The following is a 288083-nucleotide window of genomic DNA, read 5'->3' on the forward strand; positions in this document are numbered from 1 at the left end:
GACGACCAATTCTTATTGCTTTTAGCCGTACCCTTATCCTACTCCTCCTCTGTTCCTCTGGCGATGTAGAGGTGAATCCAGGCCCTGCAGTGCCTAGCTTCACTCCAATTCCCCAGGCGCTCTCTTTTGATGACTTCTGTAAGCGTAATAGCCTTGGTTTCATGCATGTTAACATTAGAAGCCTCCTCCCTAAGTTTGTTCTATTCACTGCTTTAGCACACTCTGCCAACCCGGATGTTCTAGCTGTGTCTGAATCCTGGCTTAGGAAGATCACCAAAAATTCTGAAATTTTTATCCCAAAACTACAACATTTTCAGACAAGATAGAACTGCCAAAGGGGGCGGTGTTGCAATCTACTGCAAAGATAGCCTGCAGAGTTCTGTCCTACTATCCAGGTCTGTACCCAAACAATTTGAACTTCTACTTTTAAAAATCCACCTCTCTAAAAACAAGTCTCTCATTGTTGCCGCCTGCTATAGACCACCCTCTGCCCCCAGCTGTGCTCTGGACACCATATGTGAACTGATTGCCCCCCATCTATCTTCAGAGCTCGTGCTGCTAGGCGACCTAAACTGGAACATGCTTAACACCCCAGCCATCCTACAATCTAAGCTTGATGCCCCCAATCTCACACAAATTGTCAATGAACCTAGCAGCTACCTCCCCAAAGCCTTAAACACGGGCACCCTCATAGATATCACCCTAACCAACTTGCCCTCTAAATACACCTCTGCTGTCTTCAACCAAGATCTCAGCGATCACTGCCTCATTGCCTGAATCCGTAATGGGTCAGCGGTCAAACGACCTCCACTCATCACTGTCAAACGCTCCCTGAAACACTTCAGCGAACAGGCCTTTTTAATCGACCTGGCCGGGGTATCCTGGAAGGATATTGATCTCATCCCGTCAGTAGAGGATGTCTGGTTATTTTTTTTAAATGCCTTCCTAACCATCTTAAATAAGCATGCCCCATTCAAGAAATTTAGAACCAGGAACAGATATATCCCTTGGTTCTCCCCAGACCTGACTGCCCTTAACCAACACAAAAACATCCTATGGCGTTCTGCATTAGCATCGAACAGCCCCCGTGATATGCAGCTGTTCAGGGAAGCTAGAAACCATTATACACAGGCAGTTAGAAAAGCCAAGGCTAGCTTTATCTAGCAGAAATTTGCTTCCTGCAACACTAACTCAAAAAAAGTTTGGGGACAACTGTAAAGTCCATGGAGAATAAGAACACCTCCTCCCAGCTGCCCACTGCACTGAAGATAGGAAACACTGTCACCACTGATAAATCCACCATAATTGAGAATTTCAATAAGCATTTTTCTACTTCTGGCCATGCTTTCCACCTGGCTACTCCTACCCCGGTCAACAGCACTGCACCCCCCACAGCAACTCGCCCAAGCCTTCCCCATTTCTCCTCCCAAATCCAGTCAGCTGATGTTCTGAAAAAGCTGCAAAATCTGGACCCCTACAAAATCAGCCGGGCTAGACAATCTTGACCCTTTCTTTCTAAAATTATCTGCCGAAATTGTTGCCACCCCTATAACTAGCCTGTTCAACCTCTCTTTGAGATTCCCAAAGATTGGAAAGCAGCTGCGGTCATCCCCCTCTTCAAAGGGGGGGGGGACACTCTTGACCCAAACTGCTACAGACCTATATCTATCCTACCCTGCCTTTCTAAGGTCTTCGAAAGCCAAGTCAACAAACAGATTACCAACCATTTCGAATCTCACCGTACCTTCTCTGCTATGCAATCTGGTTTCAGAGCTGGTCATGGGTGCACCTCAGCCACGCTCAAGGTCCTAAACGATATCTTAACCGCCATCGATAAGAAACATTACTGTGCAGCCGTATTCATTGATCTGGCCAAGGCATTCGACTCTGTCAATCACCACATCCTCATCGGCAGACTCGACAGCCTTGGTTTGTCAAATGATTGCCTCGCCTGGTTCACCAACTACTTCTCTGATAGAGTTCAGTGTGTCAAATCGGAGATTCTGCTGTCCAAACCTCTGGCAGTCTCTATGGGGGTGCCACAGGGTTCAATTATTGGACTGACTCTCTTCTCTGTATACATCAATGATGTCGCTCTTGCTGCTGGTGAGTCTCTGATCCACCTCTACGCAGACGACACCATTCTGTATACTTCTGGCCCTTCTTTGGACACTGTGTTAACAACCCTCCAGGCAAGCTTCAATGCCATACAACTCTCCTTCCGTGGCCTCCAATTGCTCTTAAATACAAGTAAAACTAAATGCATGCTCTTCAACCGATCGCTGCCTGCACCTGCCCGCCTGTCCAACATCACTACTCTGGACGGCTCTGACTTAGAATACGTGGACAACTACAAATACCTAGGTGTCTGGTTAGACTATAAACTCTCCTTCCAGACCCACATCAAACATCTCCAATCCAAAGTTAAATCTAGAATTGGCTTCCTATTTCGCAACAAAGCATCCTTCACTCATGCTGCCAAACATACCCTTGTAAAACTGACCATCCTACCAATCCTCGACTTCGGCGATGTCATTTACAAAATAGCATCCAATACCCTACTCAACAAATTGGATGCAGTCTATCACAGTGCAATCCGTTTTGTCATTAAAGCCCCATATACTACCCACCATTGCGACCTGTACGCTCTCGTTGGCTGGCCCTCGCTTCATACTCATCGCCAAACCCACTGGCTCCATGTCATCTACAAGACCCTGCTGGCTAAAGTCCCCCCTTATCTCAGCTCGCTGGTCACCATAGCATCACCCACCTGTAGCACGCGCTCCAGCAGGTATATCTCTCTGGTCACCCCCAAAACCAATTTTTTCTTTGGCCGCCTCTCCTTCCAGTTCTCTGCTGCCAATGACTGGAACGAACTACAAAAATCTCTGAAACTGGAAACACTTATCTCCCTCACTAGCTTGCTTAAAGCTAGTTAGGGAGATAAGTGCACCAACTGTCAGAGCAGCTCACAGATTACTACACCTGTACATAGCCCACCTATAATTTAGCCCAAACACCCATACTGTATTTATTTTATTTATTTATTTATTTTGCTCCTTTGCACCCCATTATTTGTATTTCTACTTTGCACATTCTTCCACTGCAAATCTACCATTCCAGTGTTTTACTTGCTATATTGGATTTACGTTGCCACCATGGCCTTTTTTTTGCCTTTTACCTCCCTTATCTCACCTCATTTGCTCACATCGTATATAGACTTGATTATACTGTATTATTAACTGTATGTTTGTTTTACTCCATGTGTCGTTGTATGTGTCGAACTGCTTTGCTTTATCTTGGCCAGGTCGCAATTGTAAATTAGAACTTGTTCTCAACTTGCCTACCTGGTTAAATAAAGGTGAAATAAATAAAATAAATAAAAATTGCCCAGCGTTTGCCACTGGTGATTTGCATAAATAAATTTGCAATTTCATTTGGCAATGAATGAAGGAACATATAACGCCCCACCCAGCAGACTGTCGACCAATCGCTTTCACATTGTCATGCCGCGTCACGCGGTTGCTAAGCTAATCGTCCCGCAATCCCTTCTCAAACTCAGGGTATTACTCGACAAACCTGCCTATTTTCCTCAAAAGTATGTCACAATTCCAAAGCAATACGATATTACAGAGAACAAGTTCATTATCTCACATCTGAAAATATTTCTAATGTTGTACTTCTTGTTCACAAAAGTCATGCTAATGTTGGGTTTTTGAGCCAGTACCCAATTGACGCCCATTCACTCCTTGGAGGAGATCTCCTTGTCCCAGAATCGCCCAGAATGCACCGGGCGGCCCATTGACGACACTTGGGCAACGTACACAATGGGCATAATTCGATCCCAATATAGTTTCCCATCTCCTCAGAAGTATCTCTTACCACACTGCACTGGGTCCATACTTTGATGCACTGTTTTTAGGCCTGGGCCGGGCTGAGGAATTTCTAAAGAAAAAATAAACAAAACACATTCTTTCAAATAAAATACAGTGGACATGTTGTGTTATTGTGATGTGGTGGGACTGTAAAGTAGACCGCAGCAGAAACCCATCACATATGAATTATTCCCTGTTTATCATCTCTCTGTCTCCCTCTCTCTGTCTAGACCCCATCACTCCATCCATGGGCACCTGACTTTGACTGAAAGTGGGGGTGCAAAAGCTGAGGTGACCTTCCTCTGGAAATGATTGAATTTTTAAAACAATTTTCCTGCAATTCTTCACTGTTTCTTAACTTGAGAGTCTCCATCTCCCCCAGCCTGTGTCTGTATCAATCCTGTCTATTATTTGGAGTGACTGGGGTGTGATGGAGGCCCATGTAGGGCCATCATGGCAGGGTTCTCCCTTATCACCAGAGAGATAAGAACCTCCTCTGCACCCAGAGGTAGGCATGTCATGTCCCGTTGCTGATGTGGCCGGTTAAAATAGAGGATGAGAGGGGCTGGTTGATAAGCCCAGGGATAAGGCTACCAGTACTGTTTGCTCTGCCAAGTTATCACCAAGGGGAAATGGGCAACACTGGACGAGTAGTATTTTTAACACTGACACTTGAAATACCACATAGGGACGCTGTTATTGTTAAGGTATGGTGTAATATAGGGTGCATAGCAGAGGAATAGTAGAGACGGGACCATGAGAGATATCAGTCTCTACTGTACAGAGACTGGGGAATGGAGCTCGGGTGATGTCTGACTGTGTGTTACGGAGACCAACATTTCCCCAACAGACCAGTTTCACCCATTCTTGGTTGCTGAGCCAAAACTTTGGTTCTGGACAGACCATTCTGGAAGTGTTTATTTTAGGATCAGTGCATTCCCAGGCTCCAGAGGGAAAGCAAGCAAGCTTCTGTGGAAAATAGCAACACCGTTTCCATTTACGTTGATGCTGTTTAAGTGTATTTATCTTATTATAAAAATAGAGCATGCATTAGTGGGATTTTAATGGAAGGCTATTTCTCTTGGAATCGAATCAAGAGTAAGAATGTACATCGTTGTGAATAATGAGTTGGACTAAAGTCCTCTTATGAGGTTTTTCTCATTGGTCATGTCTAATAGCCTTGGCTGAACTTTTGAATTTTTCGAAAATGTATTAATCTTTCCCCTCAACTCAATATTCTAGGGACTTGTAAGAGCATCACTTAACATTCCGTCTGAGTAGCAGAGAGGTAGAAGAGCGTATCCTAACAACCACACAAAGTGGAAACAAACATGTCTGTTGAAAGATAAAGTGCGAGAGGAGAACTCACACTTCAAATGACATACAAGTGATTACATTGTCTCTCATTGAACTAATTCACTGTAAGCCTGAGCCTGCTGTCACATTTCAAATTTGCTCGCAAATATAAATAAGCACAGATATACTACTGCTACTAGGTATTATTTAGTTAATTTAGTTCATTTAGTTCATTTAGTACATTTAGGTTAAATTAAATGCCTGTCCTAGTGGACTAGGTTCAAGTCTGCGGTGCAGTGGCCAAGGGAGCAATAAACAGTATTGGGACTGGGCCAGAATCAGCAGCATATACGTCATCGTAAAGGAGGGGCTATGTAAATTTCGTAGAGTAATGTAAGGGAGGATGCTGTCTGCTATTTCCACTTTTCCATCAATAAAAGCTAGCCGATTCAAATTACTGAATTAAAAAAGAAAAAAGGAAATAATATTCTCAAGGGGGCATTAGTCCAGAATACAATTAACATGGCATCGAAATGTCCTAAATGCGACAAGACAGTTTATTTTGGTAAGTGCATTTTTCATATGATCGTGCATATCCTTCCATGCTATCCTCCCATGTGTTTTATGTACGAACCCCACACCCCAAGTCAGCTATGTAATGACTATTGCAGTCACCGTTATTTTGTCTAAAATCTGAGCCAACTGTTGTAACGTTATAATTATGCCGTATGCATATTAACCTATAGATTGGGGGTAGGCCTAATAAACAGTTGTACTGCCTTTGATATATTGTATAAGAATGAACCAGTATTAGGCTATTTACTATAAGTATTGGTCAGCCTGGCGTTTCTATAGAGACTAAACCAATTATGCCTGGTTCCTGACTGTAAATGACTTCAGACGTTCTGTGTGGTATAGTCTACATGTGCTTATGCAGTCTTTGTGTTGATTGACAAACCAAAGCCATGTCCTCGCAGGTGTGATCATTTATTATTTCATGAGGTCATATGGGAAACCTGCTGTATGACTTCATGTAGCTCGTGGCTATACATCGGTCATATCAGTCCAATAAAACGCCAGCGGTGCGATAGGATTTCCGCGCGCACACCACTTACCTGCAGCTGACCAGTTGGGTTTTTGGAGGGATATAAAGTGAAAACATCTGTCCCCAGATTAGTGACATAAGCAGACTATCCCATTGATGGCTATTAGGTGGATCTAAAAGCAATCTCTTATCCTTAACCGATAGCCTGTTTGCAGTAGGCCTATTCAGGGAATGTGTTCGTAGTTTTAAAAGATTTGAGATAGCCTTTAGCCTAGCTCCGTGGCACAATAAAGAGATTGAGCTAATGCAATTAATAAGGTATAGGCTATTAATGTTGCTGCGCAGAAAGATTGTCACTATACCTTGCATATACATTATTAATTCATAGCATATGTGTGATGGATCGACCTTGCCCTGATCTATCTCTGGAGAACAATAGGATCCGCATTTCAGCACTAACTGGCATGGACAGCTCCCAGCCTCCCAAATAATGAAATGGAATGGATCCGCGCACGAGCCAGCCGGCCAAACCGCACCCTTAAAATGACAGAGCATGCGTGTAGTGTGAGACACTCTAAAATAAAAACGGATTCAACATGTTCATTCATATGGTCGATCCAGACCTGTTGGTCTCTGTTGAAACTGAAACATACTGTACATGGTTCAAACCATTATCATTCATTTTTTATCCCACTTCCCTGTCATAGGAAGCCCCTATACACCACAGTAAAAAACTAAATAAATAAATAGTTTTGATAGTTCTTCTTAGACTATATTAGAATATTTTTTTGTTAATTCATAAATTAAAAACAGTAAGCAGATGGTACTTGCTTCTGGGGTTCTTTATTTTTTGTGTTTGATAGTCAGTGGCAGTGTGTCAGAATGAAACCTCTGGGAACCTTGCAACACTTTTCACTCATCTTGAATCATCTGTTTCTTTTGCCTAATTAGTCCCCAAATGGGCAATGGTTTGGGTTTTCCATCTGGTAATGAACGACTGAATAAATACCTGGTAGCCTTTCACTTGAAATCTGCTCGCTGTCTGAGACATTGAAAACTAAGCATCTTAGTACTTTCACTTATGGTAGGGCCCTCTGAGCCATACTTTTGTAGCTTGTCAGTCTCTTTTTGTTTGTTCCCATTATTTACACACTGCCCCCCCTTAGGTTCCTAGTTCCTTTAGTCCCTGTCTGCTTAATGATATCCTTGAGTGCTGCTATATCTACAGTGTTTACTTCTCTCAGTCTACTCCCACTCTCATTACGAAATACCTCATATTCTGTCCGTGTCCCTCTGCCTCAGGAGTTTAGATGATGTATGTTATGTAATTCCCAGTCTTTGATTCATGCCCCATGACTTCTCCTCATTTTAACATTGTAATCTGGGTCATTACATAATAGTCATCACCCATATCTCTGAAAGTGTACTGACTTTGTGGGTAATTTAGTGTTGCCCGTTGCTGTCCTTGAATGCTACTGATAATAATAATCCTCACTCCTCCCTGACTGTCAGAGTTCTCGACTGTCCCAATTAACACCCTATTCCCAATGTAGTGCACAACTTTTGACCAGAGGCCTACCTGTGCCATGGTCAAAAGTAGTGCACTACATAGGGAATAGTGTGCCATTTGTGATTCAGCCATAGAGTCCTGCTCCTACACTGCCACTGGATGGATCTCATCAACAGATACAGGAAGAGACATAATCACATATTGTACCAAAGGGCAAACAAAATACCCCTTAATCAACATTGATTATTTAGAATGAACAAACCCCCACAGCCTCCTTTCTCACTTCCTCTCCCTGTGTGTGTGTGTGTGTGTGTGTGTGTGTGTGTGTGTATGTGTGTGTGTGTGTGTGTTCGTGCGAGCGTGTGTGTGTGTGCGTGTGTGCTGTGCTTGTGCAGCTAGACAAAGTAGAGGGAGAGAACAAGAGAGAGACTGGAAGGGCAGGAAGAGACACAGACGAGAGAGTGAGAGAAAGACAGACAGACGGACAGAGAGAGTGAGAGAGAGGGAGTGAGAGAAAAAAACCCTGCAGGGACAGCACAAAGTGCTCACAGCCTCCCACTTCACTGTGTCTTGCGTTAGTGACAGGTCGCCAATCTAAAGAGGATGGGATATCTGAGGTTAGAGATAACAGCCTTATCTTCGCCACATTTCTATATACTGTATTGACCAGCACTCTTAGAATGAAAGGTGTTATCTAGAACCTTATAGGATTCTCCGGCTGTCCCCATAGGAGAACCTTTAGAACCCTTTTAGGTTCCATGAAGAACCCTTCCGACTGAAGCAGCTCACTCTGTAGCATCTTATACTGAATTGACATGTCCCTCTAAATGGGTAAATTCAACTACAAATGTCAGTTTCCTGTACAGTAATGTAACCAGTGTCCCCCTCCATCCCCCACACAGCGGAGAAGGTGACATCTCTGGGGAAAGACTGGCATAAGTTCTGTCTGAAATGTGAGCGTTGTAACAAGACCCTGAACCCAGGGGGCCATGCTGAGGTAAGAGGATTCAGTACCTTACAATCATAGAAAAATAGGTGCTATCTAGAGTGGGCTCCCAGGTGGCACACTACATCTCAGTGCTAGAGGCGTTACTACAGACCCTGGTTCGATTCCAGGCTGTATCACAACCGGCCGTGATTAGGAGTCCCATAGGGCGGCTTACAATTGGCCCAGCGTCGTCCGGATTAGGGTTTGGCCGGGGTAGGCCGTCATTGTAAATAAGAATTTGTTCTTAACTGACTTCCTTAAATAAATAAAGGTTAAATTAAAAAATACAAAACCAAATGGAATTGAAAAGGGTTCTTTGGCTGACCCCAACGGAGAACCCTTTGAATAAGCCTTTTTGGTTCCAAGAAGGTTTGTACATTTTTTCACACAGAAACAGTCAGAAACTGCAGGAAGTGAAGATGAGTAACTAAGAGGACATTTTGGCTCTGTTCCGATAGATCTCTGGGAAGGTTATGGAGGGTTAAGGTCTCACGGGGAGAGTATCGGCATTCTGAGAGAGTATTCTGACGTAGCCTGTTCATCAATATAGGTACTGTACAGTACTATACAGGGACCTAGGCCAGTTACGAACAGAGAGGATTGGCTTCTGTAGTTCATTTAGGGTACAGTAGGCTACTAAAGTGTGGGGTGCTATCATGTGTAATGTGCAGTGCATCTAAAATCCATTGGTTTCCTCTCATTTCTGTTGCATGTTTCACAGATCCAAAGATCCCTCTAAAGCTACACCGGCTGTTTTAAACTCAAGTCAGTCATGTAGCATTCAATGCTAGAGTGGACGTCAATATGTTGTAGTGGCATTTTTACTTCAAGTTATACCAAGATCCACCCCAACAAAGTCCAATGTGTTTGTTCCCAGATACTTATTCTGCTCATTGTCTTTCCCTCTGTTCACAGCATGATGGAACTCCGTACTGCCACAAGCCATGCTATGCTGCCCTCTTTGGACCAAAAGGTGCAATACATTAACTTTATAGCCATCCATTATTTAGTTATGTGTGCTTTATGTGGTTATAAAAACATTTTAATTATTCACAGCAAGCCTATAAGATAGGCCTAATGTATGCGTTTGCAGAGAGACTTATAAAAGGAAACTATGATCAATGTGTTTGTATGTTGACTGAATTAAGCATTTCTCTCTGTAGGTGTGAATATTGGAGGTGCTGGCTCTTATATCTATGAGGTGCCTGTCAATGATACCCCTGCCAGCGTTTCCACGGAAACAGAGGCCAAACCTGAGGAGAAGAAAGCTCATGCCAGAGGCCCAGTGAAGGGTAAGCAACATGAAAGAAAAGAGTAACAGATCTGCTGTCGTGTTATTATATCCCGTATGAAGATAACCACTGGCTGTAACAAGCCTCATCTTCTCAATCTCTTTTTGACACAGCCGCAAGCTTCTCAACTTTCTCTGGAGAACCCAGTAAATGCCCAAGGTGCAGCAAGACAGTGTATTTCGGTACGTGTGTTATGTTACTGCCCATGCCATATTGGAGCGCTTACTGTGTATGCTAATGTGTGTGTGGACACAAACTCACATCCTCCCATTCACATCCTCCCACTCACATCCTCTGTGAGTGGGTGTCCAGGGGAATATGGTGAGGTGGAGGAATGTTGTTTCCATGGTGATATGTCTGACGGTGTGTGTGTGTGTGTGTGTGTGTGTGTGTGTGTGTGTGTGTGTGTGTGTGTGTGTGTGTGTGTGTGTGTGTGTGTGTGTGTGTGTGTGTGTAGCTGAGAAGGTGACGTCCCTGGGGAAGGACTGGCATCGACCCTGTCTGCGCTGTGAGAGGTGCAGCAAGACCCTGGCCCCAGGCAGTCACGCAGAGGTGACAGACAGAAGACTGGGAGGAGGGGGGGGGGGGGGGGGGAGAGGGGGGTGTGGGGGAGGGAGAGGGGGATGTGGGGGAGGGAGATGGGGGTGTGGGGGAGGGAGAGGGGGGTGTGGGGGAGGGAGAGGGGGATGTTGGGAGGGGAGTTATCAGAAAGATTCCAGGAATGCAGAACCATAGAAATACAGTTAGACAATGGCTGCTGGTCCACCCTTCACATACAGTAACATTGACTTGAATGGGAATCAGAGTCAGATTCACCTTTTTTTCACCAAGTACATTTTCACATACATAGAATTTGACATGGTGCTGTTAGCAATATACAAAATATACAAAGAGAATGTATAAAACGGGATCTACACATAATCTACATACAGTATATATAATATAAAAACAATAAACATAGAACAATTACACATGATAGAAGGGTAGATTCTAAATGATAGTTGAACATGTGCTGAGAATATACTGAGAATATACAGAGACTGCCATTTACAGTAGAATATACAGAGCCTGTAATATTTACAGTGGAATATACAGAGACTGTAACATTTACAGTGGAATATACTGAGACTGTAACATTTACAGTGGAATATACTGAGACTGTAACATTTACCATGGAATATACTGAGACTATACCATTTACATTAGAATATACAGAGACTGTAACATTTACAGTGGAATATGCTGAGACTATAAGATGTACATTAGAATATACTGAGACAATACCATTTACAGTGAAACATACTGAGACTGTACCATTTACAATGGAATATACTATAGTGCATATACCCTATGTGTATATATTGCAGTGCAAATGCAGTGTAGTGCGGTAGTTCTATTTCTATGGCCATAAATGGATACAGTATTTCTATAGCCATAGACATATATATATATATATATAGTATTTATATGGCCATATATATATATATATATATATATATATATATATATATATATAGAATATATATTTTTTTTTTTGCTGAGTTTTTATATAGTATTTATGTGGCCATAGATAGATACAGATGCCTTTAAAGCTGTGTCTGGAACTGTCTCAGTAGAGTACATTATATTCATTCTATTCTGTTACAGCATGATGGGCAGGCCTACTGCCACAAACCGTGCTACGCCACCCTGTTTGGGCCCAAAGGTAGGCTCACTCACTCAAAACTTTATTCCTCTTAACCACATAAAAGATAAAATGCCTTATTGCTATGGTTTACAAGTATTATGATATTTCATACACTGTATATCATCGTATTCTGACGTCTTTCTATTGGCCCATTCCAGGGGTGAACACTGGAGGTGTAGGAAGCTACATCTACCATGAACCCAGCACTGAGGCAGAGACTGAGGCCCAGCCTTGAGTTTACCCATACCCACCTCCACCCCCACCCAGACTTCTTCAACATTGCCTCCCTTACCCTGGCCTTGTTACTAACCCCAGTCGTAGATAGACTCACCCTATCTGTATTTCCAACCTCTGCCTACACCTTCGACTATGTTCACACCTGCCCTGATTAAATAGTATTGTCTCCTTTAGGCTATTCAGCATCTACAGAAAAAAAAACACATGTTAAATCATACATAGTGTAGGCCTATTTAGAATGTTCTGTTGTATTTCTACATCAATTTTGTGTACGAAATGTCATCTTCATAGCTTCTCCCATCTATCTTCTCCCTGTGAAATACACAGTAGGTTCATGGGTGTCCTCTACCTCGTTGTTCGTGTCAAACGAACAGTTGTGTGTAAGATGTGCAGTACATTGTTTATTAAATGATAAGTCGCCATATGGTTTGACTCTACACAATACAGCACACACCTATAGGGGAAGACTTGGGTGTGGTAGGCCTACTGTTTGTCATTCCCTGAAAACTATGTCCTTTGTTGTGCACCTGTAATGACATGGCTGACACAACTGCTTGATTTCCAAGCTATCCGCTATGGGCCTATTTTCACCCTGCAGTATAGAGACAGAGTAGATAGATAGAACATACGGCTACTAGGAATGTGCATTAGTATTAGCCTATTGTTGTTGGTGATTGAATATGTTTTGTACTTTGTGTCTTTGAGCGCCAAATGTGTGTTACTGAGAAGAACAGTGGTCATCAGAGGTTTTCTACAATAAAATTGTGAGAACATGAAAGGTTGTTTTGTGTCTTATTTGGGGAAATATGTAAGGGTGTTACTTTACAGGAAGCTGTAAATGTAAATGTATTACATATTGGTAGCTACAGTCTAATTACAGTGTACATCACCTACGTGACATCACCAGTGTCTACCAGCAGGGTGCGACTACTCGTTATGTAGCGAGGTGTCACGAGCACATGAGCATGTGAAGGTTTTGCAAAGCCTTGTGGATGTTGTTGTCCATTCCTTTCTCACTGTGTTACATAAATATTGTAAGTGAAACATAAAAGTATTCGCTTTAATGTCAGCTGCGATTATTGTGGCCGCTGTCGTCGGCGGTGGAATACTGCTAATTGTTCGCAGAATGTTCCCCCGGAAGAAAGCGGTCGAGTTGCTCCGGTACCCGGCCGATATGATGCGGGGAAAGACTGTCATTGTGACCGGGGCGAACAGCGGCATAGGGAAGGCCGCGGCCGGGGAGCTGCTCAAACTCCAGGCCCGGGTGATCATGGCCTGTCGGGATCAGCAGATGGCTGAGGAAGCAGCGCAGGACATCAAGAAGCAAGCGGGGCCAGAGCACGGAGAGGTGGTGATCAAACACCTGGACCTCGCCTCGCTTCAGTCTGTGCGGAGCTTTTGCGAGGAGATCCTGAAGGTAAATGTGCATTATGCTGAACTTTATTGAGGTCAGTCTAGGCTAAATAACTATTGTACATAAGGCAAAAATGTCAAAATGTTATTCTGGTCCGCGAAGATAAAAGACTGATGCAGTGGAATATTTTGTTTGAGCTGTCGGAGGGTCTCGTCTCGTTCATTCCATACCATCATACTGGGGCTGTTGTTTTTTTAAACGAAGGTTACCTTTCAAAGCGCCATAGTGAGCTGTCCAACGTTCTGAAACAATCACATGTACACATTCATTTTACGTTTTTTTTTTACAAAAGCTATCAACATCAATTCAATTGTAAAGGGATTACATTTAGAGATAAGGTCTTCCTTATTACAATTCCTTCACTTGAAATCACTTGCGTTGATTGTAGTTTCTTACTCATGAATGATTGAGATAAAGAGACCAACATGACACAGTTATCCAGCCACCACTAAGCAAAACCTCTCTACTAATGGTACAGTATGTCTGCCTCATACATGCCTGTCTTCTTCTGACTGCCCCTGTTAGGAAGAACAACAAGTCGACGTGCTCATCAACAACGCAGGCATTTACCAGTGTCCCTACACGAAGACAGAGGAGGGGTTTGAGATGCAGCTGGGGGTCAACCACCTGGGTCACTTCCTCCTCACCCACCTCCTCCTGGACCTCCTCAAGCGCTCCTCCCCCAGCCGCGTGGTGGTGGTCTCCTCCAAGCTCTACAAGTATGGCAGCATCAACTTCGACGACCTCAACAGGTGCGGTTGGTTCATGTTATGTTTTGCGTATTGTGTTTTTACCTGGATTCCATTCGTTAGTGCAGACTGTAGCAAAACGGTTTGCACAAAAAACACTATTGTTTATTATTGGACAATAGTTCAAGTTAGTCTTTCCCTGTTTCGGTCAGTTTTCTTTATTTTGGTGCCTAATGAACACAACCCTTGTGTAATGTCTGTTGTGTTTCTATGGATGATTCTCCCCTTGAGGGATAATGTTTTCTACTTCTATCACCACTACAGTGAGAGAAGCTACAACAAAGCCTTCTGCTACAGCCAGAGCAAGCTGGCTAATCTGCTCTTCACCCACCAGCTGGCCCGGCGCCTGGAGGAGGAGGGCGTCACGGGGGTAACGGTCAATGCCCTCACCCCAGGCATCGTGAGGACCAGGCTGGGCAGGCACATCCACATCCCCTTCCTGGCCAAACCTCTCTTTTACCTGGCCTCGTTGTTCTTCTTCAAGAGCCCACTGGAGGGAGCTCAGACGCCACTCTACCTGGCGTGTTCACCCGACGTGGAGGGCGTGGCGGGGAAGTGCTTCGCTAACTGCGAGGAGGAGGAGCTGATGCCCAAGGCGACGGACGATCAGGCGGCCAAGAGACTGTGGGACCTGAGTGAGACCATGGTGGGGATAAAAACTCAATAAGAGACCTGGGTTCCAGACTCTCTTATAGAGACCATATGAGAGACTTGCCCTGGGAATCAAGTGAATTGGGAGATGATTGATTGAGACTTCTTGGGGTTTCATTGGAACTGGGGTCAGTGGGTAAAGTTTCCACTGTTTTTAATTAACCTCGGTATGTGGGTGCGTGTGTGTGTGTGGGCGCGTGCATGCGTGGGTCCGTGTGTGCACCTATAATTGTGTGATGTGCAAATGAGGTGTGGATGGAGTGTGAGTGTGATTGGAGGTGTGCAATGTGCCTGTGAAACTGAGAACTGCAGTCTTCCATGAATGTGTAACTAAGTATATCCGTTCCCATAGGAACCAGCTATTCTATCTCCTGTACTGTCTTCACCAGTGTTCACTGAATCACAAGTTCACACAGTCAAAGTGGAGGGGAGCTAATTCCCAGTAGCGATTATCAAAGGGGAGCTGAACTGTCATATTTGCTTTTTCCGAGTGCGAACATGATTGGTTATAGTGCTATAGAAATATCTCTGGGGTGGTTTGAAAAGCCAACAGGTATGTAGTTCAGCAGCTGTAAGTAAATGCGAAGGCGGCTAAGCTCATGCATCCTGCAGCATGCACTTGGCAGTAGAAAAAGGAATAGGAGACTGGTTGTGTTGCGTTACCTAATCCAGTTTTCCTCTCATGAGGTGTTTGAAGTGTGAATTCGTCACCTTCTGCTGTGACAGGATGGACGGGAACAATAAAGTTGACAATGAGATTCAGATTCAGTCAGATGATGTTGATGCTGTGGTGACTCCTTCCTCTGGTTAGATGTTATCTCTCAAGTAATTCCCTTTTCGCTCCATAGTTGAGTGAGAGGGGGGAATGTGTTTTGAATGTCAATGCGGAGGTATGGCTAATTATGTAGTCGAACAAAATAGTCGACAATCCAAAGATAATTTCTCTACACGTGTGTATGTGCGCACACACACAGTTTGATTTGAATGCTTTTAAAACCATTACAGTGACATTGTATCTGTGCTCTTTTACACTAAATTACATTATATTTATTTCCCACACACACTAAAACAGTTGAGGCAGCCTTGGCGCATCAAAATGCGTAGTTTGTGCTTTATTAGGTTAAAGGAAACACAACAGAAATATAGAAACATGCATAATGATGTGATAGTAACAAGCATGCAGTTGCTTGATGGGGGGTGTGAGAATGAGAATCTGAGGTAGAGTGGGACAGGAAAACTTATCCAAAGGTTATAGAGAAAAAAATAGTATCAACGGGTAGGACAAATGTTTACATCTCAAAAGAAGTCCATTGTTTACAAAATAATACCTACATTGAACGGTCTTTTTAAGTGCTCTGGGTATTTTAAAATCATGTCAAAGCAAAAACTGAATGAGTGGACAGAGCTGCACTGAAATGGATTCAGCCTAGGGGCATCTATATATTTTTGTAAAAACACCTAGTACTGCAACTTTAACCCATTCTCCAGGCCCTTTACAGTATAGTGCTGAAACTTTAACCCATTCCCCAGGACCTTTACTGTATAGTGCTGCAACTTTAACCCATTCCCCAGGCCCTTTACAGTATAGTGCTGCAACTTTAACCCATTCTCCAGGACCTTTACTGTATAGTGCTGCAACTTTAACCCATTCCCCAGGACCTTTACTGTATAGTGCTGAAACTTTAACCCATTCTCCAGGACCTTTACTGTATAGTGCTGCAACTTTAACCCATTCCCCAGGAGCCTTACAGTATAGTGCTGCAACTTTAACCCATTCTCCAGGACCTTTACTGTATAGTGCTGCAACTTTAACCCATTCCCCAGGACCTTTACTGTATAGTTCTACAACTTTAACCCATTCTCCAGGACCTTTACTGTATAGTACTGCAACGTTTACCAGGATACCCCATTGGTCATACATATTTTACTCTGCATAAATGCAGCACAGTTTTCAGCCTGTGATTGACAATAAACAAATCTATAATTGTAGTTTAGACAGTCCTCTGAATCTTCAACATTCTAAGGACTCTATTCAATCCACATTGCGGAAGTTCAGCTTTAAAGCGTGATTGAAATTTAAAGGCAATGTTCTCTCTTTAAGGGAGGCTGCATTCACGCTAAACGCTGCATATGTCGGGTCAATCGGAATTCACTTTTACATTTCTATGGCGGAATCTTTAAAGATTGAATAGAGCCCCAAGTATCTCTCTTTGATTGGCAGATGCTCTTAACCAGACATATTTACAATGTGTTGCTGCCCACACCTGATTGAATTGTAGTCATTTCTATTACATTTTTGATGTTGTAATTAAAATATGAATATATTTCAACAGTTACTTTAAATGTTTCCTTTGTCTACAAGCTCACTGTGCTTTGTGTACAGCACATGGAACAATTGGTCTCTGGTACCTCCAAAGACAATTTTATGTACCAAATGTACCAAAGGTAGCAAAGTATTTTCCTATAGTCCCCACTCATTTGGGACAGTAATGAGTTGTCAATTCACCTGACCCAGACAAACTTACACATTCGTTGTAGTGATGCGAACCACTAGTTTGTCAGTTTTTCACAGCTGTGGCAACAATCTGATAAATTCATGCTTAATTACTGTATCTTCCAACTGTCCTTTCAAAATGGATGTCCTTAAACTGAACAACTGGCTAGCCTCACACTAATCAATATGTTTTGCTAGATTCACCAAGACTTCTTACCTCACATCCCACCAGGGAAAGAGATGGATAAAAAGAGAGAGACCAGTAAGTCAGAATACCTTCTTCTCTCAGTTCAGAAGTGTTCCATACAGCTGGGCTTTGGTGAGACTGTCCTTTCTCGAAAGTCCCAATGTGCCAAAATTGTGATACTGCGGTGGAGGGGGACAAGGTGGTGGCGGGGGCGGTGGTGGACTGCCCTGGGGGGGCGAAGGGGGCTGCATCTCGGACTGGTAGTGCTGCTGCAGTTCGGCAGCCATCTCCAGGGACCTCTGGTTTAGGGACTCATTGGAGCTGTTGGGGCTGATGTCCACGTACTCGTTGGTCTGTCCCGCTCCTACACATCCTCCCCCGGCCCCCGCCACATCAAAGCTGCCCTCCCTGTTTTCGGGGCTCCCTGAGTGGTAAAGGATGTGCTCCGACTCCTGGTTGTCCTCCTTGGCCCGGTAGAGATGGGTCTGGTGGGCCTGCTGGTTGTGGGACTGATGGGACTGACGGAGGCCCCCCACAGGGCTGCACTCGGGGCTGGGCGTGGAGAAGCACACCGGGGGGTCCATGATGGGTCCTACCCCTCCCTGGTAGTAGTCGGGCCCCTCCTGGAAGCTGCTGTAGAGGGGTCCAAGGCGGATCTTGGCAGGCCGAACTGAGAAGTGCTGCTCAGAGAAGCTGTAGGGCGAGGCCCGACCGGGCGAGCAGTACGAGTGGGAGTTTAGATCCTCCGCGCTCAGCTGTCTCCAGCGGCCAATCGGCTCCTCCTCCTCTGGTGCCAGTGTGCTGCCGCGGCGGCTGTCTCCGTAGGCAACGCTTGGTGAGGAGGAGGGAGGGAGGGGTTCGTAGGGCTCGCTGAAGCACGAGGACATGGTGCGGCTGTAGACGGGTGAGCTGCCGTTCTGGTGGTGTGCTCCACCATGATCGCCGGCCTGCTGGAAGACAGCGTGGACCTTGGCGAAGCCTCCACCGCTGGGACTGTCCTTCTCCCAGGAGGAGTCACTCTTCCTCTCATAGTCTCCCCCATCCCTCCAGTCCATGTAGAGGGAGTGGTGGTGGGGAGAGGAGGCTGTGCTGCTGGGAGGGCCATTGCCTTTGTTGTCATCTGAGCCCCCTCCGCTGAAGCTGGAGTAGGAGCTGCCTGAGGCGGGGCCCAGAGAGGTGGGGAACTTGGCGAAGCACTCCTGGGAGAAGCCAGACCTCAGCCCCAACAAGGTACCCTCCTCTGGGTTACTGTCCGTGGAGATCTGGGGGCCGTAGAGCAGCTTCCTCTGGCTGTGGACGTCCATGCTTGGCCTGCGTTCGCGGTTCTGATCGACCGGGCAATAGAGGGCTGTGTCACTGCTGTACAGGTCTGACTTGTATGCTGCCCGGAGGCCCAGGCGCTCGTCTCTGTCCAGGGTGTCCAGGAGGAAGCCTTGGTCCTGGGGCTGGGGGCTAAGCAAACTGGAAGCTTGGCTGCCGCTGCAGGCCTCGTCGGGCTTCTCCAATACCTTGGCGATGACGGAGGCGGGGACGGAGTCAGCGTAGACGGTGTGGCAAAGAGGTGAGCCATCCATGTGCATGGTCACTCGTTCCTGGAATTCAGCAGGCAACTGAGAAAGAGAGAGAGAGAGAGATAGAGAGATATAGAACATTGTGATAAAGCGACCAGTGGTGAGAGAGTGCAAAGTTCATGAAAGATGTAAAAAAGACATAGAAACTACAAACATTTTAACACATAATGGCACCATATGGAGAACAGACAGGAATTCAACTTTAAACCATAACCTGAAGTTAAAAGGTGGAACTGTTGTCGAACAAACATACAGTGAATTCAGAAAGTTTTCATATCCCTTGACTTAAATTGTTTTTTTGTTACATTACAGCATTATTCCAAAATTGAACTACACACAATGCCCCAAAATGAAAAAGAAAACTGGTTTTTATAAATATTTGCAAATGTATAAAAAAAAAACACCAGATATCACATTTACATAAGTATTTAGACCCTTTACTCAGTACTTTGTTGAAGGACCTTTGGCAGCGATTACAGCCTCGAGTCTCCTTGGGTATGACGCTACAAGCTTGGCACACCTGTGTTTGGGGAGTTTCTCCCATTCCTCTCTGCAGATTCTCTCAAACTCTATCAGGTTGGATGGGAGCGTCGCTGCACAGCTATTTTCAGATCTCTCCAGAGATGTTCGATCAGGTTCAAGTCCGGGCTTTGGCTGGGCCACTCAAGGTCATTCAGAGACTTGTCCCGAAGCCACTCCTACGTTGTCTTGGTTGTGTGCTTAGGGTTGTTGTCCTGTTGGAAGGTGACCCTTCACCCCAGTCTGAGGTCCTGAGCGCTCTGGAGCAGGTTTACATCAAGGCTCTATTCATCCTTGCCTCAATCCTTGCCTCAATTCTCAATCAGTCCCTTCCGCTGAAAAGCCTCCACACAGCATGATGCTGCCACCACAATGCTTCACTGGGATGGGATGCTTCCAGGGACCTTCCAGACATGACGCTTGGCATTCAGGCCAAATAGTTCAATCTTGGTTTCATCCGACCAGAGAATCTTGTTTCTCATGGTCTGAGAGTCTTTAGGTGCCCTTTGGCAAACTCCAAGCGGGCTGTCATGTGCCTTTTACTGAGGTGTGGCTTCTGTCTGGCCACTCTACCATAAAGGTCTGATTGGTGGAGTGCTGCAGAGGTGATTGTCCTTCTGAAAGGTTCTCCCATTTCCACAGAGGAACTCTAGTGCTCTGTCAGAGTGACCATTGGGTCTTTATTCATATTTTTTTACACCTTTTTCTCCTCAATTTTGTGACATCCAATTGGTAGTTACAGTCTTGTCCCATCGCTGCAACTCCGGTACGCACTCGGGAGAGGTGAATGTCGAGAGCCGTGAGTCCTCCAAAACACGACCCCACCAAGCCGCACTGCTTCTTGAGACAATGCTCGCTTAACCCAGAACCCAGCCGCACCAATGTGTTGTAGAAAACGCTGTACACCTGGCGACCGTGTCAGCGTGCATTACATCCGGCCTGCCACAGGAGTCGCTAGAGTGCAATGAGACAAGGACAACCCGGCCGGCCAAACCCTCCCCGAACTCGGACGACGCTGGGAAAATTGTACCCCGCCTCATGGGTCTCCCGGTCGCTGCCGACTGCAACACAGCCTGGGATCAAACCAGGATCTGTAGTGAAGCCTCAAGCACTGCAGTGCCTTAGACCGCTGCGCCACTGGGGAGGCCTCTATTTATAATTTTTTATAAATTCCCCCCAAAATCCTAAAAACCTGTTTTCGCATTGTCATTATGGTGTATTGAGTGTAGATTGCTGAGAAAAATATATATTTAATCAATTTTAGATTAAGGCTGTAACGTAAGGAAATATGGAAGAAGTCAAGGGGTCTGAATACTTTCCGAAGTCACTGTACATCATGAGATCATTAGTTTGATATTTTTACCGAGGTTCTATTCTTCTGGGCAGCTCTCGATGCAAACTGAAATGCACTAGAAACCTGTTGCTGCCACCTCTCCATTGCAACAAGAATTAAGCCAATTGCAGAACGTTATCAACATGAATCTAGTCAACTTTCGCTAGTAAGAAGGTAGTAAATTATAGCTGCATTGGCTAATAGGAAGTTGCATCACACTTTCACTTTTTATGTAAATACCCAATTACCATGAGACATTTCGTTGTCAACACGTACAGTGAGGTCTGTAATTATTGGATCCCTGATAAAGATGGCAAAAAAATGTGTATAAAATACATAATACAAATACTGAGTTATATTTTATGCAATTTATTTTTTGAATGTTAATTATTTTATACCAACATCAGAGGAAAAACAAGTATTAAAAAAAAATATCAAAAAGATAGTAGTCAGAGTTATTGGATCCTCTGTTTTCAATACTGCAACACCGTGTTGCACCACACGCCATCAGTGATTGTTTGATTACTTTCCAGCCCACAAATAAACAGGATAAAATACATAAGTAGGACTATAACCGTTGTATATATCCAAGGTGTCATCTGTTTATTGTTTTCACTCCACATAGGAACAACACACACACTCATATAGGCCAGTGGAGGCTGCTGAGGGGAGGACGGCTCATAATAATGGCTGGAATGGAGCAAATGGAATGGCATCAAACATGGAAACCATGGAAACCACATGTTTGATGTATTGGATCCCATTGTACTTATTCCGCTCCAGCCATTACCATGAGCCTGTCCTTCCCAATTAATGTACCACCAACCTCCTGTGATTGAGTACACACACACACACACACACACACACACACACACACACACACACACACACACACACATATGAACACACACACCCCGCAGGGGACCCATCACTAGTTTATTATGTAACTGATAAATCGTGGTTGCATTGATATTTCCATTCCGTCCTCATTGTGCCAAATGTGATAAGGCATTTTTTAATGGTATAGGCAACGTGCCAGCTTTGGAATCTGCTCTTGCCATGCTGGCGGGGCACGAGGCCCAGGGCTAATACAGTGGAAAGCCTTGCCAATCCGCCCTGGCACTAACGCACTGATTAATTCTCACTTGTTCCTTTGCTGCTGGGCAACAAAAGTAGCATGGGCACTGTTGGGCACACTCAAATAGAGCCGGTCCTGTATGTATGTATATCTATCTTCCATCAATTACTCACCCACCTGTCACATAGTGCAGCTACAGCTTTCCATTGTTAATCCCTGTCAAACATTTGTTTCATTAGCAATCCATCAGTGGAGTAATCATGATTCAGACTGTTGATGTATTGGAAGTTTAGAACTGCATGAGCTTGTGTCAAGAGCCCAGGTTTTAGCCCTTAACCCTTGCTCATGCATTGATCGATGTGAACGGATCAAGACTCATGCATATATTTGCAACCCTGCACATCGTGCCCATACCTGAAATGCTCAAGGTATTTGATACAAAGCTATTTCTAAATTTGAACCCAGTTGGTCTGATTGGTAGCGCTGTTGGTGGAGGACTCACTTCAGAAAGCTGGGTCCTATAATGGGACTTGTTGCACTGGAGCAGCTGGGCGGCCAGGTTACAGTCCTTCCTGTACAGGTCCTATAGGACAGAATGTGTTACACTGTGTTAGAAGAAAACATGCTTTAAAGAGTTAATCTAAAGAACACACAGCACTGACTTAGGAGAGGAGCCAGAACCGGGACTTGAACTCAGGTCTGTCTCAGTGCAACACCTTCGCTATTTCACAAAGTAGTCATAACCTCTTGGCAAAGACGCTATAGGTGATGTATACTAAGGTCGTTACAATACACTTTGAGGGTTGGGACTACACTTTTGATGACCTCTACATCTGACCTCATAGAGTGTTGATAGAGAGAGTCCATACTAGCCAGGCCCTTACATTGTCCTCTTGTAGTTTTTCAATGGTCAGCTTGGCCTCCATCAGGTGGTTGTTGAGCACGATGATCTCTCTGCTCAGGGCTCTCTTCTCGTTGTCATGGTGCTGAGACTGAGGAAAACAAAGACTCATGTCAGATTCAAATCAGAATCCTGTTGCAAATACATTATTGTTTTTTCTTTGATTTCATGTAATGTAGCTAATTCCCACTTGGTTTGGAGGGCTGTGGGGTCAGATGAGATTTGCTGTGCCTCAGAGAGTAAATTAGATTGAGGACGGGGGAGAACCCAAGCCAGATACCATATCATGAGTAAACTGCTTAATTGCTTACACATAACTTAAAATGTTCTAAAAATATTCAAGTGTAATTCTCTGTGCCCCAGATCACACAGGACACAGAAATCGCAGAGGCCTCAACTCGTCATGACAATCCAACCTTTAACTGGCTAAAACAGCTGAATTCACCTCTCTGTTCCGGACAACATCACAGCATAGTAGGTGTTCTCATTATTTAATTGAAAATTGCATCAGTTTCATATCTACCAACATCTGTAATGATGCATGTATACACAACTCAGAATGACTATATCATCTTGAGACTCCGAAGAAAAATGTGCCTCCAGGCCTTTCTAGCCATCATGCCTTCAGGCCTTTCTAGCCATCATGCCTTTAGCCTACAGGCCTTTCTAGCCATAATGCTTTCAGCCTCCAGGCCTTTCTAGCCACAATGCGTTTAGCCTCCAGGCCTTTCTAGCCATCATGCCTTCAGCCTTCAGGCCTTTCTAGCCATAATGCTTTCAGCCTTCAGGCCTTTCTAGCCATCATGCGTTTAGCCGATGTTTGCCACCAGGGCTATTATACCATCCTGTTTAGTCTCAGGTAATATTAGCCTCTGGTGCTATTAGTCTCTGGTGCTATTAGCAATTGTATTCTCACATGACTACCTCACATGACTACCACAAAGCTCTGTGGCTTTGAGTCTCCTTTCTCTCCAGCCAAGTCAACATATCAGAAATTACAGCTACAGGCTTCACCAAGTCAACGTATCAGAAATTACAGCAACAAGTTTCACCAAGTTAACTTATCAGAAATTACAGCTACAGGCTTCACCAAGACGGATTGTACCTCATAAAATGTTTTAGAAAACAATACTACTAAGTCCACCAAGACAGCCCTTGCCTTAACTTGGCATTGTGTGCAGCTGTTCCCCCAAAAATGAATGATCCACATACCAGTTGAAGATTGTCCAGTAGTTAGACATTAAATTGCATCATCTACAGAAGTTGCTTCTATTTTGAGCCAAATGAACTGTCTGGGGCTTCTGACTGAAGCAGAATTTTCTTGCCACTTGCTAGGAATCTCTGGCACTGCCTGGTATCAAGATGGTTGCATTTGGCGAGATCCTGATTAACGTTGGAGACGTTGGATTGTTCCAGAAGCTTATACTGCTTGGACTGCAAAACCTCATATTCCCAGTCCTATTCACTAGTTTTATTTTTGTCCAGACAGACTCTGGCCGCCACTGTAACACTGACTGGATCCTCAGAGCTGGTGCTAATCTGAGCAGAGAGGAACAGCTGAATCTGACCATGCCCCGGGAGCAGCATGGAGCCTTCAGTAGGTGTCTGATATTTAACCCAGTGGACTGGGACATTAACACCATCAGGGAGAATGGATTCAGACCCTTGAGTGCCAGAAGGGATGGTTCTACGACAAGACACTATGAAACCACCATAGTCACTAGTTTTGATCTGGTGTGTGAGAAAGATCATTTAGTTGGAGTTACACAAACTATGTTCATGGCTGGTATTGTTTTTGGTTCCCTCTTTTTTGGACCCACTGCTGAATCGTACGGTCATCGACAAACAACTCAGCTACCTGTGGTGCAGGCCTGTCTTACTGTGATGACAGGCCTGTCTGCAAACCTGTACGTATACCTGGTATCCCAGTTTATACTAGTGGCTGCCCTAAGAGGATATTGAATCAACAGCACTGTATTAGCCACTAAATGGGTTGGAATGACCAGGCAATCCTTTGCCTCCTGTCTAAACTAGATGTTTGCTGGTGTTGGACAATGTGTCCTGGCTGGTTTGGTGGGACTGAAGAATTACTAAATATGTGATGGTGGCACCACAGGCACTGTTTCTCATTTACATATGGTTTATTCTGGAGTCAGCAAGTTGGTAACTTGGTCGGGAGAAAACCAAAGAAGCTAATGAGTTGATTCTTAGAGTTGTAGCAAACAACAAACGCAGATACTCTACTGGAGGTGACTGAGGTAAGGAAAATACAGATACTCTACTGGAGGTGACTGAGGTGAGGAAAATACAGACACTCTACTGGAGGTGACTGAGGTAAGGAAAATACAGATACTCTACTGGAGGTGACTGAGGTGAAGAAAATACAGAAACTCTACAGGAGGTGACTGAGGTGAGGAAAATACAGATACTCTACTGGAGGTGACTGAGGTGAGGAAAATACAGATACTCTACTGGAGGTGACTGAGGTAAGGAAAATACAGAAACTCTACAGGAGGTGACTGAGGTGAGGAAAATACAGATACTCTACTGGAGGTGACTGAGGTAAGGAAAATACAGAAACTCTACAGGAGGTGACTGAGGTAAGGAAAATACAGAAACTCTACAGGAGGTGACTGAGGTGAGGAAAATACAGATACTCTACTGGAGGTGACTGAGGTGAGGAAAATACAGACACTCTACAGGAGGTGACTGAGGTGAGGAAAATACAGATACTCTACTGGAGGTGACTGAGGTGAGGAAAATACAGACACTCTACTGGAGGTGACTGAGGTGAGGAAAATACAGACACTCTACTGGAGGTGACTGAGGTGAAGAAAATACAGATACTCTACTGGAGGTGACTGAGGTGAGGAAAATACAGAAACTCTACAGGAGGTGACTGAGGTGAGGAAAATACAGACACTCTACTGGAGGTGACTGAGGTGAGGAAAATACAGAAACTCTACAGGAGGTGACTGAGGTGAGGAAAATACAGACACTACTGGAGGTGACTGAGGTGAGGAAAATACAGATACTCTACTGGAGGTGACTGAGGTAAGAAAAATACAGAAACTCTACTGGAGGTGACTGAGGTGAGGAAAATACAGAAACTCTACAGGAGGTGACTGAGGTGAGGAAAATACAGACACTCTACTGGAGGTGACTGAGGTGAGGAAAATACAGATACTCTACTGGAGGTGACTGAGGTAAGGAAAATACAGACACTCTACTGGAGGTGACTGAGGTGAGGAAAATACAGAAACTCTACTGGAGGTGACTGAGGTGAGGAAAATACAGACACTCTACAGGAGGTGACTGAGGTGAGGAAAATACAGATACTCTACTGGTGTTGACTGAGGTGAGGAAAATACAGAAACTCTACAGGAGGTGACTGAGGTAAGGAAAATACAGACACTCCACTGGAGGTGACTGAGGTAAGGAAAATACAGAAACTCTACTGGAGGTGACTGAGGTTAGGAAAATACAGACACTCTACTGGAGGTGACTGAGGTAAGGAAAATACAGAAACTCTACAGGAGGTGACTGAGGTGAGGAAAATACAGATACTCTACTGGAGGTGACTGAGGTGAGGAAAATACAGACACTCTACTGGAGGTGACTGAGGTGAGGAAAATACAGATACTCTACTGGAGGTGACTGAGGTGAGGAAAATACAGACACTCTACTGGAGGTGACTGAGGTGAGGAAAATACAGACACTCTACTGGAGGTGACTGAGGTGAGGAAAATACAGACACTCTACTGGAGGTGACTGAGGTGAGGAAAATACAGACACTCTACTGGAGGTGACTGAGGTGAGGAAAATACAGACACTCTACAGGAGGTGACTGAGGTAAGGAAAATACAGATACTCTACTGGAGGTGACTGAGGTGAGGAAAATACAGAAACTCTACTGGAGGTGACTGAGGTAAGGAAAATACAGATACTCTACTGGAGGTGACTGAGGTGAGGAAAATACAGAAACTCTACTGGAGGTGACTGAGGTGAAGAAAATACAGAAACTCTACAGGAGGTGACTGAGGTGAGGAAAATACAGATACTCTACTGGAGGTGACTGAGGTGAGGAAAATACAGATACTCTACTGGAGGTGACTGAGGTAAGGAAAATACAGATACTCTACTGGAGGTGACTGAGGTGAGGAAAATACAGAAACTCTACAGGAGGTGACTGAGGTGAGGAAAATACAGATACTCTACTGGAGGTGACTGAGGTGAGGAAAATACAGAAACTCTACTGGAGGTGACTGAGGTAAGGAAAATACAGAAACTCTACTGGAGGTGACTGAGGTGAGGAAAATACAGAAACTCTACTGGAGGTGACTGAGGTAAGGAAAATACAGATACTCTACTGGAGGTGACTGAGGTGAGGAAAATACAGAAACTCTACTGGAGGTGACTGAGGTGAGGAAAATACAGACACTCTACAGGAGGTGACTGAGGTGAGGAAAATACAGAAACTCTACTGGAGGTGACTGAGGTGAGGAAAATACATAAATGAGGCATAAAGGTTCTATTTGCTTCACCTGTGCTAAGAAAATATTTCCTTATTTTATAATTTGCATGGTTTGCATTAATCTTTGGCTACTTCTGCCTCTCTGTAAATGTTGGTAAATTTGGCTTGGACATCTTTCTGGTACAGCTGATGTTCAGTGCTCTATCTATTGGCCATGTACCACTGGTGCATTCCTACAGCAGTGTTCAGCAGCCTGTCATTGACTGATGGGGCTCTGGTCTTCCTGCTTCCTGAGACCTGAGAACTGAACCACCCGACTACTGATGAGGCCGAAGGGAAAAGGAATGTGAACATCATGAAGGCAGGAATCTGAATATGAAAGTGGATCATAGTAATGGTGGAAGATTAACCAAACTGTACTGTAGATTGTTTTTTCATTTTTTTCAGGTTTTTCCATGGAACATTCCAGTCTAATCATGTATAACAAACAATCACTTTTTTTAGTGGAACCGTCTCACATTGTAGACTAAATATTGTTCTGTTGAGCTATATACCTAAAAGGTTCCAGGAAGAACCATTTTGGATCCAGGTAGAACCCCTTTGGGTTTAATGTAGAACCATTCCACAGAGGGTTCTACCTGTAACCAAAAAGGGTGGTATGGGTACAGCCAAAGAAAGTTTTCGGAACCATTTTTTTTAACCCTCCTGCTGTGTTCCCGGTCGAATTGAACCTTTTTAGAAGTTTTCTCTCTGAAAAATGTAGTTCATTTAATCTGATTGTCATATAAGGTTCCATGACTTTGTCCACACAGGGCATCTGAACACACAAAATACATTTTGATGATTTTCATTACGTTTAGGGTGTTTTATTTAACATTTGTACACCTGTGGTGTTCCCTGTCAAAAATGACGGGTCAGTAGAAATGAATGGGTGAGACTACAATTAGTGTAGAAAACTGAGTTCAGGCACACACCCATTCATCAGATGGGATACACTTCCTCTCCCAGACCCCCACATGCATGCGTGTGTGAGCACACACACACACACACACACACAAACACACACACACCTCACTCCCCTTCTTCGCTTCCATGGCAACCCCAACGGGAACCTTTCCCCAATAGAATCTTTCCCCCACAGGAACCACACCTGTTGGCATTCTCACAAACAATCGCAACATTCTTTCAATAATATATTGAACTTTTCTCGCAGCTCTGGTATATAATGCTATTTTGAGGCCTTGTTCACAATTCATTCTGTGGCAGCACAATGACCAAACGTTATACTGTATGTGAGACTCTTGTTCATATATTTGATCATGACACTGGTGAGGAGGAGAGAGTCCTTGTTAAACTTTGACACAAAGTAGCCTGTGATAAATAGCACAATATATTTCATCTGAGTATTTGTTATAGTCAAAATAATCCATTCATTATGCTTTTTTTAACTAAAGGCCATAGAGGCCATAAATAGCAAATAGAAGTTCAAAACTTGTAATGTTCACAAGAACTTAAGTTGATAAAAAGATCTAACACAACATTAGGTGATAATATATGCATTATTATGGATTTATAATCAGCTATAATGGGGCTGTCATTTTGGACCAGGTACACATAATTAATCAACATGAAACGAACACAACAGGAGGATTAAGAGTGCAATAATTTCAAGCATGCTTTACTTTTGCCCAAAATAAAATAATGTTTTATACTTATCCCAGAAACATAGTTGACCTATTTTTTTACCGGAGGCCGCAAAGCGTTTTTTGAAGTAAGAGCATAAAAGGTATGTAAATGCTTTGTTGGGTCATTCCACAAAGTGAGTAGCTTTGTTGGGTCATTCCACAAAGTGAGTACCTTTGTTGGGTCATTCCGCAAAATGAGTACCTTTGTTGGGTCATTCCACAAAATGAGTACCTTTGTTGGGTCATTCCACAAAATGAGTACCTTTGTTGGGTCATTCCGCAAAATGAGTACCTTTGTTGGGTCATTCCGCAAAATGAGTACCTTTGTTGGGTCATTCCGCAAAATGAGTACCTTTGCTTCCCTTTGATATATTAAGTAGGAATTGTCCACAAATTATTGGATTTTACGCTGTTATGTAAACCCAAACTATTTTTTTACTATGGTGAAATAATACTTTTTAAATATGTTTTTCAAAAGAAACATTGAACATCTAGTAGTCAAGTCATAGTGTAAAGGGAGGTGAGCAGGTTTGACTCTTTTTGGCCACTTTCTGGTGTTTTGTGGTAGAAAACTGAGCGGGTCGAGCATAACACGTCAACTCTGTTACCCAGAGATAGACAGGCTCAAAATGTTGTACCAATAAAAAATAAAAATGTGAAGCTTGCATTCAATTGTCCCTCCCTGTTGCACACAACACACTTCCATTCCCCCTATCACAAGGGGATTTATGGCTGATTTAGGATGAAATTGTCAACCCTGTTACGGTCAACCCTGTTGCGGTTAACCCTGTTACAGTCAACCCTGTTACGGTTAATCCTGTTACGGTCAACCCTGTTATGGTCAACCCTGTTACGGTCAACCCTGTTACTTTATTTGGCACTTACAATAGTAAAAAAAAATATTTCACCTCGAGATTGTAAAACATTGCTTTGTTATTTTATTTTGGACATCAGAGCAATGATGAGGAAATCCTATTTGAGTTGGAAAAGGATACTAATATGATAGGAAAGATGTACAAATCCTCGCAGAGAGCCTATCCAACTGAAAATATAAACTATTGGAACCAATACTTAAATAGCAGAAAAAACTGACATTGGCACAAGATGGGGGGAGATTATATAGTCATGTATTGTCCAAGAGACAAAATTCACAAATCCTACAGCAGAATGGCAGTCATGTCTTAAGTGTAAAATGAACAATGACTGAATAATTCATTCCTTCTGGGAGTGCTATGAAGTCCAACAGTTATGGGCAGAGTTAGAAAGTTGGCTGTCCAAAGTTTTACAATTTAAGATGACTTTTAATCGGTCTATCTGCATATTTCAAAACATGACTTATGAGGGGGCAGTGAGATACCCAATGGGTAGGACTATACTCCATCGTTAAGACAGTAGATAAATCAAATGCATTATTATTTAAATATTGAAAAAGTGTTGGTTACAGAGAGAGATAGAATTGTGCACTTTGAGGGCATAATGGCATAGAGTGTTACATACACTGGAAACGCCCAAGGTATGAAGAATGAGAGTAAAACTTGGAGACAAATGGGATGGGTATGGATGCTGTTGAAACATATGGTTTTGAGCAGCTGTGATGTCATTGATGTTTGTTGGAATTTGTGTGCGTCTCTTTATTGTAGTTTATGTTTTGTTTGACATTTTTATTAAAGCTTTTTAAAAAAGAGAAAGAGTGAGACTGTTGAAGTTTTTTTTGCCTATCGAACTGCAATAAAGATCAGGAGTTTGTGAAGTGTAAAAAAAGTTAGTCAATTATCTACTGAGCACAGGATAACTACATCATCACCTTGGTAACCCATAAAAGGGAGCATCTGAGCTGAATAGACATACAACTGATAAGGATTCACAGCTTAACATCCAATAAAAAAAAGACATGCATTTTGATAAATTATTCAGTCCCTCTATGTTCCATGAAACCCTCTCTACTCCTCCTCGCTATCAGCCTGCAACATCTTAAAGTTCCAGCTCTTTGTGATCATGATTATCTTTTCCTTAACAGATTCAGAGAGGAAGATATTCAGCTGTCTATTCATAGCGAGGAAGAAGACACATGATGATCGTACAATGCTGGAATGGCAGGATGGTTAATTGTATCCATCCTTTTGCCATCTGACAAAAGATGTAAGTCGCAAGGCTAGCTCAGAACAATGGGGTTGCTATCCAACTGCCATAGGAAGGAGGACAGGCTATTGAAATAGGCTGCAATTAACGTCAGTGGTACCAACAGCTAGTGTATTCATATTCAAATCCATTGCTCAGTGCTTTTCATTGCCTTTTCTAAAGAGTAAAGACCACTGCTTGCTTAGAGGCGTGTGCATGCACACACAACTACAGGTGTACACAAACATGCATGCACGTATGGGTACATATGCGCGTGCACACACACACAACACACACACACAAATATGCACACATTTATGCCTGGACACACACCTACAGGTGTACACAAACATGCATGAACGTTTTCGCACACTCAAACACAAGCACATACATGCGCATGTGCGCACACACACACACACGCACACGCACACGCACACGCACACACACACACACACACGCACACATTTCACTTACATTTCTTTGGATCTTATCCTCCAGGTCCTGGTTGATCCTCTGCAGTGCTGAGTAGCTGCTTTGTATTCTACCAGGAGACACACAATGACACAGGCTTACCAACTCACACTATTAATAATTGAACACATTCTGCACCCTTTGGATTAATGATGTCTATGCTATGTGTCCATCATGATAATGCATTCCTGTGTTAGTTTTGGGGCTTTACCTTGATAGGTATCCTGTGTTCGTTTTAGGGCTTTACCTTGATAGGTATCCTGTGTTCGTTTTAGGGCTTTACCTTGATAGGTATCCTGTGTTCGTTTTAGGGCTTTACCTTGATAGGTATCCTGTGTTCGTTTTAGGGCTTTACCTTGATAGGTATCTAGTCTAGTATATTTATCCAGTCTGATATATTTCCAGACAGAAAAGCACAAAATCAATAGCATGTGATTAAAATAGGTGTGGTTATGTGGTTAGGAATACCTGCGTAGTTTGTCGGTGAACTTGTCGAGTTCCTCCTGAGCACGACGTAGCTCTGTCTCCAGGTATTGTCGGGTGGAGTCAAACTCGCTCTCTAGCAGCTCCAGCTTGTGGGTGGTGTAGGACAGACGCTTCCGGAGGTCCTCTTTCTGTTCCTGCAAAGAGCTGTGAGGGACACAAACACACACACCAGGCATCAGACATAGTGAAAGACATATTACTGGGGTAACTTCATGTTATATTATATGCATATATTTTATAAGTTACATTGAGTATAAATAAGATGGAATGGGAGTCTTGTGTGATGACCCATGAACAATATACATCATACAGTGGTGATGAAAACGTTTTGAATTCCCAAATCATATATTCTATATGCACTTAAAGAATATAAAGTTCAGGCTGCCTTTATCTTCCAGTAACATTCAGCTCTAGTACCTAATACTTTACAACCTTGACGCATAGCACAGAACACCACCACCATAATCAGCCAGAGTGGTTACAGTGACTTACAGGATCACTTTAAACTAAGTCTTTGTCACAAATGGCACCCTATTCCCTATATAGTGCACTAATTTTAGCCAGAAGTCTCCGGTCAAAAGCAGTGCCCTATAGAGAATAGGGTGCCTTTTGGGACGTAACCTACTATGAAATATGGCTCTATGATCTGTAATCAATCACAGGAAATGATTTAGACGGCTTGGATTCACTGAATAGTGATATCCCATGTGTAATTCACTGAATAGTGATCCCCCATGTGTAATTCACTGAATAGTGATCTCCCATGTGTAATTTACTGAATAGTGATTTCTGTGTGTAATTCACTGAATAGTGATCTCCCATGTGTAATTCACTGAATAGTGATCTCCCATGTGTAATTCACTGAATAGTGATTTCTGTGTGTAATTCACTGAATAGTGATCCCCCATGTGTAATTCACTGAATAGTGATCCCCCATGTGTAATTCACTGAATAGTGATCTCCCATGTGTAATTCACTGAATAGTGATTTCTGTGTGTAATTCACTGAATAGTGATCCCCCATGTGTAATTCACTGAATAGTGATTTATGTGTGTAATTCACTGAATAGTGATCCCCCATGTGTAATTCACTGAATAGTGATTTCTGTGTGTAATTCACTGAATAGTGATCTCCCATGTGTAATTCACTGAATAATGATCTCCCATGTGTAATTCACTGAATAGTGATCTCCCATGTGTAATTCACTGAATAGTGATTTCTGTGTGTAATTCACTGAATAGTGATCCCCCATGTGTAATTCGCTGAATAGTGATTTCTGTGTGTAATTCACTGAATAGTGATCCCCCATGTGTAATTCACTGAATAGTGATTTCTGTGTGTAATTCACTGAATAGTGATCTCCCATGTGTAATTCACTGAATAATAATCTCCCATGTGTAATTCACTGAATAGTGATCTCCCATGTGTATTTCACTGAATAGTGATCCTCCATGTGTAATTTACTGAATAGTGATTTCTGTGTGTAATTCACTGAATAATAATATCCCATGTGCAATTCACTGAGTAGTGATCTCCCATGTGTAATTGAACGAGACAGCACAATGTGGATTATTTATAAAGCCCCGGCACAACCTGAGACCCAATCTAATAAGAAGTAGGTGTGAGAAGTAAAATACATGTATCCCTCTCGCCTTTGATGGGTCTGAGTTTCCACGGCAGGCTAATGGGCCTGTATTGATGGACAGATGGAGGAAGTATGGTAATGACTCTATCTGCAGGGAGATCACCAATAACAGAGAGCGAGGGAGAGAGCAAGAGAGAGAGAGCGAGAGAGAGAGAAATGGAAGAGAAGGAGATAGAGGTGAGAGATGTGGCCACTGTGCTCTCATCCCTCTATCTCCTTAACAAGATCATAGAAGGAGGAAGAGGTTGCGAGTAGAGGCCAAATCTAATCAAATGTATTGTCACATACACATATTTAGCTGATGAAAATGAAGATGTTTCCTTTTAAAGGTGACGTCCCTTAATTAAAAGGGCAATCCAATTATAATTTCAACGTTTTGGGGGGTTTTAATCATGGAGATAATATCTTGAATTAAACTGAATACAATGACTGTGCAAATTACATGAATTCACCAGAACGACGCAAACACATGTACACAAACGCTCCAATCCATATTCCAAACACACACACTCCTACAGAACACAGACAAAACACAACCACCACAGCCCATGATACACATGCAACAAGGTTTCAGATTCCCATTAAGGCAAGCAGAACGTGCTCTTAACATATGACTGAAAACTAAGCTATTGCTGCTGAGATAAAAAATAAATGAAAGAAGGTACAGTAAGTGGAGTGATAATACTGTTATTCCCTCCTGGGTTTAGTATTTCTCATCTCCAGTTTACCTTCCTACTTGCTCTAAGTTTCACACCTAAACACGTTTATGACTAAATGGAATAACAATATCCTAATCTTTGAATATCATCCCATTCTGTTACCAATGGATAGTAAAATGTTTTTGGGGGGGCACTGTTTGAATGCTTTTCATGCTACTGTATAACAACCCCCTTGCCAGGTACTAACAACACGATGCATGGCTCACCACAGGTGTTTGTTACATGACAATAGAATGAGTTTATGAAGTCAATCTCCCAATGGGAATCACACATTAGTGACCTCTGGAAACGGCAGCTGAGTCACACGGTAATGAGTGTTTTCATTTAGATGGCGGTCGGCGGTGAGAAAACAATGAGGCAGGATAATGATTCTGTTAGGAGGACGGACGTTCAAGTTGTTCACGACCACTTGACAAAGATGGGGAGGATGAAATGAACTCAGTGGGCAGATGGAGAGATGGAGGGATGAATAGCTTCTGAATTGTTCTCTCTTACCTCTTTTTCTGATGTTTACTGCCATTTCGGGAGACTTTTAGGGCCGTTTTGCCGATATATATCTTTTTCATGTCTGCTGTGTTCGCTCCCTCTCATGTGTTTTTGTGTTTCAAATGGTTAGTGGGAGTGCATCTATTTTTCTGGGCAGAGGTCATAGGTCAGGTTGGTTAAGTTTGACCTGTTGAGTGAGTTGTCTGAGGGAGTTGTCTACCTGTGTTGGTCCTGTCAACAGAGCAAAGAGACAGTTCGGCAGCCATTAAAAAACATTCAAACCAGGGGCATAGGCACGTGTGGGTTTGGGTGGGCTCAGGCCCAACCACTGGGGAGCCAGGCCCAGATAATCAGATTGAGGAACAAAAGAATACACTAATATATATATATATATATATATATATATATACAGGATATATATATATATTTTATTCTCTCCTTGTCAGTGTTTCAAACAGGAGATTATTTGTATTTTTACCTTAACACACTACAGTACTTGACTTGGCCAGGAGCTCACCAGAACTGAATAACGGCACCTACAATTTTCTTCTGCTTGAGTTCCTGAACCTCCTATAGAATATTAGCTCAAAAGTATTGCGGAATTCCTGCACCTAAAATTAAACAGTCTCGGCACCGAAATGAGTATCGGCACCTACAGTTGAAGTCGGATATTTACATACACCTTAGCCAAATACATTTAAACTCAGTTTTTCACAATTCCTGACATTTAATCAGAGTAAAAATTCCCTGTCTTAGGTCTGTTAGGATCACCCCTTTATTTTAAGAATGTGAAATGTCAGAATAATAGAAAAGATAATTATTTATTTCAGCTTTTATTTCTTTCATCACATTCATCACATCAGAAGTTTACATACACTCAATTAGTATTTGGTAGCATTTCCTTTAAATTGTTTAACTTGGGTAAAACATTTCGGGTGAGCTTCCACAAGCTTCCCACAATAAGTTAGGTGAATTTTGGCCCACTCCTTTTGACAGAGCTGGTGTAACTGAGTCAGGTTTGTAGGCCTACTTGCTAGCACACGCTTTTTCACTTCCGCACACACATTTTCTATAGGATTGAGGTCAGGGCTTTGTGATGGCCACTCCAATACCTTGACTTTGTTGTCCTTAAGCCATTTTGCCACATCTTTGGAAGTATGCTTGGGGTCATTGTCCATTTGGAAGACCCATTTGCGACCAAGCTTTAACTTATGTCTTGAGATGTTGCTTCAATATATCCACATAATTTTCCTCCCTCATGATGCCATCAATTTTGTGCACCAGTCCCTCCTGCAGCAAAGCACCCCCACAACATGATGCTGCCACCCCCGTGCTTCACGGTTGGGATGGTGTTCTTTGGCTTGCAAGCCTCCCACTTTTTCCTCGACACATAACGATGATCATAATGGCCAAACAGTTGTTTCATCAGACCAGAGGACATTTCTCCAAAAAGTACGATCTTTATCCCCATGTGCAGTTGCAAACCGTAGTCTAGCTATTTTATGGCGGTTTTGGAGCGGTTGCTTCTTCTTTGCTGAGCGGCCTTTCAGGTTACGTCAATATAGGACTTGTTTTACTGTGGATAAAGATACTTTTGTACCTGTTTCCTCCAGCATCTTCACAAGGTCATTTGCTGTTGTTCTGTACTTTTTCCACCAAAGTACGTTCATCTCTAGGAGACAGAATGCGTCTCCTTCTTGAGCGGTATGACGGCTGCAGAGTCCCATGGTGTTTATACTGCATACTATTGTTTGTATTGATGAATGTGGTACCTTCAGGGGTTTGGAAAATGCTCCAAATGATGAACCAGACTTTTCTCTATGGTCTTGGCTGATTTCTTTTGATTTTTCCATGATGTCAAGCAAAGAGGTGTGAAGGTAGGCCTTGAAATACATCCACAAGTACACCTCCAATTCACTCAACTGATGTCAATTAGCCTATCAGAAGCTTCTAAAGCCATGACATCATTTTCTGGAATTTTCCAAGCTGTTTAAAAGCACAGTCAACTTAGTGTATGTAACTTCTGACCTAGTGGAATTGTGATACATTGAATTATAAGTGAAATAATCTGTCCGTAAACAATTGTTTGGAAAATGACTTGTGTCATGCACAAAGTAGATGTCCTAACCGACTTGCAAAAACTATAGTTTGTTAAAAATAAATTTGTGGAGTGGTTGAAAAACGAGTTTTAATGATTCCAGCCTAAGTATTTGTAAACATCTGACTTCAACTGTATTTCAATCCAAGTCAAGTCAAGCACTGGCCTAAACATGCATACACTGTCACAATTCAAAGCAACCAGTAGGGAGGGGTGGGTAAACAAAAAGGATATACACTCAGTGGCCAGTTTATTAGGTCCACCTATCTAGTACCAGGTCGGACCTCCCTTTGCCCCCAGAACAGACTGAATTTTTCAGGGCATGGAAACGTTTCTCAATGAGTATCAAGGGACCTAACATGTGCCAGGAAAACATTCCCCACACCATTACACCACCAACCTGTACCATTGACAGCAGGCATGATGGGACCATGCTGCTTATGCCAAATCCTTACGCAGCAGGAACCGGGATTTGTCCGACTCCTCAATTGTCCAGTGTTGGTGATCTCATGCCCACTGGAGCTGCTTCTTCTTGTTTTTAGCTGACAGGAGTGGAACCTGGTGTGGTTGTCTGCTGCAAAAGCCCATCCGTGACAAGAACCAATGTTGTACTGTTGTACTGCAGCGTTATTTGCCTGTTTGTGGCCTGCCTGTTAGCTTGCTCAATTCTTGCCATTCTCCTTAGACCTCTTATCAATGAGCTGTTTTCTCCCACAGGACTACCGCTGACTGGATGTTTTTTGTTCATCGCACCATTCTCGGTAAACACTAGACACTGTCGTATGTGAAAAGCCCAGGAAGCCGGCCGTTTCTGAAATACTGGAACTGGTGTGACTGGCGCTGATGATCATACCACGCTCAAAGTTGCTTAAGTCAATCGTTTTTCCAATTATAACGTTCAATCAAACAGAAGCTGAATGCCTACATGCCTGTCTGTTGGCTTTATATAGCAAGCCATGGCCACGTGATGTGACTTACTGTCTTTCGGAGCAAACCACTTTCGTAAACGATGTGGTGTACCTAATAAACTGACCACTGAGTGTATTTTGACAATAATAATTATATATTTTATTTGGCAGATGCCTTTGAAGACACTCAAGGACATCTTACATCAAATCTAGTGCTGTACATAAAATACATTTCATTTAGGCCGATGTAATGAATTTGACTTTGATGCTGGCTTCTCAATTTTAAAGTAATGGGCGGGTTAATGCAAGTCACTTTGCACTTATACCATGTGCAGTAAACAGTAGCTATTGCTGTGTAGACTAGGCTACACCGTGTAGGCTATTCACCGTTAGCTAGCTAGCTAAGACTCACTAGCCAACTTGGTTAGAAAAAACAAGTAAAATGTCTGAACAAAGAGACTGTGTATTGAAGAGGATGTTGGAGCATTTGCCAAGTTATTTGATATCAGTGATTTCGCCTTGAAGGGCCTCCAGTGACCCTTTATATCAATCACTGATTGCATTAATCCTCCAATGGAGGGCCTTAATAACTGCTTCAGGACATTCAGAGACTACAACACTGTTTTTATTCAACACTTTTACAAATCATGAAACATGCTTCTCCATTTCGACCCCCTCCACTTCGACCCCCTCCCTCCTCCATTTCGACCCCCTCCACTTCGACCCCCTCCCTCCTCCACTTCGACCCTCTCCACTTCGATCCCCTCCACTTCGACCCCCTCCCTCCTCCTTTTCGACCCCCTCCACTTCGACCCCCTCCCTCCTCCTTTTCGACCCCCTCCACTTCGACCCCCTCCCTCCTCCACTTCGACCCTCTCCACTTCGATCCCCTCCACTTCGACCCCCTCCCTCCTCCTTTTCGACCCCCTCCACTTCGACCCCCTCCCTCCTCCACTTCGACCCCCTCCACTTTGACCCCCTCCACTTCGACCCCCTCCACTTTGACACCCTCCACTTCGACCCTCTCCCTCCTCCACTTCGACCCCCTCCACTTTGACCCCCTCCACTTCGACCCCCTCCACTTCGACACCCTCCACTTCGAACCCTCCCTCCTCCACTTCGCCTCCATCCTTCAGCTGAGACATTAACATCAGTCCAGTGAAAAAAATATAGATATATTTATTTTTCAATTTATGCTCCAATGTGCCTTGCAAGTAATAGACTATAACAACTGACATATTACCAGCTTGATCATACAGCCTAGCTTGAGACTCGAGTTTTGAAATATAAGGGAACTCTATGTTATTTATAACAAAGGGTAGGCCTACATGGAGAAATTCACGCCTCTCTTATTATATATTAAAATAGGCAAATGCATGAAACAATATTTATTTCCAGTCAATGTAAATAGCCCATGCACTGTCCCTATAAGCTACTCAATTAATTGATATCACAGAATACATTGTAGGTGCACTTGATCTCCTGCATTGTGACTCATTAATTTGGATTTGTATTTATTGTGTATCCCGATTAGCTGCTGCCCCTTCCTGGGGTCCAGAAAAATTAAGGCAGTTTATACAATTCTAAAAACATTACAATACATTCACACTCAGGCCCCTACTCCACCACTACCACATACAATATATAGTGTACAAAATCTATGTGTACATGTGTGTATAGTGCATATGTTATCATGTGTGTGTATGCATGTGTCTGTGCCTATGTTTGTGTTGCTTCACAGTCCCCATCTGTTCCATAAGGTGTTTTATTATTTATTTATTTATTTTTTATCTGTTTTTAAATATAATTTTACTGCTTGCGTCAGTTACTTGATGTGGAATAGAGTTGCATGGACTCATGGCTCTATTTTGTACTGTGAGCCTTCCATAGTCTGTTCTGGACTTGGGCCTGTGAAGAGACTTCTTGTGGCATGTCTTGTGGGGTATGCATGGATGTCTGAGCTGTGCGCCAGTAGTTCAAACAGACAGCTCGGTGCATTCAACATGTCAATACCTCTCATAAATACAAGTGGTGAGGAAGTCAATCTCTCCTCCACTTTGAGCCAGGAGAGATTGACATGCATATTATTAATATTAGCTCGCTGTGTCCATCCAAGGGCCAGCCATGCAGCCAGGCTGCCCTGTTCTGAATTAACTGCTATTTTATTTTTTGTGGCACATGACCACATGACTGAATAGTAGTCCAGGTGCCTGTAGGACCTGCCTTGTTGATAGTGTTGTTAAGAAGGTAGAACACTGCCTTATCATGGACATACTGCTCTCCATCTTAGCTACTGTTGTATCAATATGTTTGACCATGACAGTTTACAATCCAGGGTTACTCCAAGCAGTTTTGTCACCTCAACTTGCTCAATTTCCACATTATTATTTACAAGTTTTAGTTGAGGTTTAGGCTTTAGTGAATGATTTGTCCCAAATACAATGCTTTTAGTTTTAGAAATATTTAGGACTAACTTATTCCATACCACCCACTCTGAAACTAACTGCAACTCTTTGTTAAGCGTTGCAGTCATTTCAGTCGCTGTACTGTAGTAGCTGAAATGTATAGTGTTGAGTCATCCATATACATAGACACTCTGGCTTTCCTCGAAGCCAGTGGCAATTCATTAGTAGAGATAGAAATAAAGTGGGCCTGGACAGCTGCCTTGGGTAATTCCTAATTCTACCTGGATTATGTTGGAGAGTCTTCCATTAAAGAACACCCTCTGTGTTCTGTTAGACAGGTAACTCTTTGTCCACAATATAGTAGGGGGTGTAAAGCCATAACACATACGTTTTTCCAGCAGCAGACTATGATCAATAATGTCAAAGGCCGCACTGAAGTCTAACAAAACAGCCCCCACAATATTTGTATCATCAATTTCTCTCAGCTAATCATCAGCCATTTGTGTAAGTGCTGTGCTTGTTGACTCTCCTTCCCTATAAGCATGGTGAAAGCTTGTTGTCAATTTGTTTACTGTAAAATAGCATTGTATCTGGTCAAACACCATTTTTCCAAACGTTTACTAAGGGTTGGTAACAGGCTGATTGGTTGGCTATTTGAGCCAGTAAAGGGGGCTTTAATATTCTTAGGTAGCGGAATGAATTTTAAGCCTGAGGGCACACACTTTCTAGTAGGTTTACATAGAAGATGTGGCAAGTAGGAGTGGCAATATCGTCCGCTATTATCCTCAGTAATTTTCAAGTTGTCAGACCCGGTGGCTTGTCATTGTTGATGGACAACCATTATTTTTTCACCTCTTCCACGCTAACTTTACGGAATTTAAAATTGCAATGCTTGATCAGTTATACTTGGATGTGTAGTGTCAGCATTTGTTGCTGGCATGTCATGCCTAAGTTTGCTAATCTTGCCAATGAAAAAATCATTAAAGTAGTTGGCAATATCAGTTGGTTTTATGATGAATGAGCCATCTGTTTCAATGAATGATGGAGCTGAGTTTGCCTTTTTTCACAGAATTTAATTTAAGGTGCTCCAAAGCTTTTTACTATCATTCTTTATTTAATTTATCTTGATTTCATAGTGTAGTTTCTTCTTCTTTTTGTTCAGTTTAGTCACATCATCTCTCAATTTGCAATAGGTTTTCCAATCGGCTGTGCAGCCAGACTTATTTGCCATTCCGTTTGCCTCATCCCTCTCAACCATACAATGTTTCAATTCCTCATCAATCAACAGGGATTTAACAGTTTTTACAGTCATTTTCTTAATGGGTACATGCTTATTAGCAACTGGAATAAGCAATTTCATAAATGTGTCAAGTACAGTGTCTGTTTGCTCCTCATTACACACCACGGACCAACACATATTCTTTACATTAGCAACATAGGAATCACTACAAAACTTCTTGTATGACTTTTTATACACTATATTAGGCCCAGCCTTTGGAACTTTGGTTTTCCTATATATGGCTACTATATTGTGATCACTACATCCAATGGATTTTGATACTGCTTTCAAGCACATTTCTGCAGCATTAGTAAAGATGTGATTGATACATGTTGATGATTTCATTCCTTTGCTGTTTGTAACTACCCTGGTAGGTTGACTGATAACCTGAACCAGGTTGCAGGCACTGGTTACAGTTTGAAGATATTTCTTGAGTGGGCAGCTTGATGAAAGCCAGTCAATATTTAAATCACTCAGAAAATATACCTCTGTTGGTATCACATACGTTATCAAGCATTTCACACATGTTATCCAGATACTGACTTGGTGGTCTGTAGCAGCTTCCTACCAGAATGGGCTTTAGGTGAGGCAGATGAACCTGTAGCCATATTACTTCAACAGTATTTGACATGAGATCCTCTCTAATCTTTACAGGAATGTGGTTCTGAATATATTCTATAAATGTTGTAACCTTGTATTGCTACCGCTGTATCATCAAAGGTAGTATCTAAGTGAGTTTCAGAGATAGTCAGAATGTCATCTGTTACTAGCAAATTATTGATTTCATGAACCTTGTTTCTTAAGCTACATATATTAACGTGGGCTATTTTGAGCACTTTTCTTCTGGAATGCTTACTTGCTTTCATTGCTTTACTGGGAAGCTTAGCAGCAGTAGATGTGCTCATGTTCTTTATGTTAGTGCAGGGTGAGCTGCCAACAGTGGACTTCCTCCTAGGGAACACCGGTTTAGTGCTAACAGTATAACTCTGGTTCATAGACACATGATTACTGCATACAATAGCTGTAGGATCAGCAGAGGCATTCAGTCCAGTTAAAGGGACATACATTAGGTTACTTACATTGTGTCTACTGATGCCCCTGGTGTAATGTACAATTGGTAAAGCATAATGATGACTCAGCGGCACAATGGTAGGAATTAATTGAGCTGAACTTGGGTCATTGATAAGTCATTGTCGCAACACAACCTTATAATGCTGTGAAAGGATCCAGAAACCCAAATGATTTGGGTGGATCCCATCCTCCTTATAAAACATGTTCTGTTTCCAAAAGGTATCGACATTGTCAACTAAAGTTACACCCAATGAACTGCAATAATCACGTGGCCAGTTGTGAAGAGAGAATCCTGCTAAAGAGCTTGCCTATTTTTCATGTTATTTTGGCATTAATATGTGTCACATATCAGTTTGCAAACATTGTAAAAAATATATATATATCGATGAGTTAATAAAGCCGCATACAAACATGGTCTCTTTTTGTTTTCTTGAGTAAGGCAGATCTAAAATGCAGGTGTTTCATCCAAGCTCAGGGCTTTCTGTGGTGGTGGGGCAAGCCAGCAGAAAATATGAAGCGTTGCGCCGTGATTGTCTCAGTGTTCTGTCATTCATACAGTAGCTTTGATTGGACTGATCATGTCAACATCATACTTTCAATATCTTAGCTAGCAGGCTTCATCATGAATCAAGTCCACAATCTACTGGCAAATCCTTATTAATCCTTGTCATATGAAGAGAAATAATTAAGAGAAATTATAGATAAAATGTATCAGTGCTCATCGGCCATTGGACATAAACATTACACAAGTTGAAAATCACAAATTCAACAATGAGTGGTTTGGAAGGAATTAGTGGCTTATTGTAAGCATTGTAATCATTAGCCTGCTATTCAGTGGAGTGGCTGTGCGGTACTAGTGCCGTGCTAAAAACCACTAACTTTGGTGAGTTCAAGACAACTGGGAACTTGGGAAAAATGAGCTACGACTGCAAAATACTTTCATCCAACTTGGAATTGTAAATCTGGAACTTGGGCCTCTTTCTAGAGCTATGACCTGAAGAACACTGACTTCATAATGATTCTACTTTTTTTCCCGAGTTCCCAGTTGTCTTGAAAGCACCATAAATCTAGAGAATGGCAAACTTTGATGACAAAGTTTAACGACAGAATTTGCCCACGAAGGACTGCCGCGCCACCTTCCTGTTCAAGTGAGCACAACACAACAAGGTGAGTCCAAAAATGTCTTGTATGCTGCTGCATAAATTATGTAATATTCCAGGGAGATATGTATACTGTAGCTAAGTAAAAGTAATAGTAAGTGTATGTTGTGTAGTAAGCTGTTAGTAGCCCATGCACCTCACCCTAATAATTTGGTCTATTTTCACCTCTTAATTTCACCTACTGTTCTGACTTGGTGGTGCACATGTAGCCTATAACCTGTTTAAGAGAAATGTAATCATTGAATATTTTAAGAGCTTTCATTGTCTGCTTATATGTCCCCTTTATCTATCCTACGGTTCTGACTTGGTGTACAGGGAGAACACTGTAAGAACGGCCCATGTTCTGAATTTCAAAAGTGCTGAACAAATAGTTATATTGACTACGTCCGTTGTAGTAGTGGTGGTAAGGTGTTGGAACTGCTTTGTGGACTCTGCTGTTGGGACAGTTTTATGTAGGCCCTAACCGTTTGTGGGCACCGTTTGTCACCGTTATAGTCCAATTCACGTATTGTTTAGCATGATGTTGTGTAGTGGCTTTGCTGGCATACAGCCCACCTTGATTTTTTTTGCCCCACCAAGATTTACATGCTAAAATTGCCACCGGTGCTTTCTCTGTCCTGATAACGTTGAGGGAGCATGGCAACCAGCTGAGTTTATACAATGTTGCACATCACTAGCAATAGCTAAATTCAAGACATATAAAAATGGAGACAGACAGGTGGAGTAAAGAGATTCATCCGATAGAAAGAACCTGGATTTTCATCAGGATATTTTCAACTGATTTAATTTGTCTGCTTTAGGCCTTTATGTATTTCACTTAGTTGAAGATGGAAGTTATAGGCCTACTGCTGCATTAGCCTGTAGGCTATCTCTGAGTGCAATGCCTAATTTATTTAGCCGCTGTCACGACTTCCACCGAAGGTAGCTCCTCTCCCTGTTCGGGCAGCGCTCGGTGGTCGTCGTCGTCGGTCTTCTAGCTGCCACCGATCCCTTTTCTTTTTCGTTTGGTTTTGTCTGTCTTGTTGTTCACCTGTGTCTAGTTTAGGTTATTAGTGGGGTATTTAATCTCACCCTACCCTCTTGGTTTTGTCTGTCTTGTTGTTCACCTGTGTCTAGTTTAGGTTATTAGTGGGGTATTTAATCTCACCCTACCCTCTTGGTTTTGTCTGTCTTGTTGTTCACCTGTGTCTAGTTTAGGTTATTAGTGGGGTATTTAATCTCACCCTACCCTCTTGGTTTTGTCTGTCTTGTTGTTCACCTGTGTCTAGTTTAGGTTATTAGTGGGGTATTTAATCTCACCCTACCCTCTTGGTTTTGTCTGTCTTGTTGTTCACCTGTGTCTAGTTTAGGTTATTAGTGGGGTATTTCATCTCACCCTACCCTCTTGGTTTTGTCTGTCTTGTTGTTCACATGTGTCTAGTTTAGGTTATTAGTGGGGTATTTAATCTCACCCTACCCTCTTGGTTTTGTCTGTCTTGTTGTTCACCTGTGTCTAGTTTAGGTTATTAGTGGGGTATTTAATCTCACCCTACCCTCTTGGTTTTGTCTGTCTTGTTGTTCACCTGTGTCTAGTTTAGGTTATTAGTGGGGTATTTCATCTCACCCTACCCTCTTGGTTTTGTCTGTTTTGTTGTTCACCTGTGTATAGTTTAGGTTATTAGTGGGGTATTTCATCTCACCCTACCCTCTTGGTTTTGTCTGTCTTGTTGTTCACCTGTGTATAGTTTAGGTTATTAGTGGGGTATTTCATCTCACCCTACCCTCTTGGGTTTGTCTGTCTTGTTGTTCACCTGTGTCTAGTTTAGGTTTTTAGTGGGGTATTTCATCTCACCCTACCCTCTTGGTTTTGTCTGTCTTGTTGTTCACCTGTGTCTAGTTTAGGTTATTAGTGGGGTATTTCATCTCACCCTACCCTCTTGGTTTTGTCTGTCTTGTTGTTCACCTGTGTCTAGTTTAGGTTATTAGTGGGGTATTTCATCTCACCCTACCCTCTTGGTTTTGTCTGTCTTGTTGTTCACCTGTGTCTAGTTTAGGTTATTAGTGGGGTATTTAATCTCACCCTACCCTCTTGGTTTTGTCTGTCTTGTTGTTCACCTGTGTCTAGTTTAGGTTATTAGTGGGGTATTTCATCTCACCCTACCCTCTTGGTTTTGTCTGTCTTGTTGTTCACCTGTGTCTAGTTTAGGTTATTAGTGGGGTATTTCATCTCACCCTACCCTCTTGGTTATGTCTGTCTTGTTGTTCACCTGTGTCTAGTTTAGGTTATTAGTGGGGTATTTCATCTCACCCTACCCTCTTGGTTTTGTCTGTCTTGTTGTTCACCTGTGTCTAGTTTAGGTTATTAGTGGGGTATTTCATCTCACCCTACCCTCTTGGTTTTGTCTGTCTTGTTGTTCACCTGTGTCTAGTTTAGGTTATTAGTGGGGTATTTAATCTCACCCTACCCTCTTGGTTTTGTCTGTCTTGTTGTTCACCTGTGTCTAGTTTAGGTTATTAGTGGGGTATTTCATCTCACCCTACCCTCTTGGTTTTGTCTGTCTTGTTGTTCACCTGTGTCTAGTTTAGGTTATTAGTGGGGTATTTCATCTCACCCTACCCTCTTGGTTTTGTCTGTCTTGTTGTTCACCTGTGTCTAGTTTAGGTTATTAGTGGGGTATTTAATCTCACCCTACCCTCTTGGTTTTGTCTGTCTTGTTGTTCACCTGTGTCTAGTTTAGGTTATTAGTGGGGTATTTCATCTCACCCTACCCTCTTGGTTTTGTCTGTCTTGTTGTTCACCTGTGTCTAGTTTAGGTTATTAGTGGGGAATTTCATCTCACCCTACCCTCTTGGTTATGTCTGTCTTGTTGTTCACCTGTGTCTAGTTTAGGTTATTAGTGGGGTATTTCATCTCACCCTACCCTCTTGGTTTTGTCTGTCTTGTTGTTCACTTGTGTCTAGTTTAGGTTATTAGTGGGGTATTTCATCTCACCCTACCCTCTTGGTTTTGTCTGTCTTGTTGTTCACCTGTGTCTAGTTTAGGTTATTAGTGGGGTATTTAATCTCACCCTACCCTCTTGGTTTTGTCTGTCTTGTTGTTCACCTGTGTCTAGTTTAGGTTATTAGTGGGGTATTTCATCTCACCCTACCCTCTTGGTTTTGTCTGTCTTGTTGTTCACCTGTGTCTAGTTTAGGTTATTAGTGGGGTATTTCATCTCACCCTACCCTCTTGGTTTTGTCTGTCTTGTTGTTCACCTGTATCTAGTTTAGGTTATTAGTGGGGTATTTCATCTCACCCTACCCTCTTGGTTTTGTCTGTCTTGTTGTTCACCTGTGTATAGTTTAGGTTATTAGTGGGGTATTTCATCTCACCCTACCCTCTTGGTTTTGTCTGTCTTGTTGTTCACCTGTGTCTAGTTTAGGTTATTAGTGGGGTATTTCATCTCACCCTACCCTCTTGGTTTTGTCTGTCTTGTTGTTCACCTGTGTCTAGTTTAGGTTATTAGTGGGGTATTTAATCTCACCCTACCCTCTTGGTTTTGTCTGTCTTGTTGTTCACCTGTGTCTAGTTTAGGTTATTAGTGGGGTATTTCATCTCACCCTACCCTCTTGGTTTTGTCTGTCTTGTTGTTCACCTGTGTCTAGTTTAGGTTATTAGTGGGGTATTTAATCTCACCCTACCCTCTTGGTTTTGTCTGTCTTGTTGTTCACCTGTGTCTAGTTTAGGTTATTAGTGGGGTATTTAATCTCACCCTACCCTCTTGGTTTTGTCTGTCTTGTTGTTCACCTGTGTCTAGTTTAGGTTATTAGTGGGGTATTTCATCTCACCCTACCCTCTTGGTTTTGTGCGAGATTGTTCGTTTAGCTATCATTTGTTTGGGTTGCGTTTTGGTTTGTTCTGTTGAACAGGTGTTTTCCTTTCGGGACTATGTTCCTGTTGTTTTGTGGCTACTGTTGTGGTCCTGTTCCTGTTCTTTGGACTTAAATAAAACGCCCTTTCTTGCAATTCGCTCTCTCCTGCGCCTGACTCCACACCCACCTCTCCTAGGGAGAAACTGACAGCTGCCAATTAATCACGGTGTAGGCTGTCTATGTGTCCATTTAGCAAAGGCTGGTGCTATTGCATTAGTTGAATTTTAACATTTAGATTTTTACTATTTAATTATTTTTTTTTAACGATTAACCGTTATTATTGAAATTAGATTGTTCCAAGGAAATGCGCATATAAAAATACTGGCGTGTAGATAGGTAGGAATTGTCTTTATTTTGACACCCATTATAAAACTCTTGTACAGGCACACAGGGGGAAAAACGGAGCCGAGGTATAGAAATGTCCGTTCAACTGATTCATTCTGGCACCGGCCCTGGATTATTACTGCTCTGTCAGGGCACCGTCCCTGGATAATTACTGCTCTGTCAGGGCATGAGCCCTGCATTATTACTGCTCTGTCAGGGCATTAGCCCTGGATTATTACTGCTCTGTCAGGGCACCGGCCCTGGATCATTACTGCTCTGTCAGGGCACCGGCCCTGGATTATTACTGCTCTGTCAGGGCATAAACCCTGGATTATTACTGCTCTGTCAGGGCATAAACCTGGATTATTACTGCTCTGTCAGGGCACCAGCCCTGGATTATTACTGCTCTGTCAGGGCACCGGCCCTGGATTATTACTGCTCTGTCAGGGCACTAGCCCTGGATTATTACTGCTCTGTCAGGGCACCAGCCCTGGATTATTACTGCTCTGTCAGGGCACCGGCCCTGGATTATTACTGCTCTGTCAGGGCACCGTCCCTGGATAATTAATGCTCTGTCAGGGCATCAGCCCTGCATTATTACTGCTCTGTCAGGGCATTAGCCCTGGATTATTACTGCTCTGTCAGGGCATTAGCCCTGGATTATTACTGCTCTGTCAGGGCACCGTCCCTGGATAATTACTGCTCTGTCAGGGCATCAGCCCTGCATTATTACTGCTCTGTCAGGGCATTAGCCCTGGATTATTACTGCTCTGTCAGGGCACCGGCCCTGGATTATTACTGCTCTGTCAGGGCACCAGCCCTGGATTATTACTGCTCTGTCAGGGGATAAACCCTGGATTATTACTGCTCTGTCAGGGCACCGGCCCTGGATTATTACTGCTCTGTCAGGGCACCGGCCCTGGATTATTACTGCTCTGTCAGGGCACCAGCCCTGGATTATTACTGCTCTGTCAGGGCATCAGCCCTGGATTATTACTGCTCTGTCAGGGCACCAGCCCTGGATTATTACTGCTCTGTCAGGGCACCAGCCCTGGATTATTACTGCTCTGTCAGGGCACTAGCCCTGGATTATTACTGCTCTGTCAGGGCACCAGCCCTGGATTATTACTGCTCTGTCAGGGCACCAACCCCAGCCCTGGATTATTACTGCTCTGTCAGGGCACCAGACCTGGATTATTACTGCTCTGTCAGGGCACCAGCCCTGGATTATTACTGCTCTGTCAGGGCACCAGCCCTGGATTATTACTGCTCTGTCAGGGCACCAGCCCTGGATCATTACTGCTCTGTCAGGGCACCAGCCCTGGATTATTACTGCTCTGTCAGGGCACCAGCCCTGGATTATTACTGCTCTGTCAGGGCACCAGCCCTGGATTAGTACTGCTCTGTCAGGGCACCAGCCCTGGATTATTACTGCTCTGTCAGGGCACCAGCCCTGGATTATTACTGCTCTGTCAGGGCACCAGCCCTGGATTATTACTGCTCTGTCAGGGCACCAGCCCTGGATTATTACTGCTCTGTCAGGGCACCAGCCCTGGATTATTACTGCTCTGTCAGGGCACCAGCCCTGGATTATTACTGCTCTGTCAGGGCACTAGCCCTGGATTATTACTGCTCTGTCAGGGCACCAGCCCTGGATTATTACTGCTCTGTCAGGGCACCAGCCCTGGATTATTACTGCTCTGTCAGGGCACGAGCCCTGGATTATTACTGCTCTGTCAGGGCACCAGCCCTGGATTATTACTGCTCTGTCAGGGAACCAGCCCTGGATTATTACTGCTCTGTCAGGGAACCAGCCCTGGATTATTACTGCTCTGTCAGGGAACCAGACCTGGATTATTACTGCTCTTATAGGGCACCAGCCCTGGATTATTACTGCTCTGTCAGGGCACCAGCCCTGGATTATTACTGCTCTGTCAGGGCACCAGCCCTGGATTATTACTGCTCTGTCAGGGCACTAGCCCTGGATTTTTACTGCTCTGTCAGGGCACTAGCCCTGGATTTTTACTGCTCTGTCAGGGCACCAGACCTGGATTATTACTGCTCTGTCAGGGCACCAGCCCTGGATTATTACTGCTCTGTCAGGGCACTAGCCCTGGATTTTTACTGCTCTGTCAGGGCACCAGACCTGGATTATTACTGCTCTTATAGGGCACCAGCCCTGGATTATTACTGCTCTGTCAGGGCACCAGCCCTGGATTATTACTGCTCTGTCAGGGAACTATGTTCTAGTCTTGTAGTCCATTCATTATAGGCCTCTGGTTTAATATGTGTAGGTCTATGTGAGTCTCATGTTAAATGTTTCTTAGGCCTAAAATACTATTTGGTCTGTAATGCAAAATCACATTAGATTACAGTAAAATATAGTGTCGGCTATGCTTTTATCATCATCTAATGACGATTTGAGAGCCCAAATTTTGGCCCACTGAATTTTTTGCTGGACCTGCCATCAATGGATTTCTGCCTACGTCACTGATTCAAACCCAACCAAAGTGATCAGATATTTGACTTTCGAATCATCAAACCAAATGAATTTCTCAAGTGGACGTGCAGTGCACACACAGGAGGAAACATTTTCACATCTTCACTCTCTAGCATTAAATCACTATGACAGAGGCCACTTCTGTAAATATTTCAGCTCCTGTCTCGATTGGGTCCACAGCACAGGTGCAGCTGTCATCAGGCAAAAAAACTGTAGGTAATGAGAGAAGACAGACTGCGACTTGATCAAAGCACCTCCGGGCTTAGAATAAGATGGACTGTCAAGCAGTGAACACAGCGAGACTCAGAGCCACAGCGGTGGTGGGCAAGACTGTGCCTTACAAATGAAATGTTATGGCTGACACAAACACACACACACACACACACACACACACACACACGCACGAACACACCCAGATGCAAACACACACATGCACACAAACACATACACAAAAGAACGCACCCAGATGCAAACAGACACACACAAACGAACCCACTCACGCAGATACATACACACAAACTGTCATAGAGAGATCATTTGTGCTGACAGCTCATCCTCACGACAGGGACCTTATCAACTCCAGCTGCACCCCTCTGAGTCATCACACACAGTGTGTCTGTGTGTGTGTGTGTGCGTGTGTGTATGTGTATGTGTCCGTGTGTGTGTGCTTTTCCTTGTTTGCTTGTGTGTGCACATGCGTTTGTGTGTGTGCGTGTTTCTCAGTGTGTGTATCTCAGTAAGACTCTACCCACTCAATCTAATCCTCCCTGGGAGATAAATTAACAATGTCTTCTAGCTGCGACATAACGGACAGCCTTCCCCAACAAACAAACACACACACATTTCTCCTGGTGTCAAACACCCTCACACTGGGAGAATCTCAATTGCATACTCCTTACGTTCCCTCTCCTCTCTCCTATCCTCCTCAAAACTCATTGGAGGAGAAGGTCAGAGGGGAGGGACATCTGGCTTTCTCATCCAATGGGTTTTGAAAAGGAGACGAGGACAGAGGACGCGAGGAGTATGCAATTGAGATCTTCCCTCTCTCCTCTAAATCCCCTCCCTGACCCAATCCTCTCATATCGGAGAAAACATAGACTGTTCTCGATTCAGATGGAACTGCTGCTGCCTCCCACTCATGTGCCATCCTGACATTTGAGAGGGGGGCTGAAAATGAAGATATTGAGAGCAGCTAGAGGAGGAGGGGTGATGAGGGAATGAGGTAGGAGGGAAGAGAGAGAGAGACAGCAGGGGCTGCAGGGAAAGAGAGGAAAGGGCCTGCTTCTCAGATCTGCCCCCCTGCAGTAAAGAGGGAGGGAGAGAGAGAGACACAGAGAGAGAGAAAGAAAGAGAGCGACAGAGAGAGACAGGGAGAGAGAGACAGGGAGAGAGAGACGGAGAGAGAGAGACAGGGAGAGAGAGACAGGGAGAGAGAGACAGAGAGAGAGAGACGGAGAGAGAGAGACAGGGAGAGAGAGACAGGGAGAGAGAGAGACAGGGAGAGAGAGACAGGGAGACAGAGAGAGAGACAGGGAGAGAGAGACAGGGAGAGAGAGACGGAGAGAGAGAGAGAGAGAGAGAGAGAGAGAGGGAGAGAGAGAGAGAGAGAGAGAGAGAGAGAGAGAGGGAGAGAGAGAGAGGGAGAGAGAGAGAGGCGATAAAAGAACGAATGACCAAGAAAGACAGAGAAAGAAAGAATGAAAGGGAGCGTTGAAAGGAACCAAGAATTGCTTTCCCATCACTTCACCCCTCCACCCCTCCATCACTCCACCTCTCCACCCCTCCATCACTCCACCTCTCCACCCCTCCACCTCTCCATCACTCCACCTCTCCACCCCTCCACTTCTCCATCACTCCACCTCTCCACCCCTCCAGCTCTCCACCCCTCCATCTCTCCATCACTCCACCTCTCCACCCCTCCATCACTCCATCTCTGCATCACTCCATCTCTCCACCTCTCCACCCCTCCATCACTCCACCCCTCCATCTATCCACCTCTCCATCACTCCACCCCTCCATCTCTCCATCACTCCACCTCTCCACCCCTCCACCTCTATACCTCTCCACCCCTCCACCTTGCCACCCCTCCATCTCTCCACCCTTCCACCCCTCCACCTCTCCACCCCTCCATCTCTCCACCCCTCCACCTCTCCACCCCTCCACCTCTCCACCCCTCCATCTCTCCACCCCTCCATCTCTCCACCCCTCCACACCTCCACCCCTCCACCCCTGCACCCTCCACCTCTCCACCCCTCCACCCCTCCACCCCTCCATCACTCCATCACTCCACCCCTCCACCTTGCCACCCCTCCACCTCTCCACCCTTCCAACTCTCCACCTCTCCACCCCTCCACCTCTCCACCCCTCCACCTCTATACCTCTCCACCCCTCCACCTTGCCACCCCTCCATCTCTCCACCCCTCCACCCTCCACCTCTCCACCCCTCCACCCCTCCATCACTCCACCTCTCCACCCCTCCACCTTGCCACCCCTCCACCTCTCCACCCTTCCAACTCTCCACCTCTCCACCCCTCCACCTATCCATCACTCCACCTCTCCATCCCTCCACCTTGCCACCCCTCCACCTCTCCACCCCTCCATTTCTCCATCTCTCCACCTCTACACCCCTCCACCTCTCCATCACTCCACCTCTCCACCTCTTCATCACTGCACCCCTCCACCCCTCCACCTCTACACCTCTCCACCCCTCCAGCTTGCCACCCCTCCATCTCTTCACCTCTCCACCCCTCCACCTCTTCATCACTCCACCCCTCCACCTCTTCATCACTCCACCCCTCCACCTCTCCACCCTTGCATCTCTCCCTCACTCCACCCCTCCATCTCTCCACCACTCCACCCCTCCTTCTCCCCTCCTCTCAAACCCTCCATCTGTCCATCACTCCATCACTCCACCCCTCCACCCCTCCACCCCTCCACCTCTCCATCACTCCACCTCTCCACCCCTCCACCCCTCCACCTCTCCATCACTCCACCTCTACACCCCTCCACCTCTCCATCACTCCACCTCTCCACCTCTTCATCACTGCACCCCTCCACCCCTCCACCTCTACACCTCTCCACCCCTCCAGCTTGCCACCCCTCCATCTCTTCACCTCTCCACCCCTCCACCTCTTCATCACTCCACCCCTCCACCTCTTCATCACTCCACCCCTCCACCTCTCCACCCTTGCATCTCTCCCTCACTCCACCCCTCCATCTCTCCACCACTCCACCCCTCCTTCTCCCCTCCTCTCAAACCCTCCATCTGTCCATCACTCCATCACTCCACCCCTCCACCCCTCCACCCCTCCACCTCTCCATCACTCCACCTCTCCACCCCTCCACCCCTCCACCTCTCCATCACTCCACCTCTCCACCCCTCCACCTCTCCATCACTCCACCTCTCCACCCCTCCACCTCTCCATCACTCCACCTCTCCACCCCTCCAGCTCTCCACCCCTCCACCTCCATCACTCCACCTCTCCACTCCTCCACCTCTCCATCACTCCATCACTCCATCTCTCCATCACTCCATCTCTCCATCACTCCACCTCTCCACCCCTCCATCACTCCACCCCTCCATCTCTCCACCTCTCCATCACTCCACCCCTCCATCTCTCCATCACTCCACCTCTCCACCCCTCCACCTCTCCATCCCTCCACCTCTCCATCACTCCACCTCTCCATCCCTCCACCCCTCCACCTCGCCACCCCTCCACCTCGCCACCCCTCCATCTCTCCACCCTTCCACCTCTCCATCTCTCCACCCCTCCACCCCTCCACCCTTCCACCTCTCCATCTCTCCACCCCTCCACCCCTCCACCCTTCCAACTCTCCACCTCTCCACCCCCCCACCCCTCCACCTCTCCACCCCTCTTCCTCTCCACCCCCCCACCCTCCACCTCTCCACCCTTCCACCTCTCCACCTCTCCACCCCTCCACCTTGCCACCCCTCCACCTCTCCACCCTTCCACCTCTCCACCTTGCCACCCCTCCACCACTCCACCTCTCCACCCCTTCACCTCTCCATCACTCCACCTCTCCACCTCTTCATCACTCCACCCCTCCACCCCTCCACCTCTCCACCTTGCCACCCCTCCATCTCTCCACCTCTCCACCCCTCCACCTCTTCATCACTCCACCCCTCCACCTCTTCATCACTCCACCCCTCCACCTCTCCACCCTTGCATCTCTCCATCACTCCACCCCTCCACCTCTCCACCCTTGCATCTCTCCCTCACTCCACCCCTCCATCTCTCCACCACTCCACCCCTCCTTCTCCCCTCCTCTCAAACCCTCCATCTGTCCATCACTCCATCTATCCACCCCTCCATGTACTCGTCTACCTCGGTAGACGGATTAGCTGTCAGGAAAGCCCAGGCCCAGACTCAGCATTAAAGGAGAAAGCCCTAATGGCAGGCTCAGACTCAGCATTAAAGGTTGGTGAGCCCTGAGTGGCTGCCTGGCTGACTCATGCACAGTGGCATATAATGGATTCCAAGGGAAGCCAGGCTTCCCCCCAAATTCGCAAGAGGCTGAATGTATCTCACCGGTAAAGCATCTGAGCGAAACAGCACCTCTCTGCCTCTGTATGTGTAGCCCATCTATCTAATGCTGTCTGGTCAAAAAAAGTGTGACATTGTTGCTGCCCCTAGCATTGAATGCAATGGCCTCCCTTGATCATTTTTAAAATAAAATAATAGCCAATCAGTGTTGAGCTAAACTGAGTGAGCTCAGCTGTGAATGGTCTCTGCGCCAGTTTGAATTTGGCTTCACACCAATCACAACACATCAGAAGCCAAACGCCATTGACAGAAAAAAACTTGAATTGTTGCATGATTTCGTTGTTGCATTGACCTTCATTGGCCAACTAGCTAGCTAAAACCACCCCTTTCCTAAATTAGCCTTGGAGGGAGATAGGGATTTCAACCTGTGTATTTACTTCATTCTCCTACTGGCCAATGATTGTAACAGTGATTCTGATCCAACCACAAATGAATACACTGTGCCCCCGGCCTAAGAGGATGGATGTTCAGTATGTAACTAGACATAGTAGGCTAATGTTAACTAACTGGCCTGGCACGTCGTTGCCCATGAAAGGAAGTGAGACTAGCAAGCAAGAATGTTAGCCAGGTAGCCTAGAACAACAAAAACTAAAAGTGTGTACTGTTTGACAAAACCATAGACCTTTTAGGCAACATGAAAGAGGAGGATGGCATAGCAGCAGAAGGAGGAGCAGTAGCAGGAGGAGAATAAGTAGAAGCAGGAGGAGTAGCAGGAGGAGGAGGAGCAGTAGCAGGAGGAGGAGGAAGAGGAGCAGAAGTAGTAGGAGCAGGAGGAGGAGGAGCAGTAGGAGGAGGAGGAGGAGCAGTAGCAGGAGGAGGAGGAAGAGGAGGAGGAGCAGTAGTAGTAGGAGCAGGAGGAGGAGGAGCAGCAGCAGGAGGAGGAGGAGGAGCAGCAGTAGTAGGAGGTGGAGGAGCAGTAGTAGGAGGAGATGGAGCAGTAGTAGTAGGAGGAGGAGCAGTAGAAGGAGGAGGAGGAGCAGTAGCAGGAGGAGGAGGAGGAGGAGGAGCAGTAGTAGGAGGAGGAGGAGAAGGAGGAGGAGGAGGAGCAGTAGGAGGAGGAGGAGGAGCAGTAGTAGTAGTAGGAGGAGGAGCAGTAGGAGGAGGAGGAGGAAGAGGAGGAGGAGGAGCAGTAGTAGTAGTAGGAGGAGGAGGAGGAGCAGTAGTAGGAGGAGGAGGAGGAGGAGGAGGAGGAGGAGGAGCAGGAGCAGGAGAAGTAACAGTAGCAGCAGGAGGAGCAATAGCAGGAGGAGGATCAGTAGCAGTAGCAGGAGGAGAAGTAGCAGTAGCAGGAGGAGAAGTAGCAGTAGCAGGAGGAGAAGTAGAAGTAGCAGGAGGAGAAGTAGCAGTAGCAGTAGCAGCAGGAGGATTAGTAACAGTAGCAGGAGGAGAAGTAGCAGTAGCAGGAGCCGAAGCAGGAGGAGAAGCAGAAGCAGCAGGAGGAGGAGCAGTAGCAGGAGGAGGAGCAGTAGCAGCAGGAGGAGGAGCAGTAGCAGCCGGAGGAGCAGTAGCAGGAGGAGGAGCAGTATCAGGAGGAGGATAAGTTGAAGCAGGAGCAGTAGCAGGAGGAGAATAAGTAGAAGCAGGAGCCGTAGCAGAAGGAGGAGCAGTAGCAGGAGCAGGAGGAGGAGGAGCAATAGCAGGAGGAGGAGGAGGAGCAGCAGTAGTAGGAGGTGGAGGAGCAGTAGTAGGAGGAGATGGAGCAGTAGTAGTAGGAGGAGGAGCAGTAGAAGGAGGAGGAGGAGCAGTAGCAGGAGGAGGAGGAGGAGGAGGAGCAGTAGTAGGAGGAGGAGGAGAAGGAGGAGGAGGAGGAGCAGTAGGAGGAGGAGGAGGAGCAGTAGTAGTAGCAGGAGGAGGAGCAGTAGGAGGAGGAGGAGGAGGAGGAGGAGGAGGAGGAGGAGGAGGAGCAGTAGTAGTAGTAGGAGGAGGAGGAGGAGCAGTAGTAGGAGGAGGAGGAGCAGGAGAAGAGGCAGTAGCAGCAGGAGGAGCAATAGCAGAAGGAGGATCAGTAGCAGTAGCAGGAGGAGAAGTAGCAGGAGGAGAAGTAGAAGTAGCAGGAGGAGAAGTAGCAGTAGCAGTAGCAGCAGGATTAGTAACAGTAGCAGTAGCAGGAGGAGAAGTAGCAGTAGCAGGAGCCGAAGCAGGAGGAGAAGCAGAAGCAGGAGGAGGAGCAGTAGCAGCAGGAGGAGGAGCAGTAGCAGCAGGAGGAGGAGCAGTAGCAGCAGGAGGAGCAGTAGCAGGAGGAGGAGCAGTAGCAGGAGGAGGAGCAGTATCAGGAGGAGGATAAGTTGAAGCAGGAGCAGTAGCAGGAGGAGGATAAGTAGAAGCAGGAGCCGTAGCAGAAGGAGGAGCAGTAGCAGGAGGGGGGAGCAGTAGCAGGAGTAGGATCAGTAGCAGGAGGAGGATCAGTAGCAGGAGGAGGAGCAGTAGCAGCAGGAGGATAGGTAGAAGCAGGAGCAGTAGCAGGAGGAGGAGCAGTAGCAGGAGGAGCAGTAGCAGGAGCAGGATGAGCAGTAACAGGAGAAGTATGAGCAGGAGGAGGAGAAGTAGCAGGGGAGGAGGGGTAGCAGCAGGAGGAGCAGTAGCAGGAGGAGCAGTAGCAGGAGGAGAGGTAGCTGGAGGAGCAGTAGCAGGAGGAGAAGTAGCAGTAACAGGAGGAGTATGAGCAGGAGCAGGAGGAATAGGAGCAGGAGGAGCAGGAACAGTAGAAGAGGGGGTATGAGCAGGAGGAGTAAGAGCAGAAGGAGAAGTAGCAGAGCAGGAGGAGAAGTAGCAGCAGGAGGAGGAGCAGCAGGAGGAGCAGGAGTAGGATGATGAGCAGCAGGAAGAGCAGTAGCAGCATGAGCAGGCTGCCTGTGTGTGCCTTGCCTTCTGACAGACAGAGCCACAGAGCCACGACCATAGACGATCGCCAGGAGTGGTTTCCTTACCACATAACTTGACCAGTTATAGCAGGGCTATTAAACTGTCAGTAGTACTGTTGCTTGTCCTTCCTACCTGGCTTACTAAAAGTAACTACACTTATTAACTGATGGACCAGATCTGAGTCAGGCTCTGATCAGAGGGCCTGTGTCACCTATGGTTGCCATGGTGCTGTGAGGAGACCTTGGCTGAGAACTCTGTTGAGTGATGATCCATGGAGTTGCAGGACTGATGATATAGCTAGCTAGCTAATCTAATCTGAATGATCCATCAACACCTGAAAAACACATTTTCATATTTTTATTCCAGCTTGGTTTCTGGAAAGATGTGGACTGCGGTGTGAGGGGATGACAGACGCTCACCTCACAGGACACTGTTGCTGATTACTGCTGAGGTGTGATGGTCTCTTGGGCGTTTATAGCTACTAAATTACCACCTAGGCGGGTGCTACACGTTCAATGGTGGATGTTCCAGCCTACCTACAGAGGAGCTGTGAATGACAGAGGGGCCTGTCTGACTGATGTTTCTCACACCCTGGCTTTACCATTAACGCCTCCTCCACTCAAGCTACTCCTTTACTGAAATGCATCATTGTCTGGCTGTGGAAGATCAACTGCCAGCTCCCTGAATGTGATTTTTTAAAAGAGATTTTACGATTCCGTATGAAAAGCACTATGTATAATTTTAAAATTCTTCTTCTTATTCTTATTTTGACCTAAGCAGGAAAAACTCCTGTCCCCACTTCCCAGTAGGCCCTGTCTGTAAGACCAGTGGTAGCGTGGAATTAGAATGTCCAATTAGCTCTATTCCTACGGGTGGTACAGTCCCCACAGTGGACCCACACCTGAGAGCATTGATCCACTCAGAACAAACCTACCAGTTTCCCTTTCCCAACTTCTTCATTACCAACAGCACTGGGCTAGTTACCGGGAGAAGGGATTTCCTACACTGTTGATGGTACTTAGCTGAAATAATGGATTTCCTACACTGTTGATGGTACTTAGCTGCAATAATGGATTTCCTACACTGTTGATGGTACTTAGCTGAAAGAAGGGATTTCCTACACTGTTGAAGGTACCCTGGAAGGGATTTCCTACAGTGTTGAAGGTACCCTGGAAGGGATTTCCTACACTGTTGAAGGTACCCTGGAAGGGATTTCCTACACTGTTGAAGGTACCCTGGAAGGGATTTCCTACACTGTTGAAGGTACCCTGGAAGGGATTTCCTACACTGTTGAAGGAACCCTGGAAGGGATTTCCTACACTGTTGAAGGTACCCTGGAAGGGATTTCCTACACTGTTGAAGGTACCCTGGAAGGGATTTCCTACACTGTTGAAGGTACCCTGGAAGGGATTTGGGATCAACGGAAAGTGGGAAACCTGATGGCGCCAATGTCGAAAAACAACATGAGCAAAAAAACGACATGAGCGAGTACACACACACAACGGAAAACAACACACACACACACACAACCGACGGAAAACAACACACACACATACACATACACACACATACACATGCTGTTCTGAAATTAACACAGCCTCCACTCGCAGGCATATAAAACCTGTTATGGTGCCGAGTAAACCCCACAGGGAATTCTCCATTCTTTACCGGAATGTGATTTGTTTTCCCAAAGTTACACTTGTGTTGAGATGCAGAACTTATTCTGGCAGAGGATGACGGAGTCACAGATTGTGAAAACAAGTCATTTTGTCAAAAGGAGGACATGATACGTTTTGCTTTTCACACATTATGAAAACAGTGGTTTGTTAATCCAAATGGCAGGATATGTTGGAAAATATAAGATACTTGGACCCAGTGAGATACAAAAATACACTAAATAAGGTTCAAGTCATTAAAAATAGAACACACTCACAATGAGCTACCAGGCCTTCACAACACACTGTTAGTGACTAACTCAAATGGACAACAACAATACAAAAGATTTGCCAGGAGGCCTGCGTGTGAGAGAGGAAGATGGAGATAGAGTTGTAGAGACAGAGAGAGAGAGAGAGAGAAAGAGAGAGAGCGAAAGAGAGAGAGAGAGAGAGCGATAGAAAGAAAGAAAGAGAGATAAAAAAAGAGAGAGAGAGAGAGTGAAAGAAAGAAAGAAAGAGAGAGAGAGAGAGAGAGAGAGAGAGAGAGAGAGAGAGAGAGAGAGAGAGAGAAAGAGAAAGAGAAAAGATCAACCCCTGGCAGGCCTGTCTTCTTCTGCAATGAGCCATTCACCGTGTTTGAGTAAATCATTAGCGAATAGCCATCCAGCCCAGTCCATTCGAGCCTGGGAGACAGTCTCTAACCCAATTCACTTCTTTTGCATTTAACACTGCATGACTCCTCACTCCTACACACCATGACAGGGCCATGGGGCCATACGGAGCTCTCTCTCTCTCCCTCTACCTATCCCTCAAATTTGTCTCACAATAAAATATACATTTACTACAAAAGACGGAGGTCAAAATACATACAGGAAATTTGAGCCAGAATAAGGGGTTTATGAATGTATTGTAGTGTTTCAAAAATTGTACAACTGCCTTCATTTTGCAGGACCCCAGGAAGAGGAGCTGGGGGGGATCCATAATAAATACAAATACAAATGAGGACACACATTGAAGAGATTTCAACACATTTCATCATTTTCATTTTCATTGTCTGGTATACTTGGGAGGACTGAGGTCACTGGGACAGGAGCGCTGAGTGATTCACTCTGGGGGTTGGTGTCAAATCTGTAGGCCCATGTCTCTTTTTCTCGTTACCCTACTACTCTATCTCTCTGGGGTTGGACAGCCACAGGTGACTGTAAATAAGAAGGGATTGAACCACAGTTCCTGCTCCTGATGATTAAATGTGTCTTTAAGTCAATCATGTATTGTGAAGACAAAGAAGAATTTCCAAACTTTATGGACCATATTTTTTTTAATCTAGAATGGAGTATAATTTTCTAGTCCATCGTAATGTAGATTTGGCACTTGTGTCGTTGTACTGTATAATTAAAGAGCCAAACGGTTAGCGGCTAACGTCGGTCACAGAGGTGATGATAATCAATACAGGGTGTTGGTAAAAACAGCCCATCAAATGAATTGACCCTCCCTGGCATTTAAAAAAGACATTTAGCCTCACTCATCTGAAAATCATTACACCATATAGCCAAGGTATATAGTACTATGTGTTCCAGGTTATATCCAGGCTATTTCCAGGCTATCTATAGGCTATTTCCAGGCTATTTTTTAAATGAAGGACCGGTTGAACAAAAACTATTCTGACAGTAAGATTGTAGCTGATCTGATGGAAAGTTAATAGCAAAATGATGGAGGGAAGAGCAATACCATTTTAAAGAGGTATAAGAGGGTGGTTTTATTTCTCCCAGAAAATACAATCGTAATAGCATTAAACATGGTACTAATTTAATAACATCAGAGGGGTATGGGAGGTTTATAAGAAATGTTCATAGGATAAAAAGCGTTGGATAGCTAAATATCCATGTCAATCAATCAATCAATCAATCAATCAATCAAATGTATTATAAAACATCAGCAGCTGTCACAAATCCTTTACAGATCCCCAATGCAGAGGCAGAATCACAGGGGATAGAACAACTCACTAGAAGGCAGGAGTCTAGGAAGAAACCTAAAGAGGAACCAGGGTAAATAGCTATTTTTCTCCCTCTAAATGACCGTACACTGAAAAGGAATTTGTGGCTTCCCTGAAACTACAGGTGACTTCCCAGAATTATATCAGACATATCAGAGTGATAAAGCACTACAGGAACATCCTAGTTCACTCAACAAACCTTTAAACACCTTTTAGCCAAGCCTTCTCTCTCGCTTTCAAAAGAGGAAATGTTTAAATACAATATACGCCAGTTCTTATTTGACATGTTGCCTGTATTGAACAATAAGCCTGAAAACAATACAGTGGTATAACTACTGTACCAGTGCAGTGGAACTACATGTTCTATTCAGGAATTTTACTACTATCCTTTGCAAAGAATGACATGTATGATCATTCCAAATACCATTCAAGCTCTAGGCTACACCGATGTAAAGCAAACGAAAACTGCGCAAACATACAGTAGCGATAAATCTCGCACACAGTGACACACACACACAATGCCAACCCCAGATCCCAATGAAAGACGTTCCCTCTGTTGAAGGAGCAGTACCTTCCCTTGGTGCTCACACAGAGTCTCATTGTGAATCGCTGGTGCTGGTGATGATGACACAGAAATCCTGCCTGCTGCCTCCACTCTTTGCTGTATGTGTGAGGGGAGTGGTGCTGAGTCTGTATGTGTATGTGTGTGTGTGTGCTGGGGCTGCTGGTGAAAGCCCTTCCGTGTGATCGAGGGCTGGCTTACCCAGGTTTGATAAGCTTGGAGAAACCCTCAGTAGCAGAGGAGAGGTGGAGAGAAGGAGAAGAGAGAGAGAGAGAGAGTGGGAGAGCAAGACAAAGACAGAGCGAGAGAGAGAGAGAGAGAGAGAGAGAGAGATGGAGGACTGGGCAGGCAGGGATAGAGGCACAACAAGCTCTCACAGTCTCACTTCAGAATCTATGTTTCTCAAACGTCAAATTTGGACATTTTTAAGGTTACATTTAGACATTAACTGAGAATTTTTAAGGTTAGGGTTAAGTTTAGGCATTAACTCCAAATGTTTAAGGTAAGGGTTAAGGTTTAGGATAACCTTCATTTAAAAACGATCAAAAACAACTTTCTATCGCTAGATTCAAACATGCGTCAGATCCTTACACTCATCCGCCATCCCCGTCCACAACACCCTAGCAAAACCGAAACCTACTTGAAGATAACAGCGCTCACTGTTGCCCCCTAGTGGCCGGTTTCCACGTCATCTCCCGACGTCCTCACACATGGATGGACGTGTAATAATGACGTGTATCATGGGTGACCTGGCTGAGGAGGCAGGTAGGGAATAATGGAGAGAGAATGTCATCTTACCTTATGGTATTCATCTCCTCATCAGGAACCTAAAAGAAAATCACAGGAGATTAGAGGAACAGAGGAGACACAAACACTCACTCACTCACACATTTCACTGAACACTTGCACTCTCTGTTTCCATCTCTGCTCTCTCTCTCTCTCACTCTCTCTTCTATCTCCATCTCCCTGTCTCTTTCCCTCCATTTGTCTCTCTCTCCTTCTTGCTCTCTCTCATGCAGAGAGCCCGTCAGGCTACAGAGTCTGTGTACATCTGTAAAGAGAACAATCCTGTCATATTAAGAGAGGGAGAGAGAAAGAGAGAGAGTGGGGGAGCAGATACATGGCAACTGCACCCCCCCCCCCCCCCCCATGAGAGTTGCTGGCAGTGACTCTGTATATGTATTGAGCTGAAGAGAAAAAAGAGCGAGAACAAAGAGAGAGTGGGGAGAGGGGAACAGGTGGCACCATCTGTTGAATTTCATATTATGTCACTAGGTGGTGGGGAGGAATGAGACTCTCACCAGGCGGTGGGGAGGAATGACACTCTCACCAGGCGGTGGGGAGGAATGACACTCTCACCAGGCGGTGGGGAGCGATGAGACTCTCACCAGGCGGTGGGGAGGGATGAGACTCTCACCAGGGAGTGGGGAGGAATGACACTCTCACCAGGCGGTGGGGAGGAATGACACTCTCACCAGGAGGTGGGGAGGAATGACACTCTCACCAGGCGGTGGGGAGGAATGACACTCTCACCAGGCGGTGGGGAGGAATGACACTCTCACCAGGCGGTGGGGAAGAATGACACTCTCACCAGGCGGTGGGGACGAATGACACTTTCACCAGGCGGTGGAGAGGAATGACACTCTCACCAGGCGGTGGGGAGGAATGAGACTCTCACCAGGCGGTGGGGAGGAATGACACTCTCACCAGGAGGTGGGGAGGAATGACACTCTCACCAGGAGGTGGGGAGGAATGACACTCTCACCAGGCGGTGGGGAGGAATGAGACTCTCACCAGGAGGTGGGGCGGAATGAGACTCTCACCAGGCGGTGGGGAGGAATGACACTCTCAACAGACGGTGGGGAGGAATGAGACTCTCACCAGGAGGTGGGGAGGAATGACACTCTCACCAGGCGGTGGGGAGGAATGAGACTCTCACCAGGAGGTGGGGAGGAATGAGACTCTCACCAGGCGGTTGGGAGGAATGAGACTCTCACCAGGCGGTGGGGAGGAATGAGACTCTCACCAGGAGGTGGGGAGGAATGACACTCTCACCAGGCGGTGGGGAGGGATGAGACTCTCACCAGGCGGTGGGGAGGAATGAGACTCTCACCAGGCGGTGGGGAGGAATGAGACTCTCACCAGACGGTGGGGAGGGATGAGACTCTCACCAGGCGGTGGGGAGGGATGAGACTCTCACCAGGCGGTGGGGAGGAATGAGACTCTCACCAGGCGGTTGGGAGGAATGAGACTCTCACCAGGCGGTGGGAAGGAATGAGACTCTCACCAGGCGGTGGGGAGGAATGAAACTCTCACCAGGCGGTGGGGAGGAATGAGACTCTCACCAGGCGGTGGGGAGGAATGACACTCTCACCAGACGGTGGGGAGGAATGAGACTCTCACCAGGCGGTGGGGAGCAATGAGACTCTCTCCAGACGGTGGGGAGGGATGAGACTCTCACCAGGCGGTGGGGAGGAATGACACTCTCACCAGGCGGTGGGGAGCAATGAGACTCTCACCAGGCGGTGGGGAGCAATGAGACTCTCACCAGGCGGTGGGGAGGGATGAGACTCTCACCAGGCGGTGGGGAGGAATGACACTCTCACCAGGCGGTGGGGAGGAATGACACTCTCACCAGGAGGTGGGGAGGAATGACACTCTCACCAGGCGGTGGGGAGGAATGACACTCTCACCAGGCGGTGGGGAGGAATGAGACTCTCACCAGGCGGTGGGGAGGAATGACACTCTCACCAGGCGGTGGGGAGGAATGACACTCTCACCAGGCGGTGGGGAAGAATGACACTCTCACCAGGCGGTGGGGAGGAATGACACTCTCACCAGGCGGTGGGGAGGAATGAGACTCTCACCAGGCTGTGGGGAGGAATGACACTCTCACCAGGAGGTGGGGAGGAATGACACTCTCACCAGGCGGTGGGGAGGAATGAGACTCTCACCAGGAGGTGGGGAGGAATGACACTCTCACCAGGCGGTGGGGAGGAATGAGACTCTCACCAGGAGGTGGGGAGGAATGAGACTCTCACCAGGCGGTTGGGAGGAATGAGACTCTCACCAGGCGGTGGGGAGGAATGAGACTCTCACCAGGAGGTGGGGAGGAATGACAGTCTCACCAGGTGGTTTAATAAATATAATGAATAATAATAATATAGCATTTAAAAAAATAGATAAATAATAGAAATAACAATAAGATAATGGTAAAAGTGAATAGTAAATATAATAAATAATAGGGACAATAAAAGGCTAAACATGGAAAATGAACATGCTACTATTATTAACACTAATACTACAACCATCCCTACTACTATCATTAACACAAGCAGAATTTCTACCTCTAATATCGCTACCTACCGCTTATTAAAACTATAGCTAACTTATCACTAAGTGTCATCATCACCATTATATCAGTACTACTGTAACGGTTTTCTTGCGGTGAAGTAGAGTCGGACCAAAATGCAGCCTGGTATTCTTGATACATATTTAATGATGATGAAAAAACTAACAATACAAAACAACAAACGTAACATGAAAACCTATACAGCCTATCTGGTGCAAACTAACACAGAGACAGGAACAATCACCCACCAACACACAGTGAAACCCAGGCTACCTAAATATGGTTCCAAATCAGAGACAATGACTAACACCTGCCTCTGATTGAGAACCATATCAGGCCAGACATAGAAATAGACAAACCAGACACACAACATAGAATGCCCACCCAGCTCACGTCCTGACCAACACTAAAACAAGGAAAACACACACGAACGATGGTCAGAACGTGACAACTACATCTACCATCATCATTACTACTGCTAATACTACCACCACCACCATAGTTGTACTGTTGGAAGGTGAACCTTCGCTCCAGTCTGAGGTCCTGAGCGCTCTGGAGCAGGTTTTCATCAAGGATCTCTCTGTACTTTGCTCCATTCATCTTTCCCTCGATCCTGACTAGTCTCCTAGTTCCTGCCGCTAAAAAACATCCACACAACATGATGCTGCCACCACCATGCTTCACCGTAGGGATGGTATAAGGTTTCCTCCAGACGTGATGCTTTGCATTCAGGCCAAAGAGTTCAATCTTTGTTTCATCAGACCAGAGAATCTTGTTTCTCATGGTCTGAGAGTCTTTAGGTGCCTTCTGGCAAACTCCAAGTGGGCTGTCATGTGCCTTTTACTGAGGAGTGGCTTCTGTCTGGCCACTCTACCATAAAGGCCTGATTGGAGGAGTGCTGAAGAGATGGTTGTCCTTCTGGAAGGTTCTCCCACTTTCTGAGTAACCATTGTGTTCTTGGTCACCTTCCCTTCCTGATGGCTCAGTTTGGCCTGGTGGGGAGAAGGGACTTGGTTTGACCTCTTGGTGGTTCCAAACTTCTTCCATTTAATGATGACGGCCACTGTGTTCTTGGGTACCTTCAATTCTGCAGTAACGTTTTGGTACCCTTCCCCAGATTTGTGCCTCGACATATTTTAAAATAAATGAGCAAACATTTCTAAAAACCTGTTTCGCATTGTTGTTATGGGGTAATGTGTGTAGGTTGACTAGGATTTTTTTCTTTATCCATTTTAGAATAACAAAATGTGGAAAAAGTCAAGGGGTCTGAATAATTTCCTAATAAACTGTCCATATTTGGCTGCAAGAGGAGCCATTGCTCCTTCGCCCATGAGAATGTTTTGGTTTTTCCTCTGGGTTTAATAAGACAACATTTTGAATACATTTGGTCATTTCTGCTAATAAAGAATCTCTTGGTGAGGAATATTTCTCACAGTAGAGGAGAAAGTGCATCTCTGTCTCTACCTCCCCTGTCATGCAGTGACCACATACACGCTCCTCTTTGGGTAGCCATGTCTTTTTATGTCTGCCGGTTTCTATTGCCAATCGGTGGTCACTCATCCTGAACTTGGTAAGGATCTGTCTCTGCTTCGTATCTCTAACAGAGTAGAGATAATTGGCCAGTTCATATTCTCTGTTTAGGGTCAGATAGCAATTTAGTCGGCTTTGAGATTCTGTTTAGCTTTTCCAGTATAGTAAACATGTTTATGTTTTGGTTATTTTGAGTAGTTATTTTAAAGCAGTGCTGGTGTCAGCTTGGTTGGATAGGTCCAACACCAGCTGACTGAGAGGGCTTGTTTCTGGGCTCAGCTGTTAGATTTGAAGTGCTTTAAATTGGAGACTTGAATTTGGACTCTCTCTCTCTCCCATCTCTCACTCTCTTTCTCTCTCTCTCTCTCTCATACTTGATGTATCAGGTCAGATTAGGCCTAGGAATCAATGGAATTCCCATCTCCATTCAGATTTAGAGTGCTGTGCTAACCAAGTGGCAGTAACACTTTAGGTTTGAGTTATCTCATGAATATTAGTAGAACCTCATTGTCTATTGTTTTTAATGAGGGAAAACACTGTTTAATATACCATGTAATATAAACCATGATGCATTCATTGAAAGATATTGTATCGTTTGTGTGTGTGTGTGTGTGTGTGCGTGCGTGCGTGAGTGCGTGCACATCTGTAATTAAATAATTGTTTTAATATACAGTACCATTCAAAAGTTTGGACACACCTACTCATTCAAGTAGGTGAGATGTTCTTTATTTGTACTTTTTTCTACTGTAGAATAATAGTGAAGACATCAAAACTATGAAATAACACATTTGGAATCATGTAGTAACCAAAAAAGTGTTAAACAATTCAAAATATATTGTATATTCTTCAAATTAGCAACCCTTTGTCTTGATGACAGCTTTGCACACTTTTAGCATTCTCTCAACAAGCTTCGTGTAGAAGGCTTTTCCAACAGTCTTGAAGGAGTTCCCACATATGCTGAGCACTTTTTGGCTGCTTTTCCTTCACTTTGCGGTCCAATTCATCCCAAGCCATCTCAATTGGGTTGAGGATGGGTGATTGAGGAGGCCAGGTAATCTGATGCAGCACTCCATCACTCTCCTTCTTGGTCAAATATTCCTTACACAGCCTGGAGGTGTGTTTTGGGTCATTGTCCTGTTGATATTCCCACTAAGCGCAAACCAAATGGGATGGCGTAGTGCTGCTGAATTCTGTGGTAGCCATAATGGTTAAGTGTGCCTTGAATTCTAAATAAAACAAAGACAGTGTCATCAGCAAAGCACCACCACCCCCACACCATCACACCTCCTCATCCATGCTTCATGGTGGGAATCACACATGCAGAGATCATCCGTTCACCTAGTCTCCGTTCATCTAGACATGGTGAAAACCAAAAATACAGCATTTGGACTCATCAGACCAAATTACAGATTTCCACCTGTCTAAAAGACCATTGCTAGTGTTTCTTGGCCCAAGCAAGTCTCTTCTTTTTATTGGTTTCCTTTAGTAGTGGTTTCTTTGCAGCAATTTGACCATGAAGGCCTGATTCATGCATTCTCCTCTGAACAGTTGATGTTGAGGTGAACTCTGTGAAGCATTTATTTGGGCTGCAATCTGAGCTAAAGATAACTCTAATGAACGTATCCTCTGCAGCAGAGGTAACTCTGGGTCTTCCTTTCCTGTGGCGGTCCTCATGAGAGCAAGTTTCCTCATAGCGTTTGATGATTCTTGCGACTGCACTTGAAGAAAGTTTTTGAAATTCTCCAGATTGACTGACCTTCATGTCTTAAAGTAATGATGGACTGTTGTTTCACTTTGCTTATTTGAGCTGTTCTTTCCATAATATGGACTTGGTCTTTTACCAAATAGGTCTATCTTCTGTATACCACTCATACCTTGTCACAACACAACTGATTGGCTCAAACACATTAAGAAGGAAATTAATTTAATTGCATTCCAGGTTACCTCATGAAGCTGGTTGAGAAAATGCCAAGAGTGTGAAAAGCTGTCATCATGGCGGAGGTGGCTACTTTGAAGAATCTCAAATATAAATATATTTGGATTTGGTTACTTCATGATTCCGTATGTGTTATTTCATAGTTTTTATTTCTTTACTATTATTCTAAAATGTAGAAAAATTGTTAAAAGAAAGAAAAACCCTGGAATAAGTAGTTGTGTCCCAACTTTGACTGGTACTGTAAAAAAATATAAATTTTGCTGCGCAGTCAAACAAACAAATAATGCCGTAAAAGAAACATAGTTACTGGGTTCAATTGTTATTTGACAGGAAGTGGTATGAGAGCAGACGGCCATGTGCCTGTCATGATGGCACTGCTCTCAGCTAACACCAGAAGGAATCCTGTGAAATACTACTGAGAGAGAAATCAACTTTACAGATACAAACACACACACACGCATACGTGTATGAGCACACATGAACGTGCGCACACATCCATACACATACCCACACACTCACATGTGCACATTCACACGTACACACACACACACACACACACACACACACACACACACGCGCACACACACACACACACACACACACACACACACACACAGACACTGACACAAACACATAAACAAGCTCACATACACGCTTGTCTCTCAGCCCCCTCACCGCCCACATTTTTTAAAGCAGTTGCTAAGGTGACGGCAAAGACTGAATTTTAATCAGACAATAAATGAAGGCAATGTTATTTTCTCTTTCATTACTGAATGTCTGTGATACCTATGGTGAGATGATGTCTCAGCCTTAAAGGGGCAACCTGCAGTTGCTACATCCATGTTTGGACTTATTCAATTAACGATCTGGACCCATTTATTCTTGAAGAAAATAACTTATGAATGCCTCATTAGCTGTGTTCAACTGTCATACCCTATCATAACCCAGAATATAAGTTATCGAACCTAGTGATTTAGTCTAATATTTGTAAACAAAGTCAATGTATACATGCACTATATAGCCTCAAAACATGGTTGAAACTATCATTTTTATGTAATGGATGGTCAGTCCCTGCACACATAGATCTGTCTATGAATTTTAGAGTGGTTACATTTCTCCAGCCCATGTTTGTTACCGAAACAACTTACCGAAACACGCATTGTTATTGTTTCAACAGCTGATTGCCGCTTTAAAGGCAAATGTCATATGATCTTTACTGCATAAATGCAGAATAAGACATTTCATATTTCCCTTGTTGCCAATTAAACCCATGATAACACAAATTCTGAATTATAAAGCACCTAGCAACAGCAGCAATATCTGTTGTACTCTCATGGACAGATGTGTAACATCCCGTACTACACTTGAGACCTTCGACATTTTGGAAGGGCAAGGGTCGTTTGGCCCATGGCCTGGCCCGAAACTGGCTGAGACTTTATGTTTACGGAGTGGATACTTGGCTAATCTTGTTAGTATATTTTCTAACATGTTTCCCCCCAGAACCTAATCAAGCATCCGACGCAATTACTTCAAGATTTTAGTTCTGGGGGTTCGAGATTATACCTGTTGGATAACAGATATGCACATTCTTATGTCTAATGTTATAATACTGTCTAATTATGAATGTGTAACAATTGAGAGTGTCATAAACAGGACACAGACTAAACAATGGGCCACTCTGAGTGACTACACAACTCATAGCCAAAAGGCTAACAATCACAAGAGAGAAAATGCATTATCGTTAATTTGCTAATATTGATAACTCTCCGGAAAGGGGTTAGCAGCATGGGGTGGAAGCTGCAAACGCATGACATTCCATGCTGTTTTAGTGATTGGCTAAACATTTTGGTTTATTTTGTATAATATTAGATAATATATATATATATATATAGATATGCATGTTCTGGTGTTTTAATTCGTAATTAGATATAGTATCAAAGTAGCTTTGAGGAGACCACTGTGTTGTGTTGTTGGAGTAAATATCAGCCAGTTTAAATTAGTTCTGTGAGTATTTACAACGCCATTCCTTCCTACATTAGCCTACATGCTGAGAGTAATAATAACAACAATAAAAATAATAGTAAAAATAACAACAATAATAGTAATAATAAAAACAACAGTAATAATAAAAGTAACAACAATAGTAATAATAATAGTAATAACAAAAGTAATAACAGTAGTAACAATAATAATAATAATAATAATATTAATAGTATTAATAATAATAACAATTGTAATAATAATAACAATAATAAAAGTAATAATAAAAATAGTAGTACAAATAATACTAATAATAACATTAGTAATATTGAAAATAATAGTAATAATAATAATTGTAATAATAATAATAATAGTAAATATAATAGTAACAATAATAGTAATCATAATACAATAATGTAAAAAATAATAGTAATAGTAATACTAGTAATAATAATACTACTAATAATAGTAACAGCACTAGTAATAATAATAACAATAATAATGAAATAATAGTAATAATCGTAATAATAACCGTAATAATGAAATAATATTAATATTAATAGTAATATTAATAGTAATAATAATAATAGTAATAATAATAATAATAATAATAGCATTAATATTAATAATACAAATAATAGTAAAGATAATACAAATAATAATAGTAATAATAATAGTAATAATATTAATACAAATCATTGTAAAATAATATTAATAATAATAATAGTAATAATAATAGCGATAATAAAAATACTAGTAAACGTAATACTAATAATAATATTAACAATAAAAATAACAATACAAATAATAGCAAGTATGGTAGTAATAATAATAATAGTAATAATAAAAATAATAATACAAATAATAGTAGAATAATAATAATATTAATAACAATAATAATAGCAATACTTATTGTAACAACAATAATAAAAATAGTAATAATATATAATTAATGTACAACATAATAGTAATAATAAAAAAATAACAATACAAATAATAGTAATAATAATATTATTATAATTATAATAATAATAATAGTAATAATTATAATTATAACACTAGTAATAATAATATTATTATAATAGTAATAATAATAATAGTAATAATTATAATAATAGTAATAATAATACTCGTAATAATAGTAATAATAATAATAGTACTAATAATAATTATAATAGTGGTAATAATAATAACAATATATACCATTTAGCAGAAGCTTTCATCTAAAGCGACCCAGCGAAAATCAAACCCACAATTCTGACCCTGCAAGTGCCAAGGTAAGCGGGAATCCAGGGGGAATCAAACCCACAATTCTGACCTTGCAAGCGCCATGCTCTATCCAGTCACAAATGATAGTCGACATACATAGGGATGTAAATTAGCAAATTTGTAAGTGACTAGATGGTTCTATGGTTCAGTAGGTTGTGTAATTAGTAAGTGACTAGATGGTTCTATGGTTCAATAGTTTATGTAATTAGTAAGTGACTAGATGGTTCTATGGTTCAGTAGTTTGTGTAATTAGTAAGTGACTAGATGGTTCTATGGTTCAGTAGTTTGTGTAATTAGTAAGTGACTAGATGGTTCTATGGTTCAATAGTTTGTGTGATGAATCTGGCTAGTGCTATCCATAATTAAACGCACAAATATAATTGTAATATGACAGGCATAATGCCCATAGGGGACAGAGGGGCATGTGTCCAGTCAGATTTGTGCAGTTAAAAAATACAAATGGAATATATATATTTATATATATATATATATATATATTTTTTTTTTCTTCCTCTCTGTAAAACTACTAACCACCAAGCAATTTAATGAGGTTGTCTTTCGCTGGCCCAGAGGGCTTCCCAATCTCCCAACCTCATAATATAGGGCTCCCGAGTGGGAGCACTGCATCGCAGTGCTAGAGGCATCACTACAGACCCTGGTTTGATTCGAGGCTGAATCACAACCGGCCATGATTGGGAGTCTCATAGGCGCACAATTGATCCAGCATCGGCACGGGTTTGGCCGGGGTAGGCCATGATCGTAAATAAGAATTTCTTCTTAACGGACTTGCCAAGTTAAATAAAGATGAAATAACTAGCTACCAAATAGCCTTTTCAGGCTATCAGTCAAGATAGAGTAGCTAGCTTATCTCAGTTTGCATGCCTGCTGGCATTGTTGCTAGACTTTAAAAAAGTAAGCAATAACTAAATGTACTGAGTAAGACTCACATTCCTTTAAAACTTTCACACAGACTTTAGCAGAGATGCATAGAAGCAAATGTAATTTCTTTAAAAAAATCACCATCAGTCAGGAGGATACAGACAGCTCAAGAGGTATGCTTAGATATGCAAAAAATTAGACATATTTTTTTACATAGAATTAAGGATATTGATTATGGCTCTAGGTTGCAGGAACAAGCTGTTTCAGGTGTTTGAACAAGGCAAAATTCTCCACCTTAGCCAGTGCATGTCATATAAAATGTTATCCTTTATTCGCTTCAGACATGATTTAGTTGAAGACAATCTGACATTATTGTGCATCAAGCTTTTTGAAAATGAATTTATGGCTTTTTGTAATGACACACCTTGTACTATGCACTATTGCGCAATCACTGTAATGTACTGAGCATGCTCAGTAGACATACGAGATATGTATAAAGAAATGGCACACCACAACGGAGTATAACATTTCTGATGTGTCACTCACCATGTTGATCCCTCTGGGGAGAGAGTTAGAGCAGTTGGGATATCTCATCACCAATCTCTCATCCCACAAAACTGGACTGGGATTTCTACACCTTCCCAATGTGTCCTGACGGAATTCTGGAGGAGGTGCTATTCCCCCCACACCCATTCTCCTCTCCCTCTCCAGCGTTGACAATGTTTTTTCCTTCTTGATCTTAATGTCCTTCAGCTCATCCTCCCTACGGACGCTATCAATGTCCGTCTCCAGGTAGGTTTTCTCCACGGGCGTCTCAATGAAACCCTGCTCTTCCTGCCTCCTCTCGCCAGGCCGGGTGCTCCGCTGCTGGGTTACCGAGCATGGTGGACTGCTGCTCCACTGGCGCTCTACTTGGATCACATCTCTGGACTCTGTGGTGGTGCTGAGGCTGGTTCTGGGGCTGAGGGAGCTGGATCTCTGGGGAGGAGGGGGCGGCGGTAGTTTCCTTAAAGCCTCCAGGTTGCCTGGGACCAGCACTCTTCCGCTCACGTCGTCCAGGAACTGTGAGAACTTAAGTTTGGCTTCAAACTTTTGCTCCAGCCAACAATAACACACTGACGTGTTGATCGTGTTACAACTGCTGCTAATGCTGGTGGCTGTTGTGGTGTACTGGCTACTGGAGGTCAGGCTGTGCACAGAACCAGCCCTCCTCCCCCTCCCTCTCCCCAGCCATGCTCCCCCTCCCAGTGCTGCCTGTGCTGCCCCCTCATGTAGCCCCACGAGGCAGTATGCCCCTCCCTGGAGTCTGTCTGCACAAGTTCTGCCGTGAGGCCCTCTGGCTGAGCTGGGGCTGCTGAGTCTGGCCTGCAAGGTCTCCTGGCTCTGATTACTGATGGAGCTGTGGAGCAGGCAGGTGGACCCGGAGCTCCAGCTGTCTATGCTGTCGTAAGCCTCACTGCTGCTGCTGATCCGGCTGCTGCTGTTCTGAGCACTGCTAGGGCTGGGGCTGGATGTCAGGCTGCATGGGGAGGACCTGCTGGAAGAGGAGGCTGAAACATCAGATTCCTCCAAACAGAAATGCATGAATGTAGGGCAGGAGCCAGAGGTGGTGGAGGAGGCCCAGAAGCCTGGGGATGGCCTGCCCAGTCTCCTGGGAGAGCAGGGTGTCCCTGTCCGGTCAGTCAGCTTGGAGCTCCTCTGCATGGTAGCTACTACCTAGACAGATTGGGGAAATGTTGCAGCACTCCCTCACTCTCTCAATTGGCATTAATGACTGAACCATTGCTCAGTGCACGTCACTGATTTTAAAGTGTTCATCCCCAATTCTGTCCTCTTCTGCCAGTCAGGTTGACCTAGGGCCAGTCTAGTTCATTAACAATCCAGGCCAAATGAGTGGCCCACTACCATGACAATCTGTCCCAGGACCATCCCAAATCGGATATTAAACTAGGACCCCCTGTGCAGGGTGCCACATTGCCCATTCATGCCAATCTGACAAAATGAGCACTCTAGCCTTAATATGTGGTCCACATAATACAATCCCCATCCCCCCCTGTAACAGCCAGGCTAAACTGAAAGATGTGTTATTTACTATCACAAATCCACCTACAAAAGGCTGAAACCAGCATTACAGCAAAAAGGCAACAATTCAGTTTCCTCTAATATTATCTCAGAAAATCAGCAAGACAAGAAGCAGTAGAATATGTAGGTTTAGTTCTTAGGAAGTATCAGGTCCTTAATTAAACATCTATTGATAACTGTGGGGCCAATGAGGCTTTTTCTGCCTTTTCAGGTCAGTGGCTGCAACAGGGCATTGATCTCATATAGAAACACGTGGCATCTGATAGACAGAGACAGAGAACGACAGAGAGAGAGAGAGAGAGAGAGAGAGAGACAGAGACAGAGAGACAGAAAGAGAGAGAGACAGAGAGACAGGGAGCGAGAGAGAGACAGAGACAGAAAGAGAGGGAGAGAGACAGAGACAGAAAGAGAGGGAGAGAGTCCGGGAGACAGAGAGAGTGAGAGAGAGACAGAAAGAGAGAGCGAGAGCGAGAGCGAGAGAGACAGACAGACAGACAGACAGACAGACAGACAGACAGACTGAGACAAATCCAACATTTCTTAAAAACATAAAGGGACAGGACATCATAATCCTACTGGAAACATGGTGTCGTGGAGACATAGATACTCAGTGTCCCTGTCATGCCCTGACCTTAGTTATCTTTGTTTTCTATAATATTTGGTTAGGTCAGGGTGTGACAAGGGTGGTTTGTTTAGTTTTGGATTGTCTAGGTTTTTTTGTATGTCTAGGGTTTTTTCTAGTCTAAGTGTTTATATGTCTATGGTTGCCTAGATTGGTTCTCAATCAGAGGCAGCTGTTTATCGTTGTCTCTGATTGGGAACCATATTTAGGTAGCCATATTCCTTGCTTCACGGTTCGTTTTGTTGTTTTGTTTAGTTCTGTTCAGTGTTCTCTCTTTATTAAAGAGTTATGTTTGCTCACCAGGCTTGGTCTCCTCTTTATGACGACGTGGCAGTCCCTCAGGCCATAGAGAAAGTTTACTGCCTTTAATCACACATAAAAATGTTAAATGGGGCCAGGCGTAAGCAAGACTTAGCACAAAATTAAATTAAAAAAGGTACTGTCCACATTTGGCTAAAACTTAACAAATGTACAATCTATTTTGACAATGGTGTATACATATGTGCAGCTTATGCTCTTCCTTCAGATTCTTCATATTATGATGATCACTTTTCATATCTTCAGATTCTTCTTCATATTATGATGATCAGTATAGATCTCCATATAGAAATCATTCCATTTCAGGCAGAGGGTAAAGTGCTTCTTTGTGGAGATTTCAATGCAAGAACAGGTTCTGAGCCTGACTTCACTGATGCGGGAGGTAACCACCACATATTTGGACACCCCTCCTTGTACAGTAGCCCTATTATCAATAATAGAAACATTCCTGACCAAATACTGATCAAAAATGTGAAGGAGTTAGTGCATCTCTGTCGAGCCTTAGGCCTGTACATGCTTAATGGTAGAATCAGAGGGGACTTTTTAGGCCAGTTTACTTACTGCTCAGCTCTTGGGACAAGTGTATTCGATTATGCCATCACTGACATCGACCCCTCCTCCATTAGTGCATTCACTGTCAGACCACAGACACCGTTGTCAGATCACAGTCAGATCAACGTGTTTCTGAAGAAATGAACCCGGCAATATTCATAAATTAAACAGCCCAATAAACTCGACAACATAAACCAATCGTACAGATGGGCTCCAAACAGTGCAGAGAGATTCAGCGAAACATTGAACTCAAATGAAATGATGAACTCTATACAGTTCTTCAATAACTTAGAATACCGAAACAATAAAGAAGGTGTCAATTCGGCAACTCAAAACATCAATTGCATATTCCAAAAATCCAAAGCAAATTTGAGCAAACCAAAGAAATGCAACATCAGAAACAAAAAACTAAATATTTCTGAAAAATTGTTTGATAACGAATGTAAGACAATTAGAAAACACCTAAGACAAATGTCAAATGAAAAACATAAGCAGCAAAGCAACCCAAGGCTACACTATGAATACGTTGAAATGCAAGAAATTGAAATATACCAATAAGACACTTCATGAAATTGAAAACTCTTACAATCAACAATACCGGACAAGGACATGGAACAGAAGGTTGAATACACAACATGTAATTGATGGGATTGAAACCAGGTGTGACGGAAGACAAGAGAAAACAAATGGAAAATTAAATGTGGATCAGCGATGGCTAGAAGACCGGTGACGTCGACAGCCAAACGTTGCCCGAACAAGGAGAGGAACCCCCCCACCCCCCCCCCCCCCACCCCTTTGACGCATGGCTCAAGCAGCGCCCCGACACCGGCCTCGGGGATGACCCGGAGGGCGAGACGCAGGGCGATCCAGACGAAGAAACTCCTGCAGCATTGAAGGGTCCAACACGTCCTTGACCGGAACCAAGCACCTCTCCTACCCCTCGTTGTGCAGAGGGGGCGGAGGAACCTCTCGCACCTCAGAATCCTGGAGCGGACCAGCCACCACCGGCCTGAGGAGAGACACATGGAACAAGGGGTTAATACGGTAATCGCATGGAAGTTGTAACCTTTAACAAACCTCGTTCACTCTCCTCAGAACATTAAATGGCCCCACAAACCGCGGACCCAGCTTCCGGCAGGGCAGGCGGAGGGGCAGGTTTTGAGTCGAGAGCCGAACACCGGGGCCTTACTGCGGTGGCGATCTGCGTTCTCCTTTTGGCGAGTCACAGCCTGCTGAAGGTGAACACGGACAGCCTCCAATGTCTCCTCCGCGCGCCTGAACCAGTCGTCCACCGCAAGAACCTCGGTCTGACTCTGATGCCAAGGCGCCAGAACCGGCTGGTACCCCAGTACTCACTGGAAGGGAGAGAGGTTAGTGGAGGAGTTGCGAAGCGAGTTCTGTGCCATCTCAGCCCGGGACACGAACGCCGCCCACTCCCCCGTCCTGGCAATAGGACCGCAGATCTGAAGCCCTTCTTGTGATTATTGTGACTTTGCCATTGTAATTGTTTGTAAGCTTGTGTCGTCTAAAATGATCGTATGCTATCCATTTGTATTGTTTGTATGCTGCTCTTTCTATGCCATTTTAAAATTTGATAATTAACCAATGATATTAGGCCACACTTGGCCATGATTACAGACACCTGTGTGTCTTTTGACACTATATAAACGAGTCATACCGCTGTGTTTGATCATACCTTGATGAAGACAGCTTGGCTGTCGAAACGTTGGACATTACATTGTTTCATCTGAGCTCCTAAAGTGTGCGGCTCTCCTTTATTTTCAAATAGGACCACAGAAACCTGCCCACATCCTGGTTTGCTCTCTCCACCTGACCATTACTCTCGGGGTGAAACCCTGAAGTAAGGCTGATCGAGACCCCCAGACATTCCAAGAACACCTTCCAGACCCTAGACGTGAACTGGGGACCCCGATCAGACACTATATCCTCAGGCACCCCGTAGTGCTGGACGACATGCATAAACAAGGGCTCCACAGTCTCTAGGGCAGTAGGGAGACCGGGTAGAGGGAGGAGATGACAGGATTTTGATAAACGGTCCACAAAGACAAGGATCTCGGTGTTACCCTGTGATCGGTCAGAAAATCCACCGACAGGTGCGACCAAGGCCGTTGTGGATCGGGTAAGGGGAGTAGCTTACCTCTGGACAGGTGCCTAGGAGCCTTACACTGGGCGCACACCGAACAGGAGGAAACATAAACCCTCACGCCCTTAGCCAAGGTAGGCCACCAGTACCTCCCGCTACGACCAATCCCAGGATGACCAGAGGAGGGTGACGTGTGGGCCCAATAGATCAATTTGTCACAAACAGCAGATGGGACGAACAGACACCCAGCGGGACAATGGACGGGAGCGGGCTCTGCACGTAATGCCTGCTCAATGTCCGTGTCCAGCTAGGAGGCGGGGAATATGGGGGTGGGATCCATGGGCCGCTCCTCTGTGTCATACAGCCGAGACAATGCGTCTCGCATTGAGGGGTCACAAGACAAGACAAAACAAAGGAAAATGAAAGGTGGATCGGCGATGGCTAGAAGACCGGTGACGTCGCCCGCCGAACGTCGCCCGAACAAGGAGAGGGACCCACTTCAGAGGAAGTCGTGACATATACACCTTACACACACTAATCAATAAGCACGTCCACCAAAAAAAAAAAGAGGGCACCATTTTTGATTGTTTAATTGACTTTAAAAAAGCATTTTATTCTATTTGGCATGAAGGGCTATTCTACTAAATTCTCCAAAGTGGGCTTGGTGGTTAAGTTTATGACTTAATAAAATGTATGTACACAGAAAACAAGTGTGCAATAAATATCAAAAACCAAAGAACATAATTATTTTCACAACGTCGAGGTGTGAGACAAGGCTGCAGTTTGAGTCCAAATCTTTTCAACATTTCTATCAATGAGTTAGCAGACATGTTGGACCATTCTCCAGCCACAGGACTCACCCTATTTGACACAGAGGTAAAATACCTGCTATTGTTACGTCCGTTTTCGGCATGAGACCAAAACGCAGCTTGGAAAGTGTACTTCTTAATTTAGTTTAGAATGAACAACAAAAAAACTACAAAAAAACGACGAAAGAACAACGAACGTAAAGTTCTGCAGGGCTATACAGCTACAGTGCAAAAACAAGATCCCACAAACTCGGGTGGAAAACAGGCTGCCTAAGTATGATTCCCAATCAGAGACAATGATAGACAGCTGCCTCTGACTGGGAACCATACCCGGCCAACAAAGAAATAGAAAACTAGAATGCGCACCCAAATCACACCCTGACCAAACCAAATAGAGAAATAAACAGGCTCTCTAAGGTCAGAGCGTGACAACTATATGCTGATGATTTGGTACTTCTATCACCAACCAAAGACGGTCTTCAGCAGAACCGTAATATGCCAGAGCATTATTTCCATAATTGGGCCCTGGCAGTAAAACATATATACTTTTTAAATCATGACCCCCCCCCCCCCCCCCCAAAAAAAAAACAGATGTCAGAAACACAAATATAAATTCTCCCTGATCAACACCATAATTGAACACACTAAAAATGTATCATACCTTGGATCTGCATCGGGACACTTTAATATGAATCCACTCAAAGAAAAAGCCCGCAGAGCAATGTATGCAACAAAAATTAAATTATTCAAAATCAACACCCCAATTAGAATTTGAACCAAAATATTTGACGGTGTAATCCTACCAATAGCTAGCTCTTTACGGAAGTGAGGTTTGGGGGCCACTCAATAAACTGGACTTTGAAACCTGGGAGAAACATCCAATTGAAGCCCAGAATACTAGACATTGAGGAAATTGAACCAACCTCTGTCGACCTCTATAAGTCTGGGACACTAATGGTGCAGTGCATCCTCGTGCAGTCACATGTCTACTGACCACTGTGACTGACTCACAATTAACTGTGACTGGCCCACAACTGAGGAAATATATGACTATGTACAGACTCAGTGAGCATAGCCTTGTTATTGATAAGTGAGCCGAAGACCTGGCTCACAAGAGAAGACAGGCTATGTGCTCACTGCCCACAAAATGAGGTGGAAACTGAGCTGCACTTCCTAACCTCCTGCCCAATGTATGACCACACATATTTTCTTTTTTTTTTTTTTATTTTACCCCTTTTTCTCCCCAATTTCGTAGTATCCAATTGTTGTAGTAGCTACTATCTTGTCTCATCGCTACAACTCCCGTACGGGCTCGGGAGAGACGACGGTTGAAAGTCATGCGTCCTCCGATACACAACCAACCAAGCCGCTGCTTCTTTAACACAGCGCGCATCCAACCCGGAAGCCAGCCGCACCAATGCGCCGGAGGAAACACCGTGCACCTGGCCACCTTGGTTAGCGTACACTGCGCCCAGCCCGCCACAGGAGTCGCTGGTGCGCGATGAGACAAGGACACCCCTACCGACCAAGCCCTCCCTAACCCGGGCGACGCTAGGCCAATTGTGCGTCGCCCCACGGACCTCCCGGTCACGGCCGGTTACGACAGAGCCTGGGCGCGAACCCAGGACTCTGATGGCACAGCTGGCGCTGCAGTACAGCGCCCTTAACCACTGCGCCACCCGGGAGGCCGAGACACACATGTTTTCCTCAAATTACACAGACACACAAAGAATTTGAAAACAAATCACATTTTGATAAACACCCATATCTACTGGGTGAAATACAACAGTGTTCAATCACAGCAGCAAGATTTGTTACCTGTTGCCACAAGAAAAGGGCAACCAGTGAAGAACAAACACCATTGTAAATAAAACCTAGATTTATGTTGATTTATTTTCCCTTTTGTACTTTAACCATTTGCACATCATTACAACACTGTATATAAACATAATATGACATTTGATATGTCTTTTGGTAATTTTGTGAGTGTAATGTTGACTGTACATGTTTTAATGTTAATTTCACTTATTATCTATTTCACTTGCTTTGACAATGTAAACATATGTTTCCCATGCCAATAAAGCCCAATATATTGAGAGAGAGGGAGAGTGAGAGGGAGAGGGAGAGAGAGGGGGAGAGAGAGAGAGGGGGAGAGAGAGAGAGGGGGAGAGAGAGAGAGGGGGAGAGAGAGAGAGGGGGAGAGAGAGAGAGGGGGAGAGAGGAGAGAAGAGAGAAGAGAGAAGAGAGAAGAGAGAAGAGAGAGAGAGAGAGAGAGAGAGAGAGAGAGAGAGGAGAGAGAGGAGAGAGGAGAGAGGAGAGAGGAGGGAGAGAGAGAGAGAGAGAGAGAGAGAGAGAGAGAGAGAGAGAGAGAGAGAGAGAGAGAGAGAGAATAATGGGATGAAATGTGAGTTGGAGACACATAGACTAAAGCAGTGGTCACCAATCAGTCGATGGCGATAGACTGGTCGATTTCAAAGACATTCCTAGTCGATCACCAAACATTTCTGTAAAAAAACTACGGTAAAGCCTTTTATTCATATTATTAGCAGCTTGTCTTTTTCTTATATCGAGGAATATTTCACTTTCTCTGGTCATAGGAGTCACAACATGAATTTGTGCATGAGGCAGAAATAATGCAGTGCGCAATCAGCTGTACGACTTTGTCCCCTTCTCTCAGTGGAGGGAAGGAGCGCAGAGGGAGGGGTGAGTCGGATGAGAGACAGCCTCGCAGCTACTCCCTCCCCTCAGACTGACCATCTGATGCAGGCCATCAGTCCCCCAAAAAAGAGGCCTCACAAGTAATATAACACATTATTTTACTCACTTAGCTGTGCCTCATAAGTAATACAATACATTATTTACCAGTGTGATCATATAGCCAATATGCAGTAATAATGTATTGGGTCTATACCCTACTCCTACTGCACCAACCTCATTGCTCCAGAACTGTTTGTTATTGGTTAATGTTACATAGGCTTACATTTCTTTAAAGTCATTTTTTTTTGTTGCATAGGCTTACATAAAACAAATTTGAGCTGTAGATCTTGGCTTGCATTTTGACTCAGAAAGTGATCTTGACTCAGAAAAGGACCGAAGGATACTACTGTAGTAGGGGCACTGAGGGTTCTGCAAAAAGTAGAGCACTGGGCCTTTACCAGTCCTGTATTAGCAGACCAATACATCCGTCTGTAACGTGGGCAAAAAAAACCTGTGGCACCACCACCACCCCTAAGTGACTTCCCGCACTATGGTAGTAAACAGTCACTGGTATGGCATACAAGCAACAGGCTACTGTGGGCACATTTACACAGTAAAGAATAACACAGATCATGGCAAAAAAATACCAGAAACCTCATCATAGTCTACAATGTTATGAGGACACAACTAGTTATGCATTTCTCAGTTTACTAAAGTCTAGTTTAATAGTCTCCTACTAACTTCACTGAAGAAAGGTTTCAAATTAGATCACATTGCCATATTACAAGGAAGTTTATGGCACTATTTTTCTAGTTGTTCTGGGCTCTGCCCTACATTATGTGCTCTCTGTCACCAAATGGCAAATGGCCCGAGACAGAATAATACTACAGTATCCATGTTCGGTATCTATCTGAAATTCTGAAGATATGGATGTATGATCTCTGTGATAACTTGTATCTGTACAGGGTGAACTGTAAATTACTCGATGCAAAGGGGGTTTTATTGTCTATTTCCATTGGTCTCATCCCCCACACAGGCCTTTAGATGCTGTGACATCCTGTGGAGATATTGGGCCTGGGTGATCAGGTTACTGTAAACGTGGTATCGTTTGATTGGTCAATGGTGGGTGGTTTTCAGATGTTCTAAATGGAATGAGATTTCTTTGTTCTGTCTCTTATCTTGTATCCAGTCCATGGAGGAAGGATGTATTATCATTTCTCATTTCCTAGGTTTTTAGGCATCTGGCCTAGTTGGCATCTCTTTGTTCATCTCTTTGTTCTTGTAAGTTAACCTAGGATCTATATGCCTAGAATATTGCTTTAATGTCAGTATTGGCTTGTAACTGAAGCTTTATGCCTTGTATGTGAATCCATTATTTTTATTCAATAATATTTGCTTTGATGTTCGCTTATCATGACCATTCCTTCATCTTAGTCAACTTAAACACATAATATTTGATTGCACATGGTTTTACTATAATGTTAAATTAAGTCAGATATTCAGTTTAATAGACTTTAATCATATTAATTGCATTGTCTTATTATGGGTCACGTGTATATAATTTGCATACACATCAAATATTACCCCACTTCAGTAAATGACAACCTTCAACTTGTTGTATCTTACAGATCATTTAGAGTTTTATTGACAGGTGTGTTAATGTAGGAAGTTTGGATGACTTATTTTAGATTGATTCCCCCATATATAACGAACACATGTATGATGGAGAATATGCAGGCAACAAATATTTTTCAGTTCTGGGAATCTCGTATTCATGATTTGGCTCAAAGCTGATCAACAAAGACCAGAACGGTCTTAACATTAATTAGACAAGCGATGAAATACTCGATGGCTGGCAAACAATTGGCATGAAAAGGAGGCGGAGAAGGAAACCATACACGTTTTCTCTCTGACGAGATCCGTTGCAAAAAGGAAACATGAGCTTAATGTTGAGAATGTTTCCTCCTTAGAACGAGAGGGGACGCTTTTGAAGCAGCAATGTAAAGCCCTAGAAAAAGATTGTCCAGACATTGGAGCACCGGGCCCACAGCTGTGCTTTGAGGTCGACCATTCAGGTACTGGTGATGTGACACCAATAGTGGTGTGGAGAACCAAGCCGCACTCCAAAACACACATTTTGCCTTCGCCATATTCAAACTCCCAGCCACTGTCGCACTTCTCATAGACTAGCGAGTCCATTTAGGGCAGCAGAAGGTCATGTTTCAGCCATTAAGACAAGGACAGACAATGCAGGTGCAGTCTGTCATTTCACGCCGGTTAACAAACAGTAAAGCCACCTCTCACCAAAATAATATTGGACAACTCTCAGTGAAATGTTCTTCACACCATGGTGAAAACAGGTGGACTTGAATAGGATTCGTCTGTTTGTGTCTCTCTCCAGCAACCAAACAAACCAAGCTACAGAGCTAAGCATTTTTTTCTATGAATTCAAACGCTAATTCGTGAAGCGTTCCTTGTTTTTTTAACATGAATAGCAAGTTTTAACTGACAATGCGAACACACCGTAGTGTATTTTTGGGAAACTGGAGGTTTATTATGCTGTGGTTGTCTTGGTTACGCGTAGGACAGGTTTCAACTTTAGCAATTACAATGTATAGGCATCCTCTCAATGCATGTTGTGAGCTGGTAATTGTAGAGCAAATGATCCTGCAAACCCAATTTGATAAATATCCTGACTTGTTTGAGAAACGGTGCAGACGCAACCCCAATGATTTATACTCAGAAATGTTGGTTTGTATTGGATAGATTCTCAGTCTTAAATCATTTTCCACACACAGTCTGTGCCTGTAATTTGTTTTCATGCTAGTGAGGGCCGAGAATCCACTCTCACAGACAGTAGGTACATGGTTGCAAAGGGCATCAGTGTCTTAACAGTGCGATTTGCCAGAGCAGGATACTCTGAGTGCAGCCTAATCCAGAAATCTGGCAGTGGCTTGTGATTCAATTCCATTTTCACAGAACTGCTTGCTGCAATTTTGATGAGGCTCTCTTTTTCAGATATCAGTAAGTAGACTGGAGGCAGGGCATGAAAGAGATAACGAATCCAGTTGTTTGGGTCATCAGTTTCAGGAAAGTACCTGCGTAATTGCACACCCAACTCACTCAGGTGCTTCGCTATATCACATTTGACATTGTCCGTAAGCTTGAGTTCATAGGCACACAAAAACATAATCCAATGATGGAAAGACCCGTGTTTAATCCGTGTTATTGCAGACAGAGAAGAGCTCCAACTTCTTAATCTTAGCCTCAATTTTGTCTCGCTCATTGAATATAGTTGCGGAGAGTCCCTGTAATCCTAGATTCAGATCATTCAAGCGAGAAAAAACATCACCCAGACAGGCCAGTTGTGTGAGAAACTCTTCATCATGCAATCGGTCAGACAAGTGAAAATTATGGTCAGTAATGAAAACTTTAAGCTCGTCTCTCAATTTTAAAAAAATGTGTCAATACTTTGCCCCTTGATAACCAGCGCACTTCTGTATGTTGTAAAAGCGTTACATGGTTGCTGCCCATATCATTGTATAATGCAGAAAATACACGAGAGTTCAGAGGCCTTGCTTTTAACAAAGTTAACCATTTTCACTGTAGTGTCCAAAACATCTTTCAAGCTGTCAGGCATTCCTTTTGCAGCAAGAGCCTCTCTGTGAATGCTGCTGTTTACACAAGTGGCGTCGGGAGCAACTGCTTGCGTTACCACTCCACTATGTCTCCCTGTCATGGCTTTTGCGCCATCAGTACAGATACCAACACATCTTGACCACCAAAGTCCATTTGATGTCACAAAGCTGTCCAGTACTTTAAAAATATCCTCTCATGTTGTCCTGGTTTCCAGTGGTTTGCAGAAGAGGATGTCTTCCTTAATTGACCCCCCATAAACATAACATATACCAGGAGCTGTGCCAGGCCTGCCACGTCTATTGATTCATCCAGCTGTAACGCATAGAGTTTGATGGCTTGTATGTTGTATGTTAATTGTTTCAAAACATCTCCTGCCATGTCACTGACGTGTTGTGAAACAGTGTTGTTTGATGAAGTCATTATCTGTATCGTTTTTTGGCCTTTTCCCCCAGCATTTTCGAAGCCATATCCATGGCAGCAGCTAAATCCTCCACAATAGTATGGGGCTTGCCTGTCCTAGACACTCGGTAGCTCACCATATAAGACGCTTCTAGACGCTTCTTATTAATGGTATCTGTTGCTTTTATACTGTACATGTCTTACTACTCAAAAGTTGTCTTAATTCTTGCCCAAAAAACTGCAGCTTCTTATTTTTCAAATTGGCATGTTTGTTTCTAAATGTCTGCGTAAGAGTGAAGGTTTCATCAAGTTGTGACATAGTACTTTTGCACATATAACACAATGTGGATGCGGAAAGGCACTACTCCCAATATAAGTGAACCCCAAATCAGTGTAGTTCTCATCATATTTGCGCCTCTTCGATGGTCCAACGTCCTGTTGTTCAGTGCTTTCCCAGGTAAGGGGGCAGTAGCTCTTCGGCTGCATCAGATTCATAACTGTCAGTGTCCATGCTAGCTGAGCTAACAACAAATGTAGAATTACTGATGCTAGCATTGGATGTGCTCGTGGAAGCAGAACAACTTGTGTGGTCGACAGGTGCAGGTATAGTACTGCTAGCTGTACTACCAGGAGAGCTGGTATGTGTCTCTGTGGACGTGGGCCTTTTTATCCATTTTGGAGCAAACGGAATGAGAAGCAGCTACGTTTGGCTACACACGGAGCGCTAGTGGAATTCCCGTTAGAGAGTAACGGTTGATGTGATTGGATGTTAATTTGACTAGGCTACCTGTATTTGACATTGTGTTGTTATTTTGCTAAAAACTAGATGGTTTCATTTTATTTTTGGCAGTGAAACGAGCCTACTCAGGTGAGAAAAAAACCTCACCCAAATGTATAGTCGCGTTGGAAAATCTACATTGACTGTTTGAAAATGTGACAAATATAATTTTATTATAAAAATAAATAAATGTGAATCACATTTTTATTTGCCGTACCCCCGACTGCATTGTACGTACCCTTGGGGGTAGGAGTTTCCTGGTTCCATGAAGAGGTGTGGCAAAGAGCCATTGGGGGAAGTGGACAGGGCCTGTCGCTAACTGACGAAGGATCTCTGGAGGGTGTATGTCTGGAGATCAATGGCGGAAGTGGACATCAAATCAAAGTTATTTGCAACATGCACGGCATACAACAGGTACTGTATATAGATCTTACAATGAAATGCTTAATTAGAAGCCATTAAACAACAATACAGTTTTAAGAAAAATACGTGTTAAGTGAAAAATAGATAAGTAAAAAATTAAGAAATAAAAGTAACAAATAATTAAGGAGCAACAGTAAAATTGCAATAGCGAGGCTAATACAGGGGATACCGGTACAGAGTCAATGTGCGGGAGCACCAGTTAGTCAAGGTAATTGAGGTAATATGTACATGTAGGTAGAGTTAAAGTGACTATGCATAGATAATAAACAGAGAGTAGCAGCAGCGTAAAAGAGGGTGGGGGGTAGCCATTTGATTAGCTGTTGAGCAGCTTGGGGATAGAAACTGTTGAGAAGCCTTTTGGACATAGACTTGGCGCTCCGGTACCGCTTGTCGTCCAGTAGCAGAGAGAACAGTGTATGACTAGGGTGGCTGGAGTCTTTGACAATTTTAGGGCCTTCCTCTGGAAGACTTGTGAGAGTCTGTAAGCACGAGTACAGTTGATGAGAATGAGGGAACGATGGGGAAGAAGAGTGCAGTGAAAAGGGCTAAAGTTGCAAATGAACAGCAGTTTATGGTTAGAGAGCGATTCACTGGCAAGGATGTTTTTTTGGGTGACCCGTTCTTCGGTCTCAAAGATGTCAAAAAGGAGACAACTCTGTGGCACTACAAGGTATGATGTGGAAAGCTATAATTTTCAGAGTAGGGCACTGATTAAAGGAGTCATCTCCGGCATGTCATTGGAAATGGAGGCTGTGTGGTTTAGAGATAACATGCCAGGAGTGGTAGACGCACATCAGTTGAATGGAATGATAGAAGGAAAGAAGGAGCAAAGTCTATTGATTTAACTGATGAAGTGGTTCTCCTGACATGTATAACTTGGGTATGTGAGATATGAGATAAAACTGTATGTACAGAAGCTGCTGCAGTGTTACAATTGTAAAAAGTTTGAACACGTGGCAAGTGCTGGTCAAAGTAATAAATATGTCACAGTTGAAGAGTCAGATGAAGCATGTTGATGTAACTGTGATGGGAATCATGTTCCCGAGTTCCAGGAGTGCCCTGTAAAGATGAAGGAGGTCGCAGTAGCTAAGATCAGGTCAATCCAGCAGGTCTCCTATGTGAAGGCAGTGAAAATAGCCGAAGTAGTGATGAGATGGTAGTGGATCTCCCACAGTCTACAGTGCCACGCAGGAGAATGATCCCCACACACTACAAGTGGAGAAGGTGGACTTTGTAGAATTTATAGCGCAAGTGATAAATTGCACTAGTCAAACTAATAAAAAATCTAAGAAATGTAACATCATTGTGAAGGCGGAAAATAGTTTCTGGATCTCCAGGACTTTACAGCAGAGATATTACAGGGAATACTGAATAAAGAGGTTCCCCCCTCCCAAGTTCCTGAGCCTGTGTATGGATCTGAATAGACATTTAAATCCGACTGAAAGAGTACAGTTTGTTGTTTTTGTTCTAAATTCAGGGTCGGTTGTTAAGAGATTAAGAGAATATAGTGGTATAGACAGGTCGTTACCGGCCTCACACTCCAATACAGTAGGTGGCGGTGTATGCACCTCTTAGTTGGTTGCAATCCGCCAATAAAAACTAAAAGAAGAAGATAGGAGTTTCCGATGTTTACATTTGTTTACTTGTTGTTATAATGACGATTGCTTATTTCACTTACACGGCAAAGAGGCAAAGATTGCTTTGATTTCAAATTGTAACTATTTCTGACTCAACCTATTTTGTATTTTTGTAGCATTTTAGCTAATCACTGACACTATGGAAAGCTGTGTCCTTGGATGAGTTTCTTTGCTTCGGCTCAACACCCCTTTTATGTGCACTATAAAAGGGAATTACGTTGGCCTGGCTGGTTCTCCATACCAAACTCAGCTCTCAATATGAAACAGTAGAGTTTAATGCATTTTTAATAGGAGATTATGATTCTCCCACTTTTGAGCTGACTTTGATAGAAGTCCTTCGCCAAGGCAACTCCTTCACTTTGTCCCAGATATCGGCCTACGTTTGTCCACGTTATATGCTCTATCTATTGTTATATGTTGAATTTTTCTGTCCTGTCTTGGGAATAACCTGACGTGTTGCTCAAAAAATATACTGACACGCTTACTAACACACAGATAACATGTCTTGTTTTAGGTGACCACGTTAAATCCCTTTGTTGTCACACACAATGCTAGACAAAATGGCTTCTGTGGATGTGCAAGGGACCAATTTATTTGTATATTATGCATATTTTTTAATCTTTTGGTTGACCACATCCACCTTGATGTGTGTGTTCAAGAGAGGAGAGGGGCGTCTTATATCCTTCAAAAGGTGGCCTACGAACTTAGAACCCCGCACATTGGGTTTACAAATAACTGAATTATTCATATCTTATTTGCAGTGGGTGAGCTTTGGATCTCACTCCTAAGTATTATTTTGTTGTCGTCCTAATCTGACAGAAGGTGACTTGGTAAAGATATAATAGTTTTAAATTCATATTTGAATGTGATTTTGTCAAGTTTTAAATTTATTGACAGCTCTGTCTCCAGAGACAGGACATTAACTGAGACATATACCATTTAAAGACTTTTAAAGACGCAGTTAAGTCTCTACTTCCTGATTGGGTCTAAACACATTTCAACACATTTACTTTGCAGGCCCTCTGCTGGTTTAGAAACCAGTTCAAAATTGTAATTCCTCTTATGACCTGTCGGCAGAGAACATGGAGATAATTTAGCAACCAAAATACATTTGTTTTTTTATTCTAATATTGATTGATGGTAATTCAGACATATGTGTCACCTTTGATGTTGTTGTCCAACTATTTTACATAAAATTGTATTGCTTTTTTGCTTTTAACATAATGTGTTTATTTTAAAGTTTATTTGAAAGTTTCTATTCATCTAAACAAAATAATTGGTCTTGAGATGAATTATAATGGTTTTCCCTGAGGGGGGAGGCTATTTCAATCTGAACTCAAAGAAAAGTAACATTTTAACACTCATGATAGAGTGTAACTTTAATTATGCAGTTAATGGCTTTTCATTCCATTTTATATCCATCTAATTCATACTTGCCTGTAATAATGTTTCATCAAATCCTATCTTTCTAGTTCTAGAGTATAAGAAGAACACTGAACATACTCTATTCAATAGCTGCATTGCAAATTGGCCAGTGTTTCATAGTGTTGATTTTTCAGTATAACATTTCTACTGTTGATTCAGGAGTTAAATGAACACTCAGTGGTGTAAAATAACTCTAGTGTTTGGGTTAATAACCAGAGTTGAGTATGAGAGTGTGATTCTACCATTCTTACTCTTTGGAGAGTAAACCATTCCCATCAAAACAACAACCATCATTATCATGTCTCAGCATGCACTACTGCAGTTATTTTTTTAATATATTTTTTTAATCTGTATTTTGTCATGTACAATGCATTCGGAAAGTATTCAGACCCCTTGAGTGGCTCTGACTGGGCCACACAAGGACATTCAGAGACTTCAGAGTCCCGAAGCAACTCCTGTGTCGTCTAGGCTGTGTACTTAGGGTTGTTGTCCTGTTGGAAGGTGAATCTTCACCCCAGTCTGAGGTCCTGAGCGCTCTGGAGCAGGTTCCTATCAAGGATCTTTCTGTACTTTGCTCCGTTCATCTTTCCCTCAATCCTGACTAGTCCCCAGTCCCTGCCGCTGAAAAACATCCCCACCACATGATGCTGCCACCAACGTGCTTCACAGTAGGAATGGTGCCAGGTTTCCTCCAGACGTGATGCTTGGCATTTAGGGAAAAGTGTTGATTATCATGGTCTGAGAGTCCTTTCTGTGCCTTTTGGCAAACTCCAAGCGGGCTGTCATGTCCCTTTTACTGAGGAGTGGCTTCCGTCTGGCCACTCTACCATAAAGGCCTGATTGTTGGAGTGCTGCAGAGATGAATATCCTTCTGGAAGTTTCTCCCATCTCCACAGAGGAACTCCGGGGCTCTGTCAGAGTGACCATCGGGTTCTTGGTCACCTCCCTGAAAAAAGGCCCTTCTCCCCCAATTGCTCAGTTTTGCTGCCCAGCCAGCTCTAGGAAGTGTCTTGGTGGTTCCAAATTGCTTCCATTTAAGAGTGACGGAGGCCGCTGTGTTCTTGGGGACCTTCAATGGAGCAGAAATGTGTTGGTACCCTTCCCAGATCTGTCTCAGAGCTCTATGGACAATTCCTTCAACCTCATGACTTGTTTTTTGCTCTGACATACACTGTCAACCATGGAACCTTATGTAGAGTGGTGTGTGCCTTTCCAAATCATGTCCAATCAGTTGCATTTACCACAGGTGGACTCCAATCAAAGTTGTAGAAACATCTCAAGGATGATCAATGGAAACCGGATGCATCTGAGCTCAATTTCGAGTATCGTAGCAAAGGGTCTAAATACCTATGTAAATAAGGTATTTCTGTGTTTTATTTTTAATACATTTGCAAACATTTCTAAAAACCTGTTTACGATTTGACATTATGAATTAATTCATGTGTGTAGATTGATGAGGGAAACGTTTATTTAATACATTTTAGAATAAGGCTGTAATGTAACAACATGTGGAAAAATTCAAGGAGTGTAACGGCTCTCGTGGAAATGAGTGGACCAAAGCGCAGCGTGGAAATGAGTGGACCAAAGCGCAGCGTAGAAATGAGTGGACCAAAGCGCAGCGTGGAAATGAGTAGACCAAAGCGCAGTGTGGAAATGAGTGGACCAAAGCGCAGTGTGGAAATGAGTGGACCAAAGCGCAGCGTGGATATGAGTGGACCAAAGCGCAGCGTGGAAATGAGTGGACCAAAGCGCAGCGTGGAAATGAGTGGACCAAAGCGCAGCGTGGAAATGAGTGGACCAAAGCGCAGCGTGGAAATGAGTGGACCAAAGCGCAGCGTGGAAATGAGTAGACCAAAGCGCAGTGTGGAAATGAGTGGACCAAAGCGCAGTGTGGAAATGAGTGGACCAAAGCGCAGCGTGGAAATGAGTGGACCAAAGCGCAGCGTGGAAATGAGTGGACCAAAGCGCAGCGTAGAAATGAGTGGACCAAAGCGCAGCGTGGAAATGAGTGGACCAAAGCGCAGCGTAGAAATGAGTGGACCAAAGCGCAGCGTGGAAATGAGTAGACCAAAGCGCAGTGTGGAAATGAGTGGACCAAAGCGCAGCGTGGAAATGAGTGGACCAAAGCGCAGCGTGGAAATGAGTGGACCAAAGCGCAGCGTGGAAATGAGTGGACCAAAGCGCAGCGTGGAAATGAGTAGACCAAAGCGCAGCGTGGAAATGAGTGGACCAAAGCGCAGCGTGGAAATGAGTGGACCAAAGCGCAGCGTGGAAAGTGTTCATGAATTTTATTATCAAAAACATGCCAACAACATAACAAAGCGAAAACAAAAGCGAACAGTTCTGTCAGGTAACGAAACTAAACAGAAAACAAGACCCCACAAAACCCAAAAGGAAAAGGACAACTTACAGTATATATGATCCCCAATCAGAGAAAACGATAAACAGTTGCCTCTGATTGGGAACCGCACTCTGCAAAAAACAAAGAAATAGAAAACATAGACTTTCCCACCCGAATCACACCCTGACCTAACCAAACATAGAGAATAATAAGGATCTCTAAGGTCAGGGTGTGACAAGGGGTCTGAATACATTCTGAATGCACTGTGTAATGATTGATGAATCTTATGATATACAAAGATTAATAACATACATTTATCTAAACTAATTCAATCAGTTAATTAGATTTATTGCACCCGTTACTGAAATGGTTGTTTCAGTTTAAATGGTTTAGGTACTCTCCTTTATCAATGTTCCTAATTCTGACAGTCATTCTGAATGCAGATTGATGGTGAATACAATTCTAACTGCTAGATATCATAACACTGGCTCGATTCCAATAGAAATTGCACATCTCTTTGCAAGCCAGAATAATGTGACTTGCAGGCCTGACTTGGCCTGTAAACCAGGGGTTTCCTAGCACCACTGTGTTACATGCTGACCAGACCGGACACGTCGCGTGCGCGAGCGTCGTAAAATACATTTAGAAATCCATGTTATTCAATTATTGTGGTTTATCCATACATCTACATTTTGAAAATATTTTTTGTTTTCCCAGAAGTGGTCAGAGTCTATGGATTCTTCAATTACATTGAGCTGATTTCTGACGTGCTTTTCCTTCTTTTTCCGTAGTGTATTTCTGTATTGTTTTAGTGATTCACCAGAGTGAAGGCGTAGACTCAGGTTTTCTGGGTCTCTTTGTTGCTGGTTGTGTCTCTCTGACTCTTTCTGTGTCTCTCGCTCTCTGCCTCTCTCTCTGTGTCTCTCTGCCTCACTCTCTGTCTATATTGGTCTCTCTCTGTCTCCCTGTGCCTCTCTCTCTGTCTCTATTGCTCTCTTTCTCTGTCAATTGAATTAAATTAAATTCTCTCTGTCTCTCTCTTTCCATATTGCTCTCTCACCCTCTCTCTGCCTCCATCTCTGTGTCTCTGTCTCTCTCTGACTCTCTCTGTGTCTCTCTGCATCTATTGCTCTCTCTGTGTATCTCTCTGTCTCTCTTTCTGTCTGTCTCTGCCTCTCTCTCTCTGTCTGTCTCTCTCTCCCTGTGTCTTTCTGTCTCTGTCTGTCTGTCTGTCTGTCTGTCTGAAGTAGATAATATACAAAAGTTAAATAAATAATAAAATTAACAGTAAACATAAAACTCACAGAAGTTCCAAAATAATAAAGACATTACAATGTCATATTATGTATATATACAGTCTCTCTCTGTCTTTCCCTTCTTATCTATTTCCTAGCTCCACTGTGTTACATGCTGACCAGACCGGACATGTCGCGTGCGCGAGCGTCGTAAAATACATTTAGAAATCCATGTTATTCATTTATTGCACCCATACTGCTCGCGTGCGCCAACGAGCGTCTGCGACGCCAAGGGCTAAAATAGAAGTCATTCCTATTTCTGATGCAGATCACGCAAGTTTCCCATCTCCTCATTGGTTTATAGAAACAGGTACCCACGTGCCATCTCCCTATTGGTTATACCCACGTGGGTGATTGAAAGACAAACTTTGTTGCCGTGGTAATACAATGAAGGTTTAGATATAATCACCATATAAGTTCAAAGATGAAAATGCCTGGAAGGAGGAGAGATGACTAGAAACGATTCGGTTGGCCGTTTTATGTGTGGATTAATTGTCGGAGTAGAGGTCCTTGTGCATTTCAGGTAAAATAACAACTCAATGTTTATATCCCAGGACAAATTAGCTCGCAACAGCAAGCTAGCTAAATAGGACAAATTAACGTTAGCTAGCAAGTGCAAGCTAACTAGTTAAATTGCCATACATGTTTTGACCTGTTCCCAAATTAATGTCATTGGTTCAGAGTTTGTTTTGATATTTTAACCTGCATGTCGTGATTGCGTTTGGTGTGGGGGGGCAAAATACATTTATGCACAATATTGCATGATGGCGCACGTGCGCAGCCGGTTTGGGTTCCATGTTAGGGTTAAACCAGGCAATCAAAGTAAGGCCTTATGATACAGTATACGTTATGTATTGTCATAAAGTTTCCTTTTAATTATAACATTTGCAGAGGAACTCACTTGGTGAAGGCCACATGACTTAAAAATGAACAAATTCGGCAACCATGTCTCTGCCACTTAGAAATACAGTCATGGGTGGTTCCTCTAAAATCAAGTCGAAAAGACTAGGCTTTACATCATACTGTGTTAAAACAACACCCAATGATTAGTTACTCTAACACTACAGGTGTTAATTTCTTACACTGAGAAAGTTGAACAGCATCAGCACTAAGCAAAGTGTTAATTTAACACTGAAAAGTGTGGACACGTTTAAACACTGGGACAATGTTACATGTAACACTCAGTGTTGATTTAACATTGGAGAATTTGCAGTTTGTGCAAGAAAAATGTCATGCTTTGCAAAAATGTGCCAGGGCGACGTTTTCAGGCTGATAATGGGCTGGTGTGTGATGTTCATCAATATTCAGCACGTTACATAATTTGGTCGATAACGCCTCTGTTCCTCTGTGTATGTGAGGGCAGCTGGGTGTGTGTGAAAGATCATGATTGAGTGGCAGACAGTCAGATATCAATAAACTCTACTTATTGAAATGGATCAGCAGGCCAATTGAGTCACATTAAGGGCTCAACCCTGTACTGTAGTTCTTCACTCTGCTTGCTTCCTAACTAGGGAGACATTTAATAACATACCACACCCAGAATGCTGGCGCTGCCCATGCTCTCACAAAAGCTATAATGGCACTGATACAGAGATTAGTCCTCTATCTATCTCTATGGCGTAATCACAGAGGATGCAGCTGAGATCTGAGATCAGCACAACATCCTAGCGCCGCAGATTATCCCTGTGAAGTCAACTGAGATACCACCATATATTTTAATACAGGATAACAGTGTTCCGGTTCATTCTGTGGATACAGTATATTGTAATGTCTTTAGTCTGTATTCTAAGTCTCTTGCTGGGTAAAACCCAGAATCTCCTAGTCTCCAGGCTGATCATTAGTGCTCCATTTGTTATGTAAGGCTTTAGCCATGGCTGTGCTGTGGGGGCCCTCTGGTGTTGGGGCTCCGCACCCTGCCTACTGCCCGCTGCCCGCTGCTCCAGCCAGTCCAACAGACCCCCAGGGGCCACCAGCCTGTCTGCTGCTGGGGAGGACAGTCAAGCATGGCCTACAGTACATGGCATGGGGCTCTGTCTCTCTATTGCTTTCTCTATGTCTCTCTATGACTCTTGTGGGAGAAATTAGGTACATATATGGATAAATATAATGTCCTATATAAAAGAGGGATGCATTTGCCATTCTGGTAAGGTACATTGTCTATTGTATAGGACAGGAAGCCAGAGTGGGGCCATGGGAGAGGGCAACACCTAGGGCAGCTGGACATACAAAGGTCAGAGGTTGTCTAAGGAGGGGGTCAGCCAAAGGACCAATTGATGGATTACAGACATCAATCACATCACAGGAGACAAGTCTGTTTGATCTTAGACAACCATATGAAGAGAAGGCGACCAGAACAGCTAGACACCCTAAAGCTAAAGGAGATGAAAGACACCAAAAGGGACACATGGAGTTAATTACAGGGTATGAACACAGGCCACAGGAAAGGGGAATGTATAGTATTTTTAGTGTTCCGCGGACCGCTCCGGCTTATGATACTGTTGTATTAAAAGTCTATATTGATTTTCACAAAGTTCTTGGTTGTGTCATATTTGAACCGATTTGCCACTACACTCTCTCTCTCTGTGTCTTTTTGCCTCTATTGCTCTCGCTCTCTGCCTCTCTGCCTTTGGTGACAAAACGGATGGCACTGTGATAGACTGCATCCAATTTGCTGAGTAGAGTGTTGGAGGCTATTTTGTAAATGACATCGTCGAAGTCGAGGATCAGTAGGAAGGTCAGTTTTACGAGGGTATGTTTGGCAGCATGAGTGAAGGATGCTTTGTTGCGGAATAGGAAGCCGATTCAAGATTTAACTTTGGATTGGAGATGCTTAATTTAAGTCTGGAAGGAGAGTTTACAGTCTAACCAGCCACCTAGGTATTTGTAGTTGTCCACATATTCAAAGTCAGAACCGTCCAGAGTAGTGCCACTGGACGGGCGGGCAGGTGCAGGCAGCGAAGAGCATGCATTTAGTTTTACTTGCATTTAAGAGCAGTTGGAGGCCACAGAAGGAGAGTTGTATGACATTGAAGCTCGTCTGGAGGTTGGTTAACACAGGTGTATCTCACTGATCATCCCTAAAGCCAACACCTCATTTGGCCGCCTTTCGTTCCAGTTCTCTGCTGCCTGTGACTGGAACGAATTGCAAAAATCGCTGAAGTTGGAGACTTTTATCTCCCTCACCAACTTCAAACATCTGCTATCTGAGCAGCTAACCGATCGCTGCAGCTGTACATAGTCTATTGGTAAATAGCCCACCCATTTTCACCTACCTCATCCCCATACTGTTTTTATTTATTTATTTTTCTGCTCTTTTGCACACCAATATCTCTACCTGTACATAACCATCTGATCATTTATCACTCCAGTGTTAATCTGCATAATTGTAATTATTTGCCTACCTTCTCATGCCTTTTGCACACAATGTATATATAGACTCCCCTTTTTTCTACTGTGTTATTGACTTGTTAATTGTTTACTCCATGTGTAACTCTGTGTTGTCTGTTCACACTGCTATGCCTTATCTTGGCCAGGTCGCAGTTGCAAATGAGAACTTGTTCTCAACTAGCCTACCTGGTTAAATAAAGGTGAAATATATATATATTTTTTTAAAGTCCAAAGAAGGGCCAGAAATATACAGAATGGTGTCGTCTGCATAGAGGTGGATCAGATAATCACCAGCAGCAAGCGCGACATCATTGATGTGTACAGAGAAAAGAGTCGGCCCGAGAATTTAACCCTGTGGCACCCCCATAGAGACTGCCAGAGGTCCGGACAACAGGCCCTCTGATTTAACACACTGAACTATTTCTGAGAAGTAGTTGGTGAACTAGGTGAGGCGGTGATTTGAGAAACCAAGGCTGTCGAGTCTGCCGATAAGAATGCGGTGATTGATAGAGTAGAAAGCCTTGGCCAGGTTGATGAATACGGCTGCATAGTATTGTCTTTTATCGATGGCGGTTATGATGTCGTTTAGGACCTTGAGTGTAGCTGAGGTGCACCCATGACCAGCTCGGAAACCAGATTGCATAGCAGAGAAGGTACGGTGGGATTCGAAATGGTCAGTGATCTGTTTGTTAACTTGGCTTTCGAAGACCGTAGAAAGGCAGGGTAGGATAGATATAGGTCTGTAACAGTTTGGGTCTAAGGTCTCAGGGGGATGACCGCGGCAGATTTCCAATCTTTGGGGATCTCAGACGATATGAAAGAGAGGTTGAACAGGCTAGTAATAATTTTAGAAAGAGAGAGTCCAGATTGTCTAGCTCAGCTGACTTCAGAACATCAGCTATCTAGATTTGGGTGAAGGAGAAATGGGGAGGCTTGGGCAAGTTGCTGTGGGGGGTGCAGAGCTGATGACTGGGGTAGGGGTAGCCAGGTGGAAAGCATGAGAAGACTTTGCCTTTGTTTTGTTTTGTTTGTTTGTCAATTAGGGTGTGGTAAAAAGCTAATTTGACATTTGCTCGGTACATTGTTTTCACTGAGGAAATGTACGCATCTGCTGTTAATCATAATTCAGATGATTTTCCTAAGGTTGCTGTTGACGCATATCCCACGGTAGTTATTGGGGTCAATTTTGTCCCCACTTTTGTGGATTGGGGTGATCAGTCCTTGGTTCCAAATTTTGGGGAAGATGCCAGAGCTAAGGATGATGTTAAAGAGTTTTAGTATCACCAATTGCAATTTGTTGTCTGTATATTTGATCATTTCATTGAGGATACCATCAACACCACAAGCCTTTTTGGGTTGGAGGGTTTTTATTTTGTCCTGTAGTTTATTCAAGGTAATTGGCTAATCCAGTGGGTTCTGGTAGTCTTTAATAGATTATTCTAAGATTTGTATTTAATCATGTATATGTTTTTGCTGTTTGTTCTTTGCTATAGAGCCAAACAGATTGGAGAAGTGGTTTACCCATACATCTACATTTTGAAAAGATAATTCTTCATGTTGTTGTTTGTTTAGTGTTTTCCCAGAAGTGGTCAGAGTCTATGGATTCTTCAATTACATTGAGCTGATTTCTGATGTGCTTTTCCTTCTTTTTTCGTAGTGTATTTCTGTATTGTTTTAGTGATTCACCATAGTGAAGGCGTAGACTCAGGTTTTCTGGGTCTCTTTGTTGTTGGTTGTGTCTCTCTGACTCTTTCTGTGTCTCTCGCTCTCTGCCTCACTCTCTGTCTCTATTGGTCTCTCTCTGTCTCCCTGTGCCTCTCTCTCTGTCTCTATTGCTCTCTTTCTCTGTCAATTGAATTAAATTTTCTCTGTCTCTCTCTGCCTCTCTCAGCCTCTATTGCTCTCTCTCTTTCCATATTGCTCTTTCACCCTCTCTCTGCCTCCATCTCTGTGTCTCTCTGTCTCTCTCTGACTCTCTCTATGTCTCTCTGCATCTATTGCTCTCTCTGTGTATCTCTCTGTCTCTCTTTCTGTCTGTCTCTGGCTCTCTCTCTCTGTCTGTCTCTCCCTGTGTCTTTCTGTCTCTCTGTCTGTCTGTCTGTCTGTCTGAAGTAGATAATATACAAAAGTTAAATAAACAATAAAAATGAACAGTAAACATAAAACTCACAGAAGTTCCAAAAGAATAAAGACATTACAATGTCATATTATGTATATATACAGTCTCTCTCTGTCTTTCCCTTCTTATCTCCAGACATTTTTCTCAACAGGCTTAGCATCTCCAGTTATAAATGTCTTCAATAATCTCTCTTCAATCTCAGGAGGAGGAGAGGGGAGGTAGCCAATTTAAAAGTATTGCCCTGACAAAGAGAGAGCGAGAGGCTGCCGTGTGGTAATAGTCCTGAAATTAATAAATTCCTGCTACACAGGCATCAGAGGTGGAGATAATTGGGGGGATTTTTGTTCAATGGTTGCACTGTATTTTGATCCTCATGGTCGACTGGTTCTGGGGCACAGGCCATGCCTCAACTTGACTGGCTGGTCAGGGGGTCTCTGGAGGGAGCAGGCTGGAGAAGCAGGTCTACTCAGACTAAGCCATAGCTTATGCCATGGTCAATGGCTGGCCAGTAACGGCATGGAAATGGCTATGTGTCTCCAAGTAGTTACCATGGTATTAGCTTGTGTCTGGGAGACATGTCAGGAGACCCATTAGGTCCCTTGCCTGTTCTGTCATTCATCTCTCTGTTTGCCTGTCTGCCTGCCTGTCTGTCTGCCTGCCTGCCTGTTGTTTTTTATTTCGAGCAACAAACATTGTGTGATAGATAACAAAGAGCTGGGCAATTTCCCATCACACTTAGAAAAATAAATCTCCAACCCTGAGACACAAAAGCAATCATCTTCACCACTGTATCCCCACACTCAGAATCAGTTAACGCTATTCCTCCTGAGATAGATAGCATTTTGTCAGTGAACTAATTAATAAGAGGTATGTGAACACCACTAGAATCATTTCCCACTCATCTCGAAGGCTATGCCTCTTTTTAACGACACTCCTGACATCTCTGCGCTTTAAAAAACACAGGCAGAGTAACCATTGATTTCAGCTTGTTTGAAACAGTTTCAGAGAATCGTTCAACCGTTCATTTTCCTGAGGCTTCAAATTCGATTGGACGTGATCTTACGAACGTGTGTCAATAACTGCTAAATAGGTGAACTTCTGAAAGTCATAACGGTAAAGACCTGGCAGTCGGTATGACATCAGTAACCCATCTCATGCTGCAGAGTCACCTCTAGATGCCAGCAAACGGATATTGACCAAGGGAAGAACCATTCTGGAGGAAGTAAGATGGGTTTTCTGGGATCTCAGTGGAAAACCGTCATTACGTCTCAAAAAACATCAGTTACCAACCAACTCAATTAGGTCTGGAATAACATCAGTTACCAATCAACACCATTAGGTCTGGAATAACATCAGTTACCAATCAACACCGTTAGATCTGGAATAACATCAGTTACCAATCAACACCGTTAAGTCTGGAATAACATCAGTTACCAATCAACACTGTTAGGTCTGGAATAACATCAGTTACCAATCAACACCGTTAAGTCTGGAATAACATCAGTTACCAACCAACACCGTTAGATCTGGAATAACATCAGTTACCAATCAACACCGTTAAGTCTGGAATAACATCAGTTACCGACCAACGCCATTAAGTCTGGAATGACATTAGTTACCAATCAACACCGTTAAGTCTGGAATAACATCAGTTACCAATCAACACCGTTAGGTCTGGAATAACATCAGTTACCAATCAACACCGTTAAGTCTGGAATAACATCAGTTACCAATCAACACTGTTAGGTCTGGAATAACATCAGTTACCGACCAACGCCGTTAGGTCTGGAATAACATCAGTTACCAATCAACACCATTAGGTCTGGAATGACATTAGTTGATGACCAACAACGTTAAGTCTGCAATAACATCAGGTACTGATCAACCAGGTTAGGTCTGGAAGAACATCAGTTACCAATCAACACCATTAGGTCTGGAATGACATTAGTTGATGACCAACAACGTTAAGTCTGCAATAACGTCAGGTACTGATCAACAATAACGTCAGGTACTGATCAACAATAACGTCAGGTACTGATCAACAATAACGTCAGGTACTGATCAACAATAACGTCAGGTACTGATCAACAATAACATCAGGTACTGATCAACAATAACGTCAGGTACTGATCAACACCGTTAGGTCTGGAATAACATCAGTTACAGACCAGTTACAGTCCCTCAGAATGGAGAACATGGAACATTGGCATCTGTTTCTTCAATGAGCATGTGTAACCCACCAGGATTTGAACCTAGGTCTCATACATGGCTCAGAACTGGGGTACTATGTTGAGCTAAAGCCTGGACATTATATCAGGGAGAGAACAGAAGTTGTCACGACTTCTTCCGAAGTCGGTTCCTCTCCTTGTTCGGGCGGTGTTCGGCGGTCGACGTCACTGGTCTTCTAGCCATCGCGAATCTGTTTTTCATTTTCCATTTGTTTTTGTCTTGTTTTCCCACACACCTGGTTTTCATTCCCTCATTACGTGTTGTGTATTTAACCCTCTGTTCGTCCCATGTCTTTGTGTGGTATTGTGTGTTGTAAGTGCTTGTGCACATTTGCTGTCTAGTGCGCAATGGGTTTTTTTAACCCATTCTTTGTTATTCTGGATGCCGTTGGTTATATATAATTATATTAAGCTGCTCCGGTTATTACCCAGTTCTAGTCTCATGCGTCTAACTTCGCTGCCACCAGTTACGCACCCCTTACAGAAGTCTTCCGGTCTGAAGCAAGTATACTCATCACACCCATACAGAAAAGGAAATATTAAAATATATGGTGGTCAATTTAAAATATTTTTGTAATACGTTTATGAATTAGATTCAATCATTTAGATTTGTGAACTGTATGAAATACACTCATCTGTACAATATGTAACATGGAGCAATGAACAAGCAATGGCCTTTCAAGGATACAATAAAACATATCAAAGTGAGGAGAACTGTCACGTAGACTCCCTCTCCGGCCTCTACGTCATCAGGCTGCTGATTATCCCACACACCTGTCACCATCGTCAAGCGCACCAGCGCCTCATGACACTTACCTGGACTCCATCACCTCCTTGATTATCTTCACTATATCTGTCACTCCCCTTGGTTCTTTCCTCAGGTGTTATTGACTCGGTGTTTCATGTCGGTGCATTGTTTGTGGTTATTGTTTTGTATATTGATTAAAACACTCACTCCCTGTACTTGCTTCCTGACTATAAGCACACATTGTTACAATAACATGATGAAATGAAGGATAGAGGAAGAATTAAAATATTATTTTTCTACACTGAAATCTTCTTTTTTTTGTGTTTTTAAAACGATCTTTGAGACAAAAAAATAAATCCTGTAGCTTAAACATCACTGCTACTTCAGCCAGGTGTTGCTGTAAACCTAATGAAATGAATACATTGTGGCAGGTTTGTCCAGAGTCATACGTCAATGGGGTAGAGTGCCTGGGGTAAATTGCTACCTGTCAACATCGAATGACGCAGCCATCGGTGCCTTGTGGGTGAAGTGTGAGGGAGGGAGCTATCCTGTCCTCTAGTATGGAGGCGTTGTGTTGATCCCAGCAGGTTAAAATAGCTTGGGATACCGCCGCCTAGACCTGCTAGACTTTCTGTTAGTGGGAAAGGTCTTAGCAGGAGAACACCAGAGAAAGCTATGATTGGCTGGCACATTATTTGCGTTAAACCTCCTGTAATCTAAAGCAATATTCACCTGCTTTCATGGTGTGAGGATTCACTCCTTTGGGAAGACTACAGTTCCCCAAATACATATCCATTGGGGGAGGAGGTGAAACAGGTTTGTTCTGTAAAACGCATCAACAAATTCACAAAATTATTAGTAACGTTCTCACAGTTGAAAAACAACAGTCGTAAATACTCATTTAAATTGACGTGTGTTCAAGTGAATAGCTCAGCATTGGGAATGGGATTTGTGTCAACCCATCTGTGTAGGTTTGGAACCCAGACAATCTGAAGAAGATATTAAACACAATGTGAATCAAGACACAGAAAACGTTCAACCACTAATGTATCTCTATAGAATATAGATAACAGCTTTCTTCCAGAATCCTGCTTTTCATTTGGTTGATTAAGCTTATTCTGATGAACCTCCGAAGAAGAAGCAGCTGAGCCAGCCTCCACTATTTGGTGTGTTCTATACTGGGTGTGCTGGGCGGCTGATAGGGTGCCAGGGTTGTCATGGAGGGTTGGCACGGAGGGTTGGCCTCCGGGTGTTCCGGTTTGGTGACAGTCATCATAGAAGGGTCCACCACATACATACATACATACATACATACATACATACATACATACATACATACATACATACATACATACATACATACATACATACATACATACATACATACATACATACATACATACATACATACATACATACATACATACATACATACATACATACATACATACATACATACATACATACATACATACATACATACATACATACATACATACATACATACATACATACATACATACATACATACATACATACATACATATATGTGACCAGTGAAAGGAGGCAGGCCACCAAACAAAGTGCACTCAGAAAGTGTTCAGACCCCTTGACCTTTTCCACATTTTGTTACCTTACAACCTTATTGTAACGAATCTCCTCCTCGTCTGATGAGGAGTAGGAAGGATCGGACCAATATGCAGCGTGGTACGTATCCATAATACTGTTAATCCAGAATGAATACACAAACAAAAACAACAAACCGATAAACCAACAGTTCTGACAGGTGCAACAAACACTAACCAGAAAATAATCACCCACAACTCAAAATGGGAAAACAGGCTACCTAAGTATGGCTCTCAATCAGAGACAACGATAGACAGCTGCCTCTGATTGAGGACCATACCAGGCCAAACACATAGAAAAAGAAAACCTAGACCTACAACATAGAATACCCACCCACATCACACCCTGAACAAACTAAAAATAGAAACCTACAAAGCAATCTACGGTCAGGGCGTGACACTTATTCTAAATTGGATTAAATAAATCAAACTCCTCATCAATCTACACACAATACCCCATAATAATGATGCAAAAACTGTTTTTTAGAATGATCTCATTTACATAGGTATTTACAGTGCCTTGCGAAAGTATTCGGCCCCCTTGAACTTTGCGACCTTTTGCCACATTTCAGGCTTCAAACATAAAGATATAAAACTGTATTTTTTTGTGAAGAATCAACAACAAGTGGGACACAATCATGAAGTGGAACGACATTTATTGGATATTTCAAACTTTTTTAACAAATCAAAAACTGAAAAATTGGGCGTGCAAAATTATTCAGCCCCCTTAAGTTAATACTTTGTAGCGCCACCTTTTGCTGTGATTACAGCTGTAAGTCGCTTGGGGTATGTCTCTATCAGTTTTGCACATCGAGAGACTGACATTTTTTCCTCCTTGCAAAACAGCTCGAGCTCAGTGAGGTTGGATGGAGAGCATTTGTGAACAGCAGTTTTCAGTTCTTTCCACAGATTCTCGATTGGATTCAGGTCTGGACTTTGACTTGGCCATTCTAACACCTGGATATGTTTATTTTTGAACCATTCCATTGTAGATTTTGCTTTATGTTCTGGATCATTGTCTTGTTGGAAGACAAATCTCTGTCCCAGTCTCAGGTCTTTTGCAGACTCCATCAGGTTTTCTTCCAGAATGGTCCTGTATTTGGCTCCATCCATCTTCCCATCAATTTTAACCATCTTCCCTGTCCCTGCTGAAGAAAAGCAGGCCCAAACCATGATGCTGCCACCACCATGTTTGACAGTGGGGATGGTGTGTTCAGCTGTGTTGCTTTATGCCAAACATAACATTTGGCATTGTTGCCAAAAAGTTCAATTTTGGTTTCATCTGACCAGAGCACCTTCTTCCACATGTTTGGTGTGTCTCCCATGTGGCTTGTGGCAAACTTTAAACAACACTTTTTATGGATATCTTTAAGAAATGGCTTTCTTCTTGCCACTCTTCCATAAAGGCCAGATTTGTGCAATATTCGACTGATTGTTGTCCTATGGACAGAGTCTTCCACCTCAGCTGTAGATCTCTGCAGTTCATCCAGAGTGATCATGGGCCTCTTGGCTGCATCTCTGATCAGTCTTCTCCTTGTATGAGCTGAAAGTTTAGAGGGACGGCCAGGTCTTGGTAGATTTGCAGTGGTCTGATACTCCTTCCATTTCAATATTATCGCTTGCACAGTGCTCCTTGGGATGTTTAAAGCTTGGGAAATCTTTTTGTATCCAAATCCGGCTTTAAACTTCTTCACAACAGTATCTCGGACCTGCCTGGTGTGTTCCTTGTTCTTCATGATGCTCTCTGTGCTTTTAACGGACCTCTGAGACTATCACAGTGCAGGTGCATTTACGGAGACTTGGTTACACACAGGTGGATTGTATTTATCATAAATAGTCATTTAGGTCAACATTGGATCATTCAGAGATCCTCACTGAACTTCTGGAGAGAGTTTGCTGCACTGAAAGTAAAGGGGCTGAATAATTTTGCACGTCCAATTTTTCAGTTTTTGATTTGTTAAAAAAGTTTGAAATATCCAATAAATGTCGTTCCACTTCATGATTGTGTCCCACTTGTTGTTGATTCTTCACAAAAAAATACAGTTTTATATCTTTATGTTTGAAGCCTGAAATGTGGCAAAAGGTCGCAAAGTTCAAGGGGGCCGAATACTTTCGCAAGGCACTGTAGATCCTTTGCTATGAGGCTCAAAATTGAACTCAGGTTCATCCTGTTTCCAGTCATCATCCTTGAGATGTTTCTACAACTTGATTGGAGTACACCTGGGGTAAATTCAATTGATTGGACATGAATTGGAAAGGCACACACCACTCTACATAAGGTCCCACAGTTGACAGTGCATGTCACAGAAAAAACCAAGCCATGGGGTCAAAGGAATTGTCCATAGAGGTCCGAGACAGGATTGTGTCGAGGCACAGATCTGGGGAAGGGCACCAAAAATGTCTGGCGCATTGAAGGTCCCCAAGAAAACAGTGTCCTCCATCATTCTTAAATGGAAGAAGATTGGAACCACCTCTTCCCAGAGCTGAGCAATCGGGTGAGAAGGGCCTTGGTCAGGGAGGTAACCAAGAACCCAATGGTCACTCTGACTGAGCTCCGGAGTTCCTCTGTGGAGATGAGAGAACCACTCACCATTGAGGACTTCATGGCAGAGTGACCAGACGGAAGCCACTCCTCAGTAAAAGGCACATGACAGCCCGCAAGGAGTTTGCCAAAAGGCACCTAAAGGACTCTCAGAACATGAGAAACAAGATTCTCTGGTCTGATGAAACCAAGATTGAACTCTTTGGCCTGAATGCCAAGCATCACGTCTGGAGGAAACCTGGCATCATCCCTACGGTGAAGCATGGTGGTGACAGCATTGTGCTGTGTGGATGTTTTTCAGCAGCAGGGACTTGGAGACTAGTCAGGATTGAGGGAATGATGAACGGAGCAAAGTACAGAGAAATCCTTGATGAAAACCTGCTCCAAAGCACTCAGGACCTCAGATGGGGCAAAGGTTAACCTTCCAACAGGGTAATGACCCTAAGCACACAGCCAAGACAACGCAGGAGTGGCTTCGGGACAAGTCTCTGAATGTCCTTGAGGGGCCCTGCCAGAGCCAGGACTTGAACGCGATCTAATATCTCTGGAGAGACCTGAAAACAGTTGTGCAGGGACGCTCCCCGTCCAACCTGACAGAGCTAGAGAGGATCTGCAAAGAATGGGAGAAACTCCCCAAATACAGGTGTGCCAAGCTTGTAGCGTCATACCCAAGAAGACTCAAGGCTGTAATCGCTGCCAAAGGTTCTCAACAAAGTACTGATTAACCTGTCTAGAAACGTGGTTCCGCTAGCGCACAGCCAATGAAATCCCCTCGCCAACAGCCAATGAAATTGCAGGGCGCCAAATTCAATCAACAGAAATCTCAGAATTTCTCAAACATACAAGTATTAGACACAATTTTAAAGATAAAATTCTCCTTAATCCAACCACAGTGTCCGATTTCAAAAAGGCTTTTCGGTGAAAGCAGAACATGTCATTATGTTAGGTCAGCAACTAGTCACAGGAAGCATTTTCCAACCAAAGAGAGGAGTCACAAAAAGCAGAAATAGAGATAAAATGAATCACTAATCTTTGATATTCTTCATCAGATGACACTCCCGGGACAACATGTTACACAATACATGTATGTTTTGTTCGATCAAGTTCATATTTATACCCAAAAACCTCAGTTTACATTTGGCTTTGCCTCCAAAACATCCCGTGAATTTGCAAAGAGCCACATCAATTTACAGAAATACTCACAATAAACATTGATAAAAGATACAAGTGTTATTCACAGAATTAAAGATATACTTCTCCTTAATGCAACCGCTGTGTCAGATTTTTTTAAAACTTTACGGAAAAAGCAAACCATGCAATAATCTGAGTACGGCGCTCAGAGACCAACACAACCCAAAAAGATATCTGCCATGTTGGAGTCAACAGAAGTCAGAAATAGCATTATAAATATTCCCTTACCTTTGATGATCTTCATCAGAATGCACTCCCAGGAATTCCAGTTCCACAATAAATGTTTGATTTGTTCCATAAAGTTCATCATTTATGTCCAAATATCTCCTTTTTGTTAGCGCGTTTAGCCCAGTATTCCAAATTCATGACGCACGATCACTAAGGGCAGACGAAAAGTCCAAAAGTTCCATTACAGTCCGTAGAAACATGTCAAACGAAGTATAGAATCAATCTTTAGGATGTTCTTAACATAAATTTTCAATAATGTTCCAACCGGAGAATTCCTTTGTCTTCAGAAATGCAATGGACCAGAGCTCACTGTTGGTCAGCTCGTGGCTCTCTGGGAGAGACCTTACTCAATCCCCTCTCATTGGCCCCCACTTCACAGTAGAAGCATCAAACAAGGATCTAAAGACTGTTGACATCTAGTGGAAGCATTAAGAAGTGCAATATGACCCCATAGACACTGTGCATTCGATAGGCCAAGAGTTGAAAAACTACAAACCTCAGATTTCCCACTTCCTGGTTTGATTTTTCTCAGGTTTTTGCCTAACATATGAATTATGTTATACTCACAGACATCATTCAAACAGTTGTAAAAACTTCAGAGTGTTTTCTATCCAAATCTACTAATAATATGCATATATTCGCAACTGGGACTGAGTAGCAGGCAGTTTACTCTGGGCACGCTTTTCATCCAAACGTGAAAGACTAATACCTGAGAGACTACTACTACCTGAGAGACTCCTACTATCTGAGAGACTACTACTACCTGAGAGACTACTACTACCTGAGAGACTACTACTACCTGAGAGACTAATAATACCTGAGAGACTACTACTACCTGAGAGACTACTACCTGAGAGACTACTACTATCTGAGAGACTACTACCTGAGAGACTACTACTACCTGAGAGACAACTACCTGAGAGACTACTACTACCTGACAGACTACTACTATCTGAGAGACTACTACTACCTGAGAGACTACTACTATCTGAGAGACTACTACTATCTGAGAGACTACTACTACCTGAGAGACTACTACTACCTGAGAGACTACTACTACCTGAGAGACTACTACTACCTGAGATACTACTACTACCTGAGAGACTACTACTACCTGAGAGACTACTACTACCTGACAGACTACTACTACCTGAGATACTACTACTACCTGAGAGACTACTACTATCTGAGAGACTACTACTATCTGAGAGACTACTACTATCTGAGAGACTACTACTACCTGAGAGACTACTACTACCTGAGAGACTACTACTACCTGAGAGACTACTACTACCTGAGATACTACTACTACCTGAGAGACTACTACTACCTGAGAGACTACTACTACCTGACAGACTACTACTACCTGAGATACTACTACTACCTGAGAGACTACTACTATCTGAGAGACTACTACTATCTGAGAGACAACTACTACCTGAGAGACTACTACCTGAGAGACTACTACTACCTGAGAGACTACTACTACCTGAGAGACTACTACTACCTGACAGACTACTACTACCTGATAGACTACTACTACCTGAGATACTACTACTACCTGAGAGACTACTACTACCTGAGAGACTACTACTACCTGAGAGACTACTACTACCTGAGAGACTACTACTATCTGAGAAACTACTACCTGAGATACTACTACTACCTGAGAAACTACTACCTGAGAGACTACTACTACCTGAGAGACTACTACTACCTGAGAGACTACTACTACCTGAGAGACTACTACTATCTGAGAGACTATTACTACCTGAGAGACTACTACTATCTGAGAAACTACTACTACCTGAGAGACTACTACTACCTTAGAGACTACTACTACCTGAGAGACTACTCCTACCTGAGAGACTACTACTATCTGAGAGACTACTACTACCTGAGAGACTACTACTACCTGAGAGACTACTACTATCTGAGAAACTACTACCTGAGATACTACTACTACCTGAGAAACTACTACCTGAGAGACTACTACTACCTGAGAGACTACTACTACCTGAGAGACTACTACTATCTGATAGACTACTACTACCTGAGAGACTACTACTACCTGAGAGACTACTACTACCTGAGAGACTACTACTATCTGAGAGACTACTACTACCTGAGAGACTACTACTACCTGAGAGACTACTACTACCTGAGAGACTACTACTATCTGAGAAACTACTACCTGAAATACTACTACTACCTGAGAAACTACTACCTGAGAGACTACTACTACCTGAGAGACTACTACTACCTGAGAGACTACTACTATCTGAGAGACTACTACTACCTGAGAAACTACTACCTGAGATACTACTACTACCTGAGAAACTACTACCTGAGAGACTACTACTACCTGAGAGACTACTACTACCTGAGAGACTACTACTACCTGAGAGACTACTACTACCTGAGAAACTACTACCTGAGATACTACTACTACCTGAGAAACTACTACCTTTTAGACTACTACTATCTGAGAGACTTCTACTACCTGAGCGACTACTACTACCTGAGAGACTACTACTATCTGAGAGACTACTACTACCTGAGAGACTACTACTACCTGAGAGACTACTACTACCTGAGAAACTACTACCTGAGATACTACTACCTGAGAGACTACTACTACCTGAGAAACTACTACCTGAGATACTACTACTACCTGAGAGACTACTACTATCTGAGAAACTATTACTACCTGAGAGACTACTACTATCTGAGAAACTACTACTACCTGAGAGACTACTACTACCTGAGAGACTACTACTACCTGAGAGACTACTACTACCTGAGAGACTACTACTATCTGAGAGACTACTACTACCTGAGAGACTACTACTACCTGAGAGACTACTACTACCTGAGAGACTACTACTATCTGAGAAACTACTACCTGAGATACTACTACTACCTGAGAAACTACTACCTGAGAGACTACTGCTACCTGAGAGACTACTACTACCTGAGAGACTACTACTATCTGATAGACTACTACTACCTGAGAGACTACTACTACCTGAGAGACTACTACTACCTGAGAGACTACTACTATCTGAGAGACTACTACTGCCTGAGAGACTACTACTACCTGAGAGACTACTACTATCTGAGAGACTACTACTACCTGAGAAACTACTACCTGAGATACTACTACTACCTGAGAAACTACTACCTGAGAGACTACTACTACCTGAGAGACTACTACTACCTGAGAGACTACTACTACCTGAGAGACTACTACTACCTGAGAAACTACTACCTGAGATACTACTACTACCTGAGAAACTACTACCTGATAGACTACTACTATCTGAGAGACTACTACTACCTGAGAGACTACTACTACCTGAGAGACTACTACTATCTGAGAAACTACTACCTGAGATACTACTACTATCTGAGCAACTACTACCTGAGATACTAGTACTACCTGAGAAACTACTACCTGAGAGACTACTACTACCTGAGAGACTACTACTACCTGAGAGACTACTACTATCTGAGAGACTACTACCTGAGAGACTACTACTACCTGAGAAACTACTACCTGAGATACTACTACTACCTGAGAAACTACTATCTGAGAGACTATTACTACCTGACAGACTACTACTACCTGAGAGACTACTACTATCTGAGAGACTACTACCTGAGATACTACTACTACCTGAGAAACTACTACCTGAGATACTACTACTACCCGAGAAACTACTATCTGAGAGACTATTACTACCTGACAGACTATTACTACCTGAGAGACTACTACTATCTGAGAGACTACTACTACATGAGAGACTACTACTACCTGAGAAACTACTACCTGAGATACTACTACTACCTGAGAAACTACTACCTGAGAGACTACTACTACCTGATAGACTATTACTACCTGAGAGACTACTACTATCTGAGAAACTACTACTACCTGAGAGACTACTACTACCTGAGAGACTACTACTACCTGAGAGACTACTACTACCTGAGAGACTACTACTATCTGAGAGACTACTACTACCTGAGAGACTACTACTACCTGAGAGACTACTACTACCTGAGAGACTACTACTATCTGAGAAACTACTACCTGAGATACTACTACTACCTGAGAAACTACTACCTGAGAGACTACTACTACCTGAGAGACTACTACTATCTGAGAGACTACTACCTGAGAGACTACTACTATCTGAGAAACTACTACCTGAGATACTACTACTACCTGAGAAACTACTACCTGAGAGACTACTACTATCTGAGAAACTACTACTACCTGAGAGACTACTACTACCTGAGAGACTATTACTACCTGACAGACTACTACTACCTGAGAGACTACTACTACCTGACAGACTACTACTACCTGAGATACTACTACTACCTGAGAGACTACTACTATCTGAGAGACTACTACTATCTGAGAGACTACTACTACCTGAGAGACTACTACCTGAGAGACTACTACTACCTGAGAGACTACTACTACCTGAGAGACTACTACTACCTGACAGACTACTACTACCTGAGAGACTACTACTACCTGAGAGACTACTACTATCTGATAGACTACTACTACCTGAGAGACTACTACTACCTGAGAGACTACTACTATCTGATAGACTACTACTACCTGAGAGACTACTACTACCTGAGGGACTACTACTACCTGAGAGACTACTACTACCTGAGAGACTACTACTACCTGAGAAACTACTACTACCTGAGAGACTACTACTACCTGAGAGACTACTACTACCTGAGAAACTACTACTACCTGAGAGACTACTACTACCTGAGAGACTACTACTACCTGAGAGACTACTACCTGAGAGACTACTACTACCTGAGAGACTACTACCTGAGAGACTACTACTACCTGAGAGACTACTACCTGAGATACTACTACTACCTGAGAGACTACTACTATCTGATAGACTACTACTACCTGAGAGACTACTACCTGAGAGACTACTACTATCTGAGAGACTAATACTACCTGAGAGACTAATACTACCTGAGAGACTACTACTACCTGAGAGACTACTACTACCTGAGAGACTACTACTACCTGAGATACTACTACTACCTGAGAGACTACTACTATCTGAGAAACTACTACTACCTGAGAGACTACTACTACCTGAGAGACTACTACTACCTGAGAGACTACTACTATCTGAGAAACTACTACCTGAGATACTACTACTACCTGAGAAACTACTACCTGAGAGACTACTACTACCTGAGAAACTACTACTATCTGAGAGACTACTACTACCTGAGAGACTACTACTACCTGAGAGACTACTACTACCTGAGAGACTACTACTATCTGAGAAACTACTACCTGAGATACTACTACTACCTGAGAAACTACTACCTGAGAGACTACTACTACCTGAGAGACTACTACTACCTGAGAGACTACTACTATCTGATAGACTACTACTACCTGAGAGACTACTACTACCTGAGAGACTACTACTACCTGAGAGACTACTACTATCTGAGAGACTACTACTACCTGAGAGACTACTACTACCTGAGAGACTACTACTATCTGAGAGACTACTACTACCTGAGAAACTACTACCTGAGATACTACTACTACCTGAGAAACTTTTACCTGAGAGACTACTACTACCTGAGAGACTACTACTACCTGAGAGACTACTACTACCTGAGAGACTACTACTACCTGAGAAACTACTACCTGAGATACTACTACTACCTGAGAAACTACTACCTGATAGACTACTACTATCTGAGAGACTACTACTACCTGAGAGACTACTACTACCTGAGAGACTACTACTATCTGAGAGACTACTACTACCTGAGAAACTACTACTACCTGAGAGACTACTACTACCTGAGAGACTACTACTACCTGAGAAACTACTACTACCTGAGAGACTACTACTACCTGAGAGACTACTACTACCTGAGAGACTACTACCTGAGAGACTACTACTACCTGAGAGACTACTACCTGAGATACTACTACTACCTGAGAGACTACTACTATCTGATAGACTACTACTACCTGAGAGACTACTACCTGAGAGACTACTACTATCTGAGAGACTAATACTACCTGAGAGACTAATACTACCTGAGAGACTACTACTACCTGAGAGACTACTACTACCTGAGAGACTACTACTACCTGAGATACTACTACTACCTGAGAGACTACTACTATCTGAGAAACTACTACTACCTGAGAGACTACTACTACCTGAGAGACTACTACTACCTGAGAGACTACTACTATCTGAGAAACTGCTACCTGAGATACTACTACTACCTGAGAAACTACTACCTGAGAGACTACTACTACCTGAGAAACTACTACTATCTGAGAGACTACTACTACCTGAGAGACTACTACTACCTGAGAGACTACTACTACCTGAGAGACTACTACTATCTGAGAAACTACTACCTGAGATACTACTACTACCTGAGAAACTACTACCTGAGAGACTACTACTACCTGAGAGACTACTACTACCTGAGAGACTACTACTATCTGATAGACTACTACTACCTGAGAGACTACTACTACCTGAGAGACTACTACTACCTGAGAGACTACTACTATCTGAGAGACTACTACTACCTGAGAGACTACTACTACCTGAGAGACTACTACTATCTGAGAGACTACTACTACCTGAGAAACTACTACCTGAGATACTACTACTACCTGAGAAACTTTTACCTGAGAGACTACTACTACCTGAGAGACTACTACTACCTGAGAGACTACTACTACCTGAGAGACTACTACTACCTGAGAAACTACTACCTGAGATACTACTACTACCTGAGAAACTACTACCTGATAGACTACTACTATCTGAGAGACTACTACTACCTGAGAGACTACTACTACCTGAGAGACTACTACTATCTGAGAGACTACTACTACCTGAGAGACTACTACTACCTGAGAGACTACTACTACCTGAGAAACTACTACCTGAGAAACTACTACCTGAGAGACTACTACTACCTGAGAAACTACTACCTGAGATACTACTACTACCTGAGAAACTACTACCTGATAGACTACTACTATCTGAGAGACTACTACTACCTGAGAGACTACTACTACCTGAGAGACTACTACTACCTGAGAGACTACTACTACCTGAGAAACTACTACCTGAGATACTACTACTACCTGAAAAACTACTACCTGATAGACTACTACTATCTGAGAGACTACTACTACCTGAGAGACTACTACTACCTGAGAGACTACTACTATCTGAGAAACTACTACCTGAGATACTACTACTATCTGAGCAACTACTACCTGAGAGACTATTACTACCTGACAGACTACTACTACCTGAGAGACTACTACTATCTGAGAGACTACTACCTGAGAGACTACTACTACCTGAGAAACTACTACCTGAGAGACTACTACTACCTGAGAGACTACTACTACCTGAGAGACTACTACTATCTGAGAGACTACTACCTGAGAGACTACTACTACCTGAGAAACTACTACCTGAGATACTACTACTACCTGAGAAACTACTATCTGAGAGACTATTACTACCTGACAGACTACTACTACCTGAGAGACTACTACTATCTGAGAGACTACTACCTGAGATACTACTACTACCTGAGAAACTACTACCTGAGATACTACTACTACCTGAGAAACTACTATCTGAGAGACTATTACTACCTGACAGACTATTACTACCTGAGAGACTACTACTATCTGAGAGACTACTACTATATGAGAGACTACTACTACCTGAGAAACTACTACCTGAGATACTACTACTACCTGAGAAACTACTACCTGAGACACTACTACTACCTGATAGACTATTACTACCTGAGAGACTACTACTATCTGAGAAACTACTACTACCTGAGAGACTACTACTACCTGAGAGACTACTACTACCTGAGAGACTACTACTATCTGAGAGAGTACTACTACCTGAGAGACTACTTCTACCTGAGAGACTACTACTACCTGAGAGACTACTACTATCTGAGAAACTACTACCTGAGATACTACTACTACCTGAGAAACTACTACCTGAGAGACTACTACTACCTGAGAGACTACTACTACCTGAGAGACTACTACTATCTGAGAGACTACTACCTGAGAGACTACTACTATCTGAGAAACTACTACCTGAGATACTACTACTACCTGAGAAACTACTACCTGATAGACTACTACTATCTGAGAGACTACTACTACCTGAGAGACTACTACTACCTGAGAGACTACTACTTTCTGAGAGACTACTACTACCTGAGAGACTACTACTACCTGAGAGACTACTACTACCTGAGAAACTACTACCTGAGAAACTACTACCTGAGAGACTACTACTACCTGAGAAACTACTACCTGAGATACTACTACTACCTGAGAAACTACTACCTGATAGACTACTACTATCTGAGAGACTACTACTACCTGAGAGACTACTACTACCTGAGAGACTACTACTACCTGAGAGACTACTACTACCTGAGAGACTACTACTACCTGAGAGACTACTACTATCTGAGAAACTACTACCTGAGATACTACTACTATCTGAGCAACTACTACCTGAGAGACTATTACTACCTGACAGACTACTACTACCTGAGAGACTACTACTATCTGAGAGACTACTACCTGAGAGACTACTACTACCTGAGAAACTACTACCTGAGAGACTACTACTACCTGAGAGACTACTACTACCTGAGAGACTACTACTATCTGAGAGACTACTACCTGAGAGACTACTACTACCTGAGAAACTACTACCTGAGATACTACTACTACCTGAGAAACTACTATCTGAGAGACTATTACTACCTGACAGACTACTACTACCTGAGAGACTACTACTATCTGAGAGACTACTACCTGAGATACTACTACTACCTGAGAAACTACTACCTGAGATACTACTACTACCTGAGAAACTACTATCTGAGAGACTATTACTACCTGACAGACTATTACTACCTGAGAGACTACTACTATCTGAGAGACTACTACTATATGAGAGACTACTACTACCTGAGAAACTACTACCTGAGATACTACTACTACCTGAGAAACTACTACCTGAGAGACTACTACTACCTGATAGACTATTACTACCTGAGAGACTACTACTATCTGAGAAACTACTACTACCTGAGAGACTACTACTACCTGAGAGACTACTACTACCTGAGAGACTACTACTATCTGAGAGAGTACTACTACCTGAGAGACTACTTCTACCTGAGAGACTACTACTACCTGAGAGACTACTACTATCTGAGAAACTACTACCTGAGATACTACTACTACCTGAGAAACTACTACCTGAGAGACTACTACTACCTGAGAGACTACTACTACCTGAGAGACTACTACTATCTGAGAGACTACTACCTGAGAGACTACTACTATCTGAGAAACTACTACCTGAGATACTACTACTATCTGAGAAACTACTACCTGAGAGACTACTACTACCTGAGAGACTACTACTACCTGAGAGACTACTACTCTCTGAGAGAGTACTACTACCTGAGAGACTACTTCTACCTGAGAGACTACTACTACCTGAGAGACTACTACTATCTGAGAAACTACTACCTGAGATACTACTACTACCTGAGAAACTACTACCTGAGAGACTACTACTACCTGAGAGACTACTACTACCTGAGAGACTACTACTACCTGAGAGACTACTACTACCTGAGAGACTACTACTATCTGAGAAACTACTACCTGAGAGACTACTACTATCTGAGAGACTATTACTACCTGACAGACTACTACTACCTGAGAAACTACTACTACCTGAGAGACTACTACTACCTGAGAGACTACAACTACCTGAGAGACTACTACCTGAGAGACTACTACTACCTGAGAGACTACTACTACCTGAGAGACTAATACTATCTGAGAGACTACTACTATCTGAGAGACTACTACTACCTGAGAGACTACTACTACCTGAGAGACTACTACTATCTGATAGACTACTACTACCTGAGAGACTACTACTACCTGAGGGACTACTACTACCTGAGAGACTACTACTACCTGAGAGACTACTACTACCTGAGAAACTACTACTACCTGAGAGACTACTACTACCTGAGAGACTACTACTACCTGAGAAACTACTACTACCTGAGAGACTACTACTACCTGAGAGACTACTACTACCTGAGAGACTACTACCTGAGAGACTACTACTACCTGAGAGACTACTACCTGAGAGACTACTACTACCTGAGAGACTACTACCTGAGATACTACTACTACCTGAGAGACTACTACTATCTGATAGACTACTACTACCTGAGAGACTACTACCTGAGAGACTACTACTATCTGAGAGACTAATACTACCTGAGAGACTAATACTACCTGAGAGACTACTACTACCTGAGAGACTACTACTACCTGAGAGACTACTACTACCTGAGAGACTACTACTACCTGAGATACTACTACTACCTGAGAGACTACTACTATCTGAGAAACTACTACTACCTGAGAGACTACTACTACCTGAGAGACTACTACTACCTGAGAGACTACTACTATCTGAGAAACTACTACCTGAGATACTACTACTACCTGAGAAACTACTACCTGAGAGACTACTACTACCTGAGAAACTACTACTACCTGAGAGACTACTACTACCTGAGAGACTACTACCTGAGAGACTACTACTATCTGAGAAACTACTACCTGAGAGACTACTACTATCTGAGAGACTATTACTACCTGACAGACTACTACTACCTGACAGACTACTACTACCTGAGAGACTACTACTATCTGAGAGACTACTACTACCTGAGAGACTACTACTACCTGAGAAACTACTACTACCTGAGAGACTACTACTACCTGAGAGACTACTACTACCTGAGAGACTACTACTACCTGAGAGACTACTACTACCTGAGAGACTACTGCTACCTGAGAGACTACTACTACCTGAGAGACTACTACTACCTGAGAGACTACTACTACCTGAGAGACTACTACTACCTGAGAGACTACTACTACCTGAGAGACTACTACTACCTGAGAGACTACTACTACCTGAGAGACGCCACTCTGCATCTCAATAAACTGGCCCTGCTTGGTATTCAGCTTCCCCTGCATTAGGTTCATTGCCTACTGCTAGTTGTTTACCTGTCTGTGGGCCCTCTGCATCATCTCATCACCTTGCAGACATCAGGAGGGTTTATCAGACTGAGATTAAGAGACTTGGACCATCTTTAGGATTCTTTCTCACCCAATTCTCATTTAATTGGAAATGCACCTCAGTGCAGATGTTCCATGTGTTATGTAGAAAAATCTTACCCTAATATGGGTCCACCATGGAATGATACTATACAATCATTGGGATGTCTACCTGCTCATGGCTTACTGATGGAGGAACATGAGCAAGATTTCAGGACAAAGCCTTGGTTTACCAATGATATGTTCACCACACCAGAACTATTGAACTGTACAAATTAAGTCAATTCTTACTCCATTGGTGGTTGTTCATAGAGGACTTTTGGGAAAGTTGGCAGAATTTTGCAACCTTACATCAGACCAATCAGAAGCGCAGTGTATAAATAGTTACCTCGAGGAGCGTTATCCATGGTTTGCTTTCTCAGATAAAGCCAATTTAGTGATACACAAGCCTTCAGGCAACTTTCTATCTTGTGCCTGGATAATGGAACCACATAACTAGAATAAGATTATATTTCTATGGATGGAACATCAGAGGTATCCCTTCGTATTATGGCATCACAATCATAACTGCATCACCAATAGTTAAATCTAATCATAACTGCATCACCAATAGTTAAATCTAGGTCATCAATGTCATAGCAACCAGAGACTCTTCTATTGATTGTGACATAATCAATTAATAGTTCCATACAATTCCATATCATGTTGAATTCAGATTGAATAAGTAACATGTAGGATACTTAAACTATTGCCTACAATCCTATGAGGATTAAATGTCCAATGCCAGAATCATGAGACAGGACAGCACAAGGTCTAATGGAACACTGAGTATCAGGCATTTACACAGCAGAACTTTAAGATACATTCTAAAATCCACAAACTCAATACATAGAGCCATAAAATGTGCACGTTCTAAAATCCCCTGAAACTAAATACATAGAGCCTTAAAATGTGCACGTGTACAGAACCATCTTTGTTACACTAGCAATCTATAGTATAGTCCTTACTGCACATCTGCCTCCAACTCTGTTTTAGGCCCATCAATGTCTTAAAGAAATGTCATCACTAAACAATGGAACAAGTTCCTCTATAAATAGACCTGCAGCACATTACAGTTAGTGGATAGACATTGGGTTGAATTACAGTATTTTAGGGCATCACAGATTCCAGTTGGTGACCTGGATAATGTGGCTGCTGTTGGAATCCTCCTGCTCCTGCTCCTCCTCCTATGGAACAGGACCCAGCTGACCTCAATACATGTCATTATCATATCACAGTGTCCTCTTGGCATGATGCAGACATATCACTGTGTATATGTTGTGTCACTGCTATGGAACACAGTCTAAAGGCGTGCCACATGCTAGCCCCCTGGGAGCAGCATACAGTCAAGTGTTGTTGCTGTATGCTGACACCAAAACATCCCCAATGGGCCCCCATGAATCCCCCATCACGACACACACTTATCACCGACAGATACAATTTGCACACTCACACATATACACACATATACACACGCACACACATGCACACACACACGCACACACACGCACACACACATTGTAGTGGCTGTGTGATGAGGATGCCGTGTCTCTCATAGAAAGCAGCAGGGTACGATGTGCCTCTAATCCTTTGTTATTAATTGTGTCTTAAACAAGCGGGCGCCTACTCAGTCCTCCTGGTGTCAGCAGCACCCAGAGTATCCATGGAAACTGCAGGCTGGGCCCAGCTCATGGAGAGATGCAGTCTGTTGCCCGACAGGCAGAAAATGCCTCATGTAAATAGTGTGAATGAGAGTGCCCTCTAGTGTTATGTTCTTGCAAGTGCATGGAAGAGAATATAAAACAAGGGTCTCGATCAACTCAAACAGGGGAAATATGACGTATGGAGCATTGTGCTCTAGAATCAGAATTAGTTTGTTAGATATTTGATTGGTTTAGTCTAGTTTTAAAACACAAGTGAATGTGCATGTGAGAGCAAAAACAATGCTAGAGCAAAGGCCAATGTAAACAACACAAACCAGTGGAAAAAAAGAATCTGCCATTTTGTATCCAGCAACACCATCTACCGGTGAGATTTGTTAATACAGAAAAACATGAATTAGTCATTCACATCTATTACAGTTCATATCAGGAAATGAGTCAATTAAAATAGATTCATTAGGCCCTAATCTATGGATTTCACATGACTGACTGGGCAAGGGCGTGGGCCCACCCACTTGGGAGCAAGGCCCAGTCAATCAGATTGAGTTTTTCCCCACAAAAGGGCTTTACTGGGGACATAAATACTCATCAGTTTCATCAGCTGTCCGGGTGACTGGTCTCAGACGATCCCACAGGTGAAGAAACCGGATGTCGAGGTCCTGGGCTGACGTGGTCTGCGGTTGTGAGGCCGGTTGTACGTACTGCCAAATTCTCTAGAACAACGTTGGAGGCGGCTTATGGTATAGCAATGAACATTAAATTCTCTGGCAACAGCTCTGGTAGACATTCCTGCATTCAGCATGCCAATTGAATGCTCCTTCAAAACTTCGTACATCTGTGGCATTGTGTGTGTGACAAAACGGCACATTTTATTTTCCCCAGCACAAGGTGCACACCAGGTGTGTAATGATCATGCTGTATCATCAGCTTCTTGATATGCCACACCTGTCAGATGTATAGATTATCTTGGCAAAGGAGAAATGCTCACTAACAGGGATGTACATTTGTGCACAACATTTGAGAGAAATAAGCTTTTTATGTATGGAACATTTCTGGGATCTTTTATTTCAGCTCATGAAACATGGGAAAAACACTTTATATATTGCATTTATATATAGAACCCTTTAGGTTCAGTTAAAACTGAAAAAATAAACAAAACATTGTGTATATTCAGCTGTAAACTATTTGGAACACAACGCCTGACATGTAACATTTTACTCGTGAAACAGATATGTTGAACTAGCTTGCTTGAGGTTTTGATATAACATATAGCCTAATACAGCTTTACTAAGAGCAAGGTGAGGTTTCTTGCATCTAAAAACAAGTATTATTAAATGTAATAAGAAAATGAAATAGATTAGAACAATGCATGGATAGTAAAGGGGGATTGAACATTAAAGTTTTGCTTCTAAAGTTTAGTACATTTCAGACGATATTTTTTAAAGTCGTCCTCACGAGCCAAAATGGGTTCCCAAAAAATATGCACAATTGTGTACTACATCATCCATTTTGTGTGATGTCATGTCCTGCAAAAAAAAAATGCAATTCGTATAATATGGTACGAGTTTGTAAGTGCTTAAGATCCCGACTGCATCTAAGTGTAAATAATAAATAATAATGTGTTAATGTCTGTTTTGTATGGTGTGCAGTAAAACCAAAACGCATATTTTTTTCAGCGCTTCATATCAATAACCATTCTACCTTGTTAGTGCACTAGAGTGCACATATCTAAAGATATAAAATACACTTTGCCAAATATACTTTCATGTGTAAAATTTGAACACCCTATGACATTTTCATTAAAAAAAAATACATATTTTACCAAATACTATTAAAGACTATAAGTGATTGCGATGAGTATTGTAGGAAAGTGATCCTTTCTCTCCTTATGATAGAGAACATTAGGTGACATTGGTCCCTGATGTGAGTATTACATCTACAGTAAAACTATGTGTTTTTCTCTCCTGTTAATACAATATTCTCTGATAAAGATGTTTGTAATAATGTGTAAAAAAGAGAAATAATATAAAATCCTGATAAACAATAAAGGTCCTACAGCTGATGACAGGGTTGTGTGCAACTAAGCATTTGCATAACGTATGATATCTCCCCACCACTAGGAGGTTCTTTACTTCTTGTCTTTGACATCTTTGTCAGGCTGCTCAATAAGTTCCCCCTTTTGATACTTCTGTCCGATCCCATAAGGCACGTGTGCAGCGATGGTCCCCAGCTCCTTGGCTCCCTCGATGTGGAACATCTGGTCGTCGAAAAATATGTGGGGACGGATCATTTGCAGGAGAGGCCCTTTGGGGGCCCCGGCTAGGAACAGGGCTTCATCGATCTCCAGGCCCCAGCTCCTGAGAGTCTTGAGGACACGGGCCCCTGAGCTGGCTGCACTGCGGGCTGTTACCAGGTAGGTACGAATGGGGCAGGTCATACGCTCGTTCTTGGCGTAGAACTTTCTCTGGAGCTTCCCCAGCACCTCCAGGAAACACTTCAAGGGACCCTGAGAGAAACAAATGAGACATAGGGTTAGCATAGTATTGTTTTTACTTTTGTCCAAAAGCAAAGTAAATAATCAATGGGTTATTGGGATAGTCCCCTATTATAGATGGTCTATAGATGTTCAAACTATCACCAAGATATTAACTGCCAATGTTGATATGCAACAACTTGGTACAATTAAGGTAAGGGTTACGTCAGGGATTAGGGATAGTGTGACAGTCAGTTAAAAAGTTGGTTGCTAGTTAGTTGGAAATCTATAACCCCTGTATACACTCTTATAAAAAAGGGTTACAAAAGGGTTCTTCGGCTGTCCCCACAGGATAACCCTGTTTGGTTCCCGGTAGAACCCTTTTTGGTCCCGGGTAGAACCCTTTTGAGTTCCATGTAAAACCCTCTGTGGAAAGGGTTCTACCTGGAACCAAAAAGGGTTCATCAAACGGTTTCCTATGGGGACAGCCAAATAACCCCTTTACATTGTAGATAGCCCATTTTTTCTAACAATGTAGGAGACTCCAAATAAGGAAATCTGAAGAAAAAAAACAATGTCAAACATTTACATAAAATGTAGACATGCAGTACTTCAGAGTCCTCTCGTGATTACCTTTTTAAGAGGTATGTTCTCAAACTCCTGCTCGTGCTCAAAGAACTTATCCAGGCCACGTTGTTTCGCGATGATTTCCGACTCATCAGAGAAGAGGACTGCGTCTCCGTCAAAAGCTACTTTCAGCTGTGTGTCGGACAGTTGGTTCTCCACTTCTCCAGATGCAAACATGGTCGCTGCAGCAATGCCTGTTTATAAAATATTATTAGGGTTTTATACATTCTCATAACAAATAATCTCATAATCTTAATAATAGTTAATAATCTTTAAATATTTCTGTTCCAAAGAAACGTGTCCATAAACCAGAATACACATTTTTTTGTTGCTGGAATTTATTTGTTGCTCGAAGCCGCCAACCCCCTGGTCCTTGTCCTAGGAATTGATTTGAATCTGGATTTGAATCTGGATTGGCCATTTCAGGCCTCAGATCAATTTAAGAGTATAAGTATTGATTTTAAGATGACTCAACTGATCTCAAAATGTGAAAAACCTTGTTATATTCTTATTGATTGATTTAATTCTTACTAATAACCCTCATAAATAGTGACTAGTGCAGGTTTTCCCAAATTGGGGTACAGGTAATGCCGTCGGGGGTACGACAAATAAATAACTGATTCACAATTTTTTAAATGAAAATAAAAAAACAATTAGTAGCCTCGTTTCACTGGCAAAAATAAAATTAAACCATTTAGTGATCAGCGAAGTAACACAATGTCAAATACAGGTAGCCTAGTCAAATTAACATCCAATCACATTAACCCTTACTCTCTAACGGGAATTCCAAACATAGCTGCTGCTCATTCCGTTGACTTGAAAATGTATAAATGGTAAAAAAAAAAGTAAGGCCTGCGTCCATAGAGACACATACCATCTCTACTGGTAGTACTGCTACTACCAGCAGTACTACATCTGTACCTGTCGACGACACAAGTTGTTCTGCTTCCACAAGCACATCCAATGCTAGCATCAGTATTTTACATTTGTTGTTAGCTCAGCTAGCATGGACACTGACAGTTATGAATCTGATGCAGCCAAAGAGCTACTGCCCCCTTACCTGGGAAAGCACTGAACAACAGGACGTTGGACCATCGAAGAGGCGCAAATATGATGAGAACTACATTGATTTGGGGTTCACTTATATTGGGAGTAGTGCCTCTCCTCATCCACATTGTGTTATATGTGCAAAAGTACTATGTCACAACTCGATGAATCCTTCACTCTTGCGCAGACATTTAGAAACAAACATGCCAATTTGAAAAATAAGCAGCGGGAGTTTTTGGAGCAAGAATTAAGCAGCTCAGCGTTCAACACCAAAGCGCCCTCAAAGCTCAACACTAAGCTAAGGATCCTGGGTCTAAACACCTCCCTCTGCAACTGGATCCTGGACTTCTTGACGGGCCGCCCCCAGGTGGTGAGGGTAGGTAGCAACACATCTGCCATGCTGATCCTAAACACTGGAGCTCCCCAGGGGTGCGTGCTCAGTCCCCTCCTGTACTCCCTGTTCACCCACAACTGCATGGCCAGACACGACTCCGACACCATCATTAAGTTTGCAGACGACACAACAGTGGTAGGCCTGATCACCAACAATGACAAGACAGCCTATAGGGAGGAGGTCAGAGACCTGTCCGGGTGTTGCCAGAATAACACCCTATCCCTCAACGTAATCAAGACTAAGGAGATGATTGTGGACTACAGGAAAAGGAGGACCGAGCATGCCCCCATTCTCTTCAACAGGGCTGTAGTGGAGCAGGTTGAGAGCTTCAAGTTCCTTGGTGTCCAAATCAATAACAAACTAGAATGGTCCAAACACACCAAGACAGTCGTGATGAGGGCACGACAAAGCCTATTCCCCTCTCAGGAAACTAAAAAGATTTGGCATGGGTCCTGAGATCCTCAAAGGGTTCTACAGCTGCAACATCGAGAGCATCCTGGCTGGTTGCATCACTGCCTGGTACGGCAATTGCTCGGCCTCTGACCGCAAGGCACTACAGAGGGTAGTGCGTATGGCCCAGTACATCACTGGGGCTAAGCTGCCTGCCAACCAGGACCTCTACACCAGGCAGTGTCAGAGGAAGGCCCTAAAACCCCTCCTTTTACGCTGCTGCTACTCTTTGTTTATCATATATGCATAGTCACTTTAACTATACATTCATGTACATACTACCTCAATTGGGCCGACCAACCAGTACTCCCGCACATTGGCTAACCGGGCTATCTGCATTCTTTTACGCTACTGCTACTCTCTGTTCATCATATATAGTCACTTTAACCAAATCTACATGTACATACTACCTCAATCAGCCTGACTAACCGGTGTCTGTATGTAGCCTCGCTACTTTTATAACCTTGCTACTGTATACAGCCTCGCTACTGTTATTTTCCACTGTTGTTTTATTTCTTTACTTACCTATTGTTCACCTAATACCTTTTTGCACTATTGGGTAGAGCCTGTTAGTAAGCATTTCACTGTAAGGTCTACCTACACCTGTTGTATTCAGCGCACGTGACAACTTTGATTTGATTCTTCAAACCATTGGAAACCAGGACAACAGGAGAGGATATTTTTCAAGTAATGGACAGCTTTGTGACATCAAATGGACTTTGGTGGTCAAGATGTGTTGGTATCTGTACTGATGGCGCAAAAGCCATGACAGTGTACTTGGGTACACTGCAGCATCCACCAAGAGGCTGTTGCTGCAAAAGGAATGCCTGACAGCTTGAAAGATGTTTTGGACACTACAGTGAAAATGGTCAACTTAGTTAAAGTAAGGCCCCTGAACTATTGTGTATTTTCTGCATTATGCAATGATATGGGCAGCGACCATGTAACGCGTTTGCAACATACTGAAGTGTGCGGGTTATCACAGGGGAAAGGTGTTGACACGTTTCTTTTTAATTGAGAGAAGAGCTTAAAGATTTCAATTTTCATTTCTCTGACCGATTGCATGATGACGAGTTTCCCACAGGACTGGCCAATCTGGGTGATGTTTTATCCTCGCCTGAAGGATCTGAATCTAGGATTACAGGGACTCTCCGCAACTATATTCAATGAGCAGGACAAAATTGAGGCTATGATTAAGACATTGGAGCTCTGCTCTGTCTGCATTAAAAAGGACCTCACATGGGTCTTTCCATCATTGGATGATTTTGTGTGTCCGCAAATGAACTCAAGTTTACGGACAATGTCAAATGTGATATAGCGAAGCACCTGAGTGAGCTGGGTTCGCAATTTCGCAGGTACTTTCCTGAAACGGATGACACAAACAACTGGATTGGTTATCCCTTTCATGCTCTGCCTCCAGTCCACTTAATGATATCTGAACAAGAGAGCCTCATTGAAATTGCAACAAGCGGTTCTGTGGAAATGTCATTTAAATCAAAAGCCACTGCCAGATTTCTGGATTGGGCTGCGCTCAGAGTATCCTGCCTTGGCAAATAGCGCAGTTAAGACACTGATTCCCTTTGCAACCACGTACTGTACCTATGTGAGAGTGGATTCTCAGCCATCACTAAACTAAATACAGGCACAGACTGTGTGTGGGAAAAGACAGAGACTCTTTCCAATACAACCCAACATTGCAGAGTTATGTGCATCCTTTCAAGCACACCATTCTCATTAACCTGTGGTGAATTATTCACAATTTTCAATGAACAAGTAAGGTTGTATATGTTAGATGACTAAGTAAAGAGCAAAATTATTGATTATTATTATATTATTATTTGCGCCCTGGTCCTATAAGAGCTCTTTGTCACTTTCCACGAGCCGGGTGTGACAAAAACTCACACTCATTCTTATGTTTAATAAATATATTGTATAATGTGTGTGTGGCAGGCTTACAATGATGGCAAAAAACATTTGAGAGTGCGCTGACCCTTGTGCTGGAGGGGGTACGCAGCTGGAGGGGTAAATAAACACAAGTTCAACTGTAACACACACATACACAAACATATACACACACATATGTACAGTTGAAGATGGAAGTTTAGATACACCTTAGCCAAATACATTTAAACTCAGTTTCACAATTCCAAGTAAAGCTTCCCTGTCTTAAGTCAGTTAGATCACCACTTTATTTTAAGAATTTAAAGAATGTGAAATGTCAGTATAATAGTAGAGAGAATTATTATTAATTAATTATTTCAGCTTTTATTTCTTTCATCACATTCCCAGTGGGTCAGAAGTTTACATACACTCAATTTGTATTTAGTAGCATTGCCGTTAAAATGTTTAACTTGGGTCAAATGTTTTGGGTAGCCTTCCACAAGCTTCCCACAATAAGTTGGGTGAATTTTGTCCCATTCCTCCTGACAGAGCTGGTGTAACTGAGTCAGGTTTGTAGGTCTCCTTGCTCGCACACGCTTTTTCAGTTCTGCCCACAAATTTTCTATGGGATTGAGGTCAGGGCTTTGTGATGGCCACTCCAATACCTTGACTTTTTTGTCCTTAAGCCATTTTGCCACAACTTTGGAAGTCTGCTTGGGGTCATTGTTCATTTGGAAGACCCATTTGCGACCAAGCTTTAACTGATGTCTTGAGATGTTACTTCAATATATCCACATACTTTTCCTCCTCATGATGCAATCTAGTTTGAGAAGTGCACCAGTCCCTCCTGCAGCAAAGCACCCCCACAACATGATGCTGCCACCTCCGTGCTTCACGGATGGGATGGTGTTCTTCAGCTTGGAAGCCTCCCCCTTTTTCCTCCAAACATAATGATGGTCATTATTGCAAACAGTTTTATTTTTTTTTCATTAGACCAAAAGACATTTCTCCAAAAAGTACAATCTTTGTCCCCATGTGCAGTTGCAAACCGTAGTCTCACTTTTTTATGGTGGTTTTGGAGCAGTGGCTTCGTCCTTAATGAGTGGCCTTTCAGGTTATGTCGATATAGGACTCGTTTGGATATAGATACTTTTGTACCTGTTTCCTCCAGCATCTTCACAAGGTCCTTTGCTGTTGTTCTAGGATTGATTTGCACTTTTCGCACCAAAGTACGTTCATCTCTAGGAGACAGAACGCTTCTCCTTCCTGAGCGGTATGACAGCTGCATGGTCCCATGGTGTTTATACTTGCGTACTGTTGTTTGAACAGATGAACGTGGTACCTTCAAACGTTTGGAAATTGCTCCCCAGAATGAAGCAGACTTGTGGAGGTCTACAATGTTTTTTCTGAGGTCTTGGCTAATTTCTTTTGATTTTCCCATGATGTCAAGCAAATAGGCACTGAGTTTGAAGGTAGGCCTTGAAATACTGGCACACCTCCAAACGACTCAAATGATGGCAATTAGCCTATCAAAAACATCTAAAGCTATGACATCATTTTCTGGAATTTTCCAAGCTGTTTAAAGGCAAAGTCAACTTAGTTTATGTGAACTTCTGACCCACTGGAATTGTGAAACAGTGAATTATAAGTGAAATAATCTGTCTGTAAACAATTGTTATAAAAATGACTTGTGTCATGCATAAAGTAGATGTCCCTCCGACTTCCCAAAACTATAGTTTGATAAACAATACATTTATGGAGAGGTTGAAAAACGAGTTTTAATGACTCCAACCTAAGTGTATGTAAACATCCAACTTCAACTGTGTGTGTGTGTGTGTGTGTGTGTGTGTGTGTGTGTGTGTGTGTGTGTGTGTGTGTGTGTGTGTGTGTGTGTGTGTGTGTGCGTGTGTGTGTGTGTGTTTGTGTATGTGTATGTATGTATATATATATATATATATATATATATATATATACACACACACACACACACACACATGTATGTAATTAAAATCCTCGATCACACTTGCAGGCCGTGTCATGGTGACATTGGCTAACTCATCTTATGCGTAAATACATGTCATCAGGTCTAAGTTGTCTCACGCCGAACTGCACATCTGCAGGATGTCAAATCAAAGCCACTCCTTCAATTTAAAGTAGGTTTTGACGAAAAATGTAAATGTGTCATTTTCACAAAGTTAGGATAATAACACGTTCAACTACTTAAGACATTGGCTCCAATCTAGGATCTTAATGAACAACTAAGGAATAATTGTTCACTTCTCTCATTGACTTCTCAAACCCCGGCCTGAACTGTTTGGTCTGTTTCACAAGCTTTCCTGGAAGTGTCGTGATGTTGTACAAGGAGCTACAGGAGGACAGGCTCATTGTAATGACTGGAATGGAATAAACGGAAGGGTATCGTACACATCACACATGGAAACCACATGTTTGACCATGTTCCATTGATTCCATTCCAGCCATTACAATGAGTCACAACCTATTACAACAGCATCATCCATGCATTATATCTGTAGGCTATACTATAACGTGTTACCACAATGTACATCTACAGTTGTTGACTTAGCACCATTGCTAAGCTAAACAAGTTAAATCTCTAGAGGCTAAAAAACAGTGTCATCACCACCTACCCTCCTCAATGGCCTCAGTGACTTTCTCTCCATCCTTGGAGAGGTACAGGTTGGTCATGTAGGCCTTCAGATAGCCAATGGGGCTTTTCCCTCCAGTCATACAGAATCTCTCAATGGTTAAATCTGTCAGACGAAACAACAAAAACATTATCACCGTATAGAAATGTGATGTAAAGTCATCAGGGTGGTGGCCAAAGATGGCCACTACATATCAAGAACAAGAGGCCTAAACAATAAAAACAACATATTTGGTCAAAGGAGCAGCATTAAAGCTGCAATATGTAACTTTTTGGTGACCCAACCAAATGCACATAGAAATTTGAGTTATAGATCTTTCATTCTCATTGAAAGCAAGTCTAACAAGCGGTAGATATCTTCTATTTGTATGCTTCCCGTTAAGTACATTTTTTTCATCTTTTACTTTCGGTTTTGTATACCAGGTGAAAATACAATATTTTTGTTTATGGAAAATGTATTTCACAGCAGTTTAGATACAATCACTGCCTGTTTGTTTCGAATTTTAGCAACAAGGAAATGACGGAGCGATTTCTGCATATTGTACCTTTTAAATTGGATGTCCAATCATTCAATGGACCCCGAGAATGAGCACCACCAACTGGTGCTGGTTTAAATATATAGGTACAACTGTCCCAGAGTCCCGGTAAGACGACTGATAACAAGCAGGAGATAGGGATGCACACAATCCACACTTTATTGCCTATTCACCAAACAGACACACACACAACTTTACAAAGGAGGGAACTAGTAGTGTTGATAGTGTATAGTGTCAAAGATGCTTGATCAGGAAATGTCCAGAGGCAGGATTGTCCATGTAGAAGGTCCAGATATTAGTTGAAGTGGTACATGGTTCTTATGACATGTTGTCTCTGCAACCCTAAGTTCAACAAAAGCACAGACTGTGTTGGGGTTTGAAATCCCCACCAGGTACAGCTTATGATTGACTGACCAGGTCACATGAATCTAATCGGGGAAGAGAGTTCTGGAAGGGCCTTTTGCAACCCCTAGCAACAGAGTAGTCAGGGCCAGAGGTGTGAAGCCAGGGGATGGTAACCGCTGCTGGGCTGGAGTTTCTCTCTAAAGTTTGTGCCTCTGTGTACCAGGGCCAGAGAGAGGGATTGAGATAGGGTTTTTAACAGGCCCCATACTTTGCATTACAAAACAGGTGTGTCTTATAACATCGTAGGCGTGGCTGTAACATTGCAGTAAGCGTGTCAAAGCGTGTTGTATGCGTGTTTTACGGACCGTAGTGGTTGATGCTGTTGATGAGGCGCACCCCGACCTGGGCGTGGTTATTAGTCATCAGGACGATGTCAAACAGCTCCTCACTGTCGGGGTAGAGCTGCCTCAGTCTGGAGTTTACCGTCATCAGAGCCTGCAGAGTGTGTGTGTGTGAGTGTGTTTTCAGGGATTAAGAAACGATGACACAACCTGTCTGGTTTGTATTAGACTAGACCAACTACAACCTGGCTGGTTTGTATTAGACCAACTACAACCTGGCTGATTTGTATTAGACCAACTATAACCTGGCTGGTTTGTATTAGACTAGACCAACTACAACCTGGCTGGTTTGTATTAGACCAACTACAACCTGGCTGGTTTGTATTAGACCAACTATAACCTGGCTGGTTTGTATTAGACCAACTACAACCTGGCTGGTTTGTATTAGACCAACTACAACCTGGCTGGTTTGTATTAGACCAACTACAACCTGGCTGGTTTGTATTAGACCAACTACAACCTGGCTGGTTTGTATTAGAACAACTACAACCTGGCTGGTTTGTATTAGACTAGACCAACTACAACCTGGCTGGTTTGTATTAGACTAGACCAACTATAACCTGGCTGGTTTGTATTAGACCAACTACAACCTGGCTGGTTTGTATTAGACTAGACCAACTATAACCTGGCTGGTTTGTATTAGACCAACTACAACCTGGCTGGTTTGTATTAGACCAACTACAACCTGGCTGGTTTGTATTAGAACAACTACAACCTGGCTGGTTTGTATTAGACTAGACCAACTACAACCTGGCTGGTTTGTACTAGACTAGACCAACTACAACCTGGCTGGTTTGTACTAGACTAGACCAACTACAACCTGGCTGGTTTGTATTAGACCAAATACAACCTGGCTGGTTTGTATTAGACCGACTACAACCTGGCTGGTTTGTATTAGACCAACTACAACCTGGCTGGTTTGTATTAGACCAACTACAACCTGGCTGGTTTGTATTAGACCAACTACAACCTGGATGGTTTGTATTAGACCAACTACAACCTGGCTGGTTTGTATTAGACCAACTACAACCTGGCTAGTTTGTACTAGACTAGACCGACTATAACCTGGCTGGTTTATACTAGACTAGACCGACTATAACCTGGCTGGTTTGTACTAGACTAGACCAACTACAACCTGGCTGGTTTGTACTAGACCAATTACAACCTGACTGGTTTGTACTAGACTAGACCAATTACAACCTGACTGGTTTGTACTAGACTAGACCAACTACAACCTGACTGGTTTGTACTAGACTAGACCAACTATAACCTGGCTAGTTTGTACTAGACCAATTACAACCTGACTGGTTTGTACTAGACTAGACCAACTACAACCTGACTGGTTTGTACTAGACTAGACCAACTACAACCTGACTGGTTTGTACTAGACTAGACCAACTACAACCTGGCTGGTTTGTACTAGACCAATTACAACCTGACTGGTTTGTACTAGACTAGACCATCTACAACCTGGCTGGTTTGTATTAGACCAAATACAACCTGGCTGGTCTGTATTAGACTGAAAGCCACGGCTCCAATAAGCCACGCATCCAATCTGATAGACAGGCACCTCTACAATATATTATCAAAAAGGCTCAACATTGAATACCTCCCATCACAAAAATATTCCTTTTCAAACCTTTACACAAGGGTTCCTCGAATGAACTTTTCAGAGGGGTTCCTCAAGGAAACCTTTTTCAACTGGAAAGGTTCTGTAGGTGTGGCAACCCTAAAGGTTCTTCCAGGCACCTTTACTTCTAAGAGTGTAGAACAGTTTAAATAGGGAAAAACAAGAATATTCTGCCAAAGTGTCATTCATGCATTCATGTATAGATGGTGTGCATAATTGTGGGAAACAATATTGCCTATTGTAATTCTGAGCAAAACACTATTCTTGATGCATTACACAAATTCCATCTAGGAATAAAGACATTGGCAACAGTGAATGAAGTTTCATTTTCACCCACAATACAGAATCTATATGAAGTCGTAGTGCAACCCCACCCTCTTATACTCCCATATACAGACATGCAAGTTGGCCAAATCTTTAGTTAATTCAATCCCTCTAATATACCTTCACAAGGGGAAACGCAACACCTGGCATGAGTGGCTCATTCTCGTGCTCCTGTTGATTCATGTAGGCCATATACTTCTCGACTCCCTCTTCCTCATAGATCTTCCGTTCCTCATCCATGTTGAAAAGGGTTCGAGAGGAGACGGCGATTGTCACGGCATTCTGGGGTTTGGGCTATTTGGAAAACAAGATTATAAAGCAAAAGTTTTTGTCAAATAAATTAGCAATATTGTATACGTGAAGATAGTTATTTTATAGGCAAAATTGCAAACAGCTGCATATGTAAAAATGTATCACTTACGGGTTTAAGTTTCTTTGTTTTTAAACTGTCAGAACAGACTTTTGATGCTGTCCTGTCCTTTTCCTCTCCAGTGTTAGTGTCTGCTGGATCGGTAGGTTTGATTTCACTCATATTTGGCCTGGGATGGAAAAGTTCTAGGTCTGGTAGATCCGTAACACTGATTCCAAATGTAGATGGACAGACCAAGCGATGACACCGTTATGGAAATGTTTGGATCGGCGTGTCTAACTCTGTTGTTCAGCATTCTCTTACAACAGATCTGATATGTCATATAACTCGCAAACACTCATGGGATAGGCTAAAGGTCGCTTTGACTATCACTGTTCAAAAATGCAACTCGTTTGCCAGTTGACTTCACCTATATTGTGGTCTGCCTAACACGTTCTGACAGAGCTCATATATACAAGCATTTCGCTACACTTGCATTAACATTGCTAACCATGTGTATGTGACAAATACATTTTGATTTGACCTGCTTACATATTGGAAGCAAAATATTTTTATTTAGTTAAAAGATGAGAAATAATAATTGTAATCAGAATAAACAATTAACATTTAAATATTATTAGTAACAGAATAAATAGCAGTAGAATAACTGCATATTAAATAATGCTTTAATTTAAATCTGCTACTGCCCCTTTAAGAGCTAGAAATAATGTTGTACCCTATTTTGTGATTCTCTAAAATATATTGTTGTTTTCTCACACTATTCAAACCCAAAAAAGTGAATATCGCGATTATAAAGCTCTCTTTATAGATCACATATTTCACATATATATTTCAAACAAATAATCTGAACTAAAAACTCCACACATACTTTGGAATTTATTTGCATCCTTGAAAATCGCTAACCAATATCCAAAAACAGTACACAATTTTCTCTGCGAACCTATACATCGTCATCTTCTCTTTTTTGTGGCACCAATGTGAGGGTTTATGGCAGGGGAAACGGTGCTGCAGTATTATAGTGTGTGGTGCGGGTGTGATGAGAGAACTCGATCCGGTGGAATCCCAGGGGGGACGGGGGGACACAACCCCCCCATCCTGGGAAAAATATGATTTGTACCCCCCAATATATCACTGGAAACATAACTATGTAATTTCAATAATATTAATAATACGCATTGAAAGCACTTGCGCTGATTGTAGACACTTATTAGCTCGTTTATACATTTCTAAAGATTGCGACCCCCACCCTTTACCTCACAATGGTTTGATCCACTGCCTCCCACCCCCCAGCCCTCAGCAGTGGCACAAGATGCAGGTACTGTGCATGTGTGGGAATCTGACGGTGTCTACCACTCAATACAAGAAAACACATTTAATAACCGTCACCAGTCTTCATTTTCGCTGCATTCTATTACAGGTCACACTATGTTAGCTGATGTTTGCTAGCTAGCTACAGTAACATCAACCAGTGTTTGCAGCTATTTGAATCAATGAGAGAAACTAGCGATGCAATGTTGTGTGTTCCTTAACTGGCAAGGTAACAGGGTTCGTGTCTACCGTCTGAAAGGCACTTAATACACGTAACTAACGTGAGGTTATTCCAGTCAATCGCACCATAATTATGTTTTATGTTGTCAGGGTTCACACACACACAATGGCTGAATTTGCACAGCCAGCGAGCAAACTAAAGCAAACATTAGCTAGCAAGCTAGCTAGTACCTATTCAATTTATGTGGAGTCGTCAAAGATAGAATATTTGTTATCGTCTGTTTATGCCAAGATCAGCATGTAGCTGTAGTGCTTCGACGTTCCTGTGATACGGTTATCTATAAACTGAACTCCAAACGGAACAGAACTACTCTACCATTGTCTTAAATATATTTAATGGTCTCGTTGCCAAAGCTAAATTGTCGCTTGGGGACTTTGAAGCACCTGTGTGCCGATCTTGAGTAAACTGACGATAGCAAAGATTATAGCAAACGCCACCGAAACGGAATTGGTGCCCGCTAGCTCTGCAAATTCAGCTATTGTTGGAAGCCAGCCACTAAAAAACAAACTACATTACAATTACAAAAGGTTGCAGCATGCGTTGTGTAAATGGTGAACTCATACAGCTGTCAACCCTTGTCACTGCAATCCGTTTCATATTTGCTAGCTGACCAGCTAGCTAGCTACCTTTTAGATTGAAGCCCATCTAGAATGATAGAAGCCCATCTCCTACTGGTAATAACCTGCACACTGTGTGTAGCCAGCCAGGTAAAAAAATGGCAGAAAAAGGACAGAGTATTTTTCAGTACACCAAAACGCTAAGTAAGAACCCTAGTAGCCTAATATCTCAAAAACAAGTTGATAAAATGCTAATAAGAAAGTGAAATGCTAATAGAAATGTTTCACAATGATGTCATTAGGCATATCAGGCAACAGATGGCACACAGACAGCAGAGCTGGGGACAGATGGGCAGGGACAGCAGAGCTGGGGACAGATGGCACACAGACAGCAGAGCTGGGGACAGATGGCACACAGACAGCAGAGCTGGGGACAGATGGCACACAGACAGCGGAGCTGGGGACAGATGGCACACAGACAGCAGAGCTGGGGACAGATGGCACACAGACAGCAGAGCTGGGGACAGATGGGCAGAGGGACAGGGAGTCTCAGGTAAGTTTGTTGAGTCTTTGTTTGGCAACATTATGAAAGGTTTTTTAGACTTGTAAAATAGGACATAATTGGAAACACCCCCACTCTCAACTTAAACTGGTGACTGAACTAAGATTTGTTTAAGGCAATGGTATTGCTGTTGTGATTAATTGTGTAGTTTTGGGTACCGGTAGTTAGGAGTATAGCAAACACCTTATTTATTTTCTAGGAGACAGACTGTGAGTCAGTGAGGGTGGTGAAAGGGGAAGAGCCAGGGAGAGAGACTTCAGGACGGTTTCACATCTACGGCAGGACCAGGTGTCAACCTTGTTGCCAGCAGCACCAGTATAGGGAACAGTGGCACAGCATTGTCCAGTTACCTCAGTTATGGCACAAAACCATATCAGCCACACCCACAATTTATAGAACCGCAAACTCTTGCCAACAGACTGTTGACGTTTCAAGAGAGATGGCTTCGCAATTTCCCCTGGCTACCTTTTAATCCATCAGTAAAAGGAGTGTTGTGTTTTCACTGTAGCCAAGGGTTTTCAAGCCAGCCATCTATTGGCCAAAGAGCAGATGCTGCCTTCATTAGTGCAGGATTTAGGAACTGGAGAAAAGCCATTGTAAAATTCACAGCACGTCAAAACTGCCAAACCCACCGCCACTTTGTAACTGTAAAAGCACACCAGTGAAATCCAATCAGTGTTCAATTATCTTCTGCATGGGGTTAACAGAATAAGTTATGAAAGCTACCTAGCACTGTATGAGAAAGCAACAACATTGATTGACTCCATTGAGACACACTCAAGACGATTTGCTGGCAAAACAGTGGATCACTATAGGGAAGAATTTTTTAAAGTGTTGGATGGTGTGGAGGTTCAGTTTGGCGACTGTTTTGACCAGGACAATCTAAATGTCCTGCAAACGTTGGAAAGAGCGCTTCTCACGGGGCAATTGGATGAGTCTCTAGATCAGTACCCAGAGCTGAACATAGATTCTCTTTCAGTGCAGTTGCCTCTCTTTTGAAACAAATACCCCTGTAGCAGCAGTAGAGAGGCAGCAGAGGTCCTCAGGAAGCTTCCAGTGGAGGTGTGGGGGTTGGTTGACCAACTTGAGGTGCTGATCAGAATTTTTTGTTTGTGGTGCCAGTGGCTTCATGTGAGGCTGAGAGGAGTTTCAGTGCACTCCGCAGGTGAAAGACTTGGCTACAGGCTAGCATGGGCCAAGAGAGACTGAATGGCGTAGTTGTCTATAATGTACATAAAGACAGGCTGGACAAATGTTCGGTTCTTTTGTTCAGTAGTGTGTGTAGCAGTGGTTCTCAACCTTTTTTGGGTACTGGAACCCCTGCATATTTTGAGGCAAGGCAGGCAAGGTTTTGAGTGGTCCTCGGGGACCTCCACCCCCTCTATATTATAGGTAAAGTTACTGGAATCCGTGTGGTGATGAATACGTTCATTACACTTTTTTATTTCACGGAACCCTTGTAATTACACCACTGACCAATAGGGGTCCACGGACCCCTGTTTGAGAACCCCAGGTGTATAGTATATTTGTTCTTTTGTTTAGTAGTTTTCAGTTTTTAGTACATGACAGTACACATACTAATTATTCATTTTGTTATTCTTATTTAAAATTGCATATTTTGTGTGACATACTTGTCCATAGCTGCTGTTTGAAGAGTTGAGACACTGACTGAACAATAAATCAGTATTTTTGAAGGATATTTTGGTAGATTTTTTGGGGTTATTCATTGAGGTAGTTCTTTCACTTTTAGAATTGTACTTATTTTGAGCTTTTTGTTCTTGTAAAGCTGTTGTAGTAGACTCAGGCCAGTGGCACATATTTAATGACTATATAAATGTATCAGAAAAAGTCCAATGAAAAGGTCAATTCAATACGGAGACCAACTTTGTGATGGTTCTCAATGGAGATTATTTTAGATGACATCACACCACGTTCATTGTATTTATGAAAACTGCACCCATACACAGTGTACAGTACCATTACCACCTACTGCCCTTTCTTGGTATTGCTGGTTGTAAGTACAAATACATACTGGACTGATAAGGAACACTGCTATAACTATTATTAGTAGTAGTTGTCACGGTCGTCCTCCTCTTCATCTGAAGAGGAGAGGCGAGATGGATCGGAGGACCAAAATGCGGCGTGGTATGTGTTCATCATTAATTTTAATAAAGAAAACACTGAAACACTATACAAAAACAATAAACGAAATAACAACCGTGAAGCTAATGCGAACTGTGCTGAAACAAGCAATCAACATAGACAATCACCCACAAACAAACAGTGCAACCCAGGCTACCTAAGTATGATTCTCAATCAGAGACAACTAATGACACCTGCCTCTGATTGAGAACCATACTAGGCCGAAACATAGAAATCCCCAAATCATAGAAAATCAAACATAGACTGCCCACCCAACTCACGCCCTGACCATACTAAATAAATACAAAACAAAGGAAATAAAGGTCAGAACGTGACAGTACCCCCCCCCCCCCCAAAGGTGCGGACTCCGGCCGCAAAACCTTAACCTATAGGGGAGGGTCTGGGTGGGCGTCTGTCCGCGGTGGCGGCTCTGGCGCGGGACGCGGACCCCACTTCACCATTGTCTTAGTCCGCCTCATTGTCCGCCTCCGTGGCTTCCTAACCATGGCAACCCTTCTCAATGGACAGAGGGGCGGCAGCTCGGGACAGAGGGGCGGCAGCTCTGGCGCCTCTGGGCTGAGGGGCTCTGGCGCCTCTGGGCTGAGGGGCTCTGGCGCCTAAGACTCCGGCAGCAGCGCCGGACAGGCGGGAGACTCCGCCAGCAGCGCCAGACAGGCGGGAGACTCCGCCAGCAGCGCCGGACAGGCGGGAGACTCCCCCAGCAGCGCCGGACAGGCGGGACCACCTGCAGGGAGGAGACAGAGAGACAGCCTGGTGCGTGGGGCTGCCACAGGAACCACCAGGCTGGGGAGACCTTCAGGAAGCTTGGTGTTAGGAGGAGGCACCTGAAGGACCGGGCTGTGGGGGAGCACTGGAGCTCTGGTGCGCAACCTTGGCACCACTTCCCCAGGCTGGACAACTACTCTAGCCCGGACCCTCCAGAGTGCAGGCACAGGTTGAACCGGGCTGTGGGTAAGCACGGGAGATCTAGTGCTTACTATGCGCACCTCTCCCTTAGGCTCCACTCCCACATTTGCCCGGCACGAGCGGAGCGCAGGCAGAGGACGCACTGCACCCTCCCAGCGCCCCGGAGACACAGCACGCAGAGCCGGCGCAGGATACCCTGGACCAAAACTGCGTACCGGCGACCAGATCCGCTGTGCAGGCACCATACGCCCTGGCTCAATGCCCGCACTCACATGACACTCTCGGGGGGCTGTCCTATAGCGCACCGGGCTATGGACACGTACTGGCGACACCGTGTGCTTAACCGCATAACACGGTGCCTGACCAGTAACGCGCTGCTTATAATAAGCACGAGGAGTGAGCTCAGGTCTGCTACCTGGCTTAGCTCCACACTTCGTGTGCCCCCCCAAAAAATTGGGGGGCTGCCTCTCGTACCTGTCGCACTGCCTCCTCATATCGCCGCCGCTCAGCTTTCGCTGCCTCCAGCTCTGCTTTGGGGCGGCGATATTCCCCAGCCTGTGCCCAGGGTCCCTCTCCGTTCAGTATCTCCTCCCATGTCCAGGAGTCCTGTGATACCGGCTGCTGTTGTTGCTGCTGCTGCTGCTGTTGCCGTCGCTGTCTTTTACCACGCCGCTTGGTCCTTGGTTGGTGGGTGATTCTGTCACGGCCGTCTTCCTCTTCATCTGAAGAGGAGAGGCGAGATGGATCGGAGGACCAAAATGCGGCGTGGTATGTGTTCATCATTCATTTTAATAAAGAAAACACTGAAACACTATACAAAAACAATAAACGAAATAACAACCGTGAAGCTAATGGGAGCTGTGCTGAAACAAGCAATCAACATAGACAATCACCCACAAACAAGCAGTGCAACCCAGGCTACCTAAGTATGATTCTCAATTAGAGACAACTAATGACACCTGCCTCTGATTGAGAACCATACTAGGCCGAAACATAGAAATCCCCAAATCATAGAAAATACTAAATAATGACAAAACAAAGGAAATAAAGGTCAGAACGTGACAGTAGTATTATAATGATTTGAACAAGTTGGGACAACCCTTCAGTTAACTACTGTACCTATCAATTATCCAGTTGTAATAAATATGGTTCCTCAATATACATTTAACATATTACAACGTAGGCTGTGTTACAGCACTACTTTTGGTGTCCCCCTCGGGAATTGCTCTTGAGAAAATGTAATGTAATTGTCCCCTCCAAAGTTGATATCAGATTTTTGCCCCTGCACAAATGGACCTTTTGTTTTATAAATTCCATCGTTATATCCCCAAAATGTCCATTTATTTGGTGTGTTTGATTCAGAAAATACACAGGTTCCAACTTGCGCAACATGACTACAAAGTATCTAATAAGTTACCTGTAAACTTGGTCCAAACATTTCAAACAACTTTCCTAATCCAACTTTAGGTATTTTTAAACGCAAATAATCGATAACATTTAAGACGGAATAAACGATGTTCAATATCGGACGAAAACAAAGTGGAGCGAGCTTTCAGGTCGTGCGCCCCAACCACAACAGTACACTTGGCTATCCACCCAGAAAGGAAATGGCTACTTCTTCATTTCTCAATGGAAAAACATCAACCAATTTCTAGACTGTTGACATCTAGTGGAAGCGATAGGAACTGCAAGCAAGTGCCCTAGAAATCTAGATTCACATAGAAAAACCCATTGAAAAGAGAGTGACCTCAAAAAAACATTCCTTGATGGTTTGTCCTCTGGGTTTCGTCTGCCAAATAAGTTCTGTTATACTGACAGACATACGTTTAACAGTTTTAGAAACTTTAGAGTGTTTTCTATCCAAATCAACCAATTATATGCATAGCCAGCTTCTGGGCCTGAGTAGCAGGCAGTTTACTTTGGGCACACTTTTCATCCGGATGTGAAAATAGTGCCCCCTGGCCTTAAGAAGTGTTAAGACACGAGGTTCATGAAATCAATGTTGCTAGTAACAGATGACATTCATATTCTGACAATCTCTGAAACTCACTTCGATAATACCTTTGATGATTCAATGATAGCAATACATGGTTATAGCATCCACAGAAAATACAGAAATGCCAAAGGTGGAGGTGTTGCCAATTAGAACCACATTTCTGGAAAGCTTAGAGAGGATCTCGTGTTGAATACTGCTGAAGAAATATGGCTACAGGTTCATCTGCCTCACCTATAGCCCATTCTTGTGGGAAGTTGCCATAGACCACCAAGTGCTAAAAGTCAGTATCTGGATAACATCTGTGAAATGCTTGATAATGTATGTGATATCAACAGAGAGGTATATTTTCTGGGTGATTTAAATATTGACTGGCTTTCATCAATCTGCCCACTCAAGAAAAAGCTTCAAACTGTAACCAGTGCCTGAAACCTGCTTCCGGTTATCAGTCAACCTACCAGGGTAGTTACAAACAGCACAGGAATTAAATCATCAACATGTATTGATCACATCTTTAATGATGCTGCAGAAATATATATATTTAACTCAGCAAGTCAGTAAAGAACAAATTCTTATTTTCAATGACAGCATAGGAACAGTGGGTTAACTGCCTTGTTCAAGAGCAGAACGGCAGACCTTTGACCTTGTCAGCTCGGGGATTTGATTACCAACCTTTCGTTTACGATTCCAACGCTCTAACCACAAGGCTACCTGCTGCTTTAAAGCTGTATCCAAATCCATCAGATGTAGTGATCTCAATATAGTAGCCATTTCTAGGAAAACCAAAATTCCAAAGGCTGGGCCTAATATAGTGTATAAGAGGTCATACAAGAGGTTTTGTAGTGATTCCTACTGTATGTTGTTGATGTAAAGAATATTTGTTGGTCTGTGGTGTGTAATGAGGCGCAAACAGATGCTGCTCTTGACACATGAAATTCCTTATTCCAGTTGCTAATAAGCATGCACCCATTAAACTTTGCACACGGTAAACTTTTGGAAAAAATTGTTTGACCAGATACAATGCTATTTTATAATGAAAAAATGTACAAGATTTTCAGCACATTTATAGGGAAGGACATTCAACAAGCACAGCAGATACAGAAATGACTGATGATTGGCTGAGAGAAATTGACTATAAAAAGATTGTGGGCGCTGTCTTGTTACACAGTGAGTCTTTTGACATTTTCGATCATAGTCTGCTGCTGGAAAAAGGTATGTGTTATGGCTTTACTCCCCCTGCTATATTGTGGATTAAGAGTTACCTGTCTAACAGAACACAGAGGGTGTTCTTTAATGGAAGACTCTCCAACATAATCCAGGTAGAATTCCCCAGGGCAGCTGTCTAGTCCCCTTACTTTTTCCATCTTTACTAACAACATGCCACTGGCCTTGAGTAAAGCCAGAGTGTCTATGTATGCGGATGACTCAACACTATACACGTCAGCTACCACAGCGACTGAAATTACAGCAACACTTAACAAAGAGCTGCAGTTAGTTTCAGAATGGGTAGCAAGGAATAAGTTAAGTCATAAATTTTTTTTTTTAAACTAACGCCTTTTATTTAGGTCAAATCATTTTCTAAACCCTAAACCTCAACTAAATATTGTAGTGAATAATGTGGAAATTGAGCAGGTTGAGGTGACTAAACTGCTTGGAGTAACCCTAGATTAAAAACTGTCATGGTCAAAACATATTGATACAACAGTATCTAAGATGGGGAGAAGTCTGTCCATAATAAAGCACTGCTCTGCCCTTCTTAACAACACTATCAAAAAGGCAGGTCCTACAGGCCCTAGTTTTGTTGCACATGGACTACGGTTCAGTCGTGTGGACTACAGTTGACATGTTGAATGCACCGAGCTGTCTGTTTGAACTACTTGCACACAGCTCGGACACCCATGCATACCCCACAAGACATGCCACCAGAGGTGTCTTCACAGTCCCCAGGTCCAGAACAGACAGTACTACATAGAGCCATGAGTTCATGGAACTCTATTCCACATCAGGTAACTGATGCAGCAGTAGAATTAGATTTAAAAAAACAGATACAAATACACCTTATGGAACAGCGGGGACTGTGAAGAGACACAAACACAGGCACAGACATGCATACACACACACGCGATAACAAATGCTCTATACACATATGTACAAATGGATTTTGTGTTGTAGATATGTGGTAGTAGAGGCCTGAGGGCACAGACTTAACGTGTTGTGAAATATGTTGTGATTGTATTGTTTTTAAAAATGGTGTAACTGCCTTAATTTTGCTGAACCCCAGGAAGAGTAGATGCTGCCTTTGTAGGATCTAATGGGGATCCATAATAAACCCCAGGAAGAGTAGCTGCTGCCTTGGTAGGATCTAATGGGGATCCATAATAAACCCCAGGAAGAGTAGATGCTGCCTTTGTAGGATCTAATGGGGATCCATAATAAATACAAATACAAAGATATTTACCTTATTAAGTCACAGGCAAAATTCAAATATTTTAGCATTTTTGCTCAATTGTGAATTGAGTTTGAAAAACAATAGTGTGTGAACGTAAATATTGAAGTTTGTCTTTGCAACAGAAATAGCTGTGTTGATCAAACAAGAGAGTTTAGTTTGCTGAGACCCACAATTTAGAATACTGTGTTGGTTTTAAAATACATCTGGCTTTCGGCATGTATTTTACTTTATTTGAGTTAATTTACTTCTCAGGAACCAGTATACAATTAAAACATATACTGGTTTTCACAGGCTGAAATATGATGCATTAAACCAGATATAGCAACAAAAAAGTAAATGGATCTGTTTTGTGGTCTGTGGTTACTCAGGAGAACCCACTGTCTGGTCTAGCCTGGACAAATCAAGTTTGTACTGTATGTGCTAACATTCCAATCCTTGCCCCTTTTTGTCATAACAATCATGTTGCTCCATTGTTTGGCAATGACACATGAGTACATGGAGTGGAATTTGGCCTTAAAACAGATTCTGGATGTCTGGTCCGTTGATTGGATTTTGACTGAAACAGGAAAGGAGTCAAAAGCGACTCTAAGTACAACAATTAACAAACTTGTCTCAACCAAAGTAAAAAATATATAGCAGTCATCTGTCAATAATGAAATCATTTCCATAGTTGAGAAAATTACTATATTATTATAAGTACACAAGGCGAGACCCAGATGCAAACACAGGAGGCAGATGGTTAGAGTACAAGATGTTTATTCACAATCCAAAAGGGGTAGGCAAGAGAATGGTTGTGGACAGGCAAAAAAAAAATAACATGCTGGTTGACTTGAACGTACAAGATGAACTGGCACACTGTGTTGAAGTAACAATGTTTATTGTAACAACCGGGGCAGGGAAACTACAGGTCATGGCAGGCAGGGGTCGATAATCCAGAGTAGTGGGGCCAAGGTATAGGACGACAGGCAGGCCCAGGTCAGGTCAGGCAGAGGTCGGTAATCCAGAGTAGGGACAAAGGCACAGGACAACAGGCAGGCTCAGTCTGGACAGGCAAGGCTCGACACCAGGAGGACGAGAAAACAAGAGAAGTGCTGGTTGACTTGAACAAACAAGACGAACTAGCAACAGGCAGACAGAAAACACAGGTATAAATACACTGGGGATAATGGGGAAGATGGGCGACACCTGGAGGGGGTGGAGACAAGCACAAGGACAGGTAAAACAGATCAGGGCGTGACAAGAAATGAGGAAACAGAAGAGAAAATGAAATACGTGATGACATTGTAAGCAGGGAGATACAGCAAATGGATTATACCCAACCTGATCCGACAAAAAGACATACCAACTGCAATACAATTCCTTGTTTGCTTAACTGAATCAGAAATGTATGTTAGCAGAACATTCCTGTCCCAAAGTAGGGTAAACTAGAAAATCAGCGTACTAAGGAAATGTAAAGCCACTGTAAAATCCACTGAACAATATGCACAAGTGTGTACAGAGCTATATTTAGTACACTAGTTTGTAAAGAAATAGCATATATTTTTTTATGTTTTATTGTATGTGCTCTGTAGTGAACATAAGGAATAGGTCAATAGAACATATGAACCATTTTACATTACAGTGAAAGGGTACAGTGTAGAAAACATAGACACATCCTGATGTACAGTGAAAGGGTACAGTGTAGAAAACATTGACACATCCTGATGTACAGTAAAAGGGTACAGTATAGAAAACATAGCTGACACATCCTGATGTACAGTAAAAGGGTACAGTATAGAAAACATAGTTGACACATCCTGATGTACAGTAAAAGGGTACAGTATAGAAAACATAGTTGACACATCCTGATGTACAGTAAAGAGGACAGTATAGAAAACATAGCTGACACATCCTGATGTACAGTAAAAGGGTACAGTGTAGAAAACATAGTTGACACATCCTGATGTACAGTAAAGAGGACAGTATAGAAAACATAGACACATCCTGATATACAGTAAAGAGGACATTACAGTATAAACAAGCTCTTATTTTGCTCTAATTGTATTGAATCAAATATTACACTGCTCTGAAAACTCACCATACTATCTGAGATATTTTATTTGCTAGAAGCAGAATAGAATATCAAACTAACAAATAATATAATGACACAACGACACACACTTAGGCCAGGATTTAATCTGATTGTAGATTTGGAAAATGCGCCATTAGCCGACATATGTCGTGTTTACTGTGAATATGGTCTCCACGAACGTGGGCACATTGCCTTTAGAACCTGCATTGCTGACAAAGCACGATCAAATTGAATTCCGGCCTTACCTTTCTTCTTACCATAAACTGTTCTAATTAAGTTGGCAGCCATTTTTTAAAAACAGAAAGATAAAGTTATCCAGGTCACACATGTGATATCATTGAAAAGCCCAGAATGTCTCTCAAAGGGAAAACAGGAACTAACACAGTGGCATGTATGTCCTCAGAGATTAAGATCAAAAACAAATGTCTATTAGAGTGAACAAAGTGTAAATGCTGGTCCTTAGGAAGCTATAAATAGACATGTCATTATCATATCAGTTTCCTGTTGGCATTATGCAGCCATATCACTGTGTGTGTGTGTCACTACTATGTAACACAGTCTAAAGGCGTGCCACATGCTAGCCCCCTGGGAGCAGGATACAGTCAAGTGTTGTTGACATCCCCAATGGATCCCCATCCTGACACATACGACACACATATAACCAACAGATACACTATTCATGTGTGATCATCTCCTAACATTCAGACTCTAGGGGAATCCACACATTATATTCAGTGCCCTGAAAAAGTATTTCCCCCTTTCTGATTTTCTCTATTTTTGCAAATCTTTTACACATCTTCAACCAAAACCTAAAATGAGATAAAAGGAGCCTGACTGAACAAATAATAAAAAATGTGATACTGATTTCATTTTTTTTATAAACAGTTATACAACACCCAATGTCCCCGTGTGATAAAGTAATTACCCCCTTACAATCAATAACTGCTTGTGCCACATTTTGCTGCAATGACCACAACCAAACATTTCCTGTAGTTGTTGTTCAGCCTCTCACATCACTGTGGAGGAATGTTGGCCCACTCTTCCATGCAGAACTGCTTTAACTCAGCGATATTTGTGGGTTTCTGAGGATGAACTTCTTGTTTCAGGTCCTGCCACAACATCTCAATCGGGTTTGTATCAATGTGTGGATAATACATAAAAACATGAATCAACCATTCACATCTATTTTAAACCTTTATTTAACCTTACTGCAATATGCACATGATAAATATTTATGTTAAGTTAAAAGTGAAAAAATACAGACTGGATATTCTTACAAATAGACATTTGAATAATTCCTAAAATATGTGTTAACACACAAAGAAGAAAAAATACAGACTGGATATTCTTAAAAATAGACATTTGAATAATTCCTAAAATATGTGTTAACACACAAAGAAGAAAAAATATAAATAGTTCATGTTCAACATACAATATAGACTGTCCTTATACATACTGTATATTCAACTGTAAACTATATGTAACAAAATACCCGACACGTAACATTTTACTAGTGGAACAGGTATGTTGAACTAGCTTGCTTGAGGTTTTGATATAACATATAGCCTAATACAGCTTTACTAAGAGCAAGGGGAGGTTTCTTGCATCTAAAAACAAGTATTATTAAATGGAATAAGAAAATGGAATAGACTAGAACAATGCATGGATAGTAAAAATAATATAATTATTGAATATTAAAGTGTTGCTTTTAAAGTTTAGTACATTTCAGACAATAGTTTTTAAAGTCGTGCTCACGAGCCAAAATGGGTCCCCAAAAAATATGCACAATTGTGTACTACATCATCCATTTTGTATGATGTCATGTCCTGCAAAAAAAATGTTTTAAATGTTTGCAATTCGAAAATTTGACGAATTCCAATTCGTATAATATGGTACGAGTTTGTAAGTGCTTAAGATCCCGACTGCATCTAAGTGTAAATAATAAATAAATAATGTGTTAATGTCTGTTTTGTATGGTGTGCAGTAAAACCAAAACGCATATATTTTTTCAGCGCTTCATATCAATAACCATTCTACCTTGTTAGTGCACTAGAGTGCACATATCTAAAGATATAAAATACACTTTGCTAAATATACTTTCATGTGTAAAATTTGAACACACTATACAAAATTTGAACACACTAACATACATTTTCATAAAAAACTACATATTTTACCAAATACTATTAAAGACTACAATGTGATGGTGATGAGGATTGTAGGAAAGTGATCCTTTCTCTCCTCATGACAGAGAACATTAGGTGACATTGGTCCCTGATGTGAGTATTACATCTACAGTCCTAAGCGATGTGTTTTTCTCTCCTGTTAATACAATATTCTCTGATAAAGATGTTTGTAATAATGTGTAAAAAAGAGAAATAATATAAAATCCTGATAAACAATAAAGGTCCTACAGCTGATGACAGGGTTGTGTGCAACTAAGCATTTGCATAACGTATGATATCTCCCCACCACTAGGAGGCTCTTTACTTCTTGTCTTTGACATCTTTGTCAGGCTGCTCAATAAGTTCCCCCTTGTGATACTTCTGTCCGATCCCATAAGGCACGTGTGCAGCGATGGTCCCCAGCTCCTTGGCTCCCTCGATGTGGAACATCTGGTCGTCAAAGAATATGTGGGGCCGGATCTTCTGCAGGAGAGGCCCTTTGGGGGCCCCTGCTAGGAACAGGGCTTCGTCGATCTCCAGGCCCCAGCTCCTGAGGGTCTTGAGGACACGGGCCCCTGAGCTGGCTGCACTGCGGGCTGTTACCAAGTAGGTACGAATGGGGCAGGTCATACGCTCGTTCTTGGCGTAGAACTTTCTCTGGAGCTTCCCCAGCGCCTCCAGGAAACACTTCAAGGGACCCTGAGAGAAACAATGAGACATATTTTTTTACTTTTGTCCAAAATCAAAGCATATAATACATAAATGGGTTCCACTTTATTGGGCTAGCCCCCTATTATAGATGGTCTTTAGATATGCAACAACTTGGTAGGCATAAGGAAAGGGTTAGGTCTAGTATTAGGCATAGTGGGATAGTTAGTTAAATCTGACACAAACGGCCATGTCAAAAGCTAACAGAATTTGGAGACGTATTCTGCTTCAGAGTCCTCTCATGATCACCTGTGCAAGTGGTTTGTTCTCAAATTCCTTCTCGTGCTCAAAGAACGTGTCCAGGCCGTGTTGTTTCACGATGATCTCCGACTCGTCAGAGAAGAGGACTGCGTCCCCGTCAAAAGCTACTTTCAGCTGTGTGTCGGACAGCTGGTTCTCCACATCTCCAGATGCAAACATGGTCGCTGCAGCAATGCCTGTTTATAAGACATAAGGGGCTTATACATGCTCATAACAAGTCTTGCAATGCTTTACAACAGTTATGGCTAGATGGTATAAAGCTACGTAAGTGACGCAAAAATTGCCATTCTCTCGCTGTGCGATTTGCCAGTTTCTGTTACTTTGGCAACAGCTAGCTAGAGAGTTAGGTTAGTTAGCTAGCTATGAGTCACGAGGCAATGACAATTAGCTGACAGAGGGCAATAACGACAACACGCCAAGCCAGTGTGAATGACCAGTGCACCGGCGTTGTGCTTCTCACTGGACAGCTGTACTTTCACCCAGTCTCTGGTAGCTAGTATAACGTGGACAATTTGTGTTTATTTTTGTCTAGGATTTATGTCTTGTACTACCAGAGAAATAACTCACACTGGTAAGCATCTAGATGTCACCGTGATACAGTCTACCCAATGGGGTGAACATGAATGGCAACAACACCGGGACACAATGTCCTTCATTCTACAACTACTGTGGAACTAGCTACCTAGGATGACAGGGGGATGACATTAGGAGGTGACAGTTACAGCAAGCACACGCAGACAAGCAACAGTACCCTCATCATCAGTAATTTCATCAAAAATAAACAATCGTCAGTTTTATTAACTGAAACTGCACAATTATGTTGTGTGTAAAACTAACAGTGAAATCCGACTCATCCTCTCCAAAATTAAGTCTAAACTCTTATGGTAGTTCAATTCTAAACTCGTCCTTGGCTGTATACCATCTAGTCACAACCCATTACAACAGCATCATCCATGCATTATATCTGTAGGCTATACTATAACGTGTTACCACAATGTACATCTACAGTTGTTGACTTAGCATCCATGCCAACCTAAACCAGTAGCATCACCACCTACCCTCCTCAATGGCCTCAGTGACTTTCTCTCCATCCTTGGAGAGGTACAGGTTGGTCATGTAGGCCTTCAGATAGCCAATGGGGCTTTTCCCTCCAGTCATACAGAATCTCTCAATGGTTAAATCTGTGAGAGGGAACCATTGCTTTTTTATCAGAAACTCATAGAAATATGATGGCATGGTCATCAGGTTGAAGATTGCCACTACATATCATCAACAACAGCATATAAACATTAAAAACAACATATTTGGTCAAAAGAACAACATCAAGTTGGATGTCCAATCATTCAATGAAACATGAACATACTTTGCAAAACAGGTGTGTCTTATGACATTGTAGGCGTGGCTGAAACATTGCAGTACGAGTTTCAGAGCGTGTTTTACGGACCGTAGTGGTTGATGCTGTTGATGAGGCGCACACCGACCTGGGCGTGGTTATTAGTCATCAGGACGATATCAAACAGCTCCTCACTGTCGGGGTAGAGTTGCCTCAGTCTGGAGTTCACCGTCATCAGAGCCTGCAGAGTGTGTGTGTTTTCAGAACAGAATTGACACAGGGATTAAGAAACAATGACAAAACTTGTCTGGTTTGAACTAGAGCAACTACTTCTAGGGTGTTGCTTCAGAATATTCAGTCCCAAATGTGCACACACCAGTGGCGACCCGTCATTCAGGACAGTTGGGGCAGATATATATAATATATATATATATATATATATATATATATATATATATATATATACAGTGCCTTGCGAAAGTATTCTGCCCCCTTGAACTTTGCGACCTTTTGCCACATTTCAGGCTTCAAACATAAAGATATAAAACTGTATTTTTTTGTGAAGAATCAACAACAAGTGGGACACAATCATGAAGTGGAACGACATTTATTGGATATTTCAAACTTTTTTAACAAATCAAAAACTGAAAAATTGGGCGTGCAAAATTATTCAGCCCCTTTACTTTCAGTGCAGCAAACTCTCTCCAGAAGTTCAGCGAGGATCTCTGAATGATCCAATGTTGACCTAAATGACTAATGATGATAAATACAATCCACCTGTGTGTAATCAAGTCTCTGTATAAATGCACCTGCACTGTGATAGTCTCAGAGGTCCGTTAAAAGCGCAGAGAGCATCATGAAGAACAAGGAACACACCAGGCAGGTCCGAGATACGGTTGTGAAGAAGTTTAAAGCCGGATTTGGATACAAAAAGATTTCCCAAGCTTTAAACATCCCAAGGAGCACTGTGCAAGCGAAAATATTGAAATGGAAGGAGTATCAGACCACTGCAAATCTACCAAGACCTGGCCGTCCCTCTAAACTTTCAGCTCATACAAGGAGAAGTCTGATCAGAGATGCAGCCAAGAGGCCCATGATCACTCTGGATGAACTGCAGAGATCTACAGCTGAGGTGGGAGACTCTGTCCATAGGACAACAATCAGTCGTATATTGCACAAATCTGGCCTTTATGGAAGAGTGGCAAGAAGAAAGCCATTTCTTAAAGATATCCATAAAAAGTGTCGTTTAAAGTTTACCACAAGCCACCTGGGCGACACACCAAACATGTGGAAGAATGTGCTCTGGTCAGATGAAACCAAAATTTAACTTTTTGGCAACAATGCAAAACGTTATGTTTGGCATAAAAGCAACACAGCTGAACACACCATCCCCACTGTCAAACATGGTGGTGGCAGCATCATGGTTTGGGCCTGCTTTTCTTCAGCAGGGACAGGGAAGATGGTTAAAATTGATGGGAAGATGGATGGAGCCAAATACAGGACCATTCTGGAAGAAAACCTGATGGAGTCTGCAAAAGACCTGAGACTGGGACGGAGATTTGTCTTCCAACAAGACAATGATCCAAAACATAAAGCAAAATCTACAATGGAATGGTTCAAAAATAAACATATCCAGGTGGTAGAATGGCCAAGTCAAAGTCCAGACCTGAATCCAATCGAGAATCTGTGGAAAGAACTGAAAACTGCTGTTCACAAATGCTCTCCATCCAACCTCACTGAGCTCGAGCTGTTTTGCAAGGAGGAATAGGAAAAAATGTCAGTCTCTCGATGTGCAAAACTGATAGAGACATACCCCAAGCGACTTACAGCTGTAATCGCAGCAAAAGGTGGCGCTACAAAGTATTAACTTAAGGGGGCTGAATAATTTTGCACGCCCAATTTTTCAGTTTTTGATTTGTTCAAAAAGTTTGAAATATCCAATAAATGTCGTTCCACTTCATGATTGTGTCCCACTTGTTGTTGATTCTTCACAAAAAAATACAGTTCTATATCTTTATGTTTGAAGCCTGAAATGTGGCAAAAGGTCGCAAAGTTCAAGGGGGCCGAATACTTTCGCAAGGCACTGTACATATTTTTTGGGGGTGGGGGGGGGGGGGCTTGCCTGTTTTGCATGTTATTTTGGCATTAATATGTGTCACATATCAGTTTGCAAACATTGTAAAAAAAAAAAACATATTTATAATTGAGTTTATAAAGCCCCATACAAACATGGTCTCTTTTTTGTTTACTTGAGTAAGGCAGCTCCAAAATTCAGGTTTCATCCTAGCTCAGTGCTTTCTGTGGTGGTGGGGTGGGCCAGCAGAAAATAGGAACATTGAGCCGTGATTGGCTCAGTGTTCTGTCACTCATGGGAACCTTACGGAATCACAAAGCTTCAGACCTTAGTAAGGGTAGACATCCAACATTTTAGCCCTTTGGGTCCTGCTATAGAGTTATATTACAAGTGCCCTTCCAAGAAGGCTCAAGGTTATTGGTCACAGAAATGATGTCAAATCAAGTTATATGTACAGTAGCATTGATTGTGAAAGTAAGATGTTGACATACTCAGTCCAATCTTAGCTTGCAGTCATCATCATGAATCAAGTCGACAATCTACTGGAAAATCCTTTTAAATCCTTGTCATATGAAGAGAAATAATGAAGAGAAAATATAGATCAAATGTTTCAGTGCTCATCGGCCATTGGACATAATAAACATTACACAACAAGTTGGAGATTGCAAATTCAACAATGAGTGGTTTGGAAGGAATTGGTGACAGCGGCTAACTGCAAGCATTGCAACTGGGAAGTCGGGAATAAACAGCGCAAACTGGGAAAATCAGTTTTGAACGGTCATTCAATTCTCTTTGCCCACGGAGGACCGCCACGCCACTTTCCTGTTCAAGCACATCACAACAACGTGAGTCCAAAAATGTCTTATGCTGCTTCATAAATGATGACAGAGAGATGTGTAAACTGTCGCTCAGAAAGTAATACTAAGTGTATATCGTGGGTAAGCTGTTAGTAGCCCATGTGCGGTATTGTAAACACATCGTTCCTGGCCGGTGTTGGCTTGTTTGCAAGCTTACAGCTTTGACAATGCTACTGATAGTAGTGATGGTGCTTGGCTTGCACGTGCAAATTCATCACACACAACATTGTATAATAGAATTGTGTTATTTGACGTGTCAAATTAAAAGTTTATTTAACCCGTCAAATAGTGTTATATGACGTGTATCTTTTCTGACACGCAACGACCCAAACGGTGTTCAATGTGCCTCACCCTAATAATTTGGTCTGTTTTCACCTCTTAATATCGCCTACTGTTCTAACTTGGTGGTGCACATGTAGCCTAAAACCTGTTTTAGAGAAATGTCATCATTGAATATTGTAAGAGCTTTCATTGTCTATTTATATAACCCCTTTATTTATCCTATGGTTCTGACCTGGTGTACAGGGAGAACACTGTAAGAACGGCCCACGTTCTGAATTCTGTTGCTGTACATTTCAAAAGTGCTGAACAAATAGTTATAATGACTACACCTGTCTTCGCTGGCTCATTAATGTCTTAATCGAAATGACAGATTGCTTCTTATGTGCTTGTCGTCCCCTTATGCCATAGTTTGTACATCTCAATTGTCAGTAGAAACCACATTTGTTTAAGCAAGTCAGCCATAAGAGCTATGTTTTTTTTAAAGTCAGTAAATGAGGCTGAATGAACTGTTTCGCAGCCAGACAAGGCTCCGCTGATAGCCAGGTGTAGCAGTGGTAAGGTGTTGGGGCTACTGTTGGAACAGCTTTATGAGGGGCCTAATAGTTTGTGGGCACCCGTTTGTCACCGTTATAGTCCAATTAATGTATTGTTTAGTGTTGTGGCTTTGCTGGCATACATCCCACATGATCTACATGCTAAAATTGCCACTGGCACACACAACACGCACGGACACATGCACGAACACACCCACACAGATTATCTGAAGGGGTCTTTTATCTGAAGGGGACATGTGTCGTTCTGCTATAGATTACAACATGGCCCAATCCTGTGCTTGCATACCATTATAGAGCATGGCAAGAAGAACCAGAAGAACCCGCTAAAACATAGCTCCACTAATCATTTATGTTGCACTATCATATTTTTATACATAATCCATCATACTTTCTAAACATGCAATTATAAAGATAAGTAGCTATTGCAAATAACCTACAATTTTTCATTGCACAGGTAGGCTAAAGTCAGTGTGCGGTGCTCATACAAATCAGCCTGATCTCGCGAGTTTACTTTCGGCTTCGCTAAACGCAACGAGGGCGCAGCGGTTAGGATGGTCTTGGATCAGGCTATCAAACAATGCCCCCCCCCCCCCCTTCAAACACAAGAATAACCTCTCCCCAGTTTTCACCCCCTCGCTTTGGTTCAATCTGGAACAGAACATAATGGCGGTTGATGGTAAGTAGCCGGCACAGGTGACCTGCTGTACTCATATAACTTGCATGGGACAGAGCTAGAATGCTTAGTGACAGTACCATTTATTCAGCCAGATAGATGTCTAGCAATGATATACATGCACATTGCGGTGTCTCGTCAGCTTGTGCTGTAGCCTACATAGCCTGCAGAGATGCTGAAGAGTAGCGGCAAAGATGTTGTGGGATGCGCCGCGTGACACTTTACTGTACCACGCGAAGTGGTCCTGAAGTGGACAACGATGATCCAAAATAAATGTGACTCGGTCATCACGTTGTCTTGACAGAGTCTCACGCATGGACGTGTGCGAGTCCTCATAAATGGTTCGTTAGAAACAGGATAGCATAGCCTAGTAAGTGTTCGAGTTTATTATAGGATAATGGAATGTGAACTTTACTACTGTTGAAGCCAGATAAATGCTGTCAAAGGTAAACTCCTACAATGCCTACATTCAAGGCTGCTTCTGCGCAATTTTGTATCATACACATATATAGGCTACTTGGTCACGTGTTCTCGCACGTTATTTGGTTGCTATCCTGTCTCAGCACTGGAAGTGTTGCCGTCACACCTGGCAAATGCAATGATGTGAGAGAGAAGAGAGGAAAGAGTCACTGTCAGCTGGTGAATGTGCTGGTCTTTAGCCAATGCACATCTATACTTTACTGGTCACCGGTGTAAAGACAGATGTTTATCAATTACTTATAGCTTTTGTGTAGCCTATATCCATTTTTTATGGGGCAGGCTTCGGCTCACAACACAACGTTTCATTGAGCGCAAATAGGAAGCATTTTCTGTAGGCTACAGCTGTTGCAGAGGATATAAAAGCTGCCTATTTTACGATGCTTTTTGTTTTTACCCGACTTGTTTGCTGTATGGTTGATATAAAACATAGAAGAAAAGAGATAGAAAGAGTAGACTACGGGTCATATACTGTCAAAGTAAAAACATCATACATTTTTAAGCAGGAGCCTGTGTTGCACTATTAGAGCCTGTGTTGCACTATTAGAGCCTGTGTTGCACTATTTGAGCCTGTGTTGCACTATTTGAGCCTGTGTTGCACTATTTGAGCCCGTGTTGCACTATTAGAGCCTGTCTTGCACTATTAGAGCCTGTCTTGCACTATTAGAGCCTGTCTTGCACTATTAGAGCCTGTGTTGCCCTATTAGAGCCTGTGTTGCCCTATTAGAGCCTGTGTTGCACTATTAGAGCCTGTGTTGCACTATTAGAGCCTGTGTTGCACTATTAGAGCCTGTGTTGCACTATTAGAGCCTGTGACGCACTATTAGAGCCTGTGACGCACTATTAGAGCCTGTGTTGCCCTATTAGAGCCTGTGACGCACTATTAGAGCCTGTGTTGCACTATTAGAGCCTGTGTTGCACTATTAGAGCCTGTGTTGCACTATTAGAGCCTGTGACGCACTATTAGAGCCTGTGTTGCACTATTAGAGCAACCTCCGTTTATTTTTACTCTGCAAAAATGTCGATGGGAAAGTAGAGCTTTAATCAAGCTGGCTAAGACTGAGTAAATAGGTTGATTTTTGTGAAAGGTCAGGAGTCAGGTTGCTCTGACTGCCCTTGTTGCCTTATTGACCTCAGGGATGTCTTTTTATTTCCTGTGTCTGTAAACTCATAGGGAGTATAGTACACACTCAGTAGTGTACTATGAGGGTGAAAAGTCAAGAACTACAGTAAGACTAAGAGCTATAGTACACTCTCTCTGTAGCCACTCAGAACATTAAGTCCTACATAGCATAGTGCCAAGTGTGTGTCTGTTTCTGTGTGTGTAAGCATCTGCCCGTGTGTGTGTGTGTGTGTGTGTGTGTGTGTGTGTGTGTGTGTGTGTGTGTGTGTGTGTGTGTGTGTGTATTCGTGCCTGTGTGTCTTTATTGTCTTATGAGTTTGAAAAGGTTTGAATACAGGATTAAGAACACTGATCTATTTAAGCAATAAGGCAGTAGAGGGTGTGGTATATGGCCAATATACCACGGCTAAGGGCTGTTCCTATGCAGGACCCAACGCAGAATGCCTGGATACAGCCCTTAGCCATGGTATATTGGCCATATACCACAAACCCTTGAGCTGCCTTATTGCTATTATAAACTGGTTACTAATGTAATTAGAGCAGTACAAATAAAATATTTCGCTTGTCCGCTGCTTTGTCCATTATTTCCAAGGTAATGTGCTGAATGTCTGCGTTTATCCCTTCCATGTACTCTGTATACTATAAATTAAACAGTTTTAAGGACAGACACAGTTGTTCCATTCTAAAATCCTATTCAGTTAGGATTCCTCAGAGATATTACATGTAATTAAACACTTGATAACTCCATGAGATTAGTTGGTTGGAGTTAATTAGTGTGTCACCTGCCTCTAATAGCCTTGGTTTACCTCTATGGGAGAGGCTGTGGAGGAACCATCATAGGGACCGACATGTGGCACCCTTGAGACGCAGAGCAATATCTTAACCCCTCACCCCTGACGCTCCTATCCCTTTAACCCCTAGGTGGTGGAGGGAGGAGCTGTGGCGTGCATGAGCTCATCTGTGCCAGAAGAGGTAAGATCAGGGGGGCGTCCTTTCTGTCTACATATCTGTCTGTCTTTCTATCGCTCTGTCTGTACTCCATTGTACTCTATGTATCTGTGTCTGTCTGCTTGACTGTACTTGTATCCCCCTTAAAAATAGAGAGATGGCTCCATCAAAGCAGTAGCTATCTAACATGCTCATTTGGATCTTTGGAGTACACATACAGTGCATTCAGAAAGTATTCAGACCCCTTTACTTTTTCCACATTTTGTTACGTTACAGCCTTATTCTAAAATGTATTAAATAGTTTTTTCCCCTCATCAATCCACACACAATACCCCACAATGTCAAAGTAAAAACAGGGTTTTATTAACGTTTGCAAATGTATATCCCATATACATAAGTATTCAGACCATTTACTCAGTACTTTGTTGATGCACCTTTGGCAGCGATTACAGCCTCAAGCCTTCTTGGGTATGACTCTACAAGCTTGGCACACCTGTATTTGGGGAGTTTCTGCCATTCTTCTCTGCAGATCTTCTCAAGCTCTGTCAGGTTGGATGGGGAGCGTCGTTGCACAACGATTTTCAGGTCTCTCCAGAGATGTTCGATCAGGTTCAAGTCCAGGCTCTGGCTGGGCCACTCAAGGACATTCAGAGACTTGTCTCAAAGCCACTCCTGCGTTGTCTTGACTGTGTGCTTAGGGCCGTTGTCCTGTTGGAAGGTGAACCTTCAGACCAGTCTGGAGACCTGAGTGCTCTGGAGCAGGTTTTCATCAAGGATCTCTCTGCACTTTTCTCTGTTTCCCTAAATCCTGACTAGTCTCCCAGTCCCTGCCGCTGAAAAACATCCCACAGGATGATGCTGCCACCACCATGCTTCACCGTAGGAATGGTGAAGGTTTCCTCCAGATGTGACACTTGGCATTCAGGACAAAAAGTTCAATCTTGGTTTCATCAGACTAGAGAATCTTGTTACTCATGGTGTGAGAGTCCTTAAGGTGCCTTTTGGCAAACTCCAAACGGGCTGTCATGTGCCTCTTACTGAGGAGTGGCTTCTGTCTGGCCACTCTACAATAAAGGCCTGGTTGGTGGAGTGCTGCACAGGTGGTTGTCCTTCTGGAAGGTTCTCCCATCTCCACAGAGGAACTCTGGAGCTCTGTCAGAGTGACCATCGGAATCTTGGTCACCTCCCTCAGGTTCTTCTCCCCTGATAGCTCAGTTTGGCTGGGTGGCTAGCTCTAGGAAGAGTCTTGGTTGTTCCAAACTTCTTCCATGTAAAAATGATAGAGGCCACTGTGTTCTTGGGGACCTTCAATGCTGCAGATTTATTTTGGTACCCTTCCCCAGATCTGTGCCTCAACACAATCCGGTCTCGGCGCTCTACGGACAATTCCTTCGACCTCACGGCTTTGTTTTTGCTCAGACATTCACTCTCAACTGTGGGACCTTATCGAGACAGGTGTGTGCCTTTCCAAATCATGTCCAATCAATTGAATGTACCACAGGTGGACTCCAACCTAGTTGTAGAAACATCTCAAGGATGATCAATGGAAAGGATGCACCTGAGCTCAATTTTGAGTCTCATAGTGAAGGGTCTGAATACTTATGTAAATAAGGTATTTCTGTTTAAAAAATGTAATACATTTGCAAAAATGTCTAAAAACCTGTTTTAGCTATGTGATTATGGGGTATTGAGTGTAGATTGATGAGGGGAAAATGAATTTAATGCATTTTAGAAAAGGGATGTAACATAACAGAATGTGGAAAAAGTCAAGGGGTTTGAATACTTTCCGAATTCACTGCATGTAGGATCTTAATTTGATCACTCTTTTGTTGCTGAGAATGTTTCTGCACTGCAGGAAATGCAAACTTGTAGTGTATTCAAGGTTAAAAAGGCTTCTAAAGTTTGTAATTTCCACTTGAAAATGTCTGCCTTTATTGTTCGTAATGAAAAATGTATCAACCCCTACAAAAAATGTACGTTCATTATAATCCACGTAATAATTCACATTTCTTGTTGCTACAGGATTATTTTCCTGCCGCAGCGAACTGTCTCAAATTAAGATCTTACATATGTAGAGGGATACTCAATAGTTATAGTTACAAACTTGTTGAAGATTCTACTGCATATGTGGTTGTGAATCATTTATGGGTGGCATATCAAGTTTTAAAGCTCTTATCTAGAGAAAGCAGCAGTATTCATGATTTATTTACCACAGAGGTTTTGTTTTCGTATGTGGGGGTCCATGTGTAAGCAACGTTTCCACTACGCGCACTCTACATTTCCTGTGGTAACCTCAAACACACTTACAATGGCGCCCTGATAGTGGGTCCTGAAAAAGGGTATCAAAACATTGTTGCCATTGCTACCATGCTCAGCTAGCCTGAATGCAAACAATGAATTATGCAAAGAGGAAATATTAGAATAAACATTTTTTTTCTTTCTAATCAGTCGTTTTATTGTCCTATCAAAGAATCTCAGATAATCACATGACTCCTTGAATTAGAATAGTGTGGACAAACCTGGTACACATTTGTCAGAGTAACTCGGCTGTCAACATATATACTTCGTTAGTTGGATGTCAAATGTTCTTTCACTTTTAATGACTGATTTTGTGAACTGCTTTTTAAAATATATTGTGGCTGTTACCTGGATACCAGATGCAGCCCTGAGGCTCTGGACTTCAGTTGACATACTGTACATAGATTGGCCCAAGCAACCCTACACACTTACCTCCACCACCCGCTTACACACACACACACACACACACACACACACACACACACACACACACACACACACACACAGTATCCATGACTTCACTCACCACCAGCCTCCATGACCAGCAGCCTCCATGACCAGCAGCCTCCATGACCACCAGCCTCCATGACCAGCACCAGCCTCCATGACCATCGTCTCCATTGTTTTATTACAGTACTCCTTAGTGAGTGCAGAGTGGGACAACGTGGGGCTCAGGGCACATATTCAAAGGATCAGGTCTCATGCTCATATAATCACCTTCATTAAGATCTAAAAAGGCTAAATTGCTCCTCTATCAGCACTTGGACTTTGTGAACACAGGCTCAGGTCAAGTTAGCATGGGGTGGCTAACGCTCAGCTAGCATCTGTCAATGAGAGAGGCATCCTGTTACTGCAGGTGTTTGAATTATTTAGGGGCAGTTGACATGTACACAGCAGTACACCACCACACTCCAGTTAGGGACAGGGAGAGGGACATACAGTACAGTTATGCCTGGCTTTTGGACTTCAGGGACACTTCAGGACCTAACTTGACTCAATTACCAGAATTGTCGCCAGTGAGAGAGGATAGGTACTGTAACTGTGTTAGGTGTTGTTGAGAATCGAGGAATTTTTGTACCAAACTCAAAAGATCACCACATGGTCTCCAAGTGTTGTAACAGCTTTTGCTTATGTTGGACTCAATATTAGGATCATAACCAATTTGTATGTTTTTGGACTTTTTAGCATTTTCTTTGTGTAGGATTCAATAATTGTCTTGGGTAACCAGATTACTACTAAGAGGAACAACACTGCTGTTTTGACAGAATGGAAAACTTCGCTTTAGGCTAGACGGTAGGGGCTTCAGACACATACTCATTGTAAACAAAAGAAAACCTGCTAAAATGGAGAAGGTGAGCTGTGGGTTTTTGTTCTCGTATCTCTCTCCCTATTTTTCACTCTTTTCGCTGAGCTTTGACTATCAGTCTATTCGTTTGGGAGAGGAGGACACAGGAGAAGGCACTATTTCTTGTCAGTTGTCAGGCTTCAGTGGTGTCTGCCTGTTGCCATGGTGAGAAGAATAGATAGTCCATGAGAAGTAGTTCCTTTTAAACTCAGTCAAATCAAATCTAAGTTTATTAGTCACGTGCGCTGAATACAACAGGTGTAGTAGACCTTACAGTGAAATGCTTACTTACAGGCTTTAACCAATAGTGCAAAAAAGGTATTAGGTGAATAGGTAGGTAAAGAAATAAAACCAACAGTAAAAAGACAGGCTATATACAGTAGAGAGGCTATAACAGTAGCTAGGCTACATACAGACACCGGTTAGTCAGGCTGATTGAGATAGTATGTACATGTAGATATGGTTAAAGTGACTATGCATATATGATGAACAGAGAGTAGCAGTAGCGTAAAGAGGGGTTGGGGGTGGTGGGTGACGGGACACAATGAAGATAGCCCGGTTAGCCAATGTGCGGGAGCACTGGGGAAGAGGGCAAGAGGTTGGCTGAATGGTGGGCCTTTTCTCTGGAGATGTAGTGTGAACGAGAGCTGTAATGACTTGACTCCTCAGGCAATAGAAGTTTTCATATTGATGATCGTCCACCCACAATACTCTACCAATGACCCTTCATAGTTCCTGAATTGTTCTCAGTGGCAGTGCATGTGCACATCAGATCAAAATTCAGCCTCTCATGTAGACTTTTGAAGTATGTTCTGAACTTTTCTTTCCTCTGGCAGCTCTGTTCTATTTTTGTAATTCAACAGCCACCAGTGGCTATTCAATGGCCTGTACACTGAGTGTACAAAACAAAAGGAGTAATTGTTATTTTAATGACAAAGACTTATTGATGTCACCGGTTAAATCCACTTCCATCAGTGTAGATGAAGGTGAGGAGACAGGTTAAAGAAGGATTTTTAAGCCTTGAGACAATTGTGTATGTTTGTCATTCAGAAGGGTGAATGGACACAACAAAATATTTAAGTTCCTTTGAACAGGGTATGGTAGTAGGTGTCAGGTGCACCGGTTTGAGTGTGTCAAGAACTGCAACGCTGCTGGATTTTTCAGGCTCAACAGTTTTCCATGTGTATCAAGAATGGTCTACCACACAAAGGACATCCAGCCAACTTTACACAACTGTGGGAAGCATTGGAGTCAACATGTGGAAAGCTTTCGAGACCTTGTAGAGACAAATTGACAAATTAAGACTGTTCTAAGGGCAAAAGGGGCTGCAACTCAATATTAGGAAAGTGTTCTTATTTTTTTTACACTCAGTGTATATTGTCCATTATTAGCTAACTGTACTGTACTGTACTGGTGAAGCTAACTGTACTGGTGAAGCTAACTGTACTGTACTGTAATGGTGAAGCTAACTGTACTGTAATGGTGAAGCTAACTGTACTGTAATGGTGAAGCTAACTGTACTGTACTGGTGAAGCTAACTGTACTGTACTCTAATGGTGAAGCTAACTGTACTGTACTCTAATGGTGAAGCTAACTGTACTGTAATGGTGAAGCTAACTGTACTGTACTCTAATGGTGAAGCTAACTGTACTGTACTCTAATGGTGAAGCTAACTGTACTGTACTGCAATGGTGAAGCTAACTGTACTGTATCCCTCAGTGAATCAACCCACTCAGGTGACGCACCCCCTCCAGGGACGGCATGAGAGAGACCCAGTAAGTCAGTGACTCAGCCCCTGTAATAGGGTTAGAGGCAGAGAATCCCAGTAGAAAGAGGGGAACTGGCCAGGCAGAGACAGCAAGGGCGGTTCGTTGCTCCTGAGCCTTTCCGTTCACCTTCCCACTCCTGGGCCAGAGTACACTCAATCATATGACCCACTGAAGAGATGAGTCTTCAGTAAAGACTTAAAGGTTGAGACCGAGTTTGCGTCTCTGACATGGGTAGGCAGACCGTTCCATAAAAATGGAGCTCTATAGGAGAAAGCCCTGCCTCCAGCTGTTTGCTTAGAAATTCTAGGGACAATTAGGAGGCCTGCGTCTTGTGACCGTAGCGTACGTGTAGGTATGTACGGCAGGACCAAATCAGAGAGATAGGTAGGAGCAAGCCCATGTAATGCTTTGTAGGTTAGCAGTAAAACCTTTAAATCAGCCCTTGCTTTGACAGGAAGCCAGTGTAGAGAGGCTAGCACTGGAGTAATATGATCCAATTTTTTGGTTCTAGTCAGGATTCTAGCAGCCGTATTTAGCACTAACTGAAGTTTATTTAGTGCTTTATCCGGGTAGCCGGAAAGTAGAGCATTGCAGTAGTCTAACCTAGAAGTGACAAAAGCATGGATTAATTTTTCTGCATCATTTTTGGACAGAAAGTTTCTGATTTTTGCAATGTTACGTAGATGAAAAAAAATCCGTCCTTGAAATGGTCTTGATATGTTCTTCAAAAGAGAGATCAGGGTCCAGAGTAACGCCGAGGTCCTTCACAGTTTTATTTGAGACGACTGTACAACCATTAAGATTAATTGTCAGATTCAACAGAAGATCTCTTTGTTTCTTGGTACCTAGAACAAGCATCTCTGTTTTGTCCGAGTTTAAAAGTAGAAAGTTTGCAGCCATCCACTTCCTTATGTCTGAAACACATGCTTCTAGCAAGGGCAATTTTGGGGCTTCACCATGTTTCATTGAAATGTACAGCTGTGTGTCATCCGCATAGCAGTGAAAGTTAACATTATGTTTTCGAATAACATCCCCAAGAGGTAAAATATATAGTGAAAACAATAGTGGTCCTAAAACTTAACCTTGAGGAACACCGAAATTTACAGTTGATTTGTCAGAGGACAAACCATTCACAGAGACAAACTGATATCTTTCCGACAGATAAGATCTAAACCAGGCCAGAACTTGTCCGTGTAGACCAATTTGGGTTTCCAATATCTCCAAAAGAATGTGGTGATCGATGGTATCAAAAGCAGCACTAAGGTCTAGGAGCACGAGGACAGTAGCAGAGCCTCGGTCCGATGCCATTAAAATGTCATTTATACCACCTTCACAAGTGCCGTCTCAGTGCTATGATGGGATCTAAAACCAGACTGAAGCATTTCGTATACATTGTTTGTCTTCAGGAAGGCAGTGAGTTGCTGCGCAACTGCCTGTGCTGTAATGGTGAAGCTAACTGTACTGTACTGTAATGGTGAAGCTAACTGCACTGTACTGTACTGGTGAAGCTAACTGTACTGTACTGTAATGGTGAAGCTAAGTGTTCTGGTGAAGCTAACTGTACTGTAATGGTGAAGCTAACTCTACTGCAATGGTGAAGCTAACTGTACTGTACTGTAATGGTGAAGCTAACTGTACTGTACTGTAATGGTGAAGCTAACTGTACTGTAATGATGAAGCTAACTGTACTGTACTGTAATGGTGAAGCTAACTGTACTGGTGAAGCTAACTGTACTGTACTGTAATGGTGAAGCTAACTGCACTGTACTGGTGAAGCTAACTGTACTGTACTTTAATGATGAAGCTAAGTGTTATGGTGAAGCTAACTGTACTGTACTGTAATGGTGAAGCTAACTGTACTGGTGAAGCTAACTGTACTGTACTGTACTGGTGAAGCTAACAACTGTACTGGTGAAGCTAACTGTACTGTACTGTAATGGTGAAGCTAACTGTACTGGTGAAGCTAACTGTACTGTACTGGTGAAGCTAACAACTGTACTGGTGAAGCTAACTGTACTGTACTGTAATGGTGAAGCTAACTGTACTGTACTGGTGTACTATACTGGTGAAGTTATCATGTTTCTACTATACTATACTGGTGAAGTTATCATGTTTCTACTATACTATACTGGTGAAGTTATCATGTTTCTACTATACTATACACTATACTGGTGAAGTTATCATGTTACTACTGTACTATACTGGTGAAGTTATCATGTTTCTACTATACTATACACTATACTGGTGAAGTTATCATGTTACTACTGTACTATACTGGTGAAGTTATCATGTTTCTACTATACTATACTGGTGAAGTTATCATGTTTCTACTATACTATACTGGTAAAGTTATCATGTTTCTACTATACTATACACTATACTGGTGAAGTTATCATGTTACTACTGTACTATACTGGTGAAGTTATCATGTTTCTACTATACTATACACTATACTGGTGAAGTTATCATGTTACTACTGTACTATACTGGTGAAGTTAGCATGTTTCTACTATACTATACTGGTGAAGTTATCATGTTTCTACTATACTATACACTATACTGGTGAAGTTATCATGTTACTACTGTACTATACTGGTGAAGTTATCATGTTTCTACTATACTATACACTATACTGGTGAAGTTATCATGTTACTACTGTACTATACTGGTGAAGTTAGCATGTTTCTACTATACTATACAGGTGAAGTTATCATGTTTCTACTATACTATACTGGTGAAGTTATCATGTTACTACTGTACTATACTGGTGAAGTTATCATGTTTCTACTATACTATACACTATACTGGTGAAGTTATCATGTTACTACTGTACTATACTGGTGAAGTTAGCATGTTTCTACTATACTATACAGGTGAAGCCATCAGGTTTCTCTACTCAGCATACTCACACAGTCTCCTTCCCTGGTCTCTGTTTTTGTCTTCTTCTGTCTCTATATATGTCTGTATTTTATTCTCTCCTCTCCTGTCCTCAGTGTCTCCAGAGCTGCTAGGAGTCCTATCCTCCATTGCGGCCTTCGTGGCCGTGATGGCTCTATTTTTTCTTTACGTCAGCAACAAGCTGTCAGTGGAGAGTGCCAGCGAGCTGCCATGCCTCGACGACTATAGGCCCAACCAGCAAGGTAAACACATCAAGTGGTACAACACTCAAAGTCTGTAAGCAGTTTGTTTATTGTTCTATGGTCCTAGGCTAGTTTCCTGGACACAGATAAAGCCTAGTTCTGGAATGAAAAGCTAATTTATTGATTCAGGTTTAGGCTTAATGTGGGTTCTGGGGATTGTCCCAAAATAATACAAATAAATCCATATCTGATTGTCTGACAAACAACCACTGTTACGATACATGCTTGTGGATGAGAAGGTCATGCATAGACATTATCCACAAATTGTCCTCCTCATACATGTATAAAGTGTAAGTCATGGATTTCAGACAGTAATACCTGGCCCACACACTCTAATGAACTAAATGTCCCAGCCAGAGCCTGTGATGAGATGATAAGATAATCTAGAACCCACCAGACAGTGTGGAGAAGGACAGCCACCACAGCCATCAGCAAGTCCACCCAACATGGCATTCTTCAAGAGCTTTGGGCAGAACCTACCATCTGTAAACATCTCCTCCATCTTGGATTCAGTCAGCAGCAGAGTGGACGACCTAGCCAGTGCTGTCAGTGATGCCACCTACAGCGTCAGTGACCAGCTGACCGAGCTCAGCGACCAGGTCATCAAGAAGGTGCAGACGGAGGAGGAGGAGTCTGCAGAAGCGACAGAGGGGGCCCAGGACAGCAAGGAAGGAAAGGCCCAGGAAGGGATAGCAGACTCATTCAGGAGCAAAATCAAGAGGCAGGCTTCTGAGGCCTGCTCAAGCTTGGCAGACTACAGCTCCAACCTCAGCCAATCCAATGACTCGAAGAATAACCAATCGAGTGACGTGACAGCAGAGGACTATGTTCCAGCCCAATTGGAATGGGTGTGGAAAGATGGAGGCTGGCGAGTGGTAAAACCAGGGGAGAGTTCTGCAGAGGACAAGGAAAAGGAGGAGAAAAGGAAGGAGGAGGAAAAGACGAAGAAAGAGGAGAAGGAGAAGAGAAAGGCAGAGAAAGACAAGAAGAAGGAGGAGAGGCTGAAACAGGAGGAAGAGAAGAAAAATAGCCATCAAGAGACCATTGAGGAAGAGCCTGAAGATAAAGAAACCAGCTCATTGCCGAAAGAGTCCCACACTGCTAGTCAGAACAAAGAGGGCCAGAAAGAGGACAAATCCAATGGGGTCCACCAGAGTGACGACCATAGTGATCCACCACAATCTCTTTGCCCTGAGGAAGAGTCGAGAGCATCCCAAAAGAAAAACAAAGGGAAAGCTGAAGAGGAGGAAGGGAATGAGATGAGTCCCGAGGGAGATGGAGAGACTGAACCTGCTATGTCTCCCGCTTCTGAGAAAAATAAGAAAAAGAGTGACAAGAAGAAAGAGAAAGTGAAAGGGAAGAAAGAGAGCAAGAAGACGAATAAAGAGGATAAAGGTGAGAGGGTGTGCTGCTTCCTACCTGCTCTCTTCTACCACATTCCCCCTCTTCTTCACCTCTACTCTTCATGGCTGTGGCCTGTGACCTGTGACCTAACTGTTACTCAGTGTTTAGGGTTCTAAACAAATTAAGTTTTTAACAGTCATGGGATGGATCAAAATACATCTGTCTGTGGCTGTCATGTTCACGTGTTTTAGTTCTCACGGTTTTACCTATTTCTCTCAATGATTGTTGTAGATGTGGCATCATGGATACAGGGAGAGAGTTTACCAGTTAGAAATATGATCATTCTCTTCTATGATGTTCGGCTAAGATCAACTGTAGTGTACGATTTTATCAGTTTTATATCTAATACGTCCTCTATCTGGAGACCATTAAATAGATAGAACAGGGAGATGGAATAGGGGCTTGAAAAGTTAAAAACACATCCTCTATGATCAGGGCCAATATCCACATAGCATCTCAGAATAGCAGTTCTGGTCTATGATCCACACCTTGTCCATATAATCTGATTCATTATGAAATCAAAGGCCAAACTGATCCTAGATCAGCACTCCTGCTCTTGTGAATACTGGCTCTGAGAGTGGAGTTGTGTCTTATGCTGGGCTGATTGTGATGAAGTACTACGATCTTGTGTGTGTGTGTGTGTGTGTATCGGTTTGCACCTATCCAGAGCAGAGCTGCCCAGAGCGTGGCTCTGAGGAGGACAGTGAAGAGGACAGACCAGGGGGACACTCTGAACCCTCAGCCCAGCACAGAGCCTCAGTCTGGGACAACCGACACAAACACACCAGCGACCACAGCAGTGAGGCCTCCGCCGGACAAGGTGAGAAACTCACAGAAGTGACAACTTACATAGAAAGACACACACACACAGTCACACGCATGCTATGTCTGATTGGCAGAACACACATACATCTTTGAAACATTTCCCAAGAGACCTATCAAACATATCCATAACTGTCTTACACAGCCAACAGCATCCAGCGGATGAGACGAGGCTCTCCCCTCAACGAGCTCCAGCCACCCCCGTATCAGGACGAGAATAGTCCGGTCCGGGTGTCTCGCTCGCGTTCTGGGGCGGGGGGTCTGGGGGAGTCGTCCCCAGACGTTAATGGTACACAGCGCTCCAGTGAGGCCAGCGTTGACCCGGACACTGAGAGTTACCTCAACAAGGGCTATGATGAGGATGTACCTAGTGACAGCACTGCCGTCCTGGGACCAGAGGTGAGCTAGGACATAGATGCTCGTATGCCAGATGGGGAACTGTTAGCATGTCCCATAGGGAAATGTGTCACGCTAGCCGGACACGCTCAGTTGCATACCGGATATCTAGCAAATGCAACCAACATAAGACTATTGGCTAGTACTAGTACTCATCAGTCTCTTACCCCTCACTCACCCAGTGTCATGTCCTGCTTCATGACCCCCCCCCCCCTCACTGTGTGATGTCACAGATGAAGACTGACTGACAGATTCATTCAAATCCATCTTACCATCCTTTCTTTCTTTCTCTCTCTCTCTCTGTCTCTCTCTCTATCTCTCTCTCTCTCTCTCTCTGTCTCTCTCTCTGTCTCTCTCTGTCTCTGTCTCTTTTACCCCCTCTCCCCCACAGGATGGTTCACCCTCCCGTCTCCCCTTCACCCAGTGTTGTGTCCTGCTCTAAGGGCCTATATCTAACCTCACTCTGTGATGTCACAGATGAGGACTGAATCCAACAGATTCATGAATTTCAATGCATCTTTTCCTCCCCTCTATCGTCTTCCTCTCTTTCTCTTTATTTCACCCCCCCAAGGATGGTTCAACCTCCCATCTTCACGTAGGCTATGAGCCCGAGCCGCTGGCCAAGTATGGCACGCTGGACGTGGCCTTCGAGTATGACTCGGGTGAGCAACGCCTTGCCGTCACTGTCACCGCAGCAACCGACATCCCCGCACTCAAACAGACAGGGAACATTGCGTGGCAGGTGGGGGATAAACAAACTAACACTTTACCGTTGTACTTGTCTGTCTTGCACTCACCCTTAAATGTATTTCCTTACTAGCACTGAATTTGTGCAGATAGTGGTTATTTTGAAGAACGGTTTGACTTGCAGTGATTATTTCATGTGGTAGTACCTACCTTAGTACCTACCTTGTTGTACTGAGTCACCCTGGATAAGAGCTTCAGCTTCAGTTAAAATGATTTTGAAATTATACAAAAAAGAGGCATAATATATTATAACCCTTATTATAATACATTATGAAGGCTCATTCATGCATATAGCAAGTTCGAAAGCATTATAACTATAATAAAAAATACTACATGCCATTTAGCAGACACTCTTATCCATATCGACTTAAACTCATGCGTGCATTTCATATGGGTGGCCCCAGCGGGAATCAAACCAACGATGCTGAAGTTGCCAGTGCTATGATCTACCGACTGAGCCACAGGATCGCAAAAGTACAGGAACTTTCAATAAATTCCCTGGTTTCTCGAAATCCCAGTTGGAGGATTCCTGGAATCAGCAGGAAATCAGCAGGGAATCAGCAGAGAATCAGCAGGGAATCAGCAGGAAATCAGCAGAGAATCAACAGGGAATCTGCAGGGAATAAGCAGGGAATCTGCAGGGAATCTGCAGGGATTAAGCAGTGAATCCGGAATCCTCCAACCAAGATTCTGGAAAACCAGGGAATTTATTGAACGTTCCTGGAATTTTGCAACCCCACACAGGATACATGTATGTTTTAAGTAAAATGTTATCTGCAAATATAAATGTAGGTGCACCTGGTGCTGCTGCCCACTAAGAAGCAACGGGCCAAGACGGGGGTGCAGAGGGGGCCGTGTCCCATGTTCACAGAGACCTTCCGCTTCACCCGGGTGGAGCAGGGGGCGCTGGCGGACCACGCCGTCAGGTTCCGTCTCTACAGCGTTAGGAGGATGAAGAAGGAGAAGGTGCTGGGAGAGAAGGTGTTCTACTTGACCAAACTCAACCTGCAGGGCAAGATGGCGCTGCCCGTTACACTGGAGCCTGGCACAGCACTAACGGTGAGCGGCTGGGGAGATAGGGCTGGGGGTTGGAGAGGGGCGTGTGTGTGTGTGGGAGGAGTCTGTTTGTGCAATTTCTCGCCATAGAAGTCTGATTTGTATGATATGAACGAAGATAAATGACCAGTGGAAGCTATCGTTTAAAATGCATGCACTATAATGGTACAGTATCTCGTAGACTGACCCTTAGGCAAAGCATAGTCTCAAACAATCCAAGCCATCCAGTTGCATTGTACTGATTCCCACCAAGGCCACTCTCATACCAAGGCCTCTATGTAGCTCTGTATGTGGTGTTAGCTGTCCTCTCCTGTCTCCCTATACAGGGCTGTGGATCGTTGGTGAGTGTGTCTCGCAGCGTGGCAGCTTTGTCCTACCGCTCTACATGGGACTCCACACCAGAGATCCTGCTGGGCCTCATCTATAACTCCACCACTGGCAGGCTCTCTGCAGAGGTCATCCAGGGCAGACAGTTCAACAACACAGCCTCAGACAAACCTCCCAGTGAGTGGACATCACATATGGATGACATCACATATGGATGACATCACATATGGATGACATCACATATGGATGGGCTCTCTTCTGTTGTATCTTTAATAATGGTATGTAGAAGTACTAGGGTAGCTATAGTAGTAGGGTAGCTATAGTATCAGGGTAGCTACAGTAGTAGGGTAGCTATAGTATCAGGGTAGCTATAGTAGTAGGGTAGCTATAGTATCAGGGTAGCTATAGTAGTAAGGTAGCTATAGTAGTAGGGTAGCTATAGTATCAGGGTAGCTATAGTAGTAGGGTAGCTATAGTAGTAGGGTAGCTACAGTAGTAGAGTAGCTATAGTATCAGGGTAGCTATAGTAGTAGGGTAGCTATAGTACTATAGTATCAGGGTAGCTATAGTAGTAGGGTAGCTATAGTATCAGGGTAGCTATAGTAGTAGGGTAGCTATAGTAGTAGGGTAGGTACAGTAATAGGGTAGCTATACTAGTAGGGTAGCTATAGTACTAGGGTAGCTATACTAGTAGGGTAGCTATAGTAGTAGGGTAGGTACAGTAATAGGGTAGCTATACTAGTAGGATATCTATAGTAGTAGGGTGGCTATACTAGTAGGGTAGCTACAGTGCTAGGGTAGCTATACTAGTAGGGTAGCTGTAGTATCAGGGCAGATATAGTAGTAGGATAACAATAGTAGCAGGGTAGCTATAGCAGCAGGGTAGCTATAATACCAGGTTAGCTATACTAGTAGGGTAGCTATAGTACCAGGTTAGCTATACTAGTAGGGTGGCTACAGTACTAGGGTAGCTATAGTAGTAGGGTAGCTATAGTAGTAGGGTAGCTATAGTACCAGGTTAGCTATACTAGTAGGGTAGCTATAGTAATAGGGTAGCTATACTAGTAGGATATCTATAGTAGTAGGGTGGCTATACTAGTATGGTAGCCATAGCAGCAGGGTAGCTATAGTATCAGGGTAGCTATAGTAGTAGGGTAGCTATAGCAGCAGGGTAGCTATAGTATCAGGGTAGCTATAGTAGTAGGGTAGCTATAGTATCAGGGTAGCTATAGTAGTAGGGTAGCTATAGTATCAGGGTAGCTATAGTAGTAGGGTAGCTACAGTAGTAGGGTAGCTATAGTATCAGGGTAGCTATAGTAGTAGGGTAGCTATAGTATCAGGGTAGCTATAGATGCAGGGTAGCTATAGGATCAGGGTAGCTATAGTAATAGGGTAGCTATAGTAGCAGGGTAGCTATAGTATCAGGGTAGCTATAGTAATAGGGTAGCTATAGTAGCAGGGTAGCTATAGTGGCAGGGTAGCTATAGTAATAGGGTAGCTATAGTAGCAGGGTAGCTGTAGTATCAGGGCAGATATAGTAGTAGGATAACAATAGTAGCAGGGTAGCTATAGCAGCAGGGTAAATATAGTACCAGGTTAGCTATACTAGTAGGGTAGCTACAGTGCTAGGGTAGCTATACTAGTAGGGTAGCTGTAGTATCAGGGCAGATATAGTAGTAGGATAACAATATTAGCAGGGTAGCTATAGCAGCAGGGTAAATATAGTACCAGGTTAGCTATACTAGTAGGGTAGCTATAGTAGTAGAGTAGCTACAGTACTAGGGTAGCTATAGTACCAGGTTAGCTATACTAGTAGGGTAGCTATAGTAGTAGAGTAGCTACAGTACTAGGGTAGCTATACTAGTAGGGTACCTATAGTAGTAGAGTAGCTATAGTACCAGGGTAGCTATACTAGTAGGGTAGCTATAGTAGTAGAGTAGCTACAGTACTAGAGTAGCTACAGTACTAGGGTAGCTATACTAGTAGGGTGGCTACAGTACTAGGGTAGCTACAGTAGTAGGGTAGCTATACTAGTAGGGTAGCTACAGTACTAGGGTAGCTATAGTACTAGGGTAGCTACAGTAGTAGGGTAGCTATAGTACTAGGGTAGCTACAGTAGTAAGGGTAGCTATAGTAGTAGGGTAGCTATAGTGCTAGGATAGCTATAATAGTAGGGTAGCTATAGTACTAGGGTAGCTATACTAGTAGGGTAGCTATAGTAGTAGGGTAGGTACAGTAATAGGGTAGCTATACTAGTAGGGTAGCTATAGTACTAGGGTAGCTATACTAGTAGGGTAGCTATACTAGTAGGATATATATAGTAGTAGGGTAACTACAGTAGTAGGGTAGCTATAGTAGTATGTTAGCTACAGTAGTAGGGTAGGTATACTAGTAGGCTAGCTATACTAGTAGGGTAGGTATACTAGTAGGCTAGCTATACTAGTAGGGTAGCTATAGTAGTAGGGTAGCTACAGTAGTAGGGTAGCTATACTAGTAGGGTAGCTATAGTACCAGGGTAGCTACAGTAGTAGGGTAGCTACACTAGTAGGGTAGCTACAGTACTAGGGTAGCTATAGTACTAGGGTAGCTACAGTAGTAGGGTAGCTATAGTACTAGGGTAGCTACAGTAGTAAGGGTAGCTATAGTAGTAGGGTAGCTATAGTGCTAGGATAGCTATAATAGTAGGGTAGCTATAGTACTAGGGTAGCTATACTAGTAGGGTAGCTATAGTAGTAGGGTAGGTACAGTAATAGGGTAGCTATACTAGTAGGGTAGCTATAGTACTAGGGTAGCTATACTAGTAGGGTAGCTATAGTAGTAGGGTAGGTACAGTAATAGGGTAGCTATACTAGTAGGATATCTATAGTAGTAGGGTGGCTATACTAGTAGGGTAGCTACAGTGCTAGGGTAGCTATACTAGTAGGGTAGCTGTAGTATCAGGGCAGATATAGTAGTAGGATAACAATAGTAGCAGGGTAGCTATAGCAGCAGGGTAGCTATAATACCAGGTTAGCTATACTAGTAGGGTAGCTATAGTACCAGGTTAGCTATACTAGTAGGGTGGCTACAGTACTAGGGTAGCTATAGTAGTAGGGTAGCTATAGTAGTAGGGTAGCTATAGTACCAGGTTAGCTATACTAGTAGGGTAGCTATAGTAATAGGGTAGCTATACTAGTAGGATATCTATAGTAGTAGGGTGGCTATACTAGTATGGTAGCCATAGCAGCAGGGTAGCTATAGTATCAGGGTAGCTATAGTAGTAGGGTAGCTATAGCAGCAGGGTAGCTATAGTATCAGGGTAGCCATAGCAGCAGGGTAGCTATAGTATCAGGGTAGCCATAGCAGCAGGGTAGCTATAGTATCAGGGTATCTATAGCAGCAGGGTAGCTATAGTATCAGGGTAGCCATAGCAGCAGGGTAGCTATAGTATCAGGGTAGCTATAGTATCAGGGTAGCTATAGGGTAGCTATAGCAGCAGGGTAGCTATAGTATCAGGGTAGCTATAGTAGTAGGGTAGCTATAGTAGTGGGGTAGCTATAGTAGTAGGGTAGCTATAGTAGTAGGGTAGCTATAGTATCAGAGTAGCTATAGCAGCAGGGTAGCTATAGCAGCAGGGTAGCTATAGTAGTAGGGTAGCTATAGCATCAGGGTAGCTATAGCATCAGGGTAGCTATAGTAGCAGGGTAGCTTTAGTAGTAGGGTAGCCATAGCAGCAGGGTAGCTATAGTATCAGGGTAGCTATAGTATCAGGGTAGCTATAGGGTAGCTATAGCAGCAGGGTAGCTATAGTATCAGGGTAGCTATAGTAGTAGGGTAGCTATAGTAGTAGGGTAGCTATAGTAGTAGGGTAGCTATAGTAGTAGGGTAGCTATAGCATCAGGGTAGCTATAGTATCAGGGTAGCTATAGTAGCAGGGTATCTATAGTAATAGGGAAGCTATAGTAGTAGGGTAGCTATAGTAGTAGGGTAGCCATAGCAGCAGGGTAGCCATAGCAGCAGGGTAGATATAGCAGCAGGGTAGCTATAGCAGCAGGGTAGCTATAGCAGCAGGGTAGCTATAGTATCAGGGTAGCTATAGTGTCAGGATAGCCATAGCAGCAGGGTAGCTATAGTATCAGGGTAGATATAGGGTAGCTATAGCAGCAGGGTAGCTATAGTATCAGGGTAGCTATAGTAGTAGGGTAGCTATAGTATCAGGGTAGCTATAGATGCAGGGTAGCTATAGGATCAGGGTAGCTATAGTAATAGGGTAGCTATAGTAGCAGGGTAGCTATAGTATCAGGGTAGCTATAGTAATAGGGTAGCTATAGTAGCAGGGTAGCTATAGTAGCAGGGTAGCTATAGTAATAGGGTAGCTATAGTAGCAGGGTAGCTGTAGTATCAGGGCAGATATAGTAGTAGGATAACAATAGTAGCAGGGTAGCTATAGCAGCAGGGTAAATATAGTACCAGGTTAGCTATACTAGTAGGGCAGCTACAGTGCTAGGGTAGCTATACTAGTAGGGTAGCTGTAGTATCAGGGCAGATATAGTAGTAGGATAACAATAGTAGCAGGGTAGCTATAGCAGCAGGGTAAATATAGTACCAGGTTAGCTATACTAGTAGGGTAGCTATAGTAGTAGAGTAGCTACAGTACTAGGGTAGCTATAGTACCAGGTTAGCTATACTAGTAGGGTAGCTATAGTAGTAGAGTAGCTACAGTACTAGGGTAGCTATACTAGTAGGGTACCTATAGTAGTAGAGTAGCTATAGTACCAGGGTAGCTATACTAGTAGGTTAGCTATAGTAGTAGAGTAGCTACAGTACTAGGGTAGCTATACTAGTAGGGTGGCTACAGTACTAGGGTAGCTACAGTAGTAGGGTAGCTATACTAGTAGGGTAGCTACAGTACTAGGGTAGCTATAGTACTAGGGTAGCTACAGTAGTAGGGTAGCTATAGTACTAGGGTAGCTACAGTAGTAAGGGTAGCTATAGTAGTAGGGTAGCTATAGTGCTAGGATAGCTATAATAGTAGGGTAGCTATAGTACTAGGGTAGCTATACTAGTAGGGTAGCTATAGTAGTAGGGTAGGTACAGTAATAGGGTAGCTATACTAGTAGGGTAGCTATAGTACTAGGGTAGCTATACTAGTAGGGTAGCTATACTAGTAGGATATATATAGTAGTAGGGTGGCTATACTAGTAGGGTAACTACAGTAGTAGGGTAGCTATAGTAGTATGTTAGCTACAGTAGTAGGGTAGGTATACTAGTAGGCTAGCTATACTAGTAGGGTAGGTATACTAGTAGGCTAGCTATACTAGTAGGGTAGCTATAGTAGTAGGGTAGCTACAGTAGTAGGGTAGCTATACTAGTAGGGTAGCTATAGTACCAGGGTAGCTACAGTAGTAGGGTAGCTATAGTACTAGGGTAGCTACAGTAGTAGGGTAGCTACACTAGTAGGGTAGCTACAGTACTAGGGTAGCTATAGTACTAGGGTAGCTACAGTAGTAGGGTAGCTATAGTACTAGGGTAACTACAGTAGTAAGGGTAGCTATAGTAGTAGGGTAGCTATAGTGCTAGGATAGCTATAATAGTAGGGTAGCTATAGTACTAGGGTAGCTATACTAGTAGGGTAGCTATAGTAGTAGGGTAGGTACAGTAATAGGGTAGCTATACTAGTAGGGTAGCTATAGTACTAGGGTAGCTATACTAGTAGGGTAGCTATAGTAGTAGGGTAGGTACAGTAATAGGGTAGCTATACTAGTAGGATATCTATAGTAGTAGGGTGGCTATACTAGTAGGGTAGCTACAGTGCTAGTACTGTAGTATCAGGGCAGATATAGTAGTAGGATAACAATAGTAGCAGGGTAGCTATAGCAGCAGGGTAGCTATAATACCAGGTTAGCTATACTAGTAGGGTAGCTATAGTACCAGGTTAGCTATACTAGTAGGGTGGCTACAGTACTAGGGTAGCTATAGTAGTAGGGTAGCTATAGTAGTAGGGTAGCTATAGTACCAGGTTAGCTATACTAGTAGGGTAGCTATAGTAATAGGGTAGCTATACTAGTAGGATATCTATAGTAGTAGGGTGGCTATACTAGTATGGTAGCTATAGTACTAGGGTAGCTATACTAGTAGGTTAGCTATACCAGTAGGGTAGCTATAGTACTAGGGTAGCTACAGTAGTAGGGTAGCTACAGTACTAGGGTAGCTATACCAGTAGGGTAGCTATAGTAGTAGGGTAGGTACAGTAATAGGGTAGCTATACTAGTAGGATATCTATAGTAGTAGGGTGGCTATACTAGTATGGTAGCTACAGTACTAGGGTAGCTATACTAGCAGGGTAGCTGTAGTAGTAGTGTAGCCATAGCAGCAGGGTAGCTATAGTATCAGGGTAGCTATAGTAGTAGGGTAGCTATAGTACTAGGGTAGCTATAGTACTAGGGTAGCTATAGTACTAGGGTAGCTACAGTACTAGGGTAGCTATACCAGTAGGGTAGCTATAGTAGTAGGGTAGGTACAGTAATAGGGTAGCTATACTAGTAGGATATCTATAGTAGTAGGGTGGCTATACTAGTATGGTAGCTACAGTACTAGGGTAGCTATACTAGCAGGGTAGCTGTAGTAGTAGTGTAGCCATAGCAGCAGGGTAGCTATAGTATCAGGGTAGCTATAGTAGTAGGGTAGCTATAGCAGCAGGGTAGCTGTAGTATCAGGGTAGCCATAGCAGCAGGGTAGCTATAATATCACGGTATCTATAGCAGCAGGGTAAATATAGTACCAGGTTAGCTATACTAGTAGGGTAGCTATAGTAGTAGAGTAGCTACAGTACTAGGGTAGCTATAGTACCAGGTTAGCTATACTAGTAGGGTAGCTATAGTAGTAGAGTAGCTACAGTACTAGGGTAGCTATACTAGTAGGGTACCTATAGTAGTAGAGTAGCTATAGTACCAGGGTAGCTATAGGGTAGCTATAGCAGCAGGGTAGCTATAGTAGTAGGGTAGCTATAGTATCAGGGTAGCTATAGTAGTAGGGTAGCTATAGTATCAGGGTAGCTATAGTAGTAGGGTAGCTACAGTAGTAGGGTAGCTATAGTAGTAGGGTAGCTATAGTAGTAGGGTAGCTATAGTATCAGGGTAGCTATAGTAGTAGGGTAGCTATAGTAGCAGGGTAGCTATAGTAGTAGGGTAGCTACAGTAGTAGGGTAGCTATAGTATCAGGGTAGCTATAGTAGTAGGGTAGCTATAGTATCAGGGTAGCTATAGTATCAGGGTAGCCATAGCAGCAGGGTAGCTATAGTATCAGGGTAGCTATAGTATCAGGGTAGCTATAGGGTAGCTATAGCAGCAGGGTAGCTATAGTATCAGGGTAGCTATAGTAGTAGGGTAGCTATAGTAGTAGGGTAGCTATAGTAGTAGGGTAGCTATAGTATCAGAGTAGCTATAGCAGCAGGGTAGCTATAGCAGCAGGGTAGCTATAGTAGTAGGGTAGCTATAGCATCAGGGTAGCTATAGTATCAGGGTAGCTATAGTAGCAGGGTAGCTATAGTAGTAGGGTAGCCATAGCAGCAGGGTAGCTATAGTATCAGGGTAGCTATAGCAGCAGGGTAGCTATAGTATCAGGGTAGCTATAGTAGTAGGGTAGCTATAGTAGTAGGGTAGCTATAGTAGTAGGGTAGCTATAGTAGTAGGGTAGCTATAGTAGTAGGGTAGCTATAGTATCAGAGTAGCTATAGCAGCAGGGTAGCTATAGCAGCAGGGTAGCTATAGTAGTAGGGTAGCTATAGCATCAGGGTAGCTATAGTATCAGGGTAGCTATAGTAGCAGGGTAGCTATAGTAGTAGGGAAGCTATAGTAGTAGGGTAGCTATAGTAGTAGGGTAGCCATAGCAGCAGGGTAGCCATAGCAGCAGGGTAGATATAGCAGCAGGGTAGCTATAGCAGCAGGGTAGCTATAGCAGCAGGGTAGCTATAGTATCAGGGTAGCTATAGTATCAGGGTAGCCATAGTAGTAGGGTAGCTGTAGTATCAGGGTAGCTATAGTATCAGGGTAGCCATAGCAGCAGGGTAGCTATAGTATCAGGGTAGCTATAGTATCAGGGTAGCTATAGGGTAGCTATAGCAGCAGGGTAGCTATAGTATCAGGGTAGCTATAGTAGTAGGGTAGCTATAGTAGTAGGGTAGCTATAGTAGTAGGGTAGCTATAGTAGTAGGGTAGCTATAGTATCAGAGTAGCTATAGCAGCAGGGTAGCTATAGTAGCAGGGTAGCTATAGTAGTAGGGTAGCCATAGCAGCAGGGTAGCTATAGCAGCAGGGTAGCTATAGTAGTAGGGTAGCTATAGCATCAGGGTAGCTATAGTATCAGGGTAGCTATAGTAGCAGGGTAGCTATAGTAGTAGGGAAGCTATAGTAGTAGGGTAGCTATAGTAGTAGGGTAGCCATAGCAGCAGGGTAGCCATAGCAGCAGGGTAGATATAGCAGCAGGGTAGCTATAGCAGCAGGGTAGCTATAGCAGCAGGGTAGCTATAGCAGCAGGGTAGCTATAGTATCAGGGTAGCTATAGTAGTAGGGTAGCTATAGTATCAGGGTAGCTATAGTATCAGGGTAGCCATAGCAGCAGGGTAGCTATAGTATCAGGGTAGATATAGTATCAGGGTAGCTATAGGGTAGCTATAGCAGCAGGGTAGCTATAGTATCAGGGTAGCTATAGTAGTAGGGTAGCTATAGTAGTAGGGTAGCTATAGTAGTAGGGTAGCTATAGTAGTAGGGTAGCTATAGTATCAGAGTAGCTATAGCAGCAGGGTAGCTATAGTAGCAGGGTAGCTATAGTAGTAGGGTAGCCATAGCAGCAGGGTAGCTATAGTATCAGGGTAGCTATAGTATCAGGGTAGCTATAGGGTAGCTATAGCAGCAGGGTAGCTATAGTATCAGGGTAGCTATAGTAGTAGGGTAGCTATAGTAGTAGGGTAGCTATAGTAGTAGGGTAGCTATAGTAGTAGGGTAGCTATAGTATCAGAGTAGCTATAGCAGCAGGGTAGCTATAGCAGCAGGGTAGCTATAGTAGTAGGGTAGCTATAGCATCAGGGTAGCTATAGTAGCAGGGTAGCTATAGTAGTAGGGAAGCTATAGTAGTAGGGTAGCTATAGTAGTAGGGTAGCCATAGCAGCAGGGTAGCCATAGCAGCAGGGTAGATATAGCAGCAGGGTAGCTATAGCAGCAGGGTAGCTATAGCAGCAGGGTAGCTATCGTATCAGGGTAGCTATAGTATCAGGGTAGCCATAGCAGCAGGGTAGCTATAGTATCAGGGTAGCTATAGGGTAGCTATAGCAGCAGGGTAGCTATAGTATCAGGGTAGCTATAGTAGTAGGGTAGCTATAGTTGTAGGGTAGCTATAGTAGTAGGGTAGCTATAGTATCAGAGTAGCTATAGCAGCAGGGTAGCTATAGCAGCAGGGTAGCTATAGCAGCAGGGTAGCTATAGTAGTAGGGTAGCTATAGCAGCAGGGTAGCTATAGTAGTAGGGTAGCTATAGCAGCAGGGTAGCTATAGTAGTAGGGAAGCTATAGTAGTAGGGTAGCTATAGTAGTAGGGTAGCCATAGCAGCAGGGTAGCCATAGCAGCAGGGTAGATATAACAGCAGGGTAGCTATAGCAGCAGGGTAGCTATAGCAGCAGGGTAGCTATAGTATCAGGGTAGCTATAGCATCCCTGGGTTGAAGTAGTACTGCATTGGTTCCATTGTGCCAGGCAAGCTCAATCAAGCGCAGCTTAAGTATTCGATAGAAACAAATGCTATTTGATCCCAGGTCTGTACATGAGACAGGAATGGAAGGCATTGCTCTTTTCTGCTATAAGACATAGTTGATCATGTTATTGAGTAGGGTAGCTATTGCATTAAAATCCATAGATTTGAATAACATGTTTTATTCATGATGGTGGAATAACCTCTATATTCTTGCCTCTTATTTACTTACTTTCACAGTGTTTTATCCTCTCTAAACTGTCTTTCCTTTTATCCTGTCTAAACTCTCTTTCCTTCCCTCTGTTTTCCTCTTCTCTCCTTGTTCCTTCCTGGCCCTCTGTGTGTTGTGTCCCAGACGGTCTGTTTTGTTGTATAAAACAGCTAATAGGGGGACAACTTTATATCATGAGAGGTGAGTCCTCTGCTCTCAATTTATACACCTGTTCTATCTATACCAGAGACTCTGTGTCTGCTCCTCTCCGTTAATGTTGGCATATCGTGAAAGAGAACCTGAAACATTTCTGGGATTGAAAATGACACTCTATCCACAGGCCGTTCTTCACTGTTATGTTCATTAATATTCACTAGATGGCAGCCTCCCCCTTCTCTCACTCCCTACGTCCACAGACACCTATGTGAAGCTGATTATGCTGGACTCCAAGGGCAAGGAGATGTCCAAGTGCAAGACGTCGGTGTGCCGCGGTCAGCCCAACCCCACCTACAAGGAGACCTTTGTCTTTCAGGTGAGAGAGAGACAGAGAGAGACATAGATATAGACAGAAAGAAAGAGACAGAGAGAGTGAGACAGAGAAGGGATATAGAGACGGAGAGAAACAACCCACCCCATCTCTGTTGTCTTCCAGGTGGCCCTCTTCCAGCTCTCCGAGGTTTCCCTGGTGGTGTCGGTGTACAGCCGAAGGAGCAGCATGAAGGCCAGGGAGAAGGTGGGCTGTCTGTCCCTGGGGCTCAACAGCACTGGAGAGGAGCAGCAGTCACACTGGAGCCAGATGAAGGAAGCCGAGGGACAGCAGGTGTGCCATTGGCACACGCTCTTGGAATCTTGAACAGGTCTTGATGAGAATCACCAGATTTGATCTTGTTAACAAAGAATAATCTGTATAAATATATGTGAAATTAAATGGTTAAATAGGAGGAGGAATACATTGGAGGAAGAGGAAGATTGCGGGGTACGTTAACCTCAGTGTCGAGAGAGAGAATGGGTTCCATGACCTTCATTCAGAGAAGCAGAGGAGGAGCTGTGAGGAACCATCCACCTATACTATGCACCTGGTGTGGGATGTGTGTGAGGGTGCAGCACTTTGAGGAGCACGTGGATTCCACTTGGAGTCTCCCGTTCACTGACAGCTGCTCTACTCATGACACGTGTCCTGCTGACTCTGAAGCAGGACTGGACACACATTTGACTGTGAAACATGTTCGAAGAGGTGAACACTAGTAGTAGCACCCATGTTTTACTGTAACAAGAACCTCTTCCTCACTCCTGGCTTGAGCAGCGGGGTGCGGGGGTGTATTCTCTAATCTCTCCTCTCTCTTTGATGTCAGAGAATCAGTGTTTAGTTCAGGCATGTTGCCCAACACCCCACTCCCATTGGGCCAGGTGTCCTGCAGCAAACAGCCAAACAACACAAAGTCCTGTGGAATGGAGTCACTGTGACAATCTCAATTGCATACTCCTCACGTCCACTCTCCTCGCCTCCTCAAAACCCGATTGGATGAGAAAACCAGAGCTCGCTCCCCTGTGACCTTCTCCTCCAATGGGTTTTGAGGAGGCGAGAAGAATGCAATTGAGATTCTCCCATGGTGAGATTGGTGACACATTGCTCTAGTCTAGTTTGAGACCCAGTTTGCTGACTGAACTGAATCCCAGTCTATCTTGCAGTATCATCGACTAAGCTGAACAAGCTCATGAAGAGGCTAATAACACGCGGGTTGAGAGAATGAAGCATTGCATGTCAGGAATGTAGGCCTACTGTTCTATTTCTGCGGTAAAGGAGGAGACGGAGCTGGACAACGAAAGAACGACACGAGTCAGAGCCATGTTTTTAACCAACTTTAATTCCATGTTTGGCCTTCAATGGTTTATTTTACCCTGTCATCATTGGTCAGTCTGGTACAGAACAGGGCTGGCAGTAGTAGTTGCAGGTGCTAGTCCAGGACCATATTCATTAGCGAACACAAGCAAACAGCTTTAGTGTTGTAAATTAAAACTCAATTAAAACAAGCCTTTTTCATTGGACTAAATCCATATATTCCCTCTGCTTCAGTCTGTTTGGTGTATAATGAACAAGACCCAGGGTTGGGTGAGGGACAGTCACAGGAGCACCGTTTCAGAACACGTAAACACCTGGCTAAAGGAACGAGTTTCGGCTTTTTCCTGGCCCTCTTTCCTCGCTTGTTGCCACGGCAAAACCTCCTGTGCCACTGGCCCCGAAGAAAACTGAAAGGGGAAGGATGGAGGTGGGACTTTCAAAGCACTGTGCGAGACGTCACCCGACCAGACCCCTCCCTGCCGCAGGAAATGTCAGAAGTCTGTCAGCCAGGTAATTATGCAGGCAAAATCTGGAGCTCAAACTGAAGCACATACCCAGACTGTTGTCTCAAAGTCCTGATCTCAGATCAGTTTTGCTTTTCACCTGTCAAAGGATCCGGTTAAGATTGGTGCAGGCTAGAGCTGATCCCAGGTCTGCATTTTAGGACAAGTTTTACGACGTGCAGTCAATGCCACATCGAGCTACCGCTTTCAAGGAGCAGAGACACTAATCCTGACACTTATAAGAAATCCCACTACGACCTCTGACGAGCCGTCAACCAGGCAAAGCCTCGATATAGGACTAAAATCGAATCCTACTACACCGGTTCTGACACTCGGATGTGGCAGAGCTTGCAAACGATCAAGGATTACAAAGGGAAACCCAGTCATGAGCTGCCTAGTGACGGAAGTCTACCAGACGAGCGAAATGCTCACCTAGAGGAATGCACGAGAGCACCAGCTGTTCTGGACGACTGTTTGATTTCGCTCGCCATAGCCGATGTGAGTAAGACCTTTAAAACAGATTAACATTCACCGCGGGGTCAGATGGGTTCACAGGACGGGAACAAAGAGCATGCTCTGATCAGCTGGCAAGTGTCTTTAGACATTTTCAACCTCTCCAGGACCCAGTCTGTAATACCTACATGTTTCAAGCAGACCACCATAGACCCTGTGTCCAAGAATGCCAAGGTAACCCGTCTAAATCACTATCGCCCCGTAGCACTCGGCTGTAGTGGAGCGGGTTGAGAGCGTCTCGTTCCTCGGCATCCACATCACTAAGGAATTAACATGGTCCAAACACACCAACACAGTCGTGAAGAAGGCACGACAACACCTCTTCCCCCTCAGGAGGATGAAAAGATTTGGCATGGGCCCTCGGATCCTCATGAAGTTCTACAGCTGCACCATCTTGACTGGCTGCATCATACCGCAAGGCGCTACATTGCGTGAGGCCCAGTATATCACTGGGGCTGAACTTCCTGCCATCCCGGACCTCAATAACAGATGGTGTCAGAGGAAGGCCCTAAAAAATTGTCAGACTCCAGCCACCCAAGTCATAGACAAGCGGTACCTATGCACCAAGTCTGAAACCAATAGAACCCTGAACAGCTTCTACCCCCAAACCTTAAGATTGCTAAATAGTGAACCAAATAGCTACCCAAACTATCTGCACTGACCCCCTTATACATCAACTCTTGACTCATCACATACACTACTGCTAGTGCTTATTATCTATCCTATTGCCAAGTCACTTAACCCCTACCTATATGTACATATCTACCTCAATTACCTCATTCCCCTGCACATCAACTCCGTACTGGTGCCCCGTGTATAAAGCCAAGTTATCTTTACTCATTGTGGATTTATTCCTTGTGTTATTATCGTTCTATTGTTCTCTCTACATTGTTGGGAAGGGTAAGTAAGCATTTCACTGTTAGACTACACCAGTTCTTTACAAAGCATGTCACAAATAACACTTGATTTGGTTTTCGTTAGTGTTGTAATGGGGCCCACTGATGCCGGGTCAGTCAGGGGAGCAGGTTCCGTTGTCTGAGAGCTAATGACCAAGATCACATTCCATTTTATTGCAGTCATTTCTATTCACAAACCCCTTTAGAAGCAAGCCTTATAAGATCCATTTAATATATTCAATGAAATAAATATACAGAAAGCATATGTGGGGCGATAATGTTGAGTTCTAGAAAAGTAGCCTCCCAGAGTAAGACCAATCCTATTTTCTGATCAACAGTGTTGTCATCTCTCCTGAATCATCTGAAATAAAGGATGCATTGTTAGTTTATATCATCCAGTCAAATGAATGGAATGAAGCCAGAAAAGGTCAAAGTACATTAAGTAATAAGGGCTGCATAGTACAAGGGCGGGCGCTGCCATTTTCATAGCCGAGGGACCTATTTTTGGGGGGGATGGGGGTGGCCAAGGTGGAAGAGTACCGTCTAACGGGGGGGGGGGGGGGGGTACCAGACTGCATTGTGCACTTTACAAAACATTGTGCTGTTTTTCAGCATATAACATCGTACCTATTTGGCAAAAAAAAACATTCATTGAGCATGAAATCGTTATGAAATGAAACTTGAGGGACCGACATGGAGACGCTGTACAGAGAAGAAGCTCCTTTTGAAGGTTCAAACTGAATGGAACTGTAACCTTCGACATGATTGGACCATGATGATGAGAGACAGAAACACCAAAACATCTTCAGAGCCGAAATAAGCTTATTTTTCAATTCCTTGTACAATTGATGCTCCTGCGGGAAGTTTCCCCTAGGTCCAGATCTGGAATCAGCTTCCCCTCCCCAATCCTAACATTAACCATTAGTGGGAGAAGTTAAAATCTGACCCAAGATCGGCATCTAGGGGCAACATCACCCTACTCCATTACTGAACACTTAATTAGGACTACTCAGACATTTAACAATAACCATTGGTAGACCAATATCACTAACATCCAAAAAGTCAGAAAAAAAGCCAAGGTCTGACTTTACACCAATGTAGTCTGCTGTAGGCTTAATGAATGTGTTAGGTAATGGGATTCCAACTAATATAGTTTCCTATGAATATTTTACAGATTTTTCTGGTAAACTTGTAGAACTTGTGGCATAATGGTCCTGTAGTCTCCATCTGAGGTCATTTAAAGACAGAATGACAAAGACCACTTTCTAGCTTAGTTTAGGTCTGCCCATAGAAATATAATCTACTGTGAAATTGACATGGTCTGAGGGCCTTTACCCGTTCTAGTGATTCTATGGGTCAGCTAATAACGAGGTTCTGGTGACGACTGACCATCCCACAGGGAGATTTACACTACTAAACACCATGTAAAAAAGTAAGATCATTGAATAGAATACTTCTGCGACCTTCAGTGCTTCTCTCACGGTTTCATATACAAGAGTAGAGTAAATACATGTCAAATTAGTTTACAAATATAAAATAAACGACAAAAAACAAAACAATTTGTGCAATGACAAATGGTATGCCTTTGTTTCTCTCTCAAAGGGTGAAATGTCTAGCTAGCAATTCAGGAGCTCAGGGCTGGCCCACGTGACAGTCCACTGTCTCATTCTCTCCCTGTGTCAGTTTAAAACCAGTATGTTGTCTAGCTAGCAATTCAGGAGCTCAGGGCTGGCCCACGTGACAGTCCACTGTCTCATTCTCTCCCTGTGTCAGTTTAAAACCAGTATGTTGTCTAGCTAGCAGTTTAAAAGCAGTCCGTTTACAATGCCAGTTTGAGTTTGTCTTGCAGAGTCAAGTTAAGTCACTGTCCTTGGACAGGCAGTGTTGCCAGCGTCCTCTCCTCTTTCTCTCTGCAGGCCCATAACAAGCCAAATGAAATCTGTAGTAGTTGATGATGTAACACACATGAAGAATACAATTACGTTAAAAAAAATGAAAAGGCTTCTTGATTGGCAGAGGTTCTTCTCAGCTTCCAGTGAAGGTGTGGTCTGTCTCATTCATCCTAGATCCATTCCTGGGTTTAAGCCCTCATCCCAAAACCTCCCTCTTTCTCAGAACCAGTCCTGTCTGCTCTCTCTTCCGTCCTGCCTGAGTTCCTCAGTCTCTAGCTCCGTTCTGCCCAACGTTCTTAGCTGGGCCTAGCCCTGGGCTAGATGAACTTGAAGCACTTAGTCTTGTCGTGGGGCAGACGCGTCTTGAAGAGCACAGAGTCCACGCGGAACTGCGTGTAGAGTAAGGGCATGTAGCCGTACACCTTGACAAAGAAGTTGATGCACTTGTGGCGCTCGTGGAAGTGAGAGTCGTCATGCGACAGGGCCTGCGGGCAGCCGGGGCAGCGGAAGGTCCAACGAGACGTCACCTGAGATGGGGAGAGAGGGTGTGAGACAGGGTGTGAGTGTGTGAGTGTGTGAGACAGGGTGTGAATGTGTATACATATCTAATTACAATGTAACAGTCACTTCTATTGCTTTGTTGATACCGTGAACATGCAGTTGTAACATATGGTCATACACGGAGTATACCAAGCATTGCGTTGCACCTCCCCTTGCCCTCAGAACACCCTCAATTCACAGAGGCATGGACTCTACAAGGTCTCAAAAGTGTTCCACAGGGATGCGGGCCCATGTTGACTCCAATGCTTCCCACAGTTGTGTCAAGTTGGCTGGATGTCCTTTGGGTGGTGGACCATTATTGATACACACGGGAAACTGTTGAGCGTGAAAAACCCAGCAGCGTTGCAGTTCTTGACAAAAAAAGGTGCGCCTGGCACTTACTACAATACCCAGTTCCATACCCAGTTCCATACCCCGTTCCATACCCCGTTCCAAACCCCGTTCCATACCCAGTTCCATACCCCGTTCCATACCCCGTTCCATACCCCGTTCAAAGGCACTTAAATCTTTTGTCTAGCCAATTCACCCTCTGAACGGCACACATACACAATCCATGTCTCAATTGTCTCAAGGCTTAAACATCCTTCTTTAACCTGCCTCCTCCCCTTCATCTACACTGATTGAAGTGGATTTAACCGGTGACATCAATAAGGGATCATAGCTTTCATCTGGATTCACCTGGTCAGTCTGTCATGGAAAGAGCAGGTGTTCCTAATGTTTTGTACACTCAGTGTGTGTCAATGAATACTAGCACAGAAAGCTATTGGGCCAGTAACTGAAAGGTCGTTGATTAGAATCCCTGAGTCGACTAGGTGAAAAATCTGCCACTGTGCCCTGAAGAGAGGCACTTCAGATCTAATTGAAAGGCCCTCTGGATAAGAGTGTCTGCAAAATGACAAATGTAATTGTCCACGGCACACAAGATGGAGGCTTACTGCATCTCTTAAGGCTGATTTTCCAGAAAAATTCAAGTCACTTAGTTACAGGAGTTTACTTCCACTGCCTGCACTATTCACCAGCCTAATTCCTACCAGAGAATTCCTGGTAAGTTACACACTCCATCAAAACATGTCCTTAAATTCCCAAACTAATTTGAAGAAACACCTCAGAATCAAGGCTCTGTATATCAAAGGGGCTAAAACTGAGGGTCTCACAACTTCCACTTGGCTTGGTTGGTATAATTAGTCCACTAGCCATAAATCTGTAAATACTAGTCAGAAATGTCTTGCAAATAGATTTAGAGGGAAACACAAGCTTAGGGCAACAATTCAATCTCGCTGTGTTCTGATTTATAATTCACAACAGTATAACGAACATGTCAGGTTGAGTAATGGTCGGTCTAAGTGAGCAGAAAAATAAATCAGCAGGGCCCGGGGTGTGTGTGTTTTTGAGAGTACCTGTGTGTGTTCAAAATGTGTATGTTCGGTGTGGGTGTGTGTGCATGCGTGGCCCACTGACCTTGATAGGGGGCTTGCGGGTGATATGCGACACCAGGAAGTTCATGGCGATGTCCTCACAGTTGATGTACTCATCCACCATGTCGCGGATGGCCTGGGGCATCACGTACGAGTACAGGTACGCGTAGTACTGCAGCAGAGGATCAACCAGAGTCATGTTCATTAGGGCACATAACATTGGGATGAGTAAGACAGGCGAGTTGGCAGCAGAGTTATGTCGCATAGAGGTCAGGGGTCACAGGGTTGAATGATGGGAGAGGGGGAGGGACTGTACCTTGTGAAAGAAGGCGGCGCCCGTCAGTACCATGGACAGTTCACAGGAGTAGTTAGAGTTATAGAGCCATGACTGGTGATTGACGTCCCAGGCATGGAACCTCCCAGGGAAGCCCACGATGCGGTCCCTGGCCTCCCTCCACACTCTGATAAACACAACGACACGTAGAGAAACACGATTACTGACCATAGTCTGATAAACCCAACGACACGTAGAGAAACACGATTACTGACCACACTCTGATACAAACCAGACTGGAATACAGTTACTAACCATACTCTGATACAAACCAGACTGTTATACAGTTACTAACCATACTCTGATACCAACCAGACTGTTATACAGCTACTAACCATACTCTGATACAAACCAGACTGGTATACAGTTACTAACCATATTCTGAAACCAACCAGACTTATACAGTTTTATTCAATTATGTAGAGGAAAAGTCAGCATTATACAGGGGGGAATGAGCGGAGAATTTCATCAAAATGTGACCACAATATATACATATTGTACTGTACATGAAGGCCTATAATGAAAATGATTTAGCTGACAACAAGGTCTCTACAGCTCATCAGCAAAGACAGCAATCTACAAGGAGAAGAGCTGTATAGAGGTATGCGTTGTGCATTCGTTTATCTCCCACACACTGCACCCACCCTCATCTCTGAGGGGGTGTCCTCTCTGCATGCACACACACCTCTTCTGGAGTTACCTACATTTCTACTTCTGGTGAACAGAGGAATTCTCCATAAGTGCACACACGTCAAGTATATACTCCTATCAAACAGCAGACCTTTTCCTTGGCGATCTAGCACATTCTCATTACATGCATGCTTTATAAATTCCCACTGGAGCGGTTGTTCTAAGTGAGGAGAAACAACAGTCCAAGAGAGTTCTAGATGATGGGATAACAGTCCAGGAGAGTTCTAGATGATGGGGTAACAGTCCAGGAGAGTTCTAGATGATGGGGTAACAGTCCAGGAGAGTTCTAAGTGAGGAGAAACATTCCAGGAGAGTTCTAGGTGAGGAGAAACATTCCAGGAGAGTTCTAGGTGAGGACAGGCAGTTAACCCACTGTTCCTAGGCCGTCATTGAAAATAAACATTTGTTCTTAACTGACTTGCCTAGTTAAATAAAGGTAAAATAAAAAAATAAAAACATTCCAGGAGAGTTCTAGGTGAGGCGAAACATATGAGGAGAGTTCTAGGTGAGGCAAAACATTCCAGGAGAGTTCAAGGTGGGGAGAAACATTCCAGGAGAGTTCAACGTGGGGAGAAACATTCCAGGAGAGTTCAAGGTGGGGAGAAACATTCCAGGAGAGTTCAAGGTGGGGAGAAACATTCAAGGAGAGTTCTGGGAGAGGGGAAACATTCCAGGATAATTCTAGGTGATGAGAAACATTCCAGGAGAGTTCAAGGTGGGGAGAAACATTCCAGGAGAGTTCTAGGTGAGGAGCAACACTCCAGGAGAGTTCTAGGTGAGGGGAAACATTCCAGGAGAATTCTAGGTGAGGAGAAACATTCCAGGAGAGTTCAAGGTGAGGAGAAACATTCAAGGAGAGTTCAAGGTGAGGAGAAACATTCCATGAGAGTTCTAGGTGAGGAGAAACATTCCATGAGAGTTCTAGGTGAGGAGAAACATTCCATGAGAGTTATAGGTGAGGAGAAACATTCCAGGAGAATTCAAGGTGAGGAGAAACATTCCAGGAGAATTCTAGGTGAGGATAAACATTCCAGGAGAGTTCAGGATAATTCATGACAAATGACACCATTCATACAGTGCAGCATTTTGCCTGCCCGGACATGCTGCAGTGGCTAACCTTTAGATGATGCACAGAGTGCTGTTCACATAATCACAAGTCCCCACTTAGGCTTTAAACAGTACTTAAAGCTACAGCCTGGGATTTAAAGCTGTTCAATAGTAAATTAAATCCTTGATATTTACACCCATTGATCCTTGAAGAATGTAACTTAAAAAATGCCTGAGGGACATAGCATAACCATGTCTTTACCATTACCCAAAATATAGGCTGAGGTTTTATTTCTCCATTGTTTAAAAACAGCAAGAATGTAAACAATGCATAGATTCAAAATATGGTTAAGATTTTGTAAAAATATGTTCAGTCATTGGATGTAGAGCGCCGTCTATGGATTTGGGAGGGGTTACATTTCCCTAGCACGGCCATTTTGTTATTTATTTTTATCCAAGAACGTAGCTTTATATATGGTATTACAGTGCATTCGTAAAGTATTTTTTTGTTTAATTACAGCCTTATTCTAAAAATGATTAAATACTCCGCTCAGGTGCATCCTGTTTCCATTGATCATCCTTGAGATGTTTCTACAACCTGATTTGAGTCCACCTGTGGTAAATTCAATTGATTGGACATGATTTGGAAAGGCACACACGTCAATATAAGGTTCCGTAGTTGACAATGCATGTCAGAGCAAAAAACAAGCCATGAGGTTGAAGGAATTGTCTATAGAGCTCCGAGACAGGATTGTGTCGAGGCACAGATCTGGGGAAGGGTACCAAAATATGTCTGCAGCATTGAAGGTCCCCAAGAACACAGTGGCCTCCGTTGTTCTTAAATGGAAGAAGTTTGGAACCATCAAGACTCTTCCTAGAACTGGTCGCCCACTGTAAAGGTGCTTCAACAAAGTACTGAGTAAATGGTCTGAATACTTTCCGAACGCACTGTATATATTCATGGTGAGGCAAGTCTAGCTCGGGTGGTGCTTGAAAATTCAACATGGTCCATTTTTCTCTTGTTGATCTGTCAGGGTCAGTGAGATGTGTTTGTTTTGTGTGGTATATTCTGTGCTTCAAATGCTTTTCAATGTCAGTGTGGCTGGTATTTGGTATTTTATTAGGATCCGCACGAGCTGTTGCAGCAGCTACTCTTCCTGGGGTCCACACAAAGCATGAAATAATACAGAACATTAATAGACAAAAACAGCTCAAGGACTGCATAAATGTAAAACGTCCCATACAACCTACATATCAGTACATACACACAATATCTTTGATGGAAAGGAGTTCCACGTAATCATGGCTCTATATAATACTGAAGGTCTCTTTTTTTTGTTCTGGATTTTGGGACTGTGAAAAGACCACTGGTGGCATGTCCGGTGGGGTAAGTGTGTTCTGGACCTGGACACTGTGAAAAGACCCCTGGTGGCATGTCCGGTGGGGTAAGTGTGTTCTGGACCTGGACACTGTGAAAAGACTCCTGGTGGCATGTCCGGTGGGGTAAGTGTGTTCTGGACCTGGACACTGTGAAAAGACCCCTGGTGGCATGTCCGGTGGGGTAAGTGTGTTCTGGACCTGGACACTGTGAAAAGACTCCTGGTGGCATGTCCGGTGGGGTAAGTGTGTTCTGGACCTGGACACTGTGAAAAGACCCCTGGTGGCATGTCCGGTGGGGTAAGTGTGTTCTGGACCTGGACACTGTGAAAAAGACTCCTGGTGGCATGTCCGGTGGGGTAAGTGTGTTCTGGACCTGGACACTGTGAAAAGACCCCTGGTGGCATGTCCGGTGGGGTAAGAGTGTGTGTCAGTGCTCTATGTAAGTTGATTATGCAAACATTTTGAGTTTAACAATGTTTCTTATAAAAACAAGAAGTGATGCAGTCAGTCTCTCCTCTACATTTAGCCAAGAGAGACTGACATGTATGGTATAGATATTAGCTCTCTGAATGTTAGAGTTTTAAAACATATTTTGGAATAAGTGTCAATTCACACATTTGTCATTATCTGTAGACAGATAATCTGAAAAATGTATATTTATAAATCTATGAGACACAAAACATATGGCACTTTCTTTTTCCAAAGAACTTTGGCTTTGGCCCCCCCCCCACTGACCTGAACCCGAACATGATCTCGTCGTGGCGGAGGTGGGCGTCGTCGTCGATGGACAAGATGGCTTCCGTCTCCACGACGTCCCAGGGCAGGAACCGGTTGTTGAGGCTGTTCTTCTCCGTGCGCACCACCTGCAGGACAGGAGACATGTTAGAGGGATAGTGCAACATCTTGGCAATGCCCTTTTGTCTACATGAACTCATGGATACCATTGTTCTGTGTGCAGTTTGAAGGAAGTTGAAGGTATTTTCTGGAGCCATCGCTAACTTGTGTTAGCGCAAAGACTGGAAGTCCACAGGAATCTTCACTGAAGAAACATCTTTTAGTATTTTGTTAATTAGTTCATTTGTAATACAATCCCAATAATGTGTGCACTGGCATGCAGGCACATTTTCAAAATAGAGGACTTCCAGTACAGAGCAAAAACAATGTGTTTTGCATCCTATGAGTCCTAATGTGGAATTTCATTAAAGTAGGCCTAGAGCACAGGGTAGTAAACCATGGGCCAAACCACTCAGCCCCCCTTTCTCAACAACATTCTTAGACTACCCGCTCTTTAAAAACAAGGTATGTCCAATAGCAATAAATATTTAAGAGGATTTTAAAATGTGTCAACCAATTAGGCTATTAATTCAAGATCATTCAACTATCCTCCCATCACAACACCCTGCAGAGAGGGAATCTCGCCCACAGGCTGTGTCATTTGGGGTTCTTGAATATTCTGTTTAACTTCTCATCTACTATAAAAGCCAGACCTTTGCTGTGGACTAAACATGTTCTATTTCCTTTTATATCAGTGGGTGTATTTTGACTGGCTGGCCTGCAGACCTGTAGGGAAAAGCTTCAAAGCGAAGCAGGGAGAGCAGATCAAATCAGCTTCAGGAGCTAGCCTGATGTCTCTCAGACACACAGCCTCAGACTGCTGCACCACATCACAGGTTGAGGTTACACTTTTTGCATTTCAGAGTATTCTCTCCCATTCAATAATATTGTTCATTCTGAGCAGTGAGAGCACTAAGCAGCAGGGGTATGTTTGGTATTCAGCGACGGCGGAAGGTACTCACCACAATGGGCAGGCCGATGTCTGGCCACAGCAGGTCATCTGAAGGAGGCTTGGGGGAGTTCCACACCACCACCACCTTGTTGAGGTAAGGCAGCCCGTTGAGCCTCTCCAGGGAGTTCATCAGAACCTCCTCCCTCTCATAGGTCAGCATGACCACTGTGAACTGCTCCCGGGGCACGTTCCCACCCAGCGCTGCCTGAAACTCCTTCCCCGAGCCACCCGTGCCACTGCCAATGGGGCGGAAGCCCGTGCCCGAACCCAGGAACTTGGCCTCCGAGGGCAGCACCGGGTCCAGCGGCGTGTGAGGGAAGAGGTGGAAAGGCCCAGGGGCGCGGTTCCAGGTCTGGTAGGTGTCGGATGCTGTGTAGGTGAAGTTTCGAAGGAAGCGTGGTGAGGCGTAGGGTGGCTCCGTCTCCACGGGACCCAGGTCCAGGTCGCCATTGTCGCCCATGTTAGCATCCGTGCCCGCCATCTTGCCCGCCTTGTGGGGGATCTCCTGGGCGGGCTCCTCGTGGATGGGCGCGGGGGGCACCTGGATGCGGGTCCGGACGCTAGCCAGAATTGTGCCCAGGACGTTCTCTGAGGTAGAGAAGTAGGTTTCCCACAGGAAGCGGCCCTGTCGCCGCATGGCCAGCAGGTCATTGTCTGATAGGCTGCGTAGCAGGAAGTGCAGCTCGGTGATGCGGGGCTTGGGCACCATAATGGCCGCCTCGCTCCAGTGGACCAGCTGATGGTAGGGCAGCCTGGCATGGTCCCCCAGTACCACAGGGATGGCCCCCACCTCCAGGGCCTCAAACAGCCTCATGCCATTGCCCGCTGAGGCCATCAGTTGACCGTCCCCGGGGGAGATGACCAAGGCAAAGGTGGAGGCCTTAAGGACCTCTAGCCGCTCCTCCCTCTCCCCACACAGGGCCCACTCTGTGGGCAGGCTGGGCTGCGGGCTCTTACAGGTGAACTCCACCAGCACCCGGTCCAGGCGGCTGTCCTGCACTGCCTTAAGCGTTCCGATGATACGATCGTCGTAGTCGGCTGGCGGGTCTCCCTCCATCTCCTCCTCAAAGGACTGAGGCGGCCCCTCCTGCAGGCTGCTCCTCAGAGACTCCACCCTCTCGCCCTGGAAGGTAAACAGGTACTTCCTCTTGACGGGCACCTGGGGCGGCACCTCCAGGAAGTTGGGCTCAGAGAGGGCATGGACCAGTGGGGACACCACCAGGTCAAAGCCCTCGCGGTACTGCTGTTCAAGAAAGGTGGACTGGGCCACTGCCGCCCGGCCCGTGCTCACATTGTACAGGAAGTTCTGTGTCATGGACTTCCTGGAAAGGTGGACCAGGAGATGGTTGTGTCCGTCAGACCTCCAGTACGGCAGAGCCTTCAGCTGCTTCTCCAGCGCTGAGGGGGCCGGGAGGGGGGAGGAAGGAGACTCTTGCAGCTCCCCCACCAGCACCACATACAGACAGGCGATGCTGGGGTTGTCCGTCACGTAGATGCTGCTCTTCACCGAGGTGGCGAAGGCCTGCCTGACCAGTGGGTCCAGGGACTCACCCCAGGGGTAGGAGGCCGTGTCGTAGACGTACACAGGGAAGCCAGAGGTCAACGGGCAGCGGGCGTAGTCGAAGCAGGAGCGCAGGCGGCAGACGTGGGCAGACTTGGGCGGGGGTAGTCCTGGGTCGTCCTTGTCAGGTAATAACCTCACGGGAAGCGAGAGCTTGGGCTGGTTCTGGGCCATCAGCTCCTTGTATGAGTGCTCCGTCTGGCTGATGACGTTCTTCAACTGCAGCAGGTCCTGCTTGGCACTGTCGATGCTACGCTTGCACGCTTCGATACGCAGGTTGAGTCGGACGATCTCCCCGTTCAGCTCTTGCCGCTTGGCCTCCAGCTGAAGCAGCTCCTCGCTGACCGACTCGCGGATGCGGCACAGGTCCTGCACGTGCTTGGCTTCGCACAGCTCACCGCCGGGCCGAGGGCCGAAGATGCGCTTGTCGGGGCCGCCTGCCTCGTCGATGGTGGTGAGGTAGTAGTGGGCAATGAGCGGGAAGAAGACCAGGATGAAGAAGAGCATGAAGCTGAGCCAGGTGAGGCGCACGCGCCGCAGCACCCACGGCTGGCCACCAGCCCCCACCCCGCCACCGTTACGCTGCATCATGGGTTAGGGTCACTGGGCTCAGTGCCGCACCGAAGAGTCTACTAGTCTACGGGAATCAGCAGCCATGGTGCAACCTCGTCAACATGGTGAAAGTGTGGACGCTAAACCATCAGTTGTTCATTGACTTGTTTTTTCCTTATAAAATGTAGATCTACTTGATCTTGGTTTTGCTTTTGGTATCAGATGTCGGGGGACCTCACCTTTATCCTGCAGGTGTGCCATAGTTCAGACAAGTCCATGCCATCATTCCTTTTGTATGATGTAGTTGTATTCCTGGCCTATGTAAGCACAGTGTCGGAAAGGGGAGCCCCTTCTGGGAAACGCCTTGGACGAGAGCATGGCTGGTCATAGTGCAGCAGAGTGTCATCATCGGTCGGCCGCTCCTGCCCAGGTTGTGCCCATTATCTGGGTCCGAGTGGGTCTGCCGAAGAGCGAAAGGCCTCCAAATGTCAAAACCTAAAGCAGATACAGAAAAACTATGTCAAAATGAGAATATATAAGGTCCCTAAAGGCCTGCACATACTGTAGGATATTGCAGTCTCAGCTGCTGGCGCTGACACATACGCAGATCGAATACACCTCTGCAGTTGACGTAGCCTACATTGGTTGACATAGCCTCGCAAGCCAATCGCAGAATGTGATGACAGAACGGAAGCAAAATGTACCATCTGGCCAGGTTGATGTCAAGATTGTAATTTGGTAACATCGCACAGTCGTAAAAGACAATCTGATTTACAGCGTGGGAAGGCCTTTGGCTGGCATTCTTAGTATATCAGATTAATAAACTCACGGAAAGTTTAGCCTTCACATCATAGTCCAAATAGGCATCAAACCAGAACAATACACTCACTGAGGATGTCACTAGGATAAATAACATTGTCAAGAATTCAAATGTGTGCTTTTGTGTGAGTGACAGATGTTTAAAGTTCATTTAAAAGTCCTATATACTGCATAATTTACTTCATTACAACACACAGCCTAGTTTTTCATTTCTCTCTACAGGCCTGAGATCAGTAAATGATCTGAAAAGCAGCACTGGGCGTACTGTATCAAAACTGCTGACAAGGTAAGATTCTACCAACAGCATCTCCTTCCTCGACTCTACATCCTTATTTGGAACGAGGGCTTTCTCCTCCTCACCAGCTTTCACATCACAGGCTACATCACTTACCAGACAGGTCTTCCTCCTGAACAGCTCAAAAACAAAAGAGGCTACAGAATCACAATACCGACTATTCTTCTCTGTGTTGGGGTAAACAGCAACAAAAAAGGTTTAGGTTTGCTATCAGCAGATAAATCCTAGTGCAGATAAGAGACTGATTCAGCGTAAAGGGCAGTGGTGAACGGGAGGACACCTAAAATAAAATGTTGGGTATTACTCCTCAGACAACAGCCCTAATGCATCAGTGAAGAATGAAAATAGCCTACCCTCTGGCAGACCAAAAAAAAAAAAAGGCATAGAACACAAACTAATCAATGCTGGTTCCAGTCTCTGACAAGGCAACAAGGTCACGGTGTAGTATCTTCACTGCTACACCTGCAGATGTTGGTGGCTAGGTCTAGGCCTGAACGCTAAACCCACAACATCCTGATCTGGCTAACATCACAGAATGGAAATCAGATTGGAGAGTTCACACTGACATATATCTTCATAAAAGACGAAGTGTGATGGAGTACGTGTTTACCTTGGCAACAGAAAAGGTTCATTTGTTGATGAGCCTGAAAAACTCCTAGCCCTGACGAAGACTGCACCAGTCATTGGACTAGTCTGCAGAAGTGGCTACTCTGGCTCCCCCTAGTGGATATACACTACACAAGGCTCATCTTGTTTGGTAAACTACTCTGGTTCCCCCTAGTGGATATACACTACACAAGGCTCCTCTTCCTTGGTTAGCTACTCAAACACATCGCCCTTTAAGGAGAAGTTTATCTAAAGTTCCATGTATAATAGTCATATCTTTATCAATGTTTATTATGAGTTTTTCTGTAAATTGATGTGGCTCTCTGCAATATCATTGCATGTTTTAGAACTACTGAACGTAACTCGCCAATGTAAATTCCAATGTTTTTCTGTGGCTTGGTGGTGACCTAACATAATCGTTTGTGGTGCTTTCGCTGTAAATCATTTTTGAAATCAGACACTGTGGCTGGATTAACGAGAATTGTATCTTTAAAATGGTGTAGAATACTTGTATGCTTGAAGAATTTTAATTATGAGATTTTTGTCGTTTTGATTTTGGCTCCCTGCACTTTCACTGGCTGTTACGGGGGGGGGGGGGGTTCCGCCTAGAACCCCAGTCCTAGACAGGTTAAGTTCTACACCTCAGCTGAATCTGGTAATGAATGGTGTGGCTGTTGAACAAGTTGAGGAAACTAAATTACTTGGCGTTACCTTAGATTGTAAACTGTCATGGTCAAACATATGGTTCAATGGTTGTTAAAATGGGGAGAGGTCTGTCCGTAATAAAGAGATGCTCTGCTTTTTTGACGCCACACTCCAACAAGCAAGTTCTGCAGGGTCTAGTTTTGTCTGATCTTGATTATTGTCCTTTCTAGACGCAGCTGGCCCAGAACAGAGCGGCACGTCTTGCTCTTCATTGTAATCACAGGGCTGATATAAATACTATGCATGCCAGTCTCTCTTGGCTTTGAGTTGAGGAGAGACTGACTGCATCACTTCTTTTTATAAGAAACTTGTTAGCATAGTCAACTTACACACAGCTCTGACACACACACTTACCCCACCAGAGGTATTTTCACAGTCCCCAAATTCAGAACAAATTCAAGAAAGCATACAGTATTATATAGAGCGCTTATTGCATGGAGCCATCTCATATTGCGCAAATAAACAGCAAACCTGGTTTCAAAAAACAGATAGAGCAACATCTCACGACACAACGACTCTCCCCTATTTGACCTAGATAGTTTGTGTGTATGCATTGACATGTGGGCTTGAGTTGTTCTTGTCTATTGATGTTCTGTATTATGTCATGTATTGTGTGGACCCCAGGAAAAGTAGCTGCTGCTTTTGCAACAACTAATGGGGATCCTAATACGAAATACTGTATGATTCAGTGCAGTATGCCGGTCAGAATTGATTAAAAAAGGTAATGCATGCCTACATATTAAGAAAGAGGTAAGAGTGGTTGTCAGGCAAAAATGATATGAAAATGTTTTACCATTGTGACGTTTGATGTACAGTTACATTTACGTGTTGCCTGACACCTGTTGTTGAGTTCACAGCTGGCGATGCCTCATCGCGATTGGTTATTCCCCATAATTCTATGACTTGGTCAATGAACGTCATCACTTCAGTGCCTTCAGAAAGTGTTCACACCCCTTGAATTGATCCACATTCCTTCGTGCTACAGCCTGAATTAAACATGTATTGAATTGAGATTGTTTTTGTCACTGGCCTACACACAATCACCCATAATGTCAAAGTAGAATTATTTTTACAAATTAAATAATACTGAAAAGCTGAAATGTCTTGAGTCAATACGTATTCAACCCTTTTGTTATGGCAAGAGTACAAATGTGCTTAACAAGTCACATAAGAAGTTGCATGAACTCTGTGTGCAAAAATAGTGTTTTCCATGACTACCTCCTGTCTGCACCCCACATATGTAAGGTCCCTCAGTCAAGCAGTGAATTTCAAAACACTGATTCAACCAGAAAGACCAGGGAGGTTTTCCAATGCCTCGCAAAGAAGGGCACCTATTGGTAGATTTTTTTTTTTTAAGATATTGAATATCTCTTGAGCATGATGAAGTTATTAATTACACGTTGGATGGTGTATCAATACACCCAGTCACTACAAATGCTTTCTTCCTGGCTCGGTTGCCGATGAGGAAACTCAGGGATTCGGACTCAGGGATTTCACCATGAGGCCAATAGGACTTTAAAACAGTTAGTTTAATGGCAGTGATAGGAAAAAACTGAGGATGGATCAACAACATTGTAGTTACTCCACAATATGACCCTAATTGACAGTGAAAATGAAGCTTGTTCAGAATAAAAAATATTCCAAAACATGTACACTGTTTGCAACAAGGCTCTAAAGTAATACTGCAAAACATGTACACTGTTTACAACAAGGCTCTAAAGTAATACTGCAAAACATGTACACTGTTTACAACAAGGCTCTAAAGTAATACTGCAAAACATGTACACTGTTTACAACAAGGCTCTAAAGTAATACTGCAAAACATGTACACTGTTTACAACAAGGCTCTAAAGTAATACTGCAAAACATGTACACTGTTTACAACAAGGCTCTAAAGTAATACTGCAAAACATGTACACTGTTTACAACAAGGCTCTAAAGTAATACTGCAAAACATGTACACTGTTTGCAGCAAGGCACTAAAGTAATACTGCAAAACATGTACACTGTTTACAACAAGGCTCTAAAGTAATACTGAAAAACATGTACACTGTTTACAACAAGGCTCTAAAGTAATACTGCAAAACATGTACACTGTTTGCAGCAAGGCACTAAAGTAATACTGCAAAAAATGTGGCAAAGCAATTCACTTTTTGTCCTTAATACAAAGTGTTATGTTTGTGGCATATCCAATAAAGCACATTACTGAGTACCACTCTCCATATTTTCAAGCGTAGTGGTGGCTGCATCATGTTATGGGTATGCTTATAATCAGGACTGAGGATTTTTTTTTAGGATAAAAAATCAAACCTGACTGGTGCTAAGCACAGGCATACTCCTAGAGGAAAACCTGGTTGTCTGCTTTCCACCAGACACTGGGAGATGTATTCACCTTTTAGTAGGACAATAACCTAAAACATAAGTCCAAATCTATATTAAAGTTGTTTACCAAGAAGACGGTGAATGTTCCTGAGTGGCCGAGTTACAGTTTCGACTTAAATTTGTTTGAAAATCTGAAAATGGTTGTCTTGCCAAGATCAACAACCAATTTGACCGAGCTTGAAGAATTTTGAACTAGAATAATCAGCAAATGTTTCACATCCAGGTGTGGAAAGCTCTTAGACAGTTACCCAGAAATACTCACAGCTGTCATCTCTGCCAAAGGGCATATTAACATGTATTGACTCAATGGGTTGAATACTTATCTAATTAAGATTATGGTTTATCTTTTTCTTTTTTTAAATTTTCTTTTTTACAAATGTTATAATTTTTCTTCCGCTCTGACATATTTTGTGTAGATCGTTGACAAGAAATGTATTTTTTTTGTGTACTTTTACCCCATTTTCTCCCCAATTTTGTGATATCCAATTGGTAGTTAGTCTTGTCCCAACGCTGCAGCTCCCCTCTGATTCGGGAGAGGTGAAGGTTGAGAGCCATGCTTCTTGACACACTGCTTGCTTAACCCGGAAGCCAGCCACACCAATGTGTTGGAGGAAACGCGTCCAGCTGGCGACCGAAGTCAGCTTACAGGTGCCCGTCCTGCCACAAGTAGTTGCTAGAGAGCGTTGAGACAAGGAAAGTCCAGCAGGCCAAACCCTCCCTTAACCCGGACAATGCTGGGCCAATTGGGAACCGCCTCATGGGTGTCCCCGTCATGGCCGGCTGTAACACAGCCCGGGATCAAACCCGGGTCTGTGGTCACGCCTCAAGCACTGCGATGCAGTGCCTGAGACCTCTGCACCACTTGTGTGGCCCTAAGAAATACATTTTAATCCCACTTTGTAACAGAACAAAATCTGGAAAAAGTCTATGGGTGTATTTCCTTTGGGGTACCTCAAACTGTCATGGTTACCAGCTGAGAAACTTTTGAGTTGATTTTACTCTTACTTCAGAGTTTGTCTGAGCAGTGTTTTAACATCATGGAAAAACCGACTCAGAACTGGCAGGTTTTTTGTCTTAAAACAGGTTTTACCAGGCTTCCCTGGACCTTTTTTGAGATGCTTTTTGGATACGGTTCTTGGTGGTTACTATTTTTCTGGAAGTTTGATGTTTCGCGAGCCAATGCTAAATAGCGTTTGCGCAATGACTGGAAGTGAACAGGTATGGTAGCGTATGTTTTGGTTAAGTAGAAAAATACCAGAATCTTGCAGTATCCCTTTAAACCTTGTCTGGAGGGTAAGCCAGTGTGTGACGCTTGTCCTGCTAGTCTAGACCCGTCTGGTTTTCACCATAAAGATATAAGCCTAAAGCCTTCCAGGCTCACAAGGCCTAGATTCACCCGTTTCATCATTCTAGACTCAATGACCACTTTTCACACCCTTTTATCATACTGACGTCATCGCGTTGCCTTGTCACTGTCCCCTGACACACATTATATCACTTGACAAAGTTAGCCAACATAGCTCATGAGTTCATAGCAGTGTTTTTTATATGGCCGAAATGAAATTAATTTGGAGAATCGCCAATGCGTAGACTGCGCCGTTCCCAGCTCTGAGCACCGATGTGCTTACTAACCCATCGACTGGCTGCTCAACAGTGAAAATATCCTTTATCTGGGTCATCAAACAGACTCTGCCTCTCTGCCTCTCCCTCCTCCCGCCCTGGCCTCCTGATTTGAAAATGTTGCAGAATTCTGGCCCCCTGAAATAGAGCTAGCCCAAGCTCTCACACATTATCGGCCGGCAGCTTTACATATTCCTGTTGATGTAGCCGCTTGAAGGTGAAGGCAAGGGCACCACATCTTAATGCATGCATTGTAATGCAATGTGTTTTGGGCTGCCTCTGTCTATTCCTCCTTGCACTGGTTTTTCTCCCAGAGTGCAAGTGCAAGCGGACACCATCTCAGCACTGTCATCTATTAGGAGCATAACATAAAACTGCCTCGCAACACGTGCCTATCCCGATGATTAGATTATCATTGATTCTCTCATAAACTCTGGCTGGCTTGATCGATACTGTCTGTGTGTTTGTGTGTGTTCCACATCCATTCCCTACAGGTTAAATTGAACTCGGTAGTAGAGGGTCAAGACTGTACTCTGAGGATTAGCCAAATCCTGCCGTTGTAGATGAGACTCGGTGTGTGTTTCACCCCAGGGCTAACGTCAACACTAAATCTGTGTGTTCACAGCCCCAGATTAGAGGTGGCGTTGGTTTGGCTCCGAGAGGCTGCCGCATCTCGTCTCCCATTTACTCTGGAGATCTGCATCACAGGCCTGAAACCTCACAGTGATTAATCTGAGGCTCCTGATAGGCCCTCTTAACACTGTTGATCTACGTGCATGTGGGTGGAGTCGTTTTTTTTGGGGGGGGGGGGGGGCTCTTTGCTGTGTTCCACCCAAAGCGGAAGTCCACCTTGTGTAGTGTATATCCACTAGGGGCTTGGGAGCCAGAGTAGCTTACCAAACAAGAGGTTCCTTGTGTAGTGCATATTCACCAGGGGGAGCCAGAGTATCTTTCCAAGGAAGAGGAGCCTTGTGTAGTGTTTATCCACTAGGGGGAGCCAGAGTAGTTTACCAAGGAAGAGGAGCCTTGTGTAGTGTATATCCACTAGGGGGAGCCAGAGTATCTTTCCAAGGGGAGCGTTGTGTAGTGTATATCCACTAGGGGGAGCCAGAGTATCTTTCCAAGGAAGTGGAGCGTTGTGTAGTGTATATCCACTAGGGGGAGCCAGAGTATATTTCCAAGGAAGGGGAGCCTTGTGTAGTGTTTATCCACTAGGGGGAGCCAGCGTAGTTTACCAAGGAAGAGGAGCCTTGTGTAGTGTATATCCACTAGGGGGAGCCAGAGTATCTTTCCAAGGAAGGGGAGCGTTGTGTAGTGTATATCCACTAGGGGGAGCCAGAGTATCTTTCCAAGGAAGTGGAGCGTTGTGTAGTGTATATCCACTAGGGGGAGCCAGAGTATCTTTCCAAGGAAGTGGAGCTTTGTGTAGTGTTTATCCACTAGGGATGCAACGGCACACAGTTGGTTGTCGAACCGTTCTGTACGCCCCCTACTGTTCAATAGGCACACATGAACCGCGAAATTACGTTATGCCTGTCATTTTCCAATATTTTCCAAAACTTGCTTATTGTGCTGCAGACTACACGCACATGGGTCTACAGGGTCTACAGTCAATCACGGACTACAGGAAGAAATCCAGCCCAGTCACGGACCAGGATGTCTTGCTCCCAGGCAGACTAAATAACTTTTTTGCCCGCTTTGAGGACAATACAGTGCCACTGACACGGCCTGCAACGAAAACATGCGGTCTCTCCTTCACTGCAGCCGAGGTGAGAAAAGACATTTAAACGTGTTAACCCTCGCAAGACTGCAGGCCCAGACGGCATCCCCAGCCGCGCCCTCAGAGCATGCGCAGACCAGCTGGCCGGTGTGTTTACGGACATATTCAATCAATCCCTATACCAGTCTGCTGTTCCCACATGCTTCAAGAGGGCCACCATTGTTCCTGTTCCCAAGAAAGCTAAGGTAACTGAGCTAAACGACTACCGCCCCGTAGCACTCACATCCGTCATCATGAAGTGCTTTGAGAGACTAGTCAAGGACCATATCACCTCCACCCTACCTGACACCCTAGACCCACTCCAATTTGCTTACCGCCCAAATAGGTCCACAGACGATGCAATCTCAACCACACTGCACACTGCCCTAACCCATGGACAAGAGGAACAAGAGGAATACCTATGTGAGAATGCTGTTCATCGACTACAGCTCGGCATTCAACACCATAGTACCCTCCAAGCTCGTCATCAAGCTCGAGACCCTGGGTCTCGACCCCGCCCTGTGCAACTGGGTACTGGACTGGGTACTGGACTTCCTGACGGGCCGCCCCCAGGTGGTGAGGGTAGGCAACAACATCTCCCCCCCCGCTGATCCTCAACACTGGGGCCCCACAAGGGTGCGTTCTGAGCCCTCTCCTGTACTCCCTGTTCACCCACGACTGCGTGGCCACGCACGCCTCCAACTCAATCATCAAGTTTGCGGACGACACAACAGTGGTAGGCTTGATTACCAACAACGACGAGACGGCCTACAGGGAGGAGGTGAGGGCCCTCGGAGTGTGGTGTCAGGAAAATAACCTCACACTCAACGTCAACAAAACTAAGGAGATGATTGTGGACTTCAGGAAACAGCAGAGGGAACACCCCCCTATCCACATCGATGGAACAGTAGTGGAGAGGGTAGCAAGTTTTAAGTTCCTCGGCATACACATCACAGACAAACTGAATTGGTCCACTCACACAGACAGCATCGTGAAGAAGGCGCAGCAGCGCCTCTTCAACCTCAGGAGGCTGAAGAAATTTGGCTTGTCACCAAAAGCACTCACAAACTTCTACAGATGCACAATCGAGAGCATCCTGGCGGGCTGTATCACCGCCTGGTATGGCAACTGCACCGCCCTCAACCGTAAGGCTCTCCAGAGGGTAGTGAGGTCTGCACAACGCATCACCGGGGGCAAACTACCTGCCCTCCAGGACACCTACACCACCCGATGTCACAGGAAGGCCATAAAGATCATCAAGGACATCAACCACCCGAGCCACTGCCTGTTCACCCCGCTATCATCCAGAAGGCGAGGTCAGTACAGGTGCATCAAAGCTGGGACCGAGAGACTGAAAAACAGCTTCTATCTCAAGGCCATCAGACTGTTAAACAGCCACCACTAACACTGAGTGGCTGCTGCCAACACACTGACACTGACTCAACTCCAGCCACTTTAATAATGGGAATTGATGGGAAATTATGTAAATATATCACTAGCCACTTTAAACAATGCTACCTTATATAATGTTACTTACCCTACATTATTCATCTCATATGCATACGTATATACTGTACTCTATATCATCGACTGTATCCTTATGTAATACATGTATCAATAGCCACTTTAAACTATGCCACTTTGTTTACATACTCATCTCATTTGTACATACTGTACTCGATACCATCTACTGTATCTTGCCTATGCTGCCCTGTACCATCACTCATTCATATATCCTTATGTACATATTCTTTATCCCCTTACACTGTGTACAAGACAGTAGTTTTGGAATTGTTAGTTAGATTACTTGTTATTACTGCATTGTCGGAACTAGAAGCACAAGCATTTCGCTACACTCGCATTAACATCTGCTAACCATGTGTATGTGACAAATAAAATTTTATTTGATTTGACATTGTACATTTAGATCCACAGAACCAGACGCACAGCTTGTGAACAGGCAAGGCAGGCAACTGCTTGGGACCCCAGGCCGTTAGGGGGCTCCTGAGTGCTGACAAACTTTACTCCACAGCAATGTCTCCAAATGTGGCAAACGCAGTGACCGCAACCCCTCCCCCTTTACACAACCAATGGACGATCTCAGTAGGAAACCTCACTAAAGGGGCCCCATGAAGAAGGGGGTAAACTAAAAACAAATATTCTCTCAGCTCCAATGTGACAATGGCGATTGCTAGCGAGACAGAGTGAAGCAAATTTGAAGAGGCACCGCAGTCTTTCAAATCCGCTGTGTGGAAACATTTTGGTTTCAGCGTTCAATACGATGACGAGGGTAAGAAGACCGTAAACAAAGTACAGTTTGCACACATTTCTTTGCCAGTGTTGGCTACTCGAGTGGAAACACTTCTAACATGTCATTTACGTCGCCATCACCCTTGCAGGTGGAGCTGGAGCAAGGAGAGTCCACTCGTTAGTGAAAACACAACAATCTCTCGCTGCTGCCTTCCAACAACAATTTGCAACAAATTCAGAAAAACATAAAGAAATAACGAAAGCAGTGGGAGTGTTCATAGCTAAATATTTGCAGCCCTATTCGGTGGTTACTGACTCAGGATTTCGTCACCTGATGAAACAAATTGGACCGCGTTACAATGTTCCCTCCTGCACGCATTTCAGCAGCAAAGTAATTCCCAAACTCTGAAACATCACGGAGAGAAATTGAAAATGAATTGACACAGACACCCTATCTAGCTCTCTCCAAGGATAGTTGGACCTCCAGAGCAACTCAAAGTTTCCTCACTGTGATGGTTCACTATGTACTGGAAGCTACCTCACCGTGATGGTTTACTATGTACTGGAAGTTACCTCACTGTGATGGTTCACTATGTACTGGAAGCTACCTCACTGTGATGGTTCACTATGTACTGGAAGCTACCTCACTGTGATGGTTCACTATGTACTGGAAGCTACCTCACTGTGATGGTTCACTATGTACTGGAAGTTACCTCACTGTGATGGTTCACTATGTACTGGAAGCTACCTCACTGTGATGGTTCACTATGTACTGGAAGTTACCTCACTGTGATGGTTCACTATGTACTGGAAGCTACCTCACTGTGATGGTTCACTATGTACTGGAAGCTACCTCACTGTGATGGTTCACTATGTACTGGAAGTTACCTCACTGTGATGGTTCACTATGTACTGGAAGTTACCTCACTGTGATGATTCACTATGTACTGGAAGCTACCTCACTGTAATGGTTCACTATGTACTGGAAGCTACCTCACTGTGATGGTTCACTATGTACTGGAAGTTACATCACTGTGATGATTCACTATGTACTGGAAGCTACCTCACTGTGATGGTTCACTATGTACTGGAAGTTACCTCACTGTAATGGTTTACTATGTACTGGAAGCTACCTCACTGTAATGGTTCACTATGTACTGGTCTGGGAGATGAAGAGCTGCGTGTTGCAATCTCTTCCCCTGTATGAGAGTCATACAAGAGCACACTTACCCCTAGAATGAATGAAGGCTGTGACTGAGTGGAGGCTAGAGAGACCAAATATCACTATCCCTGCCACTACAGATAACGCACAAAACATTGAACGCCATCCGTGAAGCTGATGGGTGTGGGCCCCACATTGGATGTTTTGCACACATTCTGAACCTCGCAGGCAAGAGGGCAGTCTCTCAAGGCAGTGTCCCGCCTCCTGGGGAATGTCAGAAAAGTGGGGACTTTTTTTCACAAAAGCACCACTGCTCACCAAGTTGTGACGGTCAAGCAAGAGATGCTAGATACAGTTGAAGTCGGAAGTTTACATACACTTAGGTTGGAGTCATTAAAACTCGTTTTTCAACCACTCCACACAAATTTCCACAAATTTCATGTTAACCTGTTAGAGCTCTAGGGGCGCTATTTCATTTTTGGATAAAAAACGTTCCCGTTTTAAGCGCGATATTTTGTCACGAAAAGATGCTCGACTATGCATATTCTTGACAGTTTTGGAAAGAAAACACTCTGAAGTTTCAGAATCTGCAAAGATTTTGTCTGTAAGTGCCCCAGAACTCATTCTACAGGCGAAACCAAGATGATGCATCACCCAGGAATTAGCAGAATTTCTGAAGCTCTGTTTTCCATTCTCTCCTTATATGGCTGTGATTGCGCAACGAATGAGCCTACACTTTCTGTCGTTCGCCCAAGGTCTTAGCAGCATTGTGACGTATTTGTAGGCATATCATTGGAAGATTGACCATAAGAGACTACATTTTCCAAGTGTCCGCCTGGTGTCCTGCGTCGAATTCGGTGCGCAATTGCCAGCTGCTTCTACTTTACCATTTGATTCAGGGGAGAAAGCATGTGTCCAAGAACGATGTATCAATGAAGAGATATGTGAAAAACACCTTGATGATTGATTCTAAACAACGTTTGCCATGTTTTCAGTCGATATTATGGAGTTAATTTGGAAAAAAGTTCGCGTTTTGAGGACTGAATTTTCGGATTTTTTTTGGTAGCCAAATGTGATGTATAAAACGGAGCTATTTCTAATACACAAGGAATCTTTTTGGAAAAACTGAGCATCTGCTATCTAACTGAGAGTATCCTCATTGAAAACATCAGAAGTTCTTCAAAGGTAAATTATTTTATTTGAAGGCTTTTATGTTTTTGTTAATGTTGCGTGCTGGATGCTAACGCTAATGCTAACGCTAAATGCTAACGCGAAATGCTAACGCTAGCTAGCTACTTTTACACAAATGATTGTTTTCCTATGGTTGAGAAGCATATTTTGAAAATCTGAGATGACAGTGTTGTTTACAAAAGGCTAAGCTTGAGAGATGGCATATTTATTTCATTTCATTTGCGATTTTCATAAATAGTTAACGTTGTGTTATGCTAATGAGCTTGCTGATAGATTTACACAATCCTGGATACAGGGGTTTTTTCATAGCTAAACGTGACGCAGAAAACGGAGCGATTTGTCCTAAACAAATAATCTTTCAGGAAAAACTGAACATTTGCTATCTGAGAGTCTCCTCATTGAAAACATCTGAAGTTCTTCAAAGGTAAATGATTTTATTTGAATGCTTTTCTGTTTTTTTGTGTAAATGTTGCCAGCTGAATGCTAATGCTAAATGCTACGTTAGCCATCAATACTGTTACACAAATGCTTGTTTTGCAATGGTTGAGAAGCATATTTTGAAAATCTGAGATGACAGTGTTGTTAACAAAAGGCTAAGCTTGAGAGCTAGCATATTTATTTCATTTCATTTGCGATTTTCATGAATAGTTAACGTTGCGTTATGGTAATGAGCTTGAGTCTGTATTCACGATCCCGGATCCGGGATGGGGAGATCAGAAAGGTTAACAAACTATAGTTTTGGCAAGTCGGACATCTACTTTGTGCATGACACAAGTCATTTTTACAATTGTTTACAGACAGATTATTTCACTTATAATTCACTGTGTCACAATTCCAGTGGGTCAGACGTTTACATGCACTAAGTTGACAGTGCCTTTTTATACAGCTTGAAAAATTCCAGAAAATGATGTCATGGCTTTAAAAGCTTCTGATGGGCTAATTGACATCATTTTAGTCAATTGGGGGTGTACCTGTGGATGTATTTCAAGGCCTACCTTCAAACTCAGTGCCTCTTTGCTTGAAAATCAAAATAAATCAGCCAAGACCTCAGAAAAAAAAATTGTAGACCTCCACAAGTCTGGTTCATCCTTAGGAACAATTTCCAAACGTCTGACAGTACCACGTTCATCTGTACAAACAATAGTAAGTATTACCGCCATGGGACCACGCAGCCGTCATACCTCTCAGGAAAGAGACGTGTTCTGTCTCCTAGAGATGAACGTACTTTGGTGCGTAAAGTGCAAATCAATCCCAGAACAGCAGCAGAGGACCTTGTGAATAAGCCAGAGGGTACAAAAGTATCTATATCCACAGTAAAACGAGTACTATATCGACTTAACCTGAAAGGCCACTCAGCAAGGATGAAGCCACTGCTCCAAAACCAACATAAAAAAGCCGGAATACGGTGTGCAACTGCACATGGGGACAGAGATCGTACTTTCTGGAGAAATGTCCTCTGGTCTGATGAAACTGTTTGGCCATAATGACCATCGTTACGGTTGGAGGAGAAAGGGGTAGGTTTGCAAGCCGGGGAACACCATCCCAACCTTGAAGCACGGGGGTGGCAGCATTGTGTTGTGGGGGTGCTTTGCTGCAGGAGGGACTGGTGCACTTCACAAACTAGATGGCATCATGAGGGAGGAAAATTATGTGGATATATTGAAGCAACATCTGAAGACATCAGTCAGGAAGTAAACTTCTTGACGCTATCCATCCCTTAAGCGGGATAACTGTCACCAGCAACCGCTGAATAGCATAGCGCCACAGTCAAATAATATGACAAAAAATATTCATATTCATGAAATCACAAGTGCAATATTGCAAAACACAGCTTAGCCTTTTGTTAATCCACCTGTCGTCTCAGATTTTGAAATTATGCTTTACAGCGAAAGCAATCCAAGCGTTTGTGTATGTTTATCGATCGCATGACAAAACATTAAGTACACTTAGCACTTAGTACTTTGGTCACGAAAATCAGAAAAGCAATCAAATTAATAATTTACCTTTGATGATCTTCGGATGTTTTCACTCACGAGACTCCCAGTTACACAACAAATGTTCCTTTTGCTCCATAAAGATGATTTTTATATCCAAAATACCTCCGTTTGTTTGTCGCGTTATGTTCAGAAATCCACAGGAAAGAGCGGTCATGCCAACGCAGACAAAAATTCAAAATAATATCCATGTCAAACGTTTTTTTATAATCAATCCTCAGGTTGTTTTTAAAATATATATTTGATAATATATCAACCGGGAGTGTAGGTTTTTCCATAGGACAGGGAGAAACAATGGCCGCTTTACTCTGTTGCGCAAAACTCACTCTGAGAGCCCCCACCTATCCACTTACGCAATGTGATCTTTCTCGCTCATTTTTCAAAATAAAAGCCTGAAACTATGTCTAAAGACTGTTGACACCTTAGGGAAGCCATATAAAAAGGAATCTGGGTGATATCCCTTTAAATGGAGGATAGGCATGCATAGGAACAGAGAGGTTTCAAAATAAGAGGCACTTCCTGATTGGATTTTCCTCAGGTTTTCGCCCGCAATATCAGTTCTGTTATACTCACAGACAATATTTTTACAGTTTTGGAAACTTTAGAGTGTTTTCTAACCTAATCTGACAATTATATACATATTCTAGTTTCTGGGGCTGAGAAATAGGCAGTTTCAAATGGGTACGTTTTTTAGCCAAAAACGAAAATACTGCCCCCTACACGCAAAAGGTTAAAGATTGGTCGCAAATTGGTCTTCCAAATAAACAATGACCCCAAACATACGTCCAAAGTTGTGGCAAAATGGCTTAAGGACAACAATGTCAAGGTATTGGAGTGGCCATCACAAAGCCCTGACATCAATCCTATAGAACATTTGTGGGCAGAACTGAAAAAGTGTGTGCGCGCAAGGAGGCCTACAAACCTGACTCGGTTACACCAGCTCTGTCAGGAGGAATGGTACAAAATTCACCCAATTTACTGTGGGAAGCTTGTGGAAGGCTCCCCGAAACGTTTGACCCAAGTTAAACAATTTAAAGGCAATGCTACCAAATACTAATTGAGTGTATGTAAACCTCGGACCCACTGGGAATGTGATGAAAGAAATAAAAGCTGAAATAAATAATTATCTGCTATTATTCTGACATTTCACATTCTTAAAATAAAGTGGTGATCCTAACTGACCTAAGACAGGGAATTTTTACTCTGATTAAATGTCAGGAATTGTGAAAAACTGAGTTTAAATGTATTTGGCTAAGGTGTATGTAAACTTCTGACTTCAACTGTATATCAAAGCACAAATGAATCCATGATGTCACAACCTGTTGGAATATCATACATGACACGCTGGACTGTTTTGCGGAACAGCAACCGGCCATCTACTCTGCTGTATTGGACAAGGCTGTGAAGAAGTCGGTCAAAGACATAGCCATGCTGACTGACGGTGAACTGAAGCTGGCAGAAGAACTCATTCAGCTACTCAACCCCCCTGAAAACAATGACGGGTCTCATGAGCAGTGAAACAAGTCCCACCTCATCAATGATTCCCCCTCTAAAGACAATGATTCTCAACTCCATGGCACCAGGTCCTGAGGACAGTGCAACCATCAGGGAGGCTAAGGCAGCCATCACTCAGGACTTGGAGAGAAGATACACAGACCCAGATCTTCTAGACTACCTTCACAGAGCTACAGCCCTTGCTGCTGTGACAGAGACTACAAGGATCTAAACAAAGAAATTGTGGTGCATGAACATCAGGTATTTGATCTTTTTAAAAATGTTTTCATATTGTTTTTTGTTTTTATCATGTGCATTGTGATGAGATGTGTGTCACTTACACTTAATAATATGTTTGCCATTTTTCTTGCCATTTCAAGCAGTGCAAGCAGGGCCATCCACAGAGGAAGAAAATCCATCCTCATTATCCCCTCCACAACATGGAAGACTCCCATGTCAGAGTTATTTGGGGAGCATTTCAGAGGAGCAGACCAAGCCCTTTTCTACAATTATTGAGGAGGTCCCCACAAACAAGGCAGCAAAATGCCTTCATGTGGATGCTGATCCTTTTGTGTGGTGGAAAACAAACCAGTCAAAGTTCCCCCATGTTGCAAAACTTTCACCATGTTGCAAAGCCTCCGTGTCCCGGAAACTCTCTTGCAAGTGAGAGTTTTCTCCACCGCAGGGGACATTGTCAGTGCAAGCCATTCTCGTCTTGCTTCAGAGAATGTGGACATGCTTATATTTTTACAGAAGAACCTCAACATGAAGGAATAGAGATCTCATATGGGGTACCAACTTGATGTTGCACTTTATTTTTACATTTAATATTGCCTATTCAAATATGTACCCTGTTTATTTAAAATAGACAAGGCAAAGCACCTACAAAGCTAAGAAGCACTTTTCATTTGAATGTTTTTCTCCCCTTGATTTCATACAGTAGAGACAGAATACAGGCCTAGTCAGTCATGCTGCCATTTTTCTGAATGTTAAGTTTGATTTGTCTTTAGGCAAAATAAAGAGTTAATTGTTTAATAACCTCTTGCAGCTCCCCCCCTACTTTGTGCAATTTCCACCTGAAGACATTCCCAAATCTAACAGCCTGTAGCTCAGGCACAGAACCAAGGATATGCGTATTCTTGGTACCATTTGAAAGAAAATACTCGGAAGTTTGTGTAAATGTGAATTGAATGTAGGAGAATAACACACAATAGACCTGGTTTAGATAAAACAATGAAAAAAAACATACGTTTTTATTTTTGTATCATCATCTTTAAAATGAACAAGATAAAACAAACATTCAGATAGGATGATGGGGACAATTTCAGTGAAAAATATAAGAGGGCAACAGTACTTGTGCAAAGTTTCAGAATGATAACTTCCAAAATGAGTGTGCTACATGACATTTATCATGAAGTCACCCTGGTGTCCCATACAAGTTGCCCAAATGTACCCAAGTGGCCAAATTGGTGAAGGTATACATTTTGAAACAAATAACTATATACAAAATACCAAAATGGTATTCTTTTTTATAATAATTATTGATTAAAAAAAATATGGAAAAAATATATATATACATTTACAAAATAACATGGGTAACTATTTACACACTTTCAACATTTGGAAGACACTCAGTCCTCTATCAAATCAAATCTATTTATATAGTCCCAGCCTAAAACCCCAAAAAGCAAGCAATGCAGGTGTAGAAGCACGGTGGCTAGGAAAAACTCCCTAAAAAGGCAAAAACCTAGGAAGAAACCTAGAGAGTCCTCTTCTGGCTGTGCCGGGTTGAGATCACAGTTGTTGTAGAGCAGGGGTGTCAAAGTCAAATGGACGGAGGGCCAAATAAAAAAATCAGCTACAAGACGAGGGCCGGACTGTTCGAATGTTCATTGAAAAATTTTTAAATGACGCATATAGTCTAGTGAACCTAATTGAACCTACTGAAAACCTAACAAATATATTACAATATGATCAGATAAATAAAGCAATATTTTCTTATGGCTCTGTCAGTAATCTTTAATTTTCAACAGACACAAAAGACAAATTTCCTTTATATAAATATCCCCATAACATGAACATTAAATGAAAGAAACCGGTATTCAAGGCACCATCAGTAGACTATATTTTCTATTTTAGCAAAAGTGGGCTAAATTTACTTCAAAGAAAAAACAATAATAGCAATTTTCTATCATCCACTCAACTGAAATATTTTAAAAATATAATTGGATTGAAATACAAAAAAATAAAGTGCAAAAATCTATTAATCAAAAACAACACTTTGTTTAAGGAGAAGTAACATGCAGTGAAAACAAATATTAAATTTTAACTTTTAAACTTGAACTGAGTAAAAACTCTAAATATGTGATTGCACAGTAATGTTCACTTGTTTGAGGTTGAGGGTGATACTTGGTGGTGTCCCATCTTTTCCACAAGTTCATCAATGTTCGGGGTAAGGCTCTGAGCTGAAGAAATCCTCAGAATTGAGTGGAGGTGTTCAGCAGTAAGTCGACTTCTGTGTGATGTTTTGTTCAGGTTCATCAAAGAAAACAGTTGTTCACACAGGTATGTGCTGCCAAACATAGACAACGTTTGAGCAGCCTGGATGCGCAGCTGGGGCATTGTGCCGGGGAGGAAACGGGCGAACTCCGCAGCACCCACTGCCGCATATTTTGCCCTCAGTGCATCATTGCATTGGAGGTCAATCAACTCCATTTGGAGGTTTGGTGGTGAGCTTTCCACGTCAACAGCAAATGGGTTACCGAGCAGTTCCAACCTGCTTTTTTGTGCTTCAAAGTCAGCAAATCGGCGTCGAAAGTCAGCGGCAAGCATACCTATTTTATCAGCCAACTGTGTGCTCGGGAACGCACTGGTAGAGAGCTTCTCTTTCATGGTCTGGCAGCTGGGAAAGTGGCTCAAATTTTCTTTCCGCATCTGCGTCTCCCACAGAGTCAGTTTGGTTTTAAATGCCTTCACTGTACTGTACATATCAGAGATGACACGATCCCGACCCTGCAGCTGCAAGTTTATTGCATTCAGATGACTCGTAATGTCACACAGAAAAGCCATTTCACACAGAAACATTTCGTCTCGGAGTTGTGTTGTGTCTTTCCCTTTGCTGTCCAAGAACAGACAAATCTCCTCACGAAGCTCGAAACATCTTTGAAGCACCTTTCCCTGGCTTAGCCATCGCACCTCTGTGTGATAAGGCAAATCACCATGCTCCGTTTCTAACTCCGTCAGAAATGCCTTGAACTGGCGGTGATTCAAACCTTTGGCTCTGATAAAGTTAACTGTGCGCGTGATGATGCTCATTACATGCTCCATTTTCAAGGCTTTACCGCACAACGCTTCCTGGTGTATGATACAATGATAAGCTGTCAGCTCACCTGTCGCGTTTTCCTCTTGCATCTTTTCCCGTATCTTCGCCACCAGTCCGCTCCTGTGTCCACACATCGCAGGTGCTCCGTCGGTTGTCAAACCCACGAGTTTTTCCCAAGGCAGCTCCATCTCATTTACACATCTTGACACCTCTTCATACAAATCATGCCCCGTAGTTGTGCCATGCATAGGACGTAAAGCCAAAAACTCCTCTGTCACGCTTAGGTTGGAGTCCACTCCGCGGATGAAAATTGACAACTGGGCAATGTCAGAAATGTCGGTGCTCTCATCCACAGCCAAGGAATATGCAATAAAATCTTTTCCCTTTTTCACAAGCTGCTCTTTTAGATTGATGGACAACTGGTCTACTCTCTCGGCAATGGTGTTTCTGCTCAGACTCACATTTAAAAAGAGTTGCCTTTTTTCTGGGCAAACTTCGTCACAAACTTTAATCATGCAGTTTTTGATGAAATCCCCCTCCGTAAATGGCCGGGCTGATTTAGCGATCTCTTCTGCCAAAATAAAACTGGCCTTGACAGTTGCGTCCGCGTGTGTGTCCGCGTGTTTCGTTTCATAATGTCGTCTCAGATTATACTCTTTCAGTACCGCCACACTTTCTCCACACAGAAGACACACAGGTTTTCCAGCTACCTTCGTGAACATATACTCCGACTCCCACCTTGTTTGAAACCCCCGGTTCTCAGTATCCACCTTCCGTTTTGCCATTTTTGATGGGTATCTGAAAGTTAATTTTACTGTGATGCTGACGACTGCTGTGCCAATAAATATTGAAATGAAGCAGCCTACTGCTCGGTGCGTCACCTTTGCATTGTGGGAAATGTAGTATTGGTGCGTGTAAAAGATCTGCGGGCTGCCGGCTTGCTGCGGGCCGGTTCTAATAATAAATCAAGATCATCCCAGGGGCCGTAAAAAACCTTCTTGCGGGCCGGATGTGGCCCGCGGGCCTTGACTCTGACATATGTGTTGTAGAGGGTGCAACAGGACAGCACCTCAAGAGTAAAAATTAACAATTTAGGGTTCCATAGCCGAAGGCAGAACAGTTGAGACTGGAACAGCGGCAAGGCCAGGTGGACTGGGGACAGCAAGGAGTCATCATGCCAGGTAGTCCTGAGGCATGGTCCTAGGGCTCAGGTCCTCTGAGAAAGAGAAAGAGAGAATTAGAGAGAGCATACTTAAATTCACACAGGACACCGGATAAGACTCCCATTTGGAGTCAGTGTCACTGTGAAAGAAAATGTTCAGTTAGAGTAGTTTCACATATGAGCCCTGTATCAACAGGTATAATAAACAGATATATATAGAGTTGAAGGTTGAAAGTTGAAGATATTAGGTTGAATATATTATTATATTATTATGATCTGCTAGATCTACTGTCTCTTTTATATTATGACAGACCAGCTAGATCTACTGTCTTGATTATATTACAACAGACCAGCTGTATCTACTGTCTCCATTTCACTTTGGCCATTGATGTGGTCCTGCCCTCTCCTCAACAGCCTCAACCCACATGTTATTTCATGTGGGTTGGAGTGGCAGACACACTCATCTCACATTTCATGACATTACATGTTTATATATTGCTTCTAAATAAAAAATAAATAAAAAAATCACAAATAATATTTTATATTATTAATTTCAAACAAGGGCATTAGCATGATAAGAACTTACCAGTCCAAAACGATGTCCTCTCCCGTTCAAAAAATATTCCTCCACAATCGCTAAATGAAGCGTCCTACAACAATATCTGTCTCACCTCATCTAGACTTAGATTTAGCTTTCCCTGACTTAGTCGCCATAATGATTGATATATAAACAGCTGAATCTGCAAATTCACCAAACAATGCAGTGCGTAATATGCGTAGCTTCTTACGGTATGAAACTTCAATAGCGAATGACTCACTTTACGCTGGAGCTTACTACATGGGTTGGTCTTGCAACACATAAACATGGCGTATTGCCGTTTAGCTCAGCTCATTGGCTATCTACCCAGCTAGATTTCAAGATAATCAGTGGAAATTAGGTTAAAAGACAGTCAATCAACGAAACAGCCAAACATGACTGGAAAAGTCACGTTCTGTGTGGGTTATTTACCTGGAATGTGTTGTCGAAAATGAAATGAGACGGAATTCACGACACAAGCGGTTCACAAAATGTTTCGTGTTATGCTATAAATACGGATTTTATCAAACAAAAGATAATTCATTGTGTAACAATGAGCATTGGAATTGCAAACAGATGAAGATCGTCAAAGGTAAACAATTTATTTTAATGCAGTTTGTGATTATGTTACGCCTGTGCATAACAATTTTATGGGGTTCTATGCTCAGATAATCGCATCGTATCCTTTCGCTGTAAATCCTTTTAAAAATCTGACAACACAGTTGGATTAGCAAGATTCTAGGCTTTCGATACATGTGAGACACTTGTATTTTCATGAATGTTTAATATGACTATTTATGTAGCGATCACCGTATGTTGTGGAATTTCAGCCCGCTAGCGGGTTCCGTGCGCACAGAGGTTAACTGTTTCAGTGACTTCATTAGCTGTGTTTGCTGATACGTATATGGTTGAATCAACAGCATACATGGACACACATCCTTTGTTTAATGGCAGGTCACTGGTAAAAATAGAAAAGAGTAGAAGACCTAGAGAGCTGCCCTGCGGTACACCACACTTTACATGTTTGACATTAGAGAAGCTCCCATTAAAGAAAATAGTTCTATTATATATATATAGCTCTGAATCCACAATATGGCAGAGGTTGAAAAGCCATAAAAGTTCTCTCAACAACAGGTTATGGTCAACAATATCAAAAGGCTGCACTGAAATCTAACAGTACAGCTCCCACAATCTTCTTATTATAGTAGTATGACGGTTGTTAAAAGTGGAATTTAAATATTACCATTATATCAACACACTCGTCACTCCCATTCAATATTTAAACATGTTAACCCTCGCAAGGCTGCCGGCCCAGACGGCATCCCTAGCCGCGTCCTCAGAGCATGGACAGACCAGCTGGCTGGTGTGGTTACGGGCATATTCAATCTCTCCCTATCCCATTCTGCTGTCCCCACATGCTTCAAGATGGCCACCATTGTTCCCGTAGCCAAGGCGGCAAAGGTAACTGAACTTAATGACTACATCCCCGTAGCACTCACCTTTGTCATCATGCAGTGCTTTGAGAAGCCAGTTAAAGATCATATCACCTCTAAGTTACCTGACACCCTAGACCCACTTCAATTTGCTTACCGCCCCAATAAATCCACAGAAAATGCAATCTCCATCACTCTACCCTATCCCATCTGGACAAGAGGAATACCTATGTAAGAATGCTGTTCATTGACTACAGCTCAGCATTCAACACCATAGTACCATTCAAGCTCATCATTAAGCTTGAGGCCCTGGTTCTGAACCCCATCCTGTGCAACTGGGCCCTGGACTTCCTGACAGGAATCCACCAGGTGGTGAAGATAGGAAACGTAACCTCCACTCCACTAATCCGCACCACACAAGGGTGCGTGCTCAGCCCCCTCCTGTCCACCCATAACTGCATGACCAAGCACGCCTCCAACTCAATCATCAAGTTTTCAGACGACACAACAGTAGTGTGCTTGATTACCAACGATGACGAGACAGCCTACAGGGAGGTGATGAGAGCTCTGGGAGTGTGGTGCCTTGAAAACAACCTCTCCATCAAAGTCCACAAAACAAAGGTGATGATCGTGGACTTCAGGAAACAGCAGAGGGTGCACCCCGCTATCTACATCGACGGGACCGCAGTGGAGAAGGTGGAGAGCTTCAAGTTCCTGGGCGTACACATCACTGACAAACTGAAATGGACCACCCACACAGACAGTGTGGTGAAGAAAGCGCAACAGAGCCTCTTCAACCTCAGGAGGCTAAAGAAATGTGGCTTGTCACCTAAAACCCTCAAACTTTTACAGATTCACAATTGAACGCATCCTGTCAGGCTGTATCACTGCCTGGTACGGCAACTGCACTGCCCACAACAGCAAGGCTCTCCAGAGGGTGGTGCCGTCTGCCCAACACATTTGTGGGCAAACTACCCACCCTCCAGGACACCGACAGCACCCGATGTCACAGGAAGGCCAAAAAGATCAACAAGCACATCAACCACCTGAGCCATTGCCTGTTCACCCCATTATCATCCAGAAGGCGAGGTCAGTACAGGTGCATCAAAGCTGGGACCGAAAGACAGCTTCTATCTCAAGGCCATCAGACTGTTAAACAGCCATCACTAGCACATTAGAGGCTGCTGCCTATATACATAGACTAGAAATCACTGGCCAGTCAATGAATGGAACACTAGTAACTTTAATAATGTTTACATATCTGGCATTATTCATCTCATATGTAGATACTGTATTCTATACTATTCTACTGTATCTAAGTCCGTTGCGCTCTGAGATCGCTCCTCCATATGTATATAGGCCGTCACTGTAAATAAGAATTTGTTCTTAAGACTTTCCTAGTTAAATAAAAATAAATACAATTGTCTTAATTCATTCCTACTTAGATGTGTGTGTATTGGGTATATGATGTGTAATTTTGTTTGATATTACTGCACTGTTGGAGCTAGAAGAACAAGCATTTCCCTACACCCGCAATAACATCTGCTAATCACGTGTGTGATCAATAACATTTGATTTGATTTATAAGTATTTAGGCATATTATGTGAATTAGACCATATGTGAAATCATTGAGAAAAGCGCAAGAGTTACTGATGGATTTAGGCCAGTCTAGATTACTTACGGGCTGATCATATAGAAATATCAACGCATTCTTTCGATAACTCCAAAGCAATGTACACTGTGGCTGGGTGAGTGAGAGAGGAATTTTAAAAGGGAAGGAACTAGGAAGCATGAGCTTTTACTCACCAATGTAAAAGCAGTGTGGTCAGAGACTTAGCAGTAGTCACGATCTGGTTACCTATAAGTACATGTATTTGGATTACTACAAATGTATTAACTTATTTCAGATATCTTCTAAACTACCCACAATGCACTCTTAATATCATATGGAGGATCTACTCTGTGCTACAGAGTTTGTATGCTTGCTCGATAGCTGGCTCAAGCTGGCTAACGTTAGCCACAAGCCATGCTACCATGTAATTCAATCCAGACCAAGTGTTGGTGGTGGTGAGCTATAATCCACCAATCACAGGAAGTGTGATGTAAACAATGGGGCATGTGGGGCCATGCTCTTCACAGACTTTGTGGCCAAGTTCTGGTGGGAACCCTGTAGCACGGCAGGTTCTGGTGCCTTCTTCCTGTGGGATCGAAACTAAATAAAATCATACCTGCTTGCTCTAATTTCGTAGTACCTCATCGGTTCTATTTGTTTCATAAAATTTTCGGCATGCTATCTTTTTTTTTTTTACCTTTATTTAACTAGGCAAGTCAGTTAAGAACAAATTCTTATTTTCAATGACGGCCTAGGAACAGTGGGTTAACTGCATGTTCAGAGGCAGAACGACAGATTTGTACCTTGTCAGCTCAGGGATTTGAACTTGCAACCTTCCGATTACTAGTCCAACGCTCTCTGTGAAGTAGTCTACAGGAGTATTGTAAAATGTCCACCTTTGCTTAGTGCTATCATGCTAGCTGACAGACATCTGGAATGTATCTATTTGGGATTTTGCTTACTCCCCATCGACAGGTCATGCCCCTGACAATTTTTATCATAGGATGGGATGTCCTTGTGCCATCGCGCTCTAGCGACTCCTGTGGCAGGACGGGCGCATGCACGCTTACACGGTCGCCATTTGTACGGTATTTCCTGACACATTGGTGTGGCTGGCTTCCGGGTTAAGCAGGCATTGTGTCAAGAAGCAGTGCAGCTTGGCTGAGTCATGTTTCGGGGGACGCCTCTCCTGAGTCTGTACGGGAGTTGCAGCAAATGGACAAGACTAACTACCAATTGAATGCTACGAAATGGTGAAAACCTTTCAACTTGAATACATTCCTAACAAATTTGCTCATAAGTTGGCTGAAAATTGTTGGGAGTTCACATTAAGATTGCTTGCCGGGCCCTCCAGCTTACATCACCCCCCGGAAAAAAGTTTTCCGACATGATTTAAACATTATTCAGAATTCTCATCGGTTTTAATTAAGTAATAACTCGTAAAATAGAGAAGTGAGGTGTAACTTTGCATTGAGACAGTGCAAAATCTAATGCAAAATCCATGTTTTATTTATGCTTCATACCCTCTAATGCTTTTCAGATAGTCAGTGGAATATCGCAGAATACCCTGCACAGTACACCACTTGTCCCTCTAATCAACACGGCTAGTGCCTTCACACAGCAACAGCCCACAGTCGATGCCACAGCTGGCGGTGAGAACTGCATCAAAATAAACAAACATTGCGTAAAAACGTATTTACATGCAACAGAAATGATGAACAAACAAATGTATTAGAAAACAAAGATATGTATTGTTAAAAATGATTCTAAACTGATAGCTAGCTAGCTGGAGTGGGCTAGTAAGCTGGTTCTACTGTTGGACATACAGTACGATGGCTCAACATGCAGGCTGTTCTGTACTGTGATTGGTCAACAACGACGGCACCACTTCAAAAATAGAGTAAAATCCTATTTTCTCCACCTAGTCTGAGCGGCTTCCACAGGCACAGCAGAGCACTCCACTTGGATAGAATTACACCCCCTGCCTAAGCTGAATTGAAAATGAATGTGCCACCCCATCCGCACTGTCTTTCAGCTCCTTCAGTGCCTCTAAATGTTTCAACAGTCTCTCTGCACACTGTGGCTGGGTGAGTGAGAGTGAGCCTAAAGGCACGTCTTGTGGAGAGAAGGAAGAAAGGCAGAGAGAACTGTTACATCCAGAGAGAGGGATATTAGATTTGAGTGGACTCAGACATTGGGACATAGCCTCTACTAGATTTGGGGATGGCAGAAAGAGAGGTTTAGTAGCTTGTCCACAGTACGTAATACATGTACAGGGCGGCAGGTATCCTAACGGTTACAGCGTTGGACCAGTAACCGAAAGGTCACTGGATGGAATACGAGTAAACAAGGTGAAAATTTGGTTGATGTGTCCTTGAGCAAGGCACTTAACCCTAATTTGCTCTAGGGGCACTTTACCATTTCCTACATTGTAGAACAATAGTGAAGACATAAAAACTATGAAATAACACGTGGATTCATGTAGTAACCAAAAAAGTGTTAAAGCAAAATATATTTCAGATTCTTCAAATAGCCACCCTTTGCCTGGATGACAACTTCGCACACTCTTGGCATTTTCTCAACCAGCTTCACAAGGTAGTCACCTGGAATGCATTTCAATTAAACATGTGTCCCTTCTTAAAAGTTAATTTGTGGAATTGATTACATTCTTAATGCATTTGAGCCATTCAGTTGTGTTGTGACAAGGTAGGGGGGATACAGAAGATAGACCTATTTGGTAAAAGTCCATATTATGGCAAGAACAGCTCAAATAAGCAGAGAAACAACAGTCCATCATTACTTTAAGACATGGAGGTCTGTCAATCAGGTACATTTCAAGAACTTTGAAAGTTTTTTTAAGTTCAGCTGCAAAACCATCAAGCGCTATGATGAAACTGGCTCTCATGAGGACCGTCACAGGAAAAAAAGACCCAGAGTTACCTCTGCTGCAGAAGATAATTTCATTAGTTACCAGTCTCAGAAATTGCAGCCCAACTAAATCCTTCACAGAGATCAAGTAACAGACACATCTCAAAATCAACTCTCAGAGGAGACTGAATCAGGCCCTCATGGTCAAATTTCTGCAAAGAAACCACTACTAACGGACACCAATAATAAGAAGAGACTTGCTCAGGCCAAGAAACATGTGGAAAATGGTGAAAATGAAGAAAACCCCTTTTTTAAACATATTTCTGCAACACTATTGCAGAAAGGCTGAACAGTGTGAGGTCTGCCTACTAAGTTATTTAGAATGTGAATTTGACTGAGAGCAAGACAGACCGACCGTGAGAGATACACAGAGGGCAGACCGGGGAGAAATCACAGTGTGTATTTTTACTAAGGCCCAGTGTACTGTGTGCACTCCTCCAGAAGGGTACCAAAGAACGCACTCTAAACTATTCAGATGGTGACTTTGATCTCTCTGTCATTCTTCAGTTCTTGAATCAGTGCTGTAAAATAGCAGCTCTGCAAAGCACAACAACTCATTATATAAGGCTGCATTAGTACTCGGCTGACTTAATAGTACAGGGCAAAGCATGCTGACCGTTGGGGACAGGGGTCCTTGGTATACCTCGAGGGGCCATCGTTGAGCCGATATACGGCCGTCATAAACAGTGAACAGCACACGAGGTACTTAGTGATCCAGAATGCACAGATTTTCTGAGTTTCCTAAGGCATCAACTGGCACGGTGCTCTGCTGATGAACACATGACCACAGCAGATGACACTGTCTGCGTCCCAAATAGCACCGTATCCTCTACATCGCGCATCACTTTTAACCAGAGACCCCATGGGCCCTGGTCAAAAGTAGTGCACTATATTAGGCAGTAGGGTGCAATTGGGGAAGCAACCAATGTGTGAGTAGTGAGTAAGTGTATTTTTTTAGAAAAGCTCTACCTGGGCCTGTGCATGTCTGATTTCCTAATAGCATCCCTCCCTGTGTTTTTTCAGTAAACTACCAAGTGAATTCACTGGTATGTTGCAGCAACCTTGGAGAGACAGCTGTGGAGTAGGGCACAGGGCTGTACAGGGAGGGGTGTAGAGGAAAACGAGAGGAAGGCAGCTGTGGAACAGGGCACAGAGCTGTGGGAGGGAGAGAAAGGCAGCTGTGGGAGGGAGAGGAAGGCAGCTGTGGAGCAGGGCACAGGGCTGGACAGGGAATTGGAGGGTGAGAATAGGAGAGCAGCAGCTGTTTCAGTCATGGCTCATGCCTCATATGCAGCCAGCTGACTGGAAGCCACCTTGAGGGCCTCTCTCTTGCAGAGTTAGTGGAACCACAGTGACATGGCTAGATGGGATACATCTTATGTCAAAAGGTTGCATGTCAGAGAGAATTTTAGCATTTTATCTAACTCACCCTTTTCATTACCTTAACCTCATTCTCCTAACCTGCTACATTAATTATCCTAAACTTCTGCAAAAAGTATATTCTGATGGTAGCTGTATACTATCTACTCAAAAGCCAGAGCAAGGCAGAGGGAGAAACACAGATAACCTTCCTCTTCTAGGACTCCTCATTAATAGCAGTCAGATATTTCAGCGCCAATAAATAACATTTAGCTGGTTTGTGATAAGACAGTCTCTGAGGTGGTGCATTGGAACCTTGCATACAATAGTGATTAGAGTGCACTCCTTGTGGTCCACCTCATACTGCACACAGTGTGTTACATATGGTGCGTACAGAGTGTTCCACTGACAGATGGGCCTGGGTGCCTCCAAGCCAGCTCTCTGAATATGACAGAGATTAGAGCAGTTTCAGTGTCCCACAGGGAAAGGTGGACAAGAATAGAAGCAGAAGCGCTTCAGTTAGCATGTTGAGAAAGACTATGGGAAATATTAAATAAGGTGCAACCTGCAGTGTTTTTATCAAATGTATGCAAAAACATGGGTGGTAAAAATACTGAAATAAAAATATAAAATATAAACAATATGCAACAATTTAAATGATTTTACTGAGTTAAAGTTCACTTAAGGAAATCAGTAAATTGAAATAAATGCATTAGGCCCTAATCTATGACTTTCACATAACTGGGCAGGGGCGCAGCCATGGCTGAGCCTGGGAGGGCATAGACCCACCCACTTGGGAGACAGGCGTACCTTCTGGGGTGCTAGGCCCAGCCAATCAAAATTCGTTTTTTTACCACACCAGGGCTTTATTAGAGACAGAAAAATACTCCTCAGTTTCATCAGCTGTCCGGGCAGCTGGTCTCAGACGATCCCGCAGGTGGAAAAGCCAGATGTGGAGGACCTGGGCTGGAATGATTACAAGTAGTCTACGTTTGTGTGGCCGGTTGGACGTACAGCCAAATTCACCAAAATAACGCTGGATGTGGCTTATGGTAGAGAAATTAAATTTTCAATTCTCTGGCAACAGCTCTGGTGGACATTCCTGCAGTCAGCATTCTAATTGCACTCTCCCTCAAAACTTTTGACATCTGTGGTATCGAGTTGATTGACAAAACTGTACATTTTAGAGAGTGGCCTTTTATGGTCCCCAACACAAGGTGCAGCTGTGTCATGAACAGTGGTGGAAAAGGTACCCAAATGTCATACTTGAGTAAAAGAATAGAAAGTCACCCAGTAAATAGTAAAAGTTATAGTCAACCAGTAAATTACTACTTGAGTAAAAGTCTAAAATAATGTTGTTTTAAATATACTTAAGTATCAAATGTACAAGTATAAATCATTTCAAATTGCCTATATTAAGCAAATCAGACAGTACAATTTTGTAAAATTTTATTTAGGATAGCCAGGGGCACACTCCAACACCTGACAATTTTCAAACCTAAGCATTTGTATTTAGTGAGTCAGCCAGATCAGAGGCAATATGGATGACCAGGGATGTGCCTGAATTTAACCATTTTCCTGTCCTGCTAGACATTCAAAACGTAATGAGTACTTTTGGGTGTCAGGGAAAATGTATGGAGTAATAAGTACATTCTTTTCTTTAGGACTGTAGTGAAGTAAAAGTAGTCAAGAAAATAAATAGTAAAGTTAAGTACAGATTCCCCCAAAAAACTACATGAGTAGTACTTTCAAATATTTTAACTTAAGTACTTTTACACCACTGGTAATGAACATGCTATTTAATCAGCTTATTGATATGCAACACCTGTCAGGTGGATGGATTATGTTGACAAAGGAGAAATGCTCAATAACAAGGATGTAAACACATTGGTGCACAAAATGAGAGAAATAAGCTTTTTGTGCATATGGAACATTTCTGGGATATTTTATTTCAGCTCATGAAATACAGGACCAACGCTTTACGTGTTGCACCCCCCCAGTACAGTTTATTCCAGAAATGGCTACAGTGGTGGTGAGGCACCTAAAAACCCAAGCCTGAAGAAAATTAAACAAAAGTAGTTAGTCCAGGGTTTCCCAAACTCGGTCCTCGAGACCCCAAGGGGTGTATGTTTTGTTTTTTGGGGGTCCTGGGGTGAGGAAGAAGAGGTGGTGGTGTTTGGGGGTCCCGGGGTGAGGAAGAAGAGGTGGTGGTGTTTGGGGGTCCCGGTGAGGAAGAAGAGATGGTGTTTTATGGGGGTCCCGGTGAGGAAGAAGAGGTGGTGGTGTTTTGGAAACTGAGTTAGTCTGACAACCGTTTGAAAGACTGAGCGTGTGAAAGACTAGTGTGAAAAGCTGCTAAATGGAAAGCAAAAAAATCAATTGATGTTTTCTGCTGTAAAACTGCTGTCAGCACAAGCACCCTCTCAGTCAGGAGTGACGCGTCGATAGAGACATGCTTCGGGTTTCTTTTTGGCGACCGTGAGAGGGAGGCAGACGGGGATCTCCGGTTTTTCAGTGTAGAACAGCACTTGTCTAATAAGCTCAAACAGACAAGTTAGAACACTATAGGCAATAAATACATGGTCTGTATGATGCATTGCCAGGCTGAGCATCCATCTTAACAAGGGAATTCACAAACTAAAAAGCTGTGACTGACCACAATCAAATTACAGACAAAGGCCTCATGGTCCTCGTTAAATGATGTGCCTACCTAATAAGGCTATTTATTTAGTCTCGACTCCTTGGCTGCTGTGTGAAACTTCCCACTCGCAGACAGACATTAAGCCCCTTCCCCCTGTCACTCACAACAAAGACTAAAGATACTTTCTTACTATCTGAAAAAAAAGCAGTTTCAACTTTTTGCATTTGAGGTTTGGTCCAACTGAATCAGTCATATGGTCATTGAAACACACAGACATTATTTTACTGTTGAGAACTTGACCTTTCTACCGACACCCTTTATATGTCTCAAATAGCAACATTTTAAAACAGACCATACTAAAAATGGCAGTATCAAACTAACACGATTGTAGAGAATTAATGCTCCATTTCTGTCAGGTGCGGACTTGCGGTAGCACATATGGCTTAGCAGCATTTTGGCCAGACATTTATGTGCTAGCTGTCTTTGCCGGTCAGTCACATTTATTCATCAGAAAAGAAACATTTGAAATTGCGTTTTTTATTTATTTTTTACATTGGATAAATGTAGAGACTCGGAGTTACAAAATAGTATATCATACACTGCAGTTGAGTAACAATGGGAAAGTAATTATGCTTTGAAAGCTGATTAACTTGTTACTCCACTTCAGAGAAAATGGCTCTTGAATGTTTTGGTACACCGACTGAAGAGCTCCTCTTTGTCTACACTTATTCAGCATCATTCACACCCCCTTAAGCCTTAGCCCCACCCATCTCTTTGAGGATTCAGGTGAGGCCATGTGCTAAACAGAGTGAGTAAGGTACAGTAGTAAACAAAATATTTCAAGACTAAAAGTGCCCTACATCCAAATATGACTTAGGTGGAGGTCATGTTGTTCTTCACTTTACCATCAATGGTAAACATACTATATAAGATCAAACTTTAAATTTGTCACATACAGAGGATATAGAAGGTGTAAACAGCACAGTCAAAAATAGAAAGTCTCCAGATTCAAATATTTAGATATTAGATCATGCTTACCCATACACAGTTGTTTACATTTTTGGGTCATGTGAAAGAAATTCTATAACCACCCCCCAGCCACATCTAGCTAAGTGGATGGATCACTATTGTCATGTACACATGTTCATTGGCAGTCATCACCTCCAGACACACCTGGCTAACTTGATGGGTCATGAATAATCTGGCGAAGTAGAATCTTCTGTTTAGACATGTAGCTAGCTACATAGATACATAGATAAAATAATGAGCCATAATCCCAACCTATACAGTAGTACTAGCAATGCAAATTGATTGCCATATCTAGCATGAAAAGCTGCAGAATTTATTTTTAAAAATTACCCCTTTTTCGCCCCCAATTTTATGGTATCCGATTGGTTGTTACAGTCGTCTCATCAATGCAACTCTCGTACGGACTCGGGAGTGGCGAAGGTAGAGAGCCGTGTATCCTCCAAAACACAACCCAACCAAGCCACACTTCTTGACACAATGCCCGCTTAATGCAGAAGCCATCCACAGCAACGTGTCGGAGGCAACACCGTGCACCTGGCGGCCGTGTCAGCGTGCACTGAGCTCGGCCCGCCACAGGAGTTGCTAGTGCGTGATAGGACAAGGACAACCCTGCCGACCAAACCCTCCCTAATCCAGACAACGCCGGACCAATTGTGCGCAACGCCGGACCAATTGTGCGCCCCATGGGTCACCCGGTCGCGGCCAGCTGCAACAGAGCCTGGACTCAAACCCAGAATCTCTAGTGGTACAGCTAGCACTGTGATGCAGTGCCTTACACCACTGCGCCACTTGGGAGGCCTATGAAACGCTGTAGTATGAATCTGCAGCTAGCAAAATCTAACCAACTAGAGTCCAATGTTAGCTAGCTAGTTAACATTAGGCTATAAATAGCAATGCAAATGGATTTCTGAGATACTAATAAAATTACTACACAGATCATACACATAACGTTAGCTAGCGAGCCAGGAAGCTAATGTTCTCTAGCTAGCTAACAGTACGATTTAACTTGCAACGAAAATGGACAAAATTGGAAACGTATAATATCGGAAAATGTAGCAAGACTAGTACCTGTATACATGGATGAACGCTTCACGGCAGACTGGAAAACCTTTAACTTCTTGCTCCTACTTGAGACGCAGATGTCTCAAGTAGACACCTGGAAATGCAAATGCGCTACGCTAAATGCTAAATGTACTCGTTAAAACTCAAACCTTAATCAAAATTCACATGCAGGGTATTGAATTAAAGCTACACTCGTTGTGAACCTAGCCAACAAGTCAGATTTTTAAAATGCTTTTCGGCGAAAGCATGAGAAGCTATTATCTGATAGCATGCAACACCTCAAAATGCCTGAATGCGATGTAAACAAAGATATAGTTTAGCCGGCGCTACACAAAACCCAGAAATAAAATATAAAACATTCATTACCTTTGACGAGCTTCTTTCTTGGCACTCCTATATGCCCCATAAACATCACTATTGGGTCTTTTTTTCGTTTAAATCGGTCCATATATACCCAAAATAGCTTTCTATGGAAGCTGTGTCATTCAGAAAAAAACATTGTTTTTAAACGCTGCGTCATTTTTTTAAATTAAAAAAGTCGACGATAAACTTTCATAAAACACTTCGAAATACTTTTGTAATCCAACTTTAGGTATTAGTAAACGTTTATAATCTATCAAAATGATTACAGGGCGATGTATATTCAATAGCTCCTCGTTTTCAAATCAATGGCTGCCAATGTGCACATTCAAAACATCCTGGTGGAGACCGGAAGAAATGGAATCCAGTAAATTGGATTTACAAAGAAAAAAGTCCCTTGAAAATGACGACAATGGCGACATCGTGTGGAATCTGTAGGAATCGCATGCAGGTCGATAATTAATTTTGTGCCCTTTTAACAACCTATGAAAGTGACGCATGGAAATAATTTTTAGCTTTCAGAGAGCAGTTTTTCTTGCGCTTTTCAATGAAACACACGATCTGTTATAGTCACAGCCGTGATTTAACCAGTTTTAGAAACTTCAGAGTGTTTTCTATCTACACATACTAATCATATGCATATACTATATTCCTGGCATGAGTAGCAGGACGCTGAAAAGTTGCGCGATTTTTAACAGAATGTTCGAAAAAGGAGGGGGTAGACTTAAGAGGTTTTAAGTAAGACGTCCTGTAACTGTAGTTTTGTTTGTACAGCTAGTTTGGACAAAGTTGTGTCAAGTCACTCCGGTTCACACTGACCGTGTGCAAAAAGTAATCAATCACAACTTTTTCCCCACTGATCTTTGTCGATAGTGCTTGCTAAATTCAGTGCAGCAATGCTGTTGAGAGTAGTAGCGAGACATTTGCAGTTCGCCATGGCTAATGCTACAGGGCATTCGGAAAGTATTCAGACCCTTTGACTTGTTCCACATTTTGTTACGTTACAGCCTTATTCCTTATTCTGAAATTGATTCAATCGTTTTCCCCCTAAAATCAACACACAATACCCCATAAGGTTGTGTGTGCAAATGTATTACAAATTTTAAACTGAAATGATACCTTTACATAAGTATTCAAACCCTTTACTCAGTACTTTGTTGAAGCACCTTTGGCAGCGATTACAGCCTTGAGTCTTTTGGGTATGACGCAACAAGCTTGGATCACCTGTATTTGGGAAGTTACCCAATTCTTCTCTGAAGATCCTCTCAAGCTCTGTCAGGTAGGATGGGAAGAGTCACTGCGCAGCCATTTTCAGGTCTCTCCAGAGATGTTTGATCGGGTTCAAGTCCACTCAAGGACATTCAGAGACTTGTCCTGAAGCCACTCCTGCGTTGTCTTGGCTGTGTGATTAGTGTCGTTGTCCTGTTGGAAGGTGAACCTTCGCCCCAGTCTGAGGTCCTGAGTGCTCTGGAGCAGGTTTTCATCAAGGATCTCTCTGTACTTTGCTCCGTTCATCTTTCCCTCGATCCTGACTAGTCCCTCTGTCCCTGCCGCTGAAAAACATCCCCAAAGCATGATTCTGCCACCACCATGCTTCACCGTAGGGATGGTATTGGCCAGGTGATGAGCTGTGCCTGGTTTCCTCCAGACGTAACGCTTGACATTCAGGCCAAAGAGTTCAATCTTGATTTCATCAGACCAGATAATCATTTAGGTGCTTTTTTGGCAAACTCCAAGTGTCATGTGGCTTTTACTGAGGGGTGGCTTTCGTCTGGCCACTCTACCATAAAGGCCTGATAGGTCGAGTGCTGCAGATATGGTTGTCCCCCTGGAAGGTTCTCCTATCTCCACAGAGGAACGCTGGAGCCATGTCAGATTGACCATCGGGTTCTTGGTCACCTCCCTGACGAAGGCCCTTCTCCCCCGATTGCTTAGTTTGGCCGGGCGGATAGCTCTGGGGAGAGTCTTGGAGGTTCCAAATGTATTCCATTTAAGATGGAGGCCACTGTGTTCCTGGTGGACCTTCAATGCTGCAGAAATAAATGTTTTGGTACACTTCCCCAGATCTGTCTCGACACAATCATGTCTCTGAGCTCTACGGACAATTCCTTCGACCTCGTGGCTTGGTTTTTGCTCTGACATGCACTGTCAACAGTGGGACCTAATATAGACAGGTGTGTGCCTTTCCAAATAATGTCCAATCAATTGAATTTACCACGTGGACTCCAACCAAGTTGTAGAAACATCAAGGATGATCAATGGAAACAGGATGCAAATGAGCTCAATGTAGAGTCTCACAGCAAAGGGTCTGAAATCTTATGTAAATAAGGTATTTATTTATTTTTTAATACATTTGCTAAAATGTAGAAAAACCTGTTTTCACTTTGTCATTACGGGCTAGTGTGTGGACGGATGAGGAAAATAAAATACATTTTAGAAAAAGGCTGTAACATAAAATGTGAAAAACGTGAAGGGGTCTGAATACTTTCTGAAAGCACTGTACAGTGGAACACACACACACATCTCTCATCAGGTTTGACATCCACAAAGGTGCTCTGAATGTTAAGCCCACCACATATTAAGCCTACCTGCCAAACAATGTCAGTGCAATGACCTTGAGCTTGGTCAACATAAATGTACAGTGGCTATCACTCGGGTATACCTGAGCTGAACGGAGACCCACATGCCCTGTGAATCCCCTGGCAAGGCTGCCCACATCGGAGCAAGGCTGGAAGCGACCCAATGAAAAGTTATGTAAAACAAATCAGCTGAACACACACACACCCACACCACAGCCAGCCCTAACAACAAAAAATCCTCCCTCTTGTTATCTGGCCAAGGCAGCCCTGTTTCCAGGGCCTCTATATCCCAGGCCAGGCTGCTAGCCCATCACAGATGGAGGCAGGTGCTGCCAACAGCTGCCAACCCCAGCCCACCCAATCCTGCAGCCACCCCATTCTCAATACACTGATGGATTGTGGGAGAGCAGCCAGGGCGATAATGCCCTACCATGGGGGAATTACTACCTGATAGAGATGGGACCCAAGTCTTAAAGGGAAAATCCACCCAAAACCACTCATTCCTTTCATTTACAGTGTTAAATAAACACACAATATTTTTTGTGAACACATGTTTCATTTTGGCATTATATTAAGGTTGGTAGCAACATGAAACATAAATTGTGGAAATCTGTTGCAGCTTAAGTTGACTACAAAATCCACAATGCAATGCTCTCTCTATGGGCTGGCTAGCTAGCAAACGTAGCTACACACAATAATATAGAAAACAATATCAACATGTAACGTAGCTAGTTAGTGCAGTTTATTTAGGCGCTTTCTAATGAACTCGCTCACCGAATCAGCGTATTTGTCAATGTTGTTGTTGGACGCAATGCGGAACATATCCCAATCCACATGATCGAAGCAGTCTTGAAGTGTGGAATCAGATTGGTCGGACCAGCGCTGAACAGACCTGAGCGCGGGAGCTTCTTGTTTTAGTCACGGTCTGTAGGCTGGAAGCAACAAAATGGAGTCGTGGTCAGCTTTTCCGAAAGAAGGGCGGGGGAGGGCCTTATATGAGTCGCGGAAGTTAGAATAACAATGATCCAGGGTTTTACCAGCCCTGGTTGCACAATCGATATGCTGATAGAATTTAGGGAGTCTTGTTTTCAGATTAGCCTTGTTAAAATCCCCAGCTACAATGAATGCAGCCTCAGGACATGTGGTTTCCAGTTTACATAGAGTCAAATAAAGTTTGTTCAGGACCGTCAATGTGTCTGCTTGGGGGGGGGGAATATGTACAGCTGTGATTATAATCGAAGAGAATTCCCTTGGTAGATAACGCGGTCAACATTTGATTGTGAGGAATTCTAAGTCAGGTGAACAGAAGGACTTGAGTTCCTGTATGTTTTTATGATCACACCACGTCTCGTTAATCATAAGACATATTCCCCCCCCCAGCCCCTCTTCTTACCAAAAAGATGCTTGCTTCTGTCGGCGCGATGCGTGAAGAAACCAGCTGGCTGCACCGACTCCGATAGAGTCTCTCGAGTGAGGCATGTTTCCGTGAAGCAAAGAACGTTAGTCTCTGATGTCTCTCTGGAATGCTACCCTTGCTCGGATTTCATCAACCTTGTTGTCAAAAGACTGGACATTGGCGAGTAGTATGCTAGGGAGTGGTGTGCGATGTGCCCGTCTACAGAGCCTGACCAGAAGACCGCTTCGTTTGCCCCTTTTACGACGTCGTTGTTTTGGGTCGCCGGCTGGGATCCGATTCATTGTCCTGGGTGGAAGGCAGAACACAAGATCCGCTTTCGGAAAGTCATATTCCTGGTCGTAATGATGGTGAGTTGACGCTGCTCTTATATTCAGTAGTTCTTCTTGACTATGTAATGAAACTTAAGATTACCTGGGGTACCAATGTAAGAAATAACACGTAAAAAAACTAAATACTGCATAGTTTCCTAGGAACGCTAAGCGAGGCAGCCATCTCTGTGGGCGCCGGAAGTAGAGCCCAGAAACTGGCACTATAGATTTGTTGTGAAAGGGACCCGGGTAGACCATGTCCTGTTCATTAACCTCTTTGGGCTAGGGGGCAGTATTTTCACATCCGGATGAAAAGCGTGCCCAAAGTAAACTGCCTGTTACTCCAGCCCATAAGCTAGGATATGCATATAATTGGTAGAATTGGATAGAAAACACTCTAAAGTTTCTAAAACTGTTCCAATTATGTCTGTGAGTATAACAGAACTGGTATGGCAGGCAAAACCCTGAGGACAAACATTCCACCCCCAAAACAATTCAGCCTACCACTGATTCCAATGGCTGTCATGTTAATTATGAGGCGAAATCCTCCCAGATTGCAGTTCCTAGGGCTTCCACTAGATGTCAACAGTCTTTAGAAAGAGTTTCAGGCATGTTTTTTGAAAAATGAGCTCGAATTTGTAGTTTTTCTAAGTGGCTCCCACTTTGGCTGTAGTGTTTTCATGCGCGTGGATGAGAGCGCGTTTTGTTGTATATCTCCGGTAAAGACAATAAAGATTCTCCGTCTTAAACTGTATCGTTTATTTACGTATTAGGGTACCTTAGGTTTGATTATAAACGTTGTTTGACTTGTTGGGATAAGTTTGTTGGTAACATTTGAGATTCATTTTTAAGGAGGCAAACCGGTGGATTATTGAATGAAGCGCGCCAGCTAAACTGAGTTTTTGGGGATATAAAGGACATTATTGAACAAAAGGACCATTCATTATGTAGCTGGGACCTATTGGAGTGCCAACAGAAGAAGATCTTCAGGTAAGGCATTTATTATATCGCTATTTCTGACATTCGTGGCGCACCTGCCTGGTTGAAATATGTTTTTCATGCTTTTGTATGCAGGGAGCTGTCCTCAGATAATCGCATTTGAAATCTGACACAGCGGCTGGATTAACAAGAAGTTAAGCTTTTCATGAATGCTAAATATTTCTATTTCTGTCAATTGAATTTCGCGCTCTGCAATTTCACCGGATGTTGTCGAGGTGGGTCGCTAGCAGAACGCCTGCGCCAGAAAGGTTAAGTGCCCTTTCACAGGATATTATGTTCTGCTGTTCTGGCACCCCACTAAGAAAACACACTGACAGGGCTGCCAGTCAAAAATGTACCCTTGGCCCATGCTAGGTTGGCTAGCTATTTATTTTGAACTGCTTTCATCTTAGTATGTTTACCATGTGTGGCGGTAGGATTGCCATCAGGGTCCTCAAAAAAAAAAAGGGAAACATGAATTCTGACATCTCCCTCTCATACCAACATTCTCTTACACAGTGCAATGTCTCACTCTTCAAGTTCATTTAAATCAGCCTCTGATTCATTCACGTTCTCCACCTACAGTTGACATCTGTTCATGTTCTCTGAAACGCAATAAATTGAACTGCAGAAGTGAGTGGCTTGGCCCTATATAAATACGTCTCGCACTGTCAGAAAACGAGACAACATAAAACAGATGTTGACGAGTACGGCTTTAGAGCCCGCCCGGCAACACGAACACTCAAAGCCAAACACAGCCAAACTTCTGCACTCACTCAGCGTCGCCAGCGAGAAGGTCGAGCAGACACTGCAAAAGGCAACACCTCTGGATTATTTGCTCATTTATTGTCATTAAGCTGGCTGAAGTAATTCCCCACAAAATATTGCTGCATAAGGAAAGAATGAACCCTTTACACTTGTGGGAATTGGCCTATACGGATAGGGCTAAATGAAAATGTTTCTTACAGAAGAAATATGAAGCACATATGCATAAGCATGGTAGCAATTGAAAGGGAATTATTAGACCAAAGTTAAGGACATAACAGTTCACCTGACACGACTGAATCCAAACATTACACGGTTGATTTCATGTGCATTTTACATTTACTGTACTTTTCGCTGCATTTGTTGATTACAAAATTTGACATAAGAATATTCCTGGAAATGTGGGGTAGGTGCAACATAGGACAACAAATTGACAAGGGTTTGAGTGAGAGGACTAACTTGTGTCTCCAAGCGGGGACACACCTCTCCAGAGTGTGCAGTTCCTAAGTAATTTCAATGCACGATTATGATTGAAAGAAGTCTTCAACTATAAGGCAATTTTTTTAGCTCTCATAGCTGTGCTGTTGAGGAACTAGAGCAAGCACACTTTTTGCTTTCCACTTTCTGGTGTCCTTTGAAACATGCCCCACCAAACCGTCCTTCTTAACACCGACCCGCTTAACCAAGAAGCAAGCCGCACCAATGTGCCGGAAGAAACACCATTCAACTGACGACCGAAGTCAGCCATGTCATTTATAACATGTTACTGTACAGCCACTGCATTCCAATTTAGGAGCTTATCCGTGTCCAAATCAGCCATTTTGTACAAGTGTAAAGGGTTAAAATGTTTAATGAAAGGCGGTGTGAAAACAAGAGACCATGTCACAGCACAGTAATGGAATGCTGATTGTGTCAATATCACAACTTGCAGCTAAGGTTGATTACTTGGTGACCACAAGAGAAGATCATTGGGCGACACAGCTATCAAGCCCCTATGAGAGGATCAATAACCTTGTCCACTGTTAAAGGCTGTTGTCCCATGTGGTACATGTTGATTTATTCTCTTGCTGGGGTCCATGGGAAACAATTACATCACCGGTCTGTCACTACTGGGCAGCAGGTAGCCTAGCGGTTCGAGCCAATATCCGTATGGTCGCTAGTTCGAAACCCTGAACAGATAAGGTGGAAATCTGTTGATGTGCCCTTGAGCAAGGCACTTTCCCCAATTGCTCCATGGTCACTGTTCACAATGGCAGTGTGAAAAAGGACAAATATAAACACCCCCCCACGGCAAACTTATATGAACTAAATCTGATGCTGCTGACAAGGTGGAACACTATTGAACCAATAAAACTATATACATGCCTAAGATTGTTTTAATGTGACCATCAACACCCCTCCTCCCCTAGACATATGGCCATCATTAGCTTATATACGCTCAGGTTGCCTTTAACACAAAATTGCTATCATATCTTCTACGTGTTCAATCAACTGCAACCGGGTTTCTGTTATAAACATGTGGAGCTGGACATTTGAGAAATGTCCTGGACCCATATGCATTGGGTGCGTAACCTGATTAGGGCGTCCACCCACGATGCTCAAAATGACAGAAAACACATTTAGAATGTGGTCATTCAGATATGGCTGTGTGGGAACACTAACCTTGCCTGTCAATGTAACTTTTTTTTTAAATTATGCTTCCAAAACTGTACCCCAAGCGACGCCTGTTCATTTGTTTTACCTTTATTTAACTAGGCAAGTCAGTTAAGAACAAATTCCTATTTACAATGACAACCCACTGTTCCCTGGTAGGTTAACTGCCTTGTTCAGGGGCAGAACAACATGTTTACCTTGTCAGCTCAGGGACTCGATCCAGAAACCTTTTGGTTACTGGCCCAACGCTCTTACCACTAGACTACCTGCCGCCGTTAATGTTCAGATTGATCGTCGGGGGTTTCTAAATAAACCTCCTCGGTATGGAAGATGCCTTCTTCCAATAACTCTCATGTTTAATGAAACAGAGTCATGATCAAGGGATAGCTAGGCCTATTACTGTTGATAATGCAACTATGGAGGAGTGTGCATATCCTAACTTGTTTTCAATATAGTATCCATACTCCATCAGTCACAAGATACACTTTAAAACATCATATGAAATCCAAATAGGCCACTAGCGGCAAGGCAATCTGAGGTTAGTCTTAGCCGTTACCACAATTAGTAGGGGGTAGCTTCATCTGGGACCTCTACTGAAGCTTAACGTAACAGAACAGGACTGGGTTTCCCAAAAGCCTCATAGCACTAAGATATTTTAGTTTCAGTGGAATCGTGACGAACGAAAGATGATCTTAGTGCTTCGAAGCTTTTGGGACACTCAGCCCAGAACAATATTACAAAATAGTAAGCTACAATGTATTGGTTCTAAATCCATGTTGTTGGTTTCACCCTTCATTGTACCGTACGTACCATGATTCACTCTTCAATGGTAACGTTAGCCATTTGAATGGGAGTGTATATATTGTGCCGGATAGCCAACTACAATGCAGCATGCACATCAAATGGACAAACTACTTTTGGGTTGCATTGACTAGCTAGCTAACGATTTCCGATGCTTGCTACAATACACATACTTTTGGTTGCTTGTAACACAAACATCAAGTGCCGTTTTGTAATTTCAAATTGATACATTGTTTTGCCATCAAACTAACTCTGACGTTGACGTGTGTCGGTCAGAGGGAGATCACAACAAACACGCTTGAGAGGGTACCAATAACGACACGACACACACGCAGTGCTAACCAGCTGGCGATAAGGTTTTTTCAGTGCACAATACTCGAGGCGAAATAAGTTAATTACGGAATAGCTACAGAAAGGAATAGACGTCTCCGCACAATAATAAGACAATATAATGTGATTGAGAAAAGGGGGGGCGATTAGCCAGCTAACGTTAGCCACAATAGGCATTTGCTTGCTAGCAGACGAACGTTAGCTTAGTTAGCTTGCTACTCACCCGGTATGAGGCTCCAAAATGTAAAAAATATATATACTTCAATCAGCTTCAAAACATATTTCGCTTTATACAAGTTGATAACAAAATGGCATGTTCGGTGTTAAGTTTTATTTTTGTAAGCATGTCCATGCCAATTGCGCGCTGTACGAGTAGCTAGATCCCCTGTGTGCACGATCAAGGCTGCATTGTTGAAGGCTTGGCAAACCACTGAGGCATTCTGGGAGTAGGAGATGCTGAACCTTGGACACACTGTAGGTGAAGTGCTACACCCTGTGGCCATAAAAGGTAGACTGTATACTGAGCAGTTGGAAAATATTTGGCACGCCAGTTTAAGAAGAGATTCTTATTTACAATGTCGGCCTACACCTGTCAAACCCGGGGAAATTGTGCGCCGCTCTATGGGACTCCCAATCACGGCGGGATTCGAACCAGGGTGTCTGTAGAGACACCTACAGCACTGCGATGCCTTAGACCGCTGCGCCACTCGGGAGTTGTATACAGTGTCTGATACTAGTGTAGGGCAAGCCAACACGATGTACTTAATGTACACAAAAAAATAAAAGAAAACATCCATAAACAGTCATGTCATTATTTAAACAGCTAAAGGGGCAGTCTGCAGTTCAAACAATAACAAAGCAGAATATCTCGCCACTGATTTGGGGACGAGGTGGAGAAATGTAACAACTCTCCGAGTCATAGACAGAGAGCTATGGATGCAAGGACTGATCATCCATCAATATTACAGTTTCAACCATGTTTAGAGGCTATACAGTGTTTGTTTACAATTACATTATTTATCAAAAAAGGAGTAAAACACACTTAGACCTATATTTTGGGGCCTGATGCGGTATGACAGTTGAACTAAGCTCAAGTTTAGTCTAAGTTGTATTCTTCAAGAATCAATGGGTATACATCATGAATTTAAAAGTACAAAAATGAATGTTGCAATCACAGATTTCCCCTTTAAATTATGTGAACTAAGGGGTATGTAGCAAACGCTGGTCAAGCATCGATCACAATTTCAACAGAATACCCTCGATATTTATTGGAAAGGAGCATCAAGCTCATCACCGTGCACTTTCACCACCCTATGAAGTTCATCATAACTTATTTCATATGTAGCCTCATAAACTGCTTGGTTTCCCGAGTCATAGTGGGAGGACCCCCCATATCATCGCGTGACTCCAAGTTTACTTTGATATGATGGCTATAATATCAATATTTTCCCATAAATACATTTCCCTGACATTTATTGCATAATACATTTAACCTAAAAAAAGATCCCGCCGTGTCCAACGAACAAATGATCTGCCGGCAATTATAAAATTGTAAGGAAACTTCCTGTATCCATCACAGCTGTCATGATTTGTTTATACAGTATGACTTAACTCGCATAAAAACTGTGAATGAAAATGTGGTATGGAGCGATTTCAGTTCCAACAGAAATTCTATTTGAATTTGATAATTTTTAAGTTGTATTAGGATATTGAATTTGAATGTAACATTTTTAAAATGTTTAATACAAAAATGTAATCATTGAATTCATAAATGTAATGTGTATTTCATGATTTGAAACGGAATTTAATATTAGATACTACTGCGTTGTTGGTGATAAGAACACAAGCATTTCGCTACATCCCTAATAACATCTGGTAAATATGTGTATGTGACCAATAAAATTTGATTTGATCTCAAATTCAGAGAAAACATCCTGATACTTCACCAGCAGTAGAGGGTATATGCCAAATACATATTTCTAATTAGGTAAGTCAGTTAAGAACACATCCTTATTTATAATGACGGCCTACACCAGCCAAACCCATACCGCCCTACGGACCTCCCAATCACAGCTGGTTGAGATACAGCCTGGACTTGTACCAGAGTGGCTGTAGTGACACCTCAACTGCAGTGCCTTAACAAAGTAGTGCAGTGGAGGTATACGCCGTATCAATTAATAAGACTGATGGAACAGATCAGAAGGTGTTCTGATTTTACCCAGATGTCAAAAGTGGTCTTCTGATGTGGTTTAAGCATTGTTATGGACTTAGAACGTGTAATTTAGTTGTTTTTCTATTTTAAAAAGTGTGACTTTGAGAGCGAAAACCTTAATGAAAAAAATCGGACTCATTTGACAGCTTCCTGTATCTGTTTCAATAGTAAGCATACTATTAGCCTACTTGCAAAGTACAGCTTGGCTTGGCCTGACTATGAAAGACAATATGGGATTTATACTTTTAGGTCATTCAGAGTGTATGTCACTGTTTCTCAAATCATTTTTCACACAGGGCATCTTTCCTTCGCTTGCTGGGCCGTTTGGGAACTTTTTGGCAAAATTAGAGTATACCCACTTCATCACTGTTTGCCAGCCACTGTTTCCCCCGCCCTCCCTTCTGAAAATATGACAATAACTCTATCCTTCTGATTCCTGCTTATAAGCAAAAACACAAACAGGAAGTACCAGTGATATGCTCATTACAGAAGTGCTCCGATGAAGCGGATGCTAAGCTACAGGACTGTTTCGCCAGCACCGACTGGAATAAGTTCCAAGATTCATCCGATAACATTGAGGAATTTAACACAATAGTCACCGGCTTCATTAATCGAAGGCACCGTCCCCACAGTGACCGTACATAGAGTACCAGTCAAAAGTTTGGACACACCTACTCGTTCAAGGGTTTTTCTATCTTTTTAAATATTTTCTACATTATAGAATAATAGTGAAGAAATAAAAACTATGCAATAACACATATGGAATCATGTAGTAACCAAAAAAAGTGTTAATCAACTCAAACTATATTTTAGATTGTAGATTCTTCAAAGTAGGCACCCTTTGCCTTAATGACAGCTTTGCACACGCTTGGCATTCTCTCAACCAGCTTAATCTGGAATGATTTTCCAACAGTCTTGAAGGAATTCCCACAAATGCTGAGCACTTTCTTGGTTGCTTTTCCTTCACTCTGCAGTCCAACTCATCCCAAATCATCTCAATTGGGTTGAGGTCAGGTGATTGTGGAAGCCAGGTCATCTGATGCAGCACTTCATCACTCTCCTTCTTGGTCAAATAGCCCATACACAGCCTGGAGGTGTGTTGGTGTCGCATGCTTACGGTAATAGATCTACCTTATTCTAAAATATTGTAGAAGTGAAATGTACAGTACCAGTCAAGGTTGGACACACCTACTCATTCCAGGGTTTTTCTTTATTTTTACTATTTTATACATTGTAGAAAAGTAGTGAAGACATCAAAACTATGAAATAACACATATGGAATCATGTAGTAAACAAATAAGTGTTAAACAAATCTAAATATATTTATATTTGAGATTCGTCAAAGTAGCCACCCTTTGCCTTGATGACAGCATTGCACACTCTTGGCATTCTCTCAACTGGCTTCATGAGGTAGTAACCTGGAATGCTTTTCCAACAGTCTTGATTGAGTTCCCACATGCTGAGCACTTGTTGGCTGCTTTTCTTTCACCCTGTGTTCCAACTCATCCCAAACTATCTAAATTGTGTTGAGGGATTGTTGTCACGATCGTCTGTAGAATAAACGGACCAAGGCGCAGCGTGCGTAGAGTTCCACATGTTTAATAAATTAAAGTCACCAAAACAATACAGAACAAATGAACCATGAAGTCAATACAGTGTTCACAGGCACTACACAAAAACAAGATCCCACAACAAACAGGTGGGAAAAGGCTGCCTAAATATGATCCCCAATCAGAGACAACGATAGACAGCTGCCTCTGATTGGGAACCATACCAAGCCAACCTAAAAATAAAGAAACTAGAATGCCCACCCTAGACACACCCCGACCTAACCAAAATAGAGAATAAAGGATCTCTAAGGTCAGGGCGTGACAATTGTGGAGGCCAGGTCATCTGATGCAGCACTCAATCACTCTCTTTTTTGGTCAAATAGCTCTTACATAGCCTGGAGGTGTTTTGGGTCATTGTGCTGTTGAAAAACAAATGATAGTCCCACTAAGCGCAAACCAGATGGGATCTCGTATTGCTGCAAAATGCTGTGGTAGCCATGTTGGTTAAGTGTGCCTTGAATTCTAAATAAATCACAGACAGTGCCACCAGAAAAGCACCCCCACACCTCCTCCATGCTTCATGGTGGGAACCACAAATGCAGAGATAATCTGTTCACCTACTCTGAGTCTCACAAAGACACGGCGGTTGGAACCAAACATCTCAAATTTGGACTCATCAGACCAAAGGACACATTTCCACCTGTCTAATGTCTATTTCTTGTGTTTCTTGGCCCAATCAAGTCTCTTCTTTTTATTGGTGTCCTTTAGTAGTGGTTTCTTTGCAGCAATTCGACCATGAAGTGTCTGTTTCACGTTTCCTTTGGTCTCTGAAGAGTTGATGTTGAGATGTGTCTGTTACTTGAACTCTGTGAAGCATTTACTTGGCAAGCAATCGGAGGTGCATTTAACTGTAATGAATTTATCCTCTGCAGCAGAGGTAACTCTGGGTCTTCTTTTCCTTTGGTGGTTCTCATAAGAGCTAGTTTTAAGCAAGGAGGTGGGCAGTGAGATCCTATTGACGGTTTATTTAGCATGTTTCCATTTGGGAACGCCTGCTCTGTGAAGTGCTGGTGTGTAGTAACTCAATCCGCCCTTGCACTCCTTCTAAAAAATTGTTTTCAAACTTTGATAAAGGGTAAAGTCTACAAAACATATAACTTCATGCGGATCAAATGTTTCATCAATGAGAACATTTGCAGAATGTCAGCCAAAACCCATCTAGCTCAATCTTCTCCCACTGCTTGCCACCGGGCTTACTCTCATCACCATATTTGGTAGTGAGTGGAAACGCTAAACCGAATGCTTCACATTTATACATCCGGTTAAATATCTGGTTCGTTGTTTTATGTGTTAACGTCTTGACAAAGGGATCTGTTCGAACCGCACGATAGCAGATGTGCATACTCATGGTCTAAAGTTTGCCTGGAGGTGAGCACATTCTCACATCAAGTTACATTTGTATAAATTCCAACTTTTGCGCGAGGCCCCAGTATCTTTGGTAGAGATATGCGGCATCTCACTGCCTGCACAGTAGAGGGCGATAAAGTGTTTTATTAAGCTGGAGTTGTCTCATTTACATACAGCACAAAAGGGGTCCCCTTTGTCGCATGCTGATGACGTCAGGAATGACAAATATTCGACAACATGGAGAAGAAACATGTGTCAGCTTTTGAATTGTACCAAAATGCGCTATTAGAATCGACTCCTGAAGTTAAACCATCATCTGTGCAGGTACTTGGGGTTACGTTATTACTGGTGTTTGCCCCCTTGCAATGTCAGATAGTTTTGGTAAAAGGGACTTTACAGTGTCTTGTGTTAGGCATGCACGCAAATCAACTGGGTTGACAAATCTACGGAAGAAAGCTAGCTAACTGATGCAATGTGAAGTGGGCTTGTTGAATAATGTCCATCTGTTGAATATACTTTTGCAATGTGCATATGATTACCTGAAACGATTTCAAACTGATTGCCTCTGCCTACTGGATGATTTTCTAGGTTATACCAAAGAAGAAGAAGCGGAAGGAAAATGGCATCCAGACCCCTAAACCCATCAAAAAGGCCAAAATGAAACCGAGGGTCAAGCAGGTCATCAAATCGTCTCCGAGAGAGGAGAGGTTGGAGAGACTTGAAGAAGTTAGTTTGTACAATCAAACTCACTCCCTCTATATTGAAGCCACTTGTTCACGTACTTTAACTGTTTGACTGTGGTTCTCTAGCCATACCTGTCATTGTCTTGCTGTATGCAGGAGGTGCAGTGTGGAGAGAAAAGCGGACAAGCACTAGAGGCTCTGCTGAGTGACCTGGCTGAAGTTAGCAACAGCCGGGAGAGGGCCAGTAAACTGTTCCAGTGGCTCATCCAACCCATTCCTTCCAAGAGCTTCTTCAGGTACTGATGCCTGTGTAGCTTTTGGTTTTCTCAGTACAGTCATGAACTAGATTGCACAGGGATATATACTTTTTTTAAACTTTACTGACTTCCTTCATCACAGGGATACATGGGAAAAGAAGCCAGTTTTGATCAAACGTCAGAATCCAGACTACTACAAGGGACTGTTCTCCACAACAGAGTTTGATCGCATTTTAAGACAGGTAAGGTGTCATGACTAGCTAGACATCTTCGGTCATTTTTGTTTGATCAGATCAGGTTAATGTTGCTGTTGACATTTCCAGGATGATGTTCAGTATGGAGTGAACCTGGATGTCACCAGCTACACAAACGACAAAAGAGAGACACACAATCCTCCAGGGAGGGCTCTTCCTTTCACTGTATGGGAGTTCTATGAGGTAAAAACCAAATTAAAGTCTCCTGATTGCCAATTTGTATTTACATTGTGTGAGCAAGTGTTGGTTAGAACATGTAAGTTCTTAGTACCTCATAATATTGAAACCCAACCATGTGTCCTCTAGCTCAGTTGGTTGAACATGACGCCAGTAGTGGGTTGGATTCCCAGGACTAAAATGTGTGCATGCATGTGTAACGGATGTGAAACAGCTAGCTAGTTAGCGGTGGTGCGCGCTAAATAGCGTTTCAATTGGTGACGTCACTTGCTCTGAGACCTTGAAGTAGTGGTTCCCCTTGCTTTTGTGGAGCGATGGGTAACGATGCTTCGTGGGCGACTGTTGTTGATGTGCCCAGGTATGGGCGAGGGGACGGTCTGAAGTTATACTATTACACATGACTAAGTCGATTTGGTAAAAGCGTGTGCTAAATGGCTTATTATTATTATTATAATCCACAGAGTGGTTGCTCCCTCCGTATGCTGAACCCCCAGGCCTTCTCCTCCACTGTGTGGAGTGTGCTGTCCATCCTCCAGGAGCAGTTTGGCAGCATGGCAGGAGCTAATGTGTGAGTGACCCTGTCTGAAAACCTCTGACTAGTGAAATGCTCTCGAACAACATCTATTTCCGGGTTGCGTTAAGCCAGTGCAATTGTCAAATGCATACTCGTTTGACCTTTGTACACCTAACGCCAGGATCGGTGATTTACCTGTCTTATATGAGCTTGCTAGCTGGTGGGGTGGCAATATCTGAGCTGTGTGCCAATTTCAGGCAGTGCTGGTGGGGCTATTTAAGACCAACCAGAAGCTGGTCTTAGCGGTAACCCGGTTGACAGCGGAAGCGCAGCCTATCCAGCCTTGACCCACAGTGCCCATATGCACATGGAACGAGAGCAATGTTATTTTTGTGCTGTAACCTCGTATTTAAAAACATAACCAAGCATAGTCTCCTCTCTCAATGAAGGCTGTTTTTTTTTGGTAATGCATTTGCCAAGTTGTCAAGACTACCATAAAGGGCTTGGCTTGTGAGAACTCTTTGAAATAAATCTTAATCACCAAAGCTTTATTAAAATATCACATTTGGGAGCAGCCACGTTTTATCTATGTAGGCTATAGTACATGATTTTAGAGAGCTCCTGTTATCTATGTAGGCTATGGTACATGATTTTAGCCAGCTCCTGTTATCTATGTAGGCTATACTACATGATTTTAGCCAGCTCCTGTTATCTATGTAGGCTATAGTACATGATTTTAGCCAGCTCCTGTTATCTATGTAGGCTATAGTACATGATTTTAGCCAGCTCCTGTTATCTATGTAGGCTTTGGTACATTATTTTAGCCAGCTCCTGTTATCTATGTAGGCTATAGTACATGATTTTAGCCAGCTCCTGTTATCTATGTAGGCTTTGGTACATTATTTTAGCCAGCTCCTGTTATCTATGTAGGCTATAGTACATGATTTTAGCCAGCTCCTGTTATCTATGTAGGCTATAGTACATGATTTTAGCTAGCTCCTGTTGTTTTGGAATAAGAGATGAGATGATCCAGTGACCTTCCTTTTTAGAAAAATTTCAGTTATTTTCCTGTTTCCGTTTCGTTTAATTAAAATGTAAAAAATCCCTTATAGGCTACCCTTACCCTACTATAACAGCAATGTGTCTGCTGTCTTTCTTGTCATGGCCATGCATTTGCCAAATAGCCTATCCATAAAACATTTCTAAATGGTTTACTCATGAGGCTTTTTCCGTCAAGCGTTTGCATTATTCCCGTAGGCCTACCTGCAGTGAATAGGCTACTCCGTTAGGTTTGTTTCCCCGTTTCCACAGAACGCCTCTTGTCCACTTACCAAAGATGTGCTCCTCTAAAAGTATTTTCCAGCCATATAACTCCATGTCAACGGTAGGCCTAGGCTAGATCTTGCTTATTGAGAACGTGCCTCACACATAAAATACAATTTAGGAGAGCCTAGTGAAGGCCTATACTCGTTGAAGCCTATTACAACAATGTTGATTGTCAACCCTCAACATACTGAGCAAACACTGGATGTTTTTACTGTTGATTGTCAACCCTCAACATACTGAGCAAACACTGGATGTTTTTACTGTTGATTGTCAACCCTCAACATACTGAGCAAACACTGGATGTTTTTACTGTTGCTCTAACACGTTACTGTAGCCTGTGCTATTTAATAAACTGTATCAATCCACTAGGATGACAATGCAGACTGTCAATAACAACCATAACTTAAGACAACAGCATACAGTATTGAGCCTTGACATGCACTGATTGGCCAGTGAGTAGCCAATCCCTCTCCACACCTATAATTTTATTTATTAGTCAAAACCCAGCTCTTTCGCCCCAGCTATTGCGCTCACAATTACTCCAGTGAAAATATAAATAATATTTCTGACACATCCCTGGTCCTAAACCCCTTTCACCAGCGCTAAGATTTACCTTTGTGTTAGGTTTGTTTAAAATAGAGCCCTGAAAGTCATTGAACATGTATGGGACTGTGAACATTTCCTTCTTTTAAGACAAACTATTATGTTATATCCTTACCTCATGCTGAATACTGATTCACCTCATGTGACATTACAGCAAAGTAGTTTTGTGTCCACAGGTATCTGACACCTCCAGGAACACAAGGCTTTGCTCCACATTATGACGACATCGAGGCCTTTGTGGTTCAGCTGGAAGGGAAGAAGCACTGGAGAGTTTACAACCCCAGGTGACTGAGTTATGAACAGTCTAAATCCAGTTTATAAAATTCCCAAAAGGGTGATCAGCACCTAGAGCATGCATCAATCCATTTTGAACCAGATTAATATAATTAAACTCTGAAAAACTAATTCTGTATATTTTGTGGGATGTTTGATTGCTACACTTTTTAGGTCAGAAGATGAGGTCTTGCCTGTCGTTTCCAGTCGTAAGTATTTCTTTGTCTACCCTTGTGCCTATAAATAGACTATAAGCACGACCGATCACTTCCCAGTCCCCTCTGCCTCAGTCTCATTCCTTACAGATGGTTTGGTATTCCTCCTCCTCCAGTTAACTTCAGCCAGTCTGAGATCGGGAAGCCCATCCTGGAGGTGGTTCTGGAGGCTGGGGATCTCCTCTACTTCCCCCGAGGGTTTATCCACCAGGGGAACTGCCTGCCGGATGCTCACTCCCTCCACATCACTGTCTCATCTTACCAGAGGAACAGCTGGGGAAACCTACTGGCAAAGGTGTGTTATCAATCCTCTGCTTTCCTTGTATGTGACACTGTCCAGTTCTGTCTCATTTTCTATCAACATTGATGTAGATTGGGCATCAATTTACACTTGAGTCCAAAAAAACTAAAATATTGAATGATTACAATGTCATGTCTATACAACATGGATGTACTTGGAAGTATAGGCTTGTGTTGTGTTTAATGCAGAACATGATCTCTGACAGGTGGTCCCAGCAGCCCTAGAGATGGCCATGGAGGAGGACGTGGACTTCAGACGAGGCCTGCCTGTGGACTACCTGACCTACATGGGGGTGCAGAACTCCGACAAGGTACTTCAGACACGTTGTTTACTTGTCTCTGGAGTCCAGTTGACCTCTGAGCACCTACTCTCAACAGGGGTGTGTTCAGAAGGGTGAAAAATTCAGAATGTTGAACGGATAGAGCTGACATCATTGCCTATGTCCCATGGCAAGAAAGAATGTCTGTTCTACAGAATATATATACTCTACCGTTCAAAGGTTTAGGGTCACTTAGAATTTCCTTGTTTTTGACAGAAAAGCAACAACAAAAAAATTCCATTAAAATAACATCAAATTGATCAGAAAAACAGTGTAGACATTGTCAATGTTGTAAATTGACTATTGTCGTGGGAAACGGCTGAATTAAAAAAAAATAATAATACATTCTTATGGAATATCTACATAGGTGTACTGAGGCCCATTATCAGCAACCATCACTCCTGTGTTCCAATGGCACGTTGTGTCAGCTAATCCAAGTTTATAATTTTAAAAAGGCTAATTGATCATTAGAAAACCCTTTTTGCAATTATGTTAGCACCGTTGAAAACTTTTGTTCTGATTAAAGACTAAATAAAACCTGCCTTCTTTAGACTAGTTGAGTATCTGGAGCATCAGCATTTGTGCGTTTGATTACAGGCTCAAAATGGCCAGAAACGAAGACCTTTCTTCTGAAACTCATCAGTCTATTCTTGTTCTGAGAAATGAAGGCTATTCCATGTGAGAAATTGACAAGAAACTGAAGATATCATACAACGCTGTGTACTACTCCCTTCACAGAACAGTGCAAACTGGCACTAACCAGAATAGAAAGAGGAGTGTGAGGCCCCGGTGCACAACTGAGCAAGAGGACAAGTACATTAGAGTGTCTAGTTTGAGAAACAGACTCCTCACAAGTCCTCAACAGGCAGCTTCATTAAATAGTACCCGCAAAACACCAGTCTCTACGTCAACGGTGAATAGGTGACTCCGGGGATGCTGGCCTTCTAGGCAGAGTTCCTCTGTCCAGTGTCTGTTCTTTTGCCCATCTTAGTCTTTTCTTTTCATTGGCCAGTCTGAGACATGGCTTTTTCTTTGCAACTCTGCCTAGAAGGCCAGCATCCCGGAGTTGCCTCTTCACTGTTGACGTTGAGACTGGTGTTGGAACAGAGGAGTGATGGTTGCTGATAATGGGCATCTTTACGCTTATGTAGATATTCCATTAAAAATCATCTGTTTCCAACTACAATAATAATTTACAACATTAACAATGTATACACTATTTCTGATCAATTTGATATTTTAATGGACAAAAAATGTGCGTTTCTTTCAAAAAACAAGGACATTTCTAAGTGACTCCAAACATTTGAACGGTAGTGTATATCTGAACATTCTCTGTAATGTTGCACCCTCTTGAAAGCCGTGTGTGTGTGTGTAGGAGGATCCACGCAGGGCGCAGTTCCTATCCAGAATAGAAGGGCTGATGAAGAAGCTATCAACCTTTGCTCCTGTGGATGCTGCGGTGGATCAGAAAGCGAGGGATTATCTCCATGACTGTCTCCCCCCGATGCTCACCGCAGGTACCACATATCTACTGCTGAAATTCAAACATGGACTTTTGTGACTCCTCTAAGCCAGTAGTTCCCAAACTGTGCCCCCCCCCTCCAAAAAAAAAAACAAAGGAACTCCATCCGGTTTAAGTTACTCTTGAAAGTTGTAATAGTAGAATGTACATGGTGCAATTTCAAAGTTAAGAAGTGCATCATCAGTTCCTCTTGTCATGTCAGTCATTGCTAACCTATTTATAACTTGTCAGAAATGTCCGGATAAACTAGCCCATTTCAGCTGTTTATTTTTTTGGGCCCATAGGTTTTGTTGACATGAGACTCATTTAATATCACATTAGACATGCAAAATGTATAGAATTGCACAAAAATGTGCTTTAAAATGGCAAAATGTTCTATGCACCCCATGACAAAATGTGGATAATTGGAGGAAGTAAGCTTTAAACCTGCAAAATATTATCTCCACCAACTAGAGGGGTGTGAACAGTTTGTGATGAACAGTGCTAGTGCCCATAGAAATGGATGAGGTGCGGGATGTTCCCTGATGCTGGAAGGGGGGCCTGAGTGAAAAGTCTGGAACCTCTGCTCTAGGGCTTCCCAAACTAGACTGCCACGTGGCCAGTATTACTGATTCTAGTGATAATCCACAGAGGAGCGGGCCAGCAGTGTCCAGGGAGCTCCTTCCAGGTGGGAGGATGGAGAGGCTGTGGACGTGGGTGTGACCATCAGGGGCCAGACCAGAGTCAGACTCATCCGTTCTGGAATCGCCAGGTAGATCTCGGACATGAAATATCCTATGACTTACAAAAGCATAGCTCTTACAAACATTTTCCCAGAAATGACCTTGACTTTTATTTTTGATGCTGCAGGTTATGCAGTGATGGAGAAGCAGTTTGGCTTTACTACACTGCAGACAACTCCAGAGTCTACCACAAGGAGGAGCCCAAGAGCGTTGAAATAAAAGCAGAGGTATGAATGAATTGCCTTGTTACTATAGCAGTGACGTGTGCCTGCCTGAGATGCTGCACTGCAGTAATGGCCTTTGTGTTCAACATGATGTAACTCTTTCAGCAAACAGACGGCATGGAGTTTCTGATCCATGCGTATCCAAAGTTTGTGACAGTGGGCAGTTTGCCATGCGAGTCGGCTGAGGACAAGGTATGTTTATCAACATGTATGCCGTCTTCTGCATGTCAGTAGTGTAGATATTTGGATGGTCGCGTTATGCTGGTCAGTGCTTGGGTCAGACTCTGCACTGCAGTTTTCTTACAGATGTAATTCTGTGCTCTCTTCCAGGTGTCCTTGGCTGAGCTGCTGTTTGAGAAAGGGCTTATTCACACTGCAGAACCTCTGCAGCGATCCTGAATCATGGAGGGACTCTAAAACAAGTTTCACAAGAAATATATGCTGCACCAGCATCATTCACCTCTCACTATGTGTAGGAAGAATTTCTGGTTTTAGGACAGCAGTCGAATAAACTCTGAGCAGTGCATCAGCATTGCCCTCTACAACTAACTCCCCTAGGCTCTTCCAAAAACTATGGTGCAATGCTGGAACACAATGATCAATCAAAAGTAATAGGTCTGTAATAGCCCACTTACAATATTAATCTTTACTTGTTCAGTAAGTATTGCATTAAAACAGTCTTGCATATTGGTGTGTAAATCAATCCTAGTTTCTGTGTGTTGCTAATGGAAGTACATTGTTATAGAAATGTCCAACTTTGCATTATCGCTACGATTGCGTATACTTTATCACACAAATGATTCACTAGCTGACAAAGGGACATGTTTATTAGTCGATACAACCCATAAAGATACAGTGAGGGACACTTCTTATTGGCATACTTGATTTGAAAACCATCCAGACAATAGGAGATGTGACTTGGGACACAAATATTCCAGGTGATGGGTGGGTCTACTTCAACTCCCTATACATAAGGGAGAATATTCAGAGGACCATTAGTACACACTTGGACTATTGCTAGGAATGTATAATTTCATATGAAGGCTAGACACTGAAGCCTGATTCAAACCACAAGACCGAGATGTACAGGGCTGGCCTGGTCTTGAATCTGCCATAGTTTGTGAAAAGAGAATATCTGCGCCAGCACAGCATGGTTTACTTAAAAATTGTGCATCAGTGGGTGCAGATTTAACTCACCTGCTGTACAATGCATTTTTGTTCCTGAAAGCAGTCAGCTTCTGGTCCTGTGCGCTGTCCATGTAGATCCCGATCACAAAGCCAAGGGGGACACATATGTTCACGCAATGGTCACGCATCAGGGCAGCGAAGTTCACCATGTTTCCTGGTTGGTGCAAAACACATATGCATTTACAGTATACTGTATGCAGCCATATTGTATAAAAAAATATATATTTGGTGCACCTATAGCTGTGTGACAGCATAATAAACCAGCGTGTATGCAAGCCTTTCTGCTGTCAAGTTATAAGGAGTTGGCAAGAATACATAGACTGGAACACGGGGGAATAATAGCAAGCTAACTGTTAGTGGATCACAACCAGTTGGCTAAGTTAGATGAACATTAGTTGTTAGCGAACTGTTTATCCAAGTGTCCACACAACTGTTATCAACAAATACACGTTAATTTTTGTTGTTGTTGAGCTACCTAGCTATCGTTGATGTTACTATCACAGCAAGCCAACTTTAGCCCAATATTGAACTAAAGGAGCCTAACTTCACTCTTTAGTCCAAGGTGGACAGACCATACATGTGTTTAAATGGCGAATTGGCTCTTACAGCCAAATACGCCCATCTAAATGCGAATCGATTCTCAATTACGGTACGGTTCTAGAAACATAAAATCACTAGTTTTATATCACAAAATAATTTCACAAATGCAAAAGGCACACAATGTTCATGTACACTGCTTTAAATGGGTTTTACACAGTTGCAGCTGGCAGTATTTTTCAGTGACGTGCTGAGTTGACACACAGGTGTTTGGAGAGAGTTCATTAGCACAGGTAGCCCGTAAACAAGCACTGCAACATGGAAATATGTCCATGTGGGAACCCTAACCATAAAAACATGTGTGTATCAATGTAACCTTTTGTTTGTGGGACATTATTTATTGTCATTATGAAAGATAAGGTCCTTATGCTTCTAAACCCGTACCGCAAGCGATGCGTGTTCATGTTGAGAGTCACGATCATGGGCTAATTTATGATGGACTCCAGCTGGTTATCTAGCTAGCAATAAGCCTCTGTTCTTCCCACAATAATTCTACAATATGTTGTGATTGCAAGATATACGTTGGATATACGTTGAAGTATTGCACGCACGGCTATAGAAATACATATAGAAAAGGCTTCTCTCGCTCATAGGGCTTCAGTGACATTGGACCCTACCAAGTGCTCTAAAATGGTGGTGTTAACTTGCAACTGTATGTGATGAAAAATGCTTTTAAATTGAACATGTCTTCAACTTCAGAATATGAGCTAATTAGTCTGGAGGATCATTTTAATTTGAATAGTAAAACGAGTGCATTTCTTCTTTGGCAATACAATTATTTATATTTACGCCGCCATAGATATGATTTAATGGTATCTCCCAGTGACCTTTGACGTTTAAGCGGCAAACAATGTCTGAGTCGATGGAAGAAGTGTGGACAATCGTTGCTAAAAATGTCATAATATTGTAATGTTAGACTCTTCGTGTTATTGAATTTTTTGCTCAATTGGAGTTAAAACCTGTATGGCACTTGATGGTATGTTACTCGTTAGTCTATGGCCCATTGTAATAGCAACATTTGCTTGCTAGCAAACGTAGCATGCTAGCTAACGTTAGCTAGCTAGGACTGCTAACAATTACTTTAGCTTATGATCTCATAACTAGTTAGCGATGTATGATAAATAGTGTTATATTGTATAGTAAATATTGAAACTGCTGTGAAGTATCATGTCCATATCATTTATGGACCATGGCTGTGTACATTTTTCAGTTTACAATACATGCATATCGCAGTCATATTGCTGCATGTGAAGTGGTTCAAAATATAATCTTGTTAATAGCTAGTTAATTAACTAATGGTTCTATGTCTTGTCCCTGTAGTATGACAGCTGAGGAAAATGACGTCTATTATCAAACTGACTGCTGTGTCAGGGGTGCAGGAGGAGTCTGCCCTCTGCTACCTGCTGCAGGTGGATGAGTTCCGCTTCCTCCTGGACTGTGGCTGGGATGAGAGCTTCTCCATGGACATCATTGATTCCATGAAAAGGTAGAAGCCCACACCATAATCTAAGCCAGTAGGTCTCAATGGGGTACTTGGGAAGACTCAGAACATAGGCCTAATGATTGGTTACACATGAAGGGGGTACATCGGGCAGGGCAAAATGTGATTGGAGTTACTAATTGAGTCTTGATGTCAGCTATCTAGACATCCCCACCACAGTCTCAATTTAATTAATTCCTAATGTCAACAACTAGAACTTGTCGCAGTCAATCAGGTTTCTTATGGACCATTCCTCCTCCTCTCCAGGTATGTCCACCAGGTTGATGCGGTGCTCCTCTCCCATCCTGACCCCCTGCACCTGGGGGCTCTGCCCTATGCTGTGGGCAAGCTGGGCCTAAATTGCCCCATATATGCCACCATCCCCGTCTACAAGATGGGTCAGATGTTCATGTATGACCTGTATCAGGTGAGGCAGAGGTGTGCTAACCTGGTCCCAGATCAGTTTTTGTTGTCTTGCCAACTCTGCAAGACAGCACAAACCGATCTGGGACCAGGCTAGGGGATGTATGCGATGTACTGCGCCAGCGTTTCGCAAACTTGGTCCTGGGGACCCCAAGGGGTGCACATATTTTTTGGGGTCCTAGCACTAAACAGTTGATTAAAATAATCAAAGCCTGGTGATTATTTAAATCAGCTGTGTAGTGCTAGGGTAAAAACCAAAATGTGGGGAAACGAAACGTGGGGGCAGAGGGAGTAACAGTGCACTGTAAAAGTATTCTCACTTGTGATCTGTTGTTTGGTAGTCGCGCAACAACACTGAGGACTTCAACCTGTTCACCCTGGATGATGTGGACTGCGCTTTCGACAAAATCCAGCAGCTGAAGTACTCCCAGATTGTCAATCTGAAAGGTCAGTAATCGATGTATCAGTGTTACATAATGACTCAATTATAATATATAATTTCTATTGACTCCTGAGTAATGTACTGTATCTGTTCAAACCATAACACTGGTCTGCAGTAATCCATCTTTCCTATTTGACTGGGAAAGACACGGTCTGTCCAATTTCGATTGACTCCTGTTGTAGTGATCTCTTTGCTCTAGCATAAAACACTGGTTCAATCGACCTTTCTACATTTTGTTTACAGGGAAAGGACATGGTCTGTCCATCACTCCACTTCCTGCTGGTCACATGATCGGAGGGACCATCTGGAAGATTGTGAAGGATGGGGAGGAGGAGATTGTTTACGCGGTGGACTTCAACCACAAAAGAGAGATGTGAGTAGAGGGCCATTCCAGACTAAAAATCTATTGGTCGAAATTTGATCATGTGTATTTTTCCATATGTAGACGCATCCTATGTGTTTTAATCAAATCAACTCTATGCACTGAGCCTGTCTGATGCTTTAAGTGCATTGTTTGATGAAATAATTAAGACGCACAGATGACTAGAGGTCTTGAACGCAATTGGTTTGATTGGGCCGGGATCAGACTTGATGCTCTGTGTTAAAAAAAAAAAAAATTGAGTGACTGTGTGACTTGCACCCATTGTCTCTCCTCCCTGCTGCAGCGATACCACAGAACATCAACATGTTTATCACGCTGTCCGTGTTGCTGAAGCTGCAAAATAATTACAATTCTGACTGAAAAGTTCTGTCACGCAAAAAATAAGCATTCCCTATTCCCTCAACCCTTAGTCTTTACGTGACACATGTATGTATTTTATGCACGTGACCAATAGGGCCTGACCTGTAGCATATCATAATCACATTAATAAATTGGTTATAACAAACTCTGAACACCGGAACATGTGACGGCGAAATGTATGCAGAGGGCATGACAAACTGGAAACGGGGGAATGTATGCAGATGGCATGACAAACTGGAAACAAGGGAATGTATGCAGATGGCGTGACAAACTGGAAACGGGGGAATGTTTGGTTGCTCGGGAGGTAAATAGGAAGTCAGATGTGTGGAATAAATAGTTGTGTGAAATACTGGAGATCAATAAAAAGGTGAGTCGTCAGCGCTGCGTACATATGATGTATGTCAAACAGGTGCTGTTAGATTATAATATACGTTTTATGACCGTTCGGAACAACACAAAATAAATTATAGGTGAACCGTAGAGTTTTATTTTTTGGTTATGACAGCAAAGACTAAAAACAGTTGCCAACATGGAATAGTTTATTTACTAATTATTCAAGGGTCACTTTGTTATTTTAAAACTAAAATGCTTGATTGCATTTAAAAACATGAATCACTCCAGATGTGTGATGTGAAGGAATGAATGATAGATACAGTAGCCTATATAAGTATTGAAGCAGGCCTAAGTTACAGTATTAAGTCTAAACAGGATGTGCTTTTATGCCTACAGCTTGGTGGTGGTTATACAAGGCTGCTATACTAAACCTACTTATGATCATGACATTAATTATTATAATGATGATCATTATAGTAATAATAATAATAAGGAGATAAAAGGGGGTTATTATAAATCCCTTTTTTCTGACAATTTGGAACAGTGTAAACAACACTAAATACATTATACATAATACCAGAGAGGCTGGTCTAACGAACAAGTGTAAAGCCTTTATTAAAGCACAGCAAAGATTTAAGAACAGCTGAATTTGTGAAATTGTTCATCAATCAGTAAGCTATTAAACAAACACTGTGAGTAGAGGGATGGAGAGAAGAGCAAGCGATAAATGTGGGAAGGCGAGCTGGGGGGTGGAGGGAAGGCGAGCTGAGGGGTGGAGGGAAGGCGAGCTGAGGGGTGGAGGGAAGGCGGGCTGAGGGGTGGAGGGAAGGCGGGCTGAGGGGTGGAGGGAAGGCGGGCTGAGGGGTGGAGGGAAGGCGGGCTGAGGGGTGGAGGGAAGGCGGGCTGAGGGGTGGAGGGAAGGCGGGCTGAGGGGTGGAGGGAAGGCGGGCTCAGGGGTGGAGGGAAGGCGGGCTGAGGGGTGGAGGGAAGGCGAGCTGAGGGGTGGAGGGAAGGCGAGCTGAGGGGTGGAGGGATGGCGAGAGAGCTGTCGGTGGCGGGGAACGATGGTTATAGTGTTTGTTTATTTTCTTCAGCCACCTGAATGGGTGTACGTTGGAGTCGGTGAGCCGTCCCTCTCTTCTCATCACAGACTCGTTCAACGCTACATACGTGCAGCCGCGTCGCAAGCAAAGGGACGAGCAGCTCCTTAGTAAGTTAATCAACACTCAATCATCTGCAATCCTAGCCTGGTCACATATATGTTTGTGCTTTCTTACCAACTACCTGTGGTCACTGGAAAGTCATGACCATAGGAGTTGGCCAGACAACACAGTAATACCTGATGGTTGAATATGAAGGGAAAAGTGATTTACCAATCTTCCGGCCGCCCCCCCCCTCCTTCAGCCAATGTAATGGAGACCCTACGCGGCGACGGCAACGTGCTGATCGCGGTGGATACGGCAGGCCGTGTACTGGAGCTGGCTCAGCTGCTGGACCAGATCTGGAGGACAAAGGACGCAGGGCTGGGGGTCTACTCTCTGGCCCTGCTCAACAACGTCAGCTACAACGTGGTGGAGTTCTCCAAGTCTCAGGTCAGAGTCACACACATACCCTTTCATTACCTGACCACACAGTACCAGTCCAATCTGAGTCTTTGCTTCAGCCTGCCTGGAGTGCCAGATGGGTGGGGTTTGCACCTTTGGGACTATTCTGTTGGTGTAGTTGCAACATGTGAGCACAGCTAAAAAGTATTTGAAAGATCTAAAAATAAAATAAAAATTCCCCAGGTCCAGTACCATCTACATACAGTGCCTTGCGAAAGTATTCGGCTAATGATGATAAATACAATTCACCTGTGTGTAATCAAGTCTCCGTATAAATGCACCTGCACTGTGATAGTCTCAGAGGTCCGTTAAAAGCGCAGAGATTATCATGAAGAAGGAACACACCAGGCAGGTCCGAGATACTGTTGTGAAGAAGTTTAAAGCCGGATTTGGATACAAAAAGATTTCCCAAGCTTTAAACATCCCAAGGAGCACTGTGCAAGCGATAATATTGAAATGGAAGGAGTATCAGACCACTGCAAATCTACCAAGACCTGGCCGTCCATCTAAACTTTCAGCTCATACAAGGAGAAGACTGATCAGAGATGCAGCCAAGAGGCCCATGATCACTCTGGATGAACTGCAGAGATCTACAGCTGAGGTGGGAGACTCTGTCCATAGGACAACAATCAGTCGTATATTGCACAAATCTGGCCTTTATGGAAGAGTGGCATTTTCTTAAAGATATCCATAAAAAGTGTAGTTTAAAGTTTGCCACAAGCCACCTGGGAGACACACCAAACATGTGGAAGAAGGTGCTCTGGTCAGATGAAACCAAAATTGAACTTTTTGGCAACAATGCAAAACGTTATGTTTGGCGTAAAAGCAACACAGCTGAACACACCATCCCCACTGTCAAACATGGTGGTGGCAGCATCATGGTTTGGGCCTGCTTTTCTTCAGCAGGGACAGGGAAGATGGTTAAAATTGATGGGAAGATGGATGGAGCCAAATACAGGACCATTCTGGAAGAACCTGATGGAGTCTGCAAAAGACCTGAGACTGGGACGGAGATTTGTCTTCCAACAAGACAATGATCCAAAACATAAAGCAAAATCTACAATGGAATGGTTCAAAAATAAACATATCCAGGTGTTAGAATGGCCAAGTCAAAGTCCAGACCTGAATCCAATCGAGAATCTGTGGAAAGAACTGAAAACTGCTGTTCACAAATGCTCTCCATCCAACCTCACTGAGCTCGAGCTGTTTTGCAAGGAGGAATGGGAAAACATTTCAGTCTCTCGATGTGCAAAACTGATAGAGACATACCCCCAGTGACTTACAGCTGTAATCGCAGCAAAAGGTGGCGCTACAAAGTATTAACTTAAGGGGGCTGAATAATTTTGCACGCCCAATTTTTCAGTTTTTGATTTGTTAAAAAAGTTTGAAATATCCAATAAATGTCGTTCCACTTCATGATTGTGTCCCACTTGTTGTTGATTCTTCACAAAAAAATACAGTTTTATATCTTTATGTTTGAAGCCTGAAATGTGGCAAAAGGTCGCAAAGTTCAAGGGGGCCGAATACTTTCGCAAGGCACTGTATAAGTACTTATATGCTTTTATTCACGTTTCAATATTGCTCACTACTCATTTAATGGGCTGTCATATGTAACATGCTGCATCTTCTGAAAGGTATAAAATGTTAGCATTTTGTGGCACGGAATTAATAAATTTCGCAAAATATAGCATGTCACAAACACGGTACCTCAAACAGTTCGTCTTGCATCACTCTGTCATTGTAATAGGCATGGTAACAATAGTGGTGACTCTGTTATATTCTGCCCTACAGGTGGAGTGGATGAGTGACAAGCTGATGCGCTGCTTCGAAGACAAGCGCAACAACCCCTTCCAGTTCCGTCACCTGTCCCTGTGCCACAGCCTGGCCGACCTGGCTCGCGTGCCCAGCCCCAAGGTGGTGCTCTGCAGTCAGCCCGACCTGGAGTCTGGCTTCTCCCGCGAGCTCTTCATCCAATGGTGTCAGGACGCCAAGAACTCTGTGATCCTTACCTACCGTACCACGCCCGGCACCCTGGGCCGCTACCTCATTGACAACCCCGGGGAGAAGATGCTGGACCTGGAGGTGAAACTATAAGAGAAGACTTTAGGGAAGACGAGCTGCCATTTTGGCTCAGATTTTTGGATTTATCTGTTTGTGCAGCGTGTCCATATGGCTCTTCCTGTCTCCCAGTTTCCATCTCAACTCAAGCATGGGAACAGCTTGATATGTCACAATGGCTTTCTCACCCCCCCCCTTTTCATACATTTTTGTTGTCATGTTGACAGATTAGGAAACGGGTGAAGCTGGAAGGCAGAGAGCTGGAAGAATACCTAGAGAAAGAGAGAATGAAGAAGGAAGCTGCCAAAAAACTTGAACAAGAAAAAGAGTGAGTCACTGACACTTTATTTCTGGCCTATTCGTATTTACAATACTACTGCACTGTGAATAATATTCTTCCAGGTGGGTTAGGGGTATTATTTAGCTGTTTTCTGTGTGTTTGTATGTGTGCACAGATGACATTTGAGTCATTTAGTAGACGCTCTTATCCAGTGCGACTTACAGTGCATCCATCTTAATGGAACAAGGCGAGACAACCACATAACAGCACGGTTGTTCTCCAGGAATGAAGATGTGTTCGTCTTTGAGGTGGCGAAACACAGCAAGATTGTGTGTGTCTAATATATTTGTGTCTGTCTCAGGGTGGACGTGGACTCGAGTGATGAGAGCGACATGGAGGATGACCTGGAGCTGCCGGTGGTGGTGAAAACCAAACACCACGATCTCATGATGAAGGGAGACGGCGTCCGCAAGGGCAGCTTCTTCAAACAGGCCAAGAAGTCTTACCCCATGTTCCCCACCCACGAGGAGAGGGTCAAATGGGATGAGTACGGAGAGATCATCAGGTAATGTAGTCAGTGAACTAGTAGTATTATGGAGAGATCGTCAGTGAACTAGTAGTATTATGGAGAGATCGTCAGATACTGTAGTCAGTGAACTAGTAGTGTTATGGAGAGATCGTCAGATACTGTAGTCAGTGAACTAGTAGTATTATGGAGAGATCGTCAGGTACTGTAGTCAGTGAACTAGTAGTGTTATGGAGAGATCGTCAGATACTGTAGTCAGTGAACTAGTAGTGTTATGGAGAGATCGTCAGTGAACTAGTAGTGTTATGGAGAGATCGTCAGTGAACTAGTAGTGTTATGGAGAGATCGTCAGATACTGTAGTCAGTGAACTAGTAGTATTATGGAGAGATCGTCAGTGAACTAGTAGTGTTATGGAGAGATCGTCAGATACTGTAGTCAGTGAACTAGTAGTATTATGGAGAGATCGTCAGATACTGTAGTCAGTGAACTAGTAGTATTATGGAGAGATCGTCAGATACTGTAGTCAGTGAACTAGTAGTATTATGGAGAGATCGTCAGTGAACTAGTAGTGTTATGGAGAGATCGTCAGATACTGTAGTCAGTGAACTAGTAGTATTATGGAGAGATCGTCAGTGAACTAGTAGTGTTATGGAGAGATCGTCAGATACTGTAGTCAGTGAACTAGTAGTATTATGGAGAGATCGTCAGTGAACTAGTAGTATTATGGAGAGATCGTCAGTGAACTAGTAGTATTATGGAGAGATCGTCAGTGAACTAGTAGTGTTATGGAGAGATCGTCAGATACTGTAGTCAGTGAACTAGTAGTATTATGGAGAGATCGTCAGATACTGTAGTCAGTGAACTAGTAGTATTATGGAGAGATCGTCAGGTACTGTAGTCAGTGAACTAGTAGTGTTATGGAGAGATCGTCAGATACTGTAGTCAGTGAACTAGTAGTGTTATGGAGAGATCGTCAGTGAACTAGTAGTGTTATGGAGAGATCGTCAGTGAACTAGTAGTGTTATGGAGAGATCGTCAGATACTGTAGTCAGTGAACTAGTAGTATTATGGAGAGATCGTCAGTGAACTAGTAGTATTATGGAGAGATCGTCAGATACTGTAGTCAGTGAACTAGTAGTATTATGGAGAGATCGTCAGATACTGTAGTCAGTGAACTAGTAGTATTATGGAGAGATCGTCAGGTACTGTAGTCAGTGAACTAGTAGTGTTATGGAGAGATCGTCAGTGAACTAGTAGTATTATGGAGAGATCGTCAGTGAACTAGTAGTGTTATGGAGAGATCGTCAGATACTGTAGTCAGTGAACTAGTAGTATTATGGAGAGATCGTCAGATACTGTAGTCAGTGAACTAGTAGTGTTATGGAGAGATCGTCAGATACTGTAGTCAGTGAACTAGTAGTATTATGGAGAGATCGTCAGTGAACTAGTAGTATTATGGAGAGATCGTCAGTGAACTAGTAGTATTATGGAGAGATCGTCAGTGAACTAGTAGTGTTATGGAGAGATCGTCAGATACTGTAGTCAGTGAACTAGTAGTGTTATGGAGAGATCGTCAGATACTGTAGTCAGTGAACTAGTAGTATTATGGAGAGATCGTCAGTGAACTAGTAGTGTTATGGAGAGATCGTCAGGTACTGTAGTCAGTGAACTAGTAGTATTATGGAGAGATCGTCAGATACTGTAGTCAGTGAACTAGTAGTGTTATGGAGAGATCGTCAGATACTGTAGTCAGTGAACTAGTAGTATTATGGGAGAGATCGTCAGATACTGTAGTCAGTGAACTAGTAGTATTATGGAGAGATCGTCAGTGAACTAGTAGTGTTATGGAGAGATCGTCAGTGAACTAGTAGTATTATGGAGAGATCGTCAGGTACTGTAGTCAGTGAACTAGTAGTATTATGGAGAGATCAGGTAATGTAGAAACAGGAAATCCCTTTGGATAATGAGCTCTAGCTATGCATTGGAATCTTTGTTGTAGCAGCTCCAGATGGCGTCACACAATATTGTACTAATGAATGACTGTCTGTCTCCAGACCGGAGGACTTCCTGGTACCAGAGCTCCAGGCCACTGAGGAGGAGAAGAACAAGCTGGAGTCGGGCATGGCCAACGGGGACGAACCCATGGACCAGGACTCCTCATCCAAAGTACCCACCAAGTGTACCTCCACTACGGAGAACCTAGAGATCAAGTAATTGGGCCCAAACACCTAAATGAGAGCAGATGTATTCAGAGCCTCTCAGTGCTAAAATCATTCTGACATATATTCTAATGACATACAAGGCATATTTCTGAAAAATGTAAGTTTGTGATTTTAATTATACTGCCAAGACTATTAAGTTATTTTTTTATTTGCACAAAATATGAATTGTGGCCATTTCTTTCTAATATGATCCTAAAAGTATTTTTTTCTTAATAATGCATATTTAAAATATTGAGAAATGATCAATTCTGGCCTGATCTTCCTGTGCAGAGCCAGGGTGACTTACATCGACTACGAGGGCCGCTCGGACGGCGACTCCATCAAGAAGATCATTAACCAAATGAAACCGCGGCAGCTGGTGATCGTGCACGGCCCCCCCGAGGCCAGCCTGGACCTGGCCGAGTCCTGCAAGGCCTTCACCAAGGACATCAAGGTCTACACGCCCAAGCTGCAGGAGACTGTGGACGCCACCAGTGAGACACACATTTACCAGGTAGAATGTCATTAAAAAAATACATGCTCATGTAGGATATTTTGGGACAGGTTTTTGACTAATGCCCTGTGAATAATTGACCCATTTGACATATCATTTTGTGTTATCGCGATTCACCAGCCAGAAAGTTGATGTGCTTTAGTCACGGTTACTGTAACCCAGGGGTGGGAAACTCCAGTCCTCCAGGGCCTGATTGGTGTCACACTTTCTCCATCCCAGCAAACACAGCTGATTAATCAAATGGCATTCTAAACTGAAGATCATGTTTTGGTGATTATTGGAGTCAGGTGTGTTAGCTGGGGCAAGACTGTGACACTATCAGGCCCTCAAGGACTAGAATTGCTCATCCCTGCTGTAACTAATCAAACCCAGGTAAAGCCATCTTAGAATTCTGGACCAGACAATGGGTCAATTGTGTATAAGGTTTATAATATATGCCATTTAGCAGACGCTTTTATCCAAAGCGACTTCCAGTCAAGCGTGCATAAATATTACATATGGGTGGTCCCGGGAATCAAACCCACTATCCTGGTGTTGCAAACGCCATGCTCTACCAACTGAGCTACAGAAGCAGTTTTATTTATGTGCAGAAATGTATAGAAACACAAACGTTGAGCTTAACCACTTTCTGTTGTATGTACATAAGGGGTTGTGTTCTTCTTCCCTAGGTGCGGTTGAAAGACTCACTGGTGAGCTCGCTGCAGTTCTGCCGCGCCAAGGACACAGAGCTGGCGTGGATCGATGGCGTACTGGACATGCGCGTGGTCAAGGTGGACACAGGCGTGCTGCCTGAGGAGGGCATGGTGAAAGGCGAGAAGGGAACTGGCGAGGAGGTTGTGGAAGACAGTGAGCTGGCCATGGACGTGACCCCTGCTGACGATGCCACCACAGACCATAGCGTGGTGGCGCAGCAGCGCGCCATGAAGACGTTGTTTGGCGAGGATGTGCGCGAGCTGTCGGAGGAGAGTGATGTCATCCCTACCCTGGAGCCTCTGCCTGCCCACGAGGTGAGAATGAGCGCTGGCCCGGAGGGAGGGAGGGAGAGCGAGCTCTGGCCCCGGAAGAGAGGGAGGGAGGGAGAGCGAGCTCTGGCCCCGGAGGAGAGGGAGGGAGGGAGAGCGAGCGAACTCTGGCCCCGGGGGAGAGGGAGGGAGGGAGGGAGAGCGAGCGAACTCTGGCCCCGGGGGAGAGGGAGGGAGGGAGGGAGAGCGAGCGAACTCTGGCCCCGGGGGAGAGGGAGGGAGGGAGAGCGAGCGAACTCTGGCCCCGGGGGAGGGGGGAGGGAGAGCGAGCGAACTCTGGCCCCGGGGGAGAGGGAGGGAGGGAGAGCGAGCGAACTCTGGCCCCGGGGGAGAGGGAGGGAGGGAGAGCGAGCGAACTCTGGCCCCGGGGGAGAGGGAGGGAGGGAGGGAGAGCGCGCGAACTCTGGCCCCCGGGGGAGAGGGAGGGAGGGAGGGAGAGCGCGCGTACTCTGGCCCCGGGGGAGAGGGAGGGAGGGAGGGAGAGCGAGCGAACTCTGGCCCCGGGGGAGAGGGAGGGGGGGAGGGAGGGAGAGCGAGCGAACTCTGGCCCCGGGGGAGAGGGAGGGAGGGAGAGCGAGCGAACTCTGGCCCCGGGGGAGAGGGAGGGAGGGAGAGCGAGTGAACTCTGGCCCCGGGGGAGAGGGAGGGAGGGAGAGCGAGTGAACTCTGGCCCCGGGGGAGAGGGAGGGAGGGAGGGAGGGAGAGCGCGCGAACTCTGGCCCCCGGGGGAGAGGGAGGGAGAGCGCGCGTACTCTGGCCCCGGGGGAGAGGGAGGGAGGGAGAGCGCGCGTACTCTGGCCCCGGGGGAGAGGGAGGGAGGGAGAGCGAGCGAACTCTGGCCCCGGGGGAGAGGGAGGGAGGGAGAGCGAGCGAACTCTGGCCCCGGGGGAGAGGGAGGGAGGGAGAGCGAGCGAGCGAACTCTGGCCCCGGGGGAGAGGGGGGGAGGGAGAGCGAGCGAGCGAACTCTGGCCCCGGGGGAGAGGGAGGGAGGGAGGGAGGGAGGGAGAGCGAGCGAGTGAACACTGGCCCCGGGGGAGAGGGAGGGAGGGAGGGAGAGCGAGCGAGCGAACGAACTCTGGCCCGGGGGAGAGGGAGGGAGGGAGGGAGGGAGGGAGGGAGAGCGAGCGAACTCTGGCCCCGGGGGAGAGGGAGAGCGAGCGAGCGAACTCTGGCCCCAGGGGAGATGGGGGGGGGGGGAGGGAGAGCGAGCGAGCGAACTTTGGCCCCGGGGGAGAGGGAGGGAGAGCGAGCGAGTGAACTCTGGCCCCGGGAGGGAGGGAGGGAGAGCGAGCGAGCGAACTCTGGCCCCGGGGGAGAGGGAGGGAGAGCGAGCGAGCGAACTCTGGCCCCGGGGGGGAGGGAGGGAGGGAGAGTGAGCGAACTCTGGCCCCCGGGGGAGAGGGAGGGAGGGAGGGAGAGCGCGCGTACTCTGGCCCCGGGGGAGAGGGAGGGAGGGAGGGAGAGCGAGCGAACTCTGGCCCCGGGGGAGAGGGAGGGGGGGAGGGAGGGAGAGCGAGCGAACTCTGGCCCCGGGGGAGAGGGAGGGAGGGAGAGCGAGCGAACTCTGGCCCCGGGGGAGAGGGAGGGAGGGAGAGCGAGTGAACTCTGGCCCCGGGGGAGAGGGAGGGAGGGAGAGCGAGTGAACTCTGGCCCCGGGGGAGAGGGAGGGAGGGAGAGCGCGCGAACTCTGGCCCCCGGGGGAGAGGGAGGGAGAGCGCGCGTACTCTGGCCCCGGGGGAGAGGGAGGGAGGGAGAGCGCGCGTACTCTGGCCCCGGGGGAGAGGGAGGGAGGGAGAGCGAGCGAACTCTGGCCCCGGGGGAGAGGGAGGGAGGGAGAGCGAGCGAGCGAACTCTGGCCCCGGGGGAGAGGGGGGGAGGGAGAGCGAGCGAGCGAACTCTGGCCCCGGGGGAGAGGGAGGGAGGGAGGGAGGGAGAGCGAGCGAGTGAACTCTGGCCCCGGGGGAGAGGGAGGGAGGGAGAGCGAGCGAGCGAACGAACTCTGGCCCGGGGGAGAGGGAGGGAGGGAGGGAGGGAGAGCGAGCGAACTCTGGCCCCGGGGGAGAGGGAGAGCGAGCGAGCGAACTCTGGCCCCAGGGGAGATGGGGGGGAGGGAGGGAGAGCGAGCGAGCGAACTTTGGCCCCGGGGGAGAGGGAGGGAGAGCGAGCGAGTGAACTCTGGCCCCGGGAGGGAGGGAGGGAGAGCGAGCGAGCGAACTCTGGCCCCGGGGGAGAGGGAGGGAGAGCGAGCGAGCGAACTCTGGCCCCGGGGGAGAGGGAGGGAGGGAGAGTGAGCGAACTCTGGCCCCGATGGATGGAGGGAGGGAGAGCGAGCGAGCGAACTCTGGCCCCGAGGGAGGGAGGGAGGGAGAGCGAGCGAGCGAACTCTGGCCCCGGGGGAGAGGGAGGGAGGGAGGGAGAGCGAGCGAACTCTGGCCCCGGGGGAGAGGGAGGGAGGGAGAGCGAGCGAACTCTGGCCCCGGGGGAGAGGGAGGGAGGGAGGGAGAGCGAGCGAGCGAACTCTGGCCCCGGGGGAGAGGGAGGGAGGGAGGGAGGGAGGGAGAGCGAGCGAACTCTGGCCCCGGGGGAGAGGGAGGGAGGGAGAGCGAGCGAGCGAACTCTGGCCCCAGGGGAGAGGGGGGAGGGAGAGCGAGCGAGCGAACTCTGGCCCCGGGGGAGAGGGAGGGAGGGAGGGAGAGCGAGCGAGTGAACTCTGGCCCCGGGGGAGAGGGAGGGAGGGAGGGAGAGCGAGCGAACGAACTCTGGCCCCGGGGGAGAGGGAGGGAGGGAGGGAGGGAGAGCGAGCGAACTCTGGCCCCGGGGGAGAGGGAGGGAGAGCGAGCGAGCGAACTCTGGCCCCGGGGGAGAGGGAGGGAGAGCGAGCGAGCGAACTCTGGCCCCGGGGGAGAGGGAGGGAGAGCGAGCGAGCGAACTCTGGCCCCAGGGGAGAGGGGGGGGAGGGAGGGAGAGCGAGCGAGCGAGCGAACTCTGGCCCCGGGGGAGAGGGAGGGAGGGAGTGAGAGCGAGCGAGCGAACTCTGGCCCCGGGGGAGAGGGAGGGAGGGAGTGAGAGCGAGCGAGCGAACTCTGGCCCCGGGGGAGAGGGAGGGAGGGAGAGCGAGCGAGCGAACTCTGGCCCCGGGGGAGAGGGAGGGAGGGAGAGCGAGCGAGCGAACTCTGGCCCCGGGGGAGAGGGAGGGAGAGCGAGCGAGCGAACTCTGGCCCCGGGGGAGAGGGAGGGAGAGCGAGCGAGCGAACTCTGGCCCCGGGGGAGAGGGAGGGAGAGCGAGCGAGCGAACTCTGGCCCCGGGGGAGAGGGAGGGAGGGAGAGCGAGCGAACTCTGGCCCCGATGGATGGATGGAGGGAGGGAGAGCGAGCGAACTCTGGCCCCGAGGGAGGGAGGGAGGGAGGGAGAGCGAGCGAACTCTGGCCCCGGGGGAGAGGGAGGGAGAGCGAGAGAACTCTGGCCCCGGGGGAGAGGGAGGTAGAGCGAGCGAACTCTGGCCCCGGGGGAGAGGGAGGGAGGGAGGGAGAGCGAGCGAACTCTGGCCCCGGGGGAGAGGGAGGGAGGGAGGGAGAGCGAGCGAGCGAGCGAACTCTGGCCCCGGGAGGGAGGGAGACTACAGAGTTGAACCCAGGAATCTTTACCAACACTAAGGTTAAAATGTTATAGTCCTATGGTGTAAACATTGTGATCAACCAAATTTAGATTTACGTATTTCAAAATGAATTCATTATAAAATGGTCAAAACTAATGATCAGAAGCTGTGTAGTTGTGGTTGCACTCAGTCAAACTGATGTGAGATCAGAGTTACCAATATATTAACTTTGTTTGTTGTTCTACAAAGTCCAACTGATCTAAGATCAGAGGTGCTTTCACTAAGATCAGAGGTGCTTTCAACAAGGGAAGTAGTTTGCAAACGTTAGCTAATGTTAGCTAACATATTCCATTTACACTGAGCAAAAATATAATGCAACATGTAAAGTGTTGGTCCCATGTTTCGTGAGCTGAAATAAAAGATCCCAGAAATGTTCCATGAGCACAATGAGCTTATTTCTCTAAAATGTTGTGCACATTTGTTCACATCCTTGTTCGTGAGCATTTCTCCTTTGCCAAGATAATCCATCCACCTGACAGTTGTGGCATATCAATAAACTGATTAAAAAGCATGATCGTTACACAGGTGCACCTTGTGCTGGGGATAATAAAAGGCCACTCTAAAATGTGCAGTTTTGTCACAACACAATGCCACAGATGATGTCTCTTTTTTGAGGGAGTGTGCAATTGGCATTCTGACTACAGGAATGTCCACCAGAGCTGTTGCCAGATAATTTAATGTTAATTTCTCTACCATAAGCCACCTCCGTTTTAGAGTATTTGGCAGCACGTCCAACCGGCTTCACAACCACACACCACGTGTATGGCGTTGTGTGGGTGAGGGGTTTGCAGATGTCAACATTGTAAACACAGTGCCCCGTGGTGGGGTTATGGTATGGGCAGACATAAGCTACGGACAATGAATACAATTGCATTTTATCGATGGCAATTTGAGTGCACAGGAATACCGTAATCAGATCCTGAGGCCCATCTTTTTTTTATATGGTAGCTGTGACCAACAGATCTGTATTCCCAGTCAGGTGAAAACCATAGATTAGGGCCTAATGAATTTATTTAAATTGACTGATTTCCTTATATGAACTGTAACTCAGTCAAATCTTTCAAATTGTTGGATGTTGCGTTTATATTTTTGTTCGGAATATTTTGTTAGCCGCTAACGTCCGTAAAAAGTTGGTAGTGTGCGACAAACGTAAGTGTCTGTTTGGGGTCTAAACTGACGTCACAGATAATCATGTGGCCGTGTATTAGTAATAGCCAAGTGATTTGCAGTCTGATTATTGCCTGTGAAATGCCACAGTAATCCTTTTGAAAATGTGCTGTTCAATGTTTCCCATAACATTTTGGAATATACATTAAAATAGTTTCTAAGTAACATGTTTGCTGCAAACCGAAGCCTTGTTAAACTCACCTCCAGTGCATAGCGACTGCATGGTTTTAGTTTGAGTCCAACTGGTCTGGGATCATGTGTATAGAGACTTTAGTTTTTAGTTCCGCAGAGTCAATAGAGTCCAACTGGTCTGGGATCATGTGTATAGAAAACAGTTGTGGTTCTAACCCATGCACACCCTGTCTAACTCACAGATCCCAGGCCACCAGTCAGTGTTTATCAACGAGCCACGCCTGTCCGACTTCAAGCAGGTGCTGCTGAGGGAAGGCATCCAGGCTGAGTTTGTGGGAGGAGTGCTGGTGTGTAACAACATGGTGGCCGTCCGCAGGGTGAGTTTGTGGGAGGAGTGCTGGTGTGTAACAACATGGTGGCCGTCCGCAGGGTGAGTTTACTGTGTGTCTGTCTCCTCCCCAACACACAGTACGGTCATTAATTCAGCCCTGTGTTCATTCTGCACAATCTCGGTGTCCTTGTAGTTAGTGTCTGCCCTGAGGTTGGGAGTTCGATCCCTGGCCGAGTCATACCAAAGTCTCTGCTTGGCACTCAGCATTAAGGAGAAAGATTGGAGGTGAGGCCCTGTGATAGATGAGTGTCCTGTCCAGGGGGTGTACATCAAGATGCCTCACGCTACAGAAACAGGAGATAGGTCACACTAGCCAAGGCTCCTTACATTCAGCGCTCTGTGACAGCCTAAACCATCCCTTTCACTGAGCTGCTGCATGGGAAATGGGAAATAAACCCAGAGGGTGCATGGGGTGGCCTGTGTTGTCAACAACATCAACAGCTATATACAGTGCCTTGCGAAAGTATTCGGCCCCCTTGAACTTTGCGACATTTTGCCACATTTCAGGCTTCAAACATAAAGATATAAAACTGTATTTTTTTGTGAAGAATCAACAACAAGTGGGACACAATCATGAAGTGGAACGACATTTATTGGATATTTAAAACTTTTTTAACAAATCAAAAACTGAAAAATTGGGCGTGCAAAATTATTCAGCCCCTTTAAGTTAATACTTTGTAGCGCCACCTTTTGCTGCGATTACAGCTGTAAGTCGCTTGGGGTATGTCTCTATCAGTTTTGCACATCGAGAGGCTGACATTTTTTCCCATTCCTCCTTGCAAAACAGCTCGAGCTCAGTGAGGTTGGATGGAGAGCATTTGTGAACAGCAGTTTTCAGTTCTTTCCACAGATTCTCGATTGGATTCAGGTCTGGACTTTGACTTGGCCATTCTAACACCTGGATATGTTTATTTTTTAACCATTCCATTGTAGATTTTGCTTTATGTTTTGGATCATTGTCTTGTTGAAAGACAAATCTCTGTCCCAGTCTCAGGTCTTTTGCAGACTCCATCAGGTTTTCTTCCAGAATGGTCCTGTATTTGGCTCCATCCATCTTCCCATCAATTTTAACCATCTTCCCTGTCCCTGCTGAAGAAAAGCAGGCCCAAACCATGATGCTGCCACCACCATGTTTGACAGTGGGGATGGTGTGTTCAGCTGTGTTGCTTTTACGCCAAACATAACGTTTTGCATTGTTGCCAAAAAGTTCAATTTTGGTTTCATCTGACCAGAGCACCTTCTTCCACATGTTTGGTGTGTCTCCCAGGTGGCTTGTGGCAAACTTTAAACGACACTTTTTATGGATATCTTTAAGAAATGGCTTTCTTCTTGCCACTCTTCCATAAAGGCCAGAACTGATTGTTGTCCTATGGACAGAGTCTCCCACCTCAGCTGTAGATCTCTGCAGTTCATCCAGAGTGATCATGGGCCTCTTGGCTGCATCTCTGATCAGTCTTCTCCTTGTATGAGCTGAAAGTTTAGATGGACGGCCAGGTCTTGGTAGATTTGCAGTGGTCTGATACTCCTTCCATTTCAATATTATCGCTTGCACAGTGCTCCTTGGGATGTTTAAAGCTTGGGAAATCTTTTTGTATCCAAATCCGGCTTTAAACTTCTTCACAACAGTATCTCGGACCTGCCTGGTGTGTTCCTTGTTCTTCATGATAATCTCTGCGCTTTTAACGGACCTCTGAGACTATCACAGTGCAGGTGCATTTATACGGAGACTTGATTACACACAGGTGGATTGTATTTATCATCATTAGTCATTTAGGTCAACATTGGATCATTCAGAGATCCTCACTGAACTTCTGGAGAGAGTTTGCTGCACTGAAAGTAAAGGGGCTGAATAATTTTACACGCACAATTTTTTAGTTTTTGATTTGTTAAAAAAGTTTGAAATATCCAATAAATGTCGTTCCACTTCATGATTGTGTCCCACTTGTTGTTGATTCTTCACAAAAAAATACAGTTTTATATCTTTATGTTTGAAGCCTGAAATGTGGCAAAAGGTCGCAAAGTTCAAGGGGGCCGAATACTTTCGCAAGGCACTGTATGTATTGAACTTCAATTGAATTGAATAGCGATTATTTATTTACAAGAATGCTTTGGGGGAAGGAAGGATGACGCAGAAACAACATCATACATTTTATTTAACGTTGGACATGAGCAGACGTAACAGCCATGACCAGGAACCTGTGACAATCAACCATTTCTGCTTCTGTACAACACTCAATCTCCATTTTGCATCTGCTTGTGATTTTTTTTTTTTTATATACAATTGTTTATGATGTTGGGAGTTTTCAGTGATAACGCACGTGTGACCCCTCTAACTCTTACCTCCTCCCCTGTACAGACGGAGGCGGGGCGCATCGGCCTGGAAGGATGCCTGTGTGATGACTATTATAAGATCCGTGAGCTGCTGTATCAGCAGTATGCTGTGGTGTAGGAGAGAGGGTGTCAGTCATGACAGTATCACACAGACGGGATGGAGGGGAGCGAGGACTATTACCCAGAGGACCACAGGGTTCTAGGTATTCTCCACACACAGGCTACCTGAGCTCCCCTCGGGAGCCTCTCCAGCTGTTTGAATTCCAACTGCTGTGTTGATTTGTCCTTTCCCCCCCATTTAAAAATCTGTTTACTGTTTATTGTGCGTCTTTCCCCACCGCAGTGAGAGACAGATGGGCTTTTCTGGAGTGACCTCTTCTTGATGTGAACACATGATGTAACCCTTAGGGTCATTTTTACCTCTCCTCAAGCCCCCTCGGCTCTGGACTGGGCTGGCGAGGTGAAAGCTTACCACACGCTGGAGAGTCCCAACATCGTTCGACGTAGGCTGGAATGGTTTATCTGTTTTTTTTGTTTCTCATTAAAGCTGCAATATCTATTGTTTTGGGTGACCCAACCAAATTCACATAGAAATGGGAGTTTTTGATCTGTCTTTCTCATTGAAAGCAAGTCTAAGAAGTTGTAGATCTCTTGTATTTCTATGCTTCCCATTACGTTTTGTTTTTGCATCTTTTTCTTTTGGATTCATACACCAGCTTCTAACAGCCAAAACTGCTATATTTTGGGTTATTGAAAAGATATTTCACCATGGTTTAGATGGTACAATGATTCTCTACAGTATACATTGTTTGTTTTGCCACACAAACGGAGATTAGGAGAACCATTAGAATTTTAGCAACCAGGAAATTGCGACTCAATTACCGCATATTGGAGCTTTAAATTCCCTTTTCTGAACAAATAAATGTTTGTTTCCTATATATTTTTCCGTGGGTCGAGAGAGGGGAATGAGACGTGTATACGCTGTCGGCAGGGTTGGGGTCAATTTAGGAAGTGAACCATGTTTCAATGAGGTCCATTTTTTTAATTGTTTTTTTGTTTATTTTCATTTTTACTTCCTGAGTTGATTAAATGGAATTGAAATGAAATTGCCTGTATGTAAGCAAGTACCAATACAGGGGCTTTACTAAATGGTACTGCTGCAGTTACAGTATGACACCACCAGATGGAGCCATGTTTCATCCATTCTGTCTGCATCAGATTCCCTTTATCAAGTGTGTTCACACAGCAGCAATTCCAGGGTTAGAGATGACATTGTCCCTGCAGTAATATCTTGGTAAATTAGCATAATGCACTGTCATGTACATAACACGCTAGAATAGTCCATTCTCTCATGCCTGTATTTCAGGTAACTGAAATCAGGTTTATTATGAGACCGAGAAAAGTAAAAATGGATTTTAAAATGGCTCGCTGGTTTGTGTTAATTTTTGTAATCCACATGTTGTTATCCCTGTGTAGTTTGAATTACCCATTGTATCGGTTGTGAGTGTGTGTGTGCACAGTAGGCCTAAAGGGCACCCTAATTCCTTTAAAGTGCACTTCTTTTAGCCCTATGCTGAAAAGTAGTGCACTATAAAGGGAGGAGGGTGCCATTTCAGACACAACCGTGTGTGAGGGTGTCAGTGTTGTGACTAACATGTTTCCTGCTCGGTCGTGGCTCGTCATTGGCTGATGTCTGCTGCTGCAGCATTGGGGGCACATCGTATCGGCTGATTACGTTCACAGGCAGCGTTGTGCTAATCCCCAGGGTGGGCCCAAGCCTTCCTACCACGTGGTCACTGGCGTGGCTCTACCCACCACAACAAAGCACCACCCTACCTCACACACTATACACACTCCATGACGTCACATCAACGTCCATGTCTGCTAGTAGGATGCCCCACGCATGACCCCGCGGCCAGTCAGAGGACGGTGGGCCACAAACACTAGTCAGGGTGGGCCGAGAGAGGGATCATGGATGGAGGGAGTTATAGGCATGAGCAGCATAAGATGGCTGGCCCACTGACGTGCGACTAGGACAGTTTTATACAGTACAGTTACGTAACATACAGTTTTGCACTTTAGAAACATTAAAATTTAAATGCCCTTTTTTATAATCCATGGCACAGGCACACACACACAAAAACTTGTGAACGTCAGTAACCCCTTCTGTGACGGAGAGAATGGGATAGAGATAAACAGAGAAAACAAGACAGACAGACAGACCGAGAGATAGAGGCTCCTCTGTGCCGCAGGGCATGCCAGGCCTGCCCAGTCACTGCTTTTCATTTTGATAATTGACGGCGAGAACGCCAGAAATGTCCATCAGCGTAATCCTCTTAGCTTTCATAATGCTGACTCTGTCACAGAAGCCCCTGTTTTAATGTAACGAGTAGCTAAGCCTGCCTAGCGTGGCCATGGGACATCATGAGTCGCTCTGCCACCTCGGTCCACTAAGGCCCCACTCTGTCCCCTGGAGCCAGGGAGGAGACCTGTGGGTTTTGCCCCCTGAGTGTTTCCCAAATGGTGCCCTATTTCCTATATAGTGCACTACGTTTGACCAGAGCACTATGGGCCCTTGTAAAAGTCAGAAATAGGCTGCCATTTGGGACGAAGGCCCTTTCTCCCGCACTCAACAAGTTCCCTAATAATCTATCCTGAGATCAGGTTAAATTAGTCAAGTCGTTGTTGTGTTCCTGATTCCCGAGCACCATGGGGTGGGAGGACCAGAGTGAAAATCCTCTTCTCTCACCCTCCCTCCCCCCACAAGGCTGACCACGTAATGCTGCCAGTGACATCAATGGAATAATGTGAAAGAGGAGTGGTTTTCTAGGAAACAGAATGTTCTAAACATAACATATGTCACAGACACACAAAGCAAAATCCCACAATGTCCATTCCAGCTTTCATTGACTGGGCTCCAGAAAGGTATGAACAGTTTAATGTGGGTGTGAAACATCCCTGGTTTCCTGCATACGGGTATGAGGAGGAGGGATCTGCTTCTCCCCCCCACCCCCCCCCATTCTCTCTCCCTCTGTCTCTAGATCTCTAATTCCCCCTCGACTCCATGGGGCTGGGTAATCCTCCCGTGCCAGCGTCTTCCTGTGGTAATGGTCTTCAGCAGGGGAGCCAGTCATGCACACTCACTAGTAAAACAAACATGGAGGGGCTGGCTTGGGGCTGCATGGCTAGGGTAGCAGAGGATGCAATGGGCTGAGCATCCTCTGAATTACACAGTTACTGTGGTGATCCTCTTACGCAATCTGCTCCTCACACCGGCCTACAATGCAAGGTAGGCGATCTCTGTGAGCACAAATCCATCCACAAAGGCAGGCGGCTCACTGCCAGATTATCCCAGGGGCCAATCATACAGGCAGCTGCCACGTTGCCTTTGTGATAAGACAATGGTGCTTTTTGTTGCTAGTGTGCATTTGTGGATGGAGGACAAAGGGTAATAGAGATGATGGAGCTATGGATGAGATACAGCTGATCGTTTGTGCATGTGTGACTGCCTGGATATTACCCTAGCCTAAATCATGAAAGATAGTTTTTCTTGGCAAAAAGACGGGGCAGAATATTTTCCAATTCAAAACCAACTGGAACAGTTGGTGTGCGTTACCTGAAGTGATGCTAGCTGGATGAGGGCAGTTTCAGCCCGTAGCAAACAGCTAGCGCTAGCTCCCACTGTCATGTAGTTACAGCTAGAGTCAGCAGAATGAGACCTGGCTCTCCGGCTCATCCTAATCAGCTTGCGTCAGTGGGAAAGAGCACTATCTGATTTGACATGCCTGACAATGCTGTGAAAATAGCTGCTGGTGAGTAGGGCTGAAAGGGTTCAGTGTACATCTCAAACGGCACCCTATTCCCTATATAGTACACTACTTTTAACCAGGGCCCTCTGGGCTCTGATCAAAAGTAATATACTATGTAGGTATGGTGTGTCATTTGGTATTCTGACAGTGTTTAAAAGTAGTGCACTATGTAGGGAATATGGTGTCACTTGGGACAATACCAGTGTTAATTTGAAAGCTGTCCAGATATACAGCAAACCTGTACACAGTAGTAGGCTACAGCCAGGGGTGGAAATGTAAAAAGTCACTCTGGGAACATACCAATGAAAAATCTTTGAATTCACCTTAAAAAAACATTTACATGTCAAAATGATTTCCCATGTTTAACCCCCTTGGTAAATGTGGTACTTTACGGGTATGAATCAGCCCGCATGGCCGATGTTTGAAATTATGGAGAGAATTTTTGCAGGTAGAGAATGGTGTGATAAAAATGTGTTGTGCTGTCAGATGATTTTGTGCTTTGTCACGTAAGGGCATCATATACATGGTCTGCCACAGTGGCATCATTTTAAATAATTTACCACTCATCTTTGGACTGTTGTAAAGCAGACAAAAAAAAAGAAAAACGAACAGGAAAAAAAACAAATAAAACAACCCTAAGCAAGATTGTAAAGTAGGTGGATGTGGCTGAACTGAAAAAAAACGTTTTTTCATTCTGAATGTTTTGAACAATCTGTACATGACGAAGGCAGAATGGAAAATCAATAGCATTTGGATAGATTTCACAGTTGTATATTTTAGACAAATATATAAACTCAGCAAAAAAATTAAACATCCCTTTTCAGGACCCTGTCTTAAAAAGATAATTCATAAAAATCTAAATAACTTCACAGATCTTCATTGTAAAGGGTTTAAACACTGTTTCCCATGCTTGTTCAATGAACCATAAACAATTAATGAACATGCACCTGTGGAGCGGTCGTTAAGACACTAACAGCTTACAGAGGGTAGGTAATTAAGGTCACAGTTATGAAAACTTAGGACACTAAAGAGGCTTTCTACTGACTGAAAAACACCAAAAGAAAGATGCCCAGGGTCCCTGCTCATCTGCATGAATGCGCCTTAGGCATGCTGCAAGGAGGCATGAGGACTGCAGATGTGGCCAGGGCAATAAATTACAATGTCCGTACTGTGAGACGCCTAAGACAGTGCTACAGGGAGACAGGATGGACAGCTGATCATCCCCGCAGTGGCAGACCACGTGTAACAACACCTGCACAGGATCGGTAGATCCGAACATCACATCACACCTGCGGGACAGGTACAGGATGGCAGTGCTGTTCACTGACGAGTTGCAGTTTTGTCTCACCAGGGGTGATGGTCGGATTCGCGTTTATCGTCAAAGGAATGAGCTTTACACCGAGGCCTGTACTCTGGAGCGGGATCGATTTGGAGATGGAGGGTCCGTCATGGTCTGGGGCAGTGTTTCACAGCATCATCGGACTGAGCTTGTTGTCATTGCAGGCAATCTCAACGATTTCCTGCAAGATAGGAATTGTTCTGCCATGGCCAGCGAAGAGCCTGGATCTCAATCCTATTGAGCACGTCTGCCTTGGTAGAAGAGTGGGGTAACATCGCACAGCAAGAACTGGCAAATCTGGTGCAGTCCATGAGGAGGAGATGCACTGCAGTACTTAATGCAGCTGGTGGCCACACCAGATACTGACTGTTACTTTTGATTTTGACCACCCCTTTGTTCAGGGACACGTTATTCCATTTCTGTTAGTCACATGTCTGTGGAACTTGTTCAGTTTATGTCTCAGTTGTTGAATCTTATGTTCATACAAATATTTACATATGTTAAGTTTGCTGAAAATAAACACTGTTGACATTTCTTTTTTTGCTGAGTTTATGTGCAATAAGTCGTGAATGGGCTTTCCCACTGGGCAAAAACTGGTTGCCACGTAATTTCAACCCTCCAAGAATCTACGCGATGACATTTAATCAATGTGGGAAAATGTTTTCTTGATTTCACATTGAATTCACATGACTTGACAACTCAACTAAATGAAAATGAAAACTAGACGTTGAACTGACATCTGTACCCAGTGGGATGCTTCAAACTAATGAGGACTTTAGTGCAACTATTCTTTACAAACTCAAGACACAAACCTATAGAAAAACACAATGCCAGCCTTTACCATCATTTTTGTTATATTGTCACATACACCAGATAGGTACAGTGAAATGTGTGGTCAGCCATATTAGTACAGCATCCCTGGAGCTTTGTCCTTGTCGGCCCAGGTATTTGAACCAGCAACCTTTTGGTTACTAGCCCAACGCTCCAACTGCTCGATTACCACACCAGGCAGGTATCAAGCCTAGTTGGCAGCGACTGATGAAGTCGTATTAAAAAAAGCCTTGCGGCTCGTTGGCTTTATTGCATCACCCCAGCCCTTATAGAGTGGTCCTACCTCAGGGAACCTCTCCACTCCCTCCTTTGTCGAATCAGTTTCCCAGTCAAGCTACATCATATTTTGGATCCTGCCTCTGCAACTCTGATGTTATCTTCCCAGAATAAATGGGCTTGGTGGACTGCAGGAATGACCTTTGTGGTCTGTCTCAATGGGATTATGTGCAGTGCTTTGCAAGGGGAAAAGGTTGCTCTTTCCTTTGCCTGCCTTCCTTGCTGCTCGGCAGTCAGAAGAATAATGAAGTTATTTATGTGAGGCTCATTACAAATGGCCCGTGCCCTTGCCGAGATAGCCCCATCGTCTGAACTACGGACGGAACATGAATGAGAAACCTTGGAAATATTGCCCCATTTTACAGTAAAAAAATTACGTAATTAAATTTGGTCAAGTACTGCTAGGGCTTTTGTCCAAATGAATAAGATCATTTGAAACAGCAAAATGACTGGAGTGTCATTGGGCCTGGAGCACCAAGGTGACATTTTGTAAGGACTGTAAAGTGCTGCAGTGGTATGAAGAATGAGTGCTTTCACTAGACAGAATGTGGGCAGGTCAGGAAGTAGACCACAGTTTAAAGGGACACTTCACTCCGAAATAAAAGCTGGTCAGATATTTTCAGAACTCAAAATGTGTCTAAAGTCAAGATGAATCCACATTCTACGCCATCGGTTGTTAAGTTCCAGCCATAGATAAGCACCGGAAATCAGGGAATTATACACTGCTTGTCTTTTCCGTCCATTTCAAGGATATTCTTCGTAGTGGAACAGGTGATGTTTGCCAATATGTCATGGCAGCAGCCAGCAGAAAATATCTACTTGTATTTGGAAAGAGATAAATCTCTTCTGGGAAAATTGTGTTTGCCTGGCCTGTCTGTATCAGAGGTAACACTCGGCGGATGATTGTGTCCACTTGTTATGGAGATGACATCAGTCAGTCAGTCAGTCATAGTGGAGATGACATCAGTCAGTCAGTCAGTCATAGTGGAGATGACATCAGTCAGTCAGTCATAGTGGAGATGACATCAGTCAGTCATAATGGAGATGACATCAGTCAGTCAGTCAGTCAGTCATCGTGGAGATGACATCAGTCAGTCAGTCAGTCATAGTGGAGATGACATCAGTCAGTCAGTCAGTCATAGTGGAAATGACATCAGTCAGTCAGTCAGTCATAGTGGAGATGACATCAGTCAGTCAGTCAGTCATAGTGGAGATGACATCAGTCAGTCAGTCATAATGGAGATGACATCAGTCAGTCAGTCAGTCAGTCATCGTGGAGATGACATCAGTCAGTCAGTCAGTCATAGTGGAGATGACATCAGTCAGTCAGTCAGTCATCGTGGAGATGACATCAGTCAGTCAGTCAGTCATAGTGGAGATGACATCAGTCAGTCAGTCATAATGGAGATGACATCAGTCAGTCAGTCAGTCATCGTGGAGATGACATCAGTCAGTCAGTCAGTCATAGTGGAGATGACATCAGTCAGTAAGTTATAGTGGAGATGACATCAGATGGTAAGTTATAGTGGAGATGACATCAGTCAGTCAGTCTTAGTGGAGATGACATTAGTCAGTCAGTCTTAGTGGAGATGACATCAGTCAATCAGTCTTAGTGGAGATGACATCAGTCAGTCAGTCATAGTGGAGATTACATCAGACAGTCAGTCAGTGAGTTATAGTGGAGATGACATCATTCAGTCAGTCAGTCATAGTGGAGATGACATCAGTCAGTCAGTCATAGTGGGGATGACATCAGTCAGTCAGTAAGTTATAGTGGAGGTGACATCAGTCAGTCAGTCATAGTGGAGATGACATCAGTCAGCCAGTAAGTCATAGTGGAGATGACATCAGTCAGTAAGTAATAGTGGAGATGACATCAGTCAGTCAGTCTTAGTGGAGATGATATCAGTCAGTCAGTCAGTCAGTAGTAAGTGATAGTGGAAATGACATCAGTAAGTCAGTCAGTCAGTCATAGTGGAGATGACATCAGTCAGTCAATCATAGTCAGTGTCATAGTGGAGATGACATCAGTCAGTCAGTAAGTTTTAGTGGAGATGACATTAGTCAGTCAGTCAGATGTCAAATCAGTCAGTCAGTCAGTAAATTATAGATGACATCAGTCAGTCAGTCAGTGGAGATGACATGTGAAGACATCAGTCAGTCAGTCATAGTGGAGATAACATCAGTCAGTCAGTCAGTCATAGTGGAGATGACATCAGTCAGTCAGTCAGTCATAGTGGAGATGACATTAGTCAGTCAGTCATAGTGGAGATGACATTAGTCAGTCAGTCATACTGGAGATGACAGTCAGTCAGTCAGTCAGTCATAGTGGAGATGACATCAGTCAGTCATAGTGGAGATGACATTAGTCAGTCAGTCATACTGGAGATGACAGTCAGTCAGTCAGTCAGTCATAGTGGAGATGACATCAGTCAGTTATAGTGGAGATGACATCAGTCAGTCAGTCATAGTGGAGATGACATAGGTCAGTCAGTAAGTCATAGTCAGTCAGTCATAGTGGAGATGACATCAGTCAGTCAGTCATAGTGGAGATGACATCAGTCAGTCAGTAAGTTATAGTGGAGGTGACATGACATCAGTCAGTCAGTAAGTTATAGTGGAGATGACATCAGTCAGTCAGTCAGTGAGATGACATCAGTCAGTCAGTTAGTGGAGAGTCAGTCAGTCATAGTGGAGATGACATCAGTCAGTCATCAGTCAGTAGTGGAGATGACATCAGTCAGTCAGTCAGTCATAGTGGAGATGACATCGGTCAGTCAGTAAGTTATAGTGAAGATGACATCAGTCAGTCAGTCAGTCAGTCATATTGGAGATGACATCAGTCAGTCAGTCATTAAGTCATAGTGGAGATGACATCAGTCAGTCAGTCATTAAGTCATAGTGGAGATGACATCAGTCAGTCAAGTCAGTCAGTCATCGTGGAGTGACATCAGTCAGTCAGTAAGTTATAGTGAAGATGACATCAGTCAGTCAGTCAGTCAGTCAGTCATAGTGGAGATGACATCAGTCAGTCAGTCAGTCATAGTGGAGATGACATCAGTCAGTCAGTAAGTTATAGTGGAGATGACATCAGTCAGTCAGTAAGTTATAGTGGAGATGACATCAGTCAGTCAGTCATAGTGGAGATGACATCAGTTATAGTGGAGACGACATCAGTCAGTCATTTATAGTGGAGATGACATCAGTTATAGTGGAGATGACATCAGTCAGTCAGTTATAGTGGAGATGACATCAGTTATAGTGGAGATGACATCAGTCAGTCAGTCATCGTGGAGATGACATCAGTCAGTCAGTCAGTCATAGTGGAGATGACATCAGTCAGTCAGTCAGTCATAGTGGAAATGACATCAGTCAGTCAGTCAGTCATAGTGGAGATGACATCAGTCAGTCAGTCAGTCATAGTGGAGATGACATCAGTCAGTCAGTCATAATGGAGATGACATCAGTCAGTCAGTCAGTCAGTCATCGTGGAGATGACATCAGTCAGTCAGTCAGTCATAGTGGAGATGACATCAGTCAGTCAGTCAGTCATCGTGGAGATGACATCAGTCAGTCAGTCAGTCAGTCATAGTGGAGATGACATCAGTCAGTCAGTCATAATGGAGATGACATCAGTCAGTCAGTCAGTCATCGTGGAGATGACATCAGTCAGTCAGTCAGTCATAGTGGAGATGACATCAGTCAGTAAGTTATAGTGGAGATGACATCAGATGGTAAGTTATAGTGGAGATGACATCAGTCAGTCAGTCTTAGTGGAGATGACATTAGTCAGTCAGTCTTAGTGGAGATGACATCAGTCAATCAGTCTTAGTGGAGATGACATCAGTCAGTCAGTCATAGTGGAGATGACATCAGTCAGTCTTAGTGGAGATGACATTAGTCAGTCAGTCATAGTGGAGATGACATCAGTCAGTCAGTCATAGTGGAGATGACATCAGTCAGGCAGTAAGTTATAGTGGAGGTGACATCAGTCAGTCATAGTGGAGATGACATCAGTCAGTCAGTCATAGTGGAGATGACATCAGTCAGTCAGTAAGTTATAGTGGAGGTGACATCAGTCAGTCATAGTGGAGATGACATCAGTCAGTCAGTAAGTTTTAGTGGAGATGACATTAGTCAGTCAGTCATAGTGGAGATGACATCAGTCAGTCAGTCATAGTGGAGATGACATCAGTCAGGCAGTAAGTTATAGTGGAGGTGACATCAGTCAGTCATAGTGGAGATGACATCAGTCAGTCAGTCATAGTGGAGATGACATCAGTCAGTCAGTCACTCATAGTGGAGATGACATCAGTCAGTCACTCATAGCTGAGATGACATCAGTCAGTCAGTCTTAGTGGAGATGACATCAGTCAGTCAGTCAGTCATAGTGGAGATGACATCGGTCAGTCAGTAAGTTATAGTGAAGATGACATCAGTCAGTCAGTCAGTCAGTCATAGTGGAGATGACATCAGTCAGTCAGTCAGTCATAGTGGAGATGACATCGGTCAGTCAGTAAGTTATAGTGAAGATGACATCAGTCAGTCAGTCAGTCAGTCAGTCATATTGGAGATGACATCAGTCAGTCAGTCATTAAGTCATAGTGGAGATGACATCAGTCAGTCAGTCATTAAGTCATAGTGGAGATGACATCAGTCAGTCAGTCTTAGTGGAGATGATATCAGTCAGTCAGTCAGTCAGTCAGTAAGTGATAGTGGAAATGACATCAGTAAGTCAGTCAGTCAGTCATAGTGGAGATGACATCAGTCAGTCAATCATAGTGGAGATGAAATTAGTCAGTCAGTAAATTATAGTGGAGATGACATCAGTCAGTCAGTTATAGTGGAGATAACATCAGTCAGTCAGTCAGTCATAGTGGAGATGACATCAGTCAGTCAGTCAGTCATAGTGGAGATGACATTAGTCAGTCAGTCATAGTGGAGATGACATTAGTCAGTCAGTCATACTGGAGATGACAGTCAGTCAGTCAGTCAGTCATAGTGGAGATGACATCAGCCAGTCAGTTATAGTGGAGATGACATCAGTCAGTCAGTCATAGTGGAGATGACATAGGTCAGTCAGTAAGTCATAGTGGAGATGACATCAGTCAGTCATAGTGGAGATGACATCAGTCAGTCAGTCATAGTGGAGATGACATCAGTCAGTCAGTCATAGTGGAGATGACATCAGTCAGTCAGTAAGTTATAGTGGAGGTGACATCAGTCAGTCATAGTGGAGATGACATCAGTCAGTCAGTAAGTTATAGTGGAGATGACATCAGTCAGTCACTCATAGTGGAGATGACATCAGTCAGTCACTCATAGCTGAGATGACATCAGTCAGTCAGTCTTAGTGGAGATGACATCAGTCAGTCAGTCAGTCATAGTGGAGATGACATCGGTCAGTCAGTAAGTTATAGTGAAGATGACATCAGTCAGTCAGTCATAGTGGAGATGACATCAGTCAGTCAGTCAGTCATAGTGGAGATGACATCGGTCAGTCAGTAAGTTATAGTGAAGATGACATCAGTCAGTCAGTCAGTCAGTCATATTGGAGATGACATCAGTCAGTCAGTCATTAAGTCATAGTGGAGATGACATCAGTCAGTCAGTCATTAAGTCATAGTGGAGATGACATCAGTCAGTCAAGTCAGTCAGTCATCGTGGAGATGACATCAGTCAGTCAGTAAGTTATAGTGAAGATGACATCAGTCAGTCAGTCAGTCAGTCAGTCATAGTGGAGATGACATCAGTCAGTCAGTCAGTCATAGTGGAGATGACATCAGTCAGTCAGTAAGTTATAGTGGAGATGACATCAGTCAGTCAGTAAGTTATAGTGGAGATGACATCAGTCAGTCAGTCATAGTGGAGATGACATCAGTTATAGTGGAGACGACATCAGTCAGTCATTTATAGTGGAGATGACATCAGTTATAGTGGAGATGACATCAGTCAGTCAGTTATAGTGGAGATGACATCAGTTATAGTGGAGATGACATCAGTCAGTCAGTTATAGTGGAGATGACGTCAGTCAGTCATAGTGGAGATGACTGTTGGCTCCAGAATGCATATGTTATTAGGCTCTCTGCAGCTTCTCTCTCCCTGATGTTTACTCTTCCCACCCGACCAGGCATACAAACACACCTGCAGTGCTGCCACAGAACCAACGCTCCACCTCGAGGATGAATATTTTATTTTTCCTGCAGCTAACTAAGGTTTTTTGCGAGGAGTAAATTTTGAGCTTCCCCAGGGACTCTCCTTGTACACAACGATGCTGTACTGTGCTATTTGTGGCATCCGTTCAGGTGGGGAAAGTTGGGGGAAAGTTAGCACATGGGAAACCATCAGTAAAAAAGGTCAGTCCTGGCTTCTGCGTTGCATTGTGCTATTAATACAGAACCGGAGACTAGCGGATTAGCGTCCCTCGGACTCCCCTCCCTCTCTCCTCCACCAGCTCCTGAACAATTAGCTAAACATTGGTTACAATGCCAGCAGGGCATTAATGCAAGGTGTCAGACTTCCTCCTGCAGCTCCCACTGTCACCCAGGCCTCCTCTCCTCCCTCATTCTCTCCTCTTCCCACCTCTCCTGTCCTCTAGAGATGGACACGTATGCTTGCTCAGCTTTCTGCGTGTTACTGGTGAATCTGCCACTCTCATGTATAGTATTGAATATCCCAGCTCAGCCTAGCAACTGATTGGATATCCCAGCTCAGCCTAGCAACTGATTGGATATCTCAGATCAGCCTAGCAACTGATTGGATATCCCAGCTCAGCCCAGCAACTGATTGGATATACCAGCTCAGCCTAGCAATTGATTGGATATACCAGCTCAGCCTAGCAACTGATTGGAAATCCCAGCTCAGCCTAGCAACTGATTGGATATCCCAGCTCAGCCTAGCAACTGATTGGATATCCCAGCTCAGCCTAGCAACTGATTGAATATCCCAGCTCAGCCTAGCAACTGCACATCTGAACCCATTCAATTGTCCCCCCCCACCCCCCACCCCACTTACATAATGCCTGCTAACAATTTTAGAATACAAGCAAGTTATGTAGCATGACAATGCAGAGATGCAGACATTGCTCATTTGAATTGTGAATAGCGGGGCATGAATCACCCCAATGCTGATGGACACAGCGGGAGAAACTGTCGCTAGGTTGAACACACCAATTGTTATGTGTCACACGGTCCATTGTTAAAGCCCTCAACACTTGTCTTCGTTGGAGAAGAACATGACACATGGCTTGCCATTTATTCCCAGCAACAGGCAACCACACTAGACTGATTGTTTACTCTGACAGCCTGCTCGTCTATTAAAAACCTTTCCTCCAATGAGATTAGTGCTTTTTTTGCTTTTGCATCGTAAGTTGTTTGGCCACAGCAGTCCACGTACACGCACGCACATACGCACACTGCTCTCTCTCTCTCTCTCTCTCTCTCTGTGTTTCTCTGCTGCAGGTCTGTGGCACTGCGATGGCTCCCACAGAAGGAGCAGGAGGGAGCAGGCAGGCAGGCAATGTGTGTATAGCTTTGAAATGACCAGGGAGTGTAGAACAGTGGATAAAACCCTGTAAGCAGTCCCTGGCAAGGCTCCCCGATTGCCTGCCTTCCGTGTGGGCCGCGGCCTGGGGGACTAATCCTTTGGCATGGGCGCGGGCGTGTCACACATGTTGTGTGTGTGTGTGTGTGTGTGTGGCTGGGGACCCAAGCCGTAGCCTACAGGATGAAGACAAGACCTGGGGCCAGATTAAAAAGCCCTCCCTAATGACAAAGACGCCTTCTATCCACACGACCAGCTGACACACAGACACAGGCCCCTCAGAAAGTATCAATGGTACTGCAGTCCATCCCTAACTGCACAGTGAGTGAGGTATGGAGGTCGTTTTTAACAAACTGGTGACCTGTCCTGACATAATGCAGGTCCACTGGAGATTATGAGGCAAGTGCCCTATACCTCTATATCCTCCTTGGTGTTTTGCTGTTTTTTGCTAAGTGGGCGGGCCCGGCGGAAGATGACTGGCTGATTTTCTGACAGGCTGGTTTTCTGACAGGCTGATTTCTAACAGGCTGGTTTTCTGACAGGCTGATTTCTGACAGGCTGGTTTTCTGACAGGCTGGTTTCTAACAGGCTGGTTTTCTGACAGGCTGATTCCTGACAGGCTGGTTTTCTGACAGACTGGTTTTTAACAGGCTGGTTTTCTGACAGGCTGGTTTCTAACAGGCTGTTTTTCTGACAGGCTGTTTTCTAACAGGCTGGTTTTCTGACACGCTAGTTTCAAACAGGCTGGTTTTCCGAAAGGCAGTTTTTTTTGGCAGGCTGCTTTTATTTTTATTTTTTTACCCCTTTTTCTCCCCAATTTCGTGGTATCCAATTGTTAGTAGCTACTATCTTGTCTCATCGCTACAACTCCCATACGGGCTCGGGAGAGACGAAGGTTGAAGATCATGCGTCCTCCGATACACAACCCAACCAAGCTGCACTGCTTCTTAACACAGCGCACATCCAATGTGTCGGAGGAAACACCGTGCACCTGGCAACCTTGGTTAGCGCGCACTGCGCCCGGCCCGCCACAGGAGTCGTTGGTGCGCGATGAGACAAGGATATCCCTACCAGCCAAACCCTCCCTAACCCGGACGACGCTAGGCCAATTGTGCGTCGCCCCACGGACCTCCCAGTCGCGGCCGGTTACGACAGAGCCTGGGCGCGAACCAAGGGTCTCTGGTGCAGGCTGCTTTTTGACAGGCTGCTTACTGACTTATCAACCTGCACCCTGCAGATTGGTGCGTGCGGCATCTCCTCTCCTGCATGTTATCTTGTCAGTTAAGGTGACCTGAGGGGTTTGGAGCAATCTCTGTCCCACAGCACCTTCTCAGGGCTACGGTCTACAGCGGTCTATTGTTAGGAAACAGGTGTGTGTTTGATTTGTAACGGTGGGCTACATTGGTGGCACTCAAGTATGTCATACTTCATTAGTGGGAAAGTCATCCACATTTAATTGAACAAGGCAAGCTATTAAAAGTTCAACAATGGGAATGGAGTTAATTATTGCAGGAGAAGTCTATAAATATAACTGGTTAATAGACTGGTTAATGGGGGTGGCCTCTGCACACGACTGCTGCAGTGGAGATCTGGAGATGCGGCCCCACAGAGCGAAACAAGCAGCAGAGCTGAGGGCCCATGCAGCAGTCACAGTGACACCACTGTGTACCCGTTGACACACACATAGGTGCAAGGA

General features: G+C 43.7%; 9 protein-coding genes and 1 pseudogene across 10 annotated transcripts; 6 read left to right on the forward strand and 4 right to left on the reverse strand.

Moving 5' to 3' along the window:
- Positions 1-5560: 5560 nt before the first annotated feature.
- LOC139407364 (cysteine-rich protein 2-like) lies at positions 5561-12708 on the forward strand. The gene is made up of 8 exons (XM_071151083.1): positions 5561-5736; positions 8629-8723; positions 9630-9687; positions 9878-10006; positions 10120-10188; positions 10464-10558; positions 11654-11711; positions 11852-12708. The coding sequence occupies exons 1-8, from the start codon at positions 5694-5696 to the stop codon at positions 11926-11928; spliced, it is 624 nt and encodes a 207-aa protein (XP_071007184.1). The 5' UTR covers positions 5561-5693; the 3' UTR covers positions 11929-12708.
- Positions 12709-12895: 187 nt separating this feature from the next.
- LOC139407363 (retinol dehydrogenase 14-like) lies at positions 12896-15506 on the forward strand. The gene is made up of 3 exons (XM_071151081.1): positions 12896-13347; positions 13870-14096; positions 14358-15506. Exons 1-3 carry the CDS (start codon positions 12994-12996, stop codon positions 14758-14760), a joined length of 984 nt encoding a protein of 327 aa, XP_071007182.1. The 5' UTR covers positions 12896-12993; the 3' UTR covers positions 14761-15506.
- A 2017-nt stretch (positions 15507-17523) lies between these two features.
- On the reverse strand, positions 17524-62263 carry LOC139407362 (brain-enriched guanylate kinase-associated protein-like). The gene is made up of 7 exons (XM_071151080.1): positions 62194-62263; positions 34921-35142; positions 32044-32205; positions 31579-31645; positions 22811-22918; positions 22429-22509; positions 17524-19035 (listed from the first exon to the last, which is right to left on the reverse strand). The coding sequence occupies exons 2-7, from the start codon at positions 34989-34991 to the stop codon at positions 17524-17526; spliced, it is 2001 nt and encodes a 666-aa protein (XP_071007181.1). The 5' UTR covers positions 34992-35142; positions 62194-62263.
- Positions 24190-25084, forward strand: LOC139407458 (solute carrier family 22 member 13-like; annotated as a pseudogene).
- A 60078-nt stretch (positions 62264-122341) lies between the features above and the next one.
- LOC139407366 (cytosolic 5'-nucleotidase 1A-like) lies at positions 122342-134764 on the reverse strand. The gene is made up of 6 exons (XM_071151085.1): positions 134492-134764; positions 134191-134364; positions 132081-132210; positions 130818-130940; positions 124404-124591; positions 122342-123803 (listed from the first exon to the last, which is right to left on the reverse strand). Exons 1-6 carry the CDS (start codon positions 134600-134602, stop codon positions 123426-123428), a joined length of 1104 nt encoding a protein of 367 aa, XP_071007186.1. The 5' UTR covers positions 134603-134764; the 3' UTR covers positions 122342-123425.
- LOC139407365 (synaptotagmin-14-like) lies at positions 134307-182439 on the forward strand. The gene is made up of 12 exons (XM_071151084.1): positions 134307-134582; positions 155379-155600; positions 158119-158169; positions 166551-166697; positions 168769-168921; positions 169069-169322; positions 169891-170061; positions 170859-171125; positions 171449-171626; positions 181523-181579; positions 181795-181910; positions 182031-182439. Exons 2-12 carry the CDS (start codon positions 155588-155590, stop codon positions 182229-182231), a joined length of 1608 nt encoding a protein of 535 aa, XP_071007185.1. The 5' UTR covers positions 134307-134582; positions 155379-155587; the 3' UTR covers positions 182232-182439.
- LOC139407367 (cytosolic 5'-nucleotidase 1A-like) lies at positions 148531-151397 on the reverse strand. The gene is made up of 4 exons (XM_071151086.1): positions 151269-151397; positions 150883-151005; positions 149813-150000; positions 148531-149554 (listed from the first exon to the last, which is right to left on the reverse strand). The coding sequence occupies exons 1-4, from the start codon at positions 151390-151392 to the stop codon at positions 149177-149179; spliced, it is 813 nt and encodes a 270-aa protein (XP_071007187.1). The 5' UTR covers positions 151393-151397; the 3' UTR covers positions 148531-149176.
- A 784-nt stretch (positions 182440-183223) lies between the features above and the next one.
- LOC139407368 (exostosin-like 3) lies at positions 183224-239382 on the reverse strand. The gene is made up of 6 exons (XM_071151088.1): positions 239166-239382; positions 194246-196843; positions 193185-193312; positions 189315-189459; positions 189042-189170; positions 183224-187549 (listed from the first exon to the last, which is right to left on the reverse strand). Exons 2-6 carry the CDS (start codon positions 196385-196387, stop codon positions 187340-187342), a joined length of 2754 nt encoding a protein of 917 aa, XP_071007189.1. The 5' UTR covers positions 196388-196843; positions 239166-239382; the 3' UTR covers positions 183224-187339.
- Positions 239383-244293: 4911 nt separating this feature from the next.
- LOC139407874 (ribosomal oxygenase 1-like) lies at positions 244294-252204 on the forward strand. The gene is made up of 15 exons (XM_071151747.1): positions 244294-244435; positions 244700-244837; positions 244951-245090; positions 245194-245293; positions 245375-245488; positions 245944-246050; positions 248102-248209; positions 248373-248407; positions 248530-248708; positions 248920-249024; positions 250409-250550; positions 251186-251306; positions 251405-251504; positions 251607-251693; positions 251832-252204. The coding sequence occupies exons 1-15, from the start codon at positions 244349-244351 to the stop codon at positions 251898-251900; spliced, it is 1632 nt and encodes a 543-aa protein (XP_071007848.1). The 5' UTR covers positions 244294-244348; the 3' UTR covers positions 251901-252204.
- Positions 252205-254100: 1896 nt separating this feature from the next.
- Positions 254101-274014, forward strand: LOC139407369 (cleavage and polyadenylation specificity factor subunit 2). 2 transcript variants are annotated; one of them, XR_011634094.1, is made up of 16 exons: positions 254108-254262; positions 254607-254772; positions 255034-255193; positions 255531-255636; positions 255875-256004; positions 257801-257916; positions 258111-258298; positions 260102-260392; positions 260596-260696; positions 261010-261213; positions 263230-263385; positions 263668-263890; positions 264559-264897; positions 270111-270245; positions 272616-272793; positions 272934-274014. XR_011634094.1 is itself a non-coding variant. In XM_071151089.1 (15 exons), exons 2-15 carry the CDS (start codon positions 254624-254626, stop codon positions 272706-272708), a joined length of 2391 nt encoding a protein of 796 aa, XP_071007190.1. In that variant the 5' UTR covers positions 254101-254262; positions 254607-254623; the 3' UTR covers positions 272709-274014. The 2 variants fall into 2 exon arrangements, 1 of the variants encoding a protein (XP_071007190.1); XM_071151089.1 differs by having other exon boundaries at positions 254101-254262; positions 272616-274014.
- The last annotated feature ends 14069 nt before the right edge of the window (positions 274015-288083 follow it).

The sequence above is a fragment of the Oncorhynchus clarkii genome, chromosome 4 (genome assembly GCF_045791955.1).
Source record: "Oncorhynchus clarkii lewisi isolate Uvic-CL-2024 chromosome 4, UVic_Ocla_1.0, whole genome shotgun sequence".
Taxonomy (NCBI): Eukaryota; Metazoa; Chordata; class Actinopteri; order Salmoniformes; family Salmonidae; genus Oncorhynchus; species Oncorhynchus clarkii.

Bases quoted from the DNA above. Each gene is read 5' to 3' on its own strand.
- LOC139407365 (XM_071151084.1), top strand. The intron at 158,170-166,550 runs GTAAGATCAGGG...TCCTGTCCTCAG, and splicing joins GCTCATCTGTGCCAGAAGAG to TGTCTCCAGAGCTGCTAGGA. The intron at 166,698-168,768 runs GTAAACACATCA...GCACCTATCCAG, and splicing joins CTATAGGCCCAACCAGCAAG to AGCAGAGCTGCCCAGAGCGT.
- LOC139407366 (XM_071151085.1), bottom strand. From the start codon at position 134,602: ATGAGTGAAATCAAACCTACCGATCCAGCAGACACTAACACTGGAGAG. The intron at 134,365-134,491 runs GTAAGTGATACA...TTTTCCAAATAG, and splicing joins AAACAAAGAAACTTAAACCC to CCCAAACCCCAGAATGCCGT. The intron at 132,211-134,190 runs GTATATTAGAGG...CACACTCTGCAG, and splicing joins TTGCGTTTCCCCTTGTGAAG to GCTCTGATGACGGTAAACTC.
- LOC139407367 (XM_071151086.1), bottom strand. From the start codon at position 151,392: ATGACGGTGAACTCCAGACTGAGGCAACTCTACCCCGACAGTGAGGAG. The intron at 151,006-151,268 runs GTCCGTAAAACA...TCCCTCTCACAG, and splicing joins CAACAGCATCAACCACTACG to ATTTAACCATTGAGAGATTC. The intron at 150,001-150,882 runs GTAGGTGGTGAT...TCTTATAAACAG, and splicing joins CACTGAGGCCATTGAGGAGG to GCATTGCTGCAGCGACCATG.
- LOC139407363 (XM_071151081.1), top strand. From the start codon at position 12,994: ATGTCAGCTGCGATTATTGTGGCCGCTGTCGTCGGCGGTGGAATACTG. The intron at 13,348-13,869 runs GTAAATGTGCAT...TGCCCCTGTTAG, and splicing joins TTTGCGAGGAGATCCTGAAG to GAAGAACAACAAGTCGACGT. The intron at 14,097-14,357 runs GTGCGGTTGGTT...TCACCACTACAG, and splicing joins AACTTCGACGACCTCAACAG to TGAGAGAAGCTACAACAAAG.
- LOC139407362 (XM_071151080.1), bottom strand. From the start codon at position 34,991: ATGAAAAAGATATATATCGGCAAAACGGCCCTAAAAGTCTCCCGAAAT. The intron at 31,646-32,043 runs GTATTCCTAACC...GTCTCCTGGTAG, and splicing joins TTCACCGACAAACTACGCAG to AATACAAAGCAGCTACTCAG. The intron at 22,919-31,578 runs GTAAGTGAAATG...TGTTTTCCTCAG, and splicing joins AGGATAAGATCCAAAGAAAT to TCTCAGCACCATGACAACGA.
- LOC139407874 (XM_071151747.1), top strand. From the start codon at position 244,349: ATGGAGAAGAAACATGTGTCAGCTTTTGAATTGTACCAAAATGCGCTA. The intron at 244,838-244,950 runs GTTAGTTTGTAC...TGCTGTATGCAG, and splicing joins GGTTGGAGAGACTTGAAGAA to GAGGTGCAGTGTGGAGAGAA. The intron at 245,091-245,193 runs GTACTGATGCCT...CCTTCATCACAG, and splicing joins CCTTCCAAGAGCTTCTTCAG to GGATACATGGGAAAAGAAGC.
- LOC139407368 (XM_071151088.1), bottom strand. From the start codon at position 196,387: ATGATGCAGCGTAACGGTGGCGGGGTGGGGGCTGGTGGCCAGCCGTGG. The intron at 189,460-193,184 runs GTCAGTGGGGGG...TGTGTTTATCAG, and splicing joins GAGATCATGTTCGGGTTCAG to AGTGTGGAGGGAGGCCAGGG. The intron at 189,171-189,314 runs GTACAGTCCCTC...CCTCTGCTGCAG, and splicing joins GCGCCGCCTTCTTTCACAAG to TACTACGCGTACCTGTACTC.
- LOC139407364 (XM_071151083.1), top strand. From the start codon at position 5,694: ATGGCATCGAAATGTCCTAAATGCGACAAGACAGTTTATTTTG. The intron at 9,688-9,877 runs GTGCAATACATT...TTCTCTCTGTAG, and splicing joins TGCCCTCTTTGGACCAAAAG to GTGTGAATATTGGAGGTGCT. The intron at 11,712-11,851 runs GTAGGCTCACTC...GGCCCATTCCAG, and splicing joins CACCCTGTTTGGGCCCAAAG to GGGTGAACACTGGAGGTGTA.
- LOC139407369 (XM_071151089.1), top strand. From the start codon at position 254,624: ATGACGTCTATTATCAAACTGACTGCTGTGTCAGGGGTGCAGGAGGAG. The intron at 257,917-258,110 runs GTAAGTTAATCA...CCCCTCCTTCAG, and splicing joins AAGGGACGAGCAGCTCCTTA to CCAATGTAATGGAGACCCTA. The intron at 260,697-261,009 runs GTGAGTCACTGA...TGTCTGTCTCAG, and splicing joins AAACTTGAACAAGAAAAAGA to GGTGGACGTGGACTCGAGTG.